We start from the raw sequence: 240,782 nt of genomic DNA, 5'->3' as shown, positions 1-240,782 counted from the left end.
TGAGCACATCGCTCGCGGGTTGCCCTGTTTTGAATCTTCTCCTAGCCTCTGAGTGGCTTGTGTCACCGCGGCTGGCAGTTGATGAAGATGTCATTCACTCCGTTCTCCTCACCTCCAAGTTCAGAATGTCAGAACATCGCGACGAGCTTCAAGTCCTTGTTTGGTTCCTCATATCAATGCCACCCCTGCCTGGGGGGCGGGATCTGCTGCACATCCCTCCGTGGGTGCTGCCTGGAAGTCAGCACCTGGTGAGGTCACCCGAGGAGAGGCTGGGATGGAGTGGGTCAGGGTGCACACATCTGGCCACAGGAACTATTCGTACTGAGCAACAGGCTTCAGAAGTCTAGGGTCATGGTCCTCTACTCATGACAGGTGGTTAGCTAGGTCTGTGACCTCATCAAACCCCACTTGACACTATTCAAAATAATTAAGCCATGAAGTCATTGCACTTCCCAGTGTCCTAACAGGCGGCAAATGTTGGCTCCCATGACTGAACACCTACTGTGTGCTGAGCCTTGGCAGGAACAACATCCTGGGTGTATGTGGGGGAGAGAACAGACCCACAGGCCTGAGTGTTTCTAACAATCACCATGTTTTTACCTAGAATGTTCTAGAATTTTAGCAGATGTTCACCAAGCCTGTCTCAGGGGTGGGGATTTGGTTTAGAGAAAACCCAGGTTGAGGGTACACCTGTAATCCTACTCCCTGGGAGGTGAGGGCAGATGGGCTGTTGAGACCCTGTCTCAAAGCTAGCTAGATGTCTCAAAATTTAATAGTTAATTAATTAGAGGAGCTCTCCACCCCTTCTCTTGAGCTCACAGGAAGGACCCATAACTGTCTTCCACTCCATGGGGTGCCTTCTTGCTCACTTACATTGTGAAAGGGCAGTCTGAGGCCAGGCATAGTGGCACACGCCTTTAATCCCAGCACTCGGGAGGCGGAGGCAGGAGGTGAGTTCAAGGCCAGCCTGGTGTACATGGCGAGTTCCAGGAGGAAGGAGTACCTGCTCACATTCGCGGAGACATTCCTGGCGATGGGACAGTAGCTGGGTGCCAGCCGGGCCTCTTGAGCCTGGGCCTGGGAGCTGCTCCCTCTAGCCAGCAGGCGGCGCTCGTCAGACCCCTCGGTTCACCGGTCCCAGTTCCGTTAGGATCCAGGTGGTTGGGTTTTCAGAAGCCTGGCTCCTAGAACGAGGCTATGACCTGCAACTTGTTATCAGTCTCTTCTCAACGTCACACTGTGTATCCCCCCGGACCCCGGTACTGGCCACCCCAGCCAGGCACACGGTAAGTGATCACTTTAATCCCAGTCCAACTGGAAGGGGCAGCTGTCCTGGGAGGACCCAGAGGGAAGTTCTGGCTCTTCCCCCCCCCCCCCCACTCACCTTTGACACCCTCTACAGAGCAGTTCCTGCTGTCAGCTAAGGATACAAGGAGAAGAAAGGAAGAGAGAAGACGTCCCTGTCCTGGGGGCCCTTCTTCTGGTGGGACTTTCTTGTGGCCAGAGCATGTGACTTGAGCTGAATCGTTTTTGTTTTGTTTGGTGGTTATGGTGGGTGCTCTTTGGAGACCTCCCTTCCAGGGCAGTGCCTCCTCTGATTGGTCCTTGGATACTGCTTGAGGAACAATGCTAAAGAGTCCCGGGATTCACCCAGTGCCTAGCCCCCAATGCCTAGCCCTGGTACAAAGCTCCCTTAGAGAGCCCATCTCTCCATCATCTCCTTAGCTAGCCCCAGGAAAACCTGTGGATAATCTGCACCCTGTCCAGCATGTTTTCTGAGCTATTTGGCTTGCTGGCTTTTCCAAACCTCACCCAACCCCTTATTTTTGAGCCTGCTATATCCAGGACACCCCGCTCAGCAGAGGTCTGCAGGAAGCCCCTTCACTCAGAGAGGGAGGGTTCTCAAGTGCACCCAGGTCACAGTGGGAGCCTGTCTGTCCTCCAGCTGTTCTGGGACTTCGTCTGTCTCTACGCTGGACTTCCAAGATTAATCCTTAACCACTTCCGTCAGGATAACAGCTTAAGATGGTCTTTGTGCATTGTTTTTAGAATGTGGTCCAGTTAGCAGCCCCAGTGGAGATGGAATCAGAAAAGCTGTATCAAAACAAAACAAAACAAAAACAAAAAACATTCCATCTTCAGGCTTAAAGAAATGTCACAAAAATTACACCTCCTGGGGCTGGAGAGATGGTTAAGAGCACTGACTGCTCTTCCAGAGGTCCTGAGTTCAATTCCCAGCAACCACATGGTGGCTCACAACTACCTGTAATGAGATCTGGTGCCCTCTTCTGGCCAGCAGGGACACATGCAGGCAGAACCTTTAAAAAATTACACCCCCTAAAAACCCCCTAAATGTCAATTCATTACCTTTGTCTATCATCTCCCTTCCCTCCCTCCCTCCCCCTCCTTCCCTCCCTCCCTCCCTCCCTCTTTCTGCCTTTTCTTGCTTCCTAAACTGTTTTTTGAATAAACTGCAGTCAATGGCTTCTTCCTCCTAAACTCAGCAAAGGTTTCTGACAGCAGGGCATTCCCTCGTAACCACAGTATAGGATCAGTATAAGATCCAGAGGATGTGAGAGTGGTGCTGAGCCTAATACACTACTGGAACCTGTCTACAGACTTCCACCTAACATCCTTCCTTAACTAAATAAAATACATGCAACGAAAAAAAAAAAAAAAAGATTGGCATCCAAGACACCTTGTACTTGGCTGGCCAGCTCCCTGCCCCGGCTCCTGCCCTCTCCCTACTCTGTAGCCCAGACTGTCCTGGAACTCAAGGTCCTCTTGCCTCGGCCTTCTGGATGCTGGAATTTCAGGTCTTCACCACCTCACCAGCCTCTCTGCTCTCTGTCAGTCTGCAGCAGTTTCTCTGCCTTCTGTTTTTGAAGGGTGGAGGTGATCTGCACACCCCACCCCACCCTGTGGCTCTGCCTGGTCCTCTGTCACAGCGAGGTTTGCTGTGTGTGTTGTTGGCTGGAGCCTGGCAGAGCAGCGCTGAGTTCTTCCGGGCACCCCATCTCGGAGAGGTAGAAAGCTGTGTAGTCACGAATGAATCATCCGTTGAGGAGACAGGGGAGGACATGTTGATTCCCTTCTCCTCCAGCTAATTTGTCTCATCATGAATTTCACGATTCACTGATTATTCTTGCGTGGAATAATCACTTGTGGTGACGGCCAAGCTCTGACTTGGTAATCCCATTACTGCTTCTGTGTTCACTGGTGTCTGTCTTCCGGACAGCCTCCCTCTGCTTCCTTAATTAATATCAATAAGGACTACTAGAGTCTTTATTCTATGGGTTAAAATATGTTACTATGCTGTTATTTTTATACCCACACTAGCTAGGATCTGATTAATGAAACCTCTTCATGGGTTCTGTATTTTTTTTTTTAATTTTTGGAAATGTATCTCGTTGGTAGAGTGCTCACCTAGTGTACATGAAGCCCTGGGTTCCATCTCAAGTACAGCATAAACCAGGTGTGGTGCATGACTGTAATCCTAGCATTTGGGAGGGAGAGGCAGGAGGACCAGAAGCTCAAAGTCATCCTCAGCTGTATTGAGAGTTTGAGGACAGCTAGTGAGACCCTCTCTAGTGAACAAACACACAAAAAGAAAGGAAAGAAAGCTGTGCTGTGGTGACATACAATTTTTTTTTAAAGATTTATTTATTTATTATGTATACAGTGTTCTGCCTACATGTATGCCTACAGGCCAGAAGAGGGCACCAGATCTCATTACAGATGGTTGTGAGCCACCATGTGGTTGCTGGGAATTGAACTCAGGACCTCTGGAAGAGCAGTCAGTGCTCTTAACCTCTGAGCCATCTCTCCAGCCCAACATACAATTTTAATCCCAGCACTTAGAAGGCAGAGGCAGGTAGATATCTGTGAGTTCAAGGCCAGCCTGGTCCACAAATTGAGTAGTTCCAGGACAGCCAGGACTGTTACACAGAGAAATCCTGTCTTGAAAAACCAAAACAAAGCCGGGCGGTGGTGGCGCACGCCTTTAATCCCAGCACTCGGGAGGCAGAGCCAGGCGGATCTCTGTGAGTTCGAGGCCAGCCTGGGCTACCAAGTGAGTTCCAGGAGAGGCGCAAAGCTACACAGAGAAACCCTGTCTCGAAAAACCAAAAAAAAAAAAAAAAGAAAAACCAAAACAAAAACAAAAAAAGGAAATTACTAAGTAAACTAATATTTAATCTTTGAAAAATTGTAGTAAAATACACAAAACGTGATACTAGATGACTAAGGAGATTTTAAGGCCAACGTTCAGTAGTGTGACGTCATACCTCTGACTCCATCCCCACCACAATCATCATTCCACCATTAACACCATTGCTACCACTGCAACCATCCCCATGACCACCATCACCACCATCCTTACCATCCCCAACATCCCTACCAACATCACCATCCCACCATCAAAACCATGCCCACCACCCGCACCACCCCAACTTCCCCAACACCCACATACCAGTTCTACTTCACACACCTCCACCATCTCCACCACCCCTCCCTACCACCCCCACCATCCCCACCACCCCCATATCCCTACCACCCAATGATCCCCACTGTCCCCACCAACCTCACCATCCCCACAATCTCACCATTCCCACCACCCCACCATCCCATCACCCCCACTCTCGCCACCATCCCACCAACCTACCACCCCTACTTTTCCCACTGTCATCCTCCTCATCGTTAACACTATTAGAACTGTCTATCACAGAACCCTTCCACACTGTAAATCTAGAACTTGGCAACCTTACTAAGATCCCCCACCCCCCATCCTTTGAACCCATCTCCATTACATCCGTTTGAAGTGTGTTTCAGTGGAAGAGACATTTGTTAAGCACATGCAGTGTCCCGAGTTCCATCCTCAACACATCAAATAAACTCACAACCACCACTACTACCACCACAAAAATAATGAACTTGTGAATGCTCACATGGTCTCTCCTTGCTCCAGTAGCAACCAGGTCCTTTTTGTGGATTATGAGTTAAAGTGCATTCCTGGGCACTTGGTAGGTTCATATCCCTGAGGTCATTGCTCCCATGGGCTCTGCTGTGAGCCGCAGAAATATGAAGTAGGAATTCAGCTGACAATGGCAAAAACTATTACTTGGAAGAGTCAAGAACTTTGCCAGATGGAAGCCAAAACTCAAGGTGTCTTGGTGATATTGACTTTCGAATGTATTAGCTATTTCCTGCAGTGAATTTCTTGTGTGTTATTGCAGCTTTCCCATTTGATTCTTTTCCCAAGAACTTCTGACAGTGTGGTTGATCATTTACAGGGCACAACTTCCCATATACTCTGGGAAAGTTTGGATAACATTCCTCAGCTGTGTTTATTCTTCATTAGCAAACATCTGCCCAGGGATATTCTCTGACCAAAGTATTTCATCTGAGATACTTCTCCTACATCCAAGGACAGACTGCAGACAAGCATTAGCTCATCTCACCTACAGATAAGAGAAAATAACCACTAACATTTAATCCTTAACTCCTTACCTTCACCCTGGTTTGTTAACACAGACCCTAATTTAAGAGACTGACTGCTTACAATTCTGGGATGGTGTTTTTTGGCCATCTGCTAGTTACCCAGAAAAGGTAATTATTCCCACTGTCCCAAGGGGACAACTGACAAGACCAGGCTTCATTTCTTGTGCAAATTAAGCTTCAATCCTCCCTCTTTTATCTCAGCCCAGGTGCTTTTCCTAGTTCTAAAGATTCCTCCTTTTGCAATTAACTCAGAGCTTTTACTAACCAAACACTACACAGTGTGACGCACGTTGCCTAGCAACCGAGTAAACTTCCTCTGCCCCACCAGAAATCGGCGCAGCCAGAGAATTGCTCATTGAATGTGTGTATAAACGGGAAACTTCAGAGACAGAATGGAGAAGGAAAATGTAAAGAACTAAGATAGAACGATGAGGGAACAGCAGAAGAAGGGACAGAGAGGAGCTCAGCATGAGAACAGAAAAGAAGCTGTGTAGAGGAATCGACTTAGAAGAATAAAGTGAACGGACTAAAGAGCTCGGTGTGCTTAGATTCTTTTGATATCCCTCAGATTAATTTCTTCACTGCTAGTAGTGTCTACCCTGGACCCTGGGAGAAATCTCCACTGGCGAGGAATTTGTTAGGGCTCTTGGAAATAGTGCAAGAGTTAGGAAGGAGACATGTGTATCTAGTCTCATGTGGCTGCACATAGACACACACACACACACACACACACGCACGCACGCACGCACGCACGCACGCACGCACAGGTAAGCACATGCATTTCTCTCTCTCCTTCCGCTCAGACACTCCTAACTCTGGTGACTTTACTCTCCCTCTCCTGCCTTGTTTTCCTCTTTCTAGCAAAGAAGATGTTGGTTCCCATGTTTCTGAGCTTGCTCATTTCGTCTTTTGTCTGAAGACACACAGTCCTTACAGCCAAATACCACATTTAAGTATTGCCAGGATGGCTGATGGCTGAGCGAGCGGAGGGCTCATTCTCCTTTGGTCGGAGTGGTCGTCTGTCTGAATTATAGCTGTGTTTAGCTTCCTGGTGATAGTGTTGTGTTCTGTTCCCTTCATCACTATTGATTGATTGATTGGGATGATTTTTGGTTTGATTTGGTTTTGTGTGTCAAAAAGCTACAAGCAGGAAAACATAAAAGTGCCACCCCCAGTACTCCATCTATCCTGTTGATTCTGCACATCCCCACTGGTGGCCAACCTCATTCCTTTCTGAGTTATACTTTGGCATGACATTTTATAGAAATGACTAGGTTCATGTCTCTTTCTGTTCTTCCGTTTTCTTATTCAGTAGGCTCCACGGCCAGTAGTGTGCCTGCTCTTTTCTGCTTTGCTTTTTCCACTTAACACTTTGTCTCAGGCTTCACTTAAAGTTTTGATGGGGGGTGGGTTGGAGAAATGGCTCAGAGGTTAAGAGCACTGGCTGCTCTTCCAGAGGTCCTGAGTTCAATTCCCAGCAACCATCTATAATGAAATCTGATGGCCTCTTCTGGTGTGCAGGAGTACACACAGAACACTATATACTTAATAAATAAATAAATCTTAAAAAAAAGTTCAGCTAAAAATAAATTAAAAAATTAAAATAAAGTTTTGATGGGCTTCGTTCTTATCTCTCTTTAAAAAGTTTTCTGTTAGTATGATGATGATGATGATGATGATGATGATGTGTGTGTGTGTATCTGTCTGTCTGTCTGTCTCAGGTTACTAGGCTTATGTAGCAAATTCTTTTGCCTGATGAGCCATCTCACTAGCTTCTTCCTCCCTCCCTTCCTTCCTTCCTTCCTTCCTTCCTTCCTTCCTTCCTGTTTGAGATCTAGAGAGACAGTTCAGCACTCAAGAGCACTCTTTGCTCTACCAGAGGACCCCAGTTCACTTTCCCACCCCAGCCCCATGGGATCCAACATCCTCTTCTGGCCTCTGGGGGCATCTGCATATATGTGGCACACACACACACACACACACACACACACACACACACACACACACACACACAAATTAAATTTTTTTAATCTTAAAAACGTAAGTAAAACAAGGTCCTGCTATGTATCCTAGGCTGGCTTCAAACTCCCGGTCTTCATGCCTCAGCCTCCTAAGTGCTGGGGTTACAGAGTTTGGCACCAAGTCTGCCGCACCCCACCCACCCACCACGCCCACCACGCCCACCATGCCCACCACGCCCACCATGCCCTAAAAACGGTTAATAAAATTATTGTTATTGAAATTAAGGTTTTCTCTCCCTTGTATTCTCTATTGTTTGAGTGTCTGTAGAATATCAATTTGCATGTGTTAATTTCATGCAGTACCGAGTTATTGTTCAGGTAACTCCTCAATTCTCTGTGGTATTTCAAGAATACAGCCATTACTCGAAAAGAAGATAAAAGAATAGCTTTCCTTCTCTTTTTCAGACTTTTAGTTGTTTGGGTTAGGATTCTGTCACCACTCCAGCTGCATGGCCACACAGGCGCAGTTCAGCAGCTAAGCAAGGGGTCTTGCGTCTTACTTTATCAGTGCGCACTGGTGATTAGGTGTGCGCAGCGGCGTGGTCACACAATCAGTGCAGGCGTGGCGTAGCGCTGTAAGTCCACCTGCGCATGTTCACGGGAGCCCTTAAAAAGCCGGACACAGACTCCTCCCCTCTCTCCTCTCTCTGCTCTGCTCTCTCCTGCCCCACTATCTCTATTTCTCTCTCTCTGCACGGGCTTCTTCCCCAGACCTGGTTCTCTTGTTTCCCCACCCCCTCAATAAAGCTCTGATACTGGGTTTTGTCACGGCTCATGCCTCATGACCTTTCCGCATGGTAACCAGTGCCGCTTATCATTTTAAAAAAAACAACAGTTTGTCCTAGGCTGGCCTGAAACTCACTGTCCTCTTGCGTCAGTCATCAGAAATTCCAGGCATGGATGACCATGCTTGACTAGTAATTAGTATTTTAGAGACCGGCTATTTTATTAGTAGAGAGAAATCAAGTCACTCATGTACTCAGGGGAGGGGAGGCTGGGACTCTGGAGAATGTGCCGTGAGCTCCCTCACCAAATACTCTTCTGGAGTGAGGGACACAGACCTGGGAATTCATGCTTGGCACTGTCACCCTGTGCGAAGCTGCCCTGCACCCTCTCTGTCCTCCGAGTCAGGACTCAGAGGCTCTTCAGTGCTTGGTCACTAAGGTGTGTCTGTATGGTCCCACTTCCCAGCGGGCAGCACACCTCTTAGGGCAGGCTTCCTTGTGCCGCGTGGCTTCTCTTGCATGGTAAACAGTGCCGTTTAATGAATAACACCAGGGACCAAGGGATGCTGATTGGTTCTGCTGAGTCCAGCTGGTTTCTCGGCCTTCACTCTTCTCCATGCCTGCTGCTAGGGCCACTCCTTCACTCAAGGCAATGGCTTAGCTCACTGTGGCCTATGCACACCCCGAGTTTATTAAGGGCAGTGAATAGAAGGGGTGTGGATAGGCACAGGAAGAGAGGGGGAGGAACAGGTGGAACCCGCTTTTATAGGGGGTCACCCACACACATGTGCATATGGGCTTACATAGCCACCTCATGCATGCGCATAGGTTACGTGATCATGCAGCACATGCTTTACACAGGCTCTGGATGGCTAAGCATCTTGCTACTGAACAGCACATGCACGGTCATGTAGCTGGGGGAGTGGCCACGAATTCTAACACCTGGTGCTGACAGGTCCTAACAATTTGGGCCCTTGATTTGAGAGCAATCAGCCTCTGAAGGTAGCACCAAGCACCAAAAACACCAAACAAAGCTTTGGGAGTTGGGGAGCACCTCACCCCAGTCAGGAAATCTTTTCCTTTCCCTTTCTCTCTCTCTCTCTCTCTCTCTCTCTCTCTCTCTCTCTCTCTCTCTCTCTCCCCCCCTCCCTCCCTCCCTCCCTCTCTCCTTCTCTCTTTTTGAGATAGGGTTTCTCTGTGTAGCCCTGGCTGTTCTGGAACTCGCTTTGTAGACCAGGCTGGCCTCGAACTCAGAAATCCGCCTGCCTCTGCCTCCCAAGTGCTGGGATTAAAGGTGTGCACCACCACTACCGGCTGAATATCTTTATGCTTAAAATGATGAAGCTTCCAGGTACCTTGAGAGCTCGATCCTTTCTTTCTTCGGGTGACCCCACCCTCCCCTGTGCTCACTGGCTCAGGGGCTTCCAGATGATGCCAAGGCTTCCCCTGTGCCTGGAAGGGCTCTTGCTTCCAATTTTTTCAGCAGAAAGGCTGAGGCCCAGGAAGAGAGCTCCTGGGCAAGGCCAACTCCACAGGGCCAGGCCCGAGGCACTGCTCTGATCCACAGTACAACCCTCTGGTTGATGGGCGCTTTGGACCATGACCCTTTAGCCGCAGCCATCCAGAGAACTGGAACATTCTAATGCAGGCGGTTAGTCAAGGATGGGAAAGGCTTCAGTGGGAGTGCTCAGCAAATATTTGTCAAGTAGACAAAACTCTGGTCATTGCTGGTGCTGCAAGTTCCTTCCTGGACCCCTGCAGAGTTGTGGGGAGGGATGGGGTGCATGCAAGCTGAGGTGGGCTCTGTAGAGTGCAGTCAATTATTCTGGTGTACAGCCTAGCGGGAGGCAGGGTAGAACTCAGAGGTGGCCCTGGGTCATTGCTGGAAGCCCTGGCTGAGTTCTGGTTTCCTCAGAGTCTGTTCCAATCAGCATGGACTTTCCCAGGACAGAAAGGCCTCAGCGGGGTCAGTCATTGCTCCCTTGCTGGAGTTCGGGTCTCTGGCTGAAATCCGTCACTCAAACCTTCCCTGGAACCATGGAAGCTCTCTTTCATCTTCTGTGCACATAACACACATGTTTCTGTTCTCTTGATCTCCAAATCTGGAAAAAACATCGCAGGCAAGATGCCCTACAGAGACTTCTGCTCTGGGTATTAAATCTTCAGTTAGGCTTTGCACACTTAGGCAAATCACTTCACTGCTCTGAGCTGCCCCCCCCCCCCCCCCCCCCGTTTCATAAATGTAGCCTGTTATAAAGCAGATCATTTCACAGTGCTCTTTACTCTTTTGAAAATGATAGAAGCTTCAATTTCTTCTCTTGGTTTGAAAGATCTTGACACAAGGACATAATTCTTATACTCCTTATTTTCTCTCTACCAATGCCAGAGAAAACTTAACCTGCCTAACTACTAAAAGTAACAGTATTGGGGCTTGCAAGATGTTTCACTGGATAAAAGTGCTAGCAGGCAAATCGAGTGACCTGAGTTCGATCCCAGGGACCCATGTGATAGAAGAAGAGAACCAAGTCCCCAAAGCTGTCCTTTGATCTTAAGAACATTTGGGAGGACACACACACACACACACACACACACACACACACACACACACACACACTATAAAAAATGGAAAAATACAAAATAAGTAAATAAATAAAACCCAAAACACTAGTATTTGATGCTTACTGTGTCTAGCCCCAGGCTGAATCATTTCTGTGGATTATGTTGGCTTATCCCTCCTGATGCTAAGACACAATGAGACCCACTTAAAAGACGAAGAAACCAAAGCCAAGAGAGTCAGTCTGTCTGCACGCAGTCGGTCAAGCAGCCCCTCTGGAGGAGCTGGGTCAGGAGCGCAGGCATAGGGCTCATGTCTCTCCTAGAACTGGGAAAGCAAGGCTTGCCTGAGGCCCGCAGGCAGGGAACTGGGAGTGGAGGGCGGGACTTGGACATGAAGGTAGGGGGCTTCACATCAGTTGAGGGACTGGGGGGTGTCTCTGCCTACGCTGCTCCTGACTGCTGCTGTTGAATGTCCTTTGTTTGTGAGGTCGTGTTTTCTCTTCGGAGTGTCGGGCATCAACCGGCATCCAGTGGGCAGAGGCCAAAATGCTGCTGAGCATCCCACGGGCACAGGATGTCCTCACAGCAGAGCTGTCCAGCCTGAGGCAGTGGTACAAGACTGCTGTGTCTCTGGCCTGGGTTCCTGTTTGACTCCCTCTTCTGAAGCAAACAGGGCTCAGGGGCTGGGGAGGGCGGGGCATCCTACAGAGCTCTTGCTGGAGGTAGCAAGAAGCCTGATGCTGTCTTCCGCCACCGCTGGTCCTGTGGACTTAAGAGTTGACAGAGAGGGAACTCAGACTCAGGATTCAAAGCCTGGGGTCCAGCTCTACTGGAAGTACACAGTTAAGTTCTGCCTTGCTCCGGTTTATTCCCAGAAGATAAAACAGAGAGTGCCACTTCCACAGTCATAGTAACCACAGACATGGTGCTAGCCTGTGCCTCTGGGAAAGCATTTGGGGAAAGATAGGGAGAGGAGTCTGTCTGTGGCTTAGCTTAGTAGTACAATGGGAAGGCCCTGGGTTCAATTCCCTGCACTGCCAGAAGGGGGCAGAAAAATCAGGGAAGGGTGACCCAGGTTCTGACAGACCAAGGGAGCTTTAGACAACTGTGTTCAACTCTGCCAGAGGATAAATGCAGACAGAAGCACATGGAGCCCTATTCTAAGACGATGGTCAGGCTGGTTCCCTGGAGCAGAAAGGCTCAAAGCCCTGAGTCCACCCATAGCATGAGTTCATTACATACTTATTAGTTTTTGATAGCGTGTGTGTGTGTGTGTGTGTGTGTGTGTGTGTGTGTGTGTGTGTGCGCGCATATGCCACAGCACCCATGTGGAGGTCAGAGAACTGTGTGTCTGTGTGTGTGTATCTGTCTGTCTGTGTGTGTGCACATGCCACAGCACCCGTGTGGAGGTCAGAGGACTGTGTGTGTGTGTGTGTGTGTGTGTGTGTGTGTGTGTGTGTGTGTGCACATGCCACAGCACCCGTGTGGAGGTCAGAGGATCACTTTCCAGAGCTCTTTACTTCCACCTTGTGAGTCCCAGGGATTAAACTCAGGTATCATGAGGTTTTGGGGCAAACCTTTAGCCTCTGAGTCATCTCACAGGCTCCATTAAAACGTTTTTATTACATTAAAAACTTTATTTCATAGCATGAACTCAGAGAACAGCTTTGAGTGGAAGCTGCTACGGTTTGGGGCCTGATTCTCCTCCTGACTCAGCCCCTCCTCAGAATACTCTGGCAAGGTTGGAACAGCTTCCTGAGCTGTGGACCCATCTTTCTCCTGAAAGGACCTGTAGTCGTTCACCTGTGTGTAGAAGGCTCCCTGTGGGACCCCAGACAAGTCACAGCCAGCTTTACCTGATACCCAGAGGCAGGGCTATGGAGACAGCTCAACCAGGCTTACAAGACTTACGTTCGGTCCTCAGAACCCGTGGAAGACAAGTCAGGTGTGGTAGTGTGTGCTTGCCGTGGTGGTATGCATGCCGTGGTGGTGTGCGTGCACCATGCCAGAATTGCAGGGACAGAGGTGAATCCCTGGGGAGTGCTGGCCAGCCAGTCTAGCCCACTTGGTGAGTTCTTGACCAATGATAGTCCCTGTCTCAAAAAACAAGGAGGACGGTGCCTGAGAAACAACAGCAGAGATTGTCCTCTGATCTCAACGCACACGCACATCCACACACACAAACTCACATGCATACACACACAAGTGAAATAGAAATGAAGAGCCCAGAAGTCAGAGGGGAACCCCAGGATAACAGGCAGATGACAGCATGTCATTGCATCTGGGAGCAGGGTCTCTGGGGCCCCAGCATCATTTGAAGGCAATGGTTCCTCTAGTCTGGGAGGAACCAAAACAACTTCTGGTAGGTGTTCAGGAATCCCCAGCTCCTCATGAAACTGAGACAATCTCACAGCCACAGAGGTTTTGTGTTTGGTGTTTTATTTCCCAACAGTGAAACAAGCTGGGGGGGGCGGCCCAGCTTAGCACCATGCAGGCTGTTCTGCTGTCTGGCCTCCCTCCCACCCCTGGGTAGGGTACCCTATCATTGCCACCTGCTTTGCTAACTCCACTGGGTGCCCATGAGTCATTGGAACTCCTGGCCTCTTGCATGTCACCCCAAACACCACCTGAGTTGTCTGAGGAAGGACTCTCGGCAAAGCAGAGTCAGAGCCACCAGGCTGGCACCATGATGATCAGATGTCCCCCGAGCTGTACTGTGTCCCGCCTGGCCTTACTGGGTCTTCCCTCGGCCCTCGGAGATGACATGCTCAGGCTGGGCACGCATGTACCACTCTACCCAGGAGCCATCATAGACAGGCACATCGGGTTTGCCACAGAGGAAGGCCCCCAGGACCACGTGGCAGGCTGTGACACCGGAGCCACATGTGGCTACCAAGGGCTTGGACAGGTCCACATTCTTCTCCTGGAACAGGCGTCGGATCTCCTCTGGGCTCTTCTCTAGGCCCTCCTTGGTCAGGAATTCAGTGAATGGGATGTTTACTGAGCCAGGGATATGGCCAGGTTCGATGCCTGCACAGAGGAACACATGGAAGGGCGGTATGAGTGATGCCTAGTGTTGCTGGTATTTGTGGTATCAAGCCTCCCACCACAGCAGAATGCCAAATGTGTTTCTAATGTCTGATCTTATCCTCCAACCACCAGTGCTAGGTCCCCCCCCCACCCCCACTACACAGATGGCCAAGCTGAGGCTAAGTAACATCCAAAGTTGATACACTCAGCTAATTGCCGGCTAGAGTTTGAATCCTGGAACTAGACTCCGCCAGAGCCACAGAAGACCCTGGGCTTCCTGACCATGAACCTTGAGGGCAGCAGAGCAATACATTTGACCGCTGTCCAGTTATGACTTGGGGCATCTGGAGCCTAGAGTTGGTGGTATACAGGGCAGACAGGCAATAACCAGATAATAGCTAGTGTGTCAAAGATGCCCTAGGGCTCTAGCATAAAAATAGCAGCAGTCATCAGCACAGCTGACATGGCTGAATGCTTGCTCTGTGCAGGACAGTGCCTGGACCCACCTCAGCGGCATTTTCTCCTTCAGTACCCCCAAAGTCTACGGGGAAGAAATGACGGTCGCCCCTACCCCAGGAGAGTAAGGCACAAAGAGTAGCAAGTTCTAGCTAGCAGTGGGTGGAGAGAGGGGGACCCACCCCAGAGCCTGTGCCACCATGGAGCAGGTCTCAGTGTCTAGGGAGGGTGGAGCCTTCTCCCAGGATGAGCGGAAGTCAGCCAGTCAGGGGGCCTGACAGTGGGACGGAGAGCACCGAAGGCAGGAAGGACCCAGAAACCCGGAACTAGGCACAAAACATCATGGCCACCGAGGCTCAGACAATAAGGAGGAATGCCTCAGTGTGCCCGGAAGAAGAGTTTGGGCTCTGGTCTGGCCATAGGGGAAATCAGACTTTATTCTTTTTTTTTTTTGGTCTTTCGAGACAGGGTTTCTCTGTGTAGCTTTGCGCCTTTCCTGGAACTCACTTGGTAGTCCAGGCTGGCCTCGAACTCACAGAGATCCGCCTGGCTCTGCCTCCCGAGTGCTGGGATTAAAGGCGTGCGCCACCATCGCCCGGCCAGACTTTATTCTTAGAAGAATTCAGTCTTGACGCTGGGGATGCGGTCCAGCTGGCAGAGTGCTTGCCTAGCATGCGTGGAAGCCTTGGGTTTCCCCCTCAGCACCTCAAAAACCAATTCTGGTGACGCCTGACTGTAATTCCAGCACTTGGGGAGTGAAGTCAGAAGGATCAGAAGTTTAGGGTCATTTAAGACTACACAGCATGAATGTTTGAAGTCAACCTGGGCTACATGAGACTGTTTTAAAAAAAGGCGGTCTGATGGATGAGGACCTCAGCAAAGCCAGAAAAGTGTGGATTAATTAGGAGGGTCACTTTACTCCTGGCTCCCAAGTCCCAAGAGCTCCAATGCGCATTTTGTCTCTTTCAGCCAGAAGCTACTAACGCCCCACATTCACAGGAGGGCTGAGACACCCATTAGAATGAAACCTCACAGCCGGGCCATCTGGATTCTGAAATGAGGCTGTTAGAAACTTCTGCCTTGGTTTCCCTGTACAGGGAGGGACAGGTCTTGGTGTGAGCTGCTGGTCCACATCGGTCTCTATCCTCAGAGGGTGGTGGGAAACGGCACTCCGGAGCTTAGCGAGGGTTTGGTAGGTCGGTCATTCCCAGCAAAGTAGGCCTCCTAAAAGCCATCCTATGCAGCCCTTCCCAAAGCCCCCAGAGGAGCAAGCTATTGACCCAGGATGCTGTGGATAAACCAAGTCAGGGCTTCCTCACACCTCCAGCTTTCCCCAGCAAAACATGCACCCTGCCCTGCTGGACTGAAGAGGCAAACTACAGGTGTGCTTGGCCAGATCTGGGGCTGGGGAGTAGAAATGGTGATGCTTACCATACAAGCTAGCAAGCCGTCCTGTCTGGCAGCCCGGACCATGTTAACTAGCCTGCTAGGTTCTCAGCAATCCCTCCCATTCACAGATGAGTAAGTGTGATGGCAGGATACCCTAAAAACTCCCGAAGGAGCCTGAGCACAGAGGCAAACGCTAATGATGCCACTCCCCACCTTGTGAGTACAGTTTATCTGCGTGGGTGCACCGAGCTGGGCAATTTAGGTATCTTTGCTCTTTCACACAATGATATCACCCATTATGGTCCCTCCCATTTTACTGCTCTCATCATACGCCTTCAAGGGCCACCATCCAGAGGGGCTAGGTGACCTGCCAGCTGCTCCACAGAAAGTACGGGCAGAGACAGGGCTCTGAACCAAAGCCTGTACCAGCAGCTGCCTTGTGTTGCTTTTCCCCTGGGGGACTGAGTTTGGGGGCACCCCCACTAGGCTAGAGCATGGGAAATTGCTGTCTGAGTAGGTTCAAAACTGGTGGGGTATGTCTGCAGTTTCCTAGGGTTGGAGACACAGCAGGACTCCAGGCGGCAGGAGGCTCTGAAGTCCCCAGACACCTCTGGGACATGGACTCAGTGCTGGGTACTGAACTGTCAGGCTGCACTGTGAGCCTGAGCACATTAGAAGTACTTTAGAGAGGGCATAGGGGAGCTTTCAGGCCTATGGCCAGCTCCTGCACCCTAGCCAGCTGGAGAGAAATGGTGGGGAATCACTGGTTGCTCGCTATGGTTAAGTATGCAAGGAGTCTGAATCCAGAGCAGCTCCTTCCTGAGACCTCGGGCAAGGCAGCCATTCCAGGGCTATTTCCCTCCCCTGCGCAATGGCAGTACATGCATCGCTCCACAGTTTCAGGAGAATTGGTGCCTGGACCCCCAGGACACCCAACCATATGAAATGACCTCCTGTCATGCAACTTACACACACCTAACATTTAAAACACCTCTAGATTCTCTCCCACCCCTTTCTCTTCCTTTTAAGTTTTGAGACAGGATCTCACTCTGTAGTCCAGGCTGACCTGGAAATCACTATATAGCCCAGGCTGGCCTCAAACTCATGATTCACCTGCCTCAGCCTCCAAATGCTGGGATAACAGCCATGAGCCGCTGCACCCATCCCTGGATTACTTTCAATATCCACCTTATCATAGCGTCAAACATATGTAGTTACACTGTATCATTCAGGAATAGACAGGGAAAGGAACAGCACACTCTCAGTATAGACAGAAGAGAAATTGTTTTCTGAGGTTGTTTACACACAGGGATGTGGTGTCTACAGGTACTGAAAGCTGGCTATACCTATCTCCTCGGAGCTTTGAAAGGCTCACACCAGCATGGCTATAGCCCCGTCTGCTTTGTGGAGTCTCTTCCCACATCACACAGGGCTTTTCCTGGAGAAGCCTAGGCCATAGGCATCTGGCTTGGCCCTCACCCAGAGCACCAACCACTTAGTTTGACTCAGTTTGGGCGATACACCCTATTCCCCTCTCGGAATCTCTTAGCAATTTTGGTGGCAGTTGTAGACATCCTGCACCCCATTAACTCGGGAGCTGCAGGCCAGACCTCATCAAGACCAAGCCTGGGTCCTTCCTAAACCAGCTGGGGGCTGCCTCCTGCTCTTTTTTGGTGGCCTTACACAAGCACGGTATTGCAGAGCTGTTTGGGCTGTCACAATCATACAGGGGCGTCCTCGATTCTCAAGGTACTTAGGCAACCTGTGCTCAAAGTTCTGAAATCATGAGGTACTGTTGTGGCCTCCACTGTAAGAAGGAAGCAAGAGGCTCAGGATGACGGCCCAGCAACCAACCCTTCTCCCCTGCTCTGTGTGCTTTGAAAAGCCAGCACAAGGCTAGGCAGTGTAGGGGCGTACACCAGCCTGTCCCCACGCCCTGCTCTGCGGGTTTCCCCAGCGTGTTACCATCTCGGGGTTCTGGCTCGGTGCCCTGGAACCGGCCAGCTGCGCGGGCATCTACCACCTGGAAGCGCCGAGACTCCAGGTTCTCCAGGAGGTCCTTGTGAGTCTTGATGAAGGAGGGATCTAGCTGCGCGCGGAACTCTGCGGGCTCCGGGTGGCTCTTGCCGGAGCTGATTGGCAGCTTCTGGCTCAGCCAGTAGCGGAGGCCGCCGTCCAGCAGCGACACGGAGCGGTGGCCGAAGGCGCGGAACATCCACCAGACCCGCGGAGCAGAGTAGAGGCCCTGGTCGCTGCCATCATAGACCACGACGTGAGTGGTGGCGCCCACGCCCAGGCTTCCGGCGTAATCTGCAAAGTCCGCGGCGCTAGGCAGCATGTGATCATAAGGCGATGTGTGGTCGCTGCAATGATCGATGTCAAAGAAGGTGGCGCCTGGAATGTGGCGCTCCTCGAACTCCTGTCGCGCGTTGCGGCCCAGCTTGGGCAGATACCAGGAGGCATCCAGTAACTTCAGTGCCTGCGAGGCGCGCGGGGACTTCAGAGCCTCCGCCACCCACTGCGCAGACACAAACGCTCGGAAAAGCTGCGGGGCGGCCATGGCCTCCGGGATGCTCAGATTGCGGGCCTGCAAGACAGGGGAGATACCAGAATCGAGAGACTGGCCTGCTGTCAGGGGCTTTGGCTGGGGCATGTGTGCTAATCGGCGGAGGTGGAGCCTGAGCACCGGCGGAGCAGAGTCCAGGAGTGCTGAAAGGCCCGGGGTGAAGCCAGGATCAGGCTTTATAACTCAGGGACTCCCTCTGCCAGGTCTTGAATCATACACAGCTCCAATTGACTTTATGACCATGGGCGCCAGGGGAGGGTGGTGCGCGCCCCTCACTCGCTATTCCTTACCCAGCATGCGGGTGGGTAGGGTCGGGCCAGGGAAAGGCCAAACGGGCCCTTAAGTAAAGCAAACAAGGCCAAAGTTTCAGCCCTTCTCTAAGATGCAGCCCAGCTCCGGAGCCAATCAGATTCACTCATTCATTGAGCGGTTGTAGGAGTCCAATAGGAACAATAACCAGAATTCACCCTTAGCCCAGTGCCATTTAATCCTCATGTATTATAACACTTGACACAGCAGCCTCTTCCCAACCTGTTGAAGGAACAGCCTTCAGAATTTTGGTACTGTCGCCTTGTTCTGAAAGCCACCGAGGCTTCTAGATGTGCTTTGAGTCACCTTGTGTGGCAGCTTGTACCTCCTATAATACCAATACTCAGGAGACTGAGGTAGGAGGACCGGAGTTCAGGGCCAGCCTAGTCTACATAAAAAGTTCCAGACCAGCCTGGGCTACTCAGCAAGTCCATCTCAACAAAACAAAACAAAACAAAACAAAACAAAACAAAACAAAACAGAAAAAAGTAAAAAAAAAAAAAAAAAAAAAAAAAAAAAAAAAAAAAAGAAAGCTTCGAGCTTACTCACTGGGGGAAGGTTTGGGTCACTGGCCTAGGCCCTGTGCTGGGGACACTGAGGACCCTTTACTTTGGTAGGCCCCAGAGCAGCTCAAGCAACAATGCAAGTGGGGAATTCTGGAGTTGTGAGCACCAGGGCCTCTACCTCAGCCTTGAGGGCAGGGAGAGGACGGTGGAATTCTTGAAGGAAGCAGAGCACATTTTGACTTACGGCATGGGTAGGAACAAGGAGGTAGACTTAGACTCCGGCTAAGGGCTGATCCCAGAGTTTGCGACAGGACTAGATGTGTTAGTGGGGTGCAGGAGGATATGTGTGTGTGTGTGTGTGTGTGTGTGTGTGTGTGTGTAGGGCAGAGGACAATTGCAGAGGTCAGATGGGTCCTCAGGCACTAGCCATTTTATTTTATTTCATTTTGGAGATGGAGTCTTTCTATGGCCTGGGACTCACTTTGGCTGGCTGGTTCCTGAGCCTCCGGAATCTCCCTGCCTGGCCTTGCCCAGTGCTGGGATTACAGACGTGCAACATGCCTTGTGTTGTGGATGTAGGCTCTGGGGACTTGGGCTTGCAAGGCACACACGTAATCGAGCAAGCTATCTTCCCAGTACAGTGTCTGTCCCCTCCAGGGTCTCACTCTGTATCCTAAACTATCCTGGAACTTGAAATCATCCCCTGCTGCCTCAACTTCCAGAATAGGGGAATTGCAAGCATTTACCAGATTCCAAAACCCACCTCTTAGTGAGATTTAAAAATGAACATAGAAGGACCACCATATACCCTATATACAGCCTCTTTGGGTGATATTTAGGGCAGTGAAATGAAAAGCTGCTATTTCTTCCTTTACTCTCATAAGTGGCTCTTGAATCTACAGCCGCAGATTCTTAAGACCTTCCAGAGCGTTAGACTTTGGAGGTCTGAGGTCCCCTGACCCCACCTCCCTGATTAACTGACAGTTCTCACAAAGGACCCTGGGCAGCAGAAAGAGGGTCAGAGAGGTTAGGCTAATGGGTGTCCCTGAGGGGCAGAAACTGGAAAGAGACTAGGTTCCTTTGTGGGCCAGGATCCCAGGGGAGAGCGGTTCTCTGGAGGACTTTCAGGACACATAGGACTGCCCCAGGCCATCCTAGGGCTAGTGTGAGTCTCTACACCACACCCATGAAGGGGGCTCAGGCTCTAGAGCATCTCCCCACCTGGACCCACTTGGCACCTTCTCTCCCCCACTGTCAAGCTCAAGGCTCAGCAGATGCTGAGAAAATGCTAAGCAGTGTTTGAATATTTGCAACAAAAGTGACAGTACTTCTGGGCAGGATCAGTGTTCAATAAAGGGGAAGGAGAGTCAAGAGAAAAGCATTCCAGGGGAATAGAAGAGCCTGTAGAGGTGTTGTCCAACCGTTTTTCAAGAGCCACGATCTATTTCCAGATATTTTTGCCAACCGGCATTTACATAAATTTACAATGAAGTGGTAAAAATTGAAGCCCAAGGCCATTAATAAAAAAGCATAAAGTTTCAAGGACAGGCAGGTAAACCCAGGTGACTCTCACCACCGAAGGTCTGAAATTAGTAGCTGCTCCACCACAGTGCCCTGGCACCTCCCGGTTCTACCCGTTTCTCTTGTTGGGAGAAGTTTCAGCCCTACCCCGCAGGGTCGGCAAGGCCGTGCCACCGCAGGCGGGCCTGGTAAAAGTTGGTTTCATTTCATTCCAGTGTGTTCTGCTACTTTCTCGCCTGGCGGGACACACTGGGTCTTCTCACCACAGCACCTCTGAATGGCTTTGTTGGTTCTCGAGGGCTTCCTACTTTCTCAGGAGACACCAGGACATCCCAAAACCGAGCCAGCCACTGCAACCCATCTAACTCTTACCCCACCCCGACCCATAGGCGGTCACAAGCAGCCGCAGACAGTTCCCATTAAGGCAAATTAGGGGCGCCCTGGAAACTCTTCTCTCATAGACTGTATCCCCTCCTCCACTCCCGCGTGGTACCACGCTATGCAACCCCGAAAAGCACCCTCCCTCACAGAAAAGCAAATAGGACGCGTTGGGCAGCAGATACCAGGGTTCCGAGCTCCCCGGTTCCCAGCTCCGCCATGTCACCCCCTCCCCGCGCCCTCAGCGGTCCCCTCCTTCCGCCACCAACCTGCGGCCAGCCAAAGGGAGGAGACTTGGGCACGGCCCACTGCCTCGGCCACTCCGAGCTGCTTCTGGCTGCACCTTCCATTCCCCGGGCTGCGGGGGACGCACTCTCCATGCAGCCTGGTTGTGCACTGCCCCGATGTCACCCCTAGCCTCCAATAGTCCCTGTGGGTGTGAAAACTGTGACACCAGAAGGGGCAAACAGAGTTCCCGTGCGAAGGCGCAGAGGCTGCTCGAAGTTCCAACTGTCTGCGAGAGAAGTCCCCCCATGGGAGGCGGTACAATGGTGTGGGCCACTTGGGGACACTCCCGGCTCTGGGTTTGAACCCTTCAGCTTCTCAGGAGCGCAAGGGCGAGTTCCTGTGAAGCTACCAGAGCGAGTGAATGCAGCGGGCTGCCCAGGATGGGGCTGCCAGCTGGACCACTTGCGGCCCAGGAGAGGATCCTGGTGGAGAAAGCAGGGCAGGGAGCCTGGGACCCTTTCACCGGACTTGGGCATTCTAGAAGCCAGAGAACCCAGGCTGTAGGGGACGGAAACAGAATGGCTAGCGAGTGGTTAATTCGCCCCGGAGATGGGACTCGAAGCCCAAGGGCTATTTTCCCTACTTAGGACCTGTGTTCTCCCCATCTTTGCAGACGGGGTCCTGAGCCAGCCCCTCCCAGCAGCTGAGACCATCAGAAGCTCTTGGCCACGCCCACCTGTTCTTCTTGGGACCAGACTGGGAGGGCGCCGGGGCAGTAGGAGGGGCGAAGCAGGCTTTCCCTAGGGAATGTGCAAACCTATCCCACAGTCCCTCAAGTCTAGCTCTGGGTATAGTTACCATTGCACGCTGGGAAAGTGTAGTGGGGACAACAACTCCGCCTCCCGGGCTCCGCCCACCGCACTCAGTCCTCTCAGGCCTGTGTCTTTCCTGGTTCCCACCCGCGCCAGGTGACACTCAGAGCTGACACTATGGTTCACCAAGTGCTCTACCGGGCGCTGGTCTCCACCAAGTGGCTGGCAGAATCCATTCGGTCTGGCAGCCTGGGGCCCAGCCTTCGGGTGCTGGACGCGTCATGGTACTCTCCGGGGACCCGCCAGGCTCGCAAAGAGTACCAGGAACGCCACGTGCCTGGCGCGTCCTTCTTTGATATAGAGGAGTGCCGGGACACCGCTTCGCCTTATGAGATGATGCTGCCCAGTGAGGCCCACTTTGGGGACTACGTGGGCAAGCTGGGAATCAGCAACGACACACACGTGGTGGTGTACGATGGAGACGACCTGGGCAGCTTCTATGCACCCAGAGTATGGTGGATGTTCCGTGTGTTTGGCCACCGCACGGTATCAGTGCTCAATGGTGGCTTCCGGAACTGGCTGAAGGAGGGCCACCCAGTGACATCTGAGCCCTCACGGCCAGAGCCAGCCGTTTTCAAGGCCACACTGGACCGTTCCCTGCTCAAGACCTATGAGCAGGTCCTGGAGAACCTCCAGTCTAAAAGGTTCCAGCTGGTGGACTCTCGGGCCCAAGGACGGTACCTGGGCACAGAACCGGAGCCCGATATAGTAGGTAGGTGTCCCTGTGGCCTTTGGGGAGGATTGTCAACAAGAGGATGGGGAATCAGAATAGCTGGGACCCTCAGCCCCTCCATGTAGACTTGTCTTTCTTTTTTTTTTTTTTTTTTTTTTTTTTTTTTTTTTTTTTTGGTTTTTTTCGAGACAGGGTTTCTCTGTGTAGTTTTGCGCCTTTCCTGGAACTCACTTTGTAGACCAGGCTGGCCTCGAACTCACAGAGATCCGCCTGGCTCTGCCTCCCGAGTGCTGGGATTAAAGGCGTGCGCCACCACCGCCCGGCTAGACTTGTCTTTCTATCTGTAAAATGGAAGTCAGCCTTGGAGACTTTTGCAGCTCTGAGACGCGAGGGCCCAATGTGCCCATAGCTGTGTGTTAAGAAGCTGTCCGCCTCAGTAGAGGTGACTGGGGGCCATCCATCCATGTCCACTTCCAAGAACCAGCTCTCCCACATGCACTAGGATGTACCAAAGGGTGTCCTACACACAAGCAATCGTCTGCAGAGCTGTACAGAGGTCTACAAGTACACTCACACCCTCTAGATCCCAGAAATCCTTTCAAACACCAACAGGGACTTCCCCTGAGCTCTTCTGGGCCCCTGACTATTGTTTTGAAAGGCAGCTCCCATTCATACCTCAACAAGCAGCTGCAGCCCATCTGTGGAACTGTTACAGCAGCTGCTAGCTTGTACCAGGGACATTGATACAAGGACATACCCCTAACTTAGATGGGAAGATGAGATGCCAGGATATTGTTACTTGGTTAGTTAAGTGGCAGAGCCAGGATTTGAACCCAGTACTATTTTGTTTTAAACCAGGGCTCTAAACCCAGATATAAACCCATTCTGTCCCACCACCACGTCCTAGGGTTCAGGGGAGCCTCCTGTGCTAGGCATTCCCAGAGAGATGGCCCTTAGGTCTCCTCGTGTGTGTGTGTGTGTGTGTGTGTGTGTGTGTGTGTGTGTGTGTGTGTGTGTGAAGCCTGAAGGAGTCTGCATAGCTCAGGAGTCAGAAAAAGCCTCGGGAGGGGAAACACTTTCTTCTAGAGGCTTCTAATCAGAGGTGATGCCAGGTCTTACTTTACCTGAGCACAGGACTGGTGGCCTGCATCCTGTGCTCTTCTTAGTTTTTCTTAGACCTGCCCGGTATGATTTAACTCTAGGTAACATTTTGCCTAACTTGTTGCAAAATATCTCTTCCTCTCTGCCAGCCACTGTCGGCAACACTGTTTTAACAGTCTTTCTCCTGAACCGTCACCCCATTGGACAGAGGGGAGCTGAGGCGCACAGGCAGGAGCAGGTCAAGGCCACACATCTAGTTGTGGGCAGAGCTCCCCTGTCCCTCTCTCTCCAAGCCTTTGATGTCCCTGCCTGCTTTGCTCTGGGAAGGTCAGGAGAGAAAGAGTCACGCTCATTAGGGACTTTCCAGAGACCCCGGACATGGAATGCCTGCAGCCCCTCCTGATCTTGGCTCAAAGCGCTTTTTCTTCTTGAAACTTGTGCTGGGGGAAGGGAGAGAGAAGTTGGCTAGGGAGCTTTCCCAGCAGCCTGGAAAGCAAACTGAGAAATGAGTGATACAGAGCCCAAACATAGCGTTCCCACCATTTTATAGACGAGGAAAACTGAGGCTTGGAGAGGGGAGACCGCCTGCCTGAGCTCTAAAGTGCCTTCCTATGTCACTTCCTATCTCTTCTGATTGCTCTGGAGTGCCAGGGAGCCCGGGTTCTCCTTCCAGCTCAGCCACTCCTATGTGGAGGGTATCAGCCAAGCTTGGCCTTCATTTCCCAGTCATAAACAAGCAGAGGTCCCCAGCCCCGCCACAGGCTCATGGCTTTTGTTCCACGCAGCAAGCCAGCAGAGAGACTCTTTGGAGGGGAAGGCATTGAGCAAAGTCCAGGACCATCTAGACAGGTAGGGGATGGGCCACGTGCCCCATTCTCTTAGAGGATTTGCTGGACACAAGTACACACTGCCAAGGTCATGGTTTGCTGCCTGGGATGGGTTCAGCAAGGTTCCCATAGGTTCAGAAGTCCAGATATAAAACATGGGGGGTGAGGGTGGGGAAGCCTTGACTCGGAATGTTCCCGAAGGGAGTGAAACAGAAGACAGGTCTTCAGAGAGAGACCCCATGCCTACTTCCTGTCCTCTGGGAGCAATCACCTTCCCCTTGGGCCTTCAAGTGGCTTCCAGGGTCCCAAGTTAAGTGTGCAGAATAAAAGAATGTTCCGGTGCAGCTGTGTGTGACCACCGGAAAGAAAACCAGTCTTTTGAGGACAGAAGTAACCTATGTTCCTCAGAGTAAGTAGGAAGAATCACAGAGAAGAGAGGGACTTTAGAATTCAGGGGTCTCTGGAGGCCTTGCCAGTAGCAGACTGTTTCCCTTCCTTCTCCAGGCCTCAGTTTTCCTCATCTATAAAATGGGAATGCTAGGTTTGGGCCTGGTATCACTCATTTCTCAGTTGCTCAGCCTGTGTAGCTGTGAACCTGTTTTTTTTTTTTTTTTTCCCTCCCCATCTCCCTGGAGATGAGAAGGGGGGAGGGTGTTGGTCCATGCTGAGTACTTTGATTTACAGTCCCCTGGGTGCAGTCACCTCTGGAATCGTCAGTAGCCTTGCTGAGGGCCTGCCCACCCCCATCCCCCCATTCCACTCAGGGCTACAGGCACCAAAGTGAGGTTTGCCTATGGCTGCCTATGGAAGGTCAGGTGAGCCAGAGCAAACAGGAGGATGGGTGTGTGTGTGTGGGGGGTGGGGACAAGAAAGGTCCAAACAGGTTTTCCTGGCCTCCAACAGCCATGCCTATCTGTGGCTTAAGGGATCTTAACACCCCTGCTGACTTGAATCTCCTAAACCAAAGCTGGAACACAGATTCCTAGACTTCTAGGCAGTTGAGGAACACAAGAAGTTATCTCAGTAATTCCCCTGCCTCAGCCTTCTTTTCCAGGGGAGCTTAGAGTGACTGAAAAACGAAGGCTTTGAAATCCAACTTGACATCACATGCCTCTGCTGTGTGCCTCTGGGGAAGTTACTGCCTCTCTCTGAGCCTGGGATTCCCATTAGAGCTGGGAAGAAAGTGTTTTGAGGAGTGAGGGAGATACAGTTCTCTAGAGAAGCCACTTTTGGGGTGCTGGTTGCCCCAAGCTGCCTGAACAGTGGCAGGCCCCTTGTGGGGAGGGGATGCCGGAAGCGTGCCACAGAACGCAGGGTGGGAGTATGACAGGGGGCCTGCTTCTGACTGCAAGCCCCTTCCTCCATTCGGCAGTGTTCCAGAGCTCTCTGGCCCCACCCATGGGTTCCCTGGGCTCTCCCTCTGCACACAGGCTGTGGCTTCTGTTCCTTTAAAGTCCCCAAGCAGAGGCTGGAGAGATGATTCAGTGAGTAAAGTCCTTACCTTGGGAGTGTAAGGACCCGGGTTAGATCCTCTGAGCCCACCTAGGTGACTAATGCTTGTCCCGGCACTGGGGAGGCAGAGACAGACAGATGTCTGGGGCTCACTTCATCTAGCCTCCTCAAAACAGCAAATTCCAGGCAGATGGGCCAATGGGGAGCATTAGCCTAGGTGATCCTCTCATCTCCATGCACACGTCCACATGGGTGTAGTCCTTAAGCTGCCCCCCAAAGCAAAACAAACAAACAAATAAACAAACAAACAAAAACCCAAACGAGCCCTGAGCCTTCTTGGCAGAGGTGGCCATTGCTGCCTCCTCAGGCGGGACCCAAGGCTTCCCAGCATCCCTGGCTTCATCCTTACTCAGACAAGGCCCCCTTTATAGACTCAAGAAAACAATCAAACCGGTGTGTCACGGACAAGAAGAAAACAGCACTCAGAGGCCTGAGTGCAAATGGCCTTGCTCCCCAACGCCTGTGGGGAACTGCTGTAACCTGACAGTCAGTGTCCACAGGTCAGCTGCTCCCCACTGGCAGGGTTACACATAGCTGGTTTCAGGTCACAGCAGGAAGATGTCTCTAGATGTCCATGCCCTTTGCAAGCAAGGACTGCTTGTGCTAGTGGTTCTAGAATCTTCTTTTGGATGAGAGGGCGCCCCCCATTGCTGCATTGACCAGCCATGCACCCACTGTGCTCCGGGGGTCACTGGAGCCTTTTACCTACAGGAGGGGAGACTGAGGCCCGGAGGGCGAGCCTTCCTGTCTGTCTGATGCTGCTGGGATGTGACTTGCTCATGGCAATCAAAGCCTTCTCCTCCCCTTCCCACTATGCCCACCGTGCTGTCTCTGTCCTGCCCCACGGTCCAAGTTTAAAGGCGGTGGGGATTTGGGGAAGCTGAGGAGATGGAGCCATTCTGGCACGGCCCTCACTCTCAGGGTTGTCGGTGGAGGGGTGCAGGGTGCACAAGGAAGAGAGAAATGGCTGAGCATGCAGGGACCGATAAGGTGCTATCAGCCAGCCACGGCCCACCTTCGCTGTTTGCAAGGGCCCTCCCCTTTTATTGGTTTGATGGTTTTCAAACAAGGTCTCACTCTGTAGCCCCAGACTGACCTGTAACTCACTATATAGACCAGGCTGGCTTCAAATGATTGACCCTCCTGCCTCAGCCTCCAGCACGCAGGAGTTGCCGATGTGTGTTAGCACGCATATCCACCACACATGCTGGGTGTGCTCTAGAACTGGGTGTGTTCTAGAATGGACCCTGGCCTGCCCCACCTCTGCTCTGCTCTCGCTTAAGCTTCAAGGGTGTGTGGAGGGGACGGCACAACCCCCGTACCTAGATGGAGCACAGCGTTGGGAGCCACGGCGTGGGGGAAGACATCATTAGGGTTCAATATTTGTCCTTTTTGTTTCAATATTTGTCTTTTTTGTTTGTTTGTTTTTTGAAACACGGTTTCTCTGTGTAACAGCCCTGACTGTCCTGGAAGTCAATTTGTAGATCAAGTTGACCTCAAATGCACAGAGTTGCACCTGCCTCTGCCTCCCGAGTGCTGGGATTAAAGGCGTGCGCCGCTGCCGCCGCCACCACCCGGCCCAATAGTTGTCTTTATGTCTTTTATTTTCACCCAGGAGCACTCACTCTGCATAGGGAAACTGAGGCGCAGAGAGCCGACAGGACTTACTTAATGTCACCAATGTAGAAAGTGGCAGAGCTAGGACCTGAACCTGTGTCTGATACCTACCTGGTCCCTTCTCTTTTCACAACTATGCGCCTCACAGTGACATCAAGACTGGGTGTGGTCCTGGGGTCTGCCTGTCCTTCTTTGTGTCTTTAGCTGAGCTATTTCATGTCAGCACACCTCAGTGTTTCCACCTGTAAAATAGGTCTACAGGCGAGTCTCTTTAATGGCTCACAAAGCCAGCCAGCTTCCATACACTCTCACAAACCGCTGTCCAGGAGGGCCTGGATAGTTCCTCACCACCACGTTCTCAGCAGTCAACACAGTGTGTAGCTTCTGTGTGAATCCCAGGAGACAGATGCGCACTACCGAGCCCATTCCACAGGTGAGAAAACCTGAGGTGTAGAGAGCAGCAGCAATCCGCAGAAGGTAGGGAAAAATTAGGATGTGTGCAAATGTCCACTCAAGCAGAGGTGACTTGGGATATCCTTCCATCGAGATAGGTCGTGGGGCAGGCAGGGGCTGCAGGTCTGGGTCTTACAGCTTGCATGTTGAAAATACATAGAGCAGGCAAGAAACTGAGTTCCTAAGAGAGCAAAGACATTATTTTGATTGGTGGTGGCCGCGGGTAGGTCCTCTAGTTCCCACTCCCATACCTCCCCTAACCCATGTCCTCTATTGACACTCAGGACTGGACTCGGGCCACATCCGTGGCTCAGTCAACATGCCCTTCATGAACTTCCTGACCAAAGACGGCTTTGAGAAGAGCCCAGAGGAGCTGCGTGCCATGTTCCAGGATAAAAAGGTGGATCTCTCACAGCCCCTCATCGCCACGTGCCGCAAGGGGGTCACTGCCTGCCATATTGCCCTGGCTGCCTACCTTTGTGGCAAGCCTGATGTGGCTGTTTATGATGGCTCCTGGTCGGAGTGGTTCCGCAGGGCACCCCCGGAGACCCGCGTGTCCCAGGGGAAGAGTGGGAAGGCCTGAGTGTGCAAGGTTTCCTCCTCTGCGTGCCACATTCAGCCAGCTCCCCTCAGTGAGGCCGGTGTGGCCTGCTATGGGTTCACACTTCTTAGGTAATGGAAATTGACAAAATGTTTAGAATCGCTGTGAGTGCCTTCCTCCCACCACACTGGAATAAAGTGCCTTTTCTCAGAATTGTGTCTGCCCTCTTGCCCCGGGTTCCACCCCCTACCTTCGCTGACCTTCAGCCAAGATGGCCGTGCAGAGGACAGTGTTGCCTGGACTTGGTCTTGGCCAAGGCAGCTGGTTGCCCTCTCTTGTGTTGTGTGGCAGACTTTCCCGAAGAAGACATGACACGCACAACTACTCACCCCAGAAAGGGAACCCCACGACACGCCAAAGTAACCACTGCACCGGTGTCCAACTTGGGTGAACCAAGGGGTTTTTATTGGGGTTATTCACAGGAGCGTGGGTGAGGGGTTACTTAGAAGGGATAACTCAGCAGCAGCTGTATCACCAAAGCTCACCCCAACATGGGTGGCCACTGTGGCCCTGGGGCTCTCCGCATAGCTTGTGGACAGCTCCACAGTCTAAGAAAGTCTGCAAGTCGGGCGGTGGTGGCGCACGCCTTTAATCCCAGCACTCGGGAGGCAGAGCCAGGTGGATCTCTATGAGTTCGAGGCCAGCCTGGGCTACCAAGTGAGTTCCAGGAAAGGTGCAAAGCTACACAGAGAAACCCTGTCTCCAAACAAACAAACAAACAAACAAACAAACAAGAAAGTCTGAAGCTCTGCTGCTGGGAGTGCCCGCCCCCAGCACTTTTGACTCCTTGTTATACTGCTGGGGAGGGGCTTAGGAACCTTTCAAGTTTTTGTTATTACAAACATGTGTCTTGTATTTACCTCCGGAGACCACCCCCTGACACACACACACACACACACACACACACACACACACACACACACACACACACACACCACTCCTGGAGGGCGTGTTTCCGTTATGAGGAGACTTTCATACAACACTAGTCAGGGATGCTCTGTCATAGAGGATGCTGGGACCTACCTGAGAGGATGTATGAAGGGGAATGAGGATGACAGAGGGAGAGGAAGCCAAGATGAGCCCAGTACCGAACCTTCTCTGTGGGCCCCACTCCCCGAGAGTGGGGAGGGAGAGAGCAGCGAGCCTTCCAAAGGCCCCAAAGAAGCACCATCATTTGCTCAGTCTGAATAGACCCTCTGGGGATGTTGGCGGGGGTGGGGGTGGGTGGGGGGTGGAGGTGGGTGGGGCAGAGACAGCTCCACAGAAGGGTTCTGCAAGCCTGGCAAGTAGTAGCAGGAAGCCACCATAGGTGAGGGCTTCCTGAAGACACAGAAGGACCACTGCCGATGCATTTTGAGTTTTACAAAAACTAGCTTTGAGATTCTGAGCTGAATTCAGGACCCATCGACTGGAGACCTGGCTCCTTCTGCAGAGGGAAAGAGGGGCCCTGAAGAGCCAGGACCATCTTTGTTGGGGAGGAAGCCCAACCCAGTACTGGAGCAAGAAGGGCCCAAGAGCTCCTGGGGAGGGACTCTGAGGCTGCAGGCTAGATGTCATCCCTATCACCTCTCCCCTGCAAATGCTAGTTTCCCCCTCTCAGAACCTGGATGCACCTAAACAACTTTGGGGACAAAGGACAAGTGGCCCTCTCCTACTCCTCCCATCCCAACTGCTCTGTCAGCACAGTCTCATAGCAGCTTTCAAGAGTCTTGGAAGTGAGCAGGACTCCTGCAGCAGGCCCTGAAGACATCTGGGGAGAGGAGGAGGTACTGAAGGGAGAGCTAATACAAAGGGCCTGAGGCCGCTGTGCTCAGCTGGGGCCATGGGTGCGGTGCATGGGCAGAGTGGAAGGGTCCACAGCAGAGGGAAGAGAGCATGTCGGGTAGGGCTTTGCAGGAAGACTTGAGTTTTTACTTCTGGAAGGTTCTCCTCAAAGGGGTGACATCATCTGGCCAAGGTTTGACCAGGACCTATAGTGAGAGAAGCCTTCAAGGGGATCTGACTCACAGAGGCCTTCTGTGGTGTCTACCTTCCTGTCTTGTGGGAACCTCTTTCTCATGTGTGTGTGTGTGTGTGTGTGTGTGTGTGTGTGTGTGCGCGTGTGTGTGTGACTTGCTTATAGCCAACAAAGCAGGGCAAAGTGGACGGGAAGCTGCTCCCAGAACCACACAGTACAAGACTGATGTCTAATGTTAATTTTCTTCACTGGCCTTGATGAAATGGCGTGCGAGGACTCACACAGTGAGGGGCTGAGAATCCGACAGGACCCTAAGCCTCTCTATCCAGTAGAACACAGAGTAGTGTCCCATCATCAGCCATGTGTGCCTGCGTATCTGTCCCCAAGGGAGTCTCAGGATGAGCCCCACTGGCCCTGGTCCTCCCCGCATCCCCTGTAGCCCTCGGAGATGCCGTTCTTAGAGCCCTACTCCCGCAGCTGTGGGCTAGAAAACGCATAATAAACTGAGAGGTTTGTGGGTGGGCCAGCTCTGTCCCACAGTAGGATCCCTGATGAGGGTGGTGCAAGATGCTCACCCGAGGTGGCATACACCCGTTACCTCGGTGGGGGCCGAGGGCAAGACTGTGATTGAATCTGAGGTCAGCCTGGGCCGCCTCATAACTGGAACAACAACACAATTATCTAATAAGTAGTGCCTCATAACGGGAACAAAAAAATCATCTAATGCCGGGCGGTGGTGGCGCACGCCTTTAATCCCAGCACTCGGGAGGCAGAGCCAGGCAGATCTCTGTGAGTTCGAGGCCAGCCTGGGCTACCAAGTGAGTTCCAGGAAAGGCGCAAAGCTACACAGAGAAACCCTGTCTCGAAAAACCAAAAAAAAAAAAAAAAAAAAAAAAAAATCATCTAATAAGTAGTAGGTCCCTAGGATCCCAGATTTAGCTATGTATCTCTGTCTCCTGGAGAGATCACAGAATATGCCCACCTCCACCTTGCGCCTGCTGGGAGGCAGAGCTAGTGTCCACACCCATGGTTCTGCATCCGCATCACTATGTAGAAGTCACAACTTTGTTGAGCTCATCGGCAGCTAACCCTGTAGTTCCAGGCAGAGAGGACCCTCATGGTCAAACCCATGCTTTAATTTTATTCCCTGATTCCCGACATCCAGCTCGGGTACTAAGAGTTCCTTACTTTGAACCACATTTGTGCTCTCAATACCTCTCATGTCCTCTCTCTTCTAAATCAGTGAGCTTCTATGCATACTTCAAGATCCAGCTCAAATGGTCCTTTGTGCATGCATGCGTGTATGTATGTGTGTGTGTGTGTGTGTGTGTGTGTGTGTGTGTGTGTGTGTGTCCCTAGACAGACTTGGTCATATCATCTACCATTCCCTTGCTCTTATGAGAGCATCCTTTGTGCTTGGTCTGAGCCCTGTGAACCTGGCCTTGGTGGCTGCTCAATGGGCATTTCTGAGAAGATGTGTCGGGAAGTAACACATGAAAACTCTCCTGTCCTCTCCGTCTTGATCCCTCACTGTGGTAGGATGAGCCTACCAGCCTCTGAGGTAATAAAGGCCAGTGTACAGTGTCACCATGGCAACTCCAATGATCTGCTTGGAAGTCTGCTCCTTAGTAACCCGCCGGTCCTCTAGGGTATCAGTGTTACTCTGTCTGACCCTCCAGAGTGGTTCACCTGGGGAGGTGAGGCGGAGGTACCTGTGAGGTGGTTGGGGCCTCCATCGCCCCCTGGAGTTTTCATTTTCCTTTTCCCCATGCAGAGTTGCTTGTGAGTACCAGGTGCCCAGGCTGCAGCTGCACGCATCTTCCCAGCCTCCTTGGCCAGTGCCTCCAGGACCTTCCTCTTCAGGTCAGTGACTGGCTGTGAACCCACCTTCTGTGTCAGCCAGCGAAGGCTGCCCTGACTGGCTGTACCTCTAGGCTAAGGGGTAGCCATGGGGGCATGTCAGGTTGTGATCGGGGATGGGAGACCAGCTATGACCAGGAAGCTAATCTGAAAGCACGGATTTGAGCTTCGTTGACTTCAAGATGGATCACAGGGCCTATCACACGCTAGACACTCACTTTCCTATTTAGTCCCACCTCAATCCTGCTTCCTCTCCGACCCCCATCTTCTCCTTCATGACAGAGGGTAAGCTCATAGAGACTTTGTGGGTCCTTCTGAAGACACACTAATATGCTGGCTATGGGAATGTGTCTTAGTCAATGTTCTATTGCTGTGGAGAGACACCATGACCACGGCAACTCTTGTAAAGGAAAGCATTGGCCTTTAGTCCGTTGTCGTCATGATGGGAAGCATGGTGGCATTCAGACAGACGTGTGCTGGAGAGTAGCTGAGAGTTCTACACCCAGATCCACAGGCAGGAGAGAGAGAGAGAGAGAGAGAGAGAGAGAGAGAGAGAGAGAGAGAGAGAGAGAGAGAGAGAGAGATTGGGCCTGGCTTGGGCTTCTGAAATCCCTAAGCCCACCCCAGTGACACACTTCCTCCAACAAGGCCACACCTCCTAAGCCCTGTCAAGTAGTACCACTCCCTGATGACCAAGCATTCAAATACATGAGTCTTTGGGGGCCATTCCTATTGAAACTACCACATTCCACTCCCTGGACCCCAAAGTCTTGTAGCCGCAGCATAATGCAAAAGATGCATTCAGTCCAACTACAAAAGTCCCCATAGTCTATCATAGTCTCAACGCAGTTTAAAAGTCCAATGTTCAAAGTCTCTTTGGAGACTCATGGCAATCTCTTAACTGTAACTCCTGTAAAAATCAAAATTAAAAAAAAAAAAACAGATCATGTACTTTGAACACACAATGGCACAGGATATAAACTATCCTTCCAGAAGGGAAGGAAGGAAGCATAGTGAGGAAATACTGGACCAAAGCAAGAACAGAAACTAGCTGGGCAAACTCCAAACTCTGTATCTCCATGTCTGATGTCAAAGTGTTGTTCCTATCTCCAACTCTGTTCAGCTTTGTGGACTGCAACACACTTCTCTCTCTTGGGCTGGTACCACTCCCTGTTAGCAGCTCTCCTCGGCAGGTATCCCATGACTCTGGCATCTCCAACATCTGTGCGTCTCCAAGGCAATCCTGGCTCCACCCTCACCACTTCATGCAGTGGCCTCTCTGGGCCTCCATGCAGGGACATCCCTGACACACGTCTGGCTTCAGTGGCTTTTCTTAGCCATGGAGGGACATCCCATTTCTTCCATCCTTGACTCTAAAGCCAGAACCACGTGGCCAAAGCTGCCAAGTTCTGCTGCTTGCTGGGACTGGATCATGGCCCGCTCGTTAATCACATTCACGTCACCTTTCTGTTTTCAAAGATTTCCTTCACTTGTCTAGGCTTGGCTGGCCTGGAACTCACTCTGTAGACCAGGCTGGCCTCAAAACTCAGAGATCCACCTGCCTCTGCTCCCCAAGTGCTGGGATTTAAAGTGTGTGCCACCATGCCCACTCCTAAACTTATTTTCACAAGTTGGAAGCTTAGTTGGACAGGGTCTTGCCCGGAGGTCCCCACTCCCTTTATTCCACTTAGCATCAGGCTTTTCTTTAATCTGTTTATCTCCTTGATCACAGGATTTAGCGCCATTCCACTTCTTGGTGCCCTCTTTCCCCTCAATCTATACATTTTGTATTTTTCCTTGCTCAGCTTACTCCTTTTCACTGTAGCTCTACCTAAGACTGGCCACTAATAACCATGAAACACAGTCAAAACTAGACTGTTTTGAAATCTCTGCCAACACCAATAATCCAAAACTCTTCAATTTAGCCTCAGGCAGACTTTTCAGACAAGGGCAATAAGCAGCCACATTCTTTGCCAAAATATCCCAAGAACGATCTCTAGGCCGTGTGCTAATATTCTTTTTCTCTGAAACCTCTTGAGCTGTCATAATCTACATTGTTCTTACTCAGCGACACTGTCTTCCATGCTCCTCCTAGTATGGTTCATTAAGCCCTACTTAAAGCATTCCACTGCTTTTCTAATCCGAAGTCCCAAAGTCCACATTTTGTCAACAAAGCAGCAGGGTTAGGCATGATATGGCAGTACCTGGTCCCCGGTACCAACTTCTTAGTGTTTTATTGCTGTGAAGAGACACCATGACCATGGCAATTCTTATAAAGAAAAACATTTAACTGGGGACCGGCTTATTGTTTAGAGGTTTAGTCCACTGCCATCGTGACAGGAAGCATGGCAGCATGCAGGTAGACATGGTGCTAGAGAGTAGCTGAGAGTTCTACATCTGGAGCTGAGAGCAGCAGGGAGAGAGAGAGAGGGAGAGAGAGGGAGAGAGAGAGAGAGAGAGAGAGAGAGAGAGAGAGAGAGAGAGAGAGAGAGAGAGAGATTGGGTCTGTCTTGGGTTTCTGAAACCCCAAAGTCCACCCCAGTGACACACTTCCTCCAGCAAGGCCATACCTATTCCAACAAGGCCACACCTCCTAATTCCTGTCAAGTAGGGCCACTCCCTAATGAGGAAGCGTTCAAATATATGAATCTACAGGGGTCATTCCTATTCAAACCATCACAGAGCGCTAATATGAGTTGTAGCAGTCAGCTCTTGCTGGGGTGTAACAAACCACCCCAGCACTTAGCATCTTTTTTTTTTTTTTTTTTTTTTTTTTTTTTTTTTTTTTTTTTTTTTTGGTTTTTCGAGACAGGGTTTCTCTGTGTAGCTTTGCGCCTCTCCTGGAACTCACTTGGTAGCCCAGGCTGGCCTCGAACTCACAGAGATTCGCCGGCCTCTGCCTCCCGAGTGCTGGGATTAAAGGCGTGCGCCACCACCGCCCGGCGGCACTTAGCATCTTAGAATGCTGGTGTTTCTGGTCTCACAGTGGGTTGGGAGTATTGGCACAGTAGTGGTGGGTCCTGTCTCGGCGTCTCTCCCAGGCTGCGGTTATGGACTGAAACTTTGATCTCAAGGATCCTTTCCCAAGGCCTCTTACATAGAAGAATGAGCTCCTTGTAAACTGTTGGGCAGAGGCTTCTCTACACGATGCCTTTCTATGTGGTCACTGGCCTCTATCAGAGTCAGGGAGGCAAGAAGAGCTTGAGAGAGCATGTGAACAAAGACAGAAGCCAGTCCTTCACAACATGGAGGTGACATTCCTCAGTTCCCACCGCAGTCTGCTGATTTGAACAGACCACTAGGTCCTGCCTGCTTCAAGGGGAGTGAACGACCCCTCAAAGCAGATTCCCTGGGAGCCTTTGGGCCTGTCTACAGCAACATGTGTCCCTCTCACATGGATCACACACACACATGCCTTGAGATCTCTGTCAGCTCACCTGATGAGGGGTGATGACAGAGAACTGGAGAATGGGCGCATTGGTTCCAGGCGTGGGTGGGGCTCCGGTGCAGGTCTTCACAGAGTCTACCACCAGTAATCTTCCTGAAGTCACCAGCTTCCAGGAAGTACCAGGCACAAGGGATTCTACAGGTGCTTCTGTTCAGAAATGAGGACAGAGGAGACACACAATGTCATGGGGCCCCAGTGACGCTGAGTCCCATAGACAAACATCAGATGGTCCTTGAACCGGCTTCAAAGCAGGGAATGATTCTCCCCCGCTCACAGCCCTGCACTGTGAACTCACTTCCAGGCTAAGTGCTGCCTTAAACCTTTGCTCCATGGTGTCTGCTCATTCCACACAGTCTGCATCCCTTCCGCTCCTGGCTGGCAGGGCTTTGCTGACAGTTTGGTAACACACTGTACAGCCCGTGAGTCACACTGGACAGACGCTCTCTCTTGTTTATCCGAGGAAGCTCCAGGAAGAGCATCTGTGAGGTGTGCCCTTCATCCGTGTCCAGTGGTTCTCAGCCTTCCTAATGCTGTGACCCTTTACTACAGTTCCCCATGCTATGGTGACCCTCAAACATAAAACTATTTTTGTTGCTACTTCATAACTGTGATTTTGCTACTGTTATGAATCATAATGTAAATAGCTGATATGCAGGACAGTCTTAGGCGACCCCTGTGAAAGGGTCATTTGGCCCTCAAGTTGAGAAACACTGCCTTAAAGAGTCCTTTGTCAGCTGAAAAATGTTCTTATCTCCTTATCTTCACACAATGTTAACAGGTTGTACATTCCATTGTTGGCCTTCTCCCGAAAGCACTTTGAGCCTTTTCTTGTGTGTGTGTGTGTGTGTGTGTGTGTGTGTGTGTGTGTGTGTGTGTGTGTGTGTGTATCTATGTATCTATGTGTGGAAGACAGAGGTCAGCCTCCAGGAGCCTTACCTCAGGTGCTGCCCATTTTTCCCCCTGGCTGGTAGCTCACCATGGAGACTGGGCTAACTGGCCAGGGAGCCCCAAGACTCTTCCTATCTCCACCTCCCCAACTCTGGGATTACAATCATGTGCCACCACACCTGGCATTTTACGTAGGCGCTGGGTATGAACTCAGGCCCTCATGCTTATAGCAAGCATGTTATCAACTATACCATCTCCCTAGTCCCCAGAACCATTTCTTAGTTGAACATTTTTTGGCATGTGTAAAGAATAAGTATATTTTTCTTTAAAAGAAATGGAGAAAGAGGGGCTGGAGAGATGGCTCAGAGGTTAAGAGCCGCTCGTTTGAGAGCGGCTGTTCTTCCAGAGGTCCTGAGTTCAATTCCCAGCAACCACATGGTGGCTTACAACCATCTGTAACAAGATCTGGTGCCCTCTTCTGGCCTGCAGTCATACATGCTGTATATATAATAAATAAATAAATAAATCTTTAAAAAAAAAAAAAAAGAAATGGAGAAAGAATGTGGGCTTATTGAGTGACCTGAAAGAAGCCAGACATGAAATGTCTTAAGAAGCATCTTCCAGGGCTTCAGGGAAGAGGAAGTTGTTGGTATGTGGTCCAGTTACTGTCTGCATTCAGAACGCTTTGCCTAGGAGCCCCAGCCATGCACCAGAAGAAGGGGGCTGTTCCTCACAGATGACATCCTCTTGGCTGAGGGCAGGGTATTCCAGTCAGCAAGCTTTCTGACCAGAGCATAGACATGAAAAGTGAGAGGAGAAGACACAGCATGGTCAGCACAGGACCGCTGATGGCCACAGCCTGCTGCACCGTGGGTCGGGTCCTATGGATGTAAAGTGTCACGTGGACCGCATTTTCAGGGTCGGCTGGAGGAGGGTCCAAGTTCTTCCAGGGACAGGGCTCACTTGGTTCTTTGAGGACACTGGGACCTGGGGTCTGTGCTCCTCAGGAACTGCTGGCCAGAGGCTGCCTCAGTCCCTCCACATGGCTTCTGCATGGGTCGGCTTTACGAATGGCAGGTCAGAGCAAGCCAGCTGGAGAGAGCCAGGGAGAGTACCAGTAAGGCAACTGTCATGGACCTAATCCTGGAAGTGTCAGGATTAGAAAGAAACACCACTTTCATCACATGATTTCTATCAAGAAACAAGTCACTGGGTCCAGTCCATACTCGAGGACTGACCAGCCTGTGAGCCCTAGGGATAGGGTTCATCATATCAGAAAATACACAATTACAAATGATAATTTTTGTTTTGTGGTGCTGAGGACTGACCCAGGGTCTCATGCATTCTAGGCAAGTGTTCTCCAACCGAGCCTTGGCCCCATGTAATTTAGTCAAAATTAGTAAGGAGTTTTGACTAATAACTTTGCAAGGGGATAAAATTGGTCTGGTTCCTACCTGATTTGAGGTTATCAGCCAATCAGTTTGCTGGGTGATCTTAGACCAGTTACACACACACACACACACACACACACAGAGACAGAGACAAAGACAGAGACAGAGACAGACAGTCTCTCTCTCTCTCTCTCTCTCTCTCTCTCTCTCTCTCTCTCTCTCTCTCTCAGCCTCAGCCTTCAGAGACCCCTTTGATGGTTAGTTTTGTCAACTTGACGCATCTAGAATCACCTGGGAAGAGAATCTCACTGAGAGGCTCTTTAGCTCAGGCTGGCCTTTGGGCATGTCTGTGGGAGATGGTCTTGATTATGTTCATTGACGTGGGAGGGCCCAGCCCACTGTGGGCGGTACCATTTCCCTGGGCTTGGGTTCTGGACCACATGACAGTGGATAAAGTGAGCCAGCCGAGCAGTAAGCACACGGCATTCACCTCTCTCTGCTCTTGACCGTGGGCGGGATGTGAGTGGCTGTTTTCAGCCCCTGCTGCTGTGATTCTTTCCTGCGAGGATGGACTGCAGCACGGAATTGTGGACTAAAAGAAACACTCTTTCCCTCAGTGCCTTTGTCAGGGTGTTTCGTCACAGCAACAGAAATTAAACTTAGGTCACTCTTCGGCTCTCCCTTGCTGCTTCTGTTCTGCTCTTCCCTTGTCTGGAAGATGCCATCAGGCCAGACTTCTCTGTCCCCTCGTTACTCCCTTCGTAGAAACTTGGGGAAAGCTCCCTATGTGCTCAAAGGAAGGGAATAGAAATAAGGAAACGGTCCCTTAGGAGAAAAGGACACAGGTGCAAAAGACGCAGAGCTGATACTCTTGGGTCCTGGGTCCCTTTCCAGGATCTCCTAGTGAACGTCCCTCTCCTTTGGTGAACAACCCATGGGTAAAATGGGCTTGGGGTCAGGCTCTATCAGACACTCATGAGTCCCCTGGGTTTCATGCTCCCCTCACCTCCAGATGCCATGTTTTAAGCTGTCTTATGCAGAGGCCATGTGGAAGAAACAGGCAGCTCAGGCGCCCAGACCCTTCATCCACGCATCTGTGAAGGACTGTGTGGCAGCGCTTATGTAGAAGCGGGTGCCTCTTGTGACGACGAATGACAATGGAAGTTGAGGCAGTGGTCCCACAGCCAGGGCCTCCTGGAGCTGGTGGAAGAGAGGAGGAAGAGATGGGAGGAGATTAGGAAAGAGTAAGAGAATCCCAGTTACATGGCTCTGTGAGAAGGGCCACGGACGCCCAGGTGGTGGCCCTGGATAACCAGAAGCATTGGTGATTGGCAGGAGGTTAAGGGACCTGGGGTGTGCTGGATGCTGAAACAGCAGTGGCAGCTGCAGTATAGCTGGATCTCTGGGGTCTCCCCAGTCAGTTCCCAGCTGTCATCCTTTATGGAAACTGTCACCTGAAACCACTCAGTGTGTGTTGCTTTGTCTGCAGGGCCAAGCTCAGAAACTGCGGGTCTCAGAGCCAGAATCCATGGAGCTGGGCCACCGACCAGGTAGGATAGGAACACTGCCTGCAGAGCCAGGCTTCGGTGTGTGTGTGGGGGGGCAGTGGAGGTGAGGGACTCCCTCATCTCCCTTGATCTTGCTGAGGCCTCCAGATGGAATGGCCTAACTGACCCAGGATACTCTAAGCACAGAAGAAACTGGAAGAGCTTCTGAGCCTCCAGCTGCCAGGCTTGGAAGTCTGACGGTGTGTGGTTCAGGTCTCCAGCTTCTCTGGGTTAAGATGGGGTTGTTGGAGAGCTTGACAGTTACTTCTATGCACCCAAAGTACAGAGCTGTGAGAATACGGGCAGGGATGACGTATGGGCTGGGGTTGGTGGCAGAGAGGGTGTGCATCTATGCTCTGGGTACTGGGGACAAAGATGCCCGCTTCAAAGGGGAAAGGAGTCTTATGTAGGTGTTACAGAGCCAGATCAGCTCTGGGAAGGCTCCCCCAAGTGTAGTGGACCAGCCGCCACTTTTATAACCCAGGGTACTCTTGAGTAGGGAGAAGTGAGAAATATTAGCTAGAAAGAGATACCTAGATGATGAGAGAAACACAGGATAGCCTCGGGAGGGCCTGGGTCCGAATCTACCAGCCCTGAACTTTATTCCAAAGGGCTTTTTATAACAATGCCAAGGGGAAGAGCAAAGACCTCCCCCTTGCTCAATACAGCCAAGTGTAGACCCTTCCAAACACCTGATACTCAGGCCCGTGGTCCAATCATCCTCTTTATGCAGACCTGCTGGGCAAAGCCACCAGGAAACCTAGGTGGGCTCCAACACCCAACATAGCCAGGGATGGCAAGTGCGTGGGGGAAAGTACATCAGGAGCATCATCTGCCTCCAGCTTCCCAGTGACCCCAGTCACTCCAGTAGCTATTTTAAATCCTTGGGTTCTGGGCCTTTCCTGGGGCATTCTGACTCAGGAATCTGTATTCTTAGTGAGTGTGGGGGGCATTTTGATAAAAAGACCAGAGTTAGAAAATTCTGTTCACGGTCCTTCGGTGCTCATGGTAGTAAACAAAGCAGGGCTTATTTACTTATTCTGTCCATCTGACTGATAAATGATCAGAAGTGCAATGAGAAGGCCAGATGCAGACATCTATTAATCCATCCATCTGTCCATCCATCCATCCATCCATCCATCCATCTATCCATCCCTCCATCCCATCTGTCTTAGTTAGGGTTTCTTATTGCTATAAAGAGATACCATGATCATGGCAATTTTTTAAAAATTTTATTTTATGTGCATTGGTGTGAGAATGTCAAATCCTCCTGGAACTGGAGTTATAGACAGTTGTGAGCTGCATGTGGGTGCTGGGAATTGAACCCAGGTCCTCTGGAAGAACAGCCAGTGCTCTTAACCACTGTGCTGTCTCTCCAGTCCCTAAAGATTTTTTTTTATGATTGAGTCCTATATCTGCATGTACACCTTTATGCCAGAAGATGGCATCAGATCCCTCTATAGATGGTTGTGTGCCACCATGTGATTGCTGGGAATTGAACTCAAGACTTCTGGAAGAGCAGCCAGTGCTCTTAACCACTGAGCCATCTCTCCAGCCCCACGACAACTCTAATAAAGGAAAACATTTAATTGGGGTGGCCTGCTTACAGTTTCAAAGGTTCAGACAATTATCATGGTGGGACATGGCAGTATGCAGGCAGACATAGTGCTGGAGAAGGAGCTGAGAGTTCTACATCTTGATCCTTAGGCAACAGGAAGTGAACTACAACACTGGGCATAGCTTGAGCATAGGAGACCTCAAAGCCCATCCCCACAGTGACACATTTCCTCCAACAAGGCCATACCAACTTCAACAAAAATACTACTCCTAATGATGCCACTCCCTATGAAGTTTATGGGGGTCAATTACATTCAAACTACCACACTATCCCATTCATCCAACCATCCTGTTCATTCATCCATCCATTCCATTCATCTCATCCCATCCATTCATCCATTCATCCATCCATCCCATCCTATCCATCCCTCCTATCCATCCCTCCTATCCATCCATCCATCCATCCATCCATCCATCCATCCATCCATCCATCTATCCATCTCATCCATCCATCCCTCCATTCACCCACCCTCCCATCTATCCATCCATCCATTCCATCCATCCATCCATCCATCCATCCATCCATCCATCCATCCAAGAACTCTGCTCTTGGAGCTCAGGAACTGGCTGGCTCTTTTGCCTCTTGTCACCCTAGAGCCTGGTCCACTGCCAGACACAGAATAGGAAAGCACACAGTGGACAAATGGGCCTCTGCTAAGTCCAAGAACACAGGACACACCCAGGCCTGAAGTGCTACTAACCCTGAAGGGAGGCAGAAGACTAGGCTGTTATTGTTACTTCATAATGGCTCAGAAGAGGAGGCAACCAGGAGGGCAGGCTGGGGACTCGGATCCCTGAACCTTGGATCGGAAAGGGGTGTGGGTGGAGTTCAGCCCTGCACTGGCTTTGTCTTCCTGGGGGCAGGCGAAGCTTCAGCTGACCAGGCAGGTGCTGTGGATTCCACCTCGGACTCCTGCTCTTGCGGCCTGAGTTGTCCCCAAAGGCCCCACTGGCTGGCTGCCGGCCGCTTTGGGCAGAACCCAGAAGTGGGGAGGGAGGGCCATCTGGCTCCAGGAGACAGTTTCTCCCTTTGCCTTTTGTGGGTGATAAAGGGGTGGGGACAAAGATTGGAGTCAGATAGGCAGGAGGAAGTGGGGAGAAAGGGGGAGAGAGCCTAGTTTTCTCTGTGCCCTCTCCCTGGGGGAGAAGAGGGGTTCTCAAAGGGGCAAGAAAGTCACAACAGTGAAGCCCGATGTTTGTACCAGCCTGTCCTGAAAACCTGACTGGTGGCCGCCAAACAGCAGGGCAGCAGCCAGGGTCTGTGAAGTAGAAAGGACCGTTCCCTCCCTCTCTACGGTGTGGACTGGGTCTCTGAGGGGCAGGGATGTTTTTTAAACAGCAAGTTTGAATGCAGCATGAAGTTGGATTTCATTTCTACACAAAAGCAAAACAAACTGTCTCTTGTAGGCTGGAAGACTCTTCTGGAATACTTAGGGGGAAGCTCACCAAGCATTTCCAGCTGGCTCTTGGGGCTGAGGATCGGGCAGGCTATGATGGGCATGAGGACTCCTGCACAGTGGGTGTACGAAAGACACTCCACTATGTCAGTTAGATAACGCACTCCTGGTTAGCCCCATTCGGGGCTGTCAACTGTCACACAGCCTGTAGTCAGAACGAGAGGAGAAAGGTGTCTTTGCTTGGATGAGGTGTTGGTGTTTCTCACGGTCAGACCCTACAGCCAGCCGCTTGTATTCTCCCTTACTAAAGGACTCAAATGTTCTGGGCACCTTGGGTTAATGTGGAAGGCCTGAGCCTGGCCCCCTACGTGGACTTCACCTGTGAGACCATCTCCCCTTATCTAGGAGGAGAAAGGAGGTGTCGTGGAACTCATAGTGAGGTGGAAAGGAAACACCCAGGGCTGTGAGGATGGACTGTGGGCATCGTCAGATGTTGAGCAGAGAAATGGCCCAACCAGCATGGGGCCAGTGACAGGAGGTGTGTGTGCACACGCAAGCGTGTGTGTGTGTGTGTGTGTGTGTGTGTGTGTACTTGAAGGAAGGGTCTGATTTGACTTTGAAGAAAGGATGGTGGTTGGTGGAAAGATGACTCAACCGTTAAGAGCCATAGTGACATAGTCGCTCATCCAGAAGACCCAGGTTCTAGTCCCAGTACCCACGTGGCAGCTCACAACTGTCTGTGACTCCAGTACTTGGGAATCCAACACTCTCTTCTGGCCTCTGTGGGCACTGTATGCATGTGGTGCATAAACATACATGTACACACAGGCAGAACACCCATATGCATAAAAATAAAAATAAAGGTTAAAAAAAATTAAAAAGAAAAAAAAGGACTGCCCCAACACGTAGTGGAGCAGCCTGGCTGAGGCTGAGAGATGGAGTGTCTCAGGGTGTGCAGGGAGGGAGGCAACTGTCCTTTTTCTGAGCCAGGGAGGAGAGAAGGGGCGGTCCACGGGATGAGGTTAGCAGTCCTGTTCATAGAAGGAGTTTTGGAGTAATGCAAGTGGGAATGAGAGAGGGAGCCATTCGTGCCCCTGAGATCCTGGAGGCGGCTGGGATGGACGGCAGAAGAGGTGGGGGATGGGGAGCAAGGACCAGGGCTCTGACCTGAAATCTGGCCAAGAGTCACCTCTGCCACCCCCTTGCCTATTGGAGTCCTAAGGGTTTGTTGGGGTTCAAAGTGAGGAAGGGAACTTACCAAAGCGAGCCAGGGGACACCAAGGCCAGATCTCATGCTTAAGGCCATGCTGTTAGGTCTAATTAAGGCTGGACAGGCCTGAGTCACAGCCGCTGGGGTCATAGCCTTGTGGAGACAACCCTGCTCTATGGAGGTCATCTCACTGACTTCCCTCTGCCTCCCTTTTCTCTCTTCTCACCTTGCCTTGGCATCCTGTGATTTCTTTGCTCCATGCCCTTGTCTGTCTCTGGCTCTCTGGCTTTTGTCTACTTACCCTCCCACTGATCCCCCTTTCTTGCTTCTGCTTCTCACACCCGTCTTGTGCCTTCCTGTCTCTCTCCACCCCCCTTTCCCCCTGCTCAGGTACGACCACTTTGACAAGGACCCACCCAAACAACAAGGAGGGCCGGCAGGACATGGACTCCTCAAGAGCGGCCCATGGCAACTTGGACAGCTCCAAACTCAAGCACCATCCAGGGCTCTCCCAGAGCCCTCGAGGCAGCCCCCTGAGCCAGGGCCACTTGGAGATGCCACCTCCGCCCCCAACTCCTGCCAGCAGGACTTCTCTGGCCACGGGCTCACAGCCTGAGGACCTGAAGAAGGGCTCATCTAGATCCAGCTTGAGAGAAGCCAGGGAGAGCTCAGAGCAGAGGACAGTGCCTCTGAGCCAGAAGGACAGTGTCATTCCTGAAAACATCCGCCACAAGTTTGGGAGCAAGGTGGTGGACCGTCTGATCTCCGAGGAACAGGTGACAAAGCGGAGATGCGGGAGACTAAGGGTGGGAGAGGGTTGTCTGGGAGACTTAATGAGGGTTCAACACCCACTCCTGGAAATGGTCCCCATACTGTTAGCAGCGTTTACTGAGACCTGCTGCGCATTAGGCTCTGTGTGTTCTCGCGACCCTTTGTGTGTGATGACTATGAGGAAAGAGGTATTACCACCATTTCACATGAAGTCCAAGGCAAGAGGGGCTAAGCAAGTTAGCCACATCTACCCAGCCGTGTGAGATGAGGATCTAGAGTGGGTTCTAGAGCCCTGGCTGCTACTGACTTTTCAACTACAAGTCTGTTGCTTGCATTAGACATTTTTGATCTGGACACATCTCCTAAGGGGGCCAGCATCTGTGGATAGACTGCACTTACTGGGTATCAGAGACCCAGATTTGGATCTGTTTCCACAGTGGGGCTATTTCCAAAGGCCAGGTGATTCTTGTTAAATTGCTTTCTGTTTCTGTCCTTCGGTCTCTAGATCTGCAAAATGAAGCACCCAAGTTGTTCAGGCTGATAAATCCATGACATGCATGCCACAAGTCTATCCCTATTCATGGCAGACATGATAAATCAATCCTGGCACTCTTTCCTACCTGCTATATTACTCTAGACAGCCATTAACTATCAACTGGCAGTTGAGACTAGATTCACCTGACAGTTTTAGTCAAAGGATAAGCTCCCTTCCTACTCTGGTATTCTGAGACATATATTAAGGCCACTGTTTTAATCCTTGTAGCAACTGCAGTCTGTGGTCAGGAGGGCAGTGGTTATTGCTTCCTTTTTTTTTTTTTTTTTTTTTTTGTTTTTGTTTTTGTTTTTGTTTTTCGAGACAGGGTTTCTCTGAGTAGCTTTGCGCCTTTCCTGGAACTCACTTGGTAGCCCAGGCTGGCCTCGAACTCACAGAGATCCGCCTGGCTCTGCCTCCCGAGTGCTGGGATTAAAGGCGTGCGCCACCACCGCCCGGCTATTGCTTCCTTTTAAACAGAGGGTAACTGGGACCAGGAGAGGTGTTGTGTTGTGTGGCCTCTACAAGGCCCGTAGATCAACGCAAAAAATGACTGAGGGTCAGGGCCTTCCGGGCTTGCCTTCACATTCAAGGTACAACAACCCCACCCATCAGACACTCTCAGGGGTGGGTCACATTCTCAAGTGTCTCTCCCTACTTGGAGGGACTTGTTCCATTGGAGATGGGTGTGGTCACTCCTGCAGCTCTTGGCTGTGGGAAGACCCCACCTCTGTTTGGCCACCATTGGCCTCTGCATCGCAGTTTCCAGGCACCAGTCCCTGGTGCCGCCAACATGGGAAGTGTCTGAGCTGAAAGCTACTTTCAGGCTCTCCAGTTTACCCCCCACCCCGCCCTGTTTTACAAGCAGGGAAACTGAGGCTCCAATACCTGCCAAAGTCAACAGCTGCTTTGTCAGAATTGGGGCTCATATTCAGGTTTCCTGACTTACAGGCCCAGACTTGTCCCTCTGGGCCTCAGTTCCCTTCTTGATGTGAGGAAGAAGTTGGCCGCAGTGTAAACTGAGAAGTTTGGCTTGTGGGATGCCTTGGTAGTAAGCCGCAAGTTGGGGACCTGGGGGGTTCCCCAGCTGTGTGAACTGGGGGAGTCTGACCTCTCCAAGTCCTGTTTCCTCATTTCTAAAATGGTGGAGACAGGCTCACCCTATGAAGACCCTCTTCCTGATGGTGTATACAGTAAGAGCTCAATCTGTGTAGATTCATCGCCCTGATGTTGTGCACATTAAGAGCTCAACACGTGCAGAATCATTGCTGTCACTTAAGACTTAGCTTGCTGGGAGGAGGAAATGAACCGGGAGGTGCACAGCTTGCCCTGGGGGATTCAGTCTGCAGAGGGGAAGGCGGGGTAGGAGGGAGAGGACATACCCTTACCTGCTCATCACTTGTCTCTTGTACTTGCCTCCTCTGTCAGGCTCGAAGGGCCATTGGTGAAATCTTTGAGGGCCAGAAGAGGTCAAGCTCGTGGCCCAGCAGGACCCAGAGCCCTGTACAAGTCTCCTCCATCTTCGCAGACTACTATGACCTGGGCTACCACATGCGGTCCAACTTGTTCCAAGGTCAGATTAAAAGGCGAGGGTGGGGGTGGGGGGGGCTGTGAGCATGTGTGGTCCAGAGAACACTGGAGACAGAAGGCCTTTGGGGTGTCCACCCTACCTGGACCTTAAGGCCCAAATGCATAACCCCACGGACACTCACTTCACAAGCACCCAAGGCATCCTTCATGCTGTCATGTCCTATGAGAATGCCAGGACCAGCTAGTTCCTGGCAGGTGTGCCCTCACTGTGCAGGTGATGCAGGCCCTCTCGGCACTCAGGCCCCCACACTGGACACCTCTGCTTCCCTAGCCTACCAGGGGGAGGCCTGGGTACCCCTGACCTGACACCTTTGGTGACAGTGACAGTATCAGCTTTCTTGGGTTCAAAGGTCAGCTTGGCCACTCCCCAGCTAGGGACGACTATGAACAAGGAGCCCTCACCTCTCTGCGTCCTAGCCTCCTCCTTGTGCAACCGGGCTGATAAAGACAGTGTGTGGCCCTTATTGCCCTGGACAGGATTCCAGGAGGGGAGTCAGGGTGACAGGCCATTCATTTATTTTTTTTCTGGAACCTGGTGGGTGGCATCACCTGGAGAAAAGGACAGGTGGGTTGGAGGGGTGCCATTTCTAGAAGGATAATTTGGCCTGTCCGATCCTGTTTAGCTCTGGGGTGCCACGAGCCTCACGTCACAGCTGGGCTTGCAGCCAAGTGCTGAAGACCTGTCATGTGGAGAGAAGTGGGGCTCACAGTGGCGGTCCCTAGGGGTAGCAGGATTCCCAGGAGCTTTCTCGATTGCTGAGATGGGGTACAGTGAGCACGCAGCAGCTCCTCTCTACACCCTTTCAGCTGGGCTCACTGTAGTGGGTCCTCCTCCTTCCATCTGTCTCCCGTGCTCCCAGGGTCTGGCAGGCCTCTTTTTCCTGGCGTGGGTCCCTGTCACCTAAGGAACCAGACACACTTTGGAAGCTTCTCTGGGTTTTTCTTTGAGCTTGAGGAAGAGGTGGTGCTGGAGGAGGGAGGCTAGATCAGATCAAATTGCCCTCTCTTTCGGAGCCTGGGATTCTACCTTCTCTCTTTGACATTGGTCACCAGAGACTTCTTACCTCCAACGTTATAAAATGTGTACACGAGTACGCAAGAACACTGTTCTTAAGAATCCATGTCCCCCTCACCCAGCCTAGGCAGAGGGAGTGTGCCAAGGGTGAGCAGGAACCAGCTTCTGCCAGCTCGAGAAGCTAGGCTCACAAGGGGCCATTGTTGGATTTTCCTGAAGTGACTGGCATATAAATGCTATCTTCAGACTAGGCGGGAGTCGTCTGTACTGGGAGATTGGCACCAGAATGAGGGCTTTGAACTGCAGTACTCTAAGCATGTGACCATCAGTGTTCAGTGTCCATGTCAAGGTCCCCCCCTACAGGGATTCACCTTGGCACTTGTGGATGGGAGTGGTGAGGTATGGCTGCATCAGGGCAGGGGAGAGAAGCCAGACAGTCTGAGTCATGGACCTTAGAAAGTCTTTTCCAAGGTGGTGTAAGAGACTAAGCGGGTATGGGAGACAGAGGGATGGGGCTTGCTCGACTTGGAGGAAGGATTGCTTCAGTGCCGTGTGGAGAAGGAGCTGTGGGACCCAATAGGGCAGACACAGGGACAGCAGAGAGGAAGGACTGTAAACATCCAGGACGGGGACCCATGATGGTGGCCTGGTATGTTTATTAGCCTTCTGTTATTGTAACAGGAACGCCCAAGATAATCAACTTATTAAAAAGTTAACTAGGTGTGGCACATGTCCATAATCCCGGCACTCAGTAGGCAGAGGCAGGGGGATTACTGTGAGTTTGAGGACAGCCTAGACTACCTGGTGAGTTCTAGGTTAGTCTTGGTGACAAGAATAGAACACTTTTTCAAACAAGCAAAAACGAATCAAAAACAAATTAAAACGAAAAACAGAGGAAAACTTTTTTGTGGCCTGTGCATAGCACCTAGGCTATGATCAGTGGCTTCTTGTCCTTTTGGGGCTGTGGGGAGGCACAACATCATGGCGGGGAGTGTGTGATGGAGCAAAGCCCTTCACCTCATGACTGAGCAGTGAAAAGAAAGATAAAGAAGGCAGGTCTCATTATCCCATCGAGGTTCCCCCTCACCACCCAGTGACCTGAAGTCTCCCAGTAGACCCTACCTTGGTTTCTGCCACTTCCCAAGAATGCAAACTGGGCATTAAGCATTGGAAACTGGCCTTTGGAAGACATTTCAGGTCCAGTTGTTGGGCTGGTGCACCGCACATCTGGATGGCACCGTGTGCCATGTGGTGGCAGCTCAGGAGGACTCAGGTCACACAGCCCCAGGCACAGGAGTCTGGGCATTTGCGTAAAGGTGGAGGAGCAGTGGATCAGACAGTGCATGCTAAGCAAAGGACTTGGGTGTGAGAATAAGATTAAGGTTTATTTCAAAGCAGTTGACTCCGTGGAGCAGCCTGAGGAATAGCTGCCTGGCTGTGGAGCTGGAGCCTTCCGGGAGGAGCGAAGCAGAGCTCAGGCTGCGCTGAGTCATGGACATAATCCTGTCTGCTTTCCCAGGCTTGCTTTAAGCCCTTAATCCACTTCAAGTCCACTTCTGTTGGCAGTGAGAAGGATTCCTTTCTAATTCCTTTGCGTGGAGTATTTATCTCTCCAAGAGTTTACATCTTCCCCCAGGGACCTGCAGGTGTCTGCCCTCAGGTTCCTACATGCAAGAGGCTCTGGTGTAGTTGACTTTTCTTTACTCTTTGGGGACCTGTCATCAGCTGCTAAATAAATTACACAGAGACTTATTCTTACTTGTGAATGCCTGGCCTTAGCTTGGCTTGTTTCTAGCCAGCTTTTCTTAAATTCTCCCATCTATCTTTTGCCTCTGGGCTTTTACTTTCCTTTATTCTACATACCTTTCTTTCCTTCTTACTCTGTGACTGACTGTGACTGGGTGGCTGGCCCCTGGCATCCTCTTCTCCTCCTTTTCTCAAGCCTCCCTCTTCTATTTATTCTTCCTGCCTGGCAGCCCCACCTATTTCTCTCTCCTGCCGAGTTATTGGCTGTTTATTAGACTGGTCAGGTGTTTTAGACAGGCACAGTAGCACAGCTTCACAGAGTTAGACAAATGCAACATGAAAGAATACAACACATCTTTGCATCATTAAACAAATATTCTACAGCATAAACAAATGCCACACACCTTCAACTAATATTCCACAATATTCTGGTTCTCCTCTCTATCCATCTGGCATTCCACTCTGGTCACCGAGATATTGCAAGGTGTCTGGGAACACACACCTTCTCACTCCCTACACCACCACCACTAAGGTCCTGGGTTTCTAGGTCTTTCTAGGATCACTGAGATAATTTCCATGAAAATCCTCTTTAGGTTTTTGATTAGGGCACACTGACTCAGTGAATCAGTTCAGGGGCAATTGTCAGTGTGGTACTAATTCATTTTCCAATTTATCAATGCACTATACAGCTCCTTCGATTTGAGTCTTCCTTCAGTATTTTGTAATTTGGGGTAAGAATATCTCATTTTGCCGCTTATTGCAAATGGATTTTTTTCTTTGTTTTTTGTTTTGAGAGAGGATCTCACTATGTAGCCTAGGCTGGCCCGGAACTCAAGATGACCCTCCTACCTCAGCTTCTCAAGTGCTTGGGGCATAAACCACTGTCCCTATTGTAGAAGATATTGTAGAAGGTATTGCCTGGGACTGGGGATATAGCCAAGCGGCAAAGCATTTGCTCAGCATGCCTGAGGCCTAGGTTCAGTCTCCAGGATTACTTTGCTCTGCAATGGTCTGTGTAACAGTCATTTTATCCATTTGCCTGTCTATCTATTTGTAGTGCTGGGGTTCAAACCCAGCTGGCAAATACTATCCCACTGAGCTATATTGCCGGCCCCATCATTTCTTTTGTATATTAACTGTACCTGGAAGCTCATGTATTAATTCCAATAATTATAGATCTTTTTGAATAATAATTATAGTCAGATGCCACACATATTCATAAATATGTCAATATATTTGTATCTATCTTTATCTATCATTTATATGTATATAAAATTTTGTTACTGGAGGTTGAGTAGTGGCTTCATGAACACTAGATAAGTACTCAATCTGAGCCTTCTCTTTCCTTGGAGACAAGGCCCTGCTAATTACTCAAACCGGCCTTGAGTCCACTCCAGCCCAGGTGTTGGTTACACTCTACTCTGGTTTCCTGGGGGGCTGGGATTACAGATCTGGGCCTAGCATTCTGGTAAGGGAATTTTGAAGGTGCTTTTTTTATTGGGTTTAGGAGGGCCCCTTTATTCCTAGTTTGTTTCCCCCCCTTAAATTCTGAACAGATGTTGAGTTCGTTAACGACCTGTGTGCTGCTGACTTTTAGATGAGCCCCCAGGCTCTTTTCTCGTTCGTTTATAAAGGTAGCAAATCACACGAACTGGTTTTTCTCAGGTTAATCCAGGCTTGCTTTCTTGCCAGCTCCTGGCGGGTGAGAGACACTGTCTCAAAATAATAAGATGGATGGTGATGGAGGAATGATGGCCAAGATGGAACTCTGGCCTCCAAGTATGTACAAACACATGTGCAACCTCACACACATGTGCATACACATGCAGCTGTACAGACACACACATACACGCACACAGACATCCCAGCTGAACTGAAATTGTGTAGCTACCACAGATGGAGGCTCCAGTGCTGTGAGATGTTCTGTATGGCAAATGTGTTGCTGATTAGTCAATAAATAAAACACTGATTGGCCATTGGCTAGGCAGGAAGTGTAGGTGGGACAAGGAGGAGAATAAAGCTGGGAAGTGGAAGGCTGAGTCAGAGAGACACTGCCAGCCGCCACGATGACAAACAGCATGTGAAGATGCCGGTAAGCCACGAGCCATGTGGCAAGGTATAGATTTATAGAAATGGATTAATTTAAGATATAAGAACAGTTAGCAAGAAGCTTGCCACGGCCATACAGTTTGTAACTAATATAAGTCTCTGTGTTTACTTGGTCGGGTCTGAGCGGCTGTGGGACTGGCAGGTGAGAGAGATTTGTCCTGACTGTGGGCCAGGCAGGAAAACTCAAGCTACACTCCAGAGCAAGGGAGAGTACCTGAGTCTGGGTCTGGCTCTGGCTTGGACTGGCAAGCGCTTCAGTCCCCAAGGACAGGATTCATGAGGAGGGAGGGAGATGGTCCCCTGAAACAGTACAATCACTGACTTTGCTGCTGTGGGCTGAAGTGTGGCAGGGGTTTGAAACTAAGTCCTGCTGTCGCCTCATGCCACACCCCTGCTGTCTGGTGTTTGGGGGTGTTCTTGGTGCTGCTCCTGTTGGTGCCTGCACATGCACAGAGCCTGGGGATAAGACTCATCAGGGTCTTGGGGTTGCACCCCTCTCTACTGCCTGTGGCTGGTTCACAGAGCATGGGTTCCCTGCACTGGAGACACAGCTGGCCCACATGTGCTCTGACTCATCAGCTCAGGCTGATGCCTGTTGTTCTATCATGGGGTCATCCTCCAGACTCTGAGGCGAGGCACAAGCTCCTGAAATAAGTTAAGCCCTAATCCCATCTAATTAGATTTATTCTGAGAGGTGAGAAGATGGCTTCATCTCTGCCTCGGGAATCTAAAAAGCCAAACCAATCCTTTTAGATGATGCCAGCCACCATACAACTGACCATTTTACAGCCTCACCTAGGGCCTGCTTGCAAGTTCTGTCCAGAGACTTCTGTGTGGTAGCTTCGATCCCTGATTGCCATCAGGACTGAGGGCTTCGACCAAACCTCTAACTCACTCTCTTACGTCAACTTTGCCACCTGTAAGCACCAAAACTTGCAAATGTGCTTTGCAGAGTGACTTCTAGCTTGGTGGCCTCATCCTCAGAGAATTCGGCCTGCAGGAACTTTGCAGCCCACGGATGTTGCTGGGGCCTGCTTCACAGAGCAGACCACCGCTGCTTTTGCAGACTTCCTCACGAGCTTGCGGATCTTCTTTTGGCTGGAGGCTCGGTGTTTGCCTAATAGGAGAGGCCTGTTGATGACTTCTGCACAAATCCTGTTGCTCTTTATTACTACTCTTTGCTTGATCTATTGATTAGTGAATGACAGACCTCTAAATCCTCCCTGATGGTAGCAGGCTCATCAATTTCTCTTTTGATCTTGCTGTGTCTCTTCAGATGCTTGCAATGAAGCAATTCTAGCATCATGGTGCTAGCTCAAAGGATTAGTTACTTATCTATATCTTAAAAAGCATTTTTAATGTGTATATGAAGGGGTGGGGGACACACACACACATATTATGGCATGCCTGTGGAGGTCAGAGGACAACTTGCAAGAGTTTGCTCGCTGCTTTCACCATATGAATCCCAGGGATTGAACTCAGGCCATGGACTTGGCGGCAAGCACCTTTACCTGCTGAGCTATAGATCCAGCCCCCAGTATTTTTATTTTTCCTACTGCTGTTGACTTACAGGCGATTTTGTCCGATATAGGTGCAGCCGGGCCAGCGTGTGCTCAGCTGATATTTGTCTGATATATCTTTTTCTAGCATTTCATATTTATCCTCTCCTTGGTGGGGGGTCTCTTTTTAATGTATGCTTTAAATAATATAGGTTTGGAAATTATTTACTCTGACAATCTGTTCTCTGTAACCAGTGAGTGAAGTCAGTTTTTATTTCTGTTGCTGGTGTATTTGGGTTGATCCATGCTTTCTTTGTGTTTTTGATTTGTGTTTTTCTCTAGCTTAAGATTTTTTTTTTTTCGGGAGCTTTCTTCTTCTTCTTCTTCTTCTTCTTCTTCTTCTTCTTCTTCTTCTCCTCCTCCTCCTCCTCCTCCTCCTCCTCCTCCTCCTCCTCCTCCTCCTTCTTCTTCGCGGGGGGGAGTACCCTTTTTCCACAGTTCCTCTTCATTTTCTAGTTATTTTTGACATTTTCAGGTGCATCGCAGACAAGTCCTCATGGGAAGGTGGGAGGTATCCTCAGCTGTCTCAGGACAATGTAAAGTCGAAAGGTTACGCTCCCCTGGCTGAGCCCTTTGACCTTGTAGCTGTGGGGTTTTGGCACACTCTGCCTCAGTCTGTGCTCCAGCAGGGCTGATTCCATGAGCAAGTTCCCGGGAAGCATCTAGAATTATCCTTAGCTCCTGGGAAATCTTCACATACAGCAAGGTGGGGATGTGGCTCCCTGTAGAACTCTGACCTAGTGTGGAAGGTGCTGTTCTTTTCTGTCACATTGATTGGACTGAGGTCAAGGAAGATTAGTAAACAGGCCTCTGGGTGTGTGTCTGGGAGGCAGTTTCCAGAGTTATCAACTGAGTGTGTGTCAGGGTGTGGAGGGAGGGTGGAGGGATGTGGGGGAGGGGTGGAGGAGTAGAGGAGTGTGGAGGTAGGGTGGAGGGATGTGTGGGCATGGGGTAAAGGTCTACTCTGGATGTGGGTGGTACCTTCCATGTTCCCTGGCTACCGTGGTGTGAGCTTGTCTCCTCCCACGCCCTTCTGGACACCTTGAACTGAAACCTCTGGAACCACGGGCCAAAAAAAACCCTTTTTGCTCTTTTCAGTTGTTTGACTCGGGCATTTTGTCACAGTGACACAGAAACTGGTGGACACAGTGACGGGTTCCAGAGATGTGAGCTCCTTGCTGTGACTAAACCTGAGCCTGGGATTCTGAAACTAGTTTGTGGGAGGGATTTGGAAAAGTTTGGAGTTTTGAACTAGAGGCATCCCAGAGAGCTACGAGCTCAACTAAAGGGTGATTCTCGGAGGAGCTGAGGGACCAGCACCACCAATGAAGGTGTGAACAGTGGACTGTTCTGGTGTGTTCAGGGTGGGAACAAGGATTCTCTGGGAACCGGGCTCAAGGCCATTCATGCTAGCGTCTGACGAAGAATGCGTCTACATTTTGTCCATGTCCCGAGACTTGGTGAGAAGTTGCGTTTAAAGATGGGCTTAATCTTCCCCAAGTTGAAAGAAGACCCTATCCCCTCATGTAGGTAAATAATCCAAAGCTCAGAGAGGTTAAACACAAGCCATGCTAGGCCCTCCCACTCCCTGTCTCTTCCATCCCTACCACCCACAGAAGAAACTGACCCTGTGATACAGCATAGGGTGCCATACCTTCAGTGACTTAGGGATTTCTCCATGGTGTCTACAGGCCCACCCCAGGAGACAAAGAGCCTCATGAAGGCTTCCTACACGCCAGAGGTGATTGAGAAATCAGTGAGGGATGTAGAACACTGGCATGGCAGGAAGACGGATGAGCTGGGTAAGTGGGAGCTGGGCTGAGGGGGCGGCCCTCTCCTCCATGGGCAGGGTAGGTGCCTGCAAGGTGCAGAGCAGGAGGTGGGTTCCTGGGGGTGGACTTGAAGAGGCATGGGTCACAGACACTGGGGGCTGGACCTCCTAGAAGCTACTGTCCACAATGATGGTTCCTCCTCCGCTCCTTGCAGGACGGTGGCACCGGAAAAATGCTATGAATATGAACTTGCAGAAAGCGCTGGAAGAGAAATATGGGGAAAGGAGCAAATCCAAGAGCAAGTAGTTGGAGGGACATTGGAAGGAAGCTCAAGGAGAGTGCTGCCAATAAAGAAAGGCCCGGGTCTGAGCCCTGCCTCCGTGTGCCGCTTCGCTCTGTGCCGGGATGGGAACCCATGTGTGGGGCTGAAGGAACAACTGGGGAAGACAGATGCTCTGAGCAGCTAGGATTCCTGGACCCCCTTTCCATGCCTTCCTCTATGACCTCAGGAAGAGTTGGGGGAGTTGAGCCAGTGTGCCCTGGGTCACAGGTCCTCTACTGGACACTGTCGGGTTGTCCCCTTCATGTGACCCCTAGCTGATTTCACCTGTTTCTAGATGTCTGTTCCTCTCACACGAACCCACAGACTTCAGAGGAATTGGCCACGTCATCCACCTCATCTAACCCAGGAGTAGATCTTATGATTCTCCCATATGCACAAAGTGATTGGTTCAGAAATGGGCACGTGGCTCAGTTTAGGCCAGTGACATGGGTGACAAAGTACAGGTGTGAGATGTTGCCTAGTAAACACTTTTCTGAGCTGGACATGCAGCCGAGCATTTGTTATTCCCAACACACTGAATGAAGAGTCAGGAAGCCATTGCAGACCACCTTGGCAGACATTTGAAAACCAGAGGAACTGTGGGCAGCTCAGCACAGTCTGTCTTCCTGGACCTTGAAGAAGCCACCCAGTTCTGGACCACAGTAGGGATGGGTACTACTGCTGGGTTGATTGTCACAGCTTGAGATGGTACCACAATTGGGAAGGGTACCACAGATGGGAAGGATGCCACAGATGGAATGGGTACTGCATCTGAGATAGTACCATAGCTGGCATGACACTATAGTTGGGAAGGTAAGATGAGATGAACATTGCAGCTGGGATGAGTACCACAGCTGGGAGGAGTCCTGCAGCTGGGATGGGTACCACAGCTGGGAGGAGTCCTGCAGCTGGGATGAGTACCACAGCTGGGAGGAGTCCTGCAGCTGGGATGGGAACCATAGCTGGGAGGAGTCCTGCAGCTGGGATGGGTACCACAGCTGGGAGGAGTCCTGCAGCTGGGATGGGTACCACAGCTGGGAGGAGTCCTGCAGCTGGGATGGGAACCACAGCTGGGATGAGTCCTGCAGCTGGGATGGGTACCACAGCTGGGAGGAGTCCTGCAGCTGGGATGAGTCCTGCAGCTGGGAGGAGTCCTGCAGCTGGGATGGGTACCACAGCTGGGAGGAGTCCTGCAGCTGGGATGGGAACCACAGCTGGGAGGAGTCCTGCAGCTGGGATGGGTACCACAGCTGGGATGATCATTGTAATTATTAAATATGAATATGTCAATAAAGATGGTTACCACAGCTGAGATAAGCACCCCAGCTTGGATGAGTACCTGTGCCATCATGAATGCCACAAGTAGGATGGGTACCACAGTGGGAAGAACACTACAACTGGGACCACGACCGAAGCTGAAGAGGACAGTACAGATGGTCTAGATCAGTGGTTCTCAACCCGTGGATTGTGACCCCTTGGCGGGGGAAGAGGGAGTCAAACGACCCTTTCACAGGGATCGCCTAAGACCGTTGGAAAATATGGATATTTATATTAAAATTCATAACAGTATCAAAGTTACTTATGAAGTAGCAACAAAAATTTTGTGGTTGGGGTCAGCTCAATATGAGGAACCGTGTTAAAGGGTCTGAGCATTAGGAAGGTTGAGAACCGCTGGTCTAGATACAAGTGGGACGGATGGATAACACACTTGAGGTGGGTACCACAGGCAGTTCTGTCATCTCTCCACAGGAACTCTCCATGTTTACTTGGACTTCTCCATGGCATGGTGACTGGTGTCTACGGAAGGTCCAAGGGGGACAGAGTTAGTGTACAATGGTTTAGCAAATGTTACGCTGGGTGGTTAATGTCCCCGTGGCCTTGGTTCAAGAACACATGGTCAAGGTCAGACTGTGAGAGGAGACTCCACAGACACTAGTGTACTTCAAGGGGCACCTTTGGAGACGGCTAAAATGCCAGTCTATCATGGCAGTCAGCCGACTGTGGACAAACTGAAGCAAAAGGAAGGAAGCATTAAGGTCACTGGCAGAAGGGGGCATACTGTGGGCTTCCTCTCCCCAGCCTCAGCTCCTCCAAACCAGGGAAGTGTTGGGAGGCCACCTAGAAGGGGGTGCAATTCAGGGAAGCACACCCAGTGTCACCCCACATTTACTGAGCTAAGTGTATGCAAGGCCTCGCCAAGTTCAGCTCAGTCTTTCTCTGGGGTACTTAGTTTATGCAAGGTTTGTCTTTGGGGCTGGAAAGCTGGACCCCATCTTTAAGGAGTAGCTACTATATGCCCAGGGTTTTCCACACACAGCCTCACTTCTGTGATGCCTGTCCTCAGCTGTTATTTCTTCAAGAAAGAGAGGAGGAAGGTGCGGAGAGGCCAAGGAAATTACACAAGGCTGTACTGATAATAACCATTTCCTTCTCCTCCTCCTCCTCCTCCTCCTCCTCCTCCTCCTCCTCCTCCTCCTCTTCTTCTTCTTTCTCCTCTTCCTTCCTCCTCCCCCTCCTCCTTCCTCATCCTCTTCCTTCTTTTTCTTCTATTATCTCCTCCTTTCCCTTTTTTTCCTCCTCCTCTGTCTTTTAGATAGGGTCTCATGTCCCAGGCTGGCTTCAGACTAACTATATAGCCTGGAGTATCTTGACTTATGATCTTCTTGCTTGTACCTCCTGGTGCTGGCACTGTGGGTAAGCAATTTGTGCATTCAAGGCAAGCACTCTACCAACCAAAATATATCCTCATCTCCAAAGGCACTTCATCTCCATCAGATAATCATACTGCAGCATCACTAAAGGTGCCACTGAGGACAGCAATATGCAATGTAGTCCTTATAGGGCATCATGGTCTGCAGAGAATTGATGGGAAGCTGCTTCTGAAGTTCATCTGCCCACCTGGCCAACATGGACTGAACATCCATCCTGACCAATGACCATCCACCAGTGGTGGATAAGCCATGGCAACTGTCTGTTGGGCAAAGAGATGAATCTGTAAGTGCATACAGTGAGACCCCTGTGGGGCCATGGAGGAGAATATGGTAACAGCCACAGAAGGAACGGGGTGGGGCCTCTGGTCAGATGGGAGACTTCACAGTAGAGGCTGAGCCTCAGAACAAGTTTGGGTGCACTCAGGTGGACCAGAAGGGGCTCAGCATTCAGAACATCATGTTGTGTATGAATCCCTAGCGAGGAATATTTGGGAAGACGGATGTGGCAAATGAAGCTTGGAGCAGAGCTCCATGGAGGAGAGAGAGGGACAGCAGACTGTCTACACCTGAAGGGACTGAGCCCCAGAGTGCCACACCATCCCAGGCTAGCCCAACCCCTCCCTCCAGGAGCTCATGATCTGGCTGAAACACACAGGGTCCTCGTGACTGAAGAAACGACACAGGAAAGAAAACTGAGGGCATGCTCATTATTCTGAGTCATCAGAGATGCAGATTAAGGCAATCAGCTCATCAAATGAGAGAAATTAGCAAGTGTAGAGGGAAACATGGTGTCTCGTTGCTGAGACAAAAGGTCTGAGAAAACTTAAGGAACGGTTTACATGGCTCACAGTTCCAGGGTTATAGTTCATTATGCAGGGGAGACACGGCAGCAGGGTGAGGCAGCTGGTCACATTTCGGCCACAGGAAGCAAGAATTGTGAATGTGGGTGCTTAACTCAAGTTCTCCCCTTCAGTCTGGGACCTCAGGCCCTGGGATGTGCTGCCCGCATTAGGGTGGGTCTCCTACTCCAGCTAACCCAATCCAGACACTGCCTCACAGACATGCCCAGAGGTTTGTTTCTGTGGTCATTCCCAACCCCATCAGGTTGACAAGATTGACCTTCACAGATGAGCCAAGAAGGAGGGCACATTTAGCAGAATTCAAATTTTATCTCCCAGCCTCAAAATTCCATGTCTGCATAGCCTAGAGAGCCCCTCACAGGCAGAGGGATCTGCCCCAAGTACTCACTGCAGAGCTGATTCACAAGACCACAACCTAAATGTCCTTCAGCTGGACAGAGAACAAATGGGTCAATCCAGGGCAGTGGGAAGGAATGTACCTTCTCTACACATATCATCATGGAGCCAGGTCACTGTGTGCAATGACAACCCACAGAATGTGTCCCGCAGGACGGAATACACCACGTCACCCTCCAAAGCCAAGCACGGCTCATGGGGGGTGCTTGTAAGAGTAGGGAGGGAGCACTGCGAGCATCCACCTTCATGCTGCATTTAGCTCAGCACTTTCAGAGCCAAGCTGGCGAGAGAGACGGTTGGCAGAGGGCCTTCTGACGGAGGAAGGTGCCCGATAGCACAGTGTCCACGAGCTGATGTTAGAGCAAGCGAGCGATTTCCATGTTGGCCTAAATGAGCAGCTGTGGCAACACCCTCTGACTCTACCTCAGTTAAAGGCTCCCTCTAAGACCCGAAGAAGAGCTAGGTCTAATGAAACATTTTCTAGAGAGCGCAAAGATGTATACAGTGTTGGCAAACTGAAGAAAACGTGTCTCATTTTTTAATCCTAAAGGAGGCCTTGATCTCACTGGTGCTGCTTCTGAAAGCACTCCTGGCTCTCCGTGTGAGGCCCCCGTGTGGTGGAATTCACAGTGATTGAGAAATGTCATGTACAGGGACCGGATGGCAAGTGGCATTGATTCACATTGTGAAAAGTTGTTCAGAGTCATTGTCATAATTGGTGTCACATCTGTGTACCACCAAGAGAAGTCCTTGAGAGTGTCCTGATAGAGGACACAGCTGACTTGTATCCTGGCTTCAATCTCTGGCCACCTCAGCCCGTGTTGGTACATCCTCTTGGCCTTCCATCTTTCTGGTAATGGTACGGTTCCTCCTTCCGTACATGTGGTCTTGTGACCACTGCTGGATAGACATCACAGGAAGTCACTGTTGGGGACCAGACTCTTGCACTGGTCCCAGCAGAGTCATCTATGCCAAAGTTTCAGCTACCAAGCAGACAGCCATTTGTCTGATTTTCTGTGGGAGACATGAGAGGTGAAAGTCAGTTTTTTCAATAGACACAGCCATGAAATCCCCTCTACCTTGGACTGCTGCAAAGGCAATCTGGAATAGGCTGATACGAATTAGGCATTTCTTTGCTATTCTGCCTCCCCATCTCCCCTTATAAGGAAGACCCTGGGAGGACCACTTTTCTTTTCTTTTTTAAAAGATTTATTTATTTATTATGTATACAATGTTCTGCCTGCGTGTACTCCCGCAGGCCAGAAGAGGGCACCGGATCTCATTACAGATGGCTGTGAGCCACCATGTGGTTGCTGGGAATTGAACTCAGGACCTCTGGAAGAGCAGCCAGTGCTCTTAACCTCTGAGCCATCTCTCTGGGCCTCTGTTTTTGGTTTTGTCTCTACCTCCCCACTAAGCTGTTTTGGGTCTACGAACCCAACATCAGAAATCTTGTTCTACTTGATGGAGCGAACTGTGATTATATAACCGATGCTAAACATCTTAAAGCTGGGTGTGGAGGTGTCTATCATCCTGGCACTTGGGGGCAGGGGGGTCAAAAGTTCAAGAGCAGCCTGGGCTCATAAGGCCCTGACATTAAAAAAAAAAAAAAAGCCCAAACAAACAAACTAAAAAAGAGAAAGTAAATATAAAGATATTCAAGATTTTAAAATTAAATGGGTGTAATCTTATCCCTAAACACACAATACACATTGGAGCTGGGATTCAAGCCAGGTGGCCTAACTTGAAGCCCACACCTTGCCCAACAAGCTACCTCTCTCCACTGAACTGCAAACTGTGGTTTTCTCAGGAATTCAGGTTAGGCATGGAGGAGGCTTCTAGAATGTTTGTCCAGAATGCGGAGGAGGAAGTTCACATGGAGATTTTCTTGTTTGTAGTGAGTCCTTAACTTCTTCCCAATAAGGAAGTGCCAGAGATCCTTCCAAGCTGCTGACAGAGGAGACACTGCAGATGTATTTGGTGAGATTCGGGTCAGAGCCAGGCTAGGCCACCAGGAAAATTACCCAGAGTGACAATTGCTAGGTGGCCAGGAGTACAGGGCCTCATGGACTAGGGTGGAATGTCATCAAGGGACACAAGGGTAAAGGGTGGAAGTCTTAAGAAATTCTGTATAAACAAATGGGGAAATCGAGGCACACATATAGAGAGACAGGGATTGCTGAGGTCCAGAGGCACAGAGGTAGGATAGAGGCTGACAGAGACCTGGGGTGGAATCCAGCTCTGGACTTCCTCATGTGACTTTGTGGTGACCTCTCAGCTTTTCCTAACAATTATTGGAGAGTAGGGAGTGGGGCAGAGTCAGGGCTGGGGCTCAGCTAACCTCAGGTTCCTGTACATAGGAGTCAAGTGCCTCCTTCACAGGACAACCCAGTGCAGTGGATGAATAACGACCATTTGGAGCAGGTCATGGAGAAGTACATAGCAGCCTCTGTATTTCCCACAGGCTATTGCTCTTGAACTCAGAGAGAGAGAGGGAGAGGGAGAGAGAGAGAGAGAGAGAGAGAGAGAGAGAGAGAGAGAGAGAGAAAGAAGAAGAAGGAGGAGGAGGAGGAGAAGAAGAAGAGGAGGAGGAAGAAGAAGAAAGAGAGGGGGGGGAAGAAAGGCTTTCAGGAGAAGCAGAGAAGTGGAGGCAAGAGATGATGGGCATCTATGCGGTCTGAAATTGCACCCCAGGGTGGCTCTGAACAGAGCCTTATCTTCAGGAGACACATTGTCTACTCCTGACTGACCCGTCCTTCACCAGCCGGCTGAGCCTGGAGGTGGTAGACCACAGAGGCTGCCCTGGGGAGTCGGGGGAATCAGCAAAGCCTTATATTCTAACTGGTGACTTCCTTGTGCTCCTAGACTGCTAGCCTCCAGCAGCTCTCAAGTAGGGGGAGATGACAGGGATAAATTCTGAAATTATGGCTTTAATACCATCGCCAATCTGCTAGACTCAGAGACTCCTCCCCCTAAACTCAGAAACCCGTCCCCTCTAAAGTCTCTAAGTCTGAAGAGGTCTCTTCATTCCCTGGGTTACTGCAGATCGCCCGCCTCTCTCCACACACTGCACATGCAATGGAGGGCGCTATTCGAGGACTCGAAATCCCCCTGAGTATATGCCTGCTGAGCCAGCATTCACAGCCTGTTCTGTCCACACCCGAAAAGTGAATCAAGCAAGCAAGGGAACAAACAACCCTCTCTCCAGATTAGTTTCTGGGGACAGAGCCAGGTGAGACCAACATCAGAGGACAGTCTCCAAGGTGGGCCATTGCCAAGCTGACTCTGGGACTAGGGTTCCTATGAAGGGTTTACATAGGAGCCATTTTTCCAGGATGAGGAGGGGAGAGGCAGAGAGAGATAAGCTGATAGCTGATAGGATGTATTGTGCAGCAAACGGCCACCCTGCAGCTCCCTCAGTTTCCCAGAGGGGGGCTCGGGAAGCAGTCAGGACCTGCACACCTCCGAGCCATCCACTAGGAGGGCTGGATGGGAGCTGCTCTCAGGCGCCTCCTCTCTGATGCTGGGAGCTCTGCTCAGCATCCCCATGGGGACAGTCTGGATGGCTGTGTGGCAGTGGGGCTCTGTGGAGTGCCCTGGAATATGGAAGGTCTCTGAGAGGGCACCAAAGAGGAACAGCTGCCCGTGAGTTCTTCGGGAAGAGCAGATTTTACCTAGTAATTACTGTCAGGGGGCAACATGGCAGGATTTAAATATGCTAATTGGCTTTTAAAATTTTAATTCTAGAGCCAGGAAGCACTTCATTTTATAAAATAGAATAGTTCCAGAGAGCCAACAGAGGGTTGTTTCACAGACAGGAAAGGGCTAAAGGAAGTGACCTCCCTTGCAAGGGTAGACAGGGAGATAGGAAAGCTTGAGAACCCTGGCTCCCTCAGATGGCTGCAGGAGCCTTTGTTGTGCTGGGGGGATTAAGGCAGAGGGGAACCCCATTACCCATCCAGGTGACCTGACCTGCTTGGAAATGTGGCTGTTCTCTAGTCTTGATTTCTTAGAGGCTCAGAGAAACTGTAGCTTGATGTGTTAGGGACTTGTCTGGATGCAGCGACAAAATGCTTGACAATGACATGAGAGAGGAAGGGTTTCCGTGGGCTACAGTTCCAGGGACCACAGTCGGTTGTGACCACAAAGACACGGCAGCAGGAGCAGGTGGCCGTCCATAGTCAGGGAGAGGGGAGAGAGGAGGGCTGATGCTCAGGGCGCTGTCTCCTTTTTATTTAGCCCAGGTCCCCAGCCTGTAGGATGGCACCGCCCATATGTAGGGTGGGTCTTCACACATGGATTAACCTACTCTAGATAACCTCCCACAGACCTGCCCAGAGTTTTGTTTCCATGGTGATTCTAGATCCAGTCAGCTTCTCAAGATTGTACTTGGTGCCACGGGACTTCAGCGTGATGAGTCCATTTTAACGACCAGCTTGATCCATTGAGGCAAAACAAAACCAGTGACTTCCCTGATTTGATTCACTATCACTGACAAAAGGGAGGAAGTGAGTCCTCTTCTGATTGGCTGGACCTTTGATGGATGAATGGGAGTGTAGAGGGAGAGAGCAGGGACTCCAGTGACAGATGTGATCGGGCCATCTGTGGTTGCTGGCTGCCATTGAAGCTGTGGCTCTGTTCTTGGTTCTATTTCAGAGGAATGTCTTTGAGGTCCTTAAGACTGGTCCTGCTGGGTGGCAGCTGATGTACACCCTGCTGGGTGGGGTTAAGAGAGGAAAACTTGTCAGTTAATGGGAAAGACATCAGGGGCCTATGCCTGGGGTTGGCCAGAACAAGAGGCTGATCCCCCAGCAGCGTGGGTCTGTCTCACGCTGGCTAATGGGAGCTGAGCTTGCCCGGGGACACACCCTACGCTGCTAGAGGCCATGCCAGAGTCTCACCTGCCTGAGTGCAGATAAAGGCAGATCTGTGTCCTGCTGTCCCAGTCAGATAAGTAGGACCTAAGTTCCGGAACACTGAATCCTGCTCTCTTCATCACATGCGCTACGCACCACACACGGACACACACATTATCACCTAAGCAGTTACACAGAGGAGCCTGTGCTTGTACAGACAGGTGCACAGCAATGGGGCATGTACACTCACATAGGATTCTGGACACATCTGGATATTTACACACACAGCATTATTAGCCTACACACAAGTACTAGTGTGCAGAGGGACAGCCCTGTGAGTGTGTCTCTTACATGGTCACACAAGGCCTCCTGCTCAGAAGGGTCCACACCAGCCTTGATTTAGTTAACTATTGTGTGTATGAGGACAGGTGTGCATGTATCATGGCTCACACACCATGGCACAGGGTGCAGGCCAGGGTACAGCTTTGGGGAGTGAATGCTCTCCCATCCTGGGTCTTGAAACTCAGATCGTTAGACCTGCATGGTGAGTGTGTTTTGCACACCGAGCCATCTCACCAGCCCCACACTTCTTCTTTTTTAGACTAGTCAAGCACAGTAGTTGGAAGCGGGGAGGGGCATTAGAAGATGAAGTTCTATCTTTAACTGACTGTGAGCAATCAGTTGAGAGAACTCCCCACCTTCAGACCTGCCCACACTAGGTTTAGTGCTCAGGGGTTTGCAGTTCTCAGCAATGTTTGAACAAGAGGTTTGAGCTTGCATTCGGCGCCCAGCTCTGCACAGATGCACCCACAGTGGGCTCCACTCACTCTGCTTTGCTCTTCCCTGTCTTGACCACCAGCCCCTGCCCTCAAACTCACAGGCTCCAGAGAACTGCATGCAGCTGGTGGGGCCCAACTCTGCAGAGCTGAAGTAATGCAGGGTGCCGACCTCTAGGTGGCAGCACCACTCTGCTCAAACCTGGGTGGGCTGCAGTGGGGAGGGAACTGACCTCTCAGCTATGGGGATGGGGTGACCTGGGATCCATTCTTCTCCTCAGAGTTTGAGATGACCAACGCAACTGTCCCTGAAAGGATTATAAGGATTATCTGATCCATCCTGCTACCAATGTATTGTTTGTTTGTTTTTGGTTTTTTGAGACAGAGTTTCTCTGTGTAGTTTTCGAGCCTGTCCTGGAACTCGCTCTGTAGACCAGGCTGGCCTCGAACTCACAGAGATCCGCCTGGCTCTGCCTTCCGAGTGCTGGTATTAAAGGCGTGCACCATCACCGCCGGCTACCAATGCATTTTTAATAGCTTTGGTTTAAAACTCTGATACAAGCCAGGAATGGTGGCACACATCTTTGACCCCAGCACTTGGGTGGCAGGCAGGCCAGTCCCTGTGAGTCCAAGGTCAGCCTGGTCTGCACAGTGAGTTCCGGGTCAGCCAGGGCTGTACAGTGAGGCTCTGTTTTGAAAAAGCAAACAAACAAAAATCTGATTACAAACAACACATTTTATTGTAGAAAACAGAACACACACACACACACACACACACACACACACACACACACACACACACACACATATAAGCACAAATGGAAAAATCATCCTAACTTGATACTTAAACTATTTATTTTTTGTATGTGTCATGTGTGTGAGAATGTGGTTTGTGCATGTCAGTGCTGGTGCCTCTGGAGGCCAAAGAAGGCCAGACCCCCTGGAGCTGGAGTTACAGGCCACTTGGTGAGGCTGCTGGGAACTAAATGTGGGTCCCCTTCCAGGGCAGGAAGCCCTCTTAACCCCCTCCACATCTCTCCAGGCCCACATGTGGTTTTGAAAATGCCTTTAGCTTTTTCTTTCCAATCATCTTTGCACCACGCCTTTGGTTTTTGGTGGCATCTCCCCTACTCCAGAGCTCAAGTGAGAAACCAGGAGAAGGACCCAAGTCCTTGAAGTCACCTGTAACCCTCTCCCCACTTCCCAAACCCTGGGGGGATGCAGTCTGTCCAGATCTCCACAGGGAAGCAGCTGGAAGACAGCCCTCATCTCTGTACAGGCACATCTATCCACATCTGTCCACATCACCACCACTCCCTCTGAGGCCTCCTCCAGGTCGCAGAGGTTTTCCCACACCCCTTTCCTTTGAGGTCTGCTCATTCCCTAGACTTAACAGGCAGGAGGGAGACAGAGCCATCGTGCTCAGAAGGCACCTGCAGCTGGTGTGTGGGCACAGGTGGGGTCCCCCCATCCCTCTCTGGGGAGACTGAAAACATCTTTGCCCTTTATTGGGACAATGGTGTCAACATGGCTGGACTCGGGAATAGCTGGGAAATTTCGTTTTGAGTGTGTCTGAGGAGACTTTCTAGTCAGTGGATCGGGTAGGGGATCATCCACCTTTGTGGGCAATCACAATCCAATTGGTTAGAGTCCCAGATAAAAGAAGAAGGTGGAGGACAGATCTTTTCCTCTCCCGGAACAGGAACACTCCTGCTGCCCCGTGACACCCGAACTTTCCAAGAGACCCTTCAGCCCTGATTTATATCTATAGATCCCCTGTCCCAGCCTGTGGGTCTAGATTGAGCAATACATGAGGCTTTTGAATTTGTATTATGATATGTTGTCCCAGCATCTCCAGCTTGACGAGAACCCCTTGGGGCTTTCCAGGGTCCATAAACACATAAACTAACCCTCTGAATCCCCTTTCCTCTTCCTCCTTTCTATTGGCTTGTCTCTCTGGAGCAGAAGGTCTCAACCTGTGGGTTGTTACAACCCTTTTGGGCATTGAACAACCCTTTCACAAAGATCGCCTAAGTCCGTCGGAAAACACAGATATTTACATTACAACTCACAACAGTAGCAAAATTACAGTTTTGAATTAGCAATGAAACTAATTTTATGGTTTGGGGTCACCACAACATAAGGAACTGTATTAAATGGTTGCAGCATTAGGAGAGTTGAGAACCACTGATCTAGAGAGCCCTGGCTTAGGAAGATGGCAGTCCTCCCACACCAGTGGTGGCTGCCCCTGGCTTTAATTTTTCCTGCATAGGTCTTATGGCTCTGGAAGTGATATTGGCCTCTTGGAGTCTGGATTTCTTCTGTCCATCTGAAGACCAGAGTGATTTCACTGCAAGTAGAGATGGGACTCAAAGAAACTCACGGCCCACCCTGGCACATCCATCGTGGGTGCTAGGAGCTGAACTCAGGTCCTCTTTGAGAACAATATGTGCACGATAGTGCAGTGCTGTCTGTCCAGCCCAGGTCTCCCGATGTAGCCCAGGCTGGCTTCGAATTCTCAGTCCTGCGGCTTCCGCCTCCCTGGAATCACAGGCATGAAACACAGCATTGGGTGCGGGGTGTTTTAGTAGATGTACGAGTGTGTAGTGATCAATACCCAGTAACAAGTGTACATACATGGATCGTCTCATGGATCATCTTTGTGTCAACCACCTGAATGATCACTTCTTCCAGCTCTGCTGATACCTCCGGTACATGGCTGTGAGTTGCAGTCACCTCCTGCACTCTGGAGTGCTGGGACTTTCTCTCCTGTTTAACTTGTCGGTCACCCTCTCTGTGGGCCCTGTCCCTTCATCCGCTAACATCCACTCTGGTCTCTCCTATGACATAGCGGATTTAACGTCCACATGTGAAGGAGAGTGTGCGGGATGAACCTTCGCGCGCGTGCGCATTTAATTTACTTTCTAGAGTCCCAGGTTCAGAGTGGTGTCTGATTCCGGTGTTTCACAGCCTCTGAGAGCCCCGCTGCCTCATGAAGCATGGTTGAGTCACTGATGCCTGTTCATGTCAATCCTGGGCCAACGTCAGTTGTTATGAATTATGCAATAAAATCTGAGTGAGTTCTCACAAGCATTTGAAACAACGGGATTACCCAGCATCCTAATGTGCAGAACGAAGACACTTATTAGCTTGGATGGCTCGTCTTTTCCCTGAGTGACAGGAGTTGGTGATCAGGTAGCACAGAAAACAAGCTGGCTTTGAGACCTCTGGGACCTTGGTTCTGGCTGAGCTCCAAGCTGCAAGCCTGTTTTGGAGCCCCAGCGAGGCTGCCTCCGGCTCAGAATGGCCTGTTATCATCTGCCATGCTCAAGTTTTCTTCCTCCAGGAGGGCCTTTATGTATTGTTCCCAGTTTAGGGACCCGAGAGTGTGTTGTGCACATGGGCAGGTTTTCCTTACCTCTTGCCCCTTCCTTGGGTGTTATTAAATGACACAGGGATTATTTGGTTCTTCAAAGCACTTGGGCTGCTAAGCATTTGAACTCGAACTGAGCTTAGCACCGGGGAAGAGCCCGCTGGTAAACCGTGGAGGCCCGAGGCGTTGTAAGTGGTTCATTGCTAACAACCCATTCTAGCTAGTCCCCAGATGAGAATGTGTTTGACTATTTTACTGTTAAAAGGGGGGCTTACTGAGCCGCAGTGGCTCAGCATGTGCAAGGCCCTGGGTTTGTTCTCAAGCACCACATAATTAAAGGAATAAATAAACAAGCAAATGCAGAGTTGCTGGTTTCTAAAAATTCTTTTTCTATTCAAGACACCATTCACGTCTCAGGAGTATGTATCCAAAGGCAAGTGATGCTCTGGGGAGTACTGCCTCCACCCCTAAGAAAGCCTCTCTGGCGTAGAATCAACTTGAACATTAGATTAGAAAGTCGAAAAGATTTTTGCTCATCTTTTTCCTTTTAAACCTTGAGATTTATTTATTTTCATGTGTATGGGTGCTTTGCCTGCATGTGAGTCTGTGCCCTCTCAAGTGTCCTGTTTTCCTTCTTCTCTCTCTGAATGGCAAATCCATTTTCAGTCGCTCAGACCAGAAACTTTAGGCTCATTCTTGTCTTACGTTTCTCTTAAACGCCCTTTCCTGCCCCCTAGCTCACTGCCCCACCCAGCCTGAGCTGTTCCTAGAACCAGCGGGTCTCACGCTGTTTCTGGGAACTGCTTTGGTCCAACAGAGGCCGCCACGCCCTCTGCATCTTGGCCTGGCCTCCTTGTCCGTCCCTCCCTCCCTCCCTGTGTCTTCAGATCCTTCCCCTCCAGCACCTCCTAGGACTCTGGTGCCATGCCTTCGAATTCTGCCTTTTTCACCCAGAACCTACGGACGCAGCCCTCAGACCCACGACCTTTGGACGGTCCCTCCCCAGCTGGAACTTCAGCAGCACCATCCTCTCATCTGGTGTTGGTGCGACTCTCTGGCATCCTCCCATCCCAGGGTCTTTGCTGTCCCCTCTGCCAAGATGTCCCCTGGCCTCACGATGAGTGCTGAATTTCTGGTTTCATGAACGTTAGGCAAGTGCTCTCTCCAGCCTCCAGCCCTCTTTTTACTTTTCATTTGGACACAGGGTCTCACTAAGCTGCCCAGGAAAGCTGGAACTTACTTTGTAGCCCAGGCTAGCCTAGAACATTTGATCCTCCTGCTTCGACTTTCAAGCAGCGTAAGTCTTTCTGTCCTTCCCAGTTCCCCCATCTCCACTCTCATCCCATGACATAACTCCCTCTGCCATAGGTGGAGAGAAGTGTTGGGACAAGAGGAAAGGGTTTTGTTTTTCTCTAAGGCCTTTATAGCAAACTAGAAATAAAGAAAATAACCACGGGGTGGGTCAGGAGATGGCTGAGTTGGTAGAGGACCCGAGTTCCATCCCCAGCATCCAAGATTGGGAAGCTTTGGTAGTGCTGCCCACCAGGTGACTGAAAAGACAGAGGCTGGAAGACCTGGGACCTGCTGGCCAAGCAGTCTGGCCAAGTCACTAAGCTCTGGGCTCTGGGAGAGATGGCTCAGAAAGTAAGGTGGAGAGCTCTCAAGGAAGATAGCAGATGTGGACCTCTGGCCTCCGCGTGAATGCTGAATGCATGCACCTGCACATGAGCACTTGCACACACACAAGTGGACCCACAGAAGCAAATGAGTTCTCCGTGTCACTATTATTCTGTCCTTGCTATACGCCGAATACCTCGAGGACAAGAGATATGTCACCCTGGCCTTATGCTCTGATGTTACCCAGGGTTTCTGGCTCTCTGGAGATGGGGTAGGTGGCGTAGGGCCTAGTCCCTGAAGGGGGCACAGCCTATCTCAGGCCAATAAACCTACACAGAATGCCACAAAAATGAGACAAGCCAGAGCCTGAGTGGGGGGAGGCCTTAAAAATATGCTCATCCAGGTGACCTTAGAGCCAAAGACACAAGGTGGCTGCCTTTTGTCTTTCAAACACCGTGGGTAGGGGACCAGGCAGCTTCCACTCAAGCCTACCAGAGGGTAGTGTTTTTTGGTGCCCACCAGGGGGCGATGCTCATTCAGCTGACCCTAGAATTTGTGACCAAAAGATCTTATGAGTGATCCGGGAGGGAAAGAGAACACTTGTGACCAGCTTGGACCAACCGGACTATTCCAGTGGAGAGAGGACACCGTGAGGATTTCTGAAATCACCCTCCCTCTAGTCCAGATATCCCCTCCGAACTCACTGTCACCAAGGACACAGACAGCTACAGCCCACAATGAGGAACAAAGGAAATGCTGGACAGACACATGCTCTGGGTCCAGTCCAGGAGGACCTAGACACCTGGGAGGTGAGGACCCCAACCCAAGAGAAGCTGGAGACAGAAAAGAAAGGAGGGGGTTGGACAGGATGCCCCCTGGGGGCATCTGCTGGGAGAGGTCCCAGCTTTGCTTATGAGCTTTGGGGACTCCCATAGTCCTGAGACCCACCCCCCAGTACTCCCTGGTTATATCACCAGTACAGACCTGATGTTCACGTTGCTCAAAGGGGCTGCTTCCTGGCCCCCACTTCAGGGTTCCCCTCAGTTCAGAACCCCAGCCTCGGTCCCATGCTGTCTGGAACCTCAACTCGGAGGCCACCAGAGTCTGATGACAATATCAAGCTGCCTGTACATATGCGCCAGCCCTCCAGGTTCGCTCTGGACGTCCTGTCCCTCCCATGTCCAACAACTCTGTTGTGAGCCTAGGAGCACCTTGGGAGGAGGTGGTCCCAGCATCCTCATACACCCCAAGGATGGCCTTGCCTGGAGCAGATGGCAGACTACTGTCCCCCAGCACTGGAGGATGACCGCTTCCTCCTCAGGCCAAGACCTAGTCTCCAGGATGGAGGCAGAGCTCAGACTGATCCATCCTGGAACTTTGCTTCAGCTTGTGCTAGCCCGGTGCACTGCTCTTCTTAAAGAAGTGAAGCCGCTGTGGGGTCTGCCCAGCTTTGTGATGCTACAACAGGCTGCCCCACCTGCCTTGGCTGAGACTCTGGCTCAATACAAATTCAAAAGCCTCACGTAATGCCCTGTCTAGACTCACAGACTGAGACCGGGGGGTCTAATTGATACAAATCCTGCATTCAGGGCTGAAGGGTCTCTAGGAAAGTTCTGGTGTCACAGGGCAGCAGGAGAAGTGTCCCTATTCCAGGAGGGGAAAAGATATCTGTCCTCCACCTTCTTCTTCTGTCTGGGGACTCTAACCAATTGGATTGTGACTGCCCACAAAGGTGGGTGGTCCCCTAACCAATCCACTGACTAGACAGTCTCCTCAGACACACCCAAAAGGAAATTTCCCAGCTATTCCTGAGTCCAGCCATGTCTGTAGTAGGACAGAACCATGAGGTTGAGGAAATGGCTCAAATCAGTTTGCCAAGTCATGCACATAACCTATTTTCTTATGAGCCAACCTGAAGTCTGCCTGAGGGCCTGGCACCAGGTGCTGTCAGAGTTCCTGATCACATGGAGTCTGCCTGAGGGCCTGGCAACAGGATCTGTCAAGAGTTCCTGATTGTGCCCAGCCAATGAGGGACAACCACACAATGCTACCAGATTGCGACACAGACTGGATGCTGGGAAGAGGGTATATAAGGCCTTCCCTGTTAGTGAACGAATGAGTTCACTAACTCCTGACATACAGAGCCTTCTCACCCTGTCCCCTGAAGGAGCCATTAGTATCTAGTAACACAGGTTGACACCATTGTCCCAATAAAGGGCAAGGATGTTTTCAGTCTCCCCAGAGAGGAATGGGGGGGATCCCACCTGTGCCCACACACCAGCTACAGGTGCCTTCTGAGCACGATGGCTTTGTCTCCCTCCTGCCTGTTAAGTCTGGCTCAAGAGCAACCCCACTGGGGAATGACCAGACCTCTAAGGAAAGGGGTGTGGAAAACCTCTGCTACCTGGAGGAGGCCTCAGAGGGAATGGTGGTGATTCCTAGTGGACAGATATGCCTGTACAGAGATGAAGGCTGTCTTCCAGCTGCTTCCCTGTGGAGATCTGGACAGGCTGCATCCCCCCAGGGCTTGGGGAGTGGGGGGAGGGTTACAGGTGACTTCAAGGACTTGGGTCCTTCTCCTGGTTTCTCACTTGAGCTCTGGAGTAGGGGAGATGCCACCAAAAACCAAAGGCGTGGTGCAAAGATGATTGGAAAGAAAAAGCTAAAGGCATTTTCAAAACCACATGTGGGCCTGGAGAGATGTGGTGGGGGTTAAGAGGGCTTCCTGCCCTGGAAGGGGACCCACATTTAGTTCCCAGGAGCCACACCAAGTGGCCTGTAACTCCAGCTCCAGGGGGTCTGGCCTTCTTTGGCCTCCAGAGGCACCAGCACTCACATGCACAAACCACATGCTCACACACATGACACATACAAAAAATAAATAGTTTAAGTATCAAGTTAGGATGATTTTTTCCATTTCTCTGTGTGTGTGTGTGTGTGTTCTGTTTTCTACAATAAAATGTGTTGTTTGTAATCAGATTTTTGTTTGTTTGCTTTTTCAAAACAGAGCCTCACTGTACAGCCCTGGCTGACCCGGAACTCACTGTGCAGACCAGGCTGACCTTGGACTCACAGGGACTGGCCTGCCTGCCACCCAAGTGCTGGGGTCAGAGATGTATACCACCAATCCTGGCTTGTCTCACAGTTTTAAACCAAAGCTATTAAAAATGCATTGGTAGCCGGCGGTGGTGGCGCAGGCCTTTAATACCAGCACTCGGAAGGCAGAGCCAGGCGGATCTCTCTGAGTTCGAGGCCAGCTTGGGCTACAGAGAGAGATCCAGGACAGGCTCGAAAACTACACAGAGAAACCCTGTCTCAAAAAACCAAAAACAAACAAACAATACATTGGTAGCAGGATGGATCAGATAATCCTTATAATCCTTTCAGGGACAGTTGCGTTGGTCATCTCAAACTCTGAGAAGAATGGATCCCAGGTCACCCCATCCCCATAGCTGAGAGGCCAGTTCCCTCCCCACTGCAGCCCACCCAGGTTTGAGCAGAGTGGTGCTACCACCTAGAGGTCGGCACCCTGCATTACTTCAGCTCTGCAGAGTTGGGCCCCACCAGCTGCATGCAGTTCTCTGGAGCCTGTGAGTTTGAGGGCAGGGACTGGTGGTCAAGACAGGGAAGAGCAAAGCAGAGTGAGTGGAGCAGACTGTGGGTGCATCTGTGCAGAGCTGGGCGCCGAATGCAAGCTCGGACCTCTTGTTCAAACATTGCTGAGAACTGCAAACCCCTGAGCACTAAACCTAGTGTGGGCAGGTCTGAAGGTGGGGAGTTCTCTCAACTGATTGCTCACAGTCAGTTAAAGATAGAACTTCATCTTCTAATGCCCCTCCCTGCTTCTAACTCCTATGCTTGACTAGTCTAAAAAAGAAGAAGTGTGGGGCTGGTGAGATGGTTTGGTGTGCAAAACACACTCACCATGCAGGTCTAACGATCTGAGTTTCAAGACCCAGGATGGGAGAGAGTTCACTCCCCAAAGCTGTACCCTGACCTGCACAGGTGTGCCATGGTGTGTGAGCCATGATACATGCACACCTGTCCTCATACACACAATAGTTAACTAAATTAATTAAGCCTGATGTGGGCCCTTCTGAGCAGGAGGCCCTGTGTGACCATGTAAGAGACACACCTACAGGGCTGTCCCTCTGCACACTTGTACTTGTGTGTAGGCTAGCAATGTCACGTGTGTAAATGTCCAGACGTGTCCAGAATCCTATGTGAGTGTACATGCCCCATTGCTGTGCACCTGTCTGTACAAGAACAGGCGCCTCTGTGTAGCTGCTTAGGTGATAATGTGTGTGTCCGTGTGTGGTGCGTAGCGCGTGTGATGAAGAGAGCAGGATTCAGTGTTCCGGAACTTAGGTCCTATTTATCTGACTGGGACAGCAGGACACAGATCTGCCTTTATCTGCACTCAGGCAGGTGAGACTCTGGAATGGGCTCTGACAGTGTAGGGTGTGTCCCGGGGCAAGCTCAACTCCCAAATGTCATTGAACCGGTGTGGGTTCATGCGGGTCCATGGGAAGAGGACACAGTGCACTTAAAGGATGTCCTAGCACTTCCAGCTACAGAGATCCACCTGACTCTGCCTCCCGAGTATTGGGATTAAAGGCGTGTGCCACCACCGCCCAGCTCCCGATGTGTTTTTTTTTTTTTTTTTTTTTTTTTTTTTGGTTTTTCGAGACAGGGTTTCTCTGTGTAGCTTTGCGCCTTTCCTGGAACTCACTTGGTAGTCCAGGATAGCTTTGGTTTAAAACTCTGATACAAGCCAAGAAGGGTGGCACACATCTCTGACCCCAGCCTCTCCTGGACTGAGACACCCTTCCTTAGCCAAGAGCATGTTTATTGCTCTCCAAGTTTATGCTTTTAGCAAGTTGATTTCCAATCCCCAAAACACCCCGACAAAGCCTCCAAAGGGACATTGCCAAATGCAAACGCTCAATGATGGATATCAATCACAGTGTGTCTGATTTTCCCAACCATGTGTGCATGGGCTTTGTACCCTTGGGAAACTCTCAGACAAGGTTCCCATAGAGGGCAACAAGAGAAACAAAAGATGACTGAAGGCTAGGTGCTCGCACTCTGGAGCCAGACCAGGCGTAGCGCAATGGGAACTCTCCCATCACCCACTGCTCCACAGGGCAGTCTCAGTGGTCCACCACCTCTCCATGCTTAGCTGACTGGTGAAGGATGGATCAGTCAGGAGTAGACAATGAGACTCCTGAAGACAAGGCTCTGTTCGGAGCCACCCTGGGGTATAATTTCAGACCACAGAGATAAGGGTCATCTCTTCCCTTGGCTTCTCTGCTTCTCCTGAAAACCTTTATTCCCTTCTCTCTCTCTCTCTCTCTCTCTCTCTCTCTCTCTCTCTCTCTCTCTCTCCCCTTCTGTCTGAGTTCAAGAGCAATAGCCTGTGGAAAATACGGAGGCTGCTGTGTATTTCTCCATGACCTGCTCCAATTGGTCTTTGCTCGGCCACCGCACTGGAGTCTCCTGTGAAGGAGACCCTTGACTCCTATGTACAGGAACCTGAGGTCAGCTGAGCCCCAGTCCTGATTCAAATCCCCTCCCTACTATCCAAGTCAAGATTTAGAATTCATTCCATGTTAGGCAAGGGATGGATATCTGAAAGAGGCGGCAGGAGATGGGTGACAGCCCCTGTGATACACCCACAGCAAGGACTCCACTGGGCCCTTGTCTGACACCGTTCCCCAAACTAGGAGGTTGCCAACAGACATGTTGTCATGGACTATGAGCAAAGAATCAAGGGATTTCCTGTCAGCTTTACATGTCTGGAGTGTCCTGTGTAGGTGGGGACAGTGGACATAACCATTTCACTTATGCGTTGTGCATGGAGTTATGGGGCATCTGGATGACGTGTTAATTTTCTCAAACATGAGATATTCGGGGAAACAGTTATGCAATGTGTGAAGAGATACTCACTTCTTTGAATTTCAAAGCCACATAGCATGGTGGATCCAGTGATCAGACAGAGGCCACCTGCCTTGTGTGGCTGTCCCATGTTTATAGTGAAAGCCTCTCATGGGTTCACACGATTCCTTCCCAGTGCCATTTGGTACCAGTTACTACGGCATAGCTATTACATGGGTGAAAAGAATTACAGGCACTTAATTAAACACCACTGCAAACCAAGGGTGTTCCATCTACCTGCGGTCCACCCTGTGGACTGTGTCGGTCACTCCCAGTCAGACTGTGGTTTTTCCTGACTTTCATTTTCCGATGAATGAAAGAAAATACCAAGTAAACCAGAACTTGCCAGTGTCTGAAAATCAGGCATCTGCCCCGTCATAGACTAAAATCATAAGATTTGAACACACTGATCTCCGAGAAAAGAACGATAAGGCCAGAGGTCGGCAGGTGGTTTTGAGCCTGCTCCTGACCCACTCTGCTCATCCTGAGCTGACGACTGTCCCCTGCCCAGGGGTCCCTCTCCTGGCTGTCTGGCCTCCTGCTTCTGTATTTCTGTGCTTCTGGACTGGGTGATGAGAAATGACCAGTGTGTCACTGATGCTGCCCTTCTCTAAAAACAAAGGCCGACACTTCATCCATTGTATTTTTCCACTCAATTGTTTTGTGTTTTAACATACTGTATCACAATATAACTCACACTCATTTTATCACTCACTTCTATGACTTTGTTTTTGGTACCCCCTTTAAATTTGCCCTGAATGAGCAGCTCACTCACCTCATCTCAACCCCACCAGCCTCAGAGTTATTCATTCTTTTGTTCATTCATTTATTCACTTCACACCCAGTCATGAGGTGTGAGCCATGGCTGGCACTGGGGGAGGGGAATGGAGGTGGACCCTGACTTGCCCTAGGACCAAGTTGGGGGCAGGTCACAGTGGACTCTAAGGCAGGAACGAGAAAGGGAAGCAGGCCCCCAGGGATCCAGAATGCTTCTGTTGCTTACTGAGGGTTGTGAACTTAGGTTTTTCCCTCGGAACCCTTCTGGCTTGTAGGTGCTTCTAGAAAAATACCACAAGGGGTCCCAAGGCTTGACAAGGCCACCTGTAGCTGATTTGCATAAGGCCACATGCTGAGCAGTGGTGCCCTTGGGGTCCACCCTAGTTCTGCCTGACTCTGGGCTCACACTCAGGGGGAAGGTGACTATTGCCCCCTGTTCCTCCAGAGGGGTCAGGGAAGGTGGCATGGAGGAGACCGTTCCTGGACTGAGACTAGAAGAGTATGTGAGAGCTGACCAGGAGGCAGTCGGGTGCAAGTGTCCTTGGCAGAAATAAACGCCGTGCGTGTGATCAGAGACTCATGTCCGCAATTCTGAGAAGCCGGCGAAGCTGCTTATGAAAGGGCATGGGTGCTTCCTCATTCTGCTCTCTGTTTCCTCCCGACGTGGCACAAATAAATAGGAAACGCCTAAGGCTCGCTGCTACTTGGAGGCTCCCGAAGGAGGCTGCCTGAACCCAATGCAGAGGTAAGGCTTCCTGCTGCAGAGCAGAGATGGGCTTAAAGGAGGAGTTGTGAGGTCTCCAGGACAGAGAGGGACAGGAGAAGAAGGAGCTGGGGTGGTATCTTGTTCCAGGGACCTGAGGAGGTAAGACTTGGCCCCGCTGGGAAGACTAGGTCCCCAACCCCGAGGCAGTTTGTAGGGGAGGGGGCACCCAGGACTGTACCAGCTGAGGACACAGCCAGAGCTCTAGGAGGGTTAGGGTTAGGGCTGCTCTGGGGCTCTGTGAGGGTCAGTTTCGTCACTGGAGGTCTGGTGGCAGGGAAGACTCCCTTGGAAGCTCTACCTGGGGGTAAACACCCTGTTCCATCTTACTCTGCCACCCACAAATTAGGTCTGTCCTTGTCCTGGGCTTTCAGGCACCCTTCTGTGGGATAGGGAGAGTGGGAGACATAACCCCTCTGTTTCAAATTAGAAATGAAGGGAGGAGAAACAGAGAGAGAGAAAAACAGAGAGACAGATAGACAGACAGAGTTGCTGGATAACCTGGTTATCTCTGGGCCCTTCCCAAGTGAGCTTGACAAGTTACATCCAGTCCCATGGGAGGCTCTATGTCTCCTCCTCTATCTCCAGCACTTCTTTATCCCAGGTCCTGTAGGTAAGTTCTCTCTCTCTCTCTCTCTCTCTCTCTCTCTCTCTCTCTCTCTCTCTCTCTCACTCTCTCTCTCTCTGTTTCTCCTCACACTTTGCTCTGAACCACTATAGGTAATTTAGATTCAGGACCAGATGTTGTGTTCTGTACCTAAGGTGCTGGCTGGGAGATGTCTCATCACACAGCAGGGAACCTGTCCCTCCTGGACAATGACGTATTCAGCACCTCTGCTGACTGGAGTCAGAGACAGCATAATCACTGTCACATCTCACAGCTCACAAACTAACCGGCTCATCGGTCCTGCAGGCTGTGTCCCACAGGTCGTACATTAACCATTGTTTGAGAGAAATCTCATGACCTATGAACCCAAGAATTTGCTTGAGGCTCAGGCCCCTGCCTCTGCTCAAACCCAGCACACAGTGCCTTTGAGCCTAATTTGGCAATGAGAAGGGACCTTCACCTCCTTCTCTGTGGTGCAGCGCCTCTCCTCTCCCTACCTCTTTTCAAAGGGCTTTCGAAGAAGACTCCTCCTCTGTCTGGATGGGCTGCAATGTCGTTTCAGACCCTACCATTTGGTCGGCTCTAACAAGTCTTCTGCTGGACCCTGACATCCGGTACTGGAACCCGAGGGGTGTCGGTGATGTTGCCCCGTGAGCTCCTCCATTGCTGCTGCCCTTTCTGCATCTGACCCCAGACCTCCGTCCTTCCCTGGTGAGTCCCTGGGGTCTCCTAGGACATTCTGTCTGTCTGTCTGTGCCAGGAATCTTAGTGCTCAGTCACGGGGCCCACGGGGCCTGGGTATGTTCCTTCACCCAGGCTTGCTGAGTACAGAGACACATGTTCTCAGGCTCCGTCTACTGCTGGTGGCCTGGCTGCACTTCAGGAAGGTCTCACCCTTGCGGCCTTTCCTCTAAATCAGTGTTTCTCAACCTGTGGGTCGCGACCTCTTTGGGTCGTAAGACACTTTCACAGGGGTCACCTAAGATCATCGGAAAACACAGATAACTATGTTACAATTCATAACAATAGCAAAATTACAGTTATGAAGTAGCATTGGAAATCATTTTACGGTCGGGGGTCACCACAGCATGAGGAACTGTATTAAAGGGTCACAGCATTAGGAAGATTGAGAACCACTGCTCTAGACCCTCTTGACCGGATTTTGTGATGGTATCACTCAGTCTCATCTGCCTAAGGACTCACCTCTCAGCTGCTTTCTGCAAAACTTCTACACACTTCAGCGGCCCCGGGAGAAATTTATTAAAATTTATTAAACCTGAAATCCTGATTGCTTTGGCAACACTGACCACAGCACCAGTAGCCTGAACACAGCTCCTCTGATTTCCTAGGTTCCTTCACACTGTGCAAGGTAAGGGGCCCGGGACCCTTGAGCATTCTTCCTCCTCCGTAACGGACCCCTGTCACCCTAGGACCACATTCCCAATCATAGGAGGATCCCATCTGCTCTTAGGGACACAGCTCTCTTTCCTTTTCTGTGAGAATTTTCCCACTGTGTCTCTGTTCACAGCAACTGCTTTTCTTGAAACTCTCACAGTAAATATGACCTAATGAATTGTTTCATTCCCATGCCTTGAGTTTTTCCACCACGACAGAGGGTGAGTGCCTGGGTGTTAGCAGGTGTGTGTGTGTGTGTGTGTGTGTGTGTGTGTGTGTGTGTGTGTGTGTGTGTTCACCAAGGGGACTGACTTGTAGCTTCACCAGACAGGTTCCTGGGCCTGGCTGTAGGGTTTTCCCTCCTTAGAGGCCCTGCCTGAATATTTTTGCATATTCAGATTCTAACTTTATTAATTCATATCTCACTTCTTTGTAGTTTCATGGTGTGTAAACTTTGCACTCACCCCTGGTAACTCTCCCCCCAACCCATTCATCATTTTTAGTTTAATGTGCCAAGCTGCGCATGTCCCAGTACTATAGGAGAGAGCATGGTTCATCAGTGTTTAGTGTCGAAGACACAGACACCTGATTGATTAAGGGTTAGGATAATCTAGAGTCATGGATGCTGAAGACATGTTATTGCACTTGTGTGTCTACAAGTAGATGTTCAGAAGTGGCTGCTTTTAAATTATCCAATCCCATCTGGAGAAGGAAGATCAAATCCTCTGCTGAATTTGAAAAGTTCTGGCTTCAGCACATTCCACCTAATCTGAACTTATTTTTTTGAGGATCTCAGAAACATGGGCTTATTAACCATGGCTTTGGGTTAGCAAACGTTTATAAACAAAACAAACACTGCTTACAGAAGTGTTGTGTGAACATACCACAAACAAGTAAACAAACAAAGAAAACCCCAGAGTGGCCATTTGGCATGCCAGTTAAGTTGTTTCTAAGGAATGCATAGTGGAAAATGTCCGCAGCATTTAGACACAGAAGTGATATAGAGGACCAAACCCTTTTCAGATGAAGAAACCATCTCCAAAATGTGTTAGTGTTTGTCCAAAGTAACCAATACCATCCCATTGGTATAAAACAATACAAAATAATCAGCAGAAAATCCCAATAGTTCTAATGTGACTCTCAACGCCAATGTACCAGTCTTGGCTCCCATTAGAATATAGTTATTATTTCCACACTAGTATTCTAAAAACCAAGTTTCCATATATAATATATTTATATTATGTAATTTGTATATATAAATTAAAATACAAGCAGGTGTTGAGCTGTTGCTTCCCGACGGGGTGCCAAGTTCACCTCTTTCCGTAAGGGTTGATGGGATGCAGAGGACTCTTCCGGCTCGCCTCTTGGCCAGCACCACACTCGTTTCCACAGTCTTTCATTAGTGAGACCCGTCAGCTCTCACTGCTGTGCTAGGCCCACTGTTCAGGATCCTCTGGCAGAGGCTCTGGGCTCTTCACCAGCATCTGGTCTCCTTTCATTTACAGTCCTCCCCTTGAGTAAGCTTCCCACTCAGGGCCAGGTTTCCTTTCCTTTTGAGATTCAAGGGATGATTCACCTCACTCCAGACAGGCTGCCTTTCTCAGGTGCCCCAATCTCTCCTACTCCAGAAACCCCTTCCCCACCCTGCCACACACACACACAAGGAACCTTTCCCACCACATTTTCTCAGGCTCTCCACCCTTGCTTTGTCCGTGTTTTCCTGGGGCCGTTTATTTCCTCTGTGGACTAGAGCAGTTTCTATCCTGTTGGTGTCTTGCAGCGTCTCTGGCTTGAGTCATATCCCAGAGGTGTGTTTAAAATATTAGCAGCAAGTGGCGGGGGGGGTGGGAGGAAGAGGGGAACAGGAGAATCTGCTTTTGGTATGTAAAATGAATAGAAAATTTCTTAATAATAAAATAAATAAATAAATAAATAAATAAATAAATAAATAAATAAATAAATAAAATATTAGCAGGTATTGTCATCCCACTGAAAAAGCTTCGGAAGGCGATGCCCCCCTCCTCTCCGAGTCTCAGTGCACAGGATGGAGTTCCCCTTTGTCCTGCTTCATGGTCTTCATCCACATGTTTGAGGGGCAACCCAGTTAGTCCATTACTGTGTTTACTTACCTGTGATGAAAATACAGTTCCCTGGGTTACTGTTCTGTTTTTCCTTTGTCAGGGTTAGGACGTCTTGTGTCACATAAAATGTTTCTATCATCTGTCACTGTTTAGTTTGCTCTGTGTGTGTGATCATGGATGCACCGGTGCATATGTGCATTCACGTGGAGGCCAGACGACACCCTTGGGTGTCCTTCCTTAGGTACAGTCCACCTTCTTTTGGAGACTGAGTCTCTCGCTGGCCTTGAACTCAGGAGTAGACGAGGCCGGCCAGTCATCGAGTTCCTGGGATCTGCCTTTGTCTCTGTGCCTCCAAAGTGCTGGGACCAAAAGTGCATGCCACCTCACTTAGCTTCATGTTCATGTAGCTTCTGGGCCTTGACTCAGGTCCACATGCTTGCAAAGAAGACCCTTTACCCACCGACTCACCCCTCCAGCCTTGTCTTCTGGTTTGGGTTTTGTTTTGCTTTGTGGTTTCTGGTTTCAACATTTCACTCAACCCCCAAGATTAAAGATGTGTTTTTAATGCCTTCATGTTTTAGTTTGGAGTTTCAGATCTTTAATCTTCTCTGGATTTGGAATGGAGGGTATGATGTAAAGAAACAATTTAACTTAAAAGCATGGTCCCCTCATTGACCACAAGTCACCAGTCACAAGTGTTCAGCACCTCTCCCTCTCGGTGGCTGGAGACAGCATTCCATTTCTGAGATCTGACACACTTGGTTATATTCCTTATCATTTTTATTTTTTGTCTTCTCTGCAGTTACTTCCTTTTCTTTGCAAATGCAGCATGCCTCTGCCTTCTGTTTCTTCTGATTCAGAATCAGCTCATCCAGGGCGTTGAAAATCCTTCTATATCCTTCATTTCTGTTGCACTGGGAGTCAGGATTGTTCTCAGCATAACTGGTCGCTGGAGACAGAGGTGGGACTTTCTCCCACGCCTGCCTTGGCCAGGAGGGGAGCCCTGCAAGTCCCCTCTGGTTCTGGCACTGCCCTGGGTTTCAGGCAGACACACTCAGGTCATCAGAACGGTTTGCAGGTTAACCATTTCCGTTGTCCTGTCAAGTAAACTGGTGCTATGGCCTCTCGCTGGCGATACACTGAGGAGACTTCTCAGCGACCCTCCTTCCCTGGTCAAACGCTCCTTGTGTGGCCACCATGTACGCTCCTTCAACAAATCAGTATCCAAAAGCCTTGTGGAATTGTTTTTATCTGGGGTAAATTTCTGTTTGCTCCCGCTCCCCAAACATTCTATTTCTTCATAAACTCAGGAATTAGGACAAAGTAACACTTCTGTTTGCCCCCTTTTCTCCTCAGCCTTCCTCTCTCTACACTTACCCTTCATCCTCAGTGACTTTCAACCCTTACTTGTTCTGTTTAAGACAGATTCTCGCAGTGTTGCCCAGGCTAGCCCCAACTCCAAGTCTGAAATGATCCCGCCTCAGCCTCCCTAGTTGCTGGGACTGAATGCACACCAAGGCCCTGATTCAATCCTTACATGTGAACCACCCCTCTAATTATAAATATAATTCTACGCCAGCACTTGGGCTTAATTAGCATGTTGTGTTCTCCTAAAGCTGGTTTTCAGTTCTCCTCCACCTCAGCCTCTAAGCCGCCCCCCCCCCCCCTCCAGCCTTAGTCATCTGCTCTTTGGCCCCGCCCTCCCCCCTTAGTCCTCTGAGCATTGGCCCCGCCCTCCTGCCTTAGTCCTCTGAGCCTTGGCCCCGCCCTCCTGCCTTAGTCCTCTGAGCCTTGGCCCCGCCCTCCTGCCTTAGTCCTCTGAGCCTTGGCCCCGCCCTCCCCACAGCTGTGTGTTCTCACTGGCGCTTCACACACTGGCTTTTCTCCCCACTGAACTAATGTCTCTTTCCGATATGGCATGCTGGCTTGCTTGGAATCTGTCTTTCCTGAAAACAAACAGCTAAAATAACTTTTTTCAGGAAATATCTGAAGATTCTTCCAGTCTCCGTGTAACCAAACACTTTGGTTGACCCTTGAACAGCAAGTAGAACTTGGTCTTTTTAATTTGTTTTTATTGTTGTTTATGTGGCACAGGGCACATATGGACCTCAGCAAGTGTGGAGGTCAGAGGATAATTTTCTGGGCTCAGATCTCTCCACTATGGAACCTGGGACTTGAACTCACATTGTCAGGCTTTTGCAAATACTTTTACCTGCTACATCTCCCTGTCTCCTCAGTGTGTGGTTAGAAACCAGGGTCCCTCCTGAGAAACTGTGTGCCAATATGACCTTTGTCCTGCTGGAAGCAGCCTGCTGTTCGTTTCCTTCTGGAAGCTTCTCTAGGATTACCCTTCTATTCTTGAAAGACTGAATGTTCACATTAGTGCACAAGTGAATGTCATGTTACCATGGGGGACCTTGGAGGTTTGAACTCGGTCTCTGTCCCTTATCCAGCAGCCCCCTCCTTGAATCAAGTTTCTCCCTCTTGTTTCTAGGTTAGCAGACAGCCATCTCCTTTAAATCCAGAGGGCGTTTCCCGGTACATTTTGCTTGCATATAGAAACTCTCACAAATGGTGCATAACTCCACAAGGGTTTAATTTTCCCCTCACATAAAAAGACACCAGAAGCAGATCATGGGCTGTGGTAGTCACTCCAGAGTGACAAGAGGAAGTCTGATTCTCTTCCTATTGCATGTTCCTTGCATGTGGCTTTCAACCTTACCTCATGATCCAAAATGGCTGCTGGAGTTCCAACCATCCCTTCTGAGATATAGGTTAGAGAACGAAAGAAAAGAAGAAAGGGGAAAAAATCAGACCTCTTCCCTCGCAAGTCCATGTCTTTTAGGTGGTCTTTGGGAAAGATACATCTAGGACTCCACTCACATCTCCCTGGACAGCATTTAGTTTTGAGACCATGCCTAGTGTCGGCAGAGAGTGAGGATCTTACCTTTTATTCTGTGCAAATTGAGACAAGAAGGCAAGGGACAGCTGGCACATGGGCACATGTGTCCCTGATCCTCTGCCTCTGCTTGGTTTCTTTCTCAGAGCTTCCATGGTGTTGTGGACAGTGTCCCTTGCCTTGTCCATGTCCTCACCTTCGCACATCCTCTCTGTCAGGTGCTTGTCTGTGGGGTCCCTTCTGTGACTGACCCATCATTGCATGATTTTCCAAACTCCTGGGTCTCTGTCTTCAGACATCTTGTTTTGACAACAGCAGTCTGTGTTTAAATGGCTCTGAGCTCTGCAGTAACCAAGGATGCAGGCTCAGAACTTCAACTTTTCCTGTCCTTGGGCTCTGTCTGGTAATAAAAGTATGTCAGAGCAGTCTGTGTTGGAGCAGACACAGGACACGTCCACCACCACTAATCAGGAAATATGACCTCTCAGGGAAGCACAGTAGAGTGGGAGAGTCCTAAGCTAAGCCTGGGCTCAGTTCCAGCCTGTCTGTCACAGCTGTGACATCATGGGCCCATCACTCAACATCCTATACTGTTTCCTGTCTGTCAGGATTATAACAGCTGCCTTCATCACGATGTGTTAAATTTTACATAGCTCTCTGCCTACTCCCTGCCTGATGGTGGGCATTGAACCTTAGTCTGTGCTAATGTGAATTCTCTTGTGTATTTAAATACTCTTTTCCTATTCTTCCACGACACAGCTCTATTGTTGTTTCAGTCAATGATAAAAACTTGTTCTCCATGATTTAAAGTGCTAGGGACTGAGTACCCATGTCCCCCAAAACTCTTAAGTTGAAACCACATCCCCAATGAGAGAATGCCAGAGATGGGGCTTTTGGAGAGTGAAGGGATCTCAGGATCAGAGCCCTTTGAGGGGATCAGTGCCCTTATATTACACATCCCAGAAAACTCCCTTGCTGTTTCCACTATGGCGGTAGCAGTGAGAAGCCCTTGAGGAAGAGGCCTCATCAGACCTCAAACCTGCGTGTGCCTTGCCCTTGGCCTCGCCACTTTCCAGAACTTCAAGAAATAAATGTCTGTGGTTTTTATGAACTGCCCCACCAGTGGTGTTCTGTGACAGCAATCCCCCCAGATTAAGACATTGGGGTATCTTTGTAGGTTTTGTTTTTGTTTTTACCATTTTGTCCTTTGCTCGGTGACTCTGCTGACTTTAAAAAGGTAGGGGGTTGGGTTTCCAAACACTTCCATCACTCTTTGCCTCAGAATCCTTTGATTCCTTTAAGCTTAGACAGCTCAAGGGTGCAGGCGTCAACGGTTTGATGTGACTGCATCCTTAGTCTGTAACTTCTTAATTAGCCTCATGATTGGGGAGTGGTGTGGGATAGAGGGTTGGGATTTGTGTGTGTGCCGTTATTATGTGTCAGTCATCTTATCATTTTCAAATGGAATATTCCATCATTTTACATTGTTTACTGATTCCCCTTCCATTTATGTAGAGCATTCTGGGGTAAAATAACACGTGTTCCAGTCCAAGTGTCCACTGACTAGATAGGTAGATGATTGCTAGGTAAGAGACAGGCAAGATAGATGAGATATGGTAAGATAGATAGACAGATAGATCGATATAGACAGATATATAGATAAATTGATAGATAGATAGAGATAGAGGTAGAGATATGAATACATAGATTGGTAGATAGATAGATAGATAGATAGATAGATAGATAGATAGATAGATAGATAGATAGATAGATGATTGTGTTTTTGCTACATGGCCATGGCATTACTCATCTGCTTGCATCTTGCTCCTCCTTAGGCGGCAGCTAGGTGTTTCTTTCTACTCTCCTTTCTTCTCTCTTTATCTCAGTTTGGATTTCCTGCCTGCCTCTAAGCCGCCTAGTCATGGGCCAAAACAGCTTTATTTATTAGCCAATGGGAGCAACATATATTCACAGCACACAGAAAGGCGTCCCATATCACTCCCCCTTTTCTATCTAATGAAAATGGATTGTTTTAATTTTAACATTGCAAAATTACATATAATAGACCAGTCATCAAGCAGGAATTATTGTTACAATATGTAGTCAATTTGTATTTGGCAAAATTAAAGAAAATATTTTACCATCCTATATTTGTGAGTCTAAGGTTTCATATCTTACTTATCTTTTATCATAACCAAGGAAAATTATAATTATAACTATTTAGTCTTCAACTACATCAAAGACCCTAGAAGGATATAATATTACCTAAGTAAATAGGAAATGCACTGTTTACAACTTCTGAAATTCTAGAATGACAGAGACAGCTGGCTGCCTGAACAGTCTTCCAAAGTTCCTCTGTAACATTGGGGCATCCATCTTCAGCCTATAGGTCTATAGTTTTTAGTCACTTCTCCCTGTGTCCTGCAGAATATCTGGCAGTCTCCTCTGCAAAGCAGCAACCTGAAGGATCATCTTGCCTTGTTTTGGCAAAATTTAGTGGTCATTTTTTCTTGGGTCCTGCATGTCCAGTCTATATAACATACCAGACAGAGTGGTTCTTTGCCCAGCAGGCAATTTTGTGCCAAGAAAGAAAATAAGTGTCTTCGATGCCCATCTTCCTCTTTGAAATAAATTGGTGCTGCCAGGAGCAGACGTGTCTCACTGTCCAGAAAGTCTAAGTTTTAAAACATTTTAAATGTCATATTCTATAAATTTTTGAAGTGTTTGAAGACTACCTACCTAATTGAAAAAACTAAAACCTAAAAAACTTAACTAACATGACAATAATAATAAGTTTTATTATCCTAGACGACTATTAATCTTTCTTTCTTTCTTTCTTTCTTTCTTTCTTTCTTTCTTTCTTTCTTTCTTTCTTTCCTTCCTTCCTTCCTTCCTTCCTTCCTTCCTTCCTTCCTTCTTTCCTTCCTTCCTTCCTTCCTTCCTTCCTTCCTTCCTTCCTTTCTTTCTTTCTTTCCTTCTTTCTTTCTTCTTTTTTTTTCAAGACAGGGTTTCTCTGTATAGTTTTGGTGTCTGTCCTGGATCTCGCTCTGTAGACCAGGCTGGCCTCGAACTCACAGAGATCTACCTAGCTCTGCCTCTCAAGTGCTGGGATTAAAGGCATGCACCAATGACACCTAGCTAATCTGTATTTCTTAATTATATATTATAATTTTAAATGAGCTGCATAAACATACTCTAAACAAGAGTAGAAATATATATACAGTATAACAAAATTAAATTTGTAATTAACTAAAATCTACAGCAATGTAAAACATTTTAAACAAATTGTTGCTCTTTAAAAGCAGATTTAATAATCTACCCTTTCATCCTATCATATTTATAATAGCCCCTTTCCTTCTTTAGAAAGAGATTGCATTTATAATCAACCCCCTTTAAATAAAAATAAACATTTATAAACAATATTTGGGGAATTTAGGCATAGCTTTTTTTTTTTTTAACTGCTTCCTGATGATTGGGGATGCTGGTAATCTTACAGAGATCCTGAGAAAATTAGGAATTACAGTTAAATCTTGGCTTTAGTAGTCTGTGAGGATGGATTGTCTCAGCCAGTTGCTTTGAAGCTGATTTTGGATGTTGGATCATCTGGGCCGTGGTGTCATCAGAGACCTTTCAGGAGGTCTTGGCTAGTCAAACCATATTAGCCTGGAAGAAATTCACAGGTTCTCATCTTCTGTGGAAACAAATGCAGAACATCTTTTCCAAATCAACGAATCCTTAGACACAAGTTTTGAAGTCAAGCTACCTTTAAAATATATATATATAGGGCTGGGTGGTGGTGGCCCATGCCTTTAATCCCAGCACTTGGGAGGCAGAGGCAGGTGGATCTCTGTGAGTTCAAGGACAGCCTGGACTACAGAGTGAGTTCCAGGAAAGGAGCAAAGCTACACAGAGAAACCTTGTCTCGAAAAAAACATATATATATGTTTAACTCAGCAGCCTTTACAATCAAATGTCTTTCTGCAGCTAAAAATCCCAAAGACAATATAATCTAGACTCTCTATGTGATTTCCATCTTTATGTGGCTTATTATATTACTTTTATTGTCTCTTTAAAGACTTATTTTTTTAAAACTATTTCTTTATATAACTGTCTAGTCTCCTTTTCCTCTCTCTTTCAAGCCCAAGTACATTTTTACATTTAATGTAAACCATTTAGAGGTTTATTCCTTCTGAATCTGTCTTCTGTGTATTTATAATCCTTTACTGATCATTGCAAACTGCAGTGTGGCTAAGATTGAAGCCACAGCCTGGCTGCTGACTCTGCCCACTTCAGCTTCCCAACATGATGGAGGCACCCAGGAGAGTCACATTTACCCTGCCAACTCTGGGGTCCATGCTGCCACCAGGTAGCATGTAGCTGGCCCATAAACCTTTTTCATCTGTACCATGGCCCGCATGAGAGACACAAGTTGGAAGCTCTTTGGGGCTCTGTTATTGTGTGTTTAGAAGCCCTTTTTAAACTCTTTTAGGCTTTATAGAAATTCTAGAGCCCCACATTTGGCACCAAATGTAGTGGTACGTTTCTCCAGTCATGCCTGGCCCTGCAGTCCTAACCGACCCCCTGGTCCTGCAGCCACTTATAAAATAATCACTTAGAGGCTTAATATTATTTACAAACTATATGGCCTATGGCAGGTTTCTTGCTAGCAAGCACTTTCATCTTAAACTAACCGATTTCTGTTAATCTATGTTTTGCCATGTGGCCATGTGGTGTTACTCGTCTGCTGGCACCTTGATGCTCCTTGGGCGGTGGCTAGGCATCTCTCCCTCCTCCCGTTTCTTCTCTCTGTCTCTCTACTTGGATTTCCCACCTGCCTCTAAGTTGCCTTGCCATAGGCCAAAACAGCTTTATTTATTAGCCAATGGGAGCAACACATCTTCACAGCATACAGAAAAGACATCCCACAGCAGATGATAGAAATAAATAGATGATACATGGATAGATAGATAGATCTATAAATAGACAGATAGATAATACATGAATGTGTAGACAGACACAGATACATTTTTACATATTCATGGATGGAAAGAAAAATGGACAGGTGTGTACATACATAGATGGGAGGATGGGTAGATAGATGGATAATTTATAGATGCAAAGGTAGAGAGATGCATTGATAGACAGGTGGTAGATGGACAGACAGGTGTGAGTGCTCTGTGTACCTTGACTAAAGTTTCCAGTGGCCTTGTAGGAGAAGGGGCCACAGCAACTGCTCTGCTCCACTGGTACTTCCCATGTGAACCTAATGAAAAGGAGGAAATCCCCAGACTTCAGAGAAAGGGGAACTGGGAAGCAGAGGGGCCTGAGGGAGTACTGATGGTAAATGGAGCAGAGGCGGGGGGAGCACCAGGCTGTGCCTGTGCTAGAGAACAGGCAAGTGTGTGTGTGTGTGTGTGTGTGTGTGTGTGTGTGTGTGTGTGTGCAGAGACAGAGACAAGACAGCCATCAGACCTGGCTCCATCAAAGGTGTGGTTCTCAGCTCCTCTGTGGGCCTGGTTCATGTGAAGCAGCAGCCTCATTTCCATCTCAGGGTGATGCCCCATGGTCTGAGGGGCATGCTGCCTCTGAGGCCAACAGTCCCACCTTTTCCATGGTCATGCTCTAGGCCAATGAGGCTTAAGGAAGGGAATAGTCCCGGGCACCACACATCAGGACCATTGTTTGGGTTCTGGCCATTGGCACCAGCAGTGTCCTGGGCAGTTCTCAGCCTACACACCCTTCTGCAGTCTCAGAGGATGCAGTCTGTGAGTAAAGAATCATAAGACCTGTAACACAAATGTGGCCCAACCCCCAGCCAGGCAGCGACACAGCACCCCAGGACTATGAGGACACCACCCTGCCCATAGCTACAGACCACTGTGCAGCCACCTAAAGTCCCAGAATGGACCAGCAGATGGCACTGACCTGGGGGCTGCTCTACATGACCCTGCTGGCTCTCTGCTGGGGACATGGTATGACAGAGGCACAAGGTAAGTCTGGAGGCCCCTTCCCTTTCCATCCCTCTTTTTAGCTGAGTCTGGGAGGAGCCATGCCCACCATATCACCGCAAGCTCCCAGACCCCCAGCAGCTCCAGCCACTGTACCCATCTCTGTCTTCCTTTGTCTCCTGTATCCTCCTATTCCTCCCTCAGGACTCCCCTGGGTCCTTCTCTTCCCTGTTCTCCAGCTTCCTGCTCATCCTTGCCTGGCCCTGGAGCATCCAGCCCAATGGTGTTCCTCTGAACACATATGGTTCAGTCTAGCCTCCAAAGTCCCGACCTCCAATGAGCCAGCATCTTCTCTGCCCCTCCCCCAGACACTCTACTCCTCTGAGGGCTCCAGGATCCCCTAACCCTTGTTTTTGGTGACTCTGACCTAAAGCCCTCTCCCCACGATATCTCTAGCCCTCTCCTCTCCTCAGAGGCCCTGTGGGATACTTTAGAGGCTCCTGAGGGTGGAGAACTGTCCTCAGTGCCACTTAGAAGTCCTCCATGGCAGTGTGGGAGCCACATTCCCTTTCCCAAGCCCAGGTTCAGAGAACAAACTCAGCAGATCGGGACCCTGGACAGGGAGAGGCTCCTACATCTCAAGGCCGCTGTGTCTGTTCTTCCAAGTGACACCTCAGAGAACAGGGCAGGCCTGAGCAATGCCCCAGTGAGGGCCTGTGCAGTCACAGCTGAGAATCCACTGGACCCTCATGTTCTTTGCAAAAGAGGAGAGTCCCCAACACAGCCCCACTAGGCTCAGGGCCCTCCATCTATCGGGTCACCAGGGTGGGCCTCAGCAGGAAGTTGGAGATGCTGGTGCTTAAAAGAGTTGTGGGAACCCAGGCATCATGGTGCATGGCTTTAATTGCAGTACTCAGGAGACACAAGAAGGGGGATCTCTGTGAGTTCCAGGACAGCCTGGTCTATATAGCAAGTTTCAGTACAGTCAGGGTTACACAGTAAGACCCTGTCTCAAAAAAACAAAGACAAAAATGAACCAACAAAACCAGGGGACGGGCACCTGGCGGGAGGTGGTGACTGTCCTGCTTCCCTCCTCAGAGACCGTCCCTCTGCAGACTCTGCAGTGCTACAATGACTACACCAGCCGCATCATCTGCAGCTGGGCCGACACGGAGGATGCCCAGGGCCTCATGAACGTGACCCTCTATCGCAAGCTGGAAAAGTGAGTACCACTGAGTGTACTGGTATTACAGCACAAGGACCATGCTAAACCAACCCCCTCCACCCCGGCAGCACCAATGATGTGCAGCCACCATCCCAGGTCACCTTGCATCTGTGCTGCACTGCCACCCAACCCCTGCAGTGGCCGCAGCAGTCTCCTGCCCTGAGCATCCTGTCCCTCTCTCCTCTGCTCCTTACCACAGCCTCCTCTCAGGAGCCCACACTCCCTCACGTCTTCCCAGTATTTCTTTCCTGGATGCGCTCCCCCAGGATTTGGCTATCTCCAAGGGAACCAAACTGCACCTGTCACTCAGAAATACCCCAAGTCAAATGGCCCAGCCTGGGCCCTCATCTACCAACCCACCCAGGATGACCTCCTTGTAGTTCACCTTACTTGACTCCCAGCCGCCACACTCACCAAGGTCCTTTTGGTGTCTCTGACACCTCCTTCTGGTCTTTGCTTCACTTTACTCCTCTGTCCACTGTAGAGTGTGAGATCTCTAAATATGACCCTGGCTTCCTATCTATCTTCAGTCTTTGGAGAGCCCACCATGGGCCATGAGCAGAGACGCTCAGATGAGGATCACCATTTCTAGTCCAACACCATAAGCCAAATTCTGCCCTTGACTCCGACTCCACGCCTCACTTTGCTAACTGGGAAGGATGGTAGCTTGACTAATGACTGGGAGGTCTGGTTGAAAATGGCTTCTACCTTGCTTCCTGCCTCTCAGTGAACACTACTAAGTTAGTCTCCCAGTGAGATGCAGTCTGAGCAACTCAGACACCATCACCATCCAAACTACATACAATCACAAGGATGGCACCATCTCCCCAATCCATCACCCTATGTCTTTCTTCAGCCCCTTACTCAGTGAAATCCTTTGATTTCTGCTTCACAACAAGTCCCCCATTTCCTTCACTTATGTCCTGACATGCTTGTTATTAACACACACACAATGAAAGCTCCATTCCTTGTGACAGGACTCAGGACTGTTTTGCTTGCAGCAGGAAAGCCAATACTCAGGGACAAGTTGTTAGGGCCAAGGAAAGACTGATTGCCAAGTGTAAACACTAAACAAGATTCCAGGGAGGGAGTTGGCAGAGACCACTGTGGGTTGATGTCAGAGTGTAGGACTTCTGGAGGGACTTGGGGAGAGGGTCCCTTTGGTCTCAGGTGGGCTTTCAGGCAGTTACCAAGTGGTCCTGAGATTCAGTGTGATCGGGGTTTCAGACACACACATGCTGCGATTATATGAAGGTCATTGGGTCATGGATGTCCTGGGCACTGCACATCTAGAGAGATATTATTAATCTGTAATGTTGTTGGGTTTTGTGCTGGTTTGTTTTTGTTTTTGTAATCAGACTCTGAGGCAGCAGGGAGGAACATTCTCTGAAGGTCTGAACCCCTAACAGCAGTGCAAAAACATATTTATTGATTGTTACACAAACGTTATTTATGGTTAAAACAAGCCCTCATACCAAAGCCCCAATCTTATCTATGTTTCATGAAGGAAAACATCACTCCCCTGCAGTTTTAGTCCTAATGTGCACTTTTTGCAGTACTCAATAATGCAAGATGTCCTAGGTGTGCCGGGACAGTCTTGTGACTGAAGTCACGCGAAGGCTGTAAAGCTCCTTCAGAAAAACAGCTCTCTACACAACAGAAAAGCATCACTGTTCTCCTCTTCTTCAAGGTCTACAGACTTCTAGAAAACAAATCCTTCAGTTGATTGTTTACCCTAGATACAGCGACTCTGCTAGATGTCTTGCTACTAATCCACACATTTTCTCCTGGGTTTTATGAGCTTGTCTCTTTAGTTTATTTTCTCAGGGATTGTTAACCTTGCAGTTGAAGATACAGAAAGGGAAGAGAGCAGAAGAACTTCAGCTAGAGAATGATCTTGACCTGTTTCTATGGCCTTGGTCGGAGGTCCTGTCTAGAGTAAAGCTCATGGTAGACCAAGAATAACAAACTGTTCTGCCCTGTGAGGGCCCCAAATAGCCATTTTCAAAGTCAACTAAAAGCTTTTGAAACTGGGGGCTTTTCATGCTCCCCCTGAGTTGCACTCAGGTTTTAGTGAGCATTGCCTGAGCCAGATCATTAACTGGACCCTAGACTGCACGCACATTCCTCTCTGTGAATTTTGGTTACAGGCCTGGTGGTAGCCCCAGGAACTTTGCACTTGCTGAAGTCAGCCCCCTGCAGAACCTGCCTGCTTTCCCCCAAGTCACTAGGGATTCTGTCCATATAACACATGCAGTGGCTTCAACTGTTCTCACAGCCAAAATAGGCTCCTCAACCTGGCCTTTTTTTTTTTTTATCATATTCAACATTTTCTCATAACACATATGTTACTTGGTGGTTTAATGTGTAGCTGTTCCCATCAGGGTGCTCACTGGTATTTGAGTATGTGTGTCTATGGGTATGTCTCTGTGTGTGTGTGTGTGTGTGTTTCTGTGTTGTGTATGTGTGTCTCTTTGTGCATGTGTGTATGTGTATGTCTCTCTGTGTCTCTGTATTTGTTTGTGTGTGCATGTGTGTGTTTCTGTGCATGTGTGTATGTCTGTCTATGTGTTTGTATATATATGTGTTTGTGTCTCTGTGTGTATTTGTGTATCTATTTCTGTGTGTACATGTGTGTGTTTCTGTGCATATTTGTATGTCTGTGTGTGTGTGTGTGTGTGTGTGTGTGTGTGTGTTTGTATGTGTGTGTGTTGTTCACTGCCAGACATTGACCCTGTATAAAATCAGGTATGTAGTAGGAGCTAATGAATGTTCACTGGCAGGAACTATCCAGTGTCCTGTGAACTCAGTGAAGACCTACCATGGTCAGAATGCCCGTCCCCCCACCATTGTGTGCCCCGAAGATGTGTCATCCCCTACACACATTTCATGGGCGCTGATGAAGACTACTACTCATTCCAGCCCGATCGGGATGTGGGCATCCAGCTCGTGGTTCCACTGGCCCAGCATGGTGAGGAGCGTGGGTCCTGCCTGGGCAGTGGGTACAAGAGTGGGTAGGCTACCAGAGGTGGGCTAGAGTGAGTGTCTCCGGGGTTTAGGGACCATGCCCTGGGGTTAGAACAGATGTGATATGAGGCCTCTGCCTGAGGGTCCCCCTGTCCCACCTGCTTCTGCCAACTACCAAGTCCCCAAGCTGTCCTCTAGGAGTAGCCATGCCTGTGACTCTGTAGGACTTTGCAAGTGACAGAAAGCTGGTCTTTGTTGTTTTGCTGTAACACCTTCCCCTATAGCTGAGGCCCCAAGACCCACAGAAAACCAAAAACCATGATAGGTCACATTGCCATGCCCTTCCATGCTTCTGACCTAGAGCCAGGCTTCACACCACGCTCTCTGTCCCCAAGGGTGAGCAGTAGTCCCCAGTACCTATTGCTACAACATGGTCTTAGGAGACCCAATGATTATCCGGGAGGTTTGTTTGAGGACTGTAGAAGAAACGTCACCAGCATTTCAGACAAAAGGAGAAAGTGAGGTTTGCATTGAACTCTAAGCATGTGTCAGCCTCTTAGCCGGGCACCTTGGATCCTGTTTGCCCTTCAACAGTGCGAGCTTGAGTGGTGTTGTAATATGAGTGCCTGCGGGGTCTGAGAGAGCCCCTCCTCCTGGGGGATCAGGCTTTAGGCAAAGAGTTAGGAGACACACAGGAGCCAGCTGCCACATGCAGGGGATGGAAGGCCAGGAAGGGCTTCCCAGCAGTAGCAGAGGAGCTTTGTGGCTGAGTCCTTGGTTTGGGCAGAGCACAGAGTCCAAAGCAATTCTAGGCCTGGAAACCACATGTGCAAAGGCTGATTAGCGGGGCAGGTCTGGAGAGAGTGTGACATGCTGGAAAACCTGGCCACGTCCATTGGATCCAAGAAACCTCAAGGTGAAAAGTCTGGACAATGGCAGGGAGAGCATGAGATACAGGCAGCTGCATCTCAAGCCTTGATACAGGGAAGGGGGCAGGAATGAGGTAAACTTACCCTGGTGGGACAGGCAGGGACAGGGGTTACAATGATCTGTGGGGAGACAAGAAGAAGGACAAGGAGTTCTGTCTGGGGACAGGAGTCCCAGATGTCACCAGGGGAGAGGACACACTGAACAATGACAACAGTAGGTACCTGGGCTGTGAAGAGGGTGGGTGGCAGGAGAGGGAGCAGGGGAGGCTCACAGCGCCCTCTGCTGGAAGGAAGGCCCCAGTGCCCAGCCCAGCAGGAGGAGGCCCCATTTCCTTGAAATTCAGGCCATGCAAGGCAGGATTGCTGTCAAACCTGGTCCCCAGGTTTTCAGTTCCAGGCCTGAAGCCAGAGGAAGGGTCCTGAGGGTCTTTGTCATGATCATCAGCTGATGGGGGCAGCACTGAACCTGGGCCCAAGTGGCACCCAAAGGGCAAGCTGCCCTCAGCTCTCCCAGCATGCAACTCTCACAAACCCTCTGCTTCCTCCCCTGCAGTGCAGCCCCCGCCTCCCAAGGACCTCCACATCAGCCCCTCTGGGGATCACTTCCTGTTGAAGTGGAGTATATCACTTGGGGATGCCCAGGTCCCCTGGCTGTCACAAGAGGACATCCAGTTTGAGGTGACTTACAAGAGGCTTCAGGACTCCTGGGAGGTAGGACCCTCAGCCATCTGTGCCCAGCCTGGTGGAATGGCCTAGCAGGTTGCTCCTTCAGCTCACATGTCTCCACAGGATGCCCCCAGCCTCCACACCAGCGACATGTGGGTCTCTCTGGAGCCAAAGCTGCTCCTACCCAATAACATCTATGTGGCCCGGGTGCGCACTCGGCTGTCCCCAGGCTCAAGCTTGTCTGGAAGGCCCAGCACATGGAGCCCTGAGGTGCAATGGGACTCCCAGCCAGGTAATGGGGCCTGTAGGAAGTGCTCCTCTTCAGACTCCAGACAGTGGAGACTTAGTCTAGACCTGAGGCTCCAGCAATGTCCTACCTGGTCATCAGCACCTCCCACCAGCCCTGGGTCCCCAGTGTCCCTACCCGGGCCACTCGGTCTCACACACTGTGAGATCTATGGCCACACATGTGTTCTGTTCATGCCAGTGACAGTCATGACAGCAGCAGCAGCAGCATAAGCCCTGTGTGTTATCAAGGGCTGGGTATAGGGTCACCTACGTCCCTGTGTTCACCCCAACACTCAACACTTAGACCGGGGCGCCTCTCCCAAGATGGGGCACAGGTACCCGGGTCTTCCCAAGCTGGGGGCACACAGCGGGCAGGCTCAAAGCAGAGCTGGGCTGATGTCCACAGCCAGGATCTGCTGCTCCAAAGGCCATCCTCCCTGTGAGTCACTTAGTGTCCCAACCTAGGGAGTGACTGAGGGTCAGTGACTGAGGGCGATGGATTCCCCACAGGGGACAAGGCCCAGCCTCAGAACCTGCTGTGCTTCTTTGATGGCATCCAGTCCCTCAGCTGCTCCTGGGAGGTGTGGACCCAGATGACTGGCTCTGTTTCCTTTGGGCTCTTCTACAGCTCCAGCCCGGCGGCTCCGTGAGTGTCCCCTCTCCATTCTGCCCTGCTTCTCCTCACCCTCAGGGCTGTACCTCTCTGAGGTCTTAGCCTGATCTGACCCTCCCCTGCCTCTGCTCTCAGCTCCACTGTACTTCCCCAGGGAGGAGGAGTGCTGGCCCGTGGTGAAGGAGTTACAGGACAGCCTCCGCACCCGGTACCACTGCCGCCTGAACATGTCCAGCCCCAGGGCACACAGCCAGTACACGGTCTCTGTTAAGCCGCGGAAACAAGGGAAGCACATCAAGAGCTCTAACCACAGTGAGTTTGCCCTGCTCTGCATCGGTCCCGGGACTATAGGAGTCCATTGTGTCATCCCAGTAAACACAGGGATCTCTTGGGCATCTTTGTGTCTTGTCACTGTCAAAGTTTTGCAGACCTGTGACTCACAGTGATAAGATGACTATTCTGGGATTAGGAATGTGTCCCAGTAGGTAAGAGTGATTGATGAACAAGCATGAGAACCTGAGTTCAATCCCAGCACCCACATAAAAATGTGAGTGTGCTCATATGGACATGGCAAGAGACAGGAGGATTGTTGGGGATTTCTGACTCCCAACCCGGATCCAGGTTCAGGGAGAGGTCCTGTCTTATGGGAAAGGTCACAGAGAAAGGCCAGGAGACATCTTTCTATGGCTTCTGCATAAGTATGTATAGGTATCCACATCCACGTGTAGCCATGTGCAAGAGAGAGAGAGAGAGAGAGAGAGGGTCAGAGACAGAGACAGAGACAGAGACAGAGAGACAGACAGAGACAGAGAGACAGCGTCAGAGAGTGACAGGCAGACAGAAAGAGTCAGACAGAGAGGGAAAGAGGAAGCAGAGAACCCACAGCCCACTCGTAACTCACACTCTGCTGCAGATCACACTTGTCACCCCTCAAGAGTCACCCCTGAAACCTGCTCCCTCCTTCCCTCCCACTTCCTCTCAGTGCACACTTGTCCCGCCCTTGGACCCCCCTCCTGTAACCATCCTTTCTCCCTGAGCTTCCCAGACTCCTCCTCCAACTCATGTTTCACTTCTCAAGCTCTGCTCTAGGTTTTACTTTTGTGCCAGGGAAGGAGTGTGTACCAGCAGATGGCTTCCTTGCAGATCCCTGTCACACCTTCCTGGCACCTGGCAAGGACCCTGAAACAAGGGGGGCTTTCATCCAACCTGTAATGTGGGCCACCGTCCACAGCCAATCTCTTTGAAAGCTGAGTTCACATCCAGCATTTTCTCTTGGTGTCCTCCCTCCCTCCCGGAAAAGGGACTCCTCTGATTCAGGAGAACCCTTCTGTATGTTATAGTCCTCCACATTATTTTCATACAAGCCCTCTGAGGTCATCAAGCTATGAATCTTTTGTTTTGATGGGGAGAGAGAAGCTGGGAGTGACTGAGTGACTTCATTTGTTGCCCACCTCTCTCAGAATGTACATCAGGGTTACATGAGAAAGCCTGAGCACACGGTCATGCCTCAGCCTGAGGTCTGCTGGTCAAGTGGGCAGGGCTGGCAGCAAAGGTCTCCGACTTTAAGTTTGGCACAGCGTTGTGGGGAGATGGTCATCTGAGTATATCCCAAGACCTAGTTCAGCTGGTGTGTGGGTTGGATGTGGGGAGCTTTTAGACTAGCAAGGACTTCCTAGCCCCTCCTGGCTTCAGGCAAATCCCAGGGTCCCTGAAGCAGCAGAGAAGAGTGGCTGACACAGGACCACGGAGACACAAACTCTCTACGGCTCAGTTGTTATCTGTATATGTTCTGTGGCTCAGTTTCCCCATGAAAAATGGGGAAGTTAGAGCACTTCACAGGGGAAAGTGGAGAGCAGAGCAAGGACGTTCCCACAAAGTGTGCCTATTACCCAGGCCTGGAACAGTCCATATGCCTAGTTGAGGAGTTACTGTTCCCCCCCACCCCCACCCCGTATCCTACACTAGCAGAGGCACCAAGCTATGGGCCACCTCACCACTGAGGCTCACCTCAGCTGCTGCCCCAGGGACCAGCCTGGGACACTGTGATTTGGTAATGCTGGGTGTGAGTCTTAGTCACGTTTTTTAGTGTTGTGAGAAGACATCATAACGAAAGTAATTTACAAAAGAGAGAGTTTACTTTGAGATTATGGTTTCAGAGGGTCAGAGTTCATCATGCAGAGCATGGGGAGCAGGCACAGTGGCAGGAACCTGGAGCAGCAGCTAAGAGCTCACATCTTTGTTGTTTTTATTCGGTTGGCTGTTTGGTTGGTTTTTCAGTACAGGTTTTCTCTGTAGAGCCCTAGTTATCCTGGAACTCACTCTGTAGGCCAGGCTGGCCTCTACATCACAGACATCTGCCTGCCTCTGCCTCCCAAGTGCTAGAACTAAAGGTATGAACCACATACCCATATCTTGAACCACAAACCAGAGGCAGAGTACAAATCCAACAAGACCACACATCCTAATCCTTCCCAAAGAAGTTCACCTATTGGGACAAAGTATTCAAACACATGAACCTATGGGGGGCATTCTGCTGGAGGAAGGACACCATGACATTCCCTGAAATTATCCCCCCTCCAGTCCAGATGTACCCTCCAGCCCTCAACGTAACCAAGGATGGACACAGCTACAACCTGCGTTGGGAAACCAAGAAAACGCCGTTCTCTCCCATCAAGCACCAATTCCAGGTCCAGTACACAGATAACCCGGACAACTGGGAGGTGAGGTCCAGTACCCAGAGGAAAGTTAGGGACTGGGAGGAAAGGAAAGAGAGGAGACCAAAGGGAGTCCTATTTCCAGGAGCCTGGCCTCTGTGCCTTAGGACTTAACAAGGTCAACAGTTGACAGTTTCTTTTCTTGATGACCAGTTCTGCCCTTAAGCTTCAGGGGAAGAGACAATGTGGGGAAGAAGAGGCACCTGTGTGGAAAATTCTTTAACACTCTGCATTTAATTCCATTGCGATTGGGTTAATAATGAACATGACTGGTCAATACCTGGACAGGTAGAGGCTGGGCAGGACTTGGTACACACGTGGAATAAGGTTTCAATAATCAACCAGGCCAAGGTGTATTTCCTTCCAGACCTAGATCTGAGACAATGGTGTAGCTGCTCAAGGCAGGTCCTGTCCAGCACTCATTCTATATGCAGAGGCCGGGCACCTCGATGCAGAGTGAGACTCCACAGGTCCCAAAGCAGGACTATGTGGCCAGAATCCTAACGTCAGAGAGGGAATGGGGTAACTGAGGCCTGAGAGTGGGGCAGCAGAGTCAGGTTATCCCTGATACCACCATCCATCCCTCATCTCATGGCCTGGGACCCAGGAAACCAGTATGACGCTCCTGCATCAGACAGAATTTAGGCCAAGGCAGCAGACAAACTGGGAGGTAGAGAGAGTCTGGGCTTGAGCCTGGGTGTCACTGTTGGCGCTGGAAGAGGTGGCATCTGGGGCCACCACAGCGGTGGGTCACAGGAGGCTCTGTCCTGGGGTCCTGGACTGAGCTAGAATGTCAACACATCTGCCTCTGCAGGACAGCAAGACAGAGATCCTAGATCATGCCCATAGCATGGCCCTGCCACAGCTGAAGCCCTCCACCACATACCGGGCCAGGGTGAGGGTCAAGCCGCTCCCTGACTACCATGGGATCTGGAGTGAGTGGAGCGAAGAGCAAACCTGGACCACTGGCTGGGGTATGTCTCTCAGGCCACCACCACACTCCTGGGACAGCCCCACTGCACAGGGCAAGGCCGCTCTAGACCATTCTACCCTGGCCTCCCTCTCCGGGTGTCTGGTCCTGGGTAAAAGCTCTTGGTAAATAATACACTCTAAGAGGAGACTTGGGAGAGGAGAGGATCTGTCTTACTGTCCTTCCTTCTTTCAGTTGGGGCCTAGGCCTCTATTTACAGGGCACTTGGCTTTATTAGACTTTGTGGCAGCCATGACTGGTCAATCCGAGTTCCTAGTTACCATGGCTGCAAAGCTACACTAACTACCTACACACACGTTAGTGCCCCGGGATGGCAGGTGTGGGGATCCACTGGTCCTGACCATTTCCCTTCCCTTGACACATGCGTTCAACACTCACTGTTGCCATGGTGATCTCCAGGACACACACTCTGCTAGGGAAGATCCAGGGAAGACGAAAGAGGACACGGGAGGTGGGAGGTGGGATAAAGCATCCACAAGTATGCCTTGTGGCAGGGGGAGTCTCGGGGTGACAGCCAGTCAAGCAGAGGGAGGGCTGGAGCCATGGATTCAGGTGATAGAGAGGGGACCTAGAGGGTCCAGGTCAAGAAGGTCAGTGTACTGTCAGAAGGGACCCTCTGTGGCCCACTTTCCATCTCCTCTGACCCTCCCTGCACCTGGAGGTCATGCTCCATGCTGCCTCCTTCAGGAAGTCTCCCCAGTTGCTACAATCAGTCATTTCCTCTGGGCACTTGCTGATGCTGCTTAGGGCAGAACTTCCCCCCACTGAGCCCTGGGTTCAGACCCAGGGGTTCTTCCCAGGGTCCTGGGCCTTCCTCACAGAGCACCTGGGGGACCATAGTCTCCTCCCTTAGCCTGCTTCCTGAGCCTCACAAATAACCCTCCTTCCTTTCTCCTTGAACAAGTGATGCCCACCTGGGGGATTGTCCTTAGCCTGATCTTCCTCGTCCTCTTCTTGCTCCTGGGCCTCCGCTTTGGCTGTGTCTATGGGTACAGGTAAGTGCAGTCTGTGGACTGAGGCAAGTGGACACGGGGCTCCAGGGTCCAGCGATGACACAGCCTAACAGGCTAGCATTCCTACCCTGCCCTCATCCCCTGGCTTCAGTTTTCCCTGTATACATGGGCACAGGAGGAGCTGGCCTGGAGGTCCCTGGAACCTCTCATTCACACCTCTTCCTGCTTTCTTCCAGGATGTACAGGAAGTGGAAGGAGAAAATCCCCAACCCCAGCAAGAGCCTCCTGTTCCAGGTAAGAAGGCAGACCCTGCTGCTGTCTCCCTGTCCATGGCTGTCACAGTGGAGAAGGGTGGGAGACACGGGAAGCTGGACTAGCAGGAGGTGGGTCTCTGGAGCTCCTTGGATACCCTAAAGAGCATGAGTTCCACAAGTTGCCCTAGCACAGCCTGGAGCCACAGACACACCTGAGGCGTTCCCTTACAGAAGATGACTGAGGGTGGGGTGGGCTGCTCTTTGCAGTAGGGAGGGGGCTGAGGGCCTCCAGGACAGGACTTGAGCCTTGCACAAGATATCTCTGAACTGCTGGGAGAGCCGGCTACATCCAGGGTGCCTTCAGAGGATCAGGTCCTTCAGGGGTGTCAAGGATGGAAGGACGTGGTTGTCAGCTTCTCGTGAGACAATGGTCATGGGTGGACACCAGTGCCATGGGAGAAGAAGCTGTGGTGAACAGTGTGGGATGTTCACTTCTGGAGCTTGAGATCTGATGGAAGTCATAACTCCTTGAGTGCCTCTTGCTTTTTGGGAGGCAGAGGTCTGAGCTGGGCCCCACCATGGGGATATTCTTCCAATGTCGACCACTATGAAAGACTCAATACACGCATGCCATCCTTCTCTGTCCCCTCCTTCCTGAGGTGACACATTCACAAGCAAAAATGCCCTCCCTCTTCTAGGATGGAGGTAAAGGACTCTGGTCTTCCAGCAGCATGGCAGGATTTCCCACTAAGAACCTTAGTCTCCAGGGGCCACGGAGCAACCTTGTCGCTGAGCTACAGAGGTGAGTGGTTAGTTTCTGACCCTTTGGGAGGCTGAGGGAGGAAACACCTCCATTGTGCACCACATGGTAGCCTGTGTGTCTCTGAAGAGTCTGTATTAGATGACACTCACTGTAGCAAGGAGCACCCCAGATAGAGTTGAGAAAGATCTTCCTGATTCCCAGGTTAGAGTGAGACAGACAAGGGTCCAGAGGCAGCATCCTGAAGTGGGAAAACTCTCCCTGCCAGGCTGTCTATGTAAGCCAGGTACTGCACTGGCCTCATGGGTGGCAGAGACCCCGTACCTACAGGAGTTCAGCCTGTGTGGGGAGAGATAAACCTCTGTCAGGGAGAGTCAGTGGCCCTGTGGGTAGAAGGATGTAAGGCATGGATGGTACCCAGGCAAGCGTGAGCCCAGCCCTGAGGTAGTGGCCTGGAAGGGGCAGAAGATGAGGGAAAAGCCTGGGATGGTGATGTCAACTGAGCCCTGGTACATGATCCTTGGGGACACGGAACATATGCCAATGTTATTTTCCGGGCCCAGTCTCTACCATGCCTTGGTGCTCACTGTGAAGTCCAGAGGGGTCCAGGCCTTCTGGAGAGCCTCACCTGCTGTGGGTATACATTAAGTATCTAGGTTCCACATCTCTCATCTCTATTATCCCCACAGGATGTCATATGCACATTTGGGGGTCAATGAGGTGTCACCACTCACCATAGAGAACCCTAACATTGTCCAAGACCCACCATCTGGGCCTGATTCAACTCCAGCCACCTCATCAGAACCCATGTTTCAGCTTTCCAGTGACCAGCAAGACCCACCAACCCCTTCTGGCAGACCTGGGAACCAGACACCCAGCTTTGACTTCGATGGCCCCAACCTGGGGCCTCTCCAAACCCACTCCCTGCCTGATCTCCCAGGCCCATTGGTCACCCCCCAGATTGGTGGGAGCCTGAGGCCAGCACTGCCAGGCTCCCTGGAATACCTGTGCCTGCCTCCTGGGGGACAAGTACAGCTGGTCCCACTGTCCCAGGCCATGGGGCAGGGCCAGGCTGTGACTGTGGAGTGTGAGCCTAGCCTGGGTTCCACAGAGAGCCCTTCCATGGAACCAAAGGACAGCCCTTCACTTGAGCTGAGGTTGGAGGAACAGGAAACAAAGGACAACCCAGTGACTCTGCCCATAAGCTCTGGGGGCCCCGCGGACCCTGTGACGGCCTCTGGCTATGTCAGTCCTGCAGATCTGGTGCTCACTCTGCCCACAGGGCCCCTCTCTACCTCTCTGATCCCCTCTCTAGGGTCCCCCTCAGCTCAGGGCCCCAGTCTCTGTCTCAAGCTGCCTGGGGTCCCTCCTCGAAGCCCAGCTCTTCCACCACCAGAGTTTGATGACTATGTGGAGCTCCCTCCAAGAATGAGCCAGCCCCCCCAGTACCCTCTGGGCAGTTCTGTCCCTCCTGTGCCAAGCATTCCCGCAGCGAGCCCAGCAGAGCCCAGGGAGGAGGTGGCCCCAGCATCCCCTCACCCTGAAGGCCTCCTTGTTCTTCAGCAGGTCGGGGACTACTGCTTCCTCCCTGGCTTAGGGCCCGGCTCCCCCTCACAACATAACAAACCACCTTCTCCAGGCCTGTGTCCTGACACTGTGGACCTAGACCAGGATCTGTCTATCAAAAAGCTTCCCTGCCAGCCCATGCCCCAGGTGCCAGCCATTCAGTTTTTCAAGTCCCTGAAGCATCAGGACTACCTGTCACTGCCCCCTTGGGACAGCAGCCAGCCTGGGAAAGTATGCTGAGTCCACCCCTCCCAACCGCACCAGCAGCCCTGCACCTCAGCCTGTGGACCTCAGTCTGACATCTCCACAGAACCCCAGAGGCTTCCTTGAAGACATGCTCAGTCTTCCCTGACCTTAGCCCTGACCTTCAGCAATACCCTCCACCCCCTCTCTGGTTTCCTGGGTGTTGTAGGATCAGCTTTCCTTTCCTTCTGACTGTTGGAGTAGGTATGGGACCAGAGAGGCCTCTGAGGGTGAGATCTGCATGGTCTGTTTAGGGTTTAAGGACTGCTATGGTCTTCTTGTCCCCCTCAAGAGCCAATAACATTGCACAGTTCTGGTTCAGTGCATGAGTTGGAAGGCTCAAGGGGACACTTTGAGGGTCAGACTTGTAAAAGAGGCAGGCTCAAGTCATTCCCAAATGGGCGTGGTCTTCTATGGCTATCTAAAGCTCCTGGGTATCAGGGACTATGGGGGTCCAGCCCCTCGATAGTCCCCTCCCAGGTCCGGGAAGAATCTACAACCAGCTGATAATTAATCTCTGATGAAAAGAAATGAATCTATGTACACGAGACTCCTAGTTCATACACTTTATTATTCTGTGATAGTTCTCTCTCTACACAGCTTCTATTCTGCTCTCATGTCTAGCTCCTTTCTTGCCTGATTTCTCTCTATATTTATCTACTGTCCCCTCTAGGTTCTACCTTAATTCCTTCATCTAGTTCTGCCCCTTCTAGGTTCTCATCTATCTAGTTCTTTCCCCTATCAGCTCCTCTCCCGTCTCCTTCTCTCTCATCTGGCTCTTCCTCATCTTGTTCTTCCCCATCTGGCTCTTCCTCAGCTTCCATCTCGTTCCTCTAGTCCTCTCTTCTAGCCCTTCAATCTAGTTCTTCCCCATCTCAGTTTGTTCCTCTCAAGTTCTTACCCATCTAGTTCTTCCATTCTCTTTTCTCTTCTCCACCCTGTGCCCTGGAAGTCCCGGTATATAAAGGGAGGTTCAGAGCTAAATTGTGTAAAGCTATTACTTAACGTCCACCTCTCCTAGGCGGTGTCTCCTTGTGGAATTTACTGTAAGTCAGGAGACTTGCAGGTGGGCTGTTATCATTGTTAGTCCTTGGAAGTTGGGCGCCCACCTGGGTGGTGTTTCCTGTAGTCCTTGAAAGTGGCTAAGGGAGATAATTTGATTCCAGAGAAAGCCTTTCCTGAGGCTGTTCTCCAAATACCTGGAATGTGTATGTCCAGAGAGTGATCAGTCCACACTGTTAGCCCTTCTTAGGGGGAAGTCAATTGGAAAAACTATGAAGGCACACATGATTTTCATAACAGAATACAGCTGATATATAACAAGCCAAGTAACACCAAAAACTCCTTGGGATTTGGCTTCCTCTGGAGGAATTCCCTGATTCCTCCAGGTAGTGACTTTGCCATAACCAGCTGAGTTCTTATGATATATTCCTGCGGCCTGCAGCACCTAGGAGCCCTGGGAGTCCTTTGAGAGAGGACTGGGGACCCTCATCATGTAGAGAAGTGGCTGATGTGGGCAATGCTGGCTAGTGGCCACAGCTGTGGCCAGGCTGGGGTGATGAAAAACAACGGGGAAGCCTGGCATCGTGAACTCATGATGTCAACTGAAGAAAATCCAGGGTATGGATCCCTGGAAGGACAGGAGCATGGTGATCACACAGGACAGTACATCCAAAGACTCAGTCTGGACATCCGGGCTGCTCTCCCTCCAGAATGCCTGGATACCTGTGGCTCCCACTGACCTCAGATGTGGGTTGCTGCAGGACTGTGGTGCTTGGAAATGACTACCTTCTTGACACTCTGGGCACCATGGCATTACCTCAGTCCATTCTCACTTGCATTATTTTCAAGGTCAGGTTTGCACATGGCTTTTGTATATGTCTTGAGTATCGGCTTTTTTGTTGTTGCTGGGGAGGAGGGATTGGGGACGGATCCCATGAACGATTTTGTCCCTCAGAGTGTCATCTCCTCAGATGAGACTGTACAGCTCTTTCCATGTGGCCTTTTGTGGGGCACGCACGGCTCCACTGAATGTGCCCTCTCTTAGTTTTGTGCAGGAGGCACAATGGCGCCCTTAGCACTTACAGGCTGCATTGCTGTGTGACCCATTGCAGAGCTGAACCTCTCTTTGGGGTCATATTTGCAGTGGCCTTTGCAGCAAACATACATGTGCCTTCTTTTATATGCTTTCTGCATCTCAAGCCTTGCCCGGGAGGTTTTAACTTTCTAGAACCCAGGCTTACACTGCAGAGATCTGTCTTTTTGTGATCTGAGGACCTGGAGCCAGGGCACATTGTGTCAATTCTTCACCCCTCTGCTCTCCATCCCTGAATCTGAAAGGCCCCTTTGTGACCCATCAAGTCCTCAGATGGACTTGCTCTGTCCCAGCATGTTATGTGGTAGCCTCTCTCCTTAGATGGCAGCCATGTCTCTTTACATTCTCACAGGCAGAGCAAGTGCTCCTTGGTCCCTGTGCATTGCAGCAAAGAAACCCACTAACATCTTGAATGTGTTTCTGTGGTGATGTTCACAATAGCCTATCAATATGTTCTATAATGGACCCCTCTAGGGAAACAATCAAGAAAGACCTCCATGTATAAAGACATTGACTCCAAATTGTCTTGCATTAAGAGGGAGAGAACATTGTAGTAAAATGTTTGTAACATATCACTCAAAGTTGTGTGTGTGTGTGTGTGTGTGTGTGTGTGTGTGTGTGTGTGTGTGTGTGTTGGAAAGTTAGGGGAGATGACATTTTGATTTTTTTTTTTTTGGTTTTTTCGAGACAGGGTTTCTCTGTGTAGCTTTGCGCCTTTCCTGGATCTCGCTTTGGAGACCAGGCTGGCCTCTAACTCACAGAGATCCGCCTGCCTCTGCCTCCCGAGTGCTGGGATTAAAGGCGTGCGCCACCACCGCCAGGCTTGGAGATGACATTTTGAACCCCTAAGTGCACTGTCAAGAAGACAGATTCCAAGCCAGGTTGTGGAGGCGCATGACTTTAATCCCAGCACTTAGGAGGCAGAGGCAGGGGGATCTCTGTGAGTTCAAGGCCAGCCTGCTCTACAGAGGGAAATCCAGGACAGGCTCCAAAACTACACAGAGAAACCCTGTTTTGAAAAACCCAAATAAATAAATAAATAAATAAATAAATAAATAAATAAATAAATAAATAAGTGAGTGAATGAGTGAATAAATGAATGGACAGATTCCATAGGCCCAGACATTTGGTCTTTGAGACACTGTAGTTAGTGTGGGGACAGTTTCAGCAAGAATGATGTGACATGAGGACAGGGTAGTGAGGAGAGATCCTCGCTGTGGCCCACAGGGTGAGAAGCAGGTGAGCTTCTGTGATCAACCAGGAGGGAAGGAGAGGGAGGAGGAGAATGTGAGTGAAGGGAGCTAATACGTGCTGGTCATCTGGAACTCTGTTTAACGGAGTGTCTCACACTTGCTCCCTGTTTACAAGAAGGGATAAGATGGGCCGAGCTGTTGATGGAAAAAACTGAGAACAATAGATGGACAGCTGATTCTCAAGAGACCCTCTCAAGTGACTCCTGGTGTCACCACCTCTGTCTAGCCTGCTTTTGTTCCGAGGTGGGGAAGTCAGAGCGGGAGCCGGTTCAGGTGGTTTGTGCAGGTGTGAGACCAGGCTGAGACTGCGTGCACAGCCGAGGGCCAGAAGGCAGAGGTTCTGGGAGGCCCAATCCTCTAAGAATATGGGGACATGATGTGGGAAATGGGAGTGTGAAACAGGTGGGTGAGATGATGGTGAGTTCACGGGGTACTGGTTAGATGGTTGAGGGCTAGGAGGCCACCACAGACATGGGCTGAAGATGGTAGAGACAGGCTTAATGACCATCATAAGTAAAGAGTCACAATAAATCAATAAGGACCCAGAGGAAAATAAACAAAACTGATCAAAAGTATCCTCACTAGTAATCAGCAATATAAGAATTAAAGTTGGACACATTATTAATTTGCCAGGTTGGTAAATATTAGGGGTGAAAAATCTTAATATCCAGAATTGGGAAAGGCATGAGATATAATATTCTTATAATACTTTTAAAATAGACTTTAATTTTTGGAGTGATTTTGTGTTCATTGCAAAATTTAGATCCATAGAGTACCCATGGTCCCCCATAGCCTCCCCAACACCAGCAGCTTGCACCATAGTTATCTTGGTCCCTGTGAGCTGCTGTAACCAAAAACTAAAATAAAATAAAAATTGAGGGGGTAACAAGTAGTAGAATTGTTTCTTGTGATTCTGGAGACTGGGAAACCCAGAATAAGAGGCCCCTGAAGCCAGATGTGGCAGCAAGTGCCTGTCATCTCAGTACTCAGGAGGCTAAGGCAGCATTGCCGAGAGTTTGAGGCCAGCCTGGGCTACATAGTGATTTCAAGATCAATCAGAGCTACAAAATGAGTTTCATGCATGCCTGGACTACATAGCAAGATCCTACCTCCAGAAACAAAGAAAAGAAAGGAGCGACTCCGTTCCTGGCTAGAGCAACTCCCTCACAGGCAGGCGCTTCTTACTGTTTCCTCTCACGGCAGAAAGGGTCGAGGCGGTGGGTGCCTCTTTGAGTTTCCTTTGTCAGGGCACCAAACCCTGTTGACAGGGTTGGACCTCGTGACCTCATCACATCTGTCAAAGACCTCATCTGATGCCACCACGAGGGTTAGCAACGGTGCTCTGGGAGACGTCAAATCCTCAGGCACGGCAACAGTAGCACATTGGACAAGTATGTATGGATACACCACTGCCTGCCAACCTCGGAGGTTGACTTTGGGGTGCACACTTGGTATTTCCCATTCTGTGGACTTGGACAAATGCAGTGCGGCCCACGCCCACCATGGCAATGTCTCACAGCTGGCTCACAGCTGGCAGGATCTGCTCTCTGCTAGTTCATTCCTCCTGCAGATTTTGCACTTTTTACTGTCCCCACAGTCTTGCCTTCTCAGAATGGAAACACTGTCCCCAGACCAGTATCATCAGCATCAGTGGGGACAGACACTAACTGCAGAGTCTCAAATCAAATGTCCCAAGCTATGGAATCTGTATTCTTGACATGCATTTAGGGGTTGAAGATATCCTCTCCCCTAACCTTCCAACACACACACGACTTTGTGTGATATGTTACAAATACTTTATTACAATGTTCTCTCCCTCTTAATGTCAGGCAATTTGGAGTCAATGTCTTGATACATGGAGGTCTTTCTTGATTGTTTCCCTAGAGGGGTCCATTATAGAACATATTGATAGGCTATTGTGAACATCACCACAGAAACACATTCAAGATGTTAGTGGGTTTCTTTGCTGCAATGCACAGGGACCAAGGAACACTTGCTCTGCCTGTGAGAATGTAAAGAGGCATGGCTGCCATCTAGGGAGTGAGGCTACCACATAACATGCTGGGACAGAGCAGGCCCATCTGAGGACTTGATGGGTCACAAAGGGGCCTTTCAGATTCAGGGATGGAGAGCAGAGGGGTGAAGAATTGACACAATGTGCCCTGGCTCCAGGTCCTCAGATCACAAAAAGACAGATCTCTGCAGTGTAAGCCTGGGTTCTAGAAAGTTAAAACCTCCCGGGCAAGGCTTGAGATGCAGAAAGCATATAAAAGAAGGCACATGTATGTTTGCTGCAAAGGCCACTGCAAATATGACCCCAAAGAGAGGTTCAGCTCTGCAATGGGTCACACAGCAATGCAGCCTGTAAGTGCTGAGGGCGCCATTGTGCCTCCTGCACAAAACTAAGAGAGAGCACATTCAGTGGAGCCGTGCGTGCCCCACAAAAGGCCACATGGAAAGAGCTGAACAGTCTCATCTGAGATGATACTCTGAGGGACAAAATCATTCATGGGATCCGTCCCCAATCCCTCCTGCCCAGCAACAAAAAAGCCGATACTCAAGACATATACAAAAGCCATGTGCAAACCTGACCTTGAAAATAATGCAAGTGAGAATGGACTGAGGTAATGCCATGGTGCCCAGAGTGTCAAGAAGGTAGTCATTTCCAAGTACCACAGTCCTGCAGCAACCCACATCTGAGGTCAGTGGGAGCCACAGGTATCCAGGCATTCTGGAGGGAGAGCAGCCCGGATGTGCAGACTGAGTCTTTGGATGTACTGTCCTGTGTGATCACCATGCTCCTGTCCTTCCAGGGATCCACACCCTGGATTTTCTTCAGTTGACACCATGAGTTCATGATGCCAGGCTTCCCTGTTGTTTTTCATCAATCCAGCCTGGCCACAGCTGTGGCCACTAGCCAGCATTGCCCACATCAGCCACTTCTCTACATGATGAGGGTCCCCAGTCTCCTCTCAAAGGACTCCTACGGCTCCCAGGAGCTTTAGATAGCCATAGAAGACCATGCCCATTTGGGAATGACTTGAGCCTGCCTCTTTTACAAGTCTGATCCTCAAAGTGTCCCCTTGAGCCTTCCAATTCATACACTGAACCAGAACTGTGTGATGTTATTGGCGCTTGAGGGGGACAAGAAGACCATAGCAGTCCTTAAACCCTAAACAGACCATGCAGATCTCACCCTCAGAGGCCTCTCTGGTCCCATACCTTCTCCAGCAAGTCAGAAGGAAAGGAAACATGATCCTACAACATCCAGGAAACCAGAGAGGGGATGGAGGGTATTGCTGAAGGTCAGGGCTAAGGTCAGGGAAGACTGAGCATGTCTTCAAGGAAGCCTCTGGGGTTCTGTGAAGATGTCAGACTGAGGTCCACAGGCTGAGGTACAGGGCTTTTGGTGTGATTGGGAGGGGTGGACTCAGCATACTTTCCCAGGCTGGCTGCTGTCCCAAGGGGGCAGTGACAGGTAGTCCTGATGCTTCAGGGACTTGAAAAACTGAATAGCTGGCACCTGGGGCATGGGCTGGCAGGGAAGCTTTTTGACAGACAGATCCTGGTCTAGGTCCACAGTGTCAGGACACAGGCCTGGAGAAGGTGGTTTGTTATGTGGTGAGGGGGAGCTGGGCCCCAAGCCAGGGAGGAAGCAGTAGTCCCCGACCTGCTGAAGAACAAGGAGGCCTTCAGGGTGAGGGGATGCTGGGGCCACCTCCTCCCTGGGCTCTGCTGGGCTCGCTGCGGGAATGCTTGGCACAGGAGGGACAGAACTGCCCAGAGGGCACTGGGGGGGCTGGCTCATGCTTGGAGGGAGCTCCACATAGTCATCAAACTCTGGTGGTGGAAGAGCTGGGCTTCGAGGAGGGACCCCAGGCAGCCTGAGACAGAGACTGGGGCCCTGAGCTGAGGGGGACCCTAGAGAGGGGATCAGAGAGGTAGAGAGGGGCCCTGTGGGCAGAGTGAGCACCAGATCTGCAGGACTGACATAGCCAGAGGCCGCCACAGGGTCCGCGGGGCCCCCAGAGCTTATGGGCAGAGTCACTGGGTTGTCCTTTGTTTCCTGTTCCTCCAACCTCAGCTCAAGTGAAGGGCTGTCCTTTGGTTCCATGGAAGGGCTCTCTGTGCAACCCAGGCTAGGCTCACATTCCACAGTCACAGCCTGGCCCTGCCCCATGGCCTGGGACAGTGGGACCAGCTGTACTTGTCCCCCAGGAGGCAGGCACAGGTATTCCAGGGAGCCTGGCAGTGCTGGCCTCAGGCTCCCACCAATCTGGGGGGTGACCAACGGGCCTGGGAGATCAGGCAGGGAGTGGGTTTGGAGAGACCCCAAGTAGGGGCCATCGAAGTCAAAGCTGGGTGTCTGGTTCCCAGGTCTGCCAGAAGTGGTTGGTGGGTCTTGCTGGTCAGTGGAAAGCTGATCCATGGGTTCTGATGAGGCGGCTAGAGTTGAATCAGGCCCAGATGGTGGGTCTTGGACAATGTTGGGGTTCTCTATGGTGAGTGGCGACACTTCATTGACCCCCAAATGTGCATATGACATCCTGTGGAGACAATAGAGATAGATATGAGAGATATGGAACCTAGATACTTAATGTATACCCAGAGCAGGTGGGGCTCTCCAGAGGGCCTGAACCACTCCGGACTTCACAGTGAGCACCAAGGCATGGTAGAGACTGGGCCCGGAAAATAACATTGGCATATGTTCGGTGTCTCCAAGGATCATGTACCAGGGCTCAGTTGACATCACCATCCCAGGCTTTTCCCTCATCTTCTGCCCCTTCCAGGCCACTACCTCAGGGCTGGGCTCACGCTTGCCTGGGTACCATCCATGCCTTACATCCTTCTTCCTACAGTGCCACTGACTCTCCCTGACAGAGGTTTATCTCTCCCCACACAGGCTGAACTCCTGTAGGTATGGGGTCTTTGCCACCCACGAGGCCAAGGCAGTGCATGGCTTACATAGGCAGCCTGGCAGGGAGAGTTTTCCCACTTCAGGATGCTGCCTCTGGACCCTTGTCTGTCTCACTCTAACCTGGGAATCAGGAAGATCTTCCTCAACTCTATCTGGGGTGCTCCTTGCTACAGTGAGTGTCATCTAATACAGACTCTTCAGAGACACACAGGCTACCTGATGTGCACAATGGAGGTGTTTCCTTCCTCAGGCTCCCAAAGGGTCAGAAGCCAACCACTCACCTCTGTAGCTCAGCGACAAGGTTGCTCCGTGGCCCCTGGAGACTAAGGTTCTTAGTGGGAAATGCTGCCGTGTTGCTGGAAGACCAGAGTCCTTTACCTCCATCCTAGAAGGTAAAGGGCATTTTTGCTTGTGAATGTGTCACCTCAGGAAGGAGGGGACAGAGAAGGATGGCATGCGTGTATTGTGTCTTTGATGAGCTCCAGACATGGGAAGAATGTCCCCATGGAGAAGCCTAGTTCAGGTATCTGTCACTAAAAAAGCAAGAGGCATGCAAGGGATTATGACTTCCCAGAGATATCAAGTTCCTGAAGGGCACAGACCACACTGTTCACCACAGCTTCTTCTCCCATGGCACTGGTGTCCACCCATGAACATTGTCTCACGAGAAGCTGACAACCACGTCCTTCCATCCTTGACACCCCTGTCTCAGGACCTGATCCTCTGAAGGCACCCTGGATGTAGCTGGCTCTCCCAGCAGCTCAGAGATATCTTTTGCAAGGCTCAAGTCCTTTCCTGGAGGCCCTCAGCCCCCTCCCTACTGCAAAGAGCATCCCACCCCACCCCCAGCCATCCTCTGTAAGGGAACGCCTCAGGTGTGTCTGTGGCTCCAGGCTGTGCTAGGGCAACTTGTGGAACTCATGCTCTTTAGGGTATCCAAGGAGCGCCAGAGACCCACCTCCTGCTAGTCCAGCCTCCCGTGTCTCCCACCCTTCTCCACTGTGACAGCCATGGACAGGGAGACAGCAGCAGGGTCTGCCTTCTTACCTGGAACAGGAGGCTCTTGCTGGGGTTGGGGATTTTCTCCTTCCACTTCCTGTACATCCTGGAAGAAAGCAGGAAGAGGTGTGAATGAGAGGTTCCAGGGACCTCCAGGCCAGCTCCTCCTGTGCCCATGTATACAGGGAAAACTGAAGCCAGGGAATGAGTGGCAGGGTAGGAATGCTAGCCTGTTAGGCTGTGTCATCGCTGGACCCTGGAGCCCCGTGTCCACTTGCCTCAGTCTACAGACTGCACTTACCTGTACCCATAGACACAGCCAAAGCGGAGGCCCAGGAGCAAGAAGAGGACGAGGAAGATCAGGCTGAGGACGATCCCCCAAGTGGGCATCACTTGTTCAAGGAGAAAGGAAGGAGGGTTATTTGTGAGGCTCAGGATGCAGGCTAAGGTAGGAGACTATGGTCCCCCAGGTGCTCTGTGAGGAAGGCCCAGGACCCTGGGAAGAACCCCTGGGTCTGAACCCAGTGCTCAGTGTGGGGAAGTTCTGCCCTAAGCAGCATCAGCAAGTACCCAGAGGAAATGACTGATTGTAGCAACTGGGGAGACTTCCTGAAGGAGGCAGCATGGAGCATGACCTCCAGGTGCAGGGAGGGTCAGAGGAGATGGAAAGTGGGCCACAGAGGGTCCCTTCTGACAGTACACTGACCTTCTTGACCTGGACCCTCTAGGTCGCCTCTCTATCACCTGAATCCATGGCTCCAGCCCTCCCTCTGCTTGACTGACTGTCACCCCGAGACTCCCCCTGCCACAAGGCATACTTGTGGATGCTTTATCCCACCACCCACCTCCCGTGTCCTCTTTAGTCTTCCCTGGATCTTCCCTAGCAGAGTGTGTGTCCTGGAGATCACCATGGGAACAGTGAGTGTTGAACGCATGTGTCAAGGGAAGGGAAATGGTCAGGACCAGTGGATCCCCACACCTGCCCTCCCGGGGCACTAACGTGTGTGTAGGTAGTTAGTGTAGCTTTGCAGCCATGGTAACTAGGAACTCGGATTGACCAGTCATGGCTGCCACCAAGTCTAATAAAGCCAAGTGCCCTGTAAATAGAGGCCTAGGCCCCAACTGAAAGGAGGAAGGACAGTAAGACAGATCCTCTCCTCTCCCAAGTCTCCTCTTAGAGTGTATTATTTACCAAGAGCTTTTACCCAGGACCAGACACAGGGAGAGGGAGGCCAGGGTAGAATGGTCTAGAGCGCCCCTTGCCCTGTGCAGTGGGGCTGTCCCAGGAGTGTGGTGGTGGCCTGAGAGACATACCCCAGCCAGTGGTCCAGGTTTGCTCTTCGCTCCACTCACTCCAGATCCCATGGTAGTCAGGGAGCGGCTTGACCCTCACCCTGGCCCGGTATGTGGTGGAGGGCTTCAGCTGTGGCAGGGCCATGCTATGGGCACGATCTAGGTTCTCTGTCTTGCTGTCCTGCAGAGGCAGATGTGTTGAAGTTCTAGCTCAGTCCAGGACCCCAGGACAGAGCCTCCTGTGACCCACCGCTGTGGTGGCCCCAGATGCCACCTCTTCCAGCGCCAACAGCGACACCCAGGCTCAAGCTCAGACTCTCTCTACCTCCCAGTTTGTCTGGTGTGCTGCCTTGGCCTAAATTCTGTCTGATGCAGGAGCGTCATACTGGTTTCCTGGGTCCCAGGCCATGAGATGAGGGATGGATGGTGGTATCAGGGATAACCTGACTCTGCTGCCCCACTCTCAGGCCTCAGTTACCCCATTCCCTCTCTGACGTTAGGATCCTGGTCACATAGTCCTGCTTTGGGGCCTGTGGAGTCTCACTCTGCATCTAGGTGCCAGGCCTCTGCATATGGGATGAGTGCTGGTCAAGACCTGCCTTGAGCAGCTACACCATTGTCTCAGATCTAGTTCTGGGATGAAATACATCCAGATCTGGGTGATCATTGAACCTCATTCCAGGTATGTACCGAGTTTCACCTAGTCTCTACCTGTCCAGCTATTAGTCAGTCAGCTTCTTTATTAACCCAGTCACAATGCCTTATATTCACACAGTGTAAAGAAATATACCACACAGTTTCCTCTGCTACCCACTTTGTCTCTTTTCTGTCAGCTCAAGGGCAGCATTGGTCAGAAGACCGTGTCATCTCCCTTCCCTGAGCCTGAGTCCTCCATTAAGAGAAGGGACTGTCAGCTGTTGACCAAGTGGGTCCTAAGGCACAGAGGCCAGGCTCCTGGAAATAGGACTCCCTTTGGTCCCTAACTTTCCCCTGGGTGCTGGACCTCACCTCCCATGTGTCCGGGTTTTCCGTGTACTGGATTTGGAATTTGTGCTCGATGTGAGAGTAGGACATTTTCTTAGTTTCCCAGCGCAGGTTGTAGCTGTCTCCATCCTTGGTCACGTTGAGGGTGGGAGGGTGCATCTGGACTGGAGGGGGGATCATGTCAGGGAATGTCCTGGTGTCCTTCCTCCAGCAGAATTTCCCCCGTGCTCCAGACTTGTTCCGGGTGCTCCCCTCGCTGGAGCTCTCTCCCCAGGCCCAAGTCAAGTTGACTCCTTTGAACTCTGTGGTGGTTTGGAATGAGAATGTCCCCCTCCCCCGCATAGGCTCATATGTTTGAATCCTTGGTCCCCAGTTGGTGGAACTGTTTGAGAAGGATTAGCAGGTGTGGCCTCGTGGGAGGAGGTGTGTCGCTGGGGGTGGGCTTTGAGTTGTACTCTGCCTCTGGCTAGTGATTCAAGATGTGGGCCTGGGGGTGCACTCTTTAGTCCCAGCACTTGAAAGGCAACGACAGGCGGATAGACCTCTGAGAGTTTGGGGCATCCTAGTCTACAAAGCAAGGTCCCTGTTAGCTGAGGCTACACAGACAAACCCTGTCTTGAAAAACCAAACAAAAAAAACAAAAGCAAAAACAGATGTGTCCCAGTGGCTTCCTGCCCCTGTGCCTGCTCCCCATGCTCTGCATCATGAACTCTGACCCTCTGAAACCATAATCTCAAAGTAAACTCTCTCTTTTGTAAATTACCTTCGTTATGATGACTTCTCACAACAATAAAAAAATGTGACTAAGACAAACGCCCTGCATTACCAAATCACAGTGTCCCTAGCTGGTCCCTGGGGCAGCAGCTGAGGTGAGCCTCGGTGGTGAGGTGGTCCATAGCTTGGTGTTCATGGGGAAACTGAGCCCCAGAACATATACAGATAACAACTGAGTCGTAGAGAGTTTGTGCCTCCATGGTCCTGTGTCAGCCACTCTTCTCTGCTGCTTCAGGGACCCTGGGATTTGCCTGAAGCCAGGAGGGGCTAGGAAGTCCTTGCTAGTCTAAAAGCTCCCCACATCCAACCCACACACCAGCTGAACTAGGCCTTGGGATATACTCAGATGACCATCTCCCCTCAACACTGTGCCAAACTTAAAGTTGGAGACCTTTGCTGCCAGCCCTGCCCACTTGGCCAGCAGACCTCAGGCTGAGGCATGACCGTGTGCTCAGGCTTTCTCATGTAACCCTGATGTACATTCTGAGAGAGGTGGGCAACAAATGAAGTCACTCAGTCACTCCCAGCTTCTCTCTCCCCATCAAAACAAAAGATTCATAGCTTGATGACCTCAGAGGGCTTGTATGAAAATAATGTGTAGGATTATAACATACAGAAGGGCTCTGTTGAATCAGAGGAGTCCCTTTTCCGGGAGGGAGGGAGGACACCAAGAGAAAATGCTGGATGTGAACTCAGCTTTCCAAGAGATTGGCTGTGGACAGTGGCCCACATTACAGGTTGGATGAAAGCCCCCCTTGTTTCAGGGTCCTTGCCAGGTGCCAGGAAGGTGTGACAGGGATCCGCAAGGAAGCCATCTGCTGGTACACACGCCTTCCCTGGCACAAAAGTAAAACCTAGAGCAGAGTTTGAGAAGTGAAACATGAGTTGGAGGAGGAGTCTGGGAAGCTCAGGGAGAAAGGATGGTTACAGGAGGGGGGTCCAAGGGCAGGACAAGTGTGCACTGAGAGGAAGTGGGAGGGAAGGAGGGAGCAGGTTTCAGGGGTGACTCTTGAGGGGTGACAAGTGTGATCTGCAGCAGAGTGTGAGTTACAAGTGGGCTGTGGTTCTCTGCTTCCTCTTTCTCACTCTCTAACTCTGTCTCTGTCTCTGTCTCTCTGTCTCTGTCTCTCTCTCTGTCTCTCTGTCTCTCTCTCTCTTTCTCTCTCTCTCTCTTTCTCTCTTGCACATGGCTACACGTGGATGTGGATACCTATACATACTTATGCAGAAGCCATAGAAAGATGTCTCCTGGCCTTTCTCCGTGATCTTTCCTATCAGACAGGACCTCTCCCTGAACCTGGATCCGGGTTGGGAGTCAGAAATCCCCAACAATCCTCCTGTCTCTTGCCATGTCGATATGAGCACACTCACATTTTTATGTGGGTGCTGGGATTGAACTCAGGTTCTCATGCTTGTTCATCAATCACTCTTACCTACTGGGACACATTCCTAATCCCAGAATAGTCATCTTATCACTGTGAGTCACAGGTCTGCAAAACTTTGAAAGTGACAAGACACAAAGATGCCCAAGAGATCCCTGTGTTTACTGGGGTGACACAATGGACTCCTAGAGCCCTAGGACCTATGCAGAGCAGGGCAAACTCACTGTGGTTAGAGCTCTTGATGTGCTTCCCTTGTTTCCGCGGCTTAACAGAGACCGTGTACTGGCTGTGTGCCCTGGGGCTGGACATGTTCAGGCGGCAGTGGTACCGGGTGCGGAGGCTGTCCTGCAACTCCTTCACCACGGGCCAGCACTCCTCCTCCCTGGGGAAGTACAGTGGAGCTGAGAGCAGGGGCAGGGGAGGGTCAGATCGGGCTAAGACCTCAGAGAGGTACAGCCCTGAGGGTGAGGAGAAGCAGGGCGGAATGGAGAGGGGACACTCACGGAGCCGCCGGGCTGGAGCTGTAGAAGAGCCCAAAGGAAACAGAGCCAGTCATCTGGGTCCACACCTCCCAGGAGCAGCTGAGGGACTGGATGCCATCAAAGAAGCACAGCAGGTTCTGAGGCTGGGCCTTGTCCCCTGTGGGGAATCCATCGCCCTCAGTCACTGACCCTCAGTCACTCCCTAGGTTGGGACACTAAGTGCCTCACAGGGAGGATGGCCTTTGGAGCAGCAGATCCTGGCTGTGGACATCAGCCCAGCTCTGCTTTGAGCCTGTCCGCTGTGTGCCCCCAGCTTGGGAAGACCCCCGGTACCTGTGCCCCATCTTGGGAGAGGGGGCCAGTTCTAAGTGTTGAGTGTTGGGGTGAACACAGGGACGTAGGTGACCCTATACCCAGCCCTTGATAACACACAGGGCCTATGCTGCTGTGGCTGCTGTCATGACTGTCACTGGCATGAACAGAACACATGTGTGGCCATAGATCTCACAGTGTGTGAGACTGAGTGGCCCAGGTAGGGACACTGGGGACCCAGGGCAGGTGGGAGGTGCTGATGACCAGGTAGGACATTGCTGGAGCCTCAGGTCTAGACTAAGTCTCCACTGTCTGGGCTCTGAAGAGGAGCACTTCCTACAGGCCCCATTACCTGGCTGGGAGTCCCATTGCACCTCAGGGCTCCATGTGCTGGGCCTTCCAGACAAGCTTGAGCCTGGAGACAGCCGAGTGCGCACCCGGGCCACATAGATGTTATTGGGTAGGAGCAGCTTTGGCTCCAGAGAGACCCACATGTCGCTGGTGTGGAGGCTGGGGGCATCCTGTGGAGACATGTGAGCTGAAGGAGCAGCCTGCTAGAGTCCATTCCACCAGGCTGGGCACAGATGGCTGAGGGTCCTACCTCCCAGGAGTCCTGAAGCCTCTTGTAAGTCACCTCAAACTGGATGTCCTCTTGTGACAGCCAGGGGACCTGGGCATCCCCAAGGGTCACACTCCACTTCAGCAGGAAGTGATCCCCAGAGGGGCTGATGTGGAGGTCCTTGGGAGGTGGGGGCTGCACTGCAGGGGGGAAGCAGAGGGTTTGTGAGAGTTGCATGCTGGGAGAGCTGAGGGCAGCTTGCCCTTTGGGTGCCACTTGGGCCCAGGTTCAGTGCTGCCCCCATCAGCTGATGATCATGACAAAGACCCTCAGGACCCTTCCTCTGGCTTCAGGCCTGGAACTGAAAACATGGGGACCAGTTTTGACAGCAATCCTGCCTTGCATGGCCTGAATTTCAAGGAAATTCAAGGGGCCTCCTCCTGCTGGGCTGGGCACTGGGGCCTTCCTTCCAGCAGTGGGCGCTGTGAGCCTCCCCCTGCTCCCTCTTCTGCTACCCACCCTCTTCACAGCCCTGGTGCCTACTGTTGTCATTGTTCAGTGTGTCCTCTCTCCTGGTGACATCTGGGACTCCTGTCCCCAGACAGAACTCCTTGTCCGTCTTCTTGTCTCACCACAGATCATTGTGACCCCTGTCCCTGCCTGTCCCACCAGGGTAAGTTTACCTCATCCCTGCCCCCTTCCCTGTATCAAGGCTTGAGATGCAGCTGCCTGTATCTCTTGCTCTCCCTGCCATTGTCTAGACTTTTCACCTTGAGGTTTCTTGGTTCCAATGGATGTGGCCAGGTTTTCCAGCATGTCACACTCTCTCCAGACCTGCCCCGGTAATCAGCCTTTGCACATGTGGTTTCCAGGCCTAGAATTACTTTGGACTCTGTGCTCTGCCCAAACCAAGGACTCAGCCACAAAGCTCCTCTGCTACTCCTGGGAAGCTCTTCCTGATGGCCAGAGCCCTTTGCCTTCCATCCCCTGCATGTGGCAGCTGGCTCCCGTGTGTCTCCTAACTCTTTGCCTGAAGCCTGATCCCCCAGGAGGCAGGGCTCTCTCAGACCCCGCAGGCACTCATATTACAACACCACTCAAGCTCGCACTGTTGAAGGGCAAACAGGATCCAAGGTGCCCAGCTAAGAGCCTGACACATGCTTAGAGTTCAATGCAAACCTCACTTTCTCCTTTAGTCTGAGTAGCTGGTGACGTTTCTTCTACAGTCCTCAAACAAACCTCCCGGATCATCATTGGGTCCCCCTAAGAACAGTCCTGGGGACTGCTGCACAGCCTTGGGGACAGAGAGGGTGGTGAGAAGCCTGGCTCTAGGTCAGAAGCATGGAAGGGCATGGCAATATGACCTATCATGGCCATCCCTATTCCACGGTCATCCTTTGGGATTTCTGTGGGTCTTGGAGCCTCAGCCATAGGGGAAGGTGTTACAGTCATGAGGGAAGACAAGAAAGACCACAGCTCTGTCACCTGCAAAGTCCTACAGAGTCACAGGCATGGCTCCTCCTAGAGGACAGCTTGGGGACTTGGTAGTTGGCAGAAGCAGGTGGGACAGGGGGACCCTCAGGCAGAGGCCTCATATCACATCTGTTCTAACCCCAGGGCATGGTCCCTAAACCCCGGAGACACTCACTCTAGCCCACCTCTGGTAGCCGACCCACTCTTGTACCCACTGCCCAGGCAGGACCCACGCTCCTCACCATGCTGGGCCAGTGGAACCACGAGCTGGATGCCCACATCCCGATCGGGCTGGAATGAGTAGTAGTCTTCATCAGTGATGCTGAACTGTGTGTAGGGGATGACACATCTTCGGGGCACACAACGGTGTGGGGGCGGGCACTCTGGCCACAGTAGGTCTTCACTGAGGTCACAGGACACTGGATAGTTCCTGTCAGTGAACATTCATTAGCTCCTACTACATGCCTGATTTTATCCAAAGTCAATGTCTGGCAGTGAACAACAGACACATATACAAACATATACACACATACACAACACAGATAAACACAGACATATACACATGCACAGAAGCACATACATGCACACAGAGACAGAGACATATAAACAGATACACACAGCTACACAGACACACACACACATACACAACACACACACACACACACAAACATACAAGGAGACACACATGCACACATACCTGCCCATGCAGTGAGCACCATGCAGTGTTATAAGAAAATGTTGCATATAATAATAAAAAAAAAAGGCCAGGTTGAGGAGCCTAGATTTGGCTGTGAGAACAGTTGAACCCACTACATGTGTCATATGGACAGAATCCCTTGTGACTTGGGGGAAAGCAGGCAGGTTCTGCAGGGGGCAGACTTCAGAAAGTGCAAAGTTCCTGGGGCTGCCACCAGGCCTGTAACCAGAATTCACAGAGAGGAATGTGCGTGCAGTCTAGGGTCCAGTTAATGATCTGGCTCAGGCAAGGCTCACTAAAACCTGAGTGCAACTCAGGGGGAGCCTGAAAAGCCCCCAGTTTCAAAAGCTTTTAGTTGACTTTGAAAATGGCTTTGGGGCCCTCACAGGGCAGAACAGTTTGTTATTCTTGGTCTACCATGAGCTTTACTCTAGACAGGACCTCCGACCAAGGCCATAGAAACAGGTCAAGATCATTCTCTAGCTGAAGTTCTTCTGCTCTCTTCCCTTTCTGTATCTTCAACTGCAAGGTTAACAATCCCTGAGAAAATAAACTAAAGAGACAAGCTCATAAAACCCAGGAGAAAATGTGTGGATTAGTAGCAAGACATCTAGCAGAGTCGCTGTATCTAGGGTAAACGATCAAATGAAGGATTTGTTTTCTAGAAGTCTGTAGACCTTGAAGAAGAGGAGAACAGTGATGCTTTTCTGTTGTGTAGAGAGCTGTTTTTCTGAAGGAGCTTTACAGCCTTCGCGTGACTTCAGTCACAAGACTGTCCCGGCACACCTAGGACATCTTGCATTATTGAGTACTGCAAAAAGTGCAAATTAGGACTAAAACTGCAGGGGAGTGATGTTTTCCTTCATGAAACATAGATAAGATCAGGGGCTTTGGTATGAGGGCTTGTTTTAACCAAAAAACAACGTTTGTGTAACAATCAATAAATATGCTTTTGCACTGCCCTTAGGGGTTCAAACCTTCAGAGAATGTTCCTCCCTGCTGCCTCAGAGTCTGATTACAAAAACAAAAACAAACCAGCACAAAACCCAACAGCATTACAGATTAATAATAACTCTCTAGATGTGCAGTGCCCAGGACATGCACGACCCAATGACCTTCATATAATCGCAGCATGTGTGTCTGAAACCCCGATCACACTGAAACTCAGGACCACTTGGTAACTGCCTGAAAGCCCACCTGAGACCAAAGGGACCCTCTCCCCAAGTCCCTCCAGAAGTCCTACACTCTGACATCAACGCACAGTGGTCTCTGCCAACTCCCTCCCTGGAATCTTGTTTAGTTTTTACACTTGGCAATCAGTCTTTTCTTGGCCCTAACAACTTGTCCCTGAGTATTGGCTTTCCTGCTGCAAGCAAAACAGTCCTGAGTCCTGTCACAGGGAATGGAGCTTTCATTGTGTGTGTGTTAATAACAAGCATGTCAGGACATAAGTGAAGGAAAGGGGGGACTTGTTGTGAAGCAGAAATCAAAGGATTTCACTGAGTAAGGGGCTGAAGAAAGACATAGGGTGACGGATTGGGGAGATGGTGCCATCCTTGTGATTGTATGTAGTTTGGATGGTGATGGTGTCTGAGTTGCTCAGACTGCATCTCACTGGGAGACTAACTTGGTAGTGTTCACTGAGAGGCAGGAATCGAGGTAGAAGCCATTTTCAACCAGCCCTCCCAGTCATTAGTCAAGCTACCATCCTTCCCAGTTAACAAAGTGAGGCGTGGAGTCGGAGTCAAGGGCAGAATTTGGCCTATGGTGTTGGACTAGAAATGGTGATCCTCATCTGAGTGTCTCTGCTCATGGCCCATGGTGGGCTCTCCAAAGACGGAATATAGATAGGAAGCCAGGGCCGTATTTAGAGATCTCACACTCTACAGTGGACAGAGGAGTAAAGGGAAGCAAAGAGACCAGAAGGAGGTGTCAGAGACACCAAAAGGACCTTGGTGAGTGTGGCCGCTGGGAGTCAAGTAAGGTGAACTACAAGGAGGTCATCCTGGGTGGGTTGGTAGATGAGGGCCCAGGCTGGGCCATTTGACTTGGGGTATTTCTGAGTGACAGGGGCAGTTTGGTTCCCTTGGAGATAGCCAAATCCTGGGGGAGTGCATCCAGGAAAGAAATACTGGGAAGATGTGAGGGAGTGTGGGCTCCTGAGAGGAGGCTGTGGTAAGGAGCAGAGGAGAGAGGGACAGGATGCTCAGGGCAGGAGACTGCTGCGGCCACTGCAGGGGTTGGGTGGCAGTGCAGCACAGATGCAAGGTGACCTGGGATGGTGGCTGCACATCATTGGTGCTGCCGGGGTGGAGGGGGTTGGTGGAGCATGGTCCTTGTGCTGGAATACCAGTACACTCGGTGGCACTCACTTTTCCAGCTTGCGATAGAGGGTCACGTTCATGAGGTCCTGGGCATCCTCCGTGTCGGCCCAGCTGCAGATGATGCGGCTGGTGTAGTCATTGTAGCACTGCAGAGTCTGCAGAGGGACGGTCTCTGAGGAGGGAAGCAGGACAGTCACCACCTCCCGCCAGGTGCCCCTGTCCCCTGGTTTTGTTGCTTCATTTTTGTCTTTGTTTTTTTGAGACAGGGTCATACTGTGTAACCCTGGCTGTACTGAAACTTGCTATATAGACCAGGCTGTCCTGGAACTCACAGAGATCCCCCTTCTTGTGTCTCCTGAGTGCTGCAATGAAAGCCATGCACCATGATGCCTGGGTTCCCACAACTCTTTTAAGCACCAGCATCTCCAGCTTCCTGCTGAGGCCCACCCTGGTGACCAGATAGATGGAGGGCCCTGAGCCTGGTGGGGCTGTGTTGGGGACTCTCCTCTTTTGCAAAGAACATGAGGTTCCAGTGGATTCTCAGCTGTGACTGCACAGGCCGTCACTGGGGCATTGCTCTGGCCTGCCCTGTTCTCTGAGGTGTCACTTGGAAGGACAGACACAGCGGCCTTGAGATGTAGCAGCCTCTCCCTGTCCAGGGTCCCGATCTGCTGAGTTTGTTCTCTGAACCTGGGCTTGGGAAAGGGAATGTGGCTCCCACACTGCCATGGAGGACTTCTAAGTGGCACTGAGGACAGTTCTCCACCCTCAGGAGCCTCTAAAGTATCCCACAGGGCCTCTGAGGAGAGGAGAGGGCTAGAGATATCGTGGGGAGAGGGCTTTAGGTCAGAGTCACCAAAAACAAGGGTTAGGGGATCCTGGAGCCCTCAGAGGAGTAGAGTGTCTGGGGGAGGGGCAGAGAAGATGCTGGCTCATTGGAGGTCGGGACTTTGGAGGCTAGACTGAACCATATGTGTTCAGAGGAACACCATTGGGCTGGATGCTCCAGGGCCAGGCAAGGATGAGCAGGAAGCTGGAGATCAGGGAAGAGAAGGACCCAGGGGAGTCCTGAGGGAGGAAAAGGAGGATACAGGAGACAAAGGAAGACAGAGATGGGTACAGTGGCTGGAGCTGCTGGGGGTCTGGGAGCTTGCGGTGATATGGTGGGCGGGGCTCCTCCCAGACTCAGCTAAAAAGAGGGATGGAAAGGGAAGGGGCCTCCAGACTTACCTTGTGCCTCTGTCACACCATGTCCCCAGCAGAGAGCCAGCAGGATCATGTAGAGCAGCCCCCAGGTCAGTGCCATCTGCTGGTCCATTCTGGGACTTTAGGTGGCTGCACAGTGGTCTGTAGCTATGGGCAGGGTGGTGTCCTCATTGTCCTGGGGTGCTGTGTCGCTGCCTGGCTGGGGGTTGGGCCACATTTGTGTTACAGGTCTTATGATTCTTTACTCACAGACTGCATCCTCTGAGACTGCAGAAGGGTGTGTAGGCTGAGAACTGCCCAGGACACTGCTGGTGTCAACGGCCAGAACCCAAACAATAGGTCCTGAAGTGTGGTCCCCGAGACTGTTCCCTTCCCTTAAGCCTCGTTGGCCTAAAGCATGACCATGGGAGAGGTGGGACTGTTGGCCTCAGAGGCAGCATGCCCCTCAGACCATGGGGCATCACCCTGAGATGGAAATGAGGCTGCTGCTTCACTTGAACCAGGCCCACAGAGGAGCTGAGACCCACATCTTTGATGGAGCCAGGTCTGATGGCTGTCTTGTCTCTGTCTCTGCACACACACACACACACACACACACACACACACACACACACACACACACACACCTGCCTGTTCTCTAGCACAGGCACAGCCTGGTGCTCTCCCCGCCTCTGCTCCATTTACCATCAGTACTCCCTCAGGCCCCTCTGCTTCCCAGTTCCCCTTTCTCTGAAGCCTGGGGATTTCCTCCTTTTCATTAGGTTCACATGGGAAGTACCAGCGGAGCAGAGCAGTTGCTGTGGCCCCTTCTCCTACAAGGCCACTAAAACTTTAGTCAAGGTACACAGAGCACTCACACCTGTCGGTCCATCTATCACCTGTGTATCAATGCATCTGTCTAGCTTTCCATCTATAAGTTATCCATCTATCTACCCATCCTTCCATCTATGTATGTAAACATCTGTCCATTTCTCTTTGAATCCATGTGTATGTATCATGTATCTATGTCTGTCTACACATTCATCTATCTATCTATCTATCTATCTATCTATCTATCTAATAATCTATCTACAGATCTATCTCAATATCTATAGATCTATCTATCTATCATCTATCTACCTACCTACCTATAGATCTATTTATCTATAGATCTATCTCCATATCTATAGATCTATCTACCTATGTATAGATCTATCTATCTATCTATCTATCTATCTATCTATCTATCTACCTATCTATCTATCAATTATCTTGCATTATCTTATCTATCTCACCCCTCTCTTACCTAGCAATCATCTATCTGTCTAGTCAGTGGACACCTTGACTGGAACACGTGTTATTTTACCCCAGAATACTCTACATAAATGGAAGAAGAATCAGTAAACAATGTAAAATGATGGACTATTCCATGTGAAAATGGTAAGATGACTGACACATAATAACGGCACACACACAAATCCCAACCCTCTATCCCACACCACTCCCCAATCATGAGGCTAATTAAGAAGTTACAGACTAAGGATGCAGTCACATCAAACCGTTGACGCCTGCACCCTTGAGCTGTCTAAGCTTAAAGGAATCAAAGGATTCTGAGACAAAGAGTGATGGAAGTGTTTGGAAGCCCAACCCCCTGCGTCTTATAAAGTCAGCAGAGTCACCGAGAAAAGGACAACACGGCAAAAAACAAAAAACAAAAAACAAAAAAACAACCCTACAAAGATACCCCAATGTCTTAATCTGGGGGGATTGCTGTCACAGAACACCACTGGTGGGGCAGTTCATAAAAACCACAGACATTTATTTCCTGAAGTTCTGGAAAGTGGCGAGGCCAAGGGCAAGGCACACGCAGGTTTGAGGTCTGATGAGGCCTCTTCCTCATGGGCTTCTCACTGCTACTACCATGTGGAAGCATCAAGGGGGCTCCTTGGGATGTCTAATATAAGGGCACTGATCCCCTTAAAGGGCTCTGATCCTGAGACCCCATCACACTCCCTAAGGCCCAATCTCCATCCACTCATTGGGGATTTGGTTTTAATGTAAGACTTTAGGGGACATGGGTACTCAGTCCCTAGCACTTTAAATCATGGAGAACCAATTCCATCATCGACTGCAACGACAACAGAGTTGTGTCATCGGCGAATAGGAGAAGAGTATGTAAATAAGCACAGAGAATTCACGTTAGTATTTAAATACGCACAGAGAATTCACATTAGTACTTAAATATGTACAGATAATTTACATTAGCACCCAACTAAGGTTCAATGCCCACCATCAGCCAGGGAGTGGGCAGAGAGCTGTGCAAAAATTAACACATCGTGATGAAGGCAGCTGTTACAGTCCTGACAGACAGGAAACAGTATAGGGATGTTGAGTGACAGGCCCATGATGTCACAGCTGTGAGAGACAGGCTGGAACTGAGCCCAGGCTTAGCTTAGGACTCTCCCACTCTACTGTGCTTCCCTGAGAGGTCATATTTCCTGATTAGTGGTGGTGGACGTGTCCTGTGTCTGCTCCAACATAGACTGCTCTGACATACTTTTATTACCAGACAGAGCCCAAGGACAGGAAAAGTTGAAGTTCTGAGCCTGCATCCTTGGTGACTGCAGAGCCAAGAGCCATTTAAACACAGACTGCTGTTGTCAAAACAAGATGTCTGAAGGCAGAGACCCAGGAGTTTGGAAAATCATGCACTGATGGGTCAGTCACAGAAGGGACCCCACAGACAAGCACCTGGCTGAGAGGATGTGAGAAGGTGAGGACATGGACAAGGCAGGGGACACTGTCCACAACACCATGGAAGCTCTGAGAAAGAAACCAAGCAGAGGCAGAGGATCAGGGACACATGTGCCCATGTGCCAGCTGTCCCTTGCCTTCTTGTCTCAATTTGCACAGAATAAAAGGTAAGATCCTCACTCTCTGCCGACACTAGGCATGGTCTCAAAACTAAATGCTGTCCAGGGAGATGTGAGTGGAGCCCTAGATGTATCTTTCCCAAAGACCAGCCAAAGGACATAGACTTGCGAGGGAAGGGGTCTGATTTTTTCCCCTTTCTTCTTTTCTTTCGTTCTCTAACCTATATCTCAGAAGGGATGGTTGGAACTCCAGCAGCAATTTTGGATCATGAGGTCAGGTTGGAAGCCACATGCAAGGAACGTGCAATAGGAAGAGAATCAGGCTTCCTCTTGTCACTCTGGAGTGACTACCACAGCCCATGATCTGCTTCTGGTGTCTTTTTATGTGAGGGGAAAATTAAACACTTGTGGAGTTATGCACCATTTGTAAGAGTTTCTATATGCAAGCAAAATGTACCGGGAAATGCCCTCTGGATTTGAAGGAGATGGCTGTCTGCTAACCTAGAAACAAGAGGGAGAAACTTGATTCAAGGAGGGGGCTGCTGGATAAGGGACAGAGACCGAGTTCAAACCTCCAAGGTCCCCCATGGTAACATGACATTCACTTGTGCACTAATGTGAACATTCAGTCTTTCAAGAATAGAAGGGTAATCCTAGAGAAGCTTCCAGAAGGAAACGAACAGCAGGCTGCTTCCAGCAGGACAAAGGTCATATTGGCACACAGTTTCTCAGGAGGGACCCTGGTTTCTAACCACACACTGAGGAGACAGGGAGATGTAGCAGGTAAAAGTATTTGCAAAAGCCTGACAATGTGAGTTCAAGTCCCAGGTTCCATAGTGGAGAGATCTGAGCCCAGAAAATTATCCTCTGACCTCCACACTTGCTGAGGTCCATGTGTGCCCTGTGCCACATAAACAACAATAAAAACAAATTAAAAAGACCAAGTTCTACTTGCTGTTCAAGGGTCAACCAAAGTGTTTGGTTACACGGAGACTGGAAGAATCTTCAGATATTTCCTGAAAAACGTTATTTTAGCTGTTTGTTTTCAGGAAAGACAGATTCCAAGCAAGCCAGCATGCCATATCGGAAAGACACACTAGTTCAGTGGGGAGAAAAGCCAGTGTGTGAAGCACCAGTGAGAACACACAGCTGTGGGGAGGGCGGGGCCAAAGCGCAGATGACTAAGGCTGGAGGGCGGGGCCAAAGCTCAGATGACTAAGGCTGGAGGGCGGGGCCAATGCTCAGAAGACTAAGGCGGGGGGCGGGGCCAAAGATTAGATGAGGAAGGCTGGGGGGAGCTTTGAGGCTGAGGTGGAGGAGAACTGAAAACCAGCTTTAGGAGAACACAACATGCTAATTAAGCCCAAGTGCTGGCGTAGAATTATATTCATAATTAGGAGGGGTGGTTCACATGTAAGGATTGAGTCAGGGCCTTGGTGTGCATTCAGTCCCAGCTACTAGGAAGGGTGAGGCGGGGTTATTTCAGACTAGGAGTTGGGGCTAGCCTGGGCAACACTGCGAGAATCTGTATTAAACAGAACAAGTAAGGGTTGAAAGTCACTGAGGATGAAGGGTAAGTGTAGAGAGAGGAAGGCTGAGGAGAAAAGGGGGCAAACAGAAGTGTTACTTTGTCCTAATTGCTGAGTTTATGAAGAAATAGAATGTTTGGGGAGCGGGAGCAAACAGAAATTTATCCCAGATAAAAACAATTCCACAAGGCTTTTGGATACTGATTTGTTGAAGGAGCGTACATGGTGGCCACACAAGGAGCGTTTGACCAGGGAAGGAGGGTCGCTGAGAAGTCTCCTCAGTGTATCACCAGCGAGAGGCCATAGCACCAGTTTACTTGACAGGACAACGGAAATGGTTAACCTGCAAACCGTTCTGATGACCTGAGTGTGTCTGCCTGAAACCCAGGGCAGTGCCAGAGCCAGAGGGGACTTGCAGGGCTCCCCTCCTGGCCAAGGCAGGCGTGGGAGAAAGTCCCACCTCTGTCTCCAGCGACCAGTTATGCTGAGAACAATCCTGACTCCCAGTGCAACAGAAATGAAGGATATAGAAGGATTTTTAACGCCCTGGATGAGCTGATTCTGAATCAGAAGAAACAGAAGGCAGAGGCATGCTGCATTTGCAAAGAAAAGGAAGTAACTGCAGAGAAGACAAAAAATAAAAATGATAAGGAATATAACCAAGTGTGTCAGATCTCAGGAATGGAATGCTGTCTCCAGCCACCAAGAGGGAGAGGTTCTGAACACTTGTGACTGGTGACTTGTGGTCAATGAGGGGACCATGCTTTTAAGTTAAATTGTTTCTTTACATCATACCTACTCCATTCCAAATCCAGAGAAGATTAAAGATCTGAAACTCCAAACTAAAACATGAAGGCATTAAAAACACATCTTTAATCTTGGGGGTTGAGTAAAATGTTGAAACCAGAAACCATAAACCAAAACAAAACCCAAACCAGAAGACAAGGCTAGAGCGGTGAGTCGGTGGGTAAAGGGTCTTCTTTGCAAGCATGTGGACCTGAGTCAAGGCCCAGAAGCCACATGAACATGAAGCTAAGTGAGGTGGCATGCACTTTTGGTCCCAGCACTTTGGAGGGACAGAGACAAAGGCAGATCCCAGGAACTCGATGACTGGCCGGCCTCGTCTACTCCTGAGTTCAAGGCCAGCGAGAGACTCTGTCTCCAAAAGAAGGGGAACTGTACCTAAGGAAGGACACCCAAGGGTGTCGTCTGGCCTCCACATGAATGCACATATGCACCCGTGCATCCTTGATCACACACACAGAGCAAACTAAACAGTGACAGATGATGGAAACATTTTATGTGACACTAGACGTCCTAACCCTGACAAAGGAAAAACAGAACAGTAACCCAGGGAACTGTATTTTCATCACAGGTAAGTAAACACGGTACATGGACTAACTGGGTTGGCCCTCAAACATGTGGATGAAGACCATGAAGCAGAACAAAGGGGAACTCCATCCTGTGCACTGAGACTTGGAGGGGATGGGGGTATCGCCTTCCGAAGCTTTTTCAGTGGGATGACAATACCTGCTAATATTTTATTTATTTATTTATTTATTTATTTATTTATTTATTTATTTATTTATTTATTTTCTTTTTTATTATTAAGATATTTTCTATTCATTTTACATACCAAAAACAGATCCTCCTCTTCCCCCCACTCGACTGCTAATATTTTAAATACACCTCTGGGATATGACTCAAGCCAGAGACGCTGCAAGACCAGCGAGCAAGCAGACAGGAACTGTTCCAGTCTTCAGGAGAAACAAGGAAAAAAACAGGAGAAAGCCAGGGCGGGCAGAGAGCCTGAGAAAGTGTGGTGGGAAAGGTTCCTTGTGTGTGTGTGGCAAAGCGGGGAAGGGGTTTCTGGAGTAGGAGAGACTGGGGAACCTGAGAAAGGCAGCCTGTCTGGAGTGAGGTGAATCATCCCTTGAATCTCAAAAGGAAAGGAAACCTGGCCCTGAGTGGGAAGCTTTACTCAAGGGGAGGACTGTAAATGAAAGGAGACCAGATGCTGGTGAAGAGCCCAGAGGCTCTGCCAGAGGATCCTGAACAGTGGGCCCGGCACAGCAGTGAGAGCGGATGGGTCTCACTAATGAAAGACTGTGGAAGCCAGTGTCGTGCTGGCCAAGAGGCGAGCCGGAAGAGTCCTCTGCATCCCATCAACCCTTATGGAAAGAGGTGAACTTGGCACCCCATCGGGGAGCAACAGCTCAACACCTGCTTGTATTTTAATTTATATATACAAATTACATAATATAAATATATTATATATGGAAACTTGGTTTTTAGAATACTAGTGTGGAAATAATAACTATATTCTAATGGGAGCCAAGAGTGGTACATTGGCGTTGAGAGTCACATTAGAACTATTGGTATTTTCTGCTGATTAGTTTGTATTGTTTTATACCAATGGGACGGTATTGGTTACTTTGGACAAACACTAACACATTTTGGAGTTGGTTTCTTCATCTGAAAAGGGTTTGGTCCTCTATATCACTTCTGTGTCTAAATGCTGCAGACATTTTCCACTATGCATTCCTTAGAAACGACTTAAATGGCATGCCAAATGGCCACTCTGGGGTTTTCTTTGTTTGTTTACTTGTTTGTGGTGTGTTCACACAACACTTCTGTAAGCAGTGTTTGTTTTGCTTATAAATGTTTGCTAACCCAAAGCCATGGTTAATAAGCCCATGTTTCTGAGATCCTCAAAAAAAATAAGTTCAGATTAGGTGGAATGTGCTGAAGCCAGAACTTTTCAAATTCAGCAGAGGATTTGATCTTCCTTCTCCAGATAGGATTGGATAATTTAAAAGCAGCCACTTCTGAACATCTACTTGTAGACACACAAGTGCAGTAACATGTCTTCTGCATCCATGACTCTAGATTATCCTAACCCTTAATCAAATGGTGTCTGTGTCTTTGACACTAAACACTGATGAACCATGCCCTCTCCTGTAGTAATGGGACATGCACAGCTTGGCACATTAAACTAAAAATGATGAATGGGTTGGGGGGAGAGTTACCAGGGGTGAGTGCAAAGTTTACTCACCATGAAACTACAAAGAAGTGAGATATGAATTAATAAAGTTAGAATCTGAATATGCAAAAATGTTCTGGCATGGCCTCTAAGGAGGGAAAACCCTACAGCCAGGCCCAGGAACCTGTCTGGTGAAGCTACAAGTCAGTCCCCTGTGTGAAAACACACACACACACACACACACACACACACACCTGCCAACACCCAGGCACTCACCCTCTGTCGTGGTGGAAAAACTCAAGGCATGGGAATGAAACAATTCATCAGGTCATATTTACTGTGAGAGTTTCAAGAAAAGCAGTTGCTGTGAACAGAGACACAGTGGGAAAATTCTCACAGAAAAGGAAAGAGAGCTGTGTCCCTAAGAGCAGATGGGATCCTCCTATGATTGGGAATGTGGTCCTAGGGTGACAGGGGTCCATTACGGAGGAGGAAGAATGCTCAAGGGTCCCGGGCCCCTTACTTTGCACAGTGTGAAGGAACCTAGGAAATCAGAGGAGCTGTGTTCAGGCTACTGGTGCTGTGGTCAGTGTTGCCAAAGCAATCAGGATTTCAGGTTTAATAAATTTTAATAAATTTCTCCCGGGGCCGCTGAAGTGTGTAGAAGTTTTGCAGAAAGCAGCTGAGAGGTGAGTCCTTAGGCAGATGAGACTGAGTGATACCATCACAAAATCCGGTCAAGAGGGTCTAGAGCAGTGGTTCTCAACCTTCCTAATGCTGTGACCCTTTAATACAGTTCCTCATGCTGTGGTGACCCCCGACCGTAAAATTATTTCCATTGCTACTTCATAACTGTAATTTTGCTATTGTTATGAATTGTAACATAGTTATCTGTGTTTTCCAATGATCTTAGGTGACCCCTGTGAAAGTGTCTTACGACCCAAAGAGGTTGCGACCCACAGGTTGAGAAACACTGATTTAGAGGAAAGGCCGCAAGGAGACAGTTTCCTGAAGTGCAGCGGTGAGACCTTCCTGAAGTGCAGCCAGGCCACCAGCAGTAGACAGAGCCTGAGAACAGGTGTCTCTGTACTCAGCAAGCTTGGGTGAAGGAACATACCCAGGCCCCGTGGGCCCCGTGACTGAGCACTAAGATTCCTGGCACAGACAGACAGACAGAATGTCCTAGGAGACCCCAGGGACTCACCAGGGAAGGACGGAGGTCTGGGGTCAGATGCAGAGAGGGCAGCAGCAATGGAGGAGCTCACGGGGCAACATCACCGACACCCCTCGGGTTCCAGTACCGAATGTCAGGGTCCAGCAGAAGACTTGTTAGAGCCGACCAAATGGTAGGGTCTGAAACGACATTGCAGCCCATCCAGACAGAGGAGGAGTCTTCTTCAAAAGCCCTTTGAAAAGAGGTAGGGAGAGGAGAGGCACTGCACCACAGAGAAGTAGGTGAAGGTCCCTTCTCATTGCCAAATTAGGCTCAAAGGCACTGTGTGCTGGGTTTGAGCAGAGGCAGGGGCCTGAGCCTCAAGCAAATTCTTGGGTTCATAGGTCATGAGATTTCTCTCAAACAATGGTTAATGTACGACCTGTGGGACACAGCCTGCAGGACCGATGAGCCGGTTAGTTTGTGAGCTGTGAGATGTGACAGTGATTATGCTGTCTCTGACTCCAGTCAGCAGAGGTGCTGAATATGTCATTGTCCAGGAGGGACAGGTCCCCTGCTGTGTGATGAGACATCTCCCAGCCAGCACCTTAGGTACAGAACACAACATCTGGTCCTGAATCTAAATTACCTATAGTGATTCAGAGCACAGTGTGATGAGAAACAGAGAGAGAGAGAGAGAGAGAGAGAGAGAGAGAGAGAGAGAGAGAGAGAGAGAGAGAGAGAGAACTTACCTACAGGACCTGGGATAAAGAAGTGCTGGAGATAGAGGAGGAGACATAGAGCCTCCCATGGGACTGGATGTAACTTGTCAAGCTCACTTGGGAAGGGCCCAGAGATAACCAGGTTATCCAGCAACTCTGTCTGTCTATCTGTCTCTCTGTTTTTCTCTCTCTCTCTGTTTCTCCTCCCTCCATTTCTAATTTGAAACAGAGGGGTTATGTCTCCCACTCTCCCTATCCCACAGAAGGGTGCCTGAAAGCCCAGGACAAGGACAGACCTAATTTGTGGGTGGCAGAGTAAGATGAAACAGGGTGTTTACCCCCAGGTAGAGCTTCCAAGGGAGTCTTCCCTGCCACCAGACCTCCAGTGACGAAACTGACCTTCACAGAGCCCCAGAGCAGGCCTAACCCTAACCCTCCTAGAGCTCTGGCTGTGTCCCCAGCTGGTACAGTCCTGGGTGCCCCCTCCCCTACAAACTGCCTCGGGGTTGGGGATCTAGTCTTCCCAGAGGGGCCAAGTCTTACCTCCTCAGGTCCCTGGAACAAGATACCACCCCAGCTCCTTCTCCTCCTGTCCCTCTCTGTCCTGGCGACCCCACAACTCCTCCTTTAAGCCCATCTCTGCTCTGCAGCAGGAAGCCTTACCTCTGCATTGGGTTCAGGCAGCCTCCTTCGGGAGCCTCCAAGTAGCAGCGAGCCTTAGGCGTTTCCTATTTATTTGTGCCACGTCGGGAGGAAACAGAGAGCAGAATGAGGAAGCACCAATGCCCTTTCATAAGCAGCTTCGCCGGCTTCTCAGAATTGCGGACATGAGTCTCCGATAACACGCACGGCGTTTATTTCTGCCAAGGACACTTGCACCCGACTGCCTCCTGGTCAGCTCTCACATACTCTTCTAGTCTCAGTCCAGGAACGGTCTCCTCCATGCCACCTTCCCTGACCCCTCTGGAGGACCAGGGGGCAATAGTCACCTTCCCCCTGAGTGTGAGCCCAGAGTCAGGCAGAACTAGGGTGGACCCCAAGGGCACCACTGCTCAGCATGTGGCCCTATGCAAATCAGCTACAGGTGGCCTTGTCAAGCCTTGGGACCCCTTGTGGTATTTTTCTAGAAGCTCCTACAAACCAGAAGGGTTCCAAGGGAAAAACCTAAGTTCACAACCCTCAGTAAGCAACAGAAGCATTCTGGATCCCTGGGGGCCTGCTTCCCTTTCTCGTTCCTGCCTTAGAGTCCACTGTGACCTGCCCCCAACTTGGTCCTAGGGCAAGTCAGGGTCCACCTCCATTCCCCTCCCCCAGTGCCAGCCATGGCTCACACCTCATGACTGGGTATGAAGTGAATAAATGAATGGACAAAAGAATGAATAACTCTGAGGCTGGTGGGGTTGAGATGAGGTGAGTGAGCCGCTCATTCAGGGCAAATTTAAAGGGGGTATCAAAAACAAAGTCATAGAAGTGAGTGATAAAATGAGTGTGAGTTATATTGTGATACAGTATGTTAAAACACAAAACAATTGAGTGGAAAAATACAATGGATGAAGTGTCGGCCTTTGTTTTTAGAGAAGGGCAGCATCAGTGACACACTGGTCATTTCTCATCTCCCAGTCCAGAAGCACAGAAATACAGAAGCAGGAGGCCAGACAGCCAGGAGAGGGACCCCTGGGCAGGGGACAGTCCTCAGGATGAGCAGAGTGGGTCAGGAGCAGGCTCAAAACCACCTGCCGACCTCTGGCCTTATCGTTCTTTTCTCAGAGATCAGTGTGTTCAAATCTTATGCTTTTAGTCTATGACGGGGCAGATGCCTGATTTTCAGACACTGGCAAGTTCTGGTTTACTTGGTATTTTCTTTCATTCATTGGAAAATGAAAGTCAGGAAAAACCACAGTCTGACTGGGAGTGACCGACACAGTCCACGGGGTGGACAGCAGGTAGATGGAACACCCTTGGTTTGCAGTGGTGTTTAATTAAGTGCCTGTAATTCTTTTCACCCATGCAATAGCTATGCCGTAGTAACTGGTACCAAATGGCACTGGGAAGGAATCGTGTGAACCCATGAGAGGGTTTCACTATAAACATGGGACAGCCACACAAGGCAGGTGGCCTCTGTCTGATCACTGGATCCACCATGCTATGTGGCCTTGAAATTCAAAGGAGTGAGTATCTCTTCACACATTGCATAACTGTTTCCCCAAATATCTCATGTTTGAGAAAATTAACACGTCATCCAGATGCCCCATAACTCCATGCACAACGCATTAAGTGGAATGGTCACGTCCACTGTCCCCACCCACACAGGACACTCCAGACATGTAAAGTTGACAGGAAATCCCTTGATTCTTTGCTCATAGTCCATGACAACATGTCTGTTGGCAACCTCCTAGTTTGGGGAACGGTGTCAGACAAGGGCCCAGTGGAGTCCTTGCTGTGGGTGTATCACAGGGGCTGTCACCCATCTCCTGCCGCCTCTTTCAGACACACATCCCTTGCTTCACATGGAATGAATTTCAAATCTTGACTCAAAGTGAAAATGAATGCAGGTGGCTAGTGGCCCAAAGAGGTCTCCCCTACAAATGACAAAGGTATGCAATGACTAAGCTTCCACTGTGTGTGCAGGTCACCTTATTAAATGAAAGTCGCTGGTAAAATTATGAAGCGTATCCTGTGGTTTGCAGGTCAAAGCCTTGGAAACAGTACCTCACTTAAAGTATATATATATAAAATCATCCACCATAGTTTATATAAGTGAAATGTGTTTACTATGTCTCCATACTTTCACACATGTGCTAGTCAGCTTTAACTGGCAACTTGACCAGCCTGTTGTCCCCTGAGAAAGGGGTCTCACTCAAATGAGGACCTGTCCAGGTCTGATTCACCTGTGGGCTTGTCTAGGGTGGGGTTGTCCTGACTGTTTCTGTGCTAGCGACAGGATCTCACTGTGCAACCTGGCTGGCCTCCAACTCACAAAGATCTCTTTGCCTTTGCCTCTGAAAGGCAGGAGCAACCACAACAAATTGTCTTGACTGTTCCTTGATATGGGAGGGCCCAGCCCACTCTGGGCAGTACCATGCCCTGGGCAGATGGTCTTTTAACTGTATAAGAAAGTTGGATAAGCACAAGCCTAGGATCAAGCCAGCCAGCACACAGCGGTTTTCCATTGTTCATGCTTCACACTTCTGTTTGAGTTCCTGCCCTGACGTCCCCCATGATCGACTGTCACCTGAAGTAAGCCCTTTCCTCCCCCAAGTTGCTTTGGTCATGGCACTTGTCACAGCATGAATAAAATCAGGCTAACATATACACCTATACACCTGTTCATGTTTTTGCAGAATCAGGCAGACAAACGTTTGCAGCTATTCATTGGCTTCATCCCTCAACATTAAGGACAACAGCTTTTCAGATCTTAAGGACTGGAACAAAGCTCACCACAGAGGACAAAGGAATGTCTTGATGTTCCTTCTCTTGTGAAAAAGCAAGCTTGCTGCAGCACAGAGCTCACTGCTAGGACCAAGCTCATTCCAGTGGCCACGGGTCTAAACACACACGGGGCCACAGGTACCATATCCAGCCCATGCTTGCACAGGGAAGGGCAGATGCATGGCTCCACCAAGGCTCCCAGTGGCTTTGATGCTCCTGGCAGTCCTAGGTCTATGACAGAAATGGCTCACTAACGGGTTCCCCGGGCTGGCCAGCATACACTCTGTCCATGAACAGCTGCTGATAGGATGCTTGCTTTTGGGGACATTCTGTGTTACCTTTCATGCCAGCGCAGAGGGTAGAGTTGACAGAGGGCCACAGCTCTCCACCCTAGAAATCTTATTGCCAAACTTGCTCACTTGAAATTCCTCTAGGGGGCACTCATGGGAGGCCCTGTATGTGAGAACTCTCTGCCTTTGTCACAGCCACCAGGTTGGGCACATTTTACTAACCACAGCGGAGTCTCTGTAGCTGTATGCTGAGCAGTTTGCTGGGAGAGATGGGGATCTGCTGTCAGGAATACCCCTGGGAAAAGAACTCCCCAATGGAAGGCCAAAGGCTCTCTTTCGATGCTCTGAGTTTTCAGTACATCACAATGGGGGAACACGTCAGAGAGAAGACATTAAACCCATGGCAGCCAGGAAGTCAAACCTAGCCTGTTTTTTTTTTTTTTTTTTTTTTTTTTTTTTTTTTTTTGTGTGTGTGTGTGTGTGTGTGTGTGTGTGTGTGTGTGTGTGTGTGTGTGTTTCCCCTGACAGGAAAGGCAGGCTGTCCAGGATTAGCTTGCAGTACTCCACCCTGGCAGGGAAATCCCAGGCTGGAGTGACCATAGAGAAGCCTCAGACCCTGAGCTGTCTCGGGTACTTCTACCCAGTGTGATACCTCTTTCTGTTGTGGCAAGGTCAGCAGGGAATAACCTGAGGCTGGAGAGGACGGGCTTGAAGAACGTCCCTCTGGGTCTCCTACCATGAACTCCCCTCTTCTGCTTGGCGGGGGCTGGGAATTCGGGAAGGGGTTCCAATCCAGCTCTGGCTACCAGGTGCCCAGGTGGAGGAGAGTTCTCAGCATGGAGGTCCAAGTGAGGTGGCCAGTGCTTGCTCAGCAACTGCTTGGGTCCTCTGTGGATTTAGGGCTGGAAGAGGCCTGCAGGGCTCAGAGCTTTCCAGTCTGGCAAGGGTTTCTGTCACCAGGGAGCTCGGAAGCTTCATTTACTGTTCCCAGGAAAAGCCTAACCCCACTGCCCACCAAAAGACTCACTGTGGTGAGGAGCTGGTTTGTGTTAAAACCTGTGCAGTTTCCAGGCCTAGGCACTTTCCAAAGTGTGCCTGGTAGGCCTCATGCAGGAAGACTGACTTCCACCCCAGATCGAGGCCCAGCCAATGCCCTGAGGTTTCTGAGGGGCACTTAAGTCAAGGACTGGGTGCCCTAGACTGTCATGCTCTTCCACACCTTTGTGTTCCTAGCCAATTGCTCCATGCCTGGATCCCTCTCTGACACCTTGGACTGAGGTTTCAAGGTGTACCTCAGTTGAGGTGTCCCCAGGGAGAAGGAGAAAAGCCTTGAAGACATTTGTCCCCTTTCCAGTTCTGGCCCTGACCCCATGTCCTTCCTTTCCAGGACCTCCCTAGACTGCCAAAACTTTTGTTCTGGGCTCTCTCAACAATGAAGGAAGTCACATATGTGGTGACCCACCTGACCCTCCATTCACCTTCTACGGGGGAAACAGTAGAGAAATGGCTGTGTCCTCTGGGATTGGCCCCTTGGTTCCACCACCCAGCAAGCCATCAGAGGCTTGACAGCTTGGTTCTTTGACACTTCCATTAGTTACCCCAACCCCTGGAAGCTCAGCTGAGCCCCTGACAACTGGGACCTCAACCTTGGGGCTTCCTGTGGAATCATCCAGGTCATACCCAGCAAGGGCCTAAAAGTGGAATCTTATCGGAACTTGACAGTAGTCAACCTGTAAAAAATAGAACTATGGGTTGATACAAAACCAGGCAGCCATGACAGCTAAAGCAGAGTGGGACAGGAACAGCTTCCTTCTGTTCTCAGGGACCGTAGATGTGCCCCAGCGGAGTTCTTTTGTCTGTTCAGATAAACGTTACACATGGGCAAGACTGGTTTGTGCTTGCAGTCCTGAGCGCTTGAAAGCAAGTGGCTTATGGCCTGGGCTTGTGGCTCTAAGTTTTGACAATAAGGAGACTGTGGCTCCAAGCTTTTAAAGGCAGAAAGCTGTAGCTCTAGGCCGATCTGAGCAAGCTCTAAGCCTTCATGAACTAGAAAGACAATGGCTCTGGGCCCTGAGAACGCGAAGCTTACCAGGTTGTTTTGAGACTTGAAGACCAGAAGGCCTGAACTCAGAAGCCAACACCCAGCGCCGGTCTCCAACAGTTGATGTGAATTTCCTGGAGCGATCACGACTGCCGCAAAGCCTCCAGAGGCAGCAGTCGTGGCTTCCACAGCAGCCTGGCTTGCTGTTGTCGTGCAAGTGTTTCCTTCAAGTGGTCGTGGAGTGTTTAAAATAGCTAGGATTAGTTGCCCCTCTGTGTTGTGTTCAAATCCCTGACAGAAGCGGCGTAAGGGAGAAAGGGGTTCCCTGGACGTACGTCAAGAGGGGAAGCAGCCCCGGCACCAGGAGTGTGAGGCCGTCTGTAGTCAGGAAGCAGAGAGAGCCCCCAACGCTGATGCTCAGCTAGCTTTCTCCTTTTGATGTAGTCTGAGACCCTAGCCCACGGCATAGCGCCATGCACATTTCCCATGGGTCTTCCCATCTCAGCCAACCAAGAAACTCCTTCATGGACACACCGGAAGTTGTGTTTCCATGATGATTCTAAATCCAGTCAGGGTGACAATAAGATGCACCTTCATCGCTCAGCAGGACTGTGTAGCTAGAGTTTTCCTGCCTGGCCCACGGTCAGGACAAATCTCTCTCACCCGCCAGTCCCACAGCCGCTCAGACCCGACCAAGTAAACACAGAGACTTATATTGGTTACAAGCTGTATGGCCGTGGCAGGCTTCTTGCTAACTGTTCTTACAGCTTAAATTAATCCATTTCTATAAATCTATACCTTGCCACATGGCTCGTGGCTTACCGGCATCTTCACATGCTGTTTCTCATCATGGCGGTGGCTGGCAGTGTCTCTCTGACTCAGCCTTCTACTTCCCAGCTTTATTCTCCTCCTTGTCCCGCCTACACTTCCTGCCTAGCCACTGGACAATCAGTGTTTTATTTATTGACTAATCAGCAACACATTTGCCATACAGAACATCCCACAGCAGGACTGCCCTCAGGGGACAGCTGAGGAAGGGGCTGCTTGACTTACCTGATCAAAGCAGCTGAGCTCTGTAAGTGAAGGCAAGAACCACAGGACTAGGCTGTTTCATGGGTAGAGAGAGGAGTTTATCGGGAATCGAATTGCCAAGGCTATCTATCTCTCAGGAGGCAGAGAGAGGCGCAACAGGGTGTGGGGAGGAGCAAGCAGATGCTTTGTGTCAGCTGAGATGGGCTGTGTGGATTGACAGGGAGCTAGATGTCTTTGTCCAAGGTTGTTGACCTTTGGGGCTGAGTAAGGGAAGTTTCTCGTAAACAGAAACCGCCTTATGATATCTACTTTTCCAGTAAACAGAAACTTGCCTTTAGGCTTGTTTATCCAGTAACATTCCTTCTGATTACCTGGCCAAAGTCCTCTTCTTCAGGACAATGTCACCAGCGCGGCCATTTGGGGGCTGCTGCTTTGGACCTAACAGCCACAGGAGAGGTGTATGTCAATTTTCAGTTAAGCACTGACCCTCTCGCTCCTGACAAAAGTGTGTGTACATGGAAGGCACAGTCAATTAGCATTCCTGAGACTATTTGATATTGCTTAGTCCCAACTGTGTGCCTTTGAGAGGGTCAAGTGTCTCTGATCTATCTCAGACATGGTTGTGATGTCCCTCATCCAGGCCCTGACAGATGTCACTCACAGAGCGGTCTGACAAGAGAGTGGGCAAAGACAGATCCATCTTGCTCCTGAGACCTCTGAATGTCTTTGAATGTCACTGAACTTGGCTCCTCTATGCCCGGGACTTAAGTTTTTCTCCAGATTACTGAAAAAGTTCTCTACTGTATTTACATTTAAGAACTTTAAATTTTACCTACTCATATCAAGTGTGTAGCAAATATTTATTAATCTACACCCCCAAATATCCACCATCAGGTCAAGAAACAGAACATTTGAGTCTGAGGTGACTTTGTGGGTCCTTGTATAGTCACTGTCTCTAATGGCGGCCATTGTTCTTTCTCTCACTGTACACCAACTGCGCCTGCTTTTGGAAAGACTGAGATAAAATACACAAAAATTGACGCTCATGCACTTTCACATGCACAGTTGGTGCCTTATATACATTTAGGTGACCCAGCAGCAGTCACTACTGCCCACCTCCAGGACTTTCCCATCTCTCCCAACGGAAACACCACAGCAGCATGCCATTCCTCCTCTCTTGGTCCCCAGAAACCACCATTCTACTTTCTGCCTCCGAAAATTTAACTAACTAGGGACCTGATCTAAGTGGCGTCACACTGTGTCTCCCCTTCTCTCTCGTGCCTAGCTTCTCTCACTTAGTACAATTTCCTCCCGATTCATCCAGTTGTAGTCTAGGTAATAATGTTCTTCCTTTATGTCTTAGTTAGGGTTTCTATTGCTACGAAGAGACACCAGGACCGCTGCAACTCTTACAAAGGCAAACATTTAATTGGGACTCGCTTACAGTTTCAGAGGTTTAGTCCATTATCATCCTGGTGGGACATGGCAGCATGCAGGCCGACATGGTGCTGGAGAAGGAGCTGAGAGTTCTATATCTTTATCCACTCGCACAACAGGAAGTGCACTGTATCACTAGGCGTAGCTTGAGCATAGGAGACCTCAAAGCCCCCTTGCACAGTGACACACTTCCTCCAACAAGGCCGTACCTACTCCAACAAAGCCACATCTCCTAATAGTGCCGCTCCCTACGGGGGCCATTTTCTTTCAAACCACCCGACTCTGTAAGTCTGATTTCATGTAGTGATGATGATGACGAAGATGATGGTGGTTGTTAGGTCCAAAGGAAACTCCAATTCCCCAAACTACTAAAGGTAATCCAAATATCCAGAAATGAGCTCAACCTGAACTGTAAGAGGATTCCTGGTGGTTAGATAAAAGCCAGCATTCCTCAGGAACTTGTGAAGGTGGTTCCCCTCTACCAAAGGGAGCCATTTCCCCTACCCCTGGCAGAAGGGACATATGGCTAGCTGTGGTGTCAGGCTCTTCCAGTATCACAGGTACCTGTTACACATTTCCAGTCATGCTAGCATCTTAGCCCTGCTCACCTCCTCCCTACCCTAAACTCCCTCCAGCTTATGGGCTCCTCTCCCCACAGCTACTCATTCTCCTTATAACCCTGCTATCCCTGACATGCTCTCCCACTCGCTCTCTTGCTCTTTCTTGCTCTCTTTCTCTTCCTCTTGCTCTGCTCCTGCTTCTCTCACTATTTTTTTCTACTCTATTCCCTGCTCTTCCGCCCCTCCCCTCCCCTCCCTTAGCCCTGGCCATGTCCAGTCTGCTGGCCATGTTCAATCTAGTTCTTTCTTTCTCTGCTCAGGATGCTTCCAGATCCTCTGGCTGTTCTCTCTCTCATTATCTACAATAAAAGCCTTCTCCGTAACCATACCATGGTGCGGTCATGTCATCATACATCTGGTGCTCAACACCCAGAGGGGCACACATGGACCCATCTCCAAGATGCTCGGCTTCTCCTAACTGAGCCAAGCTGCTGATTTGACTCTCATAAGGTATGGATCCTTTGTTTCTGCTGACTTCTGTCATATTCGACTTCATATTCGACCCATCATATTCAACTTCAAAATTTAGAGTCTGTCTCTTCAGACATTTCTTTTTTTCCACCCGCTCTGTCCTCAGGTGAGTGTCACCGGGGAGTCACTTGCTCTGTCTCTGTCAACTCCTGGAGCTTACTACTGCTACAAAAGTCACACTGGTGGTATGTCGGGCCGCTTCTCTCCCCATACTAGGCACCCACCAATTGAAAGGAAATGCCTCTCCTTTGTGATTTGGGACAAGTCTCTCAGTCTGCTTGAGGATGTCCTGGATTGAAATTCTTGTCACCAGGACACTTGCTCTTCCCTCTCCCATCCTTGCTGTCCCTCCCAACACGTCCTCAGATCACGCCTGGAGCTTACTCTGCCTCTAACCACGACTAGCCACTTGTCTCTCCTCACCTCCCCTGCCCCTTTGTACCTCTCCTTGGCTCACTGGAGCCTGCTTTAAGTCCCGCAGGTACCCCCGCTAGCTTCTCTATGTCCTCCTGGGCGTCTGAGACATTGAAATCCTCCCTCTGGTGGGTTTCTGTTTGAGGCCCTTTTCCCAAACCTCTCCCATCACCTCTTCCCTCTCCTTCTTTGCCGCTTGCTCTCTCTCAGCTCACTCATGTCCCTAACCACGGCCCTTCCCATTCAGGCTCTCCTCACCCACCTGGTAAGTGTCCTCTCAGTCTCTCTGGCTCCTGAAGCCTGCTGTTCCCTCCTGGGCCCCCATCACATGGAATCGCTCTGTATGCTTCTCCACTGTAATTCAGGACATCTCTCTGCTAAGGTACTTCCTTCCTCCTCTCCCTCTATTGGAATCCTCTCTCTGGTGGAGTTCCTTTGTGACCCTTTTCCCTAAGCCTCTCCCACATCCGCTTCATTCTCTTTCTCTTTGCTGCTTGCTCTGTCTCTCAACTCACTTCTATCTCCAACGTCTTTCCCTTCAGGCTCTCCTCACCTGCCCCTCCAACCTCCTTTCCTCCTCAGACTCAGAGGTTCCATTAAGCCTCATGTCTTACTGCAAACAGCTTGGCCTTAGTACAGCTCCATGGCCAACAATGGCGCACTCCAGTTCCAAATTCTCCCAGGTTGTAACAACTTCTGCCACTGCACAAACAAACGATCCCAAATCTCTTTTCTCTAAATTTTCTCTGCTTCACTCTCAGAAATCTCTCATCCCTGAGCCTTCCCGGCTCTCTGTTTCCTCTAGTCCCTCTATCTGAATTCAGAATCGCAGAAACTCAAATGGCTTTTGGGTATGGATAATATTTAAAAAACTGTTTTGTTCTGTTCTACTGTATTAAAAAAAATGTCTCTGGGGTTGGGTTATGGCCCTCCCTCTCCAGACCCAAGCATGGTTGTTTGAAAGTTTCCTATAAAATCTCTGTCCTGGGTCAGGCGGGACACCTGACATTGTAACAGGGGGAAAGAAAGCAAAGCAAGAAGACCTCCCAGGAAAAGACACTAAGAACTTTGAAACAACCACAAAGCAAACTCTTCCCACCAGGGACTACTGCTGCTCATCTCACACTCTCTTTCTTGGTCTTATTTCACTCTCTAAATACTCTCCTCTCACTTTTGCTAAAGTAGAAACTTTATCTCAAGATTTATAAGACTATTTCGTAAACTCTCTTTCTCTCCGGATTTGTAAATTCATTGGTCTAAAGAACTTCATAAAACCTGTAACAAAAAGTTAGTTTGAAACTTGTAACAATAGGTTGATAGTTTAAAAAAAAACTATATGGAGGTCATCTTAATTTGCTACAACATGCTTGTATGTAACTTGGATTCAACTCTTGTTTAAAAATATATCTGTTACAACATACTGTATATGTAACTTGTTTCAATTCTTGTTTATGGAAAATAGAACTTACTAACAATGAATGTTATTTTTGTTATAAACTTCAGGTTTATACATTCCCGAAGCTGCAAAGGTCAGGCTATTCAGGCTAACAACAACAACAAAAGACTTAAAGATGTATGTCTAGCCACTTACGTCTTCACTCACTGTGTTCAACGCCAGGCTTCTAGAAAATCTTAGATAAGAAACAAAATGTTTGATGAACAAGATATGTTTGATAAATAAGGTTGATAAATTCCTAAGGTCTATATAGTCTAGCAGAAACCGACTTGAAGATGTATGTCTAGCTAACTTTGTTAAGCTTTAGCTATTTGGATAAACTGAGTCATACAAGAAACTGTCATATTCTGTTAAGGTACACTAGGAAAGGGTTAGAAATGTAAGGTTCCTAGTCTCTCTGTAGACTGTAATTATGGTTTAAAGTTTTATTTTGATGATAAATTATCTTCAAATTTTTAAGGCTCCTCGGCAGAGATAAAACTAAAATCCTAATCTTAGAATATCAACTAAATGGTTGTAAACTGTTAAAGATAATTAAGACATGAAGTTAGTGGTCATTCACTTATAAATGATCTAATTCCTTAATCTGCTCAGAACTATATTTGTAGTTATGCTAAGTACAAATATAATTCATTTGCAGGAAAAGGTTTTAGCCTTCTGTATAGGCTGTCAAGGTTGAGCCTGAAGCAAGTAATTAAAAATAAGCAAAGTTTGTTTAAACCCAGGAATACTTAATGGATTAAACAATGACTCTCAAACTCCTCAGAGAGATTTGCTGAATATGGCACTTCCAGTGTTTAATGAAAAAGACTTCCCCGACAGACAAAACCACCAGCTTTAGGTAACAGCAGCTGAGGCTGTCTCCAAAGAAGATTGACAGCAATGATCCCCACCTGGAGCTTACTTCAATTGTAGTAATGCAGACCACTGGGCAGAGAATGCCCATGCCTCACCTGCAGTCAGGGCCCTGCCCAAACTATACCCACTGTTGGGTGCACTGATCTACTCTACCTGGACAAGGTAGGTCAGTTTTTCCAAGTTCTTCCTGCACAGAAAAATCTTTCAGGCCTTCTGAGTCTGGTAGCCTAAGACTGATGCTGCCCTGTGTGAAAGCCAAAGATTGACAACCTCTGCCCCCAACTAAGCCATCTAGACCACCATGGAGGATCCAGGCTGGCTGTTCAGGTAGCAGGTAAACTTCTGTCACTTGAATTGCTACAGAGGCCACTTGGAATTTGCTTCCTAGTCAAATCTATCGTCTCAGGTCCCTGATGGTGTTAATGGCCAACTGAAGCTTGTCATCAGTTTAGTAGCTGTGAGCTGACCTTCCTCAGCAAGGCAGCAGCTGCCTGGTCATCAGGCCTTGCTTTTTTCCGGAGCTACTAGGTCTCTGGCTGAGAAAGGCAGACAGGTTTACCTTGCTAACAGGCTTCACGCTGAAAAAAAAAAATCACAAAACAGCTTTCATTGTAAAAAATAAACTCAAAGCTACCATGCTGTTATTAATAGCTGTCATTTTACTTTTTACTATTTCTTTATTTAAACTGACTTGCTTTTCAATGATTGCTTTCAGTAATCAGCCACCTAGGTCTCATGGTAAATGATTGGATGGGGGGAAAGGTTTAAAGTGTATGTAAGTCACAAATTATGAAGTAAGTAATTAGGTATATAAATGCAAGTTCTAAAGGCCTTAGGAAGTCATTTAGGATATGCAAAGAATAAGGCTTGAAGATAATACACGATGTTAAGACTTCAAAAGTTCAGAGTTTTAACATACTAATCAGTGGAGTTCTGATAAACTATTACTGTTAAACTCTAGCCTTGAGAAAGCACTAGCTACCGTTATCATAGTCACAGGCTCAAAATTTTAATTTTCCTTTTCCTTTTACATTTCATTTAGTTGTTTTCTAGATAGAGACTTAACATGCTTCTCACTGTGCTGAAAACATCTCTGTCCAATTTATATACACCCAGCCCCCTGGACAGAGGAAACAGTGTTCATGCTTTTAACCAGAACCATCCTTCTGGGTTCCCAGGTGCTACGGCTCAAAGACGTGAGTCTACCCCAGCTGTTTGCAGACATTGTTAACTGCGTTGGCTATAACTAGGATTTCAGTGCAGGTTACAAACAGAGGTAACACTAATCTGCCTGAAACGTTCATCGCTTTTTGTTAACTTTAAAAAAATTCATGGGAGCTTCAGGGAGTTGCGACTTGGATCCACCCACCACAGGTCCAACTGATTCAATGTGAGTGCTCCTGTCAGTCAATAGCCCAAGCTTTCCCGCCAACCGCCCACTCCTGAGGGTAGGCTCTCTCCTTTCCCTGGTCTTGGGACTCCTTTCCATCCCAGCAGCCACCACCAGGACCACAGGCCTGGAAGTTTTAAGTGTACACTGAGATGAAACTTTCCCCTAAACTCCTTAACTTTAACCTTCTCTCCCTGATCTATACCTGTCCCCGCAGATTTCCACTCAGCCGACAGACTGGTCCTTTATGGAGAAGCTGGCCAACCCAGTGCTAGTGTAGACGTTTGAACTGTATCTTGTGACATATAAGAAAAAGAGACTTCCACCTGGGGGTGGAGGAGAGCAGGAAGAGGCATCCGGAGGCAGGGTTGGGCACTGAGTTGTGAAGGGGGACCTAAGATGCTGATAGGCATTTGTTTATTCATTTACCTAGCAAGCGTCGAACCCCTGCTGTGTGCCTGTCATGGGACAGGGAAATGGTATGGAATTTACAGTTCAGAACTGGCTGTACACAAACCTGTCTGTTCTATGTACCATGAAGACCTACCCCACAGCAGGAGCCTGTGGAAGCCAGGGAGTGCATTCCTGGGAAATCCAAGCACAAGACACAGAATAAGTGCCCTCGGAGCTAGGTGGGCCTCAGAGATGATAGCAATCCTGTCGGGTGGAAATGTCCCCTGAGGACTCAGCATTCCTGTGTCCATTCACTCTTCTGGAGAGTTAAGGAGGCTAGTGGGTTGCCAGGAGGACTGACCCAGCCCTGTTCCCCTGTCACGTTCAGCAGGTAGTACCCCAAGCCCACAAGTAGTGGCTGAGTTGAGGCCATGTTCCTTTCATGGCCTTCCAAAGGGATCCTAGGAGCAAACACGGGGTCCTGGGATTCTGTCCCTTTCCCCCTGTGAGCTGTGCTCCTGGAACAAGGAAGCATCATGGCCATGGCGAGGGAAGTCCAACTTGCTCTCATGTCCGTGGAAAAGTTCACGAGATAGAATCCTTGCCCCTCCCTCCTCTATAAAGCCTATTTAACCATCTGACGGCCTCGGCTGCAGGTGCTCACACTCTGTCCCCATTTTTAGCCCAACAACCCACCAGGAGCAGGAGATGTATTGCTATTTCTGATTCCCAGTGTCAAGAAGCAGGACACACCAGATACATGCCTGCCTGATGTGCTAGGATGTACAGAGAGGGCAGCATGGGACAGATCAAGTGGGAATGGGACACACACACACACACACACACACACACACTATTCTAATCGGACACGGGTGGCCCCCTCCATGGATCTCAGAAGTCATAGGCTCTTCCAAAGGTCCTCTGTGGCAAACATTGGCTCCCCGGGAAGATCTTATCTGGGAATTGATCATCCCTTTTGTGTTTTTCTTCAATTTGATGGTATCTGGGTAGACTTCCCTTTTCTCTCTTGAGCAACTGCAACTACTAAACCTCAATTCTTTATCTCCTGAGTCCGGCAGCCTTGGGCTGCAGATGATGCTCCCACAAAGCAATCAGCAGGCAGGCCCTTGGCTTGCTTTGTCCTGCCTCTGTGATCAGATCTGGAAGTGTTCTGCCTTAGCTCCTCTGCAGACGTCACTCATCTCTACCTGTCCCTCCTGCCATCCTCCCAGGCCTTCATTATGTCCACATAATGTTACACACTTCAGCCTCACAACCCTTCCTCACAGGGCTGCCCACCGGGCTTCCCAGGTCTCACTCTTGAGCATGGAAGAACACAAGCCATGCTTCCAGTGTGTTTGGTGTATGGCTTCATTTGGCTTTTTCCCATGTGGCTTTCCCCTCTGTGGTCACACTCGGGCTACTTAACTACTATAGGCAGAACGTGCCCTGCTGGAAATACCTGGGACCAGAAGAGTTAGAAATATTCGTGTATATACAATGAGCTATCTAGAGAGGCCCAAGTCGATATAGGAAATTCCTTTATGTATTGTGTGAATCTTATACGCAATAGGCTCTTTCTGCATTTGGCCTGCGGCCTCACCCACCAAGGAAGGCATGGAATTTCATACTTGTAGCACCATGTAACACACTTGTAACACTTTGTGACACTCCAGAGTCTGGATTTTTTGGGGTTAGGCTTTCTTAACCTGAATTCCTTTATTTAACTCCTGGCTGCATCTCCCCCCTCTCATATCATGGGTTGTTTAATCAATACCCCTTGCCTGCCACCAAAACTCAGGTCTGACCCCTCCGTGAGCCTTAGATCTCCAGACATTCTGAACCCATCTAACTTTTGTTATTCCTGGGGAACCATTTGCTTTGTTTTGTGAGGCAGGGCCTATCACTGAGATCTGCTAGGGTTCACCCATGAGGCTAGGCTGGTGGCCAGTGATCCTCAGGGACCTGCCTAGCTCTAGCTCTCCAGGCCTGGGTTGACAAGCATTCGTCACTACATACTACTTTTTTTTTTTTACTAAATGGGTTCTAGGGATGGAACTTGGGTCCTCACACTTCTTTGAGTTTGAGGCCAGCCTGGTCTACATGGTAAGTTCCAAGCCATTCAGATCTACACAGTGAGACCCTGTCAAAAACAAAAACAAAAACATAGCAATTTGCTAAACGCATCCCGAGGGACCAAGAGGAACCAGAACAGAGCCAGAGATAGAGGGAAGAAGAACGGGAACTTCAAGGGGATGGGGATGTGGTGGAAGTCCACAACCTAGGGGACTTTGGTACTGCGGTCAGGAACAGGGACTTGGTCCTCTGGGTACTGAGGGGTGGTGGGTCTCGAACAGGTGGTCCTGGGATTTGATTAGCTTTTGAAAAGATGGTTTCAGCTGCTGAGAACAGAGGGAGGGAAGGAGGGAGGGCATGTCACCAGCTGGAAAATGGTGCTGACCAGTTGGGACTCTGGTGGCAACAATAGGGAAAATCAAATGGATTCTGGAAAAACTTAAGGATCAGAATCATAGGATGTGGTGGTCACACCATCCAGGTCATATTGACGATCTGGCAAGGGCAGTGCCAAGCGGATGAGTGGCAGTTACCCTCCTCAAGGTGGAGATCTGGAGAGGCTTGGATGGGACAAAGGCTTCCAGCACACCTGCCTCAGCCAGGACTGGCCTCTGCATGATGAAGATATTCTCTTTAGGGTCTGTGTCAGAACTGGTTACCCTAGCAACAAGAGCTGTCCCACCTTCCTGGGCTTCGGTACCTCTCCTCGCTTCCCTCCTCTTCCCTGGCCTACCTCATGGGTCTCCGCCTGAGCGAATAGTTCTTCCCAGCCCACCAAGTGCCCCACACACATCTTCCTGATGCTGAAACATCTGGAGCCGGAGTGGGAAACTGCAGAGAAGGCCTGAGCTTCTGTCCCTGATGTTCTTCAAGGATGCTCAGAAGGCAGGAGGCCGTCAGCATCCAGTCTGAGCAGAAACAGACCCAACAGTTGCTCTCTGGCGGGGAAATCCCTGCACTGTCTAGGAGCAAGGAGAACTCCTTATCTTCCTCGCCAGGCCTCAGGCAGGAGAATCAGAGCCAAGAGGCTCCCAGGAATCAGCAGTGGTAGGAGTTGAAGTGCCCTAGCATGGGCTCGTTATGACCACAGGGAAAGCAGGCTCATTCTGAGGACCGGTGCTTCCTCTGGAAGCCAACAGCACAATGTAGAATAATCTGAGGTAGATCAGAGCAGGGCATGTCTCCTCACCTTGAGTTTTTGTGTCAGGGACCTCACCATGGGAAAGGAACTGTAGGAACTGAAACTGTCAGAAACAAGTGGGTTTGTTTCTGGAAGAAGCCAAGCTAGTCTCAGTCGTGTGAGTAGTGACTGAGAGGAGACCCTGAAAACAACCACGGCCATGGGGAACCCTCCTATCTTAAGTCAAAGCTAAGGGTTGGGTCTGTGTTGCCAGCCGAGGGCCGTGGGGGCAGGTAACTGAGATGTGGGGACCGGCCCAGGGGGCAGGAGGCAGGTAGATCCTCACTGAGAATGCCTTTCTGTGGGATGGAAGGGTGTTTTCCAAGCAAGGATGCATGGGCTCTAGGAGGCATTCTGAGGAGCGTCCCGGACATACAGATTCATGAAGCTGCCTTGGATAGCTGTACACAGGGTGGAGGTGCTAATGAAAGCCGGAAGAGGGGGGAAGGAAAGCTGACCAAAGAGGGCGGGCTGGGCTGGGTCTCCACTGTATGAGCAGCCTGAGACCGGTCCCTAGTAGGCTGAACATGTAACAGAGGAAAGAGCTGGAGGCCTATGGGCCCTGGTACCCTCCTGGAATCCCCAGCTCAGCCACCATTGGCAGTGGACTGTTCAGGACACGAACGGTGCCCAAACTCTGTCCCTAGTTTCATACACCTCTCCCCCACGGAGACCTGCTTCCCCCGGGTCTAGAAGTGACTTTGGCCAGAGCTCTACTCGGCTTTCTCTGTTGCGTAATTTGATTCCTTCAAATTGATTGTCACCCAAGCACGACTCAGGAAGTGGTGAGCATGTGTCCTGGAATGATTAGTGTGTGGGGGTGGGAGAGCCGGGGACACATGACCATGCACATTGCATGGATGGAGGGATGGTTAATATCTGGGAGGAGGAAAATGAAGAGCTCAGACTGAATCCAGGTTGTGTGGGGTCACAGCCTTGGGCTCAAAGCCCATTGAGGTAGCTTCCATCTAGGGCTCCCCAGGGACCTGGCTCCAGCTCCAAGGAAGGGCAGTCTTCTATGCAGTCTGTCCTTTGGAAGCGCCATGGTCTTCTGGATCACCCTCTCTTTTCAGGGGGTCCCTCTGCCGTGGTCTCCAGGGTTCATGTCTCCTCAGATAAGGTAGCATGACTCAAGCACCTTCTATATTTTTGGTTTTGTTTTTCCTGCTGAGCATGCAAGACTGCCTGGTGGGGCTAACAAACCTGACTGGTTGTGGCAGGCACCAAGGTTCTGGGATAGACTGTGTGACCTGCCCTGACCTTGTCCAGAGAAGCCAGGCATGCTGATGATGCCAGCTGCTCCTCTGGCTTTAAAGGAGGTCACCCGTTTTTATTGCCAATGCCACCCGAGAGATGGAGACCCTACAGAGCTTGTCTGTGATGTTCGATCTCCATCACCAACTTGTTGAGGTGTGTCGATGAGGGTGTTTTCAGAGAGGTAAACTGAGGTAAGAAGACCCACCATGAATGTGAGCAGTACCATCCCATGAGCTCGGGGCCTAGACTGAATGAGAGGGGGAAAAGGGGAACAAACATTTATCTCTGTCTGCTTTCTGATTAGGGACGCAATGTGACTAGATTCCTCACATTCCCTCCATGATGTCTTCCTACCACAGTCGATGGACTGTACTCTCAAGCTATGGACCGGAACACATCATCTCTCTCAAGTGGCTTCTTGTCATATACTTGGTCAGAGCAATGAAATAAGTAACTGTTTATATCTTCGGTACTCAGTTGATACCAAACCACCAAGAGCACAAGAAAGATCAACTGCCTTTGTGACCCTGGTACAGCTGGAATGGGCCACTTTCCCCCCAAGAGACTTCAGGGCCACCCTTGGCATGCCTCAGATCCTGAATTTCACTTAAGAGTCTACGTACACATCCAACCCCAGTGCCGTCTAATCCCTTCCCACCTGTCCCTGTACCTGCTTTGAAAATGCCCTCATCCTTGAGCACCAGCCCCCTCAGTCCCCTCACTGACTGCCCACTCTGTTCCTGTCATAGTTTAGATACCTGAAGTCCCCGGTGCTCTGATGTGGCCTTGCCTTGAAGTTGGGTCTTTACAAGAGAATGGAGGTAAGTGAGACCGTTGACTGGACTCTCAGCCCACAGAGCTAGTATCCTTATAGAGAGACGTGGATTGTAGAGATGATGCTAGCATGGGTTTAGAACTCAGCACCCATGGAAAAGCTGGGCATGGCTGCAGGAACCCCCATAACCCCAGCCCAGCTCCTCCAGGTTCATTGACTTCAGAAGCTTTCTTGGGGGACTTTCTCTAGATCACCAGCTCCCCAATAATGACACGGAGACTTAATATTAATTATGAAAGCTTGGCCATAGCTTAGACTTTCCCCAAACTAGCTCTTATAACTTAATTAGCCCATTTTTTTAAGCTACATTCTGGCATGTGGCTCTGTTACCGCTTCTTAGTACAGTACATCTGACTTGCTCCAAGTCTGCTGGTGAAATCCCACACCTAGATCCCTCCTCCCAGTCTCGGTCTCTGTCTCTCTGTCTCTGTCTTGCTGTCTCTATCTCTCTCTGTCTGTCTGTCTCTCTCTCTGCCTAGAAGTCCCACCTGTACCTTCTACCTAGCTATAGGCCATTAAGCTTTTTATTAAACTGATCAAAGGTGCCTTGGCAAAGACACATCTTCATCTTCACAGTGTAAACAAATATTCCGCAACAATTGACAGACCTTGTCTCAAGAGACTAAGGTTGAGTGGGAAATATCTGGACATCCAGTGTCCTCCTCTGGCCTCCCCGTGCTCACTCATAGGTACACACACACACACACACACACACACACACACACATACACACACACATACACACACACACGGCAAACGCAAATATACCTCCCTCCCTCCCTCTCTCTCCCTCCCCCCTCTCTCTTTCTCTCTCTCTCTCTTTTTTGAGATAGAGTCTCACTATGTAGCCCTGGCTGTCCTGAAACTCACTATGGAGACCAGGCTGGCCAGGAACTCACAGAGCTCTGCCTGCCTCTGTCTCCTGAGTGCTGGTACTAAAGGTGTGCACCACCATGTCCTGGCATACCATACTCTCATACATACATATATGTGCACACATCAAACACTCCTACACACACACACACACACACACACACACACACACACACACACACACGAACAAGAATTGCCCATTAAGGGGCTGGAAAGATGACTCTTCACGATGACTTGAGTCAGTTCCCAGCACCTGTGTCAGGGGGCCCACAGTTGCCTGTTACTCCAACTCCAGGGGATCTGACACCTTCTCTGGCCTCTGTGGACAATTGCATTCATGTGTACATATTCCTCCCCATAATGAAAAATAAAACAAATCTTAAAAAACATCAATTAACTATAAAGCTGTTAGCTAAATCCAGGGGGTAGGGGGAGGAGGAGATGGAGAATGACAGGGAGAGTTTTACAGAGGGGAGGCAGAGCGGGGCAAAGGCAAGGAGTGGCAATTGCATAAACTCAGCCCCAGCTCTGAGAGCTGCCTTTCTACTTCTGGGGTCTAGGGTTGGGGAAACAGCATCACTCAGTGGAGCCAATCCTGCCAGGGTTTGAAAAGCTCTAAGATGTTTTCAGCTGCTGCCACAAGGAAGTGTCACATGGCTGAGGTGAGGTGGCCTATCTCTGGGTCCCTTCCCGCTTCCCCTTGCAGAGGTAGCAGGCAGCCAGCTGATGGTCGTCACTGAGGCTGGGGGAATCCCGGGTTCAGCACCTACAAAGCATGGGGCAGAAGCAGAGGTCTGGAGTTTGACAGCAGCCCAAGGCCGGTGACATAGTAACACAGGAGGGAAACAAGGAAATGAGCAGATGGTGGCTTGGGAAGGGCTCGGGTTCCTGTGGCCACACAAGAGAAACCCCAGGGGGCTTACAGGCTCCAAGTACTTTAAGAGTCAACAAGTGACACACACACACACACACACACACACACACACGGGTCACATAATGAAAGCCACACCCTGTAATCAGAGCCGAGATAGCTGCGCCACCATGGGAAGCTGCCGCGTGAGGGCAAAGATTTGCAGATCAATCCAGAGTCGGGAACTGAACTCAGGACATCTGGACCAGAAGTGTGTGCTCTTAATCGCTGAGCTGTCTCTCCAGCCCCTACGTGCATGCGTGTGTGCGTGCGTGCGTGCGTGTGTGTGTGTGTGTGTGTGTGTGTGTGTGTGTGTGTGTGTACAGGGATGGAGATGTAGCTCAGTTGGTAGAGCACTTGCCCAGCATGCACAAAGCCCTGAGTTTGGTTCCCAGCATCACATAAAACCAGGCATGGCTGTGCAGGCCTGTAGTCTTTAGCACCCAGAAGCTGTAGGCAGGAGGCTCATGAGTGCAAGGTCATCCTCAGTAAGTACAAGGCCAGCCTGGGCTACATGAGACCCTGCCTCAAAATGAATGAATCAATATGAGCATTCTCATGAACAACGATTTGTAAAGGAAGAAAAGCAAGTAACCAACAAGTGTGGAGAAGGTATGTAACCAAGAGGATGGGTGACGTCCTCACGGGGCCATCTCCGGGTCTCTTTCCGAGTCAGACTTCAGAAACACATTATCCTTTCTGCACAATTTTGGCCCCACCCATCTGATACATGACTTTCCTGGGAAGATGTGAGCAAATGTTTAGTCACCCCAGGTAGGGCACCACAACAGACCAAAGAACCGTTCCACACGAGCCTGCTAGCTTGATGAGCCACTGAGTTCCCTGGGTTTACTTACAGGGACATGGGTGACTTGGTGTTAATAGTTTCTATATCCCCATCATGTACCATCTTGTGCACCTTATCCCAGGCACTCACACGTGGTCCCAGTCTCACGAGGGTCTCCCTCTGGTAACCACAGCTCTGATTTCCAGGTGCCAATGGGCACATCATGCTTGGAGGACAGCGCCCTCATCACCCCATCGTTTTTTTTCTGGGTTTGCATTTTCAGCCCCAACCCCCTCTCCCAACACATGTGCATACACTTGCTTGTGCACACACATGTGCATACACGGTCACACTGGTATTGATCTCAGAGGCTCAGTGACAGTCCCCACCTCTTTTCTCCCAGCCCAGCATGCAAAACTGTAGGAGCCTTTGCTGGCCCAGACAAACCTATCAAATGTCCCACTGTAGTTACAGGGCCCTTGAGTGTCCCTATTCTTGCCCTGCAGGAAACCTGAGGATGGGGTTCTTGTGAACAGCTTGTCAAAGTTCACCCAGCAGTCAGAACCATGTCACCGCACTCCTGGATGGCTTCGTGTTGCTGAGACACTTTTCCTGCTTGACTATGTAGTCACAAGACCCATAGGACAGGAGGAGGGTGATAGCAGTGCCCACTGTGTCTTTGCCCCCTCTGGGCCATGTTGTCTTCTCAAATTGTTCGAATTTCTTGTCAGAGTTCAGGTGCTGTCATTAAATGGGGGTTTTCTGAGCGGGTTTCATGTTCTAGGAAATGTTCCCAGGAAAATAAGGAAGGTGCTGTGACTTCTAGCCCATTTTACAGAGGAGGAAGCTGAGTCTCCCCTGCAAGTGATCCAACGAGGCAGAAGTGGAGGTAGACCTAGATCCCCCTCCTGGCCTCCCTTGCTTCCCTTCTCTCCACAGCACCCTCTGTGTAGGTGGCTCTCTGCCTTCCTTTCTCACCGCAAACACTCTTCGAATGTCCTCTCCACGTCCAGCTAATCGGCTCTTGTCTCGTTCCAATTGTGCTTTAAGGCAACCCTCCAAACCATAGCCCCTGTGAGGTGTTTCTTGTCTGCAGGGAAATGGGATAGTAACCTGAATTGTGTAAGTGGAAAGTCCCTAAGTTTTCAGGCTGGGAAATGAGATTCAAGTCCCTCACGCCAACAGTGCCAGGCTTGGACTTATGGACCATTCTAACTCCAAGGCAAGGCTCGCTCAGCACAGTGCCACCCAATCCTGCCCTTCTGGAAAACCCCTCATGCCTAGCAAATAGAGAAAGCATGCAGAGGTCATATTCACAAACTGTCTGCTGCAGCCTTGGCCAAGACAGAGCAAGAAGCCACGCCCTCTCAGGGTTACCGGCATCATCCAGATGTTGGAACGGGGCAAATGCCGGCACTTACTCCCACCACATCCCTTCGCAGCAGAGGGCTGAGAAGTGTTACTCAAGGCCCCATACCCCAAAGTGCCATGGATGGAATCAGAGGGCATCATGCCAGGGGCAAGAAACTACAAACGAGGGGTACGATCACCTGCTCTCTCTTTTATGTGAAAAGTGGGTGAAACATCAACTTGGGCTGGAGAGTGTATACTGTTCTTGTGGAGGAAGAGTTTGGCTCTTAGCAGTCACATTGGGCAACTCACAAATGCTTGTAATTTCATCTCCAGAGGATGAGGATTGGCACCCTCTCCTGGCCTCCTTTTGCACCTAGACTCAAGTACACATACCTATCTACACACACACACACAATCTTTTGTTGGGCAGTGGTGGCATATACTTTTAATCCCAGCACTTGGGAGGCAGAGGAAGGCAGATCTCTGTGAGTCTGAGGTCAGCCTGGTCTACAGAGTGAGTTCCAGGACAGCCAGGACTACACAGAGAAACTCTGCCTCAAAAAAACAAACAAAAACCAAAACCTTCCTTTAAAAAGCTGACTGAAATATAGACTAAATGATTACTGTAAGAACAGAATTCTTAAGTTTCTCAGAGTTGATTCTATTTATAGTTACTTGTTTTTTTTTTTATATACACAATTTTTTTTTCGTAGCTCAAGATTAGGGAGATAATATTTTGCACATCTTTTCAAAGGATGTGGCGGCTCCAATACCATTAGATTAGTTCTCCTTGGAACTGAGCAGTTCTCAGACAGCATTCCTGGGCTCTACTTTTCCTTCCCACACTGATGCGCAAACACTGTGGGTGCACCTTGTCAAGGTGTCTCTGTGCTCAGTTCTGGCCCCTTAGTAACTTAACCTTTGTGCACCGCTGTCTCCATTTCCCTTAATTTGTGAGTTGAGTTGTGTTCTCTAAGTGGTACCATCCTCACTAGAACCTTGAGATCTCGAGCTCTTTGGTGTTCTATGTACAGTTTTGCACACACCTATAAGATTATAGACACACACACACACACACACACACACACACACACACACACACACACACACACACTATAGGACTGTGGCTTAGTTCGCTTTCTATTGCCCTGTCTTATTTGCTTTCTATTGACCAAATCACCTTGGGGGAGGATTTATTTGGCCTCCACTTCCATGTCACAGTCTGTCCCTGGGAAAATCAGGGCAGGGGCTCACAACAGAAACCTAAAGGGAGGACTGAAGCAGAGATCACAAAGGGCACTGATCACTGGCTTGCTCTCTGTGGCTTGCTCACCTTGCTTTTGTATATAACTCGGGACCATCTGACGAGGAATAGTACCACCCACAATAGACTGGGTCCTCCAGCATCAATTATTAATCAAGAAAATGCCCCCAAACACTTGCCCACAGGCCAATCTGATGGAGCCATTTTGAGGCTCCCTCTTCTTGGTTTCTGTCAAGTTGTCAAAAAACAACCAGCACAATTGACACCTTGTCAACTTGACCCACAAACACATCACTATTAAACCATAACCTTCCTTTTATTGTTTATCCCCAAGATCTCAAGCTAATATCACAGTATAAAACACAGTATAACTGTAAAGGTCCCACAATCTTACATAAATCAAACACTTCAAAAGTTCTCGTCTCTTTAAAAAATTCAAAGTCTCTTAACTGTGGGTTCTTGGAAAATACAAAAATAAAAAACCCAAGTTACTCCAAAAGGGAATAATCACCACACAAAAACAATCATACTTAAGCAAAACCAAAGTCCATCCATCCGCCGGGCGGTGGTGGCGCACGCCTTTAATCCCAGCACTCGGGAGGCAGAGCCAGGCGGATCTCTGTGAGTTCGAGGCCAGCCTGGTCTACAGAGTGAGATCCAGGAAAGGCGCAAAGCTACACAGAGAAACCCTGTCTCGAAAAACCAAAAAAAAAAAAAAAAAAAAAAAAAAAAAAAAAAAAAAAAAAAAAAAAAAAAAAAAAAAACAAAGTCCATCCATCAGCATAGCTCCAAATCTTGTATCTCACTGCCTGACATCTGGGACTCACTCAAAGGGCTTCTGTAACTGAAGTCTTGCAGGATGGAAAGAGGAGTATTGCTAGGACTTCCTATGCTTGACCACCAGCACAGCTCTAGATAGAGACAGATAGATAGACAGACAGACAGACAGACAGATAGATAGAGAGTCTCAAAAGAAATTAAGTAAAAGTAGTGAAGCAGGACACTCAAAGTCCTGCTTGGCATCCAAAAACAAGTATATAGGCACATGCACCTGTACATACATAAGCACATATGGCACATACACATACTTACACACACTCACACACAAAAGGAGGAGAAAAGGAGAAGAAACAATTAAGTTTCTGTCTAAGAGGTCTGTTTCTTTCTCTTTTGTTTTTCTTCATTTTTATTAGTTCTTTGAGAGTATCTCACAGTGCGTTTGATCACATTCACCCTCTTCTCTCTGCTCCCGGATCTATCCGCCCTTTCCTACCAACCTAACTCTGTGTCCTCTTTTTAAAAAATCAGGTAGAATTTTTGTTGCCAATATGCTCTTGGATGTGCGGCTGTCACTGAAGGGTAGTCTACCCACCAGGGGCCACCTCTGTAAAGAAAACTGGCTCTCCTCCTAGGAGCCATCAACTGCCAATAGCTCCTTAGCTAGGGGCCAGACTTCATGCCCACCCCCTCTCCATGCTGGGGTTTTGTCTGGCCTGACTTTTCAGAGGCATTGTGCATGCTGTCTCAGTTGCTATGGATTCATGGATACCATTTTCCTGCTGTGCCCGGGACACGGTTTTCGTGTAGCCATCCACCACTGTCCCCTCTTCTGCAATGATCCCTGAGCCTTGGGTATATAGATTCAAATTAGAGCTGATTGTTTGCATCTTTATGCATTATGGATCTCCATATTAATTGCTATCTACTGCAAAAAAAAAAGACGCTTCTCTGGTGAGGGTGGCCCATGCACTAATCTATGGATATAAGGATGAGTATAAGGAGTCCATTTAGAAGAGTAATAGTAGTAGGTTCTCCCCTGGGGTCTATGACCTGCCTAACCACAGGATCTTGGCCCCAGTAATGGTGCCAGATATGGGTTTCAACGTATGGCGTGGCCTTAAAGCCAATCAGAAAATGGTTGCATATTCCCATAACATCCATGCCACTATTGCAATAGTGGGTGTGTCTTTCCAGGCCAGACATTGTTTTAGCTCACAGGGCTCACACATGTGCAAGACTGGTGATTTCTCCATCAGTAGTGTACACAGAACTCTCCAGCATTACGAACGATAGCCAATAATGTGAAAACTTTCAGGCAATTAAAAGCTGATTTCTCCATGTTCTATGATGCAAGTATGTGGTGTCTTCTGCAATAGGGTCTTGCTGTCAAGTTCTGGAGCACTAAGAACACTGACAATAGCCTGTATTGTTGGCGGGGGGGCGGTCTATGGGACCTCAGCTGACAACTCCAAAGGAGTTAACCCATTCCTGGCTATGACTGTCAACTGATGAACAGATAATAAAAATGTGGTACATTGACACAATAGGCTATTACAAGGATGTTAATAAATATGAAATTGAAGGTAAATGTATGGAGCTGGAAATGATCATTCTGAGTGAGGTAACCCAGCAAGACAAATGACGTAGAATAGCTCTCATTTGGAGATATTAGCCTTGAACTTCAGCTATATGTGTTCCATTTGGAATACCCATGGAGGTCAGGAAAACAGCAGGGGGCAGGTTCTAAGAGGAAGATAAAATGAAGTGGTTTAAAGGGTAAAGGGGAATGGTGGACCAGGGAGGGTTAACGGGGATGGGAGGGCAGAGCAGAGGAGGGAGTCTGGAGAGAGATAACTGATACTAAAGATATTTGGAAAAAATGGAAACCTGCTACACAGAAGCTTCCTAAAATGTATACATATATCGTTTAAGTGGTATTACCTTACAACGGGACAACAATGCCTCTTACTAGACACCACAGGAAAACAAATTAAAGAGGCCCATTTTCTCTTTTTTCTTCTTTTTGTGGGGGGAGGTGACTGCAAGACAGAATTTCTTTGTGTAGCCGTGGCTGTCCTGGAACTAGCTCTGTAGCCCAGGCTGGCCTTAAACTCATGATCCTCCTGCCTCTGCCTCCTTCAGTAAATCCTACCAGCATGTACCACCACAACCGTTAGAGGCCCATTTTCAATGAAAGCATTTCCCATGATGCACTGGTTATCACTCATTACAAATGGTTCAAGGACAGTAACTAACAAACACACATATCACGGCGTTATAACCTCTGTGTTGTTATCATCTCGCCCTCCACTTTTATCTGTCCCCACCAGCCATTTCCCCATCACGCAGAGAACAGCCAACAGATGAGTCACAATCCACCTGGCTTTCCACATCGGCCGCGCTCTCGCTCACACACACACACTGTTTGGCTAATCACCGTTTTCTGCAAGGATGAAATTTGAAGTCATCTTCTCATTAGTCACAAGACATTCTCCATCCCCCAGGGGGCACATTTGTCTACAAACATCTTTACACGTAAAATCTGGGTCAAGCAGTCAATTCTGATCCGTCAGCACCACCCCCTCCCGAAAACCCTGCCATTGTGTGAATGACCTTGAGGGAATTGTGGAATTTTAGGCTTTGTGACTGTAGCATGTTTATAGTCTATAAAAAAGTGTTCACTCTTTTTCCAAAATTCCCTATACAGAGGCCACACAGCACACACACCCTAGGGAGAAGTAAAAATAGAGCCATACTTTTCACAGGAAGTCCAGGAAGGGGCTGTAAGGCAGTTCCCGGGCATGGTAACACCCTTTGCTCTTCCCAGTCCACAATGCCACCTCCGAGTTTGTACTGCTGGTTTGAAGGGACCCTTACTGAGTCAGAACACGTTTCTCTGGATCTGGAGAGATGGCTCGGTTGATAAAGACTTGCCAATACAGCACAATCACCCAAGTGTAATGCCCCAAACTCCCACAGAAGCCATGCATGGCGGATGATGCTTGCAGTCTCCATGGTGAGTTGGGAGTGGGAGACAGATGGATCCCCGGAAGCTGGCTGGCAGCCAGCCTTGATGAAGTCCAAGGCCAATGAGAGAGCCTACCTCAAACCAAAAGGGTAAGGTGCCTGAAGAATGACACTCAAGTTTGTCCAACTTCCACACATGCATGTATGTGTGCATGCACACACACACACACATACACAGAGTTTCAATGGAATAATAACAGATGATACATTGTTTGAACTCTCTTCAAAGATGGTAGACATTAGCTTTTCTCGGTTGCTCCTGAGTGTCTCATGATTGTAAACAGGAATACTTGGATATTAGGTGTAGTCAGCAAGAACAAATGTGATTAGTTGGGGGTCCTCATCTGCTCATTCTGCAGAGTAATTGTCTCCCACTGATGATTGAGTGGGACACAGTTGTCACCAGACAGTAAGTCTGTTGGTTCTCTTATCCATATCTTCATCATCAGCCAACACTCTCACCTCCAATTTGGGCATTTTACTTTGGATAGACGTAAAGTCCCAAAGGAACCGTCAAAACAGGAGACAATGGCAGAGGCCTCTGTGGCCGCTAAATGCAACTGTTCTATTTAGAGCTGAGGATTGCACCAAGTAAGATTTGCTTCTTAGAAAGACGTTTGGTAACCCACTAAGTTCAGCTAGCGCTACCCATGTGCACATGGGCGTGGTGGTCTTCCGCCAGAACAAGGGAAACCTACCGGTAGCCACATCCTCAAAAGAGAATGACTTTCCCCTCACAGCAACTATCCATTGCTAGTAGTTCCTCAGTAAGGGGTAGGTCCTCCAAGTCGTCCTCATCTATGCTGGGATCTTGGCCGGCTTGATCTTGTGCAGACAGCCACAGTTGCTGTGAAGGGGTGACCGCAACAGTCCCGCCTCTTCAGCTCTATCTCTTCGTGTGCTGCTTCTTAGTCCATTCAAATCTAGCACTGAGACCATGGATTTCTCACTTCAACTATTTTTCTTTTTTGGTTTTTCGAGACAAGGTTTCTCTATGTAGCCTTGCCTGTCCTGGATCTCACTTTGTAGACCAGGCTGGCCTCGAACTCACAGAGATCTGCCTGGCTCTGCTTCCCGAGTGCTGGGATTTAAGGCGTGTGCCACTGCCGCCCGGCTTACTTTTTAACTCTAGCAGCACAATATAATTCTTGTTCTCAAGCTCATTCAGTAGCGCAAGTCTCTATCGGAGTCCTCATTGTTTCTATACCATCAATTTTAATTCGTGGAGCATGGGTTGAGCCTACTTACGCCATCTGCTTTGAGGTCCTTGCTTGCTAAGTTCAACATCTGGCCCACCCTCAAAGGCAGTTCTGTGACCTGCCTCCTCTCACCCCTCTGGGAATGGACTATGCTTTTTTCTTCAAATTTCTCTTGATTTTTGCCAAGAGCTGAACATTTAAAATAATAAATTATAGCAACTGTATATACTGACTTCCTCTTTCCCCTTAAAGCTTCATGTTGTTATTGTTTGTTTGGTCATGAGTTCATTTTTAATGTTTGGGATGAACTCATTCTTTCAAGTCCATTTTACCTACTATGTGCAGGTAAATGTCCCCACCAAGATTTTTCCTCCTTGGTCTTTTTAGCCCTTTTCCTAGGGTTTACTTTGCATGAACTGCTTATTGGTGAGCAGTTGTGTTTAAGTCTTGGTCCAGTTAGATCTTCATGCTTCGGTGTGGGTCAGGCATGTGGGTGGGAGACTGCCTGTGTTTGGTTAGGAGTCCATTTCTTTAGCCTCCCCTGAGAGCAGACAGCCTCCAGTGTGTACCATGCAGGCTTCCAGCCCAGGAAACCAGTGCCATTTCACTGGTAAGCCTGCCTTCCTACCCATCTCCTCCAAGTCAGAATAGCTTGTTGCTCAGCCATCACTCAGACAGCATGATACATGAGCCCCACTAGTCAGTCAGGCTAGTGAGTTCTGCTGAGGGAGCCGTGTGTGGTTTAGAGAATTATTTCAAGTCAGAAATACTTTTTTCTTCTAACCTCTCCCGAGTAGATGTTGCCCGCACAGGCAACCTTCCCCAGCTGTCAAAGATGGCCCCAAGTCTAGAAAGCTGGTCTTGGCTGTACCTCCCTGGGCTCGCCACTATGCTTCTGGCCTTACATTTTTTGGAGCTGACAACCTCTCCTGCATGGATGCTCACTACAACTTCTATAATTTGAAATCCTTTGTGGGTGTGCATGCCAGGGTGTGTGTATGGAGGTCATAAGACAATCTTGGGTATCCTCTCTTTCTACATTGTTTGAGACAGGCTCTTTCATGGTCACCTCAGGGCATGCCAGGCCAGCTGGCCCATGAGTTTCCGGGTAGCTCTGACCTCCACCTCCCATTTTGCCTTAGGCATGCTGAGGTTACAGAGAAGTGCCGTAAAGCGTCCAGGTTTATGTGCGTTCTGGACATTTAAAACCACTCATGCGTCAAGTGCTCTTCCCGTTGGTCTATCTCTCCATCTCCATCCCAGTGACTTCTCCAGCTGACTTTCAAAGAAAAATCAGTCAATGTGATACAGCAGCATCCTTAAACCATGTCTTTCTCCGCAGTCAGAGCCTATGCACCAGAGTTGGGTGATGTCAGTGAAGTCAGTCTGCCTGTCCTGGAGTCTCTTCTACAGGTGAGCCCCAGAGGGGGTACTATCTCTTCATCTTCTCAGGTTTCCCCTGTTGTCATGGAAACCCTGCTCATCAATGAAGCTGTATCCCATATCCCTGGCCTTCTGTGCCTGCAGACCCCCTGCCCTTTTAGTGGGAACAGTATAGATGAAATGAGAGCTTTTTGATCTGTTCAAGTTGAAAATGTCATGTTGAAGTCCCCACTTAGAGTGCGGAACATGACAGTTTTGGTAAATGGGGTCTTTAGAGAGGTGGTCAAGTTAAAATGGGGGCCATGATTATGGGCCCTAATTCAGTCTGACAGGAATCTCGATAAAAAAGGGGTAACTGGGCACAGGGACGGGTGCACACAGAGCGAGGGCACACAAGAGGGAGCTCATGTGAAGACCGATTGGGGCTTCTACAGGCTGAGGGATGCTGCAGGTGCTGGGGAGGGGCGAGAATGACTTCCCTGGGTTTCACAGGGAGAGCGTGCTACAGGCTCCTTCATTTGGACTTTCGCCACCCAGAGCTACAGGGCAGTTCCTTTCTGTCTTCTCAGGCCCCGTTTTGTGGGACTTCGTCAAGGCAGCCCTGGGACTCAGACTCTTCCCCACAACTGCCTACCATTGCATCTCCACAGGCCAGCCCAGGGCTGGGAAGGGCAGGGGAGTCTGGCAGTCTGCTCCCTGTGGGTGAGACCAGGAGCCACAGGGAGAAGGAACGCCATCTTCGTGGCCACACCCACCCAAAGCAGAGTGGCTGGGGTGGAATTTGCACCTCATGGGTCCAGGACGGGTAGCTACGGCTGTCATACCACAGAACCAATAGTTTTCACATTCTGTTGATGGGCAGTGACTCCTCTCTCCATGCCATGTGCTTTTTAGAGACTTTGAGTGGCTGATTCTAATGTCCTGTTAAATGTGTGTTCCACCAGGAAGAGGACTCACCGTGCTCCCCATAACATCATCTGGAAGGGCAACAGGCCCTAGTCAACAGCATTTTACTCCCTGGTCCTCTCTCCATCAAATTCTACGTCCCAAGTCTGGTCCTTAGAGACAAAATGGTTTATTTAATTCAGGGGTGTCAAAATTTAGTAGAATCCTAGTCCAGTGGGCACACCAGCCTCTGCCCAGGAGGCTTGCATCTCATCCCAGCCTCCCTGAAGGTCCTCATGTTCTTAAAGGGTGTAGGCTTTTTGCTAAGCACCCATTCCTTGCCACAGGGACCACAATGACTCAGGGCACCGTGTTATAGACACTGTAGTTGTCCTTCTGGGTGACATGTAGCTTCCAGGTGAAGAGGCGCTTCTGGGAGGGGAGGCCTTGGGCCTGCCTCACCATGAGTCCCACGTCCTCATCCGACAGCAGCCGGATCAGATCCCCCTCAGCATCCTGGTAATTGAGTGCAATGTCCTCTCTCTGGAACTCACGCCTGAGGGAACACACCAGGGTTAATCTGAGGCTCCCAGGGAGAACCCAGGGCCTCGGGTCCACAGAGTGTGGCACCGGCCCTCATCATCCAAGCAACCGTACTCCCATTCTTCAGATGGGGAAACTGAGGCATCAAAGGCAGAGGGAGCTTTGTAATCCCTTAGTGGTGCAGCCTGAAGCATCTTGCATATGAGTGGGTGGGAGGCTTGAGTTTCCTAAGAAGGTGAGGCAGCCCAGGGAGGCCTGTGGGAACCAGCTGACAGATGCAGGAGGGTGGCCACGCTTCCACAGGGCCAGTGGGAACAAGATCTGAACTGACTTTCCATGGGCCATTTGGCCCAACAGGCCCAGTCTAATCGTCTTGCAGAGCTTCTATCCCATGATTACACTACCTGAAAATTATCCCCAGAAAATAAGGAGACAGTACGTGAGTGAAGGACAGTATTGTTGACAGGGGCAGCAAAGAGGGGAGTGGGCGTGGCCAGGGGGACATTGTGAGTGTGTGTGTGTGTGTGTGTTCATTTGTTCGTGTGTCTGTGTATGCTTGTTTTGGGTGTTTGCATGTGTGTATGTTTGTGTTACGGGTATTTATGTGTATTTGTGTTTACTTGTGTTTGTGTGTGACTGTTTTGTGTCTGTGTTTGTGCTGTGTGCTGTGTATATTGTGTGTTTGTGTGTTTATGCATGTCTGTGTGTACTGTATTTGAGCTTGTTTATTATATGTTGTGGGTGTATATTGTTTGTGTGTGTGGCTTTTTTGTGTGTGATGTGTGTGTGTGTGTGTGTGTGTGTGTGTGTGTGTGTGTGTGTAGTGTGTTTATACGTGTGTGTGCATGTACTGAAGGGACCTGAGCACACAGCAGATAACATGAGGGATGAAATGTGGCTACACACACCGCATTCCCAATTACAAGCTGCATTGCTCTTGTCGTAAGAGATGGGACAGCGCTTTATGGTTCTATGAAATAACAGTTCGGCAATGGCCGGGACACAGGGCGGTGGTGATTTCCCCAGCTGGGGGCTGTGCCCAGCTTCAAGGTTTTCAGCTGGAGACACGTGTTCTAACAGCAGGTCCACAGTCACGCACTGTGACCTAAGCTGAGCCCTTGGCCCTCTGCAGCTTGCTGGGCTCTTCACTAAAGGGGCTGCGGGGGCTGCGGGGGCTGCGGGGGCTGCGGGGGCTGCGGGGGCTGCGGGGGCTGGAGCTGTCACAGGTGGTAGCCTCCCCCTCCACCCCATTCTCCTCTCCAGGTTCCCTTCCTTCTCCCCCACCCAACCTCTCACCTCATGAGCGCTAGCAGGTCTTTGAACAGGGGGGTGCTGTTGAGATCTTCCTCCACTGCAATGTCCCTAAGGGGGACAGTAGAAGAGAGGAAACGTCAGGGTCGGGGGACATGTTTGGGGGCCAGGGACCAACTCTTGCTATAGCTTGTTAAAGCACTGTGGTGTATCTGGAAGGGAATGGGAGGCACAGCAGGTGGGTGGGTGGGTGGGGCGTGTAGAGACCACACCGGAGTGCTGACTGGGAGAGAGTGGTGTGATAAGGGTGACAAGGAAGGCGAGCTGCCCTGTTCTCCCAGCAGGCCACCAACTTGATGGTTTTGATTGTGTCCTCGTAGTAGTAGCAGCGCAGCCAGTTGGTGGTGTCGTCTTCCTCCCGGAAGTCCTTGAGGATCTTCACGAAGGAGCCTGGGAAGATGCCGGTGGCTCCCTGGGCTGTGCCCTGTAAGGGAAAAGGGGCTGCCTCATCTGGAAAAGAGTACCAGGGTCACATCTCAGAGGCCCACACTCTATAATAACAAGGTCCCCTAGATTGTCCCCCAAAGTCCTCGTGTCAAAGGCTTGGTCCCCAGGATGGATCTGCAGGGGTGGGGCGGGGCGGGGAACTTGCAGAAACAAGTTCTAGTGGAAGTGCCTTCCGTCACTAGGGAGAGGGGTTCCTTAATGGGGTAGTGGAGACCTGGTCCTTTCTGCTCTCTGTTTTTTATTTAATTTTTATTTATTTATTTTTCTTCCTGACCATAATGTGAGAGTTTTGCGATCCCGCATGCTTCGGTCATGATGAGGGGCCTCAGCACAGAGTCACTTGGTAAGGAACTGGAGACCCCCAGATAGTGAGCCACAGCAAACCTTTCCTCTTCATAAGCTAGCTGCCTTGGGTGTTTTGTTATAGTGACTAAAGCCAACTAACACAGAGAGGAAAAAGTGAGGAGACTCACCAAGCTGCCCAACCCAGAAGACCAACACTTCAGTTTTAGAAAAACCTCGGAATTTATCTGGAAAGCTGTATGCCGCTTCTTCTTTCTCCTCCCCCTCCCCTTCCCTTCTTCCTCTTCTCCCTTCCTCCCTTCCTCATTCCTTCCTTCAGCAAAGGTTTTTGAGCATCACTGTGCCCAAGCCCTGGACTCTGGAGTTACATAAAAACGCTGTTCCTTCATGCAATACTCCTGGCAGCGCAGAATGGTGGGGGCATGTGAACACACTGTGGCCGATAAGCATGCGTGTAAAGGAGGAAATCAGGGCAGGGGGGAGGGTTGGGGATACAAGAGAGCCTGAAAGTGCTTCCTGCTCCTTCTCATCCCCTGGGGTCCACAGAAGCTTGGATCTCTCCCCTAAGCATGGGACCAGGACTCCTTCCCTGTCTCTGTGTTGCCCATGTGATCACTTAACCTTCGTGACCCTGAGACAGAAGATGCGTTCTTTTCTGTGTGCATGTAGGTGTGTGCAGGTGTGTGTATATGTGTGCATGTAGGTGTGTGCAGGTGTGTGTATATGTGTGCATGTAGGTGTGTGCATGTATGCATGTGTATATATATGTACGTGTATGTATTTATATGAGTGTGTGCGCGCATGCATATGCATGTGCGTGCACATGTCAATGTGTATGTCATTTCTGTATGTTCATGTGTGTGCATGCATGTGTATGTGCATATATATGGTGTACATGTGCATGTGTATTACGTGCACATTCGTGTGTGCACATGTACACGTATACATATTATATATAGGCCAGAGGACATCTTCAGATGTCATCCCTCAGGCTCTAATATATATATATTTTGAAACAGGGTCTCTCACAGGCCTGGGACTCATCTGTCCTGGTTAGTTTTTTGTCAACTTTACACAGATAGGGTCATCTGGGAAGAAGTGGACCCTCAGCTAAGAAAATGTCTCCATCAGATTGGCCTGTGGGAAAGTCTGTGGAGCGTTTTCTTGATTAATGATTGATGTGGGCGGGTCCAGCCCACATGTGTGGGGCCATCCCTGGGCTGGTGGTCCTGTGTTGTGTAAGAAAACAAGCTGATCAAGCCACGGGGAATAAACCAGTAAGTGTCGCCCCTCCACGGCCTCTGCATCCGCTCCTGCCTCCAGGTTCCTGTCCTGACTTCCCTCAGGAGTAGAGTGTGACCTGGAATGTCCTCCCCAAGTTGCCGTTGGTCGTGGTGTTTACCACAGCAGTAGAAAGCTAACTAGAGCATGGCCGTTGTTTCGTGGCTGGTCTGACCGGCCAGCAAGCTCCAGGGATCCGCCTGCCTCTGCCTCCCCAGAGCTGGACGATGAGCACAGCACCATATCTGGCTTTTTAAGGTGGGTCCTGGGGATCTAGCTCAGCTCCTCTCCATGCCATCACACAAACTGAGGTTCCTATTCCCGCAGCCTGAGGTATGATGATGATAGCAACCCAGCCAGTAAGACTTTCTAGAAAACGGGACCAGGTCTACAGTTCCTCTTATGACAGGATCACCATAGCAGATACTCTGGTAGACAAGGTTGCTGCCTGGCTTCTGAGACCCAGTGCACAAGGAGGCAGAAGACCAAACAGCCCAGTCCCTACACCTGCTACACTCACTCCTCTCCAGCCCCGGGACACCAGGGACTCTGCCTCAGCCTGTCCCAGAGCTTCCTTTAGACACTGAGGAGCAGAGAGTGTCCAACAGTGACAATGTTATCTGATAGAGAAGGCCAGGCCCAGGTCAGGGACCTGGCACACAGCCACTCCCTGTCAGTGTGGAGCAAAGTAACACCCAGGGGTTCCAGCTGCAAGTCTCTTTCAAATCTTCCTGGTGCCCTCACATGCACCGGGAACAAGGCACACAGACTCTCTGGGGACAAGGCCTGGACGACATCTGCCTCTCCCTTATCCCTGCCAGGAACTGATGAAGAAACACTGCTTTCATCATTTACAGGAAAGGAAACCATGGGATTGAGCAACCTCCTGAGGTACAAGAGGGCGGCTAAAAACAGCGAACAGTCCAGACGCACTGGTCAAGTGCTCTGTTCTGCTGTTTTGCCGTATGGAGGGTGGGACCCAGGACCTGGCACACTGAGCTGCCTCAGGTGTGGACACCCACTCTTAGTTATAGCCATTCTTGCTGCTGGCTAGGGAAGTCACATTATCACGTATGAGCCCCCACATCTCTCAAGGGGGGACGTCTGACCCCCAAAGCAAACGTGGAGAGACCTCTGTGATTGTTGCAACCGGGTACACGGCCAGCACCTAGCGTGGAGAACAGGATGCTGCTGAGCACCCTGCACTGTGCAGAATACGCCCCCCCCCCACCAGGAATCATCAGTCCCCCAAAGCCAAGAGTGTCAGTTCCTAGACATCCTGGCTCTCCCACGCCTGTGACTCACAGGTCACCCAAACCTGCTGGGACCTCGAGGACTATCACAGAGGACTTCTACCCTCGGGATGTTTTCCATGGTGTCTGCCTGCGCAACAAACCCGGACCACCTCACTCCACCCTTGCTCCACCCTCACCTCTACCTTTGCCTCATCCCTCACCCCATCCTCATCCTCACCTCCATCCTTACCCCTATCCTCGCCCCCATCCTCACCCCCATCCTCATCCCATCCTCACCTCCATCCTCACCCCCATCCTCACCCCATCCTCACCTCCATCCTCACCCCATCCTCACCCCCATCCTCACCTCCATCCTCACCCCATCCTCACCTCCATCCTCATCTCCAGCCTCACCCCATCCTCACCTCCAGCCTCACCCCATCCTCACCCCAGCCTCACCCCATCCTCACCTCCAGCCTCACCCCATCCTCACCCCATCCTCACCTCCATCCTCACCCCATCCTCATCTCCAGCCTCACCCCATCCTCACCTCCATCCTCACCCCATCCTCACCTCCATCCTCATCTCCAGCCTCACCCCATCCTCACCTCCAGCCTCACCCCATCCTCACCCCAGCCTCACCCCATCCTCACCTCCAGCCTCACCCCATCCTCACCCCATCCTCACCTCCATCCTCACCCCATCCTCATCTCCAGCCTCACCCCATCCTCACCTCCAGCCTCACCCCATCCTCACCCCCATCCTCACCCCATCCTCACCTCCAGCCTCATCTCCAGCCTCACCCCATCCTCACCCCCATCCTCACCCCATCCTTACCCCCATCCTCACCCCATCCTCACCTCCAGCCTCATCTCCAGCCTCACCCCATCCTCACCCCCATCCTCACCCCATCCTCACCCCATCCTCACCTCCATCCTCACCCCATCCTCATCTCCAGCCTCACCCCATCCTCACCTCCAGCCTCACCCCATCCTCACCCCATCCTCACCCCCATCCTCACCCCATCCTCACCTCCAGCCTCATCTCCAGCCTCACCCCATCCTCACCTCCAGCCTCACCCCATCCTCACCCCCATCCTCACCCCATCCTCACCTCCAGCCTCATCTCCAGCCTCACCCCATCCTCACCCCATCCTCACCCCATCCTCACCTCCATCCTCACCTCCATCCTCACCTCCATCCTCACCTCCATCCTCACCCCCATCCTCACCTCCATCCTCACCCCCATCCTCACCCCCATCCTCACCTCCATCCTCACCCCCATCCTCACCCCCATCCTCACCCCCATCCTCACCCCCATCCTCACCCCCATCCTCACCCCATTCTCACCTCCATCCTCACCCCATCCTCACATCTAACTTTACATCCATCCTCTGTCCAGCTTCACCTCCACTGGGACCTCCACCCTTCCTCCAATCTCGTCTCCATCTAGTCTCCACTCCCACTTCACTATTTACTCTCTGGCATCTCCTCCGTCTCACCTCTAGCTTCAGTTAGTCTTACAGACTCTGACCTCACTCCCATCTCACCTCCAGCCAGTCTTTGTTGATCCTACTGAGAAGGAAGATCACATCTCCAGCTTTGAAACTTAGCTCCAGTTTGCTGTTGCCAGTGAAGTCAAACAGGGCCTGAGAAGAAGGACACCGTGCTGAGGGAGAAAGTACTTGTTGAGCCCTTGGAGGCTGACACTACTTTGGCGTTTCTTTCTACAGGTAGGAAGACTGAGGTTTGGCAGGGTGCTGATATAGCCCCTCCATTCATGGAGGACCTCGGATTAGAGCTCTGGTCTCCCCAACTGCAGGACAGGTGGTCCTTTCAGAGTTGGTAGTGTGCACATGCAAGGGGAGGATTCAAACTCTGAGCCAGACTTGCCCTGCTCCCCCACCTCCCTGGCCTCACTGTAGGCTACAGCCCTCCTGTACCCTGCAGCTCTCTACTAGGGCACTACCCACACTGGTTTTGAAATGTCATTTGCGTGTTTCTGGAGCTGTGTGTGTCTAGAGGACAAGGCCTTGTCTGAGGCTTCAGTCCACACGGCAAGGCTGGCCCAAGAATCCCAGCAAGCTCTCTGGATGAGCTGATGAATGGCCACCCACTCCCCAGCTTCTGTGTGCTGGGCGCTTCCCTGCCCTCAGGTAGGCAGGGATGCTCAGCATCCAAAGCTGAGGCTGTGGCCGCTCCTTCCTGCCCGGTACCCAGCACCATACAAATGCACAATGCGGCAGGCGGGCTCCACAGCTGCCATGGGTGAGGTCTAGCCTCTGGATACCTCTGCTCTTGGAGCTTCCATGCGGTCCACGCTGGTGCCTTGTGGAGACACACCCTTGCTATGGAAAGAAAGGGAGCTGTTGTCAGCCTTGTGGATCCCCCAGGGCCCAGCTCCCGGGTTGGAGAGGCCGGGAAAGAAAGATCATGCACCGCCACCAGCCACAGCCCCTCATCCCCGTATTCCCACCACTGCCCCAGGCGAGGTTGTTCTCCCACAGAAGACCCGGAGGCAGAGCTAGGAGAAGGACTGGAGAGGAGATCATGGCTCAGAGCCTTTAACTCCACACCTGTCCTCAGCTTGGCTCTGGGAGCCAAACTCTCTCACTGTGTTACTATTCCATTTCAACCCAGGAAACTGAGGCCGCGAGAGGTGCCTGCTCGGCTGGAATTCAGACTATGCCTTTCTAGGTGCACAGGGAGGTGGCTGGGAAGAAAGGGAATTTGGGGGAGGTCAGGGCTCAGGAGCCCTACCTATTTTTTCCTTGGCTCCTTAAAGAAGTGACTCGCTTAGAAACCAGTGCCATTCCACCGTTGTGGCGCCTGGTTAACTTTTCTGTGAGGAACTGGGTGGGAAGGGAGCTCGGGACCCTTCGGAACGAGGAGCAGCAGCGACCCCTGGGGGCTAGAGGTGGGACTCAGTTTGCTGGCTCAGAGCGGGTGCGGGGATAGCCACCTACATTTTGCGCGTGCGCGGTCGGAGCCTGCGGAGCGCCTGGGGCACCTGCTCTGCATCATAGGCAGACTGGTAAAAGAAGATCCTGAGGTCGGGGTCCATCAGCACGCAGACCGGCAGGCTCAGAAGGTTCTGTGCGGAGAGGGGCAGGACAGGGTGGGCAGTCAGCACAAAGATCTAGACCGTCTTGTCACCACGCCAGCCCCGTCATCTCTGCTAAAGCATTCTCAGCTGGTAACAAAAATGGGTTACTAGCCCTCAGAAGCCGAAGGAGACAATTCCCGAGCTTGCTTCTAGCCCAGGATGAGCTGGGGAGGAGTGCTGGCTTGATGGTTCATTTGGAATCACCTAAAGGTCTCCAGAGACGGCAGTTAAGGGGACTGGCTATGCCAGGAACTTATCCTATAATAACCTGAAAGCTAGGATCAGAGAGGGAAATGGTCTGCCCAAAGCTACACAGCTTAGTAAGTAACAGAGCTGGGACACCCAGAGCCACTGGAGCTGCTTGTATAGGGTCTCACTGTAGCCCAGGCTGGCCTCAAACTTGTAACGGAGAGTGACGTGGATCATCCCTTCTAAATGCTGGGATTACAGATGTGGGTCACTGTGCCTACTTTATTTGGTACAAGGGATCAAACCTAGGACTTCTTGAATGCTAGGCAAGCTCTCTGCTTACTGAGTCCTAAAGAAGGACAGTTCCTGGCCCGGGAGTCGGGGGAGGGTCAGATTTGGAAGTGATGGGGATGGGAGTTTGCAGGTTGATGTCCTCTACCCCTTGTATATTTCTCTCTCCACCCTGTGTACACACACTGTAACTAAGCTATGAGGACATGGATCAGAGAAGCCTGGCATGGCTACCTAGCTAGTCCCACAGGGCTCTTGTCCCCTGCAGAGCTGAGGCCAGTTTGGGGTAGCTGCCTTTCCAGAGGCACCCAGAGTCCTGTGGAAAATCTCTCAGGACCACAATCTATAAGCAGGTTCACAGCTCTAAAAGCACCTTCCCCTCATTTTCTCAACAGATCCCAGCCTCACTCAATGAGAGCAGAGGGCTCTTTTGTGTCCATTTCACAAAGGGAAAGCCAAGGCTTCTTGAGAGAGGATGTCTTGCTCACTCCAAGGCACCCATCCCAACAAAAGTATCCAAATCAAGAGATCTCCAGCTGTGAAAGGCACCTCTGGACACCAAGGAAGGCTTTCCTTCAAGCCATGGCTTGGATGCTTCTACTGACGGGGTGCTCACTACCTTGCAAGGAGCAGTGGCCCTTCCCTACATGGTTACGATGGGAGGGTTCCTTTCCTGGCCACCCTGGCCTCTGCCTCTATAACACTGTTTCTTCTGTGTCCCCATGGCATAGAAAGCTGACAGTGTGAACAGTGGGAACACACAGAGCACCCGTCTGAGGACGACAGTGACTACAGCCCAAATCCAGCTGTGCTCCGGTGAAAAGAAGAATGAGCTCCAAGAGGCCCTTCTCCAGCCTGTGGGAGGGGATGTGTGATCTGCTGTCATGTCCCCATTGGGCAGGCATGAGACAGCTCTGTGTGGTGTTGTGGTTTACCTGCCACTGTTCCCACTGGGCAGCAGGTTCCAGGGGGCGGGGCAAGCACTGTGTCCCAGAGCTTGGCACACTCAAGGATTTGTCAAGCGTAACTCCTTGTGACCCAGCTCCCGGATCCCTGAGAACATATCCTGCTTCTCTTTCCAGCCAGGCTTCTCGGGATTGATGATGGGACCATGGGGGCCTCAAAGAAAGCTCAGTTCTCAAATTCATGCCCCACGGAACTACCTAGCCCCCAGGGTTCCCTGCCCGCTCAAGCACCAAGGGGACATGGCAGCAGGTACCTTCATGTAGGCATTGAGGGCGGGGATCCGGGTCTCAGCAATCTCCTGCTTCACACCCATGTAGACTTTGGCTGAGGAAAGAAAAGCTGCCCAGAGCCTGGACCACATGGTGCCTGCCCCTCAACTGCCCCACCAGCAGATAACTGCCCAGCACCCCTCTTCCCAGTTCAAAACTCTTCCTGGCATTTCTCATGAAACCAGGGTGTCACCAAGACATTTTCCGACTGCATCTTCTAATCACGCCATCACTAGAAGATAGAGGGGGCTCTCGATGTCATGCCTGCTCCTACACACAAAGGTGTGTACACACATACACCCTCTCACAGTCATGCTGGCACACACACACATGTGCCATATGTACAGTGTATACTGTACACACTGTATACACCCATGCAAAGCTCAAACATACACAAACCCGTGCATACATACCCTCACTCACACAGACACATACATTCACACACACATATATGCTCACATAATATGCATGCATGAGCACACATGCACTCAAATGTACCCTGCTTCCTCAAGGGACAGAGAAGGAGCCATTGGATCTGTTGAGGCTTAAGCCATACAGCCAGAGAGCTGGCCTCACGGGTGGCTGAGAGAGACAGGAAAGACCAGAACCTGGGTGCTGAGTGCTCCCAACCCAGGCTCCCAGGGGGTGGATGGCTGTGGCAAGGTGGCTGTACTGGTCCTCAGAGGCCAAAGAGTATGGGGCAGACGCTGTAGTGGTGAAGAGACCCAGAAGACAGAGGGCTGGCCGTGGGGGGCGGGGGACACACACACAGAGGTGGCAGCTGGGAGCTGTTGGGAGACACTGCCAGCCTGTGGCTCCAGGACGTGAGGCAAGGACCAGGGCCAGCTCTGGGCATCAGGGGAGAGTGCAGCCTACCTGGCAGTGTGGGCAGGCTGCAGGTGAATGGGCTGCTCTTGCTCTCTGGCCCGAACCGCTCCTCCAGCTTGCTCTGAAGAGCGTAGAACTGCCGATAGCGCCGGTAGATGAGGTACTTGGATCCTCCTTTCGTCTTTACCTCAATGACGAAAACCTGAGGAGGAGGAGGAGGAGGAGGAGGAGGAGGAGAGAGAGAGAGGTGGGGGAGGGGGCAGCTGGGATGTGGGGGCAGCTGGGGTGTTGTAGAGGGTTGGGAAGTTGGCAGGGAGGGGGCGTCTGGGAGGCTGAGGGTGGTTATGAGATGAAAGAGTTGGGAGATGGAGGGGGTCTGGGAAGTAGAGAGGGTTGAGGGGCTGGGGAGGGACTGGGAGGTGGAAGGGCTGGGGAGGTGGGGGGGGCGGGCGGAAGGTAGAGGGAGTGGGTTACAAGGGAGGACAAGGGAGCCCAGTGGTAGGCACAGGGCGCAGAAGTAGGGAGGACCCAGAGGCAGGCATAGAACCCAGGAGGTCAGGGCAGAAGCTGGCAGGCACAGGATGAGGTCAGAGGTCACAGGGAGGGAACAGGCTTTCTCAAGCCCTGCACTGTGCTGGGGGGGGCGGGGTGAGCCTTCAGTGGCGTGTTCCATGTGCTTGGATGTGTTCCGAAGCACCCCCGTGTTCTATCGAGCACATGTTGGCCATCAGCCTGCTAGAGAAACCATAGTCAAGGTGTCTCAGAGAACTGCCAGGTGTTCCAAAGAGAAAAGCGGCCCTCCTGAGACAGGAGACGAAGGGTGGTCAGAGGAGAGAGGGCCAAGGAACAGGGGTGGCTGACTCTTACAAAGTGGCTGGTGAAGCCCCTCTTCTCCTCGATGTCAGCGATGTTGGCTGAGATGGCCACGTCATCGGGAAGCTGCTCAAAGTCGCTAGAGGAGGCCAGAGGGAGGGGACCAGTTACCACCTTTGCCCGTTCTGGGCAAAGCTGGTGGAGCCCTGCACCCCTCATTCTTCACCCTGTCCATGCCCGGCACCTCACTGATGCTGGGAACCCAGAGATGTCGGGTTAAGCCCTGAGCATGAGGAGCACAAGCTGGAGTCGGGTGTCACCAGCTGACTCCTCCTCCAACCAACCACTCGGCAGCCTCGCTGCCCACCGGGAGCCTGTACCCCTCTATGCACCCCTGTGCAAGGCTCTGCATCATAGATGACGAATGTGCTGGGGAGCCTGTAAGGGTCTGTATGAGTGTCCCTCACAGGCCACAGTTAAAGGTTTAGTCCCCAGGGTATCACCATTGGGAAGTGCTGTGGACCTCTAGGAAGGTCCCTGGGTTCCCGGGGCTTGCCTTGAGGGGGACCGAGGGACTTGAGGGACCATGTTCATCTCCAGCCCCTCTGCTTGGCTCTGATTCCAAATGCAAGCGGCTCACTCTGCCTTGTACACGTGCTTCCATTTGCCGCCATGGCCAGAGGCCCAAGGCAAAGGGGCTGCCCCGCTTTTGACTGGGATCTGTAGAACCATGAACCCAAATAAGCCTTTTTACTCCATATATTGATTTTGGTAACATGAAGCTGACTGATAGAGAGCCCCCCTAGCCCCCAGTCAAGAGGACAGCTGACTATACCCAAGCAGGAAGAAGTCTCCGGAAAGCGGCATCTGAGCCAGCTCCAGGTGGGTCAACTGGAATTCACTGGAACTAGGGAGGTTATTCCAGGCAGTAGGAACAGCTTATGCCAAGGTTCTGAGCCCCGAGGAAGAGCCTGATGGGTCTTGAGGTGGATAAGTGAGTCTGAGGGTCTTGGGAGCAGGAAGCTAGGTGGTACTTAGGTGCTACCTTTTTGCCAGAAAAGCCTGGTTTGAGGAGATCACCACGAGCAGCCAGCCATGTGGATAGAAATGGAGGGTCAGAGACAGAAGGAGACAGATCCATAGGAGGCCATAAGAGTGAGGGGTCATATGGACAGGACACACAATAGATAGGACCCCAGAAGGTGTTATTAGCATTCTGTGTGTCCCTGTTTTTTCCTGGCCAGTCGAGTGCCAGCCATGCTCCGCTTTGAATATGCCTAGCTTGGAGAGGCAGTTTGTGTCAGGATTGGCCTGAACTAAACAGCTGTCCTTCCTATCCCTGTTCCCACCTGCCCTTGAGGCCCAAAGCAACCATGTGATGAGCTCTGGTCAACAAGCTGGGTGGGGGTGGGGGGGACATCTGGATCTGTAGCAACCACAGTGCACCCGTGAGGCAAAAACCTGACGCAGAATTCAAGACTCTGTTTAAGCCATGACCAGTCCCTCTTTTCCCTGCAGCCTAATGCGTTTCCAAAGGGACAGACACGTGACCAAGGATGTGCTTCTAGCCCGCACAGGGAGAGGCAGGGCCTGGGGACTCGGTTCAGCAGGGCTAACGTGAGAGGCCTCTGGGCAGACACCCAGCAGGAAGCTGGTGTGCAGGTGGGGGGACTGGCATGGCGCGGCTGACCTGGCGTGGCTAAGGTAAGAGCCACCTGCCTATGGCTAACACTGCGGTTAAGACTTAAGAGCCTTCAGGGAAGGGCTTCCTGTGAATGGAAGAGGGCAGAGAAGGGCAATCAGAGACAGAAAACAGGCCACCAAGCACAGCCGAGGTCACCCGTCTGGTGGCACGTATCTGGGATCTCAGAAATCCAGAGGCAGAGGAAAGGGGGAATCAGCCTGGGCTGCAGAGTGAGGCCCCTGAGGAAGAGGGGGAGGCAGAGATGCAGGAGGAGGGTAATAGGATGACAAGGAGGATGAGGTGGAGGAGGGAGAGGGTGGGGAGGGCGAGAGTGAGGAAGAGGAGAAGATGAGGAGGGGAGGGGGAAGAGAAAGAGAAGGAGGAGGGGATGGGGAGGGAAGAGGAAAGCGGACAGGGAAGAGGGAGGCTGAGGATGGGGAGGAGGAGAGGTAACTGGGTTCTCCCGGCAGTGCCTGAGAGACAAAGGGACAAAGTGTCCCAAACAACGTCTCACAGCAGCTGGGGGCCCAGGAGCCTGCACACTGCCCACGTGCACCTTGTCCCCTGGGACCTAGTGTGTCCCAGGATGGTGCATTAGGACACAAGAGTCACCAGGCAGTGACTCAGGGAGTCAGCAGGCCAGCGGGGGATGTCTCCCAGGCTAGGGCATCTCTGCGGTCACGGGTGACCTTCCCACTCACTTTTCAACATGGTCCATGAGCCCTTGGGAAGAGTGGCCTCATCTATTGCCCCAGAGGTCAAGTGCAATACTACATTCAGTAGTAATTTCCTGGGCACCAAGCCTGGGGTGAAGCAGGAAGGAACTGGAAAGGGAGAAATGGCCACGGGCCGTTCTGGAAGGTTGGGTAACACTGACAGCTGCCAGTGTTGAGCGCACACCGGGATCTAGGCACCTGAGTCACAGGACGAGGAAACTGAGTCACAGAGAGCTTAAGGAGCTTGCCCAGGTGAGGAAGCTGGGATTTGAGACAAAGCCTCTGAGAGATCTTGGATGAACCCCAGCACTTGGCCTGTTCCCACATTCTGCTGCCTGGACCATAGAACAGGTACTACGTAGCACACAAAGACCCAGTCTCTGCTCTCTTGTACCCCATAGCCCTGAGGAGTGGGGAAATTGAATACTCAATAAGTAATCTGCCTGCTCCATCACTGCCAAGACCTCTCCACAGGAGAGGCGACCCTTACCACATCCCTCAAGAACTCAGCAGTGTGGCAGAGGACAGACGTTAGGACTGCCAGAGGGAAGCGAAGCTCTCTACAGCCAGGGGCAGCTCGGAGGAGTTGGCAATGGTGGCAGGGAGGGCATCTCAGGCAGGGCAGGCCGTGGAGAGTGCAAAGGCCCGGGGGCCATGTGAGAGGGACAGTTCCAAGGAGCCTCAGTGAGGCACACATGGCCAGGGCACAGAACACGAGGCAGAAGAAGGACAGAGGAGGCCAGACACGGGCAGGTCCCACACATGGGATCTTCATGCCTCGTGGAAGAACTCAACTTTTCTCTGGGGTAGAAGAAGCCAGAAGTGTGCTCAGCAGCACTGGGGTCAGAAGACATAGATAGGGCCTGAGGCCCGCACGGTGAGCTGGACCAGAATTCTACTCAGCTCCCTTCCAGAAGAGACCTTGTAGGGCCGCTCCCTATCCTCTGGCTCCTCCCACCCCTCTGACAATGCAGACAATCAAGTACTTCTGTCATGTGATCAGGATCCTCTCTGTGACCAGCAGAATCCCGACAATCTCACAAGAGCAGGGATGCTCTCACAGTGCATCCCTGAGTGCCAGGAACAGCACCAGGTGCTTAGTAGGTCCTCAGCAGTTACCTCTACCTGTGACTAGCCAGCACGCTGGTAGGTGCAGTGTGAGCAACATGGTGGCTTGCTGGCTTGGCAAGGAGGCTGTGGGGGGGGGGGGGAGGCAGGGGCCTGGGAAGCCACGAAACCTCCAGGACAGCTGTCCCCTTAGGCCCCACACAGGTTCTGCTGGGTTGACACCAGGTTCCGTGCGTACAGGAGCTACTAGTGGTGGTCAGCTTGGGCACCTGATCTGGAAGAGTCCTGAAAGTGGCATGTTCATGGTACCTCAGCCACAGTAGGAGCTGGACATGTGGCTATAGGATCTAAACTCCCCAGCTGCCCTCAAAGTGGCCCCGTTATAGCTTCGGACATGTGTCCACAGGTATCTAGGAAGGGCTGTTGTATGTACTGTCTCCTTGTCCTTATCTTGGCTGGGGTCATCCTAAGGATGCTGGATCTTATGGCCCCAGGACCTGGACCCTTGACGCCATGAGGAGCAGAGGAGGGGAGCTGCCCCTCTGAGGGTGGAAGACAGCTGTGTAAAGGGCAGAGTGGGCGGAGGAAACACACAGCCCTGCTGGTCATCACAGACGTCAGCTCAATCCTGCACCCCAAGAAACGGGAAGGGACCCAAGCCTCAAACAGCTGCAGTTTCTAGAAGATTCAAGTTTGCAGGTCTGTCAGTCTCCTAGGAGAATGGGGGAGTCAGAGGGAGCTGGAATCATCTGGTGCAACCTTATCCAGCACCCCTCTGTAGCTATGGAGGGCCGTTCTGACCCCTGCCCCAGCACCAACTCCTGTTGCCACACAGACAAGCCCCCTCTGACCTTTGACCTGCGGAAGCCCCACCATTTTTTGCCAGATCTCATGGGCCCTCTGCTCCCGCCTGGACCTCATCATCCAGACCCGGCTCTGGGTAGCTCTCAAGCGGTTCACACGGAGGCTTCCTCCCTAATGTCACTTTCTGTGTGATCCGGAGGACAGACCCCAAGCTCTGTCCTTTGGGTCCTCACGTGCAGATGGCACCACAGACCCAGCTCCAGAGGAGACACGAGCAAGGGCTGACTGAAGGAGGTGGCCAGGCTGGGGGCCACCAAGCCCCGTTGTTCCTATCTGTACAATGCCAGCCTTGTCTGAGGTAGCTCCAGGTCCGTCTTGAGCTCTAGCGGGTTTATTGAGCATCTAGTGTGTACTAACACTGTTCTGCCTCACAGAGACACAGCTGTGATCCAAAAGACCGAAAAAAAAAAAAAAAAAAAAAAAACACCCTGGGGCAGGCAGAGCAGAGGAAACATAGTAGAGACCCCAACTCCCCCAACATTGTGCTAGACATCAAGGGGCCATTCGGGAAAAAGAAGTGGAGTCCGTTAGTAGAGCCAGGGCTCTCTGAACCTAGCCCTGAACAAAGACAGGAAACCCACAGGCTGATTCTGTCTGAGCAGCAGATGGAAAGCCACCTCTGACGGCAATGTGGAACTGGAACCCAAGCCTAGGACCGAGGACACCTGTGCTCTCAGCCTCTGCCGCCCACTCATCCTGTGGCCACCGGCCACATCCAAGCTACTCCCCACGCTGAGCCTCAGAATTCTTCTCCCTGCTGACCTCCAAGGTCAAGGTCCCAGAAACAGATGCAGGAACCTGCATCCCCTGTTGATGCACTGATGCCAGGCGACAGGAGTGGGACAGCCTCTTACCACCTCCCACCCCCACCCAGGCCTCCTGGGATCAGTGAGAGAGCCTGGGAGGGCATGTGGGCACACGCTCACCTCTCTGAACGCAGCTGCTGGGCCAGGGCCATGGTTGTGGGTAGTCAGGAGAGCAGGTGGGTGAGAGGGCCTTACCCAGCCAGGCCCAGGCTGAGTTCACCTCTCACTTCCTCCTGTCTGTATCTGGGAGGTCTCCAGGAGCAGCCTGTGAGGAGGTCCCTCCCTCCCCAGCTTCTCTGGACGCTCCCTGAAGTGCCTTCTTCAGGCTCTGAGCCGCCTGGCCCCACACTTCTCCTCACGCACTTCCTGGCTGCACAGCAGTTGAGGAAGTGCTACCCTTGGGTACTGGGCCTGTGTGAGGCCACTGGCTTTGGGGATTTCCTCAGGGTCTGTTTCTGGTGCTGAGCCCCACCCACCAGAGAAGCACTTTCAGCTCTGTCTAGTCCATTAGGGAGACCTGCGGCCCTGGGAACTCACTGCTCATCCTCATTTCCTGAGCCCCGTGCCCAAGCTTCCAAGGTCTGCCATCCCAAAGGTCTGGCGGAGACGCTACTTCTGCCCAGAAGTTCTCCTGGTTCCCCTTCCTCTATTATACTAGGGTGTGAAGGTTGACTTATGGCCCATCTTGCCCTCACCCTGGTGCTCTGGGCTTTGAGCTCTCCCAGAGCTGCCAAGCACACTGAAGCTCTCCTTACAAACTGTCTTCACCTCCCAAATCTGCTCTCAGAAGGGCCCCAATCCTCCCCTGCTGTCCTCAGAATCGCCAAGGCCCTGCAGGCTGCCTCCTCCCCCCAGCTCTCTCTTCACCTCCCTGCCTCCTCATTTCCAATGCTCCCTTCTGCCTCCTGTAGGCCTGGGCTGGAAAGTCATTCTGACCACGCCTCCCTTTCACTCTCAGGGCTTTTCCTGCAGCAAGCCCCGCCCAGCAGGAGTTCCCTATTCCTGTGTGTTTGTGTGTCCAGCTGCTTCTTCCAGGCCAGCACCATCCTGCAGACACCCAGACTATGTGAGCAGAAAAAGGAAGCGCTTTGTCAGCTCCTTCTAATGCACAGGGACCTTGGATTCTGCAGGGCGCTCTCCAGACGGAAGCCTCTGATGAGGATGGACCCAGCAGCCCACAGGATGTCCATCCCTCCTTACACCAGAGGGAGATGCAGACACAGCAGCTTGGCCATCACTAAATAAGCGAGCCTGAATCCTGTATCCCTCCTGCCTGGACCAGTATTGTAGCTCCCCAACTTGGAGGTGGGGCTGTGGAGATACGGTCCCCACTGGGGAGTCTGGAGCCACCCACATTTCTCACCTTAAATAGGACTGGGCTGGAACCAGACTCAGACTCCCCAGGATCTGGCTCTCAGAATACAGAACAGCTGACAGCCCAGACCCTTCCTTTGAAATGTTCCCCTCCACCCTGCCATCCCAAGGAACCTTCTGGTCCTGACTGATCCAGCATCCTGGGATAGAACCTGCCCAGTGAGAACTACCCTCCACATGGCCCTGCAGGGCATGGGCTCCTGGGGAGACAGGAACAAGGCTGGAGAAAGTCACAGGAGGGGACAGGAGAGAAACGGACATTCCAGCAGTAGTTCATCAAGGCATTTGTGCTGTGCAGACAGAGCAAGGCGGCAGGTGGAAGGCCCGTCCTGCTCCAAGCATGTGAAAGTGCCGCAGCTCCTGGGTTTACGTCTTTAAGCATACTTCTCAGATCCTGTTCAAGACAAGGAAAGGTGATCTTCAGGTTCTAAGATGGGGAAGGAACTATACCCATGACTGAAGCTGGAGACTTGATCACCGGGCCTTGGGAACAGCAAACACATGTGCTATCAGATAAGACTCCAGTGACTGGGTGGAGACCAGGGCAGGCCACAGGGCCCGCTGGCTGCTGGCAGGGAGCGGACCTGAGCTCCCATGAGGAGCTGGATGTCACAACAAACACTGAAAGGGTTTCTCAGCTGTTGGCTTGGGTGCCTGCGGGAGCTGGAGCCGAGGAACTCTTCCAGCCAGGGTCAGAGCCTCCAGCATGAAGCCCCCACCGGTGTGAAATCCAGAGAAAAGCTGGCCCTGAATTGTGCTGTGGAAGCAGTTTGGAGTCAGCACAACACAAAACTGCAAACCAGGCGCCTTGGGCTTCAGAAGAATTCACACCTGAGGAGCTAGACAGACACCAAGGCTCTGGCGTCCTGGTTTTAGGAGGAAAGAGTCAGGGGAACCGGGAGGGGCGTGGTAGAGGAGGGTGTCTGTGAGCACAGAGGTACAAGCTTGGCCCAAGGGGAGGAGAATGTTGGTCAACAGGTGGTCAGGAAACAGGAAGTGACGACATCGCTTCCACAAGAGAATGTCACAGCACTAGTGAAAGACCGTGTCACAGCATGTGTGTCCCTGACTTTAAAATTTGTTTGGGGCTGGGAGGCAGAGCCCTTGCCCAGCCTGTGTGAAGCCCTGGGTTCAGTCCCAGCACCCAATAAAATGAGTGTGAGCAGCTGGGCGGCGGTGGCGCACGCCTTTAATCCCAGCACTCGGGAGGCAGAGCCAGGCGGATCTCTGTGAGTTCGAGGCCAGCCTGGGCTACAGAGTGAGTTCCAGGAAAGGCGCAAAGCTACACAGAAAAACCCTGTCTCGAAAAACCAAAAAAAAAAAAAAAAAAAAAAAAAAATGAGTGTGAGCACACCTGGAATCCCTGCACTCAGGAGATGGAGGCAGGAGGGTCAGAAGTTCATGACCTCCTTAGTGACATATCAAGTCCAAGGCCAGTGTGTGTGGAGACCCGTGTGCAGCTGTGTGTGGGCAGGTATGAGTGTTTCTTCCAGTCTCTAAAAGACCCTCTAAATCGGGGAGTGGTGACATCACAAACAGGAGATAATAGGGTCTTGTCAACAGACAGACAGACAGACAGACACACACACACACACACACACACACACACACACACACACAACGGTAGTGTGTTCTCCCACAAGCCAACACACATTCTTTAAACCATTTCTCATTTATTCTCTCTCTCTCTCTCTCTCTCTCTCTCTCTCTCTCTCTCTCTCTGTGTGTGTGTGTGTGTGTGTGTGTGTGTGTGTGTGTGTGTGTGTGTGTGTGTTGGAGTCTCACTATACAAGCCAGATGAAATTGGAGCTCATTATGCATTGTGTAGCCTAGGCTGGCCTCTAATCTGGAGCAATCTTTCTACCCCAGCCTGGGGTAATGTCAGGATTACAGGTGTGAGCCACCACACAAGACAGGACGTTTTCTTTTTGGTTGTCGTTTGGTTTTGAGACAAGGTCTTACTGTGTAGTCAAAGCTCTCCTCAAATTTGACGTTCTTCTGCCTCAGCCTCCCACAGGATGGGTTTATGGTCGCATGCTACCACAACCAGCCAAAGGAGTTTTTATTTTTGTGTGTGTGTGCGTGCATGCACACACACACACACACACACACACACACACACACACACACACACACACACGGTGAGCTCTCTAGGCAATCTGCCCAGGGTTCCCCAAGTCCTCACCTTTCCACATTCAGCCCTCCCTCCCCACAAGGGATCATCCTGTGTTCCTGACTCAGCCTAGGAGCCACCTGGGCAGCAGGGGTCAGGGGTGTCCTAGGAGAGGCTTGGAACCCTTGCCGCGCTGGCCCCTCCATTTCTCCCTCTGTCTTCTGCCCCTGCCTGGGGTTCTGCTGAATGCAGCTATTTCTCTGGCTCCTTTTACAGAGAATGTTGCTGCTAATTTTGTGCGCAGCTCTGAGGCAGTGTAATTGGAGGCCAGACACCCTGTCAGCAGTGGGCTCCAGTCCTGAGCTGCCATGCTTCCTGCACTCCTTCCTTCCCTGCTCTTCATTTCAAGCTGCCACCTGTCCCAGGGAGAGGAGACTCCTCCGGGCTCCTCATCCATCCCTCCACTGCTCTGCACACGTACAAAGAAACCCCTGGTGCAATCCAACTCCAGCCTGACTTCAGATGCCCCCCCTCAACAGCCTAATGGTAAATAAACAAGCAAAAGTGACATGGACTCTTAGGGTGGAGGCTAGCCTGTGCTACGTAGCAAACCCTTGTCCCAAACAGCCAAAAATCCATCTAATTCAGAGCTCAAAGGCCACATGAAGACTGCCGTGTTTCATTCACGAAAGTTCTCAACCCCTTGCTTCCTGCCAGATGCCTTCCAGAATCCCCCAAACTAACAATTTATTGACCAGATTAGAGACTTGGGATGAGCAAGTCAGGAGGCGGAATGAACTGCTGGAGGAAGGCAGGGGTGTGCAGAATTAAACAAAAGACTAACAATGACCAAGACACTGAAGCGTTAAAAAACACACCACAAACTCAAAAGCAGGTGCCAAGGGCCATTCAGAAAGGAGCATCTCCACATGACCTGAATTTTCTGATACCCCCAGAAGGAAACCAAGCATGCTCAGAAAAGAGCTGGGGTCCCCAGAGGCTGAATAGAGAGAGAATGTGCAGGTCACAAAATGCCCAACACCGTTCAAGCCCTGCTTGTGCGAGCACAGGGAACACAAAACAGCAGTCAGCCCCATTTAGGGGGATGAGGCAGGGGCCTGCCAGCAGTCAGGGCTAGGAGCCCCAACAGCAGGACCTGAGGGGACCTCGGAACCCCTTGTGAGGCTGGCAGCTCTGCTGTCTACATCAGCTGCTCTCTTGGGAACAGAAGGAAAATCCCTGATTAGAGAGAGTGAGATTCCTGGGTTTCCCTCATGCACTGAGTCCCCCCATCCTGACCCACATGTGTCTCCCTTCATAATTTATGAGGGGAGCTTCACTGGACGCCTCCCTGAGCCATAAATAGCCATCCCTGGCAGATCCCAGGCCGAGCTGAGCACCCAGAGGCTGTGGGGAGGCCATCAAGAAGGCAAACTCCCTGAAGTTAGGGCCCCACCCTCTCCGGAAGCAGAGCCGGCGTGAGCTCACACACATCTCATGCCCCAGCTCTGCCACCTTCTTGGCCACGAGTTTGTGTATCCAGTTTTCTAAATTGAGCTCATATTTGTCTCAAAGAAGTATGTTAGCCATCTGGGCCGATGAGAAGGCGTTTGCTATGAAGCCTGCCCACCAGACTTTGATTCCCCAGGACCCACACTATGGAAGGAGAGAACTGACTCCTGAATGTTGTCCTCTGACCTCCACGTGCATGTGGTTGGTACATACACACCCACACAATAAATAAAAATGCAATAAAAAATTAAAAGGAAATATAGACGCCATCTAGTCACAAGGTAATGAGCACCTCATGTGTGCATGACTCTAAACACACCTCGTGACACTTGTGTTGACCGAGACAATAAATGCTCAGTCCAACATCGAATGCCTGATAGGTCGTGAGGGAATTACAGATGTTAACATCATCCATGATAATTTCCTTACTATGATATGACCCTTCCTTTCTCTCTCCCTCTCCCCAGCACGTCCATCTCCCAATTTGTCTCACTTCTCTCTATGATCCAATTTATCACATTGAAATTAAATTTCCCTCTCCATATCCACCATCCACTCTCACCTGTGAGAACAGCTCTCCGCTTATTAAATTTTGATGGGAGTGAACACCAGGGGGCGCTATGAGTTAGTCATCAGGCTTCCTCTCTGCAGCACCACCTAGAGGAAGACATAAGCATCTGCCCATTGGATCCAGATAGACTCATGAGCTCCTGGACCAAGGATACTGCCGTCCTTCTCCACCCACCATAAGTATGAAAGCAGCCAGGGTGTACTGAGAAGGGTTTGTGTTGGCACATAGTTCATGAATGGTGGGGAGGAGCCGTGTGGTAGCCCTTAGGACAGAGCCATGGGCCAGCTTGGAGTGGAGTGGCTTTGATTGTTACTCCATCCTCACTCTGGTGTGCATAGGGTGGGTAATGTTCTCACACCTGTTCTGGAAATGAGAAAACTGAGCTGCTATTATATTAGGAGGCTAGAGTGACTTGGTGAGTGGAGCTCCACTGTGGCTGACTCCAAAACTCACGCTGTTACTGTGCCATAATGTCCCCCACCCATCTATCCACCCACCCACCCACCCACCCATCCACCCACCCGTCCATCCATCCATCCGTCCATCCATCCATCCATCCATCCATCCATCCATCCATCCATCCATTCGCTCCCTCACTCACTCGCTCAGTTGGCATTTATTCTAAAGCAGGTAACAGTAGATAGAAACAAATCCAGCACATAGACGCCAAGCATCTCAGAACACTGTTGAGGTACACAAATCCACCCTGTGTACAACACACCAGGGAAACACTTGCATACATTCACATGTGCTTACTCATGCATACACACATGCACTCATACACGTGCCTATACATCCATGCAATGGAACTATAAACATACACATGCATGCCACATGCATTCTTTCATACGTGCACAAGGAGGGAGAAGCTAGGAAACCCAGGTTCAGCATCTAGCTTCTCTGGTCCCATTTCCAGTGCAATCCCTTGCACAGGGGAGTGGCAGGCAGCCTTACCGTTTCAGAGAGAGTCTGGGAAAGACAAGGGCTGAAGAAGCCAGGCCCTGGATGCTCTCACCTTCTGGCACTGACCTCCCAGGAGCCCATGGATTCCTCATTTGAACCTGGCTCTAGGTTGTCTTCACAGGAGATGACTCCCAGGCACCAGGTCTCACTGGCTCAGTCATCAGGTCCCTGCTCTGCAGAGGCAGGGAGCAAGCATCTCAAAGGTCAGAGTCCCAGGCTGGTGGTAAAGCTATTTCCTCTCAGCTCTAAACCTGCCTCCTGTTCTCTGCTTTCCTTGTCTATAAAGGACACTCGGCTAGACCCTCAAATAACTGAGGGCTCCATAAATATTTGAGGAGGGAAGTGGAGGAAGAAGGGATGTCGTATCCATCGCTGACAGGACAATTTGAACTTGTTCCAAACTGCGCCGGAGCTCTTCTCCAATGTGGCAGAGAATGCTGCCCCCTTCAACCCGCTCTCTCCCATCTCCTTTACTCAAAAAGGCTGGGAGCATCAAGTAGACCCTTGGCCACCCAGCTACAAGTACTATTTCCCAGATGAGCTAGTTTGATGTTTCCGTACTGTAATGAAACACTAGAGGCTGGTGAGTTGATGAAGAAAAGGAGCTGATTTAGTTTATGGTTTGGGGAGCTGGAAATCCGAATGGCTGCCTCACACCCCAGTGGATGACACCACAGGGTGCGTGTGACAAGGTGTTCACATGGAGAGACAGGAAGCTGGAGCTGGACTCAGGAGTCAGGATCCAGGTAGAAGAACTGAAAGCCATCTTGGGGTGGGTCCCATTGGAACCACTTTAATCCCTTCCTAGGGTGTGGCCCTCAGAGAAGTAAGGAGCCTGAGCCCAGCTTCTTAAACTGTGGGTCATGACCCCACGTGATTCCACTCCCCTTCCATGTGGGGTCACATGACTAAATGTGGAAATCACACAGGCAAAAAAAAAAAAAAATTCCCCAGTAAAAAGTTTCTGCTAATTTGTTTTAATCTTTAATAAATTGTAAACTTTTATGTCGACCGAGGAATTGTTTTTAAATAAAATGTTATTGTCAGCATATATTTGTTTTGTGAACCTGTTTATACACCTATATACCTAGGGTCCTGTATAAATGTATTAGGTGTGAAGAGGCTGTGAGTGAATCATTTCAGAGGCCCTGTACTGGGTCACCTTGAAAAAATTCCGCCACCACCTCTCATGTTCCAACACAGAAATCCTTGGGTGACAAACCACATCTAAAGCATGTCACCAACCTGTCTCAAAGCTACGTGGGAAAAGGGTACCATAGGCTGGCCAGTGCCCTGGAAAGGGAGGCCAGGGGTACGTGTTTGTTAATGGAACACAGCACACCCTCCATCTCCCTTCTCCCCTCCCACCTCCTGGAAAATGGCCGAGTGACAGCGAACTCCAGTTTATGACCCTGTTCCATTCGGATTGTCAGTGAGGAAGAGGGAATTGTCACAGCGCTCTGTTCAGTGACAGCAGAGGGCTGGCAGCCATTTTTCAGGAAAGGCTAGATAGTAAACACTCCAGACTTTGCGGGGTGCTGAATTCTGTTGTCATAGCATGAAAACAATTGTAAACAGTGAATCTCTGACAGTCCTCCAGCAGCCCGGGTGCAGCCTTTGCTCTGTATTTATGGAACCCAGAGTCAAGAGGAAGAGCCAGGGCTTCTGGGTGAGGAAGAGTCAGGGCTTCTGGGTGAGGAAGAGTCAGGGCTTCTGGGTGAGGAAGAGCCAGGGCTTCTGGGTGAGGAAGAGCCAGGGCTTCTGGGTGAGGAAGATGCAGCCAGGGCTTCTGGGTGAGGAAGATGCAGCCAGGGCTTCTGGGTGGGGAGCTCTGGGGAGAACTAGGAAGATTTGTCCTCAGGGGGAGGAGACAGAGTGCTGCCCCAGAGACACCTCTTGCCTGGGTGTGATCAAGGCTGTTTCCTGCTGCCATTTCAATGCCTCCATCCCCCAACCCTGCAATCCAGAGGTGCCCTTCCCTCCTGTGGACTGAGATGCAGGACAGCACATTTGGGGCAAGTCATGCGTCACACTGATCTTTAAATCTTTAGTGTCCAAACAGGGTCCACATATGTGTGGGGGGGAAAGAAAAGGAAAGAGAAGGGAGATAGAGAGGAGGCATGCAGATGGCCAGAAAAAAATGAGCACTGAGCTCCAGCCCCAACAGCGCCTCCTGCAGGGACTGCGGCCACGTCTACCTCTTGATGGGTTCCATCCTGGGTCTTCAGGGCAAAGCTGTCCCTGGTCAGGCCCACGCTGTGGCAGTGACTGCTGGACCGCCAAGCCTCTCCCTGCCCACCCCACTCCCCCAGCCTCCTGGAACTGTGTCCTCAACTTACGGCTCACCTTCCCATCACGAGGGCCAGACTTTTCTTTACTGGTCTCTCAGTCCCTTGTCCAAGGATACACTACTTTCACCAGTGACCTGCTGTCCCCAAAGCCCCTGTCCCAGCTAAGCTCTCTGCTGGGGTCACAGTTTTAACCCTGCCTGAGCCCCTTCCACCCCCCTGCCCCACGGTTGGGGCTCCTTCCCAGGGCGCTCTACAACCCTGCCTTGACTGCCTTCTTGCCACTTGCTCTCTCTGGGTGTGTGTCATCTCCCGTGGGCTGGCAGTCTCTCCCTGAGCCAGACCCATGTGTCACCCTCCCTGGCCCCCTCTTGTCCCCGTTGTCCAGCATTCTATCTCTAAATAGCTTCTCCCCTGCGCGAATTCCCTGCTCACCAGGCATCACCTTGGCTCCTCCCTGCCCCTCCTACACAGTCTGTTAGGAGTGCACCTGGCCTCCTTTAGGGCCTTGCAGCCCTGTCCCAGATCACACTGCCCTCCTCCATCTGTGGATGATGTCAAGGGCTGCCCCCCAGGGTCTTCCTGTCCCAGGCCTCCCATCCCTCCGGCCTCTCCATGGGCGGGAAGAATCAACCCTGTTCTAACCGAGCCAAGCTCTAGTCTGCCCCCCTCCCCTCTTCCCCTCCCAGAGCAAGCCCTGGAGTGTCTCCATGCTGTGCATGGAAAAACACCAACTCTGCCCTAAGGAAATAAGCTAATAATTTATTCTCCGTCAAAGATGAACGGCCGTGTCAGGGGAACATAGATCCGAGTTACCCTGAATGACATGTTCTGAGTGGAAAAGGTCACATGGGCTTTGATCGTCACAGGAAAGAAAGTCATAAATCAATGTGTTTATAAAATGCAGAGGTCTGGACATCAGATAGGCAGCTGCAGCATGGCGGGGCAGGGGTCTCCCGGGTTTAGACCACAGCCTCAGCTTTAGTGTTGGTGGAAGCTAGAGGTATGTCCCGTTTATCTACATTCTGAGTTGTACAAAAAACTCTGCCGGGCTTGCCTGTAACCTCAGGACTCGGGAAGTGTAGACAGGAGGACCAGGAGTTCAGTGTCCACTTCAGCTACCTAGTGAGTTCCAGGTCAGGCAGGGCTATATGAGACCCTGTATCAAAAAAAAAAAAAATGCAGATGCAGATAGGTAATGTCTACTGAAAGTAGCTACAGAAAGAGCTGGTGAGATGCCTTAGTGGGCAAAAACACTTGCTTCAAGGCCGGATGACCTGAGTTGGATTTGCAGGACCCACATGGAGGAAGGAGAGAACTGACTCCCTCAATTTGTCCTCTGACCTCCATACGCATGCTGTGGTACATGCACACACAGAGACGTATGTCAATAAACACATGCAATATTTATCTTTAAAAGATGGCTAGGATGATTCTGCTGACTCTTCATTGGTCCCTTCTGTCCATCATCACTGTCATGGTGTTCTGGGCGGCCGTTTGCTCCCTCCTAGAATTCTCTCTGGCCACCGGCTCTGCCACTGCTCCTATGGTTTCTTTCCATTGATTTATCAATATTTGCGGCAGAAATGCAGGTGCTCGATTTACAACAACAAAAAGCATATTGATTAGCCCTCTCCTCCCTTCCCACACCCAGAGAAACCCATCCCCCTTCCATCCTAAAACCTGGCTACAGTCACACAGGGCAAATGACTCCGGGTTAGTGATGGGAAGAAGAAAACCCTCTGTGAGTAACAGGGCAGTGTGGGAGGTGGTGGGCCGGACCCCTAGGCCCCCATCTTTATAGCTGACACTAGCCTTCTGGTGGACTCCCACAGGTGAGGGTCACATAGGGTGGAGCTGTTTATTCATCTTGCCTTTGTGAAGGTCAAGAGGCACCCTGACCCTGTGAATAAGCAAGACATTATAACATGATCGACGATAATAACAATTAGCCTTTGATTCCTGTCTGCTTTTGGTTATGACCAATTTTTACTCCATATTTCTCTGGCCGTCACTCCAGGTGTGAGCTTTCTGGTGTCACTGGGACTAGTGTGTGTGGTGGGGGAAGGGAGCATGGGGACCAGAGGGGGAGGGTGGGGGAGAGCATGTAATGTGCTCCTGGCTTCCTGGGCATGAAGGGGAATTAAGAAAAAAAAAAGAAAGAAAGAAACAAAGTCAGGAGACCCTAACTCCTGCTGGGAAGGTGTTTCCTGCGCTCCTCAGTGGGTTTCACTGTTTGGTTGTCTGCACGATTCTTTGGTTCTGAACAGAAGCTGACACTGTCATTTCATCTATTATTATTTATTTATTTATTTAAAAACTGTATGTCTTCTCTTTCTGTAAATGAGAATCCAGTGCTCTCCCACGCCTAACACCCTCCTCCCCACCCCCCTCCCAAGATGTTTAATATCATGACTTTTGGTTACAATGGTCTGGTGTTCATTTGCATGACTACGTAAATTATTGGTTTAAGTGTCATTGTGTGTATTAAGGTGGTTTTCCCCTCCTGAGAAACTTTGGTTTTTCCATGAATCTAGTATTGCTTTGACTTGTTCATCGGACGGTTAGCCTGCTCTTTCTCTGCCTCATGGTTGTTGCTTCAATAGCTGCGTTCTCTCTCAGCTGTTGCTCCAACACCCGGCCAGCCTGCCTGCTGCCACACTCCCAGCCAGGATGGCGTCTTAGTCACGTTTCTATAGCTGTGAAGAGACACCACGACCAAGGCAACTTTTGAAAGACAGCATTTAATTAGGGGCTCGATTATGGTTTCAGAGGGTGTGTCTGTGTCCCATCACGGTGGGAAACAGCAGGCAGGCAGGCAGGTGGACAGGCAGGCAAGTGGACGGGCAAGCAGGCATGACACTGAGGTAGCAGCCGAAAGCCTACATCTTATCCCCAACTTGGAAGCAGAGAGCAAGACTGGGTGCCCAGTGGGATTTTGAAATTTTAGAGTCCAACCCCCTCCCCCACCCCCTGCAGTGACACACACACCCCTCCAACAAGGCCACACCCCCTAATCCTTCCCAAAATAATTCCACAAACTCGGGACCAAGCATTCAAATGGGGGCCATTCACATTCAATCCATCACAGTGGTCATGGAGTCTACTCCCCCCTGGAACCGTGAACCCCCAATTCAATGCTTTCTTATAAGTTTCCTTAGTCATGGTGTCTCTTCACAGCAATAGAACAGTAACTAGGACAGTCATAGAGGTGACAAGGACCATTCAGGGACTCAGGTTCCCTTCTTCTCATTTCTGAGTGCCCTCTGCTTCCTGGGGACTCCTGGCCTGGTCCCTAGAGTCTCATCTCGGGGAGGAGCTAGGTGCAAGCACCAGGTTGGCCGGGGGTGTGGGGGGAGGTGGGGGGGGGCTTTGACATCACTCACTCAGTACTACTGTGGGCAGAATAGACAGACAGGGTGGACTACTCACAAGTAGATGGAGACTTGCCAGGACTGCCAGTGATGCAGCACTACCCTCCCCCAGCTGCGACTCTGTGAAAGACCCGCTTACCCACCCCCTGTCACATTTCAGACTCTACCACACTTTCAGAGACGGACACCCCGAGGAATATGGAGAAACAGACACACAGAGCCTTTTCCCTTGAAGGCTGGCAGACGAGGCAGATGAGGCTCAGTCTCAGAGAGATAATGTTCTTCGCTGTTCAAAGTCCCACACGGCCCGGGGCTTCTGGATCAACAGCCCTGGAGTCGGCGTCTTCACTGAAGAGTCGTCTATGTTGCTCCAGTTAGCCTTGAGCTGCTGGGCTCAAACAATCCTCCTGCCTCAGCGTCCCGAGCGACCGTGACCAAGGGTGCACACTGAAGTATTTTCAATGGCACTAGACTGCTGTCTCAAAGGCAGGCCCACTTTGCAAGCTGATTTGGAGGTGTCTGGTGGAGTCACTGTATATAAGCCCCTCTGTTGCTTTTTCTTGCTGTTGTTTGGGGACTTGGGGTTTTGAGTGTTGATTACCATACTAGAGATTCAACTGGGACCCTTCACATGCCAGATGAGCTTTCTGCCGCAGAATTACAGCCAGGGCCTTCTTTTTGATTTTTTATTTTTTTTAAGATAAGGTCTCTGTCTTTTTAACGCAAGCAGGCCCTGGGTTACAATCCTCCTGCCTCAGTCTCTCCGTGATTCCGGACCTGTACCCCCCCGCCCCGCCCCCAGTCCTTGCCTTGACCTTTGTTTAGGTTCCAAGCTCGGTGTCCCCATTCTGAGGGTTAGGGTCACAGGAGCAAAAGATCTTTAGGCAAAAGCGTGGGGCCAGATGGGTGTTCACAGTGCCATGTGGGGAGGGAAGCTTTCCAAGCCCTGGGGACAAACTCTGGGGAAAAAAAAAAAACGGGTCACACATTTTCTGAACCCTGCTAAAGTTTCAAAATAAAAGTCTCCCAAAAGCAATAGGCTAGAGATGGATAACCTGCACAGGCAGGGTGGGGCATAGGAACTTGGAGAGGGAGGAGGCTGAGGCCTGGGGTGAGAAGGGACTTTCTGGGGAGGAAGGCAAAGCTGTACTGGTGGGTTAAAAACACTCTCACTTCTGGGTGACATACTGACACAGCCTCCTCCCAGACCCCAAGGGCCCTCTCCAGCTCTGCAAGGGTTAACGTCTGGCCCATCAGCAGGCCTCTGGACATGGCCTGCTGACCACACAGTTGTGCTTAAGGATTTTGAATGTGACTCATGGAAAGAGTCGCGACATTAGCAGGCATGGACTCCAGTGTGGCTCAGAGCATTCGCTTCTGTACACGGCCTCACTGATGCACACCCAGAAAAGCTCTACAGATCCTGGTGTGTGCCACACCCTGAGACAGGGCCTGGGTTGGTGGTGGGTCAGGCAAGCAGCAGGTACAGCTCCAAGTCAGGGCCTAGGAGATGTCGTAGAGCATTGAAAATGAAACAGGAGAGGAGAAACAGGAGAGGAGAGGGTACCGGTCACTTCGAGCAGGTTCGGGAAGGTCTCCTAAGTGGCACTGGGGAGTCTGGCCTCTAGAGAAGCAGGGCTTGCAGCATTTGTGAAATGCTAAGGTCCTGTGATCTTGTTTCCGTGTTGAAAACCTGGAAGAGGGTAGTGAGAGATGGGAGACGGCTGAGCGGGTAAAACCCTTGCTGTGTAGCCCCGAGGACCTGGATTCAGGACCCCAGCACCCACGTGAAAGCCAGGTGTGGCTGTATTGGGCAGGGGGCAGAGACAGGTAGGTCCCCTGGGGGCCTCACTGGCCAGCCAGTCTTGGCGAAGTACAAAAAAAACCCAAAACCCAAAAAACAAACAAACAAACAAACAAAACCACATAAAACAAAAAAGCTGAAATCCATGAAAAAGAAAACGTATGGGGGTATAATTCCAACTTCAGGGCAATTGACCAAAACAATGAGTTGAAATGAAATAGAAAAGCCTTGAGTTATCTTGTAATGCGGCTTGGTCGCTTTGTCCGTCTGTGATGAATTTGTGTCTCCTGAGGCATCCCAGGCTGGCCTTGGCCTTCGGAGCGCAGGGATTTCAGGGCGGTCGAACCATGTCTGGGTTTTTCCTGCTGACAAGGGACGCTGTTGGCGTGGTCTGGTCTTTCACTGGTGGACACTGGAAGCGTTCGGCTTATTTGTTCTGTTACCACAGTATTCTCAGGGTTGGGTGTGGAGGCATACATTTGCCATCCCGGCACTCGGGAGGAACATGAGTTCAAGGCCAGCAGGAGCCACATAGTAAGATCCTATCTCAAAATGAGAAAAAGAAAGGAAGAAAACTCTTAGGGTAAGCACAGATGAGTCGTCGTTAGGTCAAAAGGTGTGTGCATTTTAATTAGCTACAAGTGACCAAACTTTGCTCCTTAAGTGAACTTTCTTGGCTGCTCCTCCTTGCTATCACTTTTGGTCATCACTTTTATTTATTTATATATATATATATATATTTTAAATCTGATAAGTTCAGGTCCCGACTTCGGTTTTGTGCTTCTTTGGAGAGAGGTGAGGCTGAGCAGAGTCTGAAGCATGCCCTGCCTGCTCCTCTCCCCTGCCACCTTCCTGTCTGTGGCCCGGAACCCTTTCCTGCCAGCTCTCCCATCTCCACCTCTACGAGCTCAGTGTAAAGCTGTGTGCTGGTTATGTCTCCATGGCACGTGGTGAAGGCCTTTTATTCCCATTCTCTTGATTGCTTGTGAGTGTCATCCTTACCTCCCCCCTCCCCCTGCAGAACTTCCTCATTGTCCCACAGTAGCTGGTCCACCTATTTATTTCTCGTTTCTCAGCAGCCTGGTGGCTGAGGAGGCTCCTTGTCAGCAGGTTAGAGGCGGGTGCCCGCTCAGCCACTGGCTGTGCCCTGCGGCCCCGCGCCACCCCCATGCTGCCCCTCGGAAGACTCAGCAGACCTGCTCCTTGGCCTGCCGACTCAACCAAGAGGGATACTGGCTCTCCTTTCACGGCCAACTCCGGCTTTGGTCCTCTCTGGACACCCAGGTCCTTTTAAGGAGTTATGCATCTTATACGTTCCTTAATCCCCCGACTAAATTTACCAGCTGTCTCTTGCAGCCAAGACATTGGCTAAATTAAACTCCACGGTGGTGGACACGGTGTATCAGATGCGACTCTGTGAGCTGTGGCGGGGGCAGCCACCCCCCCTGCCTGTCCTGAGGCCTGGAGGTCAAAGCGCCTAAGGGGGCCTCTCTCTTCCCTCCAAAGTACCATGTCCCACTAGCTACCAGAGCACGGCTATTTTTTTCTTTTTTAAATACAATATTTTTACCAATTCTTTCATACAAGGAATTTTGATCACATTCATCGCGCTCCGTAGCGCTGACCGCTGCTCCCAGATCCACCCCTCCACCTCCCACTCCCTCCCAACTTCACGTTTTCTCTCTCTTTTTTAAATGACCCACTGAGTGGTGTTATGTGCTGCCCATAAACTCATGGGGGTGTGGCCATCCACTGGAGTGTGGCTAACCTGAGAGGTCACACTCTTAAAGAAAACTGACCCCCCCCCACACACACACACAAGAAGCTGTCATTAACTCAACTAGAGGTAGGGACTCAGGATCTCTCACCCCCTCCATGCTGGAGTGCTGACTGGCTTGCTCTTGTGTGGGCAAACACAGCTACTGTGAGCTCATGACTGCAGTGGTCCTGTTATGTCCAGAAGACACTCTTTCAGTCTGGCCCTCCCTGCCCTCAGGCCCTTACCATCTTTCATGCAGGTCACAATTTCTATTGAGAGACTCCCTTTATCGCAAAGGCTTATCCATTTATCCAAAACTTTTTTTAACTTATTTTTTTAAAGGTTTAAAAAAATTTTTTTTGCATGTATGAGTGCTCACATGTCTGTCTGTGTACCAGGTGTGTGCCTGGTGCCCAAGGAGACCAGAAGAAGGTGTTGGATCCCCTCAAATTGGAGTTGATTATAAGCCACCTGACATGGGTACTGGGAGTTGAACCCAGGTCTTTTGTTTCTGAAAAAGCAGCAAGTGCTCTTAACTGCTGAGCCATCTTGCAGCTCACCTCCAATAACTCTTTATGGATGCCCCTATTTTCCAGGCAGCTTCCTGGGGGTGCAAGAACACTTGTGATTTCGTGTCAGTGATGCCCAAGTGAGTGGGAACCCCATACTTGATTGCAGGAGAGCCTTCAACAGAGAAAGGAGGGGATGGTAGGGGCCATGTTCCACTGATGTGGCTGGAGATGCCTCTCTGATGAAGTGACTTGTGTGCAGCAGGAGCCATGGGTGACCGGAAGAAGGTTCCAGATGCAGAAAGCAGTGGGGTTGTAGGATCTGAGTGAGGAACACAGAATGACCACACATAGTGTGTCTCAGGCCGGTGGGACCTCCTACAGCTACCCTCTGGTGGGAGCCAACTGGTGCCCTAAGGAGTTAGGATTCTCTTCCACACACAGTGGGAAATGAGAGGAGGGGTGAGACCCAAGAGATGAGCCATCTCACTTCCATGGTAAGCAACTTCCCTGTGTTCTGACCTCAGCAGCAACTGGATACAGAAAAGTCAGCCATGGACTTGAGGGACGAGAGGGACGATGAGGCTGTTAACAGGTTCTGGACCCAGCTCCTGGCAATTGTCTCAGCAGCAGAGCCACATGCATGTTGCCGCTGCTGCTATCCTTTAGAGGGATGCTAAGGGCCCTGTCTGCTCTGGGCCTAGTGTCACCTTGCAGCAAGTTCCAACATTTGTCCCTTTCATCTGAAGGGAGGGAGCCCCTCTGTCACATCTAGAATCTAGACACACAGTCTCAGTAAGCTCTTTGAGCACACACCTGTGACCCAGTGTCCCAGTGCTAGGCCACAGTAACCTGGTTTGGCTTCTAAAGACCAGCCCGGGAAGATGCCACATACCAGATCTGGCCCTCCACACAAGGCTCCAGAGTGGAACTGCCCACTCCTCCAGAACTGAACCAAAGGCATAGCCCAGGCTCTGTCCTGGCCAGTTAGGCAGTACATGCAGAATAATAGGTGCTACCCCCAAACACCCCCTCCTCCTCTGGTCCAAGAAATTAGAGGCATAAAGGATGTGAGTGACAAAGGATGAAAATGTAAATAGCTAAAGCTCGGGGGCGGGCGGGGGGTGGGGAGGTAGGGACAGTTGTGGTGGTGATACCTACCAGTAAATCCGTGGTCCAGTGGAAAAGTCAAGGCTGCTGCTGCTGCTGCTGCTGCTCACAGAGCTGCAGAAATCTTTTAAATGAAAACGCACTTCCAGAGAGAGCGGAGCATCCCCATGCTGCTTGCTCAGCAACTTCATCGTGTTCATTCTTAGGAAGAGAGGACAGGAGAGCAGAGCCCGCAGCAGACTGAGTGTGAGCTGTGGGGCTTCTGAGCACATCAAAGAGGGAAGGAAGCATGGATGGGGCAAGGGGAGGGGTACAAAACATCTCCGGGCAGAGGAGCCTGGCTGCTGGGGAATAGACATCAGGCTAAGTGCGCAGATGTCCTCTGGCATAAGATATTCTTTCTGATCACACACACCCTCAAAATCCTGCTGGGGAGTAACACTTGCAAATGGTAGATCTGGTACAGGAGAGGAGCACCATGGCGGGCGGCAGCTTTGATGGTAACAAAGAGAGGTGAGCATCGCAGGGCTCAGTGGTACCCTTTCCTCTTGTCCTTTGAAAGCTAACCCCCTCCCCCAATTCCCATCTGAGAACTTTGAGTCTCTCACACTGTAGGTTGAACTAGGCTTTTTGACCAGATAGCCAGAGAAACCTAGGGAGGAAAGAGAAGAAAAAGATGAAGGGAAGAAGCGGACCCCTTGAGCACTGTTGGGAACTATGGCCATCATGGAAGACAGCACTGAGGCCTCCCAAAAATTTAGTACTGGAACTGTCATATGAGGAGACCACCCACTAGTGAGTACACAGCAAAGGAAGTAGTCAGTGTGTTGAAGGGATATTTGCATTCTCACACCCATGGCTGCATTAACTAGGAGTGCCAGGATACAGCACCAACCTGAGCCTGTGGATGGATGAGGACACACAGTGGGGATCAGCCTATGGAGAGTAGCAAGGAGAGTGGTTACTGGGAGCTGGGTGGGCTAGCAGGCTGGGAGTGGTCACTAGGTACAAGGTGACAAAGGAAAGTCCTCTGGGGCGTACCTCACGGCAGGCTGGCTGTGGCTAACACCACTGTGTGGTAGCTTTCAAATCAGTTAGAGGAGAGGGCTTTTAATTTTCATCTCAAAGAGATGAGTGTAGGAAGATGTATTACTTGCTTTTCTATTGCTGCGAAAACGTGTCATTGGGCTTATGGTTCCAGAGGGTTAGAATTCGTGATGGCGGGGTGAAGGCATGGTGGAGGGAACAGCTGAGAGCTCACGTCATGAACCACAAACACGAGCCAGAGAGCCACTGGGAGTGGTACATGGCTTTTGAAACCTTAGAGCCCACCCCCAGGGACACACCACCCCCTAATCCTTCCCAAATAGTTCCACCAGCCGGGGACCAACATATGATCCTGCCAGGGGCTGGTGACTGTAATTCAGACACCACAGAGGGAAATATTGCATGCCCTTACCAACAGCTACAGATGATCAACACCCACTAAAGCATCACCCATGCCCCAGGAAGTTACACATTTATTATGAATCAATAAAATACAAAGTAAACTATATGTGTAAGATAGTACATGCCTGTGACCCCTGAGCACTCAGAAGGAAGAGGCAGGGATCTCTGGAGCAAGCTGGCTAGCCAGGCTCGCGGACCCTGGCTCAGCTGAGAGACCTTGCCTCGTTGAACACGGTGGAGAGTGACTGAGGAACACCCCTCCACACAGATGTGCACACTCATGTAGCTACACACACGCAAACTCACAGACACGCACTACACACATGTAGGGGGAAAACAAGCCAGTTGTGTCCACATGCCCTTGCAATCCCTGTACGGGGAGGCAGAGACAGGCAGGTTCTCCGGGGGCTCTGCTAGCCTGCTTCACAGGCCCCGAAGAACTCCACCCACTTCGCTCCACCGCTCCATGGTGCCCTCCTCCAGGGTCAGTTGTTGAGCTGTCTGGTAACAGCAGGTGCCAGAGTGAGTCACAGAAGATGCCTCAGCAGAAAGAGATCTAGGAGATTAGTAAAACTGAGTATTCCAGCTATCCTCTTCCCTTGGAGAGAATCCTGCTGTTGGGGAAGCTTCCTTACCTTTTATTTTCCCATGCTGCATTACATGTTTATTTGGCCTCGAGGCTGGGTCCATCAGCACCTACACTCTGACAAGGAGCTATTTCCACCTGAATGTGAGCTGAAGGTGTAAGACAGGAGCTGCCAAGTGCTCCTGTGTTTCCAGGTGAGAGTCCAGATGCATCAGTTTCTGAGAGTCTGATAGTGCACGCATCAGGTTTCATGGTCACTGAGAACTTGAAAGTTGAAGATAGTTACATAGAGGAGGTTTTTAAAGGGCCAGGCGTGACCCCAACCCCAAAAAGAAATTGTTGGGATATATCTTAGCTATGCACAGGGAAAAATTCTTTCCTAGGTGAATGACTATCCTCTTCCTCCTTCTTCATGTGTGTGTGTATGTGCACACATGTGTACTGTTCATGGTGCACATATGCACATCTAAGAGTCAAGTCTCCTTCCATCTTGTGAAGGAGCCTTTCTGTTATGTTTCTTCTATGCTGCACACTCCAGGATACTTGGCTTAAGAACTTCTAGGCCCTCCAACCAACCTGAATGTTTTTTCATGGGTTCTGAGATGAAAGGCAGACTGCTAGCCTTGTGCAGCAAACACATTTACTCTCTAAGCTTTTCATCAGCCCTGTGATGTATTATTTCTAATGGGTCTTGGGTTGGATAGTTAGTTCTTCATTCCATGCAGTGTCACCAAGGACCACTTAGTTGGCATTTTGGATGACATTTCCTTATGGTGCAAATGCAACCATACAAAGTTTTTATGTTGAAAGCTTAATCACCTAGTTCATTTGCCATGGCAGTTAGAGGTAAAGCCTTTGGAAGGTGACTAGGGTTATATTAGATCATGGGGTTGTGGCCTCTGTAATAGCATTAGTGGCTTTATAAGAAGGGAATCCTGGGGGCTGGAGAGATGGCTCAGCCATTAAGAGCACTGGCTGCTCTTCTAGAGGACCCAGGTTCAATTCCCAGTACCCAAATGGTAGCTCACAGCTGATTGTAGCTCCAGTTCTAAAGGATCTGACACCCTCACACAGAGTATATACAGGCAAAACACCAGTGCACAGTAAATAAAGAAATCTTAGGAGAAGAAGGAGGAGGAGGAGGAGGAGGAGGAGGAGGAGGAGGAGGAGGAGAAGAAGAAGAAGAAGAAGAAGAAGAAGAAGAAGAAGAAGAAGAAGAAGAAGAAGAAGAAGAAAGGAATCCCAAGAAAGCATGTGATCCTCTCTACACGACATAAAAACTTGCCAGAAGCCAAAGAGATTCTAGCACCACAATCTTGGACTCACCAGCCTCCAGAACCATGAACCAAAGAAATATTTTTTTCTTCTGTAAGTTACCATCCTCAGGTATTTTGTTATCACAACAGAAAACAGGCTAAGACACATGGGAATCCCAAGGTAGCCTCACCTACAAACCTGGGACATTATGTGGGATAGCCTAGAGGTCTGGAAGCTAGTCAAGCTTCATTAATAAGGGTCTTTATCACTGAGGGATTTGGCTCCAATCTGCTTATACTGTGACCATGTCCAAAGGAAGCAGAGTTGGAAACTTCAAAACATCAGGAAGCCTAGGCTCTGAAAATTCACATAATACTGTGAGTTCTGTCCATCAGAAAGACACAAGGACATCCCAGAGTCAAGAGGATAGAGAAATTTATTCTCCTATTTGATGAGAGAAGTGGCATGCACAGTTAGGAATTGGTGGCAGTGTAGCTAGAAGTTTTCTTGTGTCCCACCCAGTCCTGCAGCTGCTTAGACCCAAGTAAATACACAGAGGCTTATATCAATTACAAATTGCATGGCCATGGTCTATGGCTCAAGCTTCTTGCCAGCTAGCTCTTTTACCTAAACTCAGCCCATTTCTATTAATCTATATGTCACCACATGTTCCATGGCTTTACCTGTGTGCCATTACATGCTGCTCCCTGGACAGCAGGATGGTGTCTCCTCCACCTCTGCCTTTCTTCCACTTGTCTCTCTCCTGGATTTCCTGCCTGCCTCTAAGCTGCCTTGCCATAGGCCAAACAGCTTTATTTATCAACCAATCAGAGCAACACATATTCACAGCGTGCAAAAAGACATCCCACAGCAGTGGCAGCTATCTTTAGATCAGCCACAGTCTTCCCTGTGACCATAAATATCCATAGATCTCCAACAGCTGAAAGATACCATGCCTTCCCAAGGCGTTCCAAGTATCGTCCAATCACTACAGCAGCACGAAGACCAGTGCCTTGTAGTCTAGGTTTAGATTCAGATGAGGAGCCTCAAAGACGTCTTCTTGATCTGATCTGGTGACTTAAGAGGTAAAAGAACAATTTATTTGTGCCATAATCTATCCCAAATAAACAACCCAACAAAAGCATAACTGTATTGAGGAGAGAGAGAGAGAGAGAGAGAGAGAGAGAGAGGTGCTATATGACAAAGTAATTTGAAATGCAGCAGATATTTGTCATCAGAAATGTCAAACCCCACTCCTGGTACCAATTTTCATATTACCTTTTTTTTTTTTTCAGAGCAACTGTTAATCCCAACATTTATTTCTTTTTTGTTTGTTTGTTTCAAGATAGGGTTCTTTGTGTAGCCTTGGCTGTCCTGGGACTAGCTTTGTTGAAACCATTAATTTTCCTCATGACTCTTTAGTTATACAAGATGTAGTGGGAACATCTCATCACTGTTCCATGTGGTGCTAGTTAAGTTGGTTCCCCAAGGTCTACAGGATCTAAAACAGTGCCTTAGGAGTGTGACTGGAATGGCTGGCCTTCCCTATCACCCATGTCATCTGTCACTCTCCAGGATCTCTCTACCCAATTAGCCTGACTTGCTAGAAAGATGCTGAGATTTCTATTGACAGTGATTGGCTTTCTACAGCAATATGTTTGTAGAGGGATGTCACAGGACCAGCCACTACTCCAAAAAGGGGAGTGTGAACTCCATTTCTTGATGAGAAAAGGTACAAAGAATTTTTGACTTTCATTAATCCATGATAATCTGTACTTTCAGCACAAATACTCAGATATTACCCACATGTAAGATATCTTCCCTCATAAGTGACTGTAGGTACTCAGTCCTAAATAGGACATATAACTCAACCCCCCAACCACCAAGGCTCAAGGAGCATCAAGGAAGATGTGATGGGAAGATAGTAAGAAACAAAGAACAGGCAAAAGGGCTATAAAATGCTGTCTTCTGGACATGATGTGCCCATTACACTCATGAACTCACAACATCTATGGTCATCTGCACAAGATCAAGCCAACAAGATCAGCCAACATGCCAGCAAGAAGTACTAACTGGACTCAGTGGCTTATGAAAATAAATAATGAGAGAGGGGGCGGTGCTGTGGGATGTTCTGTATGGCAAATGTGTTGCTGATTAGTCAATAAATAAAACACTGATTGGCCATTGGCTAGGCAGGAAGTGTAGGCGGGACAAGGAGGAGAATAAAGCTGGGAAGTAGAAGGCTGAGTCAGAGAGACACTGCCAGCCGCCATGATGACAAACAGCATGTGAAGATGCCAGTAAGCCACGAGCCATGTGGCAAGGTATAGATTAATAGAAATGGATTAATTTAAGCTGTAAGAACAGTTAGCAAGAAGCCCGCCACGGCCATACAGTTTGTAAGCAATATAAGTCTCTGTGTTTACTTGGTTGGGTCTGAGCGGCTGTGGGACTGGCAGGTGAGAGAGATTTGCCTTGACTGTGGGCCAGGCAGGAAAACTCTAGCTACAGGGCGGGGACATGGGTTGGAGAGGAGGATGAGGGCAATTGGGGGAGTGGGAGGGAGGGAGAGTTTAGGGTACTGCAGTCAAAATGCATTGTTTGCATGGATGGAATTGTCAGAGAACAAATAAAAAGAATTTTTACTAAAAAGATACCTCCTTTCATCCCAAGGCTCCTGAATTCTTATCTCATGGAGACATCAGGAAAGAGGCTTGGATCTTAGCATCTGAGGCTCAACAGACATAGTTTCATTTGATTCAAAAACTTCATGAGTTAAAAAGACAAGATTTTAACAGTAAAACCTCAAAACATACAAAACATGGTGATGCAGTGACGGATAAACACAAGAGGCACCCCCATTCAAAACTAAGGGGAAGAGAAGTCCACAGTTGACATGGATCTCTCACAAGTGTGGAGCTCTAGATGGAGGCACAGGGCAAGAAACACTACATCATGAAGCAAGTCTGTAAACTGCTAACCTTACCTCTGGACACTGCCAGCTGGTCTCCTATCTCTAACTTCTGAGTCGTCTGTCCTTTACCATGACAAATGTCTACATAGGCAGCCCAGTAGTTTTCTCCACATTTTTCCTAAGTGTAGAAAGTTGGGTATCCCAAAGATCTCTTTTCCAAAAAAAAATATTATTACATATTTTAATGATCTATCTATCTATCCATCCATCCTTCTATTCCACCCCCCACAGTGTGTGTATATATACAACTATGGTAATTTAAATGTAATTGACTTCCATAGTCTCAAGGAGTGGCACTATTAGGAGTTGTGGCTTTGTTGGAGAAGGTGTGGCCTTGTAGGAGGAACTGTGTCACTGTGGAGGTGGGCTTTAAGGGCTCATATATGTGCCAAAGCCATACCCAAAGTCTCAGTCTACTTGTTGCCTGCAAGATGTAGGACTCTCAGCTACTTCTCCAGCACCATGTCTACATTCATGCCGCCATGCTCCCCACCATGATTATAATGATCTGAAACAGTAAGCAAGCCACCCCAATTAAATGTTTTCCTTTATAAGAGTTGCCATGGTCATGATGTTTCTTCACAGCAATAGAAACCCTAAGATGACCAGGACGTAGAGGAGAAGGGGGTCCTGGAGCTTACCTATCTTCCTCCTTGTTCCTCTTTTATTTCCTCCAACCTCCCCCAAGCCAATGGGAGGGTGCCACCTATACCCAGGGTTGGTCTCTCCACCTAGCCCATGGGAGGGTACTTCCTGTCTTCAGAGTGGGTCTTCCTGCTCAGTTAATCATCTTTGGAAATCCCCCTGGACACATCCAGAAGGTGCCTCCTCTGTCTCCTAGGAAACTCGAGTTCCTGTCAAGTTAGCTGTAAGGATCACAGTGGACTAACTAAGAAAACACTCTCAAGATTTAAAAGCCCTTTTTATTCTAGCTGGGAGGATTTGTGAGCACTTCTGGTGTCTGTGTGTAAGGCTTCACCCTGAGCCCACAGTGTGAAGGCTGTGACTCTGCTGGGATCGCAGGCACCCACCTGAGCAGGTACAGAAATGGCTGGATAAAGCTTGTTCTATTTATTTACCAATTTTCATGATAATGAATCTGTTCCATTTATTTGTGTGTTTGTTTTGCAATGTTAGGGATCAAGTCTAGGATTTTATCTTAGTCTGGAAATGATCTCTTACTTTGACTGGCTCCTACTCTCTGAAAGAACTGTCAAGAGTCCTGTATTGCTTCAATTCTGTTTGAAGTTGAATGGCTACCACCTCCACTGTTCTGCTGTATGAAGCCCTGGGTTCCATCTCTGTCACTGTATAAAACTGGGTGTTGTGCCTGTCTGTAATTCCAGCACTTCAGGGGTGGGGAGGACCGGACGTTCAAGGTTACTCTCCTGCTACATAGTAAGTTCAAGACCAGTTTGGGCTGCATGAGACCCTCTGAGAAAAAGAGGAAAATCAAAGTTCAGTCTCTACAGTACAGTGTCTACACAAAGGGAAACCCTTTCTGCAGCCTGTGCTGCCCACTGGTTCCTGACTCTCCAGACTGAGGTGATAATTTGCACCTAGCCCACCTAACTCCACCTGCCTGTGGAAGTCAATGGCCCAGTTTCCAAGCTTGGAACCAGTTTCTCTTCCAGTTTTCTACTGTGGTCATTTGTGGCTTAAATACCAAACTTGACTCACAGTTCCATGGATGCACTGGGTTAGGGTGGATAGTTCTCTTCCACATGATGTCACAAGGGGGGTTGTTACTCATGGGGGCCATGTCCAGCTGTGGTGGTTGGAACAGGGGGTGGCTGTCTGGGCCCATGGACTCTCATCACTTAGTGTTCTATCTCTACTTCCGTTCTATTTATTTACCAATTACTCTATTAATAAAGCACAAAACTATATAACTACTAAATGGCAACCTTCATTCTTGAGCATGGAAAATACCCATTGAAAGGAAACCATCACATCTCTACTTGGTGGCTGGTAGAGAACATGTGGGAACTGTGTCATGTGCTGAGCTCTGGGCTTGCCTGATGTGCCCAGCTCTGGGTTTCGGGCAGACACAGTTCAGTTTCACCATTCTTGGTGATCAAAGTGAGCCACACATCTTCTCTGCCCAGAGGAGCTGAGTGAGGAGGGGACTCCAGCTTGGCATACACATACAGTGGGGAGACATTGGGGGCCATTTTTATGGATTAATCCATCATGAAAGCTTTGATGCCCTGAGCAGGCCTGTGAGAACTGTTGATCTAGATATATTTGGCCCAGTAGACTGACATCTGATGTATTGAAGTGGCCTGAGGCAAATGTCAAACAAAACAAAACCCTGGCTAGGAAAAATAATGACAGCCAGGCACCTTGTAATGACAGTTTGCTTAATGACAGATTTCATAAATGATGGTCATCCCACAGGGTCATAAGTGATCTGGGTCTGGTGGCACATGCCTACAATTCTAGCATTCAGGAGGCTGAGGCAGGGGGACCATGCGTTCAAGGCTAGCTTATAAAGTATGGTGAGAATTATACCGTAGCCTGTCACCTGCTGAGTTGTTACCACTGTGGTGCAACATGAGTCATGAACACACCAGCTGAACAACAGGCTATCACCCGAGAGCATAGCACACACAGCTGTGTATCGTCTGTTACAGAGGCTGGGAGACAGCTCAGTCAGTAAAGAGCTTACCTTGCAACCAGAAGGATATAAATTCAATCTGCAGAATCCATGAGGGTGCATAACATCGGAGATGGGGAACTGGAGATCTGAAACCAGGCTCATGTGGTCCTTATGTCTTTGAGTCTCTTTGGTCAGTGGGGCTGGACTTCATGTTGGGACCCACTGGGAAAGTCCCAGGAGTCACTGTCCATGTGCTTGAAGGATGCCACACAGAAGTTTGTTTCTCATCAAATATTTGTCCGCTTTATTCTCATTCCAGGACAGATCTTACTGAAAGGGATTTTTGTCTGCAGAAGTTGAGGCAGTTAAAAAACTAGATCAGGCATGATCATTCTCTCTCTCTCTCTCTCTCTCTCTCTCTCTCTCTCTCTCTCTCTCTCTCTCTCTCTCTCTCTGTGTGTGTGTGTGTGTGTGTGTGTGTGTGTGTGTGTGCGTGTGTGGTGGAGGGGGGGTCTCAGTTGTCTACTTGACACACCTGGAAAGAAGGAACCTCACTTGAGGAATTGCCTTCATCGGATTGGCCCATGAGCATGTCAGTGGGGCATTTTCTTGATTGCTACTTGGTGTAGGAGTGCTCACTGTGGTCTGTGCCTTCCCTGGGCAGGTGGCTGTGCAAGAAAGGTAGTTGGGCAAGTCAGGGAGGCAAGTCAGTAAGCAGCACTCCTCTGTAGTCTCTGCTTTAGCTCCTGATCCAGATTCCTGCCCTGACTTCATGCTTTGGCTTTCCTCAATGATGGACTTTAACCTGTAAGCCAAATAACACATTTTCCTCTCAAATCATATTTGGTGATAGTATCTGATCTCAGCAACAGAAAAGCAAAACAAAACAATACGCATGTGTGGTATATTATGAACTTGTGTGTAGGTACATATGAAGTCCATAGGAGGACATCACATGTTCTGTTCTATTACACTTGGCATTGTTCCTTTGAGAGAAAGTCTCTCACTTAATGTGGAGCTGGTCTGGAAGCCATCATGCCTCAGCAATTCTTCTGTCTACACCCTCAACAGCACTGGGGCTACAGGAGCCTCCACAGCCATGCCCAATTTTTTACAATACACATAAGTATTTAATTCTGAACTCATGCCTTCATAGCATGGAATTTACCATCTTGACCATTTAGAATTTAAGAATTCAATAGTGTCAATGACAATAGTGTCAGTGACAGCCAATGCTGTCAACCACCTCATCTTACACAGGGGAAGCTTGGGGTCCAGCACTGGCAAAAACAAGCCCCAGGAAAATAACAGGGAAGAGACAAGCAGGATTGAATGGCAAAATCTGGAGACAGACACACGAGGCACAACTCATCCTGCATGTTCTTGGGAACTTGCTGAAGGGTTCAAGACACTGGTTGATCAACCCTCTTGCGTGTCTGCCTGGCTGAGCCAGAAGAGTTCCTTCTAACTCGGGTACAGGACATGGATAGGCCTAAGGGATTCCTGGTATTAATGCCAGTGGCATTCATTAGCATTACAGGGGTCTCTGGCCAGAAAAACAGAAGCAGAAAAACCAAGAGTATCATGCAAGAGTAGAGCACAAACGCTAAACAGCAATGAAGGGAACTCAGCCCCGGCTTCAGAGGGATCCCAGATGAGCCCCCAGGATATCATGTTTTGTGGGCCAAGCAGAAAGCACAGCTCCCCATTGTCATCCACAGTATCCTGGAAGAATTCCTCTAGACTTTTAGGGACCTCAACTTTAGGCAGCATAGGATCTGGAGCTTTGATACAGAAAATAATTTTAGGACTGTCTAGCTTGCAAAGCAGCATTGGGGCTGAATAAAGACGTTTTGTTATAGATTTAAGCATGATGGTTAAGGGAAAGAGAAGAATTTAGAAGGAAAGACAGACACATTGGACAGTATGGATGTGGGTTTCTCAAAGAAGAATCTGGAAAAGACAGTGTCACTCCTGGAGACATCAAACCATATATGCACAGTAAAGCATGCAGTAGATGGTTATGACTAAGATAAGCACCCAAAACAGCAGAGCGTCTTTATCATGAAGTGCCCAATAACCACAATGTTAGTAAATCGCTAAACTTAAGGCAGAATCTGGTGGAGATTTGATTTGTGTATGCAAATCTCAGAAGACGAGGACATACTGTTTTAGTCATCTGCTACACACAGCATTGCTTTAATAATAGCATAACTTCCCTTTGTGAGAATGTTCTTTGAACAGATTTATTTTACATTTTGTGTGTGCATGTGTGTCTGTGCGTGGGTATTTGCACAAAAGGCAGTTTCCTGTGGAGGCCAAAAGAAGGTGTTGGATCCCCTAGAGTTGGAATTACAGATGGTTTTAAACTGCCTGTTGTGGGTACTGGGAACTGAAATCCAGCCCTCTGAAAAAAGCATTATATGTTGTTAACTGCTGAGCCACCTCTCTAGCTTCTTCTGTGAGAATATGAAGAACCATCAAGTCTTAGTGTACAACTGTTTTGAATTATCACAGATTTTGAGTTTAAGGGTGAGATCCCATAGACTGCAAAAGAACATGTTGATATTTACATAGAAATATTAAGATAGAATGTAAGAAAACAACACTGTCTTGACCTTTTTATTTCTACTCTGTGCCCTCACTCACCTCAGTCTCACAATGACCCCTTTGCACTGTATTTGGGATCAGTGTCTCTCCATACTGTGTGCTATCAAGCGTCCTTCATAATATCCAGACAACTCAACCAAGTTCTATCAGGGTCACTCACAGGATCATGGGTAAGGGGATACTTACAGAAGCATGGGCAAAGAAAATGACTCTCCTTCTCCCCTCCCCTAGCAACCATTAATAGCCGATAGATCCTCAGGGAGGGGTGGGGCCTCATTAGCCCCTCCCCGCCTCTTGCCAGAATGTCAGTCGGCCACTGTTGTCTAATGTGGTTCTCCAAGTGCAACAGTCATCATTTTTTATCAGATCAGCTGTGCCTGCTTGCAAAAAGGTCATCGCAGCAAGACTTACGGACACTGACATCCCCCATGGAAGGAGGGGTTGGAGAGGGTCTGCACCTCCCCACCCCTTCCTGTTTTAGTTACTGTGGAGGTCTGAATGAAAACGGCCCCATAGACTCATAGGAGGTGTGGCCTTGTTGGAGGAAGTGCGTCACTAGGTGACCGGCTTTAGGGTTCCAGGAGTTCAGGCTGTGGATTCAGATGTAGAACTCTCAGCTACCTCTCTAGCACCATGTCTGCCTCCATGCCACCGTGCTTCCCACCATGACGATAATGGGCTAAAACCTCTGACCTGTAAGCCAGCCCCAATGAAATGTTTTCCTTTATATGAGTTGCCCGGGTCATGGTGTCTTCTCACAGCAACAAAACCCTAACTAAGACAGTCAGGGTTCCTATTGCTGTGATGAGACACCATGACCAAGGCAACTTATTAAAGAAAACATGTAACTGGTTTCAAAGGGTTAGAGTCCATGTAGCAGAGCAAAGGATGATGGCAGGAATAGCTGCAAGATCACATCTTGATCCACAAGCGGAAAGCAGAAAGGAAACACACTAGGAATGGCAAAAGTCTTTTGAAACCTCAAAGCCTGCCCCCAGTGACATACTTCCTCCAACAAGGCCACATCTAATCCTCGCAAACAGTTCCACCAACTGGGGACCAAGTATTCAAGCATATGAGCATATGAGACCATGCAAACCACCACACTGCCTTAATTGCATGGGGTCTTGGGTGGTACTAAAGAACATAGGCTGAGGGAGCTTGATTGCCAAGAGTCTCCATTCATGTAGCTTCGGTATAGCCTTCATCCATGTTGGTTAAGACTTTCCAATGAGGCTGCTTGAGGTTCACTCATGCTCTGGTAGGCAAACCCCTGCTCATGCTCTGTAGGAAAGCCCAACACACTCATGGGTCCTACTGGTTGAATTTTAGTGAGTTTATATCTTGGTTTATTGCTAGGACTTTGTAAGGAGGGGGCAAATGATGCTTATGCATCCCCAGAAAGAATTCTCACTGGGTTTCCTCAGCCTATGCCACAGACTGGATTCAGAGTTCGATTCTAGGGACCCTTATCCTACCACCTGGACCAGAGACCATCAGCACCCAGCTGAGAAGTCACTCTCTTCCCTCAGTCTGTCAAAATCGTCAGCTCCCAGGGCACGTTTGAACATGTTGCTCCCTTGTCCTAGAATGACCGTCTCTCAGGCCTGGCCGGCCTACTGGGGAAGTCCCCTGACTCATCCCTCACCGATGCCCAGCATGTGGCCCTGCCCGTCAGCTCAGAAACACAGCAGGGCTTCCATCATCGTCATCGCTGGACCACTGTGTGTGGCACTGTTTGTTTGCAATACCATTGTGTAATCCAGACATTTGGAAGAGGAGCCTGGTTGGCATCTGGGAGACCAGAGCCCTTGTCACCCTGGCGCGTCTCATGTGGACCAGGCACTCCCTGACTACTGCCGAGGGACTGGTTCTTCTCATCTGAAATGAGGATGGCAGTGCCATCTGTCTGCTAGCTGTCCTAACCTTGGTCGGCAGCTGAACACACTTTTCCTTCCCTCTGTCTCTCCCTCCCTCCTTCCCTCCCTCCCTTTCTTCTCTTTCCTCCCTTCCTCTCTATCTCTATCCACCTGTCTTCCCCCCCCCCCCGCCCGCCATGTTTTCCTCCCTCTCTTCCTATTTTTTTTTTTTTTTTTTTTTTTTGGTTTTTCGAGACAGGGTTTCTCTGTGTAGCTTTGCGCCTTTCCTGGAACTCACTTGGTAGTCAAGGCTGGCCTCGAACTCACAGAGATCCGCCTGGCTCTGCCTCCCGAGTGCTGGGATTAAAGGCGTGCGCCACCACCGCCCGGCCCTCTCTTCCTATTTTAAAGAAGGAATTCATCCCACTCAATTTGCTGGAGTCACAGTGCTGAGCAGGGTTCTAGACCTGGCTGATCAGAGAACTCCACCTCCTGCTCACAGGGACTGGGTTAAAGCGGGCACGTGACCCTAAATGAGCTACTCTGGGTCTGCCTGGCACTTGCTATAGAAGATAGTACAAGATGGCCTCTTCACAGGGTCACTTGGCTTTGGGATATGGTTCTCAAAGTGTAAGCAGCCATCTTACCAACTAGGCAGAGAATCTACCTGAGATATGTTCTGGTGATAGCAACGAGTCCCTTGATCCAGCCATTCCTGAAGACAGATACACACCGGTGCTTCCAGTTACACAACCAATAAATCCTCTTCCACCACCTTACTTAAAAGAGAAAGAAAGAAAGAAAGAAAGAAAGAAAGAAAGAAAGAAAGAAAGAAAGGAAGGAAGGAAGGAAGGAAGGAAGGAAGGAAGGAAGGAAGGAAGAAAAAGAAAGAAAGGAAGAAAAAGGAAGGAAGGAAGGAAGGAAGAAAATACTCTAGTCAAGCTCATTTCACAGCAATGGAAAGAAAAGAATCTTGACGGTGCTTGTGTCCTGTTTCCACAGCTCCTGAGGAGCATGCTTTTTAGTAGTCACACCTTTGTGTGACTGTGGGCAGCTTGCTTTAAACAGTGGAAGGAGGTGGGAGTGATGTGACACTGTCTTAGTTTGGGTTTCTATTGGTGTGAAGAGACACCATGACCACAGCAATTACATTCAAACTACCACCTTACCCTCTCTGGCCCCCATAAATCTTTAACGATATCATAATACAAAATAGATTTAGTCCAACTTCAAAAATCCCCATAGTTTATCACAGTCTCAACAATGTTTAAAAGTCCAAAGTTCAAAGTCTCCTCTGAGATTCATTCAATTTCTTAACTATAATCCCCTGCAAAATCAAAATTAAAACGCAGATCACGGACTTCCAACATGCACTGGCACAGGATATACAATACCATTCCAAAGTGTAGGGGAGGGAGCATATAGGGGAGGAAATACTGGACCAAAGCAAGACCAGAAACTATCTGAGCAAACTCCAAACCTCATCGAAATGCTCTTCAGCTCTCCAATGCTGTTCAGCTCTGCTGACTGCAACACACCTCTTTCTCTTGGGCTGCCTTCCACTCCCTGTTAGCAGCCCTCCGCAGCAGGTATCCCATGACTCTGACAACTCTACCATCTTGGGTTCTCCAAGGCAATTCAGACTTCAACTTCACAGCTTCATGCGTTGACCTCTCTACTAGTCCCCCGTTCAGGGACACCCCTGACACAAGCCTGGCCTCAGCAGCTTATTCCATAACTCCTTCCTTCTACCCTTAACTCTAAGCCCAGAAGGGTGTGGCTGAAACTGCCAAGTTCTGCTGCTTACTGGGACTGGAACATGGCCTCCTCATTCAAGAACATCTTCACCAGCTCTCTGTCTTTCACTGCCTAATCTTGGCTGTCTTTGAACTTACACTGTAGACCAGGGTGGCCTCAAACTCAGAGATCCATCAGCCTCTGCCTTCTGAGTGCTGAGATTAAAAGTGTGCCCCACAATACCTGGCTCTTAGCTTTTCTTTAGTTGCTTTGCAAAATCTGGAAACTTAGCTGGGTGGGATCTTGCCCTGAGGTCATCACTCCCTTTATTCCCTATCTTAATCCATTTATCTCCTTGAACATAGAATTTCATTCTATTCCACTTCCTGGTACTTTGTCTCCTCAAAATTTTTATTTGTAATTTACCCTGATCAGCTTGTTCCTTTTCATTATATAACCTCATTAGAGTTATCACTAGCAACCACAAAACATAGTCTATAGTAAGCTATTTTGAAATTTATTCTGCTAGCTGAATTAATCCAAAACTCTTCACTGTAGCCTCAGGCAAACTCTGTGGACAGGGGCATAAGGCAGTCACTTTCTTCCCCAAAATATCACAAGAACAATCTCTAGGCAACATACTAAAATTCTTCTCCTCTGAAACATCTTGAGTAAGCCCCCCACAGTTCATCAAATCACGTTCAGCACCACTGTCTCCCATGTTCCTACTAGTATGGCCCATTAAGTAGTGCTTAAAGCATTCCACTGCTTTCATAACCCAAAGTACCAAAGCCCAAATTCCTCCAAACTAACACATGGTCAGGTCTATCGTAGTACCTTGTACCAACTTCTCTTAGTTTGGGTTCTTATTGCTGTGAAGAGACACCATGACCATGGCAACTGTTATAAAGTAAAACATTTAATTGGAGTGGCTCATTTACAGTTTCAGAGGTTCAGTCCATTGTCATCATGGCAGGAAGCATGGCAGCATGCAGGCAGACATGGTGCTGGAGCTGAGAGTGCTACATCTTGCAGGCAACAAGAAGTTGACTGAGACACTGGGCAGTGTCCTGAGCATAGGAAACCTCAAAGCCCACCCCCACAGTGATATACTTCCTCCAACAAGGCCATACCACTCCAACGAAGCCACATTTCCTAATAGTGAGATTATGTGGGCCAATTACATTCAAACTACCACAGGCACCAATGCTGAGCCTAAGCCTGAAGTTCTGATAATTTCCATGGAGTTTCTGATCTGTGTTAGGTTCGGGAACCCTGCCTAGAGAGATGCCACAGAAGAGGGAGAAAGAGAGGTCCAGAAACCACACTGAGAGATGGAAGCCCAGATATCTGTTGTCCCTGCCAAAGCCAGTTTGAGTTATCTTGTCAGCTGGACTCAGACACATGAGTGGCCAGAGGTGAAAAAAGAAGGATCACCCAGTAGAGACAGTTCAGATTCCAGAATCTGGAAAGGTGGCCACACAATTGTTTTAAACCACTGAGTTTTGAGGTTATTCATTACTCAGAAGTAGATCAAAGTGCTGACCAATACATGGCTTCATGGGGCTGCTGTTAGAACTAATCAAGATGATGAATGTAAACTGTTTAGCACAGCACCTGGTTCATAGAGAATGATATTAAGAAATAATACATAGAAATGGTAATGATGATGATTGCATTTGTTACACAACTTACATTATGAGCTCACTGAAGGTAACAAACACGTCATAGACATTGATATCCTGGGGACCTGTTATGGAATGTGTATATCTCAAGCATTTATCCAGTGTTGATTCTAATTAATGAATGAGTGGATAGATGGGTGGGTGGATGAACAGATGGACAGATGGGTAAGCAAATAGATGGATGGGTGAATTAATAGATATCTGAATATATGGATGTTTAGTTGGATGAATGGATGAACAGATGGATGGATGGGTGAATGGATGGACAGATAGATTGGTGGATAGATTGATGGATGGAAGAAAACAAATGAGTGTATGGATGGTTGGGTAGATGGATGAATGGATGGATGGGTGGATGGATGAATGGATGAACTAATGGACAGATGGATGGATGGGTGAATGGGTAGACAGATGGATGGATGGGTGAGTGACTGGATGGATGGTTAATTAACAAATGGAAATGTTTGCAAAGTATATAGCATAGAGCTGTGTGTACAGTTGTCTTTATCTATGTCTTTGCATTTAAACAGACTGTGAGACTCATATAAAGCTTATGTGGACCTGCGATTTGACTGCAAGTATAGAAAGACATAATTGCCATGGGGCCTCAGAGAGATGTGGGGGTCTGTGAGATGAGCTGGTGAGCAAGACTTCTTAGAAAGCAAAGGTTCAGGTCTGGGCTTCGACCAGAGTAAGCAGCAGAGCTACGTTCCATGCCTCTCATCCAACACAAGAACATTAAGAGTAGTAATTAACTCCATGGGCCTCAGAGTTAAATTAAGTTTTGCTGTTGCTTTTGTTCTGTGTTTTTTTGTTTGTTTGTTTGTCTTAAGAATTAGTGCGGGAGATGGTTCAGTGGTTAAGGGCACTGGCTGCTCTTCCAAAGGTCCTGAGTTCAATTCCCAGCAACCACATGGTGGCTCTGTACATTACAACCATCTGTAATGAGATCTGGTGCCCTCTTCTGGCCTGCAGGGATACATGCAGACAGAACACTATATATAATAAATAAATAAATTAATTAATTAATTAAAAAAAAAGAATTAGTGCACATAGGATTGAGCCAGTAAAGAAAAAAATGGGACTGATGGAATCTCAGCAGAGGGTCTGTGACACTCACCACAAAAGCCTTTCCACCTTCTATTTCTATTGAAAATGTTCACAATCAAATGTTGGAATTCTTGTACAGTTAACTTGTGTTTGGCATAGCAGCATCTTCCACAGTTTAAAATTCAACAGGTTCGAAAGTTAAACAGTGAAGTCTCCCCCTCTTCGCCCCAGCCACCCGGTTCCCCCTCCACAGGTAGTTGGTGCTCCCACCTTCCTGTTTCTTTGCAGAGATGTTCAGTCCAAACCCTGTGGGGCTCCCAAACCCTGTGGGGCTGGACTGAAGATGGCTTGGTGGTGACATCTGCCCCCAACCCCTCTGGTTCTCATCGTCTACTTAAAGAGAACGTGTCTGTCATCTTTACCACAAACTCTTACAAAGAAACTGCCTCCAGAGATTTGTTTCCGTGAGAACGTGGTCCCGAGACCCCTCTCTCTCTCACGCCTGGGCTGCCTCTCGTCATTGCTGAGTGGGTGTGATTCCCTGTAGGTGAGGTCTGTGTGGAGACGCTGTGGATGCTCCTGCGGAAGCCCCTGTTTCACATTCTGGAGCCGAAGTCCATCATTAGTGTGCGGTGGCCGGTTGGTTCTTGTAAGATGGCCACAGATGGTGGGCTTCTCCGGTGTCCTCCCATGACCTCTGTATGTCTCACTCTTCTCTTATTAGGACTCAAGACACTCTGGACCAGAACCCACAAACCTGACCTCTGGTTAGCCTGACAACATTCATAAAGACCATGTCACATGACACAGTCACTATTGGAAGTCTTAGGTGTTAGGACGTCAACACATGGGGACAGGACACAATCTGGCGTATAACTCTGGGCAGAATGGTGGGGAGAGGCGAATCTTTGATTGTCCCCTTTGCTGTGGGAGGTGGGGACACCTGAGCATTCTGATGCTGGTTCACAAGGGGGCTGTCCCTAAAGAGAACACACATGCCCTCAGTGGGGGTGGGGCTCGGCTGCTTGTGAGGAAGGAGAGGTGCTGGCCATCCTGGAAGCCAGCCCTGAGTCCCCAAAGATGAATGGAAACTCACTTTGCTGCTCCACCCACCCACACAGACACAGGCAAACACGTGAACACGTGTGAACCCACGCTCTCTGTGATCTCCCTTCATTTTGCCGCCTGATGTGGTTTATTGGGTGATGAATGAATCAGGGACTGAGGCGGTGGGTGAGAAAGATGATCTCAGATGAGGACACAGTCTTTCCAACTGAGGACACCGTGGTGCAGGCAGAAGTCCAGACACCACCTGGTTTCAAGTTGTACCAGGCCTCCCAAGTTCATGCTCCAGCCCACATATGGCATGGACTAAACCCTCCCCCCCATCTCCTCTGAGGACCATTCAGACAGGTGGCCTTTCAGGAAAAGGTCACAGAACCCAGGTGGCCGAGAGTCACTCACCTTGACTCTCATGGCTCTTAGTTCGTGTCACTGGCCCAAGCCACAGCCCCTTCCAAACCCCAGTGACTCTGAGACACACTCAGCCCTGTCTATTGCCTCCATCCCCTGGCTTTCCCCTCTGGTGTGGGTCCTCACTTTGCAGCAGGGATGGCGTCTGTTCGCTCATTTGTTTGTCGTATTGGGGTTTGAACTCCAGACCTCACACATGCTAGGCAAGTACTCTACCACTGAGCCATACCTTCATCCCCTTTTCTTAAGCTTTTAATTTTTGAGACAGGGTCTTGCAAAGTAGGTCAAGCTTGTCTTGAACTTCCTGTGTATCTCAGAATGGTCTTGAACTCTTGGCCACACTGCCTCGCCCTCCTGAGTTCTATGTTAGGAGTTTGCGACCTCTATATCTCCTTCTCCTCTGACTCACTGCCTCTCACAGCCTCCCCAACCCAGCTCCATTTTATCCATGAAGACACCAAAAGACTGGCCCAAGGTCGCACAGGGACAGTGGCAGAGCTGGGCTGTCGTCTTTCTATCCTGGATTTTAGCCTCTCTGAGGAAGGGGAAGTGGGGCCACCCCGCTCAAGATCTGCCTGTCAGAAACGGGACAGAGATTCCCCAGGCTAATACGTCATCCCACACGACTGACCTCATAAATATCACTGGATCTGGAGGTCCACCTGTGGCCAGCACCTTGGACTGCAGCAGCCCTGTATCCTGTTCCCTGTCACAGCAGGTGGAAATAGCGTGAACTAAGGAAATCTCACCAGCAAAGATAACAGCTGAATACTTGTCTCCTGGCAGCCCGTGCCTAAGAGAATGCTGACCCAGATATACCGGCCTCTGCCCCCCTCCCTGGGCTGGAAGGCAGGGCGGGCTTTGGGCATGAGTGCATATGCTAGACCAGGCTGTGTGACCTTGGATGAGTGATTTGACGTCTCTGAACCTCAGTTGTGTTCATCTGTGGAAAGACACTAGATGATTCATTTTGGAAGCATATGTAGAAGTGTGTACATATGTATAAGCATATGTATAACATGCCTAGACGTGTCTAGCTGGAGGCTATGAGCAATGTTAAAATCTGGGGGATAAAAGGGACGGAACAGTGTGGGGGTTATGTCATTAGCCTCTGTACCAGGCACCAGGCAGCTAGTCTCTGTCACAGAAAAAAAAAAAAAAAAAAGAAGAAAGAAAGAAAGAAAAAAGAAAAAAAAGACAGGTTCTGGGGAGATGGCTCAGTCAGGAAGGTGTTTGACACCCAAGCACAAGAACCTGAGTTCAGATCCCCAGCACCCACATAAAAAGCCGGTGGCCTCATCACTCAGCAGAGAAGCTGGGGCAGGCAGATTGCAGGTCAGCCATTCTGGCTGAGTTGGTGATCCTCAGATTCAGTGTCTCAAAAGATGAAGTGGAGAGAGCTATTGAGAAAGACACCTGATGTCAACTTCCATACACACTGCACATGCACCTGCACACGCCTGTACACATACAAATATGCATGTATATGTAACGCGCGCAAACACACACACACACACACACACACACACACACACACACACACACACACACACACAGAGGCTAGGAGGCAGTTCCACTGCATGTGGTTGCTGCCTTTAAGATGTCTATGAGGGGGATAAAGGACTGGGAGAGGTGGGGGTCTCAAATCCAGACAAACCACCTTGGGTCTCAGAGAGAATATTCTCTAGAAGTGTGGTGCCCTTGAGCACACTGGTCACTCAGAGGACCTCCCCCATCCTCCAGAGCCAGCCACTCCAGAACTCACCTCAGTAATTGCTTCCTGGGCTCCAAATGCCAGAATCCCACACCCATCTGCCCAGAGCCAGTCCCTCACCGTGCCAGCCTCACGGTGTTGACACACCTCACCCTCTAAGCATCCCTCTTGCAGTGTCCCTCAGGACCCAGGCCCAGGCCTCCCCTGCTTTGCCCAGTGGTGGAGAACCGAGTCCAGCTCCACACAGCCAGGGAAACCCAACCCCAGCCTTCCCCCTAAGACCAACCCTACCCAGCCCAGCACCAATTTCCTCTTTCCAACAGGACAGGAGCATTTCCAGCGCAGCAGGGGACTGCCTTTTTGTAACCCTCCAGGGATGCCAGTCTGAGAAGGTAGGCAGTGTGGCACTGGGTATGGTTGGGAAATAGAGAGGAAGAGCATCCTTGGGGGTCCTGGATCAAGCTATACCTGAACCTTCATGGATTTAGTAAATCTCCCCTTATCTTAAGGCAGGGTGAGTTGCATTGTCTTAATACTTTATCCAGTCAAAATGTCTTCACTGATAAACTTAAATTCCTGGTTAACATCCTTGTAAAACTAACTAGGCCTTGACAGTCAAGTCAAGGTTGCCAGGACTAACGCAGACCCAGAGCAGAAGGGCTGGATAATTGTCTTAGGATCATCTCCTAGCACTTCAGGACACACCACGTGCTTTCTAGCTGTGTGACCTCGGACATGTCGCCCAGCCTCTCTGCACTGCTCTATCTTCAAATGTCTGAGATCTATGTCAGGGTGCAGTAAGGTGATGTGCCTAACGCCTGAGGCACACAGTAGGTGCTCAATAAACGTATCCCACCAATGTGGGTCACCCAGCAAAGCTTACGGTACAGGAGGACATGTTAGTTACCAGGGCTTCCCACCTGGTGGAGATTACTTCCATCCAAGAAAGAAAAGGAACAGTGCTTTGAAGTCAAAGGAATCTGGATTTAAACCATTCTTCTGCTCTGTGACATTAAGCAAGTTGCTCAACCTCTCTGAGCCTTTTTCTTTTATCAGTTAAATGGGAAAGGCATTGCCTACCTCTTGAGATATAAGCACGTGCACTGTCCCTAGCACAGTGTATTACAGGCTGGGTCATTTCTTACCAACCTTCTCCAAGGATCATTCAGATCTTCCTCAAGGAGTATTCCTCAAGACTGGGTTGGAGTACAGCCCCCCACCCCCCAGGCTCAGTCTCACCCACGACTCCATGTCTCCAACTTCCAGTCCGCCCCGATGACATCTGAGCCCTGTGTGTCCAGCTCTGACCTCCCTCCAGATGTCCTGAGAGCCTTCCAGGTGTCCCTAAGTCAGCACAAAGTCCTGACTGCCATGGCCTCTTGGTTGGGATTGAGTCTGCCACCCCGACTTCCGTCTCTTGGTCATAGTGGGATGGGTCTGATCACGATGGGAGTTACAGTCAAGAGCAGAATTCTCAGCCCTGGTGTCTTCTCCCTGGAGCCTGGGGCCATCTGCTTCTGGACTCAGAACCTTCTTAGACAGAACGGCCTTTCTCCATGAAGCAGGCTTGGAAAACCCAGTCATTTGTGAGGTGTTCATCTTGATCGTCAATCCGACCAAGTTTAGAGCCCCCTAGGATTTAAAAAGGCCACTTCCAGAGATTAACTCACGAGGCTCTGGCCTGATCCCTGCCTTCATCCAGGGATCTGGAGTGTGAATGAACAGTAGGGAGATGGCAGACTGGGAAGGAGGTGCCAGGCTGGAGGTGAGCCTTTGAAGAACATCTTACACAGGACCTCTCCCTTTATTCTTTGATGCTTCTTGGTCTCTGTAGGGTGAGCATGCTGCTCCACCAAGCTCTGCCTGCTACAGGCCCAGAACAATGGAGCTACTGACTAACTGGGACTGATGCCTCTGAAACCGGGAGCCAAAGCAAATCCTCCTCTTATAGATGGCTTTCTCAGGTGTCTGTCAGGGGCAAAAAGTGAACATACCAGAATGTGTCTACTTGGTGCACTAGAGATTTTTTTTTTCTCACTGCCCATCCAGGCTCAAGCTGGGCTTCCCCACTGCAGCCCACCCTCCACTCTTGCCGTCCAGACGCCAACGGTGGCGAGGGAGGGGTGGCGCTTCCTTGCCACTCATCAAACACTGGAATTCTGAGGCCACTGTCAAGAATGGGGCTCCACAGCTGACCATGTCAGAGCCTTGAGGTTCGCTTCCAGGGTAGGGGTAAGAGTGTTTCATGGTGTTCGTATCAGACACTCAATACATTTTTGTTGTACCCATCCGTTCAGTCACGTGTCTCCAAACTCGGCCCTTGGATAGTGTCTGCAACCCAAGACACTAGATCAGAGACCCTTTGAAAACCAGGAAAGTGATGGGCCTTTCTCCGCCAAGGTGCCCTTGCCAGTGACATTGGCATACATTGTCAGGGCTTCCTAGCTCCCCTCAAGCTCAAGTATAGCTATACTTCACAGATGGGAAACTGAGGCACAGAGGAAGAGATTTGTCCAAAGGTGGGCAATGTGTCTCTTTCTGCCAGACATCGGCCCGTTACATGGAAGTACTAGCTCCAGTCCTGGCTGCGGGTCCAGAGCTGTGAGCTTAGCACCCCACATCGCTGCCACAGCTGTCACCCCAATGCTTCAGGGTATCATAAAGACATAGTAGGTGCAAGCAACCCCTGTTCCCTTCTTTCCCCCTTCCTTTCCTTGCAAGCTTGGAACAAGGTGTGGCTACCACCTGAGGTGATCATGGAAGGCTTCTTGCAAGAGGTGTGCCCTGCTTGGACCTCAGTGCTGGGTGCTGTAGGGAGGTAGGGGCCAAGGGTTATTAATAGGTCTGGCTCAATAGGGCTGGATGGGGGTGAATGTGATACAGACACCCAGCACCGTGGCTGGGGAGGACCTGACACCGGAAGGGGAGGGGGCCAGGGGCTGGGGGAGCGCCACCTCCCAAAATAGCCAGGACTGAAGACTATTTAAGTGGCTGTCCCACCACCAGTCTCATTTCCCAACAGGATCCCCCACCAGCCCAGCTTTTCTGTACAGGCTCCGGCCACTGCCCATCCAAGGTAAGCGACAGCCTCTGGAGTTGGAGGATGGAGAAAGCTGAATCAGGCTAACTGGGAGGGATGGCCACGTTGTTGCCTTTTCTCCAGATTCAAAGTGGAGGTTGCTGAGTGTGGGACTTGGGGGGGGGTTCTCTACCCGCCTCTTGGGTGGCCTGGGCAAATCCTTCTCCCAAGATTAGACCTCAGCTCTCCATCTGTTGGGCCTAAGAGGCAGAGCCATACATCCTCATACTCTAGTGACTCCGTCAAAAGGGCCAAAGGGCAGAGGGGTGGGAGGCAAGCACATGGGTGGGGAGTTGATTGGCCGACCTGACAACACCCATGCTTCTCTGAGGAGCTCTCAGGCCCAGAGAGGATGATGGTCCAGCTGCTGAGGACTCAGCAACAGCGGAGGAGGGAGAAGGGGCAGGGGTGTGAACTTTTACCACAGGAGCTACCGTGGGACTCAGATGCACTGGGTTTGGTAGGACTGAGACTGGGGCATGAGGAAGGACCTCTAAGAGACTGACCCTGCTTGCCCACTGCCTTGACGGGGGTCTATAGGCACTCAGAGACTCCAGACTCAGGATAACACAAGAGTCTCCAGCTGGGGAAACAGATGCTGTAACTAGGCCACAGGGTAAGCAGAGCTTACTTCTCGGGATGCTGAAATGACAACACAGAAGCCTGGCACATTGGAGCAGGCAGTCCAGCTGGGAACAAGGGGCAGAGGCTGAGGCCACTGAGTCAACTGAGGCAGATGCCGTAGGAGCTAAGGGAGCTCAAGGGTCTAGGACAACTGAGGGGTCCAGGGTGGGCCTCGTGCCCAGAGCTGTGAAGTCAGGGGCTTGAAGCCTAAGTCCCCTGAAAGCCAGCTGGCAGGCTCCTGCCCAAAGACGCTGACTCACCAGGAGGGGGCAGCTGGAGCCAGCCACTCCTAAGGTTTCCAGGAAGGGCAGCCTTCCAGGGCTCAGCCAGGGGAGACAGTGTTGACAGAGAGTGTCAGGCAACTTGAGCTACTGGGCAGCTGGGCAGCTGTCCCTTGGTCCCCAATACCATCACCATCCCAGACACCTCAGATCCCACACGGGGGTCTACCCACCTCCAACACAACATATGCAGACCAAAGCGCAGAGTTAAGGGTTATAACTCAAGGTCATGCAGGGATTCAGCTGTAGCTCACAACTAGAACCCAGACCTCTGAACTCCCGGTTCTCACATACTTCAAAGGCTGCTAGTCACAGTCTGAATCTTTGGGAGACCTGAGGGAAGATGGCGTTGAACTCTGGTCCCCATGAGATGTAAAGTGTCCTGGTTCCCAGATAGGATGTTCTGATCACAAAACCTGGGTAGTCTAGAAAATATGGGCTGATGGTACCACCCCTTACCCTGAACTTTCGACCAACTATAAAGGTGGGTAGTTATTCCATGGAGCTTCCCCTTAGCTTAGCCTCCTTAGGGAGGTCTTCGGGAGTTAGAAGGAAGACCACCCGGGTGTGGTGGCCCTGGAGACCAGAAAGTCTGAGAAAGGGGTCTTCTGACAGTTAAGCTGGCACCTTCCCCTCAGAAACCAAATCAAGTTTCAGAAAGTGCTGCCCTGGTCAGGTGAGGGACGGAGCAGCCCAGACAGAGCCTCAGCACCGAGGTCTGTCCCAGTCTAGGCTACCTCCTCCTTGGGTCTTGTGGCTCAGGTTTCAAGACCTCAGCATTAAGATTTTTCGCGGCATAAATTTGCATCCAGGACAGAGGAGAGGAGGCTACCGGAGGCGTGGGGAGAGAATGAGTACAAGGCCAGGAAGGCCCCTAGGGTGGAGGCTGGTCAGCATCATTTTTCCCCAGCGAGAGGACATTAGCCGAGATGCCCAGATCGGAGCCTCGCTGCCTCCCATATGCCCTTGACGGCAGGATAATAATCCAGTCCCAGCTGATGGTCCCTGAGATCAGGAGGTGGTCCCTGGCGGCGGGGGTACTGGTCCGAGCCCCCGGGATGCCGAGGACCCCTGGGCGTGCGGCCCGCTCGGTTTAGCTGCGCGGCGGGACTGAGCTGCTGAGCTGCGCGCGGAGCCGGGTGCCCCCTGGCGCGGAGCCAGGCCAGGCGGGCGTGCGCCTGGCGCGCGACACTGCAGCGCTGGTCATATGAGCAGAAAGGATGAGGAGAACACTTTTTAATCTTTTCGCACTTGCTCTGCCCGCTCAAACAGTTGCAGGATGTCGATGACAGACTTGCTCAGCGCTGAGGACATCAAGAAGGCGATAGGAGCCTTTGCTGGTGAGCAGTGCACTCCCCTGCCTGGCCCTGTCCCCTTGCCCTCTTCCCGCTCCTGGGGCATCCCGCATCCCTCTGCGAAGCCTCCCCAGTTTCTCCCGTCTACACTTCTACACTTGGGTCCTCATCCTCCGGGTTGGCTCCCTGGTCCTCTGCCTTCCAAGGGCTGCACTGGCTATGCGCCCTGCCTGAGCCACACAAAGTTGAGGGCGCAGAAGGGTAGCTTCTCTGGGAGGACTCCCCGGGTCCAGGGCCAAGCCCGAAGACCAGGGTGGGAAGAAGGAAGCTCTGGGATTCTGGGGGCAGGACCCAGACTTCTCCTCTGAGAAGTGTAGAAGGGGCTGCAAACCGGGGCTGTCTCTCCAAGAGACCCCTTTCTTCCACCCCCATTCCCAATAAGACTTTTCCTGGAAGATAGCCCATTGGTGGAGATCCCCTCCCAGGACAGACCTGAGGACACAGTGACCTTTCGGCAGCAGGCACCCAGCCCTGCCCAGCCAACGCATCACCCCCTTACTATCCCCCAGCTTCCAACCCTTTTAGGCAGTCCAGGAGAGGGGGGCCCCACTCAGCTGTGTGACCTCTACTCTGAAGGGACTCCAGCTTAGATACTGTTCCTCTCACCCATGTAGGGAAACTGAGGCTGGGATAGGATGAAAGATGTAGAAGGCCACCCAGTCCAACACAATAAGGATGAGAATTGGGGTGGCCTCCGATCTCAGTGCCCCACCTTGGTGTGTCAGAGATGGACAAAGCAACTTCGCTCGCCCTCTGGCCCTGGGCTGAGGGGAGACCATGGTTCTTAAGAGCCTCTGTCAGTGGGGACACCCATCTGCTTGTTTGTATTTTTTTTAGTCCCCTCCCCCCCACACACACACAGGAAGCTCCAGGAAGCCCCCTTCCCCTCCCAGATCACTATGATAACCCATTCACTGTGCCTTGAGCCACCTGGTCACCTTGAGGATGAAACTTAACTGAGCCTTTGGAAGTCCTTCATCCCACCTCCAGTCACTGGGATGGTCTCTGAGTCTGGGCAGGACTTCTGGGTCCTCCCCTCCCCCTTCCCACGATGTGACCTTGACAGAAATGTGTTGATTTTCTGACAACAGTATATGGCCGAGAGAGAAAGCTGCTCTTCTGCCTACCCTAGCATCCATTGCATGCCCAGGCTCAGCCCACCTAGCTGCCACCCAAACAGGCTTCATAGAAATACAGTTCTCTGGAGACCAAGAGTCTCTGTGAGGCTTCTCAGGGTATGCATGGGGGAGCCAAGAAAGTACGACCTTGGACAGAGCATCCTTTCCTAGCTGGGCTCCCTCTGCCCTCCTGTTCCCAACTGTTCAGGTGTCCTTTAGCAAATGCTAGAACACCCCTTCCCTGATTTTCCGGGTGCCCTCCCGCATCCTTCTTTAACTTCCTCCTCCCCCCAAACAGCTGCAGACTCCTTCGACCACAAAAAGTTCTTCCAGATGGTGGGTCTGAAGAAAAAGAGCCCCGATGACGTGAAGAAGGTGTTCCATATTCTGGACAAAGACAAAAGTGGCTTCATCGAGGAGGATGAGCTGGGGTAAACTGAGGCCTTGGGGGGAGGAACCTGGTGCTAACTCCCCAAGTCGCCGTCCTTCTGTCTGTACCCCTCATAGTAAGCAGGCTTTCCTTTGTTCCTCCAGGGCAACAATATCCCAGGCACCAGGGAGAGATACCTCCTGCTTCCGGGAGGGTCAAACCCTCAGCTCAGAGTGAAACTAACTAGGTTAAATTATAGCCACTTAATATCGCTAATGGAACGGAGTTACTTAATAATTTAATACCAATGAAGAGGCACTTATTCGGGCTGCCTCCCACCGCAGGCAAGGCAGGAGGCATTCTCCTTAGAGTGTCATTGATTTCCATGTGTCTGAAAGGCACCTTCCCGATCTGGTCTGCAGACCCCATGCCTCTGGACCAGAACTGCAGCTAAGCAACTTCTGGGCAAGCCAGGGAGGCAGAGCCAGCTCTGAGGCTTCAGGGTCCTTGGAGCAAAGCACAGAGGAGAAGACAAACCCACATTAGTGTAGAGCCCTCTGCCCCAGCCTGCCTCAGCCACCTGGCCTGTATCTGATGACCCAGCTGTGCCTTCTGTTACTTTCCAGCCAACACTGCCTTGAATTTTGTTAGGAACGGGAGGAGGAAGGTGTTCAGAGATGCATTTTAAGTAGGAAATTCCTCAACCTATCTCTCCTCCAAACTTTACTCCAAGGGCATCTTCTTCTAGAACCTTCTCCCACCTACCTATCTATGCCTGACAAGAACATGTATATGCATGTACAGATGCATGCTAAGTGTTCTCTATTCTTCAGGTATCGCCATCTCTAGAGTGCCTCCTAACTCCTCCTTGACTGGGTAGGAGGCATATGCTCCCCTCTGCCTCCTCCATTGGGGTATCTGTCACTCCATCACACAAGAGGTCTGTGAGGGCTTGCTCTCCTCCTCATTTGTGAAGATGGCTTATTATAATCACCATTTTATAATACTTAATATTTTATATACTTATTGAATAAACAAAGGCAAGTGTCCCCTAAATTGGGGTCAACCTTGCACAGAGGGTCGTCATCCACCCCACACTGACCCACTAAGGGTCAGATCAGGCTACCTGTCCAGCCTAGCTGCACATGTATCCACCACCACTCTCTGCCTATCCCAACTTCCCCTGCCCTGCACAGATGCCAGCCCACCATCCAACGAGGTTCTGCAAGGTGACCTTGTCCTGAGTCCCTCCCATTTTCCCCTTGTTCTCCTCCAGGTCCATTCTGAAGGGCTTCTCCTCAGATGCCAGAGACTTGTCTGCTAAAGAAACGAAGACGCTGCTGGCCGCCGGAGACAAGGATGGGGATGGCAAGATTGGGGTTGAAGGTGGGTAGCTGTGACCGTGACTCTGGGGACACTGGGACTCTGGGCTGTGTGGCTGCTAAATATATATATATATATATATATATATATATATATATATATATATATATAGAGAGAGAGAGAGAGAGAGAGAGAGAGAGAGACAGACAGACAGACAGACAGACAGACAGACAGACAGAGAGAGAGAGAGAGAATATATAATATATAAGAGAAAATATGTTTTTTTTCAAAATTAGGCAACCCATGAAAAATGGCTTTTCCCCCCTTTTCCTCTTTCCTGCTGTGTGAGGGAATGTGGGAGGGAGAATTGGAGATGTTCCTTGCTTTTTTTGCCTAGGTTCTGATCCAGGATCTGCCTACACTGGCTCTGTGACCTTGGGCAGTGTCTCTCCCCCTCTGAACCCGAGGCTCATGTCTGTAACCAGAGGAGACAGGCCCACTGATCCCCCAAGGACCCTCGGGCTCTCGTAGTATCCAATTCCAAGGATGGAAATTCCTTATCTACCGCCCTCCTCAGCATCTCCTCCTGGTGTCCTGTAACCTCAGCTAGGTTTTTGGCTTCATTCAAATACACCATCCCATCCTTGTAGGAGAGCCAGGAAAGAACAGCCAACCAGGACCCAGCTGGGAGTTAGGATGCCCTAGAACCTTCTGCAGCTTTGCTCAGAGTCCAGGCACAGGCCTGGTGGCCCACTACCCCACATCCTTATTCGGTCAACCTGCCTGGCATCTATGGGGCACACCCCAGAAATGTTGGTTCTCTTTTTACAGGTTGCGGGTGGCCAAAAGAAGGATCACGGTCTTAGCCTGGTCCAGAGAGCTTGGATATAGGGTGTGGCAGGGATTTCCAATCTAGTGTGAATGTGTCTGAGCAACGTGCTCTGCCGCCATTGGCTTGGATGGTAGCCCTTTCGGCCAACATAAAAGAAAACTGTATTTTGGTGCCTCTGGGGTTCAGATCCCAGACTTTCTAGGGGAGTCACATAATTATTGTGGGTCCCAGGGTTTTCATCTCTGGAGGAGTGATGATTCTTCTCTCATAGGGAACCCATGAGGATGTGGTTGGTGTACTAATATGTAGAGTGCCTAGGACAGGAGCAGACACAGAGCACAAAACAAGTGCCTTTTGTGAGTCTGTTAACTAACTGAAAGGAAAATGGGGGGGGGGGTAGATTGCACCTGCACTTTAAGCCCTCAGGGTCTATTCGAGAACTGAAGCAAGTACTTAGTAAATATCTGTTGCCTGAGGAGAAAGCCCAGACTCCACACTCCTCTTCCCTTCTGCTCCTCACCACCTGTGACCTTGGGAGCATCCCTGGCCTATACCTGGGTTCTCTTGCCTGGCGCATGGGGCACATGAGCTTATCCTGGGACCTGTAAGTGGTGTGGACACAAATTGCTTTGGGATAAGTATAAGATTCTGCAAGTACGTGGGAAATTATCAAGGAATTTTTAGTGGAAGCAAGAATAAAGATTCTCCTGAGTTTGAGTGCAGGGAGTGCCCTGGATTCTTTAGGGCAGCAGGAAGGAGGGGCTGAGCAGAGAGTGTGGGGTAGCGGGGAGAGCCACCTAGTGGCTTGTCAGCTCTTAGTGTTTCTAGTAACAGCTGCTTTCTTGCCCCCTTCTCATTAGCTCCACCCCAAGCCCTGGCTTCCACTACAGCTCAACTTGCCCTCCATTTTTGAGATGTAGCTCAGAACCAGAGACAGGGTCTTCAAGCTGGCAGCTCCCAGGTAACCTAAATGAGGAGGAAAACCAGGGCATCCCTTGACCTGGTTCCCTCCTCCCACCCCTGCTGTCTGCCATACTTGGTCTTCAAGAGCCAACTAAACTCTTCCAAAAGACCCATAGGCAGCTCCCAAGGAGCAGTGTGATGCCTAGCATCAGGCAAAATAAAGATAATTAGGACAAAGGGATAGCAACATGTCCTGATGAGGAGCCCTTGGGCAGCAGCCCTGTAATCCTGAGCTGCAACTTCATGGTTAAAACTCCCATGAAAACACGGGAGTACTGAAGGCAGCACCCAGTACTTCGTAAGTACCCAATGAATGGCAGCCATGAATTGTCCCTGTTAGCTACATTCTGAGTATTGCCTTGTATATACACACACAAACAAACGATCATGCAGGCTGAGTTTGTCTTAATGAAAAGCTCGTGACAGGAGATGTATTGGTTGCCAGACATGTTTGGATTTTGGAGTGTTCAGATAGTGTAGCCACGACCCTGAAAGGGTTTCAGATTTCCAGATTCGGGGTTAGGGACACTGTCTGTGCCAGGCAGCGTGGAGGTGCAGGGAGCTGAGACTTGGAGGCCAAGAAGCTGGAATGCTACAGGTCGGGACTCAGCAAGCAGGGGCAGGTCCAGGCATGGTGTTGGCATCAGCAAAGGCACTGAGGCCGGAATGGTTCGGGCAGGTTTAGAAACAAGTCAGAGACTGGTTTGCCAGGAATGAGCAAGAATGACTCTCTAGGCCTCTAGCATGTCTCAGGCTGGAGCTGGGCTCTGTGGTGCTATCTCGTCTTCTCCTGGGATGACAGAGGACATGCATACAGAGGAGGCGGCTCAGGGAGGCCAAAGTCACGCTATGTTCAGGACTCAATCTTCAACCCCAGTCGATCTGACAGCACAGTGAAGGTCTGTGTCCAGGGTCCTGGAGGGACAGGACAGCAGGGATAAAAGACGGGACTAAGGTGGCATTGAGGGCCTAGTGAAGATCCAGGTGCCCCTCCCCCTTGTGTACCCCAACTCGAGAGGAAGGATTGAGGATGCCAAACGAGAGTGGCATGGAAGGTAGAGCCTTTCTCTGGGGCCCAGAATGTTCTGTGGCCAGAGTCTTGAGCCCCACCTACCAGCCTGAGGTTGCTTCAACTTCTGTAGGACCCAAGCAAGTCACGGTGTCCCCCTGGCCTTTAGGACCAAGGCTAGATCCCCATCCCGTCCCTGGGGCTCCTTTCCCTGCATGAAAGACCGTGAATCAAGACTTAGGCTCAGCTGTGCCCCTGAACCACGGTAGCAGTCGCTTTTAGCTTCCCACAGCCCTTCCTATGTGCCAGGCACTGTCCTCCGCCATCTTCTTATCTATCTGTGAGGTGGGTGCTGTCATATCCCCACGTCAGTGGCAGGGCTCGCGAGGCTCAGAGGCAAGGCTTTGTTTGACCCTTTGTGCCTAGGAAGAGAGGGATGGTCAAGAGGAGTGTTGAGCTCCGTTTGCTGGCAGCCTGTGCAGGGTGCTGCTTGCTTTCTGCCTTGAATGCCGCGGAAGTTCTGTAAACACCCAGCATAAGATGGTGTTAGGTGCTGCCTTCCCGGCTTTCTTCTCTCCACCGTCCTTGGGTGTCCCCAGCGCAGGGACTTCGCCTTCTTCTGTTCTCACCCCCAGCACCAAGAACAGGGCCTGGTGCATGACGGGAGAACAAGAGAAATTCGTTTAGTGAATGAATAAGAGAAGGGGGGAAAAGGAATGAATGAGGGGTTAAACGAGTGAAGGAATGAATGAGCAGATCAGTCAGTGAGGGAATGAGGGAACTGGTGACTATGTATATTGCAAGGCTGCAGGAAGGAACAGGCTTAACTCCAGCGTGTAGAGAGGGGCTCTGCATGCATGCAGGCTTTGGGACTTGTAGCCCCAGGTACTCTGAGAGTGCAGAGCCAGTCATGGCCTCTGTCCCTAGCTCTGCTTGTCTCTCTGAGGAGACTCATGGTTTACACGGTTCTCTAAGTGCCCAGCTGCAGAAAGAGAAGGGAGACACAGTTATAACATCGTTCCTTCAGACTCCAGTATCTAGGGCAATTACTTCCAGGAAGTTTAAAGACATTTATAGATGTGATCGATTGCCAACGGCCACCCTAAAAGGCTGGGGCCCAGCAGGGAAGACGGGAAACAGAAAAGGAGAGACAGGCCACAAAGAAGGGGGAAGGGCCCCACAGTCCACAGCTGTGGCCATGAGGGCCAGACACAGATGCACATGTGGCCGGGTCTCCTCCACTTCTCAGGCATGGATCTCAGGCTAGTCCTTCTGCCTCCCACCCAGAAATGTTTGCATCCTGAGTGGGACCCAAATACCCCAAGTTCTCACAAGTTACACAGTGATGCCGATGGTCCAGGGAATCGCAAAGAGCTAGGGCATTTTAGTAATCCTGGAAAACTAGGGCTGTTGCTACCCTCTTCTACAAGTGAAGCCCTGAAGGATAAGATGTGATGTAGTACAGGGTCCCTCCTGAGGGCTGAGCTTGGAGGTCCTACCAGGACCCTGTGCTGGCTTCCTCACTACAGCGTGTGTCCCCAGCCTGGCTTTCCACACTCAGTGCACTAGGAACATGGAGAAGACAGACTGAGGTCAGCAGCCACCCCACTTCCTGTGTGCCAGGGCACTATCGGCAGGTCTCCCCGACCCAGCTCATTCAGAACTCACAGGGCTTTGCAGCACAGCATAACTTTGTTCTCTACACAGACGAGGAACCTGAGCCTCAGGAAGCATAGAAGCCTGCTTGGCTGTGAAGGCAAGCACACTTCTCTTGCCCACCTGAGTCTTAGATTGATCTGCACACCACAGGCCTCTGTGTGTGTGTGTGTGTGTGTGTGTGTGTGTGTGTGTGTGTGTGTGTGTGTGTGTATGCTCACTTGGGCATCCTTCCCCCTTGTGACCTTGATCCCGTGATGGCCCTGCTTGCCTATGCTTTGTGCCAATTGTGACTCAAGTGCCTGTGTTCTGTGTTCTGCTCCTTCGGCTGAAAATGTTGCTGTTATCACCGCAGAAACGGAGCCTTTCTGCTTCCTTCTGGCAAAACCCTTAGCAGCCTACTTGTGTGTACGGGGTGGGGGCTGACGGTCAGGTCATGATGGTCATGGGTGGTGAGAACCAGACCCTTTCTGTGCATAGACACTAATCCTGAGGACATCTTGGCTTTTCCACCTCCTGGACAACCATTCCCTCATCCATGAGGTTGGTGTAAAATACACGGCTCTCAGCCTTCTTGCTTTGGCTTTTATGCCACCCTGCCCCTCCCTTTAGTAGGAATCAAATCCTAATGCACGCAGAAATGAAACTGGGGTGTGAGACTGGCGGGCAAGGAGGACAGGAGACCCCTGCCTCACTGTGATTCCCACCTGTCTGCCCCTGTGGGTCTTGATATTGGGGTGCCCATGAGGGCCAGCCCACAGACCTCAGGGGGACAGTGTCTGGTTATATCCGGCTGCAACCTCACAGCAGCTCCAGGAGGTCTAGGAGACAAGGGCCACATCCTCAGTGAGAGATGTGGAAACTGAGGCCCAGTGAACGTTGAGGGCGGGAGTCATGGGGCTTGCATGCCCTTGGTGGGATGTGACCTAGGTCTTCTTTCCACAGGCTTCCTCCCCGAAGCTGAGCTGGGCTTTTGGAGTTATAAATGTTTCCATGCTTAGCAATCTGCTCCTCTATTCCCGGGTGGACTTCCGCTAGCTCCGGCCTTATGCTGCGCTAGATAAGATGGAGCAAGGAGAGGATGCAGTGCTACTTATGTAACCCTCCTCTTAAAAAATGGAGCAGCAGTCAGGGCAGAACAAGATGTCCTCTCTCTGCTTATCCCTCTCCTTCCAAGGCTGAGGCTGCAGCTGGAGTCAGATGCAGGGCAGAGACACAGCCAGGCTTCAGTTAGCATCCTCACAGCTGGGACCCAGCCTCAGTTTCCCCATAAATAACACGAGGATCGGAGCCGTTGGGGACAAAATGGAATAAGATAGCTGGCAGTGTCTGGCAAAGAGCGAGTCCCCAGGACTGTTGATGCCACCTCCTTGTAGTTGCCTGGCTTGACCCCGAGTGACCCCGTCTCCTCCTTCTGCAGCAGGAGAAAGTGATCCTGTTTGCGGCACCTACCTATAAGAAACCGAGCCCTGGAGCTATTTCGAGGCGAGGTGAGGTGATGAACCGGGAGTCGGCCGGCCCTTGCTATGGTCATCAGAACAGAGGGAAGGCAGGCCTTCCAGACGCTGACTCCATGAGTCTCAATTTCACTCGGGGCTGTCAGCCTTCGCTGGGCTCACCTGTCAAGAGCTTCTAAATTTGTCCGGTCCCCACAGCACCCAGGACTGGGGCAGCCCTAATTAGGCTAATTTCAGTTTCCTAAGGGACAGAGCAGAACGGCCAGCCCTCTGTTTGCTGCCTCCCTCCGGCCACATTCCCTTGTGCCTCCCTCTCTTTCTGATTGGACATCAGAAAGTGTCCTCAGAGGGGCTGGGGGTGGGCTTCAGACCGCAGAGTAGTGCTGTTCCTGCATAACTTACGAGAGGGCAAAAAAAGTTCTAGATTTTTCTAAAGGAACCCTGTCCCTTGCACCTCATCAGTTACTGATTTAGTTGTACTCGTTCTGTGTGCCAGGTAGCTCTCACCTACATCTCATCAAGTCTTTCTCACGACCTCGGGGGTGTCCCCATTTTACAGATGAGGATGTTGAGGTGGGGTTCTAACTTGGATCATGTCAGGAGCTTGCACCGGGTTAGCCGCTGACTGTTTGGGTTTCCTGGGTGCTCTGCTTCCATTGTGCTTGACCTTGGCTTGGGGGGTTGCTGGAGGAGGTAGTTACTTCACAGCTCCCCTGCCAGGTGTGCTGCGGAGATTCAAGGGAAGTGGCGCTAACAATCAGCAGCCTCCCCCTATATGTCCAACCTCCTCCTATGTGCACAACCTCCTCCTGTGTGCTGAGCATCCTTGTGGACTTCCTCCAATGCTCTTCAGGAAAGCTGTGGGATCTGGCATCATTCCCACTTCTCAGAGCAGAACACTGAGGTTCAGGGAGGCAGCATGGTGGCCCATGGCCACCTAGCCAGTAATAATGGAACGAGACACAGGCCCTGGTCCAGGGTGGCTACAAGGTCATGGGCAGACGCCCTGGTGGAGACAGATGTGAAGACCCGCACTAGCAGTGGGATTGACAGTGACAGATGACGATGACAGGCCCCTTTGGCTGTGCCAGGTACCAATCAGGCGTCTGTGGGTTCGTCGGAGTGGCTTGAGGTATAGAAGTGGATTGATGAGAGCAGCTGCCAAGAACCAAGAGCTTTCTCTGCAGCAGGCCTGTGAAGGGCAGCTGTGGTGCTGACTGGACTGGACAGTCCTGAGAAGCAGCTAGTCCCATGGGCTCCGCTTTGAAGACGAGGAAACTGAGGCAGGAGAGTCTAGCCAAACTGACAAGGAAAGGAACAGTTGTCCCCTCTCCCCTTGCTTCCTCCAAATGCCAAGTTAAAACATTTCTCTGGATGTTCTAAAAATGTCCTTGAAAAAAAAACCAAGGACATTTTTTTCAGCTGGGATTGGAGGGGTGACATCTGGTCCAGGGAACCCAGAGAATGGCGGAGCACAGGTCCCTGCCCCACCCTCCCATATCCAATTCGCATCTGAGACCCTACCTTCAAATCTGTTGACCTAGACGTTCCCAAGTCTGTGTGCTTGTCATTTGCTTTTCTTTGGGGTGAGAGGAGATGTTTTAGAGGAGACCTTTGCCTGGAAAGCTTTAGTTAATTAGCAGTTCCTAAGAACGCTGCCGCGAGGAAGACACGAACATCCTAAAGAGGTCCAGTGGCCTTGCTTTATCTGTCTACAGTGCCCTGGTCAGGGTTCTGGGGGAGATAAAATTAGAATCCTGTGCTCCCTGCAAAAAGCCAAGCTCGGTGGCCTTAAGGACATCCTAGCTAATTCACAGAAGATCCTGGGGTCTGATGTATTGGGCTTTTGGAAACCTCATGCTATCAAGCTCCCAACAGCATAGATTCCCACTCTGGTGAGCCCTCATCAATACCCTAGTCTACTGCACCCCATCCTGGCTAGATTTCACCCAGTCCTGTGTAGATCCCATCTGATCCCATCTCCTGGGTAGGAGGTGAGCTCCCGAGGAGCAGTCAGGGGCCCAGAAACCCTGGTGTGATTCTAAAACCCAGTTTCCCTCTGATAGCCCCATGTGAGCAATACTAGGAGATTTTGTGTCTTTACAGCATCTGGGCCACTGGCCTGGTCAGTAGGGCCCACACAGGAACTTTATGAGGCCAGAGGACAAATTACAGCCCTACAGCTTACTTTCTATCCGACCCTGACTGCTCTGGCCCCCTATTTTCCCATCTGTAAAATGGGAATCACCTGTGTACCTCCCAGGGCTTGCTGAACTCTGAGGAGGACTCATGGGCAATATCATACTTCATCCCTCATCCACTCATTCAACATTCAGTTATTCTCACCTGCAGGATACTAGGCCAGGCTAGCCTCAGGCAAAGGGGTGAACCAGGGAGACAGCGCTGGAGATGGACAAAAATAAGCAAGAAAATAAGGAAGATCCTTTCACAATGTGCTAAGACCCTGAAGTCAATAAAAATGGGCTAATGCGACGGAGCCAGTGGTGGCGATATTTGAGCTGGGACATGTGTCACTCTATACCTAGGTTAAAGGAGGTCACAAATCTCCCCAGTAAAGAAGGAATCTGAGAGTGACTGTGGCCGGAATCCCATCTGCTGTTGTGACCATGTGAGAGCTAAACTCTAGGGCCTCAGTTTCCCCATCAGTAAAACGCAGGCAAGAATGCGTCTGCCCGTGGGTAGTTCTAAGAATTCCGTGAGGCAATACTCCCTGGATTCTGTCCAGGTAGACGTTTGATGACTGTCTCACAGATACTCAACGTGGACACCACAGACAGTGGTGACAAGAGTTCGAACTCTAAGATGAAGAGAGCTCACAAGCACCACGCCTCCCTCAGAGCCTTCAGGCTCACTGGGCTCTTGGCTGAGAAGACAGGAGATTGACGCCTGGCCTGGGGGGAATTCTTTGAGCGTTCAATGTTTATTTACTTGAGTTCCCATGAGTGCCTCTCATCACTCAACCCAAGAGCCTTTTGAGGTTTCAAGAGCTTCACCTGCATGGACCCTCAGTGGCTCCTGTCTTGAGTCCCAGTGCAGACATTGCCTTAGGGACAAGAGGGTGTGGTGTCTATTTCTCAGACCAAGCGTCAGAAAAGTAAGAAGCCCAGGCTTCGTTCCCTCACAGAGCCGGGACCAGGGCAGCTGCACGGGATAGCTGATGTTGCTGTCGTCAATGTGAGTTTTTAAAATGTTATTTATATTTGCAGAACGCTGCAGATTCAGGAAGAGTCCCTTTGCTCTCCTGCCAGCTTCCCTGGGGGTTAACATTTATGTAACCTCAGTACAGGGCTGACAAGTGAGGAGTCTGTCCTGTGCACAGACTGGACAGACAGGGTAGACTTCAGGGGGCTCCCAGGATCCTTTGGTGGCCTTTTGAAGCTGCTTCACACTGGGTTTTCATCCGTCACTTTTCCTCCCAGGGCATTGGCCCTGTCTCCCGCCATAGATACAGAAGGGACCGAAGCATACAAGGTCTATTTCCAGGAAGGGCCCAAACCTCTCACTCTGTTTCCACGTCACCGCGCTGCATGGTCTAGGGGTGATAGGAATTGGCAGACCAGAATCCCAGGGGGTTCTCAGAGATGACAAATGGAACATTCCACAATGACTCTGACTTTTTGTGTCAAACAGCAGAGATGTGCAAAGAACCTGCTGGGCTCGGAGGAGCTTCCGTTTCCTCCTCTGCCGATTAGGCGTCCCAATAAACAATAAGGTGGCAGTCGGAGCCGAAGAAGATACTGTCCACGAAGTGTTGAAAACAGCTGGTGTGCGGTAGACACAGTCCCAGGTGCTAATAGTGTTCTTCTTCTTTTGCAGAGTTCTCCACTCTGGTGGCTGAAAGCTAAGTGGCGCTGACTACCTGGGTCTCCCACCTCGCCAACCCCAACGACCCATCTCAGCCCTTCTCGCGGCCCTCCTGAGTTTCTGTTCAGTTTGTTTATGTTATTTTTTACTCCCCCCCATCCTCTATGGCCCTTGAATGACACCATTCTTCTGGAAAATGCTGGAGAAACAATAAAGGCTGTACCAATCGGACACCGCCTGTAGGGAGGACCCAGGCCTGGTAGGGTGTTGGTTTGGCAAGTTTTTCCGAAGGCAGTGGGGGTAGTCTAGAAAAGGTGGGGTAGGTGGGAGGGCTGTGTCCCAATGTTCCCTCCCTGTTTGATACTGATGCTCACACGGGCCACCTCGTTCAGTCCTTGCACCTATCCCACAAGACAGGTGATGGAACTCCCATCTTAAAGAGACAGAAACTTCATTTAAAGAGAGGAAGAGAAGCATTTGAGGCCATATATGATTACTTTATGTACCCAGATAGTCACCTTCGGGAACCGCTAGATCAAAGGACTCAAATGACACTCTATCAATTGCTTTTGACTTTGCTGCGATAAAAACCTAATGAGGGCAACTTAAGGAAAGAACCATTTGTTTTGGCTCACTCCGGGGGTACAGTCCATCACAGCGGGGACGTCAAGGAGGCAGGAATAAATAGCAGGCCACACTGAATCACATCACATCCGCGAGCCGGGAAGCAGAAAGAGATGAATGTTGGTATCCAGCTGGCTTTCTCCTTTTTATCCAGCCTGGGAGTTCAGCCCATTGGGTGATGCTGCCCACATTTAAGGTGGGTCTTCCTACTTCAGGCTAATCTACACACTCCCTCATGGGCATGCCAATAGATTTATTTCCTAGATCAGTGGTTCTCAATCTTCCTAATGCTGTGACCCTCTAATACAGTTCCTCATGTTGTGGGGACCCGGACCATAAAATTATTTCCATTGCTACTTCATAACTGTAATTTTGCTACTGTTATGAGTTGTAATGTAAATACCTGTGTTCTGTGATGGTCTCAGGTGGCCCCTGTGAAAGGGTCATTCAACCCCCAATGGGATTGTGACCCACAGGTTGAGAACTGCTGTCCTAGATGATTCTAGGTCCCACCAAGTTGACAAGATGAACCATCACAAATACCCACAAAAGTGAGCCCCTCTAAGAACTGCCTCCCTTCCCGCTAAACTCGTGATTGGGTCAGCCCCTCTTCCTAGTGCCGGCAGGACTCCCTAGCAACTCAGAGCATGCACACAGCATGTGCATGCACACAACGAGACCAGCAGGAATGGGCTCTTCCTTCCCCATCACCCACCCCAAAGGCCCAGACGCAGCTGCTCTGTTAGTCTCACTAACGTTTCAGGAGCACGTGTTTGCAGAGGCCTTTGCAGGATGCCCTTTGCAGCAG

At 50.4% G+C, this 240,782-nt stretch overlaps 7 protein-coding genes across 10 annotated transcripts; 4 read left to right on the top strand and 3 right to left on the bottom strand.

The window, feature by feature from the left end:
- Window positions 1-13,219: 13,219 nt before the first annotated feature.
- On the bottom strand, window positions 13,220-21,491 carry Mpst (mercaptopyruvate sulfurtransferase). 2 transcript variants are annotated; one of them, XM_052748266.1, is made up of 3 exons: window positions 21,226-21,491; window positions 17,642-18,263; window positions 13,220-13,831 (listed from the first exon to the last, which is right to left on the bottom strand). In XM_052748266.1, exons 1-3 carry the CDS (start codon window positions 21,334-21,336, stop codon window positions 13,533-13,535), a joined length of 1,032 nt encoding a protein of 343 aa, XP_052604226.1. In that variant the 5' UTR covers window positions 21,337-21,491; the 3' UTR covers window positions 13,220-13,532. The 2 variants fall into 2 exon arrangements, with proteins under 2 accessions (XP_052604226.1, XP_052604227.1); XM_052748267.1 differs by lacking the exon at window positions 21,226-21,491 and adding an exon at window positions 21,142-21,165.
- A 521-nt stretch (window positions 21,492-22,012) lies between these two features.
- On the top strand, window positions 22,013-28,993 carry Tst (thiosulfate sulfurtransferase). Its single transcript, XM_052748268.1, has 2 exons — window positions 22,013-22,768; window positions 28,524-28,993. Exons 1-2 carry the CDS (start codon window positions 22,174-22,176, stop codon window positions 28,820-28,822), a joined length of 894 nt encoding a protein of 297 aa, XP_052604228.1. The 5' UTR covers window positions 22,013-22,173; the 3' UTR covers window positions 28,823-28,993.
- A 3,535-nt stretch (window positions 28,994-32,528) lies between these two features.
- Window positions 32,529-56,074, top strand: Tex33 (testis expressed 33). Its single transcript, XM_052748265.1, has 6 exons — window positions 32,529-32,660; window positions 39,874-39,934; window positions 44,546-44,931; window positions 46,887-47,031; window positions 55,169-55,279; window positions 55,464-56,074. Exons 2-6 carry the CDS (start codon window positions 39,913-39,915, stop codon window positions 55,553-55,555), a joined length of 756 nt encoding a protein of 251 aa, XP_052604225.1. The 5' UTR covers window positions 32,529-32,660; window positions 39,874-39,912; the 3' UTR covers window positions 55,556-56,074.
- Window positions 56,075-77,450: 21,376 nt separating this feature from the next.
- Window positions 77,451-107,312, top strand: LOC128116712 (cytokine receptor common subunit beta-like). 3 transcript variants are annotated; one of them, XM_052748263.1, is made up of 15 exons: window positions 77,451-77,619; window positions 78,807-78,955; window positions 90,435-90,609; window positions 91,666-91,789; window positions 94,576-94,763; window positions 96,242-96,399; window positions 96,478-96,646; window positions 97,153-97,288; window positions 97,410-97,567; window positions 99,836-99,975; window positions 100,784-100,943; window positions 101,865-101,955; window positions 102,150-102,207; window positions 102,866-102,969; window positions 103,617-107,312. In XM_052748263.1, exons 3-15 carry the CDS (start codon window positions 90,522-90,524, stop codon window positions 104,731-104,733), a joined length of 2,691 nt encoding a protein of 896 aa, XP_052604223.1. In that variant the 5' UTR covers window positions 77,451-77,619; window positions 78,807-78,955; window positions 90,435-90,521; the 3' UTR covers window positions 104,734-107,312. The 3 variants fall into 3 exon arrangements, with proteins under 3 accessions (XP_052604223.1, XP_052604224.1, XP_052604221.1); XM_052748264.1 differs by having other exon boundaries at window positions 78,754-78,955; window positions 90,439-90,609; XM_052748261.1 differs by having other exon boundaries at window positions 78,754-78,955.
- A 2,554-nt stretch (window positions 107,313-109,866) lies between these two features.
- On the bottom strand, window positions 109,867-135,631 carry Csf2rb (colony stimulating factor 2 receptor subunit beta). The gene is made up of 15 exons (XM_052747471.1): window positions 135,390-135,631; window positions 134,056-134,257; window positions 125,512-125,686; window positions 124,330-124,453; window positions 121,503-121,690; window positions 119,830-119,987; window positions 119,581-119,749; window positions 118,938-119,073; window positions 118,659-118,816; window positions 116,303-116,442; window positions 115,316-115,475; window positions 114,303-114,393; window positions 114,050-114,107; window positions 113,284-113,387; window positions 109,867-112,631 (listed from the first exon to the last, which is right to left on the bottom strand). The coding sequence occupies exons 3-15, from the start codon at window positions 125,597-125,599 to the stop codon at window positions 111,515-111,517; spliced, it is 2,691 nt and encodes an 896-aa protein (XP_052603431.1). The 5' UTR covers window positions 125,600-125,686; window positions 134,056-134,257; window positions 135,390-135,631; the 3' UTR covers window positions 109,867-111,514.
- A 30,914-nt stretch (window positions 135,632-166,545) lies between these two features.
- Window positions 166,546-183,932, bottom strand: Ncf4 (neutrophil cytosolic factor 4). The gene is made up of 10 exons (XM_052747470.1): window positions 183,206-183,932; window positions 178,002-178,086; window positions 177,183-177,336; window positions 176,291-176,361; window positions 174,452-174,579; window positions 173,776-173,833; window positions 173,036-173,134; window positions 168,514-168,644; window positions 168,206-168,271; window positions 166,546-166,922 (listed from the first exon to the last, which is right to left on the bottom strand). The coding sequence occupies exons 1-10, from the start codon at window positions 183,235-183,237 to the stop codon at window positions 166,727-166,729; spliced, it is 1,020 nt and encodes a 339-aa protein (XP_052603430.1). The 5' UTR covers window positions 183,238-183,932; the 3' UTR covers window positions 166,546-166,726.
- A 42,714-nt stretch (window positions 183,933-226,646) lies between these two features.
- Window positions 226,647-239,581, top strand: Pvalb (parvalbumin). Its single transcript, XM_052748260.1, has 4 exons — window positions 226,647-226,782; window positions 228,214-228,346; window positions 229,562-229,671; window positions 239,363-239,581. Exons 1-4 carry the CDS (start codon window positions 226,722-226,724, stop codon window positions 239,389-239,391), a joined length of 333 nt encoding a protein of 110 aa, XP_052604220.1. The 5' UTR covers window positions 226,647-226,721; the 3' UTR covers window positions 239,392-239,581.
- Window positions 239,582-240,782: the final 1,201 nt, after the last annotated feature.

This window comes from Peromyscus californicus, unplaced genomic scaffold, assembly GCF_007827085.1.
Source record: "Peromyscus californicus insignis strain IS unplaced genomic scaffold, ASM782708v3 Scaffold_20__1_contigs__length_68692818, whole genome shotgun sequence".
Classification (NCBI taxonomy): Eukaryota; Metazoa; Chordata; class Mammalia; order Rodentia; family Cricetidae; genus Peromyscus; species Peromyscus californicus.
Note: the sequence above shows the minus strand (reverse complement) of the source record. Positions and strands in the feature narration are given on the sequence as shown.

Excerpts from the sequence above, each read along its gene's own strand:
- Mpst (XM_052748266.1), bottom strand. The coding sequence starts at position 21,336 with ATGGAGAGTGCGTCCCCCGCAGCCCGGGGAATGGAAGGTGCAGCCAGA. Across the intron at positions 18,264-21,225 it reads CTCCCTTTGGCTGGCCGCAG|GCCCGCAATCTGAGCATCCC; the intron begins GTTGGTGGCGGA and ends CCTGTCTTGCAG. Across the intron at positions 13,832-17,641 it reads CGAGCCAGAACCCCGAGATG|GCATCGAACCTGGCCATATC; the intron begins GTAACACGCTGG and ends TCCTCTGTGCAG.
- Tst (XM_052748268.1), top strand. The coding sequence starts at position 22,174 with ATGGTTCACCAAGTGCTCTACCGGGCGCTGGTCTCCACCAAGTGGCTG. Across the intron at positions 22,769-28,523 it reads ACCGGAGCCCGATATAGTAG|GACTGGACTCGGGCCACATC; the intron begins GTAGGTGTCCCT and ends ATTGACACTCAG.
- Tex33 (XM_052748265.1), top strand. The coding sequence starts at position 39,913 with ATGGAGCTGGGCCACCGACCAG. Across the intron at positions 44,932-46,886 it reads GTCTGATCTCCGAGGAACAG|GCTCGAAGGGCCATTGGTGA; the intron begins GTGACAAAGCGG and ends CTCCTCTGTCAG. Across the intron at positions 47,032-55,168 it reads GCGGTCCAACTTGTTCCAAG|GCCCACCCCAGGAGACAAAG; the intron begins GTCAGATTAAAA and ends TGGTGTCTACAG.
- LOC128116712 (XM_052748263.1), top strand. The coding sequence starts at position 90,522 with ATGGACCAGCAGATGGCACTGACCTGGGGGCTGCTCTACATGACCCTG. Across the intron at positions 90,610-91,665 it reads TGGTATGACAGAGGCACAAG|AGACCGTCCCTCTGCAGACT; the intron begins GTAAGTCTGGAG and ends TTCCCTCCTCAG. Across the intron at positions 102,970-103,616 it reads CTTGTCGCTGAGCTACAGAG|GATGTCATATGCACATTTGG; the intron begins GTGAGTGGTTAG and ends TTATCCCCACAG.
- Csf2rb (XM_052747471.1), bottom strand. The coding sequence starts at position 125,599 with ATGGACCAGCAGATGGCACTGACCTGGGGGCTGCTCTACATGATCCTG. Across the intron at positions 121,691-124,329 it reads CTCTATCGCAAGCTGGAAAA|GAACTATCCAGTGTCCTGTG; the intron begins GTGAGTGCCACC and ends GTTCACTGACAG. Across the intron at positions 119,074-119,580 it reads GCAATGGGACTCCCAGCCAG|GGGACAAGGCCCAGCCTCAG; the intron begins GTAATGGGGCCT and ends GATTCCCCACAG.
- Ncf4 (XM_052747470.1), bottom strand. The coding sequence starts at position 183,237 with ATGGCCCTGGCCCAGCAGCTGCGTTCAGAGAG. Across the intron at positions 177,337-178,001 it reads GGGGCTTCACCAGCCACTTT|GTTTTCGTCATTGAGGTAAA; the intron begins GTAAGAGTCAGC and ends CCTCCTCCTCAG. Across the intron at positions 173,834-174,451 it reads CGACCGCGCACGCGCAAAAT|CAAGGGTGTGTCTCCACAAG; the intron begins GTAGGTGGCTAT and ends TTCTTTCCATAG.
- Pvalb (XM_052748260.1), top strand. The coding sequence starts at position 226,722 with ATGTCGATGACAGACTTGCTCAGCGCTGAGGACATCAAGAAGGCGATA. Across the intron at positions 226,783-228,213 it reads GGCGATAGGAGCCTTTGCTG|CTGCAGACTCCTTCGACCAC; the intron begins GTGAGCAGTGCA and ends CCCCCCAAACAG. Across the intron at positions 228,347-229,561 it reads ATCGAGGAGGATGAGCTGGG|GTCCATTCTGAAGGGCTTCT; the intron begins GTAAACTGAGGC and ends GTTCTCCTCCAG.